General features: G+C 44.6%; 1 protein-coding gene across 4 annotated transcripts; it reads right to left on the bottom strand.

The window, feature by feature from the left end:
- Positions 1-4974: 4974 nt before the first annotated feature.
- On the bottom strand, positions 4975-145250 carry PCMTD1 (protein-L-isoaspartate (D-aspartate) O-methyltransferase domain containing 1). Of its 4 annotated transcripts, XR_014326872.1 has the most exons (7): positions 145086-145192; positions 118424-118853; positions 108499-108601; positions 96799-96970; positions 95165-95288; positions 22964-23035; positions 4975-5039 (listed from the first exon to the last, which is right to left on the bottom strand). XR_014326872.1 is itself a non-coding variant. In XM_082858760.1 (6 exons), exons 2-6 carry the CDS (start codon positions 118728-118730, stop codon positions 23028-23030), a joined length of 714 nt encoding a protein of 237 aa, XP_082714886.1. In that variant the 5' UTR covers positions 118731-118853; positions 145086-145192; the 3' UTR covers positions 22951-23027. The 4 variants fall into 4 exon arrangements, 3 of the variants coding, with proteins under 3 accessions (XP_082714886.1, XP_082714887.1, XP_082714885.1); XM_082858760.1 differs by lacking the exon at positions 4975-5039 and having other exon boundaries at positions 22951-23035; XM_082858759.1 differs by lacking the exons at positions 4975-5039; positions 22964-23035 and adding an exon at positions 86889-89928.
- Positions 145251-243219: the final 97969 nt, after the last annotated feature.

Genomic DNA, 243219 nt, shown 5'->3' on the forward strand with positions numbered 1-243219 from the left:
CCAAAGTCCCTAACTATGCCTTATTAATGCTTAAAATAACACACTTGTGTTTTAGTCTAAGCCTTTGTTGGGTTTAATTACAAAATTTCTCTTTATGTAACCAACATGTAGAAAATGATATAATGTAGCATAAAAAATCATTTATTCTTGAAGCAGAATGTGGTTTGACACTATTTTGTACAGTAGATCTCTAGGCTTTATTCACCTAGAATAACTGAAACTTTGTACCCTTTGGTTAGTAATACCTCCCCATTTTCTTCTCTCCCAGCCTCTGGCAATCACTATTCTGTGCTACTCTGTGCTTCTATAAGTTTGACTATTTTAAATTCCTCATATAAGTGATATCATGTAGTATTTGTCCTTCTGTATCTGGCTTATTTCACTTAGCATAATGTCCTCCAAATTCAGCCACGTTGTCAGAAATGGCAGGAGTTCCTTCTTTTTAAGCTTGAATAATATTTCATTGTATGGACATACCACATTTGCTTTATCCACACATCTGTCAGTAGGCAGATTGCTTCCATGTCTTGGCTATTGTGAATAAAGCTGCAATGAACCTGGGAGTGCAGGTATTTTTTCAAGATTCTGATTTCAATTCCTTTGGATAAACACCCAAAAGCGGGATTGCTGGATCATAAGGAAGTTCTATTTTTAATATTTTGAGGAACCTCCATACTGGCTGCACCAATTTCCATTCCTATCAACAGTGCACGAGGTTTCCCTTTTCTCTACATCCTCACAACACTTATCTCTCCCTTCCTCCCTCCCTCCCTCCCTTTCTTTCTTTCTTTCTTTCTTCCTTCCTTTCTTTCCTTCCCCCCTTTCTCCCTTCCTTCCTTCCCTTCCTTCCTTCTTTCTCTTTCTTTCTTTCCTTCCTTCTTTCTTTTTTTTTTTTAATAATAGCCATCCTAACTGGTATGAAGTGACTTCTCATTGTGATTTCAGTTTTCATTTCCCTGATGATTAGTTATGTTGAGCATCTTTTCATGTATTGTTGGCCATTTGTAGATTTCGTGTTATATTCTTATTAATAATCATAATCATAAAGAGGGCAGGAGGAAACTTTTGGAGGTGATGGGTATGTTTATGGCGCAAGTTGTGATGATGGTTTCATGGGTATATGCTTATCTCCAAACCCATCAGTTCATACACATTAAATATGCACAGCCTCCTGTTTGTCAATCATATCTCAGGAAAGTGCTTTTTTAAAAAGTCTGTGGTTTGCCAAATTTTCAGTTGACAGAAAGATTTTTTAAAAAAGGAATTAGACTAATAAATCCTTCTTCAATATCTCTTCCTCATTTCCCATGCCCATTTGGGGGAGTCAAAGACTGTGTTATGAGGACCACAGGCACACCAAAAGGTGTACTTTATACTAAGTGTGAACAACTATGTCAGCAGCAGAATCAGCAATAAATGTTTTACTATTTGTAAGGCTATGCAAACATCTACCAGGCAGCTCAGCCTTCCTCAAAAAGGAACTTGATCCAGAAAGGATACGTACAATAAGAATCATTAAAAGAAAGGCAGTGTAAATAGATCTTAATGAAAAAATGTCTTGGGCATTTCAAGTTCTACTTTAGTTTTGTAGAGAAAACTACAAAAATAAACTACTCTGAAATAAAATTGACTTTCAGAGCTATAATTAAAATTATGAAAAATTCCAAGGATTAGAGACTACATTTTTGGATACCAAAAATCTTCTTTGAATAGTGATTCACAAGCACATGGAATCATGCTTTAAAAATAGAAAGCAAAAGTGCCTGTTTCCATGGGTTTAAACATTAGCCATTACTCAATATTCGTAAGACCAGTAATTATTATCAGAATATAAAGCACTTGCTGATGAGAAGTATTTGCAATTTAAATGGAAATTACAACTTTTCACTTGCAAATTTTTATAAACCATCTGTAAATATATTTGTGGAAAAACACATCACAGTGATGAGTTTTGTTTGTTGTTGTGATTAAAAAATTTATACTTAACTGGTTTTTGTGATGATTCTGCAGTATAGTAAAACTTACCTAAAACATTACACAATTCACAATGAAAGGAAGAGATGAAGAAAACACTTTGCTTCAGGGATGGCTTATGTAAAAGAAAATTAATAAGGGGGAAAGTAGACAGAAGCAGTAATAATTTTTAAAAATATATTTGATGATTGATCTTATTTTAATACGATAAACTAACCCTTTGGCCTTCTAGGAAAGAAAAATCCAGATTTCTTGAGGCATGTTTGTTACAGAATGATGGCAAATAGTTTTCTTTTGAAATTAAGAGGCCACACTGAAGACAGAAACAAAGTTAGGAATCAAAGCCTTCTGGTATTTATTAGTCCTATTAATTAAAAATCAAAGAGCATTCTACTTATATTGGAAGAATTAACATTGTTAAAATGGCTATACTACCCAAAGCAAACTACAGATTTAATGTAAGCCCTATCAAATTACCCATGACGTTCACAGAACTGGAACAAATAATCCAAAAATTTATATGGAGCCATAAAACACCCAGAATTGCCAAAGCAAGCCTGAGGAAAAAGAACACAGCAGGGGCATAACCCTCTCAGATTTCAGACAATACTACAAAGCTACGGATATCAAAACGGCATGGTATTGGCACAAAAACAAACATATGGATCAATGGAATAGAATAGAGAGCCCAGAAATAAACCCACACACCTACAGTCAATCTTCAACAAAGTGGGCAAGAATATACAATGGAGAAAAGACAATCTCTTCAGCAAATGTTGTTGGGAAAGTTGCACAGCTGCAGGTAAATCAATGAAGTGAGAACACACCCTCACACCAGGCACAAAAATAAACTCAAAATGGCTTAAAGACTTAAATATAAGACAAGAAACCATAAAATTCCTAGTAGAGAACATAGGCAAAATATTCTCTGACATAAACTGTAGCAATGTTTTCTTAGGTCAGTTTCCCAAGGCAATAGATATAAATACAAAATAAACAAATGGGACCTAATCAAACCTTATAAGCTTTTGCACAGCAAAGGAAACCATAAACAAAATGAAAAGACAACCTACAGACTGGAAGGAAACATTTGCAAACAATGCAACTGACAAAGGCTTAACTTCCAAAATATACAAACAGTTCATGCAGCTCAGTATCAAAAAAACCACAAACAACCCAATCAAAAAATGGGCAGAGGATTTGAATAGACACTTCTCCAAAGAAGACACACAGATGGCCAAAAAGCACATAAAAAGATGCTCAACATTGCTAATTATTAGAGAAACACAAATCAAAACTACAATGAGGTACCACCTCCTTGTAGCCAGTCAGGATGGCCATCATTAAAAAATCTACAAATAATAAATGCTGGAGAGGGTTGGAGAAAAGGGAACCCTCCTACACTGTTGGTGGGAGTGTACACTGGTGCAGAGAACACCATGGAGAACAGTATGGAGGGTCCTTAGAAAACTAAAAATAGAACTACCATATCATCCAGCAATCCCACTCCTGGGCATATATACAGAGCAAACTCTAATTTGAAAAGATGCATGCACCTCAATGTTCATTGCAGCACTATTTACGATAGCCAAGACATGGAAGCAACCTAAATGTCCATTGACAGATGAGTGGATAAAGAAGATGTGGTGTACACACACACACAAACACACACTGGAGTATTACTCAGCCATAAAAAAGAATGAAATAATGCCATTTGCAGCAACATGGCTGGACCTAGAGATTATCATAGTAAGTGAAGTATGTCAGACAGAGAAAGACAAATATCACATATCACATATATGGAATCTAAAATATGATACAAATGAACTCATTTACAAAACAGAAAGAGACTCACAGACATAGAAAACAAACTTATGGTTACCAAAGGGGAAAAGGGATGGGAGAGGCATAGATTAGGAGTTTGGGATTAGCAGATGCAAACTAGTATACATAAAATAGATAAACAAGGTTCTACTGTATAGCACAGGGAACTATATTTAATATCCTGTAATAAACCATGATGGAAAAGAATATATATATATATATATATACACACCCATATATATATATATATATATATATATATATATCACTTTGATGTACACCAGAAACTAACACATTATAAATCAACTATATTTCAATTTAAAAAAATCAGATCAAATCAAATCAAAGGGCATTTTACATATCTGAGCTTAAAATCCCATAGCTTCTGATCAATGGGAAAAGTAATTTAAATTACTTTTAGTAATTTAAATTAGTATTTGTGTCACAGACACTAACAAATGGGAAAAATCTCAGAATAAAATATCAAACTGTAGTTCAGTAGCAATGGAACTACATAACACGACTTTTTTATACTGGGGAATTCATATTTCACACAGAAATCCTGACAGGTGAATGTAAGGTTTTAGGGATTTCAAATGTATTTTTGAAACCAGCTGTAAGGTGGCAAATGCTAAACAGGGCACTGAGGTAGCAGTAGGGAGGCCTGGGTTGCAGTCGTAACACCACGAACTTTTACTCCTGGGCAAGTAATTTAAATTCACATTGGTTTGGTTTTTCAACATCGGTAAAATGAGAGCTTAGATTAGATGTTCTGGGGATTCCTGTATCAGCTAAATGTCTATGAGCTTGTTTCATAAATTAATAATAATCACAACTACCAGTATCAGTAAAATGCCAATCCTGTGTCAAGCGATAAACTATTCTTTGCATGCAATACCCCAGTCCTCAGAGCAGAAATGTCTTCATCTCAGAGATCTCTGATGCGTGCACAACTGATCAACATAGAGCTGGGATTCCAGCTGAGCTGTCTGTCTTCCCGCCCTCACGCCAACTCAACCACACACTCTGGTCTTTATCCAACTGATGACAGAATATTCAATCATTCAAGCTGCATAACAAAGCTTAAAATAATGGTTCAACTATTGCAAAATGACATTTTAAAAGCTTCTATTTGAACCATAATGTCAGATAAGGAAGTTTTTATTACTTACAGCTGTTCCAAGGATGAGTCCTTTAATGTCTGCTTATCTCGTATACGAATTCCATCCTTGTAGAGGTACCTGGAAAACATACAAGATCTTATTAAATTATAAATTAGCACAGATACCACATATCTTAGATCAGGATTTTTTAAACTGTAGTATGGACCCAAGGAGCTTTGGGGTGTTAATACATTCCCTAAAAATACAGGGAAACTTTGATTTCATATCAATATGTTCAACTGTCTGGGTAGGAGAGCTCCAAGGCTCTCATCAGGGCCTCAGAGTGACCCTGCACCAAAATACTGAGCACCACTGCCTTAGCCTCTAACACTTGGAATGGTTGTGGGGAACTTCTGACTGATGACGTCACATCTACCGGGTGGCAACTACTCTAAGAAAAAGAGAAGTTTGACAGTAACAATTTTTTAAAATCCAGTCCATCGTACTGAATATACTGAACTGGGAGTTACATTTGCAAAGCTGGCAAATGTCACCGTTAGGACTCATGTACGGGGGGTGAAAACATTCACAGTCGGCTCTCCCACGGTTGCTGCCAAAAATCTACAGGGAAGGACCCTATCATGGATTTACAGACACCGTGCAAGTCATCGGACCCCAAAAGTGACTGGAAACAAACTATATAACCTACTAGCACCTTCTTTGCCTTTTTCCTTCAACTAGAGGATGGCAACATTATTTCCTCTCGAAATCTACCAAAGTTTGCTGTAATTGGTTTGTTTTTTGTTTTGTTTTTTTTTTTGCGGTAGGCGGGCGTCTCACCGCCGTGGCCTCTCCCGTCGCGGAGCACAGGCTCCGGACGCGCAGGCTCAGCGGCCATGGCTCACGGGCCCAGCCGCTCAGTGGCATGTGGGATCTTCCCGGACCGGGGCATGAACCCCTGCATCGGCAGGCGGACTCCCAACCACTGCACCACCAGGGAAGCCCTGGGTTTTTTTTTTCCTTAACAAACAGTGAATTGATTTAAACTGGAAACAATGTTGTATATTTTCTGAAGTGATTGAACCCAAACTAACATCGAACTGCAAAATACAGAATCTTAATATTAAACCCGAATTTAATTGAAAAAAAAATCTCTATGGTTTCTGTGAATGCCGTGGAAGTGAATATCTTTTTACCTAGAGGTTGCAAAAGGAATGGGGCCGACTCCAAGGAAGTTTAGAGACTGGGAGAGATGGCAAAGGCCAGTCAATGCTCAGTTAACAACTGCAAAGGTCACACTCAGCCAATGACCCAAGAAGGCGAATTTGCAGAGGGAGCAGCGCTCGGTAGCAGGAGCTCGTGAGACAACGGTGCAAGAGCTGGGCCAGAAGAGGAAGAAGTTGTAATTCAGAGAGGAAGCGAAACCTAGGAAATGGGAACCACACCAGAAACAGATTCATGGATTTGAGTGTGGAAGAAATTTCCCCTTTAAATACCGCCGGAGATGCTCAGTGTATCTCCAACCTGCGCACGTATGCAGCAGTTTCTGCCCAGCGGATTTTTTTTTTAATTGTTCAGTGCTTGTAAGTGATGAGATCATTATCACTTTGTAGATGCCAAGATGTTTCTGAACAAATAAATGTTACTTGGGAGTTTATCATTAGACTAATTCTAACTTGGTTAACAGTTTATATACAGGGATGCTGTCCTTAGTTGCTGGTTCACCAAACCAAAGAAAAGGAATGTTTTTCTTTTTTAATTTATTTATTTTATTTATTTATTTTTGGCTGTGTTGGGTCTTCGTTGCTGCACGCAGGCTTCCTCTAGTTGCAGTGAGCGGGGTCTACTCTTTGTTGCGGTGCGCGGGCTTCCCATTGCGGTGGCTTCTCTTGTTGAGGAGCACGGGCTCTAGGCGCATGGGCTTCAGTAGTTGTGGCATGCGGGCTCAGTAGTTGTGGCTCACGGGCTCTAGAGTGCAGGCTCAGTAGTTGTGGCACACGGGCTTAGTTGCTCCGTGGCATGTGTGATCTTCCCGGACCAGGGCTCGAACCCATGTCCCCTGCATTGGCAGGAGGATTCTCAACCCCTGCGCCACCAGGGAAGTCCTGAAAAGGAATGTTTTGCTCTCAGTTTTTCAGTGGAGCTCAGGTCTCAAATTCAGCTAAACTTAAATGAACCACAGTTCCCAAAGAGATCCTCAAACAATTGCACTTTTTCTTATGAATCTGGAAGCAAATTTCTCCTAAGACATTTCAGTCTGTTTTGCCCAAGGGAATCAATGATACATTTTGGACCAAAACATGTTAGAATTTCAGAAGAGTTCAGAAAGGCTTTTGTTTCAGAGAAAAATCTGTGCTCTCCTTTGTGTTTGGCAGGGCACAACTGCAGTCCAGTGGTGTGTTTAGTCTAAAGAAAATTAGCCTCCTGGACATACATGCACTATAGCTACTTTATGTAAACACCCGAAATGTTTGGGAAAGGCCACCGCAAAAACCACTGATGGACACACGTTACTGAAAAAGCTGAGGCATTTACTGGTCTTACCCTCCCTCTCAATGAATAATGAACTCAACATAAAAGACTGTTAATCAATCACATGCTGAGCATTTATTGAGCACCTTATGCTCTCTTCTTTATTCCCCAAATATTTCATGAGTCGTTGCCACGTTCGCAATGCTGGGTTATGCGGTGAATTAGAGGAGACGGCCCCTCGCCTTCACAGGATCCAGTGGGAAAATCAGAAAACGAATAAGTAAAAACATATGAGAGAAAAACATCAGCTTCTGTGGTGTAATAAATGAACAGACACCATGAGAGAGAAAAACAGAGAGGAAGCTTCCTAGAGGAGTTGACATTAAAGGTGGGACGAGACAGAGGAAAATGCCACCAGGGAAAGACCCACCAGCCTCACGTGCAGAGGCCCGCAGGGGTGGAGAGTGAGAACTTCCTGTGCGTGGAGAGATTAAAGAACAATGCATCCAGCATAAAAAGCAAAGGAAAGAAGACCTAAGATGAATTCACATGCGTGTGTGGATCAGAAGCCACACTGGGACTCACAGACCTAAAGAGGGGGTCTGACTTATTAAAATGAAACGTGAAGCAGGGAAGTAGTGATTCCTTGAACTAGGGTAGGTGCAGGGGACACGGGGGAAGGGGACACATCAGAAATGTTCTTGGGGTCGGAGTGAACGGGATGTGCTGGAGAACCCGAGCAGGCGGCTCACAGAGCAGCGGTGCTGGTTCGCTGAGAGGGTGTGAGACACACAGGAGTGCAGCAGGATGGGTGAGGCTGGGAGAGAGAGAAGCGAGTCCTGCACACTTCGTGTGCGCTGCACAGAAATACAAGCAGGACCCCGATTCTCAAGCATGCAGCTGCGCGCGCGCACACACACACACACACACACACACACACACACAGCCTCACTGCTGGGAATGCTCTTTGCAGGTTATCATCCCCACCCTTTGTGACCACTTGTTTTTCTGGTCATAAGGGGACAAGACGACACATCTGCAGCGTGTGTTAGAGCTGAGGTCGCCACAGAGGTGGTGCCCATGTTAGCAGGTGATTCTTGGCTTTAGTCAATGCTGCAGTAATTCACAAGCACCCCCTTATCTGAAGCCTTGCTCGCCCATCGCACGGGGAGGCGGAGCCATCCTCCCCCACCGGGCCACCACCACGTCCGCGTGTGCTTAGATTCCAGAGCCCACCCAACTGTCCTCTAAGTGTGGGTTCATCCCCCAAACAAGCAAGATCTAAGCCTGAAGCCTGTCTCTGCATCTCCACACACCAGCTCCCACCCCACTGCCTGTCTCAGCACCTTCACAGACCTCCAGATCAACGAGCACCCCGGATCGCAGGGTCTCTGTGAATCCCACCCAGAAGGAGCTCACGTCTGCTCCGGGCGTTTCCGGGACTGGCTCACACGAGGCCTGTAACCACGCGTGTAGCAGAGTCTACCATCCTCAACTGCCGTCGACCCTGACATTTCCTTCCAAACCTCAAATTCCACTTTCTTCTAATCTGGACAGGGGGTGTCGGGACGGATTAGGTCTCCCAGCCCACAAACTCCTTTTTTATAAGAACACCTCTGTTTTGAGAGACAATCCTTACTCGGTAATGTTACTGAAAACAGGGAAAGATTGGCCTCAGTGGCCACACGAATGCGTTCACCACCTACTGTGTCATGAAACGTTGATAAATTGCCCTTCCCTTTCCCCGAGTCACATAACTTACAGAAGCCCAGAGATACGGTTAGAAGAGCGTTGACTCGAAGTGTCGTGAAGTGCTTTCCTTGTTCTCACCCAGAGCGTGTAAAGCACTTGAGCGTGTAACCGATCCCGCCACGGCAATGCTGACCATTCATCTTATCCAAAATTAGCCTTTTGCTAATAATTCATTGTACTAGGTTTCTTCATTGAGTATCACACTAGCAATAAGATCTCTTCCAAACCATCTTTACAAGTTGTGCTGTTTATCAATTTGTTTCCTTTACTGTAGGGGAGATACTCCTTACATGCCAATGAGTAAAGGACCCCAGTAAAGACCCCCAGGACTGGGATGAAACACAGGGGGTCAGGAGCAGACCAGTCACAGCACCAGCCTAGAAGCCCAAAGAATCCTTAGCAACGTTTAACACACGGAAATCAAGAAGGGCACGTGCCTGCTGGGCACGGGACTGGTCGTGAACAGTTAGGAGAGCTAATGTTATAGAATGGACCGATTCTAAACAGGAAACAAGGTTTTAGGACTGAGGGATGAAAAGAGCTGTAGGAGGTCTTGTGTCATAGGTTGGGTGTCTCAGTTGAACACAGCAGGCTGCAAGGCTCTTGAGCTGGGGTGTGATGTGAACTCTAGTGACTCAGGAAGATGTTATGATCATTGCATAAATGGGAGAGAAAGCGTCAGGACAGCATCTCCTTTTTACAAGAATAATTTCAGCTTTTTCCCCAGAGTCCCTAATGAATCCACAAATGGAAATATTTCTATAAAAATGTTAATTATCTCCTTAATGTTTTTTTAAAAAGGAAGTTGCAGCACTCACTCCTTAATTAAACAAATGTCCTTCTGGTTTCCTTTTTCAGCATTCCACGCGAGTGGAGCAGTCATGACCTCCCAGCTTGCAACTGATCAACATGCATGGTTTCTGCGTCAAAACAGGCAGCCACTTAAAATACCTTTACTCTCATTTACCTACAATACTCAGAAGAGCGCCACAATGGCCAACGGTCATATGTGTGAGCTCACTGCTCCAAAGTGTGGTTCTTCCCCAAGTTCACTAAAGTTCCTAACTGTGGAACTGCCCTGGTGGTCCAGTGGTTAAGAATCAGTCTTGCAATGCAGGGGACGCCGCCGGTTCGATACCGCATCGGGGAACTAAGGTCCCACATGCCATGGGGCAACTAAGCCCGTGCGCCACAACTACTGAGCCTGCGAACCACAACTACTGAGCCTGTGAGCCACAACTATTGAGCCTGCACACCACAACTAGAGAGAAGCCCTCACACTGCTACGAAGAGCCCAACTGCAACGAAGAGCCCACGTGCCACAACGAGAGATCCCGCGTGCCACAACTAAGACCTGATGCAGCCAAAAACTAGATAAATAAATATTTTGAAAATAATAATTAAAATACTAAAGTCCCTAATCGTAATGTGCTCACTGCTCAAGAAGGTCTTGGATGGCTGAGTTGTTGACATACAGCTTCTCTTGGATCAATGGAATTTTTACAATTATTGATTAATTAGATCTGAATATGAAAGTTGCACAAACTCTGTTTTGTTTTTATTTTTCTCCAATTTAGAATTTTTGTAGCAGGGATGGAGGAATAGAAATGTGCATAAATATTCAAATGTTTTCAGATGAATAATCTGTTGAAAGCAACAACTGACTTTACTTAAAAATGGTGAAATAGCTTTGTTGAAAGGTAGACAGTGTTTTTTAAGAAGATGAAGTATTACTTTAATTAAACGAAAAGGTGAAAATAATCTATCAGCACTGTAAGTCACTGTTGATTTTTCTTGCAACTTACAAGTATAGCAAATGTTCAAGTCCCTCAGAAGCATTTCTGGAAATCTTTCTGATTTAGCTGTTGTGCAGGAGACTGACAAAACGGAACGGACAAACAAGAATTCCAGGATGAGATAGAGATTCTTCAAACCTTATGCTAGTTCTGCCAGGTACAGCTTCACAGAGCAGAAAACCTTCACTGACATGCTTCACTAAATTTAGAGATTTATAACTTTCTGTTCAAAAGGCTATATTATTAGCTTGTCACAAAAACTTTTTAAAAATAATTTTTATTTAATTAAATCACCCTAAAATACCCCTAAAAGAGCACTATACACCCAAGGATAACATTCTTGTTTTCCCGAAGCCTATCCTTTAAAAGGAAAATTATCCACATGGTCATGGTAACAAAGGAGCATCTTCCTAAATAAACATATGCAGAGTTACACACACTGAGGCTTAAGCATTTTCCTTGGAGAAACAGGCATCACAGCCCTTGGCATGCAGTGAACTCCCACTGTGCATTTGCTGAGCTGTCAAACCAGAGTCAACTACACCACAGAAAGGGGAGGCTTATATAGGGCTATCAAACGGTCCAAAAACGACTCCTCAAAAATCCAGGGAGAAAAATAACAGGTGGCAGAAATAAATTGTATTTGAACAGTAAAATGCGTTACCCAAAAATCACCTTTCAGCAACTTGGAAAGCTTTGGGGAAAACTCTGGCAAATGAAAAGTACAGATTGCTTCGGATAAATATACTTAAAATTTCTTTCAAATTTAAATGATCATGGCATGTCTAAATGTATAGGGAAAGTCGGCTAATTGGATTGGCACACGTTTCTGAATATCCTGTAACAGCTACAAAAGGCAAAGCTTCTAAAATCTACTGCCAGGATCAAATGCTAGAGGGTTCATTTTTAGAGTATTATAAAATGTTTGTTTTGTGCTTTTTTAATGACTGATTAGTATAACAGAAGTGCTTTGGCTAATGGAGCAGGTGACTATTTTAGCCATTGTACACAGACAGCCAGGGGTCCAGAGCTGTTCCTAACCTCTCACCGCTAAAGGTTCAGCCACGATTCTCCAAACAGCACCTGGGCTGCAGACACCCCACCTGTGGCACTGAGGCCACTCCTCGCCGTTTCTGACTGCCCAGTGTTCTGGCCGTCAGAGCCGGGGGGGGCGGGACAACCAATCTACGGTCTGCATCAGAGCTGATGCCACACAGAGATAATGGCCATCTTCACGGATAGAACGTTCTCAGCTTCAGTCAGTGACCCAGTAAACTTTATAGCCCTCCACGTGCCCAAGGAACTCTTAGGCTGATTGAAAGCCATGTGGCTAGTTAATATCTAGTTAATCCCAGACACTAACCTTGTCCTGAGAGAATTTGTCACTCAGTTACTCTCTCTGTATATTCTCTTAATTTAATGTTCAAAACCCATTACTATACTTCCTTTAGGTCCCAAAACTACCAGCATACCAATATTTTCAATTAAAGAATGACAATTCTGTTCCCATATTTTATAACACACATGTACCAATGCATGCAGAAGAAAGTGTATGTGTGTAGGCACATGTACATGTCTATGTACGCATATGATTATATACTTGTGTACACGAATATACATGCACATACATGTGTGTGTGCTTATGCACATATAACGTAAGTTGTGGTCTGCACATGTGATGTGTGTATACGTGTGGTACGTTGTACACATTGTATTCTCAATCTCACCTGACACACAGAACACAGGAAACAATTTGACTATTTTCACAATTCTCCCAAGACTGGGGCCCAGGAGAGAAGCTGCTCCACTTAATGCAGAGAATGCCTTCCAGCCTCACTGCTAATTCTCTTCAATGCCACAGCTGAGAAAGGAAAAAGCTACTACGTATCATAATTCATGCTTCTCCAGTGTATACATGTGCTTGAAGTCTGTGTTTCTGGATATTCTTACACACTTATCTAGATTTGGGTAGAAACAAAATGTGAACTTTCTAAAAACTGCACTGAAGTTGTTTTTATTTCTTTAACATTGTAATTCATTATCCATGTGAATACTCTACAGCAGCGGTCCCCAACCCCCTGGCCGCGGAGCAGTTCCAGTCCGCGGCCTGTTAGGAGCCGGGCTGCACAGAAGGAGGAGAGCAGCGGGCGAGCGAGGGAAGCGTCACCTGCCGCTCGCCATCGCTCGCATGCCTGCCTGAACCATCGCTGGCATCATTGGCACTACCACCTGAAGCATCCCCGCCCCCTGCCCCCATCCATGGAAAAACCGTCCTCCACAAAACCGGTCCCTGGCGCCAAAAAGGCTGGGGACCGCTGCTCTAAAGTATGAGATAAAATATTATGAAACAGAAACAGATTCACAGATACAGAGAACAGACTTGTGGTTGCCAAGGGGGAGGAGGGTGGAGGAGGGATGGAGTGGGAGGTTGGGATGAGCAGGTGCCCACTATTATATACAGGATGGATACACAACAAGGTCCTACTGGAGAGCACAGGGAACTCTATTCAGTGTCCCATGATAAACCATAATGGAAAAGAACATGAAAAAGAATGTAGTATATATCTATATAACTGAGTCATTTTGCTGTACATTAGAAATTAACAACATAGTAAATCAACTATACTTCAATTAAAAATAATAATAAAAAATAAAGTATGAGAAAATATCTACCTCACAGGTTTTCTTGGAAAATTTTTATTGCCAACAAGAACAAATCCATTAAAATGGTTCACAGTTGAATGTGTTTTCCAATCACAAGTACATATTTCTTCTCAAGGTTTATTCAAAGCATTATGCATTCCATCAAAATACCATTGTTATGATTTTAATGGATGGAATATTTTCCTAACAGAGTTTTGGTTAAGTGATTGCAGATACTGTCATTTATATTATTTTTGTTTTATTTGCATAAAGGAGATATATTCAAAATTATGAGAGATTCTACTGAAATTCAGGGTATAAAAAAACACCTGACACCCGTTCACCAAAAATCAGCTCGAACGTGGGGAAATGTGTGCTTGTCTACTATATCCTAATATTGCCTATGGAGCCAAGGGAGGAGAAAAATGAAGCAAATAAAAACTCCCAAGAAAAAAAAGTTATGTTTTATTGAGGAAATAAAATAATTCCGCAAGACAGGTGATCTGCTTATCTTGATGATCAAAACCTTGGCGAAAAAAAGGAACCAGCAATACACCAACAGGTCTGTTTGATCAGCTGCATCTTTTCTTGCTGAAACAGTGTCTTACCCATAGTGTTCACACTATGTGATATTGATATTATACGAATGTGTACTTTGTGGTTGGAAATATTTTGTTAAAAAGCAATAAGTAGGGGGAACTTAAACATGGCAGAGGAGTAAGACGTGGAGATCACCTTCCTACAAATACACCAGAAATACATCTACACGTGGAACAACTCCTACAGAACACCTACTGAACGCTGGCAGAAGACCTCAGACCTCCCAAAAGTCAAGAAACCCCCCACGTACCTGGGGAGGGCAAAAGAAAAAAGAATAAACAGAGACAAAAGAATAGGGACGGGACCTGCACCAGTGGGAGGGAGCCGTGAAGGAGGAAAGGTTTCCACACACTAGGAGCCCCTTCGCGGGTGGAGACTGCGGGTGGCGGAGTGAGGAAGCTTCGGAGCTGTGGAGGAGAGTGCAGCAACAGGGGTGCGGAGGGCAAAGCGGGGAGATTCCTGCACAGAGGACTGGTGCCGACCGGCACTCACCAGCCCGAGAGTCTTGTCTGCTCCCCCGCCAGGGCGGGCGGGGCTGGGAGCTGAGGCTCGGGCTTTGGTCGGAGCGCAGGGAGAGGACTGGAGTTGGCGGCGTGAACACAGCCTGCAGGGGGTTAGTGCACCACGGCTGGCCGGGAGGGAGTCCGGGGAAAAGTCTGCACCTGCCGAAGAGGCAAGAGACTTTTTCTTACCTCTTTGTTTCCTGGTGCGCGAGGACAGGGGATTGAGAGCACTGCTTAGGAGCTCCAGAGACGGGTGCGAGCCGCGGCTAAAAGCGCGGACCCCAGAGATGGGCGCGAGCCACGGCTAAAAGTGCGGACCCCAGAGACGGGCATGAGACGCTAAGGCTGCTGCTGCTGCCGCCACCAAGAAGCCTGTGTGGGAGCACAGGTCACTCTCCACACCCCCCTTCCGGGGAGCCTGTGCAGCCCGCCACTGCCAGGGTCCCGGGATCCAGGGACAACTTCCCCGGAAGGACGCACGGTAAGCCTCAGGCTGGTGCAACGTCACGCCGGCCTCTGCCGCCGCAGGCTCGCCCCGCACTCCGTACCCCTCCCTCCCCCCAGCCTGAGTGAGCCAGAGCCCTTGAATCAGCCACTCCTTTAACCCCCTTCTGTCTGGGCGAAGAACAAACGCCCTCCGGCGACCTACATGCAGAGGCGGGGCCAAATCCAAAGGTGAGCCCCGGGGGAGCTGTGCGAACAAAGAGGAGAAAGGGAAATCCCTCCCAGCAGCCTCAGGGGCAGCGGATTAAATCTCCACAGTCAACATGATGCACCTGCAGCTGTGGAATGCCTGAACAGACAACGAATCAGCCCAAACTGAGGCGGTGGACTTTGGGGGCAACTGCAGACTGGGGTTTGCCTTCTGCATCTAATGTGTCTCTGGTTTGTGTGTACCTTAGCTTAGTGTTTACAGCTTCTTATCATTGGTACATTTGTTTATTGATTTCGTTGCTCTCTTCTTTTTAATACACTTTTTCCCTCTTTTTGTGAGTGTGTGTGTGCTTCTTTGTGTGATTTTAACTGTACAGCTTTGCTTTGCCATTTGTCCTAGGGTGCCGTCTGTCCATTTCAGTTGTTGGCTGGTTGGTTTTTAGCGCACTTTTTGGCGCTTGGTATCGTTGGTGGATTTGTTTTGCGGTTTGGTTGCTCTCTTTCATTCATTTTTTTAATTACTTTTTTTATCTTTAATAATTTTTTTACTTTTTATTTTAATAACTTTATTTTATTTTATTCTTTCTTTCTTTCTTCCTTTCTTTTTCCTCCCTTTTCTTCTGAGCTGTGTGGCTGACAGGGTCTTGGTGCTCCAGCCAGGTGTCAGGACTGAGCCTCTGAGGTGGGTCAGCCGAGGTCAGGACATTGGTCCAACAGAGACCTCCTGACTCCACGTAATATCAAACGGCGAAGACTCTCCCAGAGATCTCCATCTCAACGCTAAGACCCAGCTCCACTCAACAGCCAGCAAGATACAGTGCTGGACACCCTATGCCAAACAACTAGCAGAACAGGAACACAACCCCACCCATTAGCAGGGAGGTTGCCTAAAATCATAATAAGGTCACAGACACCCCAACGACCACCGGATGTGGTGCTGTCCACCAGAAAGACAAGATCCAGCCTTATCCACCAGAGCACAGGCACCAGTCCCCTCCACCAGGAAGCCTACACAACCCAATGAACCAACCTTACCCCCTGGGGCAGACACCAAAACAACAGGAACTACAAACTTGCCGCCTGCAAAAAGGAGATCCCAACACAGTACGTTAAGCAAAATGAGAAGACAGAGAAATACACAGCAGACAAAGGAGCAAGGTAAAAACCCACCACACCAAACCAATAAAGAGGAAATAGGCAGTCTACCTGAAAAAGAATTCAGAGTAATGATAGTAAAGATGATCCAAAATCTTGGAAATACAATGGAGAAAACACAAGAAACATTTAACAAGGACCTAGAAGAACTAAAGAATAAACAAACAATGATGAACAACACAATAAATGAAATTTAAAATTCTCTACAAGGAATAAATAGCAGAATAACTGAAGCAGAAAAAATGGATAAGTGACCTGGAAGATAAAATAGTGGAAATAACTACCTCAGAGCAGAATAAAGAAAAGAGAATGAAAAGAATTGAGGACAGTCTCAGAGACCTCTGGGACAACATTAAACACAACAACATTCGAATTGTAGGGGTCCCAGAAGAAGAAGAGAAAAAGAAAGGATTTGAGAAAATATTTGAAGAGATTATAGTTGATAACTTCCCTAATATGGGAAAGGAAATAATCAATTGAGTCCAGGAAGCACAGAGAGTCCATACAGAATAAATCCAAGGAGAAACACACCAAGACACATATTAATCAAATTATCAAAAATTAGATACAAAGAAAAAATATTAAAAGCAGCAAGGGAAAAGCAACAAATAACATACAAGGGAATCCACATAAGGTTAACAGCTGATCTTTCAGCAGAAACTATGCAAGCCAGAAGCGACTGGCAGGACATATTTAAAGTGATAAAAAGGAAAAGCCTACAACCAAGATTACTCTACCCAGCAAGGATCTCATTCAGATTCAACAGAGAAATTAAAACCTTTAACAAATACGCAAAAGCTAAGAGAATTCAGCACTACCAAACCAGCTTTAAAACAAATGCTAAGGATCTTCTCTAGGCAGGAAACACAAGAGAAGGAAAAGACCTACAATAACAAACCCAAAACAATTAAGAAAATGGTAATAGGAACATACATATCGATAACTACCTTAAATGTAAATGGATTAAATGCTACAACCAAAAGACATAGACTGGCTGAATGGATACAAAAACAAGACCTGTATATATTCTGTCTACAAGAGACCCACGTCAGACCTAGGGACACATACAGAGTGAAAGTGAGGGGATGGAAAAAGGTATTCCATGCAAATGGAAATCAAAAGAGAGCTGCAGTAGGAATTCTCATATCAGACAAAATAGACTTTACAATAAACACTATTAAAAGAGACGAAGAAGGACACTACATAATGATCAAGGGTTCAACCCAAGAAGAAGATATAACAATTGCAAATATTTATGCACCCAACATAGGAGCACCTCAATACAAAACGCAAATGGTCAACTGCTTTAGATGTTGAGGTGCTTTATGGCATGATCAACAGCCATAAAAGGGGGAATCGACAGTAACACAGTCATAGTAGGGGACTTTAACACCCCACTTTCACCAATGGACAGATCATCCAAAATGAAAATAAATAAGGCAACACAAGCTTTAAATGATACATTAAACAAGATGGATTTAACTGATATTTATAGGACATTCCATCCAAAAACAACAGAATACACTTTCTTCTCAAGTGCTCATGGAACATTCTCCAGGACAGATCATATCCTGGGTCACAAATCAAGCCTTGATAAATTTAAGAAAACTGAACTCGTATCAAGTATCTTTTCTGAAAACAGTGCTGTGAGACTAGATACCAATTACCGGAAAAAATCTGAAAAAATACAAACACATAGGCTTCCCTGGTGGAACAGTGGTTGAGAGTCTGCCTGCCGATGCAGGGGACACGGGTTTGTGCCCGGTCCAGGAAGATTCCACATGCAGCGGAGCGGCTGGGTCCGTGAGCCATGGCCGCTGCGCCTGCGCGTCCGGAGCCTGTGCTCCACAACGGGAGAGGCCACAACAGTGAGAGGCCCGCATACCGCAAAAAAAAAAAAAAAAATTAATTTTAAGAAAGAGACCAGGGGCTTCCCTGGTGGCACAGTGGTTAAGAATCCGCCTGCCAATGCAGGGAACCCGAACACGGGTTCGAGCCCTAGTCCAGGAAGATCCCACATGCCATGGAGCAACTAAGCCCGTGTGCCGCAACTACTGAGCCTGCGCTCCAGAGCCCTCGAGCCACAACTACTGAGCCCACGTGCCACAACTACTGAAGCCCACACGCCTAGAGCCCATGCTCCACAACAAGAGCAGCCACCATAATGAGAAGCCTGCACACAGCAACAAAGAGTAGCCCTCACTCACCGCAACTAGAGAAAGCCTGCGTGCAGCAACGAAGACCCAACGCAGACAAAAATAAATTAATTAAATAAATAAATTTTCAAAAAATAAATAGAGACCAAAAAAAATAAAAGTAAAAAATACTGCTAAGAAGAAATTTTAGACACCTAAATAAAAAGAAAGTCTGTATCATGTATTGGATGACTCAACATTGTACAGAAGTCAGTGTTCCCCCAAATTGATCTATAAATTCATAGAGTCCCAATCAAAGTATCAGGAAGCTTTTCTGTAGAAACTGAACAAATTTATAAGATTTCCACCACCAGATTTCAAGACGTGCTGTAGAACAATGGTAATTCAGGTAGCATGACATCGGTGCAAGTAGACAGATGGCTCAAGAGCACAGAACAGAGAGACCAGAACCGTGCAGCTCACATAGGCAGCTACATCTTCAGTTAACTTATGTCAAAAGTGCCACTGCAACCAGGGAAGCAGGGATGGTCTTTTCAGAGAGGTGAAGGAGCAACTGGACACCCACGTGGAAAATATGAATCTTGACCCTCCACCAACGCCATTCACAAAAGCTAACTGGAGGTAGATAACAGATCTCTAAAATTCTTGAAAAAAGATTATGATCCTAGGGTAGCCAAAATACCTTAAATAACATTAAAAAGTACTAACCATTAAAGATTGATACATTAAACTTCATTAAAATAAAAAATTATCATTAAGTGAGTACACAAGCCACAGAGAGATGTACACATTACATATAACTGACAAAGGACCCAACCAAAATTTATAAAGAAATTCTATAGATAAAGAAAAGACAGACACCCCAATTTAAATGAGCAAAAGACCCAAACAGGCGTTTTACAAAAGAAAATATCTGAACGGCCAATAAGCATATAAAAATATGTTCAACATCATAGTCATAAGGGAAGTACAAATTAAAACCACACCGGAATATGATTTACAACCATCAAAAATGGCTAAAAACGGTTAAGACTGACAATGTCAAGTGTTGGTGTGAGTCTGGAAGAACTGGCTTGCTCCTAGGTTGCTCTGGGGAGTGGAAGTTGGTTCAACCACCTTAGAAAACCATTAGTAGTATCTACTAAACTTAAGCATAGCTTATCCCATGGTCCAACAATTACACTGTTATGTGTATACCCAAGAGCTACACAAATGGATCCTGAATTTCAAATGAAAATAAACATGAAGAACAGCTAGGAAAACGGAAAAGGAGCAATGATGGGGCAGCAGGAGGGGTAGGCTATTAATCCTCTATTATAAAATGTGGTGTTGGCGCATGAATAGACAAACGAGTGGAAAAGGAACAGAAACCTACCAGACCTTGGTTTCTACGACCATTTTTCAGTTAAAAAAAAAAAAAAACCGGGGGACTTCCCTGGTGGTGCAGTGGTAAAGAATCCACCTTCCAATGCAGGGGACATGGGTTCGATCCCTGGTTGGGGAACTAAGATCCCACATGCCACGGGGCAGCTAAACCCACGCGCCACAACTACTGAGCCTGCGAACCACAACTACTGAGCCTGTGAGCGACAACTATTGAGCCTGTGTGCCACAACTAGAGAGAGAAAACCCACCGCCACAACAAGAGAGAAGTCCGTGCACCACAGGAAGAGCCCACACGCCACAACGACAGATCCTGCATGCCTCAGTGAAGATCCCGCGTGACGCAACTAAGACCTGACATGGCCAAAAATAAATTAAATAATAAAGAAATATTTTTATTAAAAAAGGGTCTAAAGAAACACGACAACTAAATGGAGACGGCTTCCTGGATGGATCCTGAAACAGCAAAAAGATCTTAGGTAAAAATTAAGGAAGTCTGAATAAACTATGGACTCTACTTAATAATAATATATCAATACGGTCCCATTAATTGTGACAAATATGCCACAATGTGAGATGTTAATAACAGGGAAGCTATGTGCAATTCGGGGAAGGGGATATTATGAGAAATCTGTACTATTTGCTCAATTTTTCTGTAAATCTAAAACTGTTCTAAAAATAAAGTCTACTAGTAGAAAAGAACAGAAAGTTCAAAATTAACTCAAGAACATATGGAAATTCTGTATATGATAAAAGTGACTGAACTTTTAAAATAAATGGAGTTGGAACAAATGGTAGCTTTTTGGAGAAAGATAAAATTGGATTCAAACCTCAAAAGAAACCCCAAAATAAGTTCTGAATGGCTCAGGGATCTAAATGTAAAAATATGAAACTATATGACTACTAAAAGAAAAACATGGATAAATTCTTCTTCTGTGAACCTGGTATGGGAAAAGGTTTTCTAATTATGATTCCAAGATTAAAAGTAATAAAAGAGAAACAATATATAAATTTAACTACCAAAATTTTTAAACTTAAGACTTTAGTATTGCAAACAACAAAACATCTTAAAGTCAAGAAAAATGAAAAACTATGGGAAAGTATTTGTAGTAATATAAAGGATTAATCTCTCTAAAATACAGAGAGTTAAAAATAAAGACAAAGAGAACTTCCCTGGTGGCGCAGTGGTTAAGAATCCGCCTGCCAATGCAGGGGACACGGGTTCGGGCCCTGGTCTGGGAAGATCCCACATGCCGTGGAGCAACTGAGCACGTGTGCCACAACTACTGAGCGTGTGCCACAACTACTGGGCATGCGCCCTACAGCCCGCGAGCCACAACTACTGAGCCCGTGAGCCACAACTACTGAAGCCCACGCGCCTAGAGCCCGTGCTCCACAAGAGAATCCACCACAATGAGAAGCCTGCACACCGCAACGAAGGCCCAATGCAGCCAAAAATAAATAAATTTTTTAAAAAAAATACTTAGGCACAAGTTGATAATAAGTATGCTTTCTACCAAACGAAGAGGTGGATTATTCATTAATAATTAAAGCATCATGTACTATACTGAAACCTGTGGACAAATGCCAATAGAGATTATTATTTTGTTATTCTGCTCTAATGAAGAGATTTGATAACATTTGGTAACATTAACAATTTGATAAATTCATAAGATATCTGGTGATTTATCACCAACGTATCTCAGTAGACAGTGGCGGAAGGCTCCCCAAGTAGCAGAACCCCTAGAGACACTGCTTAAGAGGCAAACGTTTGCGCTGCTCCTGAGAAATGCCGAATCAGAGTCTCTGGGGAGGAGGGCTGGGCATTTTTCTGTCCACATGCACCCCAGAAACCGTCTTCACACAACACAGCTTGAGAAGCACTGTTCAATGATAAACAAGAAGTAAACCCTGCCGCCCCTACTCCCTCATGCTCTTGTGTCATCCCAACCAGAGACACTGTGATAAAGTATGTGTATTTGGACATCAGTCACTGGAAAGAAACCAGATGGAAAAGTACAAGTGGAAAGTCATGATCTCAACCCTAAAGTCAGAGGACTAGCTCGGCTGCCATACGGTGAGAAGTTCAGCTAAATTGGTAACATTTCTAACTCTCTTATGAAAATATTTTGACGAGAAGACACGTGCCCACATGGTACTAAGAACAACGCATATTCCTAAGTTTCAGCGCTTTCACCTGTGGATTAATCTGGATTCGGCACAGAATGGCTTTAAGGACTGCTAGTCCTTCTAGGGTCTGTCATTATCTCCCAGAGTTCTCCACTCTTTCCTCGTGGCACTTACTGTGTTCTCGTTACTTGTGTCTTACGGTGGGGTCTTTGTTGTTGGACCCACAAGGTCAGATTATCAGCTACTTCAAAGCAGAGTCATGTGCATTTTGACCTGGATCCAAAGCCAGCAAACTGTTACGCACGCAACAGATCACAAGTATCTGCAGAGTGAACAAAATGAGTGCTTCGAACACTGAAATGTTTTATTGGAGTGTAGCCATAAAGTCGTCATTTTTCCTCTGACTACACGATTTTAAATGTCTTCACGGTATTACAGAGAAGGAGATGCAGCACCCTGGTGAGAGCATGGACTTTGGAGTCAGCAAGTCATGAGGTTTAACTGCATTTCTATTGCTTTGGTGATGGGACCCATAGGCAAGTCGTTAACAACTCTTTCTCTGTTCCTTCAATCTCATGAGCTTTTCTAAACCAAAAGACTATAAATGACAATTAGACAAATAGGAATATCTCCTAATTCAGAAGGTAGCAAAAATACAGGCACTGGAAAGCAGCACAGAATTCTGCTGGTTACGGGGCCCCTAGCAAGGTGCCCATCTCATGTGTAGCTGTTCTCTTTCAAGATGGCTTTTCATGGTAAACTGCAGTCCAACTAGCTCATAATTTTAGAAACCCCACAGCTAAGCAACAAGTACTCACAGAGTGTTCAAATTCTTGAGTTTCTTGAAGGTGTTCCTGGGAATTTCTCTGATTCTGTTAAACCTCAAGTCTCTGGGAACATAAAAAAATGGAGAAAGATTAGAATATGCTGATATCAGTTCTGTCGTTATCTCCAGAAGCTTGAGAGTTAATTCTCCTTTTATGACCAATCATATAGCACCAATGGACTGAACACAGTTAAGGCAGAATTAGACACATCCCGCACTAACCATTAGTAGGTGCACTGTTCACAGACGATTACACACATCGGGTGCCGTATGTGCGTCCAGAGAAGTACAGCTGGTCACAGGGCCAGTTACCCCCAGAGTCAAAGGCAACGACACCACTTGCTTTAGGTTGTGGCTACTCGACACCAAAATAAATTCTATTTATAGCAACATGCCAACCGAGGACCTTCAGTTTGGAAAATAATATTGACATGTCACATGTCACCTGTCAATGCCAACGTAATACTATTGCTTGAGTTTAGGCAAAGTCATGAATTAGTTAATTTTTCTCCATGGCCCAGGAACACAACAGCTTCCTAAGGAAGTTCTAAAGCAAGTCAACAATGAGTCTGCGAGAGATGTTTTCGCACAACCAACATTCTCTTTCATTGAAATTATTATCTCATTAAATTATTGAGTGCCAATGGCATGTCACGTATCATGTGAAGTAATCGGGACACGAAGGTGAACAAGACACCGTCCCTGCCCCTGGGCACACAGTTCAGCTGAAGGCGACAGATCGTCGTAGCCGCAGTATGTAAAGTTTCAGTGGTACAACAGAGGGACAAAGAAAGTGCTCTGCACAGAGAGCGTCCGGCTCTCCATTTCTGATGTCACTGGTGAGGAACCCTTGTCCCGACCCCAGGAAGCTTACCTGCATTGCAGCAGCTTCAGGGACCAGCCAGCTGAGGACTATGGTGACCTTTATCCCCCCACCTCCACCCGTCTTTACCAGGATACAACGCTCACTTCTAATGACTCGACCATAGTAGTAACACAACAGGTGGAAGGAAGGAAAGACCTCTTCGAAGAAGGATTTTACTCAACCTATTTTTTCTATAGTGTCTACAACCTATTTGTACAGAGTTGCATGACGGCTGCTGTCAGGTTTCAGTTGAGGGTACAGAGTCACGACTCATGTCAAAGAATTCTCCATCTGCCATTTACATACATAATTCTGATATCATTGTAATTGCCAATGTCATTAAAAATTCTAATAATATATTTAGCAATATTATCTTCTATTAAAAAGTATTCTTCCTTTAAATGGTATGTGAGGTTTAGATGTAAATATATTTGTATAAAATGGTCCAGATATTTCTAGAAATACTACCTGCTCGGAAGGATTATAAACTTTGAAATGTTCCTACATACAATAAAGTGATCAAAAACCACTTGTTGGGACTTCCCTGGTAGTGCAGTGGTTAAGAATCCGCCTGCCAATTCAGGGGACACGGGTTCGATCCTGGTCCGGGAAGATCCCACATGCCGCGGAGCAACTAAGCCCGTGCACCACAACCACTGAGCCTGCGCTCTAGAGCCCGCGAGCCACAGCTACCGAGCCCGTGTGCCACAGATACCGAAGCCCACGCGCCTAGAGCCCGTGCTCCGCAACAAGAGAAGCCACCGCAATGAGAAGCCCGCGCACTGCAATGAAGAGTAGCTCCCGCTCGCCACAACTAGAGAAAGCCTGTGCACAGCAATGAAGACCCAACACAGCCAAAAATAAATTAATTAATTAATTAATTAAAATAAAAAGAACATTCGTTGACAAATGTTGGATAGAAGGACAAATGCATAGATAGAGGGATATGGGCTCTTCCAAGAAGAAAATAAACATTAATTAAAATAAATATTATTAAAAATAAATAATACAGTAGTTTACACACTGAAGTAACTCAGAAATTGTATAATAAACAAATCAATGAATGAATGAATATATTAAAATACTAACCTACCTTATCCCTCAGGTTAACCAAGAAACAAGATCTGGAAGAAATCTTATCAACCATGTATTTCAAACCAGATTTAAGAATAAGGAAACACAGTCTAGAAAAGTTCACAAAATTAACTCGCCCTACAAAGGGGACTATATTTCAGACCTCCTGAGTTGGATTAACGTGATTTTTCCATTGGGGCACATTACTGTTTGCTTCTAGTAATTAAAATAAAAAAAAAGTTGTTCTGCTATGACTCATTTTCAGAGAAACGATCTTAATGAGCAAAAGAATACCGTACAGTTCGTTGCAGTTCCCGGCCGGCAGTCCGACTGTGCGGCTGGAATGATGGAATGACTATAATTGCCCACTTAGGTTTTGGAAACATTTCAAACTTCTTTGCCAGTTTGTAATTGACGGCATCATTCAATCTCTTGATCAGGAGATGTCGGTCAGACTGTTACCCCCGACGGCAGGTAACATCGGGCTTTCAGATGAACTACAGATTGGCAGGAATTTATCACATATGTGGGCACACACATAGTCACCGCACACACACTCATGACGTTAGACTCAATTCCTGATTTAATTAACCAAAGATGATAAAATAACTATCAAAAGCAAGGTCGCCATACTGACAGAAGTAAAGCTACCCTAGCTTCCCTGAACCTCAGAAACCAAAAGAGAGACATGGTAATCTAAGGAGTGGCATTTCTAAACCGTTTACAAAATGGTACTTTTTACACACACACACACACACACACACACACACCCCTCCATGAACGCCATAAGAACACAGAATACGTTACATCCTCCCACAGCTTCTGGTGAACAATGAACATTATGATTTATTCATCATTTTTAAATTGTCCACTGCTGATAAAGTACGATGCAGTAGAAAAAGCATCGGATTTTGGATTAAGGTCTACTGTTAACTAGCTGAGTGGCACTGGCGATCTCCTTAACCTCTGAACTGAATGAGGTGTCTTCACCTGGAGAAAGGGGAGTTTTACCTAGCTCTGTGCCAGGTGCCACTCCTGCCAACCCTAATAATGAGGTGTCAGCTGCCATCAGTCTGTATTAGCATGATAATTACCATCAGTCTGTCGGTTCAATTATACAGTACTTGAAATCCATACGTCCCAAATAAAAATCTCGTAAAGTGTCCTTCTCAGGAGTTAGAAGTTGCAAGAAAACCTATGATGTTTTCTCCTTCTGTAGCATTCCAGAAATTGCAGCCACAGAGACCCTTACACCTTTTCACTTTTTACCAAATCCTACTTGGAAACAAAGGTCTGAGTTACCTCCCAAAGTATAGAAGGGTTAGATATTGTATCATTTTCCAAATCATGTGACTACATCTTATGTGCTAATTTTTGTCTCTATTTTACACAGATGGTAAACGCTGAGGAAAAGCGTAAACCAGTGCAAAGTCGTCCTTCAGTAGCCTCGCTGCCCAGTCATTCCAGGCTGTGGCCTCACAACGGGGACCCGAGCCCAGCGCCCGCTGGCTCTCCTGGACGCTGAGCCCACTCCTGGAGCTGACAGCACAGCACTGATCACTCCCCCTCGTGGGGTTCTGTTAACTAAAAATAACTGATTGTGTGTAAAGCTAGTATTGGCCAGGATTTGTCAGTGAAAGAGCTAATGGACTCTTACATTGCACTATTAGACTACAGAAGAACATTCATCAATTATAGGAAAACATACTCGTAACTTGTGCTGAAATGCTCAGTTGTCAACCAAAGTATTGCGTTCGGTTGTAGGTAAAAGGTACAAGCAAACAAGATTAAATTCAGGAGAAAGCAATTTCGATGGTGAAAGGCAGAGAAGCTGTTTTAGAGGGGAAACAACTGAAAAAAAACTGAGGGTTTTTTTTTTTTTTTTTTTTTTTTTTTTTGCGGTACGCGGGCCTCTCACTGTTGTGGCCTCTCCCGTTGCAGAGCACAGGCTCTGGACGCGCAGGCTCAGCGGCCATGGCTCACAGGCCCAGCCTCTCCGCGGCATGTGGGATCTTCCCAGACCGGGGCACGAACCCGCGTCCCCTGCATCGGCAGGCGGACTCTCAACCACTGCGCCACCAGGGAAGCCCGGGTTTTTTGACTTTGAAAAGACACAGAGGAGACCCGAATACCCTCTTCAAATATTTGAAAGAAATTCCGAGTTTTATACATGTATGTTTATGTGACCTGAGTGATGCACAACCTCAGGGAATGGTAAGTAAATTACGGCACATCCCAATTTTGGACTATTTGAAACCATACTTTTGAAGACTATTTGATGACGTGGAGAAATATTTCCCACGTAAGATGTAGTTCTGAAAATAACGTCAGGGGCCAGAGTTCCATTCCAATTTCACACCTGAGTGTGTTTACAAGCACACATGGGAAAACCTGTGAAAAAAGATACCACATGCTAACAGTGTCTGCAGGGTACAGTGTAGGGGAATTTCATTTTATTTTTCATTCTTTTTTATGTTTTCCAAAGTTTCTAAAATGAACAAAGACTTCTTTTCTGAATGTGAACAATATTATTATAATAAAAATTTGCTTACGGCTCTCCTCCCAAAAGACAGCAACAAAGACCAGCAGCCGTAGGGAGGGAGACAGATTTTGGCTTCAAGGAAACGTTCTCAGTTTCTAAGTCAGGTTTGTCCAGCGAGATGAACAGCCCTGGGAAACAATCAGTGCTCAGGACCTCAGACATTTCGACAAAGGCTAGAAGGACAACCCAACTAGTACCTCATAAAGAAGAATCCAGCAGAAGGTGTTTTCAACGTTTACAATCCTTTCAATGCAGAGAATCTAGGATCCCTTAAATGTGAAAACCCAAGAGTCACAAAGCCGGCCTGTGTGAACAGTCTGGTTAAACCCAGAGCTGATGTACAGAAAGACCTTAGCCCTCGAGCGACTCAGACTTTGGAGAAGTTTAGGCTTTTCTAGGTTTCTAGATGTGGGTATAACTTGTTCAATATTTAATTAGGAAATGCCAACAGATCACAGATGCTAAATAATTGTCTTTTTAAAAATCTCTGAGACATAAATAAGAACTAAGAAGTTATATTTAAATGTACTAGTTAAAACAATTGACCCAAAACTTGAAGCCGCGCTAAATTCCATGACCAATTTATTAATCCAGTATTTTCAACCATTAAATTTCAAAAATGCCTTTTCATCTCTTTGAAGTTTATGAAATATACTCAGTGTCTCTGAATTAACGTACATTTTTCTCCCGTTTTCTGCGTATAAGGAGCAGAATCCAAGTCATTGCCTGTTTTTCTCTACGGCTACTGAGAAGGCCCTTGATTCTGGATCCTGAAAAGAAGAAGGGATCGCAGTGCAGCGTCGCGCACCTGCCCAGTGACGCAGGAACCTCAGGCTGCCTGGTGCCCAGATGGATTCAAGGACCGAGTCCGGATCGCCCTGGGCCCTGGACTCTCTCCACGCCGGTGAACTGAAACGTGAAGGTAATAATGGCAAATCGGCGTCTTGAATTGAGCGTCAAGGAGAACCCCTAAAATAACTGGACGCCACGACTCTGGAAAGAGAACCTTCCTCTAGGTTGCTCTTTGTAGATAGTCTCAGACATGGGGGGTTCTGTTGTTCACTTAACGTGACTGTTGTTGAATGACACATTCCCCAGGGCAAGCGGCACGGTGAGGCGGGTTACAGCGTGAACTTCATCTGGTTAAGTCCTTCTTCTGAGATTCCAGGTGGTACTCGGCACTAACATGGGAGGAGCTTGGACCTGAGTCAGGAGTCTGGGTTCCCGTCCTGGCTGCGATGGACACGACAGCAAGCGCCTGCTCACGTTTCACCACGACCCGGCTGCACTGGCAGGCCACCTTGGCATGACACGTGAGCACCTAAGTAACTTGCCCAGGGGCCACCAACCTGCTCAGGGAGTGGGCAGCACAGCCAGTTTCAATCCAGAGCTGTCACTTTCCGACGTACTTACTTAGCAGCCCTGCAACGCTTCCTTAGATTGTAGACAAACCTCGTTCCCTCCTTGGGTCTCACTTTCCTGGGCTGTGATGCTGTCGATCAGTGACCCGGCCACCTCTGTCGTGATGACATCCCAAGTCCGTGGGAAACTGAGAGCAGCTCCTGGCTCCTGGCCACCCCGCAACCGCACAGCCCCTCGTCTGCCGAACGCCGCCCTGCTTCTCCGGGGCGCTCACTTCACGCTCGGAACCCGCCTGCCCTTACAAACCCTCGTCTCTGTCCAGTGGAAGACTGCTCCCTTCTACGGCCTTCCTGCTGCAAAGTCAACATGGAAACCTTCTGCAAGTCACTTGTGTCGATTCTTAATCCAGTACACCTCTTACAGTTTTCTCCCCCACTCACCTCAAGTGTAACAGTCAGTAATCGGTGCTGTTTGGGGAAGTCACGAAGAGTTCCAAGCCTCTGCGCCATCCTTCAGTAGAAGGAAGGATGTGAGAGCTGAGTCCCCAGCGAGCAATCCTGGTGGCTCAGGTTCCTGCTGGCTGAGCTGCGGGTACCATTCTCTTCACCTCCCCCGACGCCCCGCCTGCGTCTTCACACACATCGGTTCCTTCCTCTGTCCTGGCCAAGCGTCTGTTCTCTGTGGTCCTCTCAGCACAGAATGGCCTTTGACCGCTAGCCCTCCTTTCCCATTTGTTCTCCAGCAGAGGAGACATGCCATGTTCCAGAAGCTTCCAGTCCCCCATCCAAAGTCAACTAGACCCTCCCACTTGGCTTAGAATTTCCAACCATGTGGGGATGATGTGCTTCTGGGCAAAGGCCTTATCTCTTCCATCTAATTAGTTCTAAGCCTGTGAGGACAGGCTCACGTTTGTGTTCTCTCATCGCTGTACATCACCCAGCTCAGTGCCAGAGAGCCCTTGCCCACATAATAAAAAAGGCCCTTGCCCTTTGACCTTGGTGATGGGGCCCTGGGGTCCTCCTCCTGGCACAGGGTTCACGTGACCTCGAGGACAGAGAGCCCCAGCCTCGCTGTTCACACACAGCTCCAGCCTCGGCTGTCGGCTCCTAAGCAGCATGATGGCCTCGGACCACCGACCTCCTCCCCACCCGCCTCCTCGTTACCCAAGCTTACCTCGTTACCTAAACATTCTAACTCCTGTAACTGTATAAAATAGTGTTTATTGTCTCCAGTCTTTCAATAAAAAGTTCAGGGATAGAGAGATGATAGAGACATAGGTATTCAAGAGAGACAGGAGGTTGTATGACTTGATGGGTCTCAAACTAGAGTTGACCAGACTCCCCTGCAGGGCTTGTTGAACACCGACGGCTGGACACACCACCCACTCCCCGGCCCGCCAGGGCTTTGGTGAGCAGGTGTGGGGTGGGCCCTGAGGAGGTCCGTCCTCACACATCGGCAGATGATGCTGACGCTGTTTACACTCCAGGAGCCATGGGCGCTGCCCTTGCTCCAAACCACGGGTACCACAAATCACAGATGAGTAGTGACCTAGGTCAAAGCCAGATCACAGCTTATATAAAACACTGAGATCAATCAAAAAGATCCAGAAATATCAATTAACACATTACGCATAGACAGATCAACAAGATGAAATAAGTAAGACACAGGAGCAAAGCAGAGGACATGCTCCCAGCCTCTCCTCTAAATCTTCCAAACAAAAAGCATCATCACAAGGGCTTCCCTGGTGGCGCAGTGGTTGAGAGTCCGCCTGCCGATGCAGGGGACACGGGTTCGTGCCCCGGTCCGGGAAGATCCCACGTGCCGTGGAGCGGCTGGGCCTGTGAGCCATGGCCACTGAGCCTGCGCGTCCGGAGCCTGTGCTCCGCAACGGGAGAGGCCACAGCAGTGAGAGGCCCGCGTACCACAAAAAAAAAAAAAAAAAAGCATCATCACGGACCATGCTTTGAAGCTGTACAGAGTCTTAGCCAGAGCCCAAGAAAAGAGGCAGAGTCACAATTTTGTGCCTTTAATAACTATTTTCGGGGGAATTTTCAAACGTATTTTCAGGCAGGTTCCCTGGATTTAAACACAATCTATGTCTTCTAAAAACCATGGAGCCTCTATCCATTTCAAGAATACTACTCAATGAGCCCACTGTGCTAGAAATAACAAATTATGTCCCTTCTAACATAAAAGAAAATGCCATGAAAGTTGCAGGCAATAATAACATCTCTGCATTTACCGGCAGAGATGAGCACAAAGGAGCAAACAGTCAAAACACTGGTCAGGCTCAATGTCATAAAGAATATGCTGAAGGTTTGTGTTTTCTGGATCATGACGGCTGCCCTGGACTGTGCTTGTGTTAGGATGAGAACGAGTTATTCACTTCAGGCCAAACACTGGGTTCGTGCTCTGCATTACTATCCTCATTTCACAGAAGATAAACAGAGACCGAGGTTCCGTTTTCTGGTCAACGTCACCCATCTACTAAGAGAATTTGAAACCAAGGCTAATATCTCTTCAGTCCAGGCTCTTAACACACAGGCTATAAATGACACAGAAGAACATCTTTCACTGTCAACAGAAATGTGATCACAGTGTACATACTGTTTAGAGAAAAAAGCTAGAAACAAGAATTTATCTTAAAAAAGATGATAATATACTCAGAGTTACTAAACCACAGTTCTGTTTTGCTCCCAAACATAATTCTTTTGGGGAAAACACAGCAGCTTTCTCTTCACCACCCTCCATCCCACCAACGGGAACAAAGAGTGCCAGCCTGGTCTCCTGGAGAAAAATGCTTCACCAATGCCCGTGCCCCTGACACACCTAATCCCATAGAGCTGGTGCCCTCGTGAGAGAAGAAACAGCAGAGCCCTTTCTCCACCAGGTGAGGACACAGGGGGAGGCGGCCATCTGCAAGCCAGGGAAAGGGCCCTCTCCAGAATCTGACCACCCCGGCACCTTAGTCTTGGACCCTCAGCCTCCAGAGCTGTGAGAAATTTATGTCTGCTGTTCACCACCCAGTCTGTGGTATTTGTTATGCAGCCAAGCTGACTAAGACACTGGTTCAACTCAGAGGAGCATCTGGACAGAGAAGGCAGGAGACTGCTCCTCGCGGGACAGGACTCGAGGCTCAGGGAAGCACACATGCGCACATACACACAAGAACACACACATCACATATACACATTCACACACGTGCACACAGGCACATACAGATGCATACAAATACATAAACATATGCACATACACACAAATACATACACACACATACATGCTACTTTGGAACAGTCTTTGTTGGTCATGGTGCTGCTTTTTCAAAGCAGAAACCAGCAGACAAAATAGATGCATATATGAGGAAAGTTATAGATAAAGAACAGAACAGTTCTTTGGATTTTCATTTAAGTGTGGAGGAATAGGGCTTCCCTGGTGGCGCAGTGGTTGAGAGTCCGCCTGCCGATGCAGGGGACACGGGTTCGTGCCCCGGTCCGGAAAGATCCCACATGCCGCGAAGCGGCTGGGCCCGTGAGCCATGGCCGCTGAGCCTGCACGTCCAGAGCCTGTGCTCCGCAACGGGAGAGGCCACAACAGTGAGAGGCCTGTGTACCGGGAAAAAAAAAAAAAAAAAAAAACACGGAGGAATACACTCAAAACTAAATAAGGAAATAGAAAAGGTGATTACTCTTGTTCTAAAAAGATTTAATGAAGAGCTTATTGGCTTAAATGTACTTAATGGTGCATAAGAAAAGCAATCTATTCTGCTAGGCAGTATACATTGAGGGAGGGGTGGATTGTAAAATGATGTAGGCCTTCAAGGTGCTTGCTATCCGGAAGAGTTTCCTCTAGAAAGCTTCCTAATGACTACTGGTTAGTAAGTCTTTTACTCAAAATTATATAATTACAAGTACTTTCAGGAAAGCACATTCTACTTAGATGACATAAATTACATACATTAGCAATTGCGTTATTAGTACTTCACATGTATTTGTATAAACAATGTTTATCTTCATCCTGTTTAGATCATTATGTTTATCTCACAGATGAAATAAAACAGAAATGCAGGAATGCAGGTGGCTGTGGACTAGCGAGCCCCCGCCCCTGGCTCCTTCACCCAAAGTCTGCATTAAAACCTCCTCTTTAACGTTCAGCGGGTCTCCAGACATTGCTTTGAATAATTTGCGGTGACTATCATTCCAGAGCAGATGTAATGCATTATTCAATGATAATTCATTTTCCCCTTGTTTTAGAAGAAGAGTTAGAAATTCTAAGGTTTCGCTTTCAGGCTGGAACCGATGGAACCGTCTCCGTTCCACTTGGCCAAGCTGAGGGATCCCTTCCTTTCAGTCCCTGGCGGCTCATTAAAGCAATTAGCATCACCTCGGTGATGTATTTCCCACCCCTCTCTACATTGCTGTAATTAAACAGATTCCAGCATGATTGATGTACACGAGCATCTCTCCACTGCCCATTTCTCTAATCCTAGCAAAACCAACTCTGAATGTCTGGTTGTGTTTCCATCGAGGGAGGTTTAGGTACTCGATTAAAAGATAAAGGCAAATAAAAAGAACAAAAGAGTGCCATTTGCAACAATATGGACAGACCTAGAGATTCTCATACTGAGTGAAGTACGCCAGACAGAGAAAGACAAATATCATATGATATTGCTTATATGCGGAATCTAAAAAGAAATGATACAAATGAACATATTTACAAAACGGAAACAGACTCACAGACGTAGAGAACTCACTTATGGTTACCAAGGGGGAAGGATGGGGGGAAGGGATAGTTAGGGAGTTTGGGATTGGCATGTACACACTGCTCTATTTAAAATGGATACCCAACAAGGACCTACTGTAGAGCACAGGGAACTCTGCTCAATACTCTGTAATGGCCTATATGGGAAAAGAATCTAAAGAAGAGTGGATATATGTATATGTAAAACAGATTCACTCTGCTGTACACCTGAAACTATCACAACAGTGTTAATAAACTATACTCCAAAATAAAAAGTTTTTAAAAAAGATAAAGGCTGGACTTCCCTGGTGGCGCAGCGGTTAAGAATCCGCCTGCCAATGCAGGGGACACGGGTTCGAGCCCTGGTCCGGGAAGATCCCACATGCCGCGGAGCAACTAAGCCCGTGCGCCACAACTACTGAGCCTGCGCTCTAGAACCCGTGAGCCACAACTACTGAGCCTGCGTGCCACAACTACTGAAGCCCGTGCGCCTAAAGCCCGTGCTCTGCAACAAGAGAAGCCACCGCAATGAGAAGCCCGCACACTGCAAGGAAGAGTAGCCCCCGCTCGCCGCAACTAGAGAAAGCCCACGCGCAGCAATGAAGACCCAATGCAGCCAAAAATAAATAATTTTCTTAAAAGATAAAGGCAAGATTTTTCAGATACAGGAACAAAGAAAACACATTCCTTAATTACTTAGAAGCAACTCAAACGGCACTTAGACGGGAAACATCTTAAGACAGTGGTTCTCAGCCCTGACTGCCAGCTAGATTCACCTGAAGAAAGTTTTGAAATCCTGATGCCTGAGCCCCTCCCCAGAGATGCGGATGTAAGTGATGTGGGACAGACCTGGTCCTGAGTACAATTTAAAAGGGCCCACGTGAGTCTTGTGTGTAGGCCAGGTAGAAACCCACTAGTCCCAAATTTGGACTTCAGATGAATACTGAAATAGGCCATTAATCAACTTATTTTTTGTTAGAATGTTCAAAGTATTCAATAAAAAACACTGTATTAATCCAGAATACTCCTTTAAATATTTTTACAATGTTAGAAAAATACATGTTTCCCATCCAGGCTCACTTTAAGAAGCATGACCATTTACTCCACTATTCTTCCACAGTTTTTCAGTAGAGGATGTTCAATTTGCATAACAGCTCTCACACTGCAGAAGCATCTCCTGTTACTTTATCCATCGGTCTTCTGTAACAAGCTGGACAAAGGGCACTGACCTCTAGAACAACTTCCGAACCCCTGACTTGCTATTGGCGGCAGGCTCTCTACTGACGTACCCACTGGAATGCCGTGGCCCCCAGAAACACGTGACGCAGAAACACGTGAAACACGTGGCCCCCAGAAACACGTGACGCAGAAACACGACCCTCGGGCATCAGTCCTGGGAAATTAGCATGGAAAGTGAATGCCAATAGCGGTGGGTGTTTGAGAAACTTGTGGACGATGGTGGGGAAAGCAAGGACACAGCCATGCAGAGAACTCTGCAGCTCTCACTAGAACTTTCAGATCAGAATCAACTCACACCCTCCCTTCATCCTACATGAAGGACACTGAAACTCGCTTGCCCAACTCTCTGCATCTGTCAGGTGGGCAGAGGAATAGGCTGGAGTTTAGAAAGAGTAAATAAGAGGCAGCGTGAACTGGTACCACGTTCCCAGAACTGCACTTGGACTATCACGGCTTCAAAATGGTTCCATCGTTTTCAAATCTATCCAACCAATCCAGAACTACACTGAAATGCAGCAGCAAAACTAAACTTCCTGACTGTTTTCTATGTCAACACAATCTCTTTGGTCACAAGGAGGACCATGGAATCTGAACACCCAGGTAGCTTCGACACGTTTCATGATCTCATTCTCATCACCACATTTCCTCTGTTTTCAGAATAACTCTTCAGAAACATTCTTCTCTACACTGTAAACTGTGGCCACTCTCTGGAATCTTTGCTAATCAGCTGAGGTTAAATGTACATAGAGCACCAGATGTACTGTGGGGAAAACCACTGCATTCATCCTTCACTTCTCAGTGAACTTCTTTCCTTTTCTGTGCTAAGTAACTCGAATTGAATATATTAATCAAACTGATTTTACACAGGTGTAATTTCATAGTACAGCATAAATTTTTCATTTTGAGGACTTTTTTCATAGCAAAAGAGATGGGGTGTTTCCCATTAACAGCTGACCTCAAAAAGAGCCAAAGGAAACTTTCTGGGTGTTTTCCTTATATGCTCTTTATTTATTAAAAATTGATCATTAACTTATCTGTCAATTTCATTGCATTTTTTTTTTCAAATGAACAAGCATAATTGTATCTTTGCCAAAATTTGAGGATTTGGCTAGTTTTGGGTTTTGCTTCTCCAGCTTTTATTTTTGCCCAAACTTGCAAACTGTGAACTCTGACCTTAACCCAGCGTTTCTCACAACGTGGTCCCCGGAACACAGGTTCCTGGAACCCAGAGCCAGTCCCTCGGAGCCACCTGATCAGAAACTGCAGGTAACGGGGGACTTCCCTGGTGGTCCAGTGGTAAAGAATCCGCCTCCCAATGCAGGGGACGCGGGTTCAATCCCTCGTCCAGGAACTAGGATCCCACATGCCGCGGGGCAACTAAGCCCACGTGACACAACTACTGAGCCCGCACACCACATCTAGAGAGAGAGAGAAAAAAAAAAAGAAACTGCAGGTAAGAAATACTGCCGAGTCCCAAGAGAAACTTCTACTGTCCACACAGAATCACCCTCTGAAGGATTTTCTATTTGTTTGTCCAGCTCATAATCTTGTTAATTCTAGTAGACATTTAAAAAGAATAAGCAATTTACGTGCACCATGTTTACGAAGCCCTCTCGTGAACTTGAGTGGCAAATATTCTGCTTTCGTTTATGTTGTGCTAAGATGTTTTCTTGGACAACTAGTTTAGAGCATTTGCTTTTGTTTCTTCTAATGTTTTCCAGAGCAAAATAATATAAAATTGTCTTCAGGCTTTTACTTTTTTTCTCAAAAGGAAAAAACAATCTACTGTCAGAAGTCTTTCCTAATTAAAAAAAGAATCACAAAATCCACTACAAACACCCATACTCGTGATGTTGCAGTCCCACGTGTCTGCCCCTTTTCAGCCTGTGACTAGCCTATGATAAGAATTTAATACATTAAATGTCATGTTTATTCAGATGATAGTTATTGCTTTACTAATTGAATTTACTGTTTGAACTTTGCCAAAGCTACAACTCTGTGAGCTTTAAAAACTTGACGCTAGACAGCACTTAACTTTTTTTCCTTTCAGCTTTCTACAGTAAGCAATGGATATTTTTTTTATAATGTCCCCCTGTGTCCCAGCCCTTTTCTGAAATTCCGAATAAAAAAAAGACAAAATTCATCACATTCCAGATTTTAAATAATAAAATTTATGTAGAAGCAACTTCCTCCTTCCATTTCAAGCGAACCTGACGTTGTCTCTTGACCACATAGATGCACTGTGGTCTTTTGTTTCAGAATTATACATACAGTTTGTCCTCTGATTATAAAACTTACAAAGATGTAATAGAGTTAAGAGTCTACCATGACATGACACTCCAGAATTATGAAAAAGAAACAGTACATATCTGGGAACCAGAGAACTATGACCTCTAGATTCCAACCACTTTTTTTTGTATCTTTTTATTCTAGGTCATTATAATACTGATGTTTAAACTCAGGGAAATACCACCCTTGTACCTAAATTTTTGCCTTGCTAACTGCCTGCTTTGCAATTGCCCTGATGATGTTTTCCTCTAAAATGTGTATCTATAACTCCAAGGTTACAAAGCCATTTTCTCAAATCCAACCACTTTGGTCAATTTACTTTCAAGTGTCTTTGTTTTGTGAAGGGGACTTTCCACAATTTCCAAATGGAGGTGCTGGTCTAGACCAGCATTTCCAAAAGTATAGCACATCTTGGTGGTATACAGTTGATTTTATTATGTGTCAGTAAAAAACACTGTGTCTATGTGATTTTCCTTAGCACACCTGCTTGTCTTTACCCTGCTCTAATTTTCCTTTTTATGTAGCATTTGTTACCATATAAACTATGTTTATTTACCATGTTTCTCACTTATTTTCTCCATCTCTCTGCTAAGGCCATGAGGCTTGGTTCTGTTTAGTTCGCCCATCTGTTGCAAGCACGTAGAACAGTGCCTGGGACATAGCAGTCACTGAATAAACGTTTCTTGAATAAGTGTTTAGACATTTATCACGTGTATCAAAGTTAATATAAACAAAATAGATGACTTTAGCTCTTCTAGTACAAGAAAAACGTAATGACTTTAGCCTCTATAGCAGAAGAAAAAAAATAATTTGCCTTGTATGGCAAAGTTTGAATGTTAGACACATGTTCCATACAGACACATCCAGATTAGACACAATGCTCAGGAGATTGTACAATTTGGTTTATTAAATTCTGCTAACTGTTAAAATATTCCTTTCTCCACAGTGGCTGCACCAATTTACATTCCCACCAACAGTGTAGGACACACGCACCCCCATGTTCACAGCAGCTCTATTTACAATGGCCAGGACGTGGAAGCAACCTCAGTGTCCCGTGACAGAAGAGTGGATAAAGAAGACGTGGTGTACACATACATAGATATAGATATACGATGGAATACTACTCAGCCATAAAAAGGAGTGAGATAATGCCATTTTCAGCAACATGGATGGACACAGAGATTATCATACTAAGTGAAGTATTAATAAGTCAGAAAGAGACAGACAAATGCCATATGATATCACTTATACGTAGCATCTAAAATATGACACAAATGACCTTATCTATGAAACAGAAACAGACCCACAGACAAAGAGAACAGACTTGTGGTTGCTAAGGGGGAGGGGATGGGGGAGGGAGGGATTGGGAGTCTGGGGTTAGCAGATGCAAACTATTATATACAGGATGGATAAACAAGGTCTTACTGTATAGCACAGGGAACTATATTCACTATCTTGTGATAAACCATAATAGAAAAGAATATGAAAACCAATATATGTATGTACAGCTGAGTCAATTTGCTGTACAGCAGGAACTAAACAGAGCATTGTAAATCAACTATACTTAAATAAATAAATAAAACATTCCTTTCAAACATGTTTTGGAAATGTTTTAATATCCTATGATTAATGGGTAATAAAATACATTTCTTCATTTACAATTTTGCAATGTTTCGGAGCTCTAATTCTGAACACTCTTTCACATTATGCAACAATAAACCACAGAAAGAAAAAGTATGGAAGACTGAGCCAAAAAGGTACTGACCACAATTAAATCCTTCATGTGAACTAATTTTAAGGTCATTTTTATCTTTCTCCTAAAATGTGAGTGAATAAAAAATCAGGTTAACCAATACTTGGGGTTTAATCCAGCTGAATTTTTCTTAATGACTTAATAAGGAAAGCATTACCTGAAACTGGTTTACATCCCTTCTCTTTAGAAAATCTCGTGAGACAGATGTACTTAAACATTACTAAGAATTTATAATATCAGCTGAGCTGTCCTAAGGCAGAGGCGAGGTTAAAACATACAAGATCTCACTTGAAATACCACCCAAGGCACCTCTGAGGTTTGATATGCCTGTGCTTTTTTAAATTATTATTTTAAGCGGGGGGGGGGGTCTTTAGTATTATTTTTTCTTATAAATTTATTTATTTTTGGCTGCGTTGGGTCTTTGTTGCTGTGCGCGGGCTTTCTCTAATTGCGGCGCGTGGGCTTCTCATTGCAGTGGCTTCTCTTGTTGCAGAGCACGGGCTCCAGTGCACAGGCTCAGTAGTTGTGGCGCACGGGCTCTAGAGCGCAGGCTCAGTAGCTGTAGTACAAGGGCTTAGTTGCTCCGCTCGAACCCGTATCCCCAGCACTGGCAGGCGGATTCTTAACCACTGCGCCACCAGGGAAGTCGCTGCCTGTGCTTTTTTAACGAAGAAACTTTAAATCCCTAGAGCAGTCTTCTGGAAAGCAGCAGCTGGCTAACTGTAAAGTGATGGTGTGACCTGGCATCCAAACAGGGACCCTTGAGGGTGGAAAAGGACACCTTGACCCCAAGAGCAGCCTCGCATCAGCCTGGTCCTCCGACGAGACTTGGCCAACCCAGCTCCCACTCCGTGGAACCAGTTCAAACCGCTGAGCTGAAGATCAAGCCACCAGCATATGGACACTGAGAACCAACTGCTCAGCCACGGAAGCTCCACGAGGTGTAAGCTCACATGCTGCAAGGCCCACTTAGTGAAATGGGTTTTATCCTTTTGTCATCAAAGTAGAAAAAATGCAATGAGAAAATGAAGTGCTTGCCACAAAGAAACATACATTTTTCTGAGGAATCATTGCTAATACAGCAGAGCTGGTTAACAAAATCTGAATTTACCATCGTGGGCCATTTATCTTAATTAGGGCTGAAAGCATTCCCAAAGTATATTAGATGTCAGATCCAAGCAAAATAGTCACTAGCTTTATTAAAATAAAAGTGGACTATTATTAAAAAAAAAAAGCTTTGCCTTTCCTCTGTGTCACTCTAATTCTCTACACAATTATATCTGCGAAATCCATGCAATAAAAATGTAAATTGTTTTGTCAGTGCTTTCAATGAAGGAAACTGCAAAAATAAGATCCAATAATCACCCCAAAACACCCTTTAAAGCTATTTAAAATAGAGAGTACATTGTGATTTCAACCTCTTGTTAAGATTAGACTATTGTAATGAGTGAAGCTGTCATCCCTAATGACTATTGCGTAAATTGGTCACATTTTATGGAATGTTTTCCTCTAGGCCTCATATTTTTGAGTTAACAAATATGTCTGTACTTTCTTTGGGCCTCCAGATCCCTTTTCTGCTGCACAGACTGACTGCTGATCACTGACGACATCGCACCGTTAATGAATCCAAGACATCATTCTGCTGATCTGGTAATATTGCAGCGCTCTCACCCAGCACCATCCTGTTGTGGCACTGAGGAAATCTCAGATAGCGTTCCATCCCCACTAGACTGTCTAAACATATCTCTAGTGAACAGACACTGCAGTCATTCTGGAGAGCTGTCTGCACTTTCTTTGAACGGCTCAAGGGAACAAAAAAAGCTTTTCCGAGTATAATATTCAGGAAAACATTCCATTTTAAACACTGAGATTGTTAAATATTGAGATCCTATTACCACAATAATCCAATTCTGAAAGCACTTGAAAATCTAGAAGGAATAAAGTGTCAGCAATTTTCACAGAACAATTCAAAGGAGAATTGTCCAGAGAAGAGAATCGTCCAGAGAGAAAAATAATTGACAAGAAGGGGGGGAAAATGATGACATAAGGTGTTTTTTCCAATGTGCCATTCTGCAAACTAAAATGAATCTGATTGAACAAATGAAATATATTTCCAGATGCTTTTTTTTCTTTGCACTGTCTGCTATTTTCCCACTCAATTTACAAATTCAAAGTCCATCAACAGATGAATGGATAAAGAAGATGTAGCACATATATATAGTGGAATATTAGCCATAAAAAGAAACGAAATTGAGCTATTTGTAGTGAGGTGGATGGACCTAGAGTCTGTCATACAGAGTGAAGTAAGTCAGAAAGAGAAAAACAAATACCATATGCTAGCACATATATATGGAATCTTAAAAAAAAAAAAAAGGTTCTGAAGAACCTAGGGGCAGGACAGGAATAAAGACGCAGATGAAGAGAATGGCCTTGAGGACATGGGGAGGGGGAAGGGTAAGCTGGGACGAAGTGAGAGAGTGGCATGGACATATATACACTACCAAATGTAAAACAGATAGTGGGAAGCAGCCGCATGGCACAGGGAGATCAGCTCGGTGCTTTGTGACCACCTAGAGGGGTGGGATAGGGAGGGTGGGAGGGAGACACAAGAGGGAGGAGATATGGGGATATATGTATAGGTATAGCTGATTCACTTCGTTATACAGCAGAAACTAACGCACCATTGTAAAGCAACTATACTCCAATAAAGATGTTAAGAAAAAAAAAGTTCAGTTTTCTTTTGTCAAGGAAACAGAGAAAAGCGTCAAGGAGGTATTGATATTCCTCCTTCTGTAAAGAAAGAAAGTGCAGAGCCATAAAGCACTTCCAACCCCCCCAAGTGTCCACTACTCAGACATCACCGGGCAGCGTTACCTGCCCACATCCTTGCTGTTTCCCTCAACTCTTCCTAAGGTTTCCGTTGCTTCTGAAAGCAGCTCTTTCGCCCCTTTCCTGTTTCCCCATTTCTGTCCCCCTCTAACCCTAAAAACCTGATTACAGGAATGAGATCACTAAGCAATTGAAGCTAACTCTTGACTTGGGCTCTCCTGAATGCACACCATGCCTTGCCTGACCTGTTCTTTTCCTAGATAAAAAGAAGTAAGATGAAGAATTAAGTAGTTAAAGAATGGCTAGCTCTCTACCGCCCAGCGGCCCCCTTAGCAATCCTGCAGGCAGACCACGTGGGCAAGAGAACTGAGAAGAGTCAGCCAGTCTGCACATAATGGAGAAGGATGAAGAATCAACCTTCTGCCTCGATGATTCACCGAGATTCTTAAACCCCACCTTCCCCTTTCAACACCGTCCTGGCTGAGCAGAGTCTCCAGAGTTGGTCTCTCAGCACGAGTCCACCTTCTCCCCCGACGCCGGCTTCTCTGACGAAAGCACCTTTCCTCTCTACTGACACTTGTCTCTCGAATTATTGGCTTTTGAGTGGTGAGCAGCCAACAGCTGATGAACTGAGTTCGGTTCAAAGATGAACACTAAGCACAGACGCGCCTCGCTGACACGGATGAGAAGGGAAGACTTCCTTTCTAGACTTTTACACCCTGCATCACGACGACGTCAGTAAGCGCAGTGGTGTTTGGTTTCCTCGGTGGGCATCTTCCGCCGTGGCCCTGGTCTCCAGGGCCCCCTCGTCTTTGCTGCCTCTGCTCCCTGGGCCAGCACACGAGGTCCCCTGTGTGGTCTGTTCCCCTCTCCTGTGTCCTTCACCGTTATTTCTTCCATATCATCCTCTTGCCTGTTCCCCTCTCCTGTGTCCCTCACCTTTATTTCCTCCATATCATCCTCTTGTCTGTTCCCCTCTCCTGTGTCCCTCACCTTTATTTCTTCCACATCATCCTCTTGTCTGTTCCCCTCTCCTGTGTCCCTCACCGTTATTTCTTCCACATCATCCTCTTGTCTGTTCCCCTCTCCTGTGTCCCTCACCTTTATTTCCTCCATATCATCCTCTTGTCTGTTCCCCTCTCCTGTGTCCCTCACCTTTATTTCTTCCACATCATCCTCTTGTCTGTTCCCCTCTCCTGTGTCCCTCACCTTTATTTCTTCCACATCATCCTCTTGTCTGTTCCCCTCTCCTGTGTCCCTCACCTTTATTTCCTCCACATCATCCTCTTGTCTGTTCTCCTCTCCTGTGTCCCTCACCGTTATTTCTTCCATATCATCCTCTTGTCTGTTCCCCTCTCCTGTGTCCCTCACCTTTATTTCTTCCACATCATCCTCTTGTCTGTTCCCCTCTCCTGTGTCCCTCACCTTTATTTCTTCCACATCATCCTCTTGTCTGTTCCCCTCTCCTGTGTGCCTCACCTTTATTTCTTCCATATCATCCTCTTGTTTTTGACTCTTTTTCAAATTTTCTGACTTGGATGCTCTGCTCTACCTTCCTGATACCCCTCATTCCGTCGTCTATAAAATGATATGTCAGGGCTCTGGTGTCATGAAAACTACAGATAAAAATATGACTTTAATCTTCAGTGCTCTTGAAACGGGGCATTTGTTGGTGATGCAGAGGCAACGGCCCCCTAACATACTCACGCAGGATAAGGGGGAGAATAACACCGGCTCAGCAGGAAGAGGCCCGAAGGATCCTGGTTTGCTTCCTTGTTGCTTGGTTTTCTAAGTTTATGGACGAGGGAGTTGAATCCTTGAGGAGCTTGGTCTGAAGCTTCATGTCTAACAGGCGGAAGGAAGGGCGAGTCCCATGTCACCTGACGACCCCACCGTGCTCTGGAATCACAGATTTCAGCAGCACCCCTCAAGAAACACAGAACCATTCAGGTCTATGGAGCCGTATGGTATATGGAATTATTTAGCTCATAAAAAAGGAGCCAAGTTAGCGTGTCTAATCATTTGCATATTGTCAAATGCCTTCTTAGGCTAATCTTTCCTACTTTACAAGTCCTTAGTGTCTGAACAAATAAGGACCTTAAGAAGGCTTCAGCACCATCACACACAAATCTTCAACTTTCTGAACAACTGAAACCATCAGTGTCATAACACGCGAACCTTCAACTTTCTCCACAACTGCTAGTGGCTTAGCCGTTATCTTCATGTATCTATCAATGTCAGAACATTAGGTTTGTTAAACTTAACGTGTTTACTCTTCACTTTTATACAGACATCAGAATCTAATTAGGGAATGTGGTGGTTCTTCCTACACATCTGGTTCAACGGAAGTGTTGTGAAAAAACTGGTATTTGGTCCACTTGGAAGACTCTTGTTTTGGGGAGGGTGAAATTTCCACCTCTACCCTTCTTGAGTTCTTCGGGCTGGACTAATAATAAAGTTGATACAAGACAGATGAACAGGAGAAAAAGAAACAAATTTTAATTTGTGCACATGGAGGTCTCACAGAAATGGGACCCAAGAAGTGGTCAAAGCAGGCAGCTTTTATACTTTTTAGAAAAAGAAACAATACATTGGTGAGGAATTGACAGGACAAAGAAACTTGGGTTTGGGTGCTCAATTAGTGAAGAATCTAAACAGACCTTGGGCCTGGGGAGTCAACGAGAGGAGTCACAAGTTTTGTTCACCCAGCCTGCTTGGCCGAATTCCCTGTCTCCGGAGATAAGGACGTTCTTCTACCTCTGGACGCAGGGAGAAGCACCTTCACATGAGAGACTGACTTCCTGCTTTCAGGGAGACAGAGAGGAGGGTCAGAGTGTCCCCCTTGCCTTGGCCATTTCTTAAGTAACTTTAATTCAAAATAATCAGTCAAGCAGAAACTAACACACCATTGTAAAGCAATTATACTCCCAAAAAGATGTTTAAAAAAATCAATCAAAATAATCAACATTGATTATGTTGAGGCATAGTTGGAGGTGGCCACCCTGAGTCCCAACAGTTCCAATATGAAAATTTAAATTCAAGAGTTTACTTTCACCTTTCTGATTCCTAGATACTGATTCTCTCTGCGGGCCTCAACCACAGGCGGATCGGGCACTCACAGATCCCTCCAGCATCCGAAGGGGGGGTCCCACCTGGACCAGCATTCCTCGACACCTACGGTGAGGCCTCCATCTCATTCACCAAGGTCAGGAACAAAAGGCATCCACAGGGAGGCCTGCCTTCAAAACACTAAATTCCCATCCGGCAAGATCCCAACGACAAAGGAAAGCTCTGTGCTTAGTGAAGCAGCTCCTTTGGGGCCCTGTTTCTTGGTAGCTGGGCCCTGGAGCCACTGCAGCTCCGGCTTCAGCAGCGCCCCTTGGAAACCATAAAACCCTAAAGCAAACTCAGCTTCAAATGCTCACACGTAGAACAAAAACGCTCTTCTACCACTTGCTCTTCCATGGAACGGGACTGACTTTCAATCTGAGAGAACAGTTAAACTGAGGTGTAGTTACCTAATTTGTCCTCGTGCTGCGCATTTTTATAAGCTACAGCGCTCGGGCTGCAAAATGCAGCTGGATCAGCGAAAGGCAAACACACTGTTCGTTAGGAAAAAGCCCCATGAAAAAGAAGACAGTTCAGAATCCTTAAGGACAGGGGCTTCCCTGGTGGCGCAGTGGTTGGGAGTCCGCCTGCTAATGCAGGGGACACGGGTTCGAGCCCTGGTCCGGGAGGATCCCACATGCCGCGGAGCAACTAGGCCCGTGAGCCACAACTACTGAGCCTGCGCGTCTGGAGCCTGTGCTCCGCAACAGGAGAGGCCGCGATAGTGAGAGGCACGCGCCGCGATGAAGAGTGGCCCCCGCTTGCCACAACTAGAGAAAGCCCTCGCACAGAAACGAAGACCCAACACAGCAAAAATAAAAAAATAAATAAAATAACCACAAAGAACTGAAGTAATCTGCTGATTCATAGATCTAAATACCATTTAAAAAAAAAACAAAAACGAATCCTTAAGGACAATGGTCTAGGAGACTGAACGCGCGCCATGATCCCTTCCAGATTATTGTCTGGGTCTAATTCCTAGCAGAAAGTAAATGGTAACATGAGAAAGATGAAAACAGTAGCTTTGGACAGTCCCCAGGGCAGGCAGGAAGCCACTGTGTGTGCAGCTCCTGCAGCCACCAGGGAGAAGGTGGAGACGCTTCCCCAGACCGCCCAGCACCCGTTGTGGGGAGACTGGGGCTTAGAAAAGCAAGGCTTTAGCCACTATCCAAGGATGTGCAAATCCAAGTGTTTTTTGGGGGGTTTTTTGTTTGTTTGTCTTTCCTATTGTATCCGTTAGGCATAACTTAGGCTGCAAATAACAAAGCCTGAACCAGGCTCAAACAGACACATCCCAGAAGACATGGGGGGCTGTTGGGCTGCAGCCCCCAGCGTGTCGTCTGCGACAAGCTTTTACATTTCCACCCTCGGCACGTGGGCTTCTTACTCCTCATTATAACAGTGGCTTATTTTCTTGCTACCAGGAGTGAGACAGAATAGACCTGCGGCTGAATGTCCCTGGACCCAGCAGGGGTAGGGACGTCTCACCCTCCTGTCGTGAGTGCCCCGGGTCCAGGACCACCAGCGTCACTGGCTGCATTGGAGGCTGGGCGACTGAGGTGTGAGTTACCTGTAATCCAACGACCTACTTTCCAGCATTATAACTGTTTTTCTTTTCGAAAAAGGTGGCAGCCACCCACGGGGAACCAAGAAATACCAAGCACAGCTAAACCTTAATAGTTTGCCTTTACCTGTATTTTCCTATGGTGCCCTAAAAGGGTACTTTTCATTGCTTACCGGTCACATTTGTTTTCGTCATTTTTTTTTTAATAGAAATTTTTTTAAGAATGTTGTAATTTGTCTTTTCAAGTGCTATAAAACTCAAAGATGAACACATCCGCTTGAGGTATCTCGTTTTACAGTTTCCTGTGACGAGTCCTCTGACTCTCCGAGGACTGGAGGTTTCCCCTTCTCTGTAAATAGATCTGGAAATTCTCACACAGGTTACCGGCATGAGCGCCTCCACTACTTTTATAACCATCACAGCTGGATGTTTTTAATTCTTCGGGATCCTGAACTTGTCATTGTGTTAAAATGCTCACAGATGAAAGATAAGCTTTATCTGAGTGGCACCAGCCTGTGACCTCACCATCTAAATCAGAGAACTGGCGAGCTGATCACATAGCCTGTGGCCCCCTCCATCACCTGGCTTTCCTGAAATTCATCCTGAATCCCACCGGGGAGCTCGGGCTTTTGGAGCACTAGCTGTCCTGGACTCCTTGCTCGGTCCCTTAACAATAAACGCTGCTCTTTCCTCCACCAAGCCCTGGTGTCAGTAGATTGCCTTTACTGCGGGCAGGCCCGCGGACCCAAGTTCGGTTCGGTAACAAGAGTAGGATACTTGTCATGGCACTTTTTCCTCTTGCCGCCAGCTCCCCGCCGGCCTTAAATAATTTCAGACCAAGGGCCCATGGACACGCAGATAAGACCGGATGTTAAATTCTGACAAATACCATAAAACTAGGGCACCGGCACTCACACACAAGGGCAAATCCCATCCTCTTCCCAAAGCCTGTCCCATCATGGCCCCAGGATATCTAGGCACTAAAGGAAGCTCCTAGGTGGGGACAGAGAGCGCCAAGGCTGATCTCTCAGAGGTTACAAAGCCAGAGAAAAACCCAGCAGAGCCTCCTCGCTGGGCCAACGTTCACAGGCAGAAAGAAGCCCCGAAACAGAGGTCCCGCCAAAGGTGGAGCTGTCATCGGCTGACAGCCTTCACGTGGCGGACGAGGCCTCCGAACTGCAGTCGGATGCGTTTTACCTGGCGCTGAAGGCTAGAATCGCTGTTTACATTCAAGAATTTATTTCTATAGCTGTGCTACTGTCATTTCTAAGAGACAGATACACATTTGGTCCTAGCACACAGCTCCTAAAGCCTTAGAATTTCCTAAGGAATAAGAGAGGAGAGAGAATCTTTTGTTCTCAAATAGCCCCAGAGTGATAAAGGAGAAAAAAGTGTCTTGTTATTCCTAATGGACCCCTTCCAACCCCACCAGGGTTTATGTTAATTAGGCAACTACTGGAAGCACCTAAGGATGGGGGCTGGTTGCCAGGGGAACCAACCATCCATCTCAGGTTTGGAATTTTCAGCCCCGCTCCTTCGTCCTCCCACCCCCAACATACTGGTAGGACACAGGGGCTGGAGGTTGAATTAATCACCAGTGACCAATGACTTGATCAATCATGCTTATGTAATGGAACCTCCATAGAAGCCCAAAAGGAGGGGCTCGGGGAGCTTCTGGGCTGGTGAAGAGCTGGAGGTGCTGGGAGGGTGGTGCGTGCAGAGAGGGCGTGGACGTCCGCATCCGCCCACACACCCCGCCCTGGGCATCACTCCCATCCGGCTGTTCTTGAGTTACATATACCCTTTTAGAATAAAGAGGTAATCTGATAAGTAAACTGCTTCCCTAAATTCTGTGAGCTGCTCTAGCAAATTAATGGAATTCAAGTAAGAGGTCATGGGAACCTACAATTTGTGGCTAGTTGGTCCACATGTGACACCCTGGACTTGTAAGTGGTGTCTCCGGGGGGACAGGCAGGGCTGTGGGACTGAGCCCTTGACTGTGGATCTGACGCCGTCTCCAGGTAAACAGTGTCAGAAGTCAGCTGAATTGTAGGACGCCCAGCTAGTGTCACAGAATTGCCTGGTGTGGGGAAAACCCCACATATTTGGTGACCTGAAGTGTCAGAAGTGTTGAGAGTAATGTAGACGAGATGTAGATGCGAAACACAGGAGTTTTTCCTTTAAAAAATACCATATACCGAAAAAGAGAGAGAAAGAGGAATAAAGAAAGAAAGAAGGAGAGAAGGAAGGAAGGAAGGAAGGAAGGAAAGGGAGAAAGGAAGAAAGAAAGAAAGAAAGAAAGAAAGAAAGAAAGAAAGAAAGAAAGAAAGAAAGAAAGAAAGGAAGGAAGGAAGGAAGGAAGGAAGAAAGGAAGGAAGGAAGGAAGAAAGAAAGAAAGAGAGAAAGAAGGAATGAAAGAAAGAAAGGGAGAAAGAAAGAAAGGGAGAAAGAGAGAGAAAGAAGGAATGAAAGAAAGAAGAAAAGGAATGAAAGAAAGCAAAGAAGGAAGCAAGGAGGGAAGGAAAGAAAGACAAAGAGTTCCTCAATGTCTGTAAGCAAAACTTCTTGGAAAAATCTATAAAAAGCAATTATTCTCCCTTCTGAGCAGTGTAAAGTAAAGAAAGTTGCCCCCCATCCAGTTCTACGAGGACCGTGTCGTCAGCCACTGCAGTCGCTGTGCACCCTGAAAGGAGTTCAGGACGCAGAAGAGGATGAGGTACTCTGTGCTCTGGGGAAATAGGCAAGATAGGCCCTTAGACAGATATATTTCAGGAACCCAAACACCTGTATCTTCCCACACTTAGCAAAGCACTGAAAACATTAACTGTCATGTCTGCTCCCCGTGAGTAGCAGGAACCTGGCCCGAGACGCGTGCTGGACAGCTCGCAGCCCTCGGCCGAGATCGCACGCTCGCCCGCCCCTCCAATGCCTCTTCAGTTCAGAGGGGCTCCCCCGGGGGCTGCAGTGCCCAGTGAGACCCTGAATAAGACCACCTCACAGACCTGTTCAGTCAACAACAGCATTCCCCAAAGTCTTAACTTTCCTGATTAGTGTGCAGCTCCCTTAGGGAAGGCAGAGGCATGTGGTGGAGAGAACACAATTCGAGTCCAGCTGACGCGGATTCGAATCCAGACCCTTGAATTTAGCATTCCTAATGCCTCGATGCCTTGCAGAGACAAGGGAGAAAAGTGAAAAGAAAGAAACAGGCACAACGGAACCCACACGCAGAACTGCCTTCACAGAGCTCCCGGTGCGGCAGGCAAGCCCACAGCCGGACGGCAGCTGCTGAGATGGGCTCAGCCTCAGGGCCGCCCGGGCGCCGGTACCTGGCGCGGAGCACCAGGAAAGGCTGCCCTGAGCCCCACGCGGAGGAAGCAAAGGGCTGGCGCGCCGAGCCTCGGCCGCAGGGACGGCAAGGCTCCCGACGGGGCGCTGGTGGGAGGGCCACGGGGAAGCAGGCGGCCTCCCTCCGGGCAGCAAGGGCCGCCCGAACCGTGCCTGGACCCCTCCCTGGGGGCGACGGGAAGCCACGGCGGACATCAGATAGGGCAGTGTCCTCATCGCACCTGTTTTGAAAGGCAGTCTGCGTCGGACGCCCAGGGCGCTAGACTGGGGAAAATGAAGGCGGAGGGGTGACCCGGGGAACAGCAGTGCGGACGCGGTGGAGACGTGCTCAGGGGCGGAACGGAACGTCTGTGTGCCTGCCCGGCGGGTGGGGAGTGCGGGGCGGCAGGGCCGAGCACCACGAGCCCTCTCGGCCCGCCGCTGGGTCCTGGGGCTGCTGGCCGCGCGAGGGGCATCTCGGAAGGGGCGGGCCTGGGGCCAGCGCGGGAAGACTGCGGCCTGGGCTCTGCTGAGGACATCTGAGCCACGGTGTCCAGGGGCTGGTGGAGGCACTTGACCAGCGTTCGGAAGGGAGTCTGGGGCTACAAAGGGCTGTTTCGGGACTCGCCACGGTAAGGCTGTCGTCGAAGGAGCCTGGGAGGGGCGTCCAGACCTTCCGGGGAACAGAGCCCCACGTGTTTGGCCCATCATACCCTGGTGTCTCCGAGCCGTGATGGCCACAACCTAGGTGTCTGTTCCACCAGTCAGCAAAGGGCACCGCAGGAGACAGGAGAAAGGTGCGTCGGGAGGCAGAGCCTTCTCGAGAGAACCTGAACTTGTGTTCATCCGTGGCTTCCAGGGCGTCTGCCCTTGGGGTCGGCCCCCGGTGGAGACGCCAGGTCCGTTCTTAGGCGATAAGGTGCCACCAGGGGCAGCGCCAGCACCGTGCCCAGGAGGTCGTCGGGGGCTCACCTGGCTCTGCCCGAGGAGTTGGCCCAGAAGAGACTCACTCCGGGGCACGTGGTGTCTTTCCCAGTCAACCACATAGGAAGGTCCTGAGGACAAAGGCCTTTTCATGGTTGTCCCCTCCCCCCGTGGTGCGCACAGCCACGCCTCGAAAATATCAAACTTTCCACCAAGGCTTGTCACCCGGGCCCTGGCACGTCGGCGTCACGCCGTGCTCTGCCGATGGGTCACAGGCAGGCCAAGACATTGGCCACGTTAGCGGGTCCACATCTGCCCCTTTCTCATCAGCGAGAAGCACGAGAATTAGAAATGAAAGCTGTGTTGCTCTTACTAACACGTGAAATGCAGGAAACAGAGATTAAATAAACCGAGTGCAAATCCTAACAGTTTGTGTAAATGTGCGTTTCTAACACCACTTATTTTATTGTTCTTTGATAAACTGAGCTACAAAGCTTCAGGCAGCACCTCCACCAGGTGAGGTTCTGAGGACGTGCTCAAGGGCAGCGTACTCTTTCCTTCCTGGGAGCCGTCGGGGGGACGGGACGCTGGCCACCTCTGGCTCCACCAGCTGCCAGGTGTTGCAATATCGGGATGAGCGAGTGCTCCCAGGCCAGAGTCATAATCCTGGGAGGGGACACCTGAGGAACAATTTGATGGAGAAGGTCCGGTTTTCCTTAATACACGTTATCATTTTCGCTTTTTGTGAATATGGATTGCAAATACCCAGACATAACTAGTCAACAGGGAAATATTCAAAAGATCATCCCTGAAGTGTAGGCCGGTGTTACTGGCTTTTTAAGATTTCCTCCACTCGGTTTAGATGGGATCACTGGCCATGTGAACAACGCTGCACAGATGTTTCGGCTCAGCCAGTGACTAACGATGGAGCCCCAACTAAATCGCTCCGTCCTCTGAGCCTCAGCTCTCTTAACTGTAAAATAAGGGTTGTCTACAATCACCATGAATCTCCAGACATGCTAACAGTGATTCTGTGATGGGAACAAGACAGATCCCGACCCGCTGTGTGCGTCTCCGTTGCAGCTCTACCCTCACCCCGATCACACCGGTGTTTTCATGGTCCAGTTCTCCCACAGAGAGAGCTGGGGGAGCAGGGCTGGTTCCATCCACCGTCCCTGCAGCCCTGGGGCAGGGTCAACCACCCTCGGTGCCTTGGGTCCAGGTCCCCCACTGAGTGGAGCCCCTGTGCCCCTCCTCTACCCCGTGGGCACCCTGCCCCCGCCAGGGCTGGGGCAGCCCAGAAAAATGGCATTCACACACATGCCTGCACATCTGCCCTCACCTGCCACCCGTATGCCCTTTCGTTCTCAGGGAAACCACAAGAAACAGCAGACATGACTCTGCAAACAGAGACAGAAAGTGAAGAAGCCGGGCCTTCACACCTGCCCATGAGGCTTCTTTATTAATCAGCGTTCTTTATTATTTATCTGGACCTCTCTTTAACTCAAAGTCTAAGTTATAAGATAACAGCTTCATGGAACGTTAAACAGCACTTAAAACAGCATACACTTAACCTAAGACCAGCGAAACAAAGTAATTTACAACGGTTATGAATCTGGTGTGAATTCTTCTAACATTTTCATTACATTGAGCCATTAAAAGAAAGTAGTATTTGAAAACAGAGTCAACTCTATTGAAAAGACTGATTTCGTTCATCAACCTTTTAGAATATTCCATTTGAGGGGCTTCCCTGGTGGCGCAGTGGTTGAGAGTCTGCCTGCCAATGCAGGGGACACGGGTTCGAGCCCTGGTCTGGGAAGATCCTATATGCCACGGAGCAACTAAGCCCCTGCGCCACAACTACTGAGCCTGCGCTCTAGAGCCTGCAAGCCATAACTACTGAGCCCACATGCCACAGCTACTGAAGCCCGCGTGCCTAGAGCCTGTGCTCCGCAACAAGCCACCGCTCGCCGCAACTAGAGAAAGCCCGCACGCAGCAACGAAGACCCAATGCAACCAAAAATTAATTAATCAATTAATTAAAAATATATATTTTAAATATTTTTAAATGCTAAATGCTTTTGGCCGATTTCTTATTAGCAACAAATTCCAAATAGTCAGTCAGCAAAAATATCTGTTTTGTCCTACTTTTAGATTAGAACAAGCCTTTCACTTAGGACGCATAGCCCCTGCTAACATCCCATAACTGCACAATTTGAAGTGTAAAAACTTAATAAACAGAAACCTCAATTAAATAGAGCCGGGAGGCCGGAAGGGGGAGCTCTCATGCCTGTGCCGATAGCAGACCCCAGCAGGAAGAAGACAGACTCCTCTCTCCTGGCCAGGACTCGGCCAGTGACAAGCCATGGACCCTTTGTTTACTACATCCCTCCTCAGTTCCTTTCCCCTCTATAAAAGATTCTCCTTTCCTTGCCCTGCGGGGACTTGCTGTGGTTGCCATGGTTGCAGACTCCGAATGGCAATTCTCTGCAGCTCTGAATAAACCCACCTTTGCTGGAGAAATATCTGGCAGGCTAATATTTGTTCCAGGTCAACAGAAGCACAAGTGACCTCCACAGTCACTGATCTTATATTTTCATCTGAAGTCGGATTATGCGGTAGAACTAATATCATGACTACCAAACAGCTGGAGAAGACACAAAAACAGTACTAAATTCCTCTTTTTAATTCCCATCTGTTTGCTAAAAAGCCTACCTCTCACCCAAGTAATTACAAAACAAATACAGATTATAAACAAAACCAGATTCTAGATTTCAAACAAGCTTACGTATTTTGTTTTTCTTAGACAGATTTGTGGCAAAAGTCCGGTCTAATAAAGCCTGTAAGTGCGCCGTGGGTGCAGCGCCTGCCCTGTGGCAGGCAACCCTCTGTAGCTGCTGTACCGCGATACCAGTGCATCTGCAAGAGTGCGGCTCATCAGCGCCACCCACCTGGTTTTCCAGCCATCCAGCCATCCATCAGTACAAAACCGCAAGGTAGTCACATCGACACTAAAAGCTTTCCTGGTCCAAATGCCGGGTGTGTGATTTTAATTATTCTCTGGGTTGCTGCTAATCCAATGGCTATTTTCTCATGTGAGTTTATCATATTTATAATTAGGTTAATGTAAAAAGTTAGATTTAGGTCCTTAGAATTAGATTTAGTATTAGAATTAGATTAAGGTAAAAAGTTGAAGAAACAAATCTCACAAATTACCATTTAAGGCATGAAATGAAATTAAATTAAATTACCATTTACGCCTAAGAAATCGTTTAAAGTTGGAAAGAGGAGATTCTCCACGCGGTAAGGAAGAAGCCGTGCAGGTCCCAGTGGAGCCTGAGGGGACGCCTTCAAAGGCTGCTCCAGCCTCAACGCCTAACCAACAGCAGGGATGGGGGGTGGCCACGTGAATATTACGAACCAAAGCAAAAGGGCAGCAAAAGCCACCCGAAGGAAAGAACAGAGGAAAACAGTTTCTCTTCCAAGAATTACTCCTGCGTCATGTATCTGTGTATATCTCCCCCTCTACACCTCCTACCTTTTATAACAATACTACACTTCACAGTTGCGAGGCTTAATACATTTACCACTTTTGTAGTGACTGCCTGCGAGGCAAACATTCACCGCGAGGCCGGACACCGGGCACCTTGATGGGGAGTGAGCAGGAACACGACCCCCCAAGTCCCAGCGTTCCTGGAACACACACGGTGGTGGGTGGACAGGTATGGGTAACAGAGACGGAAAAGGAAGACTTGACAAGACCACAGGCGGCACTGAGAGGAGATGGGAAGATACGTGCAGAGGACAGTGTAAGAACGATGGACGTGACACCCAGAGACAAGGGGCAGCCGTGCAGGCTAGCGATGGCGTCAGGGGTGCCTCTCGGAGAAAGGGACACTGCAGGGGTTCCGTGAGCCAGGACGAGCCAGGACGAGCATCTGAAAACCAGAAGTTTGAGCTTTTCCCAGCACTGACTCAGCAAACTGAGAACAAGGGGTGGGTCCTGGGAGAACAGAGAGCAGCTGGGAGGGGGCAGGACCAGCTCAGATGGACAAGCCCTGGCCCCTGAAGGCGGTCTGAGTCCATCCCAAGGACCATGGACACTGTCTGGAAAGTCTTAAGCAAGGGAGTGTGACAACACAAGTTGTGTCTTAAAAAGATCACCCTGTGTGATATTGTGTAGTATTTTATTTGGCCGCTGCAAAAGATCTATGATGTAGTCAGCTCAGATAAATTACCTTATACATATAATATCAGATATAAATATAAGGATTTTGTATTTTATAACCTTTTCAAAATGTAGTACCAATCTTAGTAGAACTGGGTTAGGAAAGAGCCTTAGTGAGGGGGACTTGGTATTCCTAAGGGACATATATAAAAGCTATGCACTGTACTCTACAATGATCATGTTTGTAGAACAGTTTTCAGTGGAGAAGCACTTAATTAATTAAAAACCAAGTTCCCTATGCAAGCAGGAAAGCTTTTCAACTTTCCTTTAAAAGTCAGCACAGGGGGCTTCCCTGGTGGCACAGTGGTTGAGAGTCCGCCTGCCAATGCGGGAGACATGGGTTCGTGCCCCGGTCCGGGAGGATCCCACATGCCGCGGAGCGGCTGGGCCCGTGAGCCATGGCCGCTGAGCCTGCGCGTCCGGAGCCTGTGCTCCGCAACGGGAGAGGCTACAGCAGTGAGAGGCCCGCGTACCGCAAAAAAAAAAAAAAAAAAAAAAAAGTAAAACTATAAAACTCCTAGAAGTTAACATAGAAGAAAATCTAGAGGACTTCGGATTTGGTGATGCCTTTTTAGGTACAACACTAAAAACGCAATCCATGAAAGAAAATTGATAAGCTGGACTTCATAAAAATTAGAAACTTCTACTCTGCAAAAGATAGGTCAAAAGAATCAGAAGACAAGCCACAGACTGGGCAAAAATATTTACAAAAGACATATCTGATAAAAGATTGCTAGCCAAAATATAAAAAGTGCTGTTAAGACTCAACAATAAGAAAACAAACAATCCAACTAAAAAACTGAACAAAAGACCTCAATGGACACCTCACCAAAGAAGGTAAAAACATACGGCAAATCAGCATATGCGGAGATGCTCCACATAATATATCGTTTGGGAAATGCAAATTAAAACAATGAGCTACCACTACACACCTGTCAGAAGGGACCAGAATCAGAGCACTGACAACGCCAAATGCTGCTGAGGACGTGAAGCAACAGGAACTCTCATCCGCTGTGGGTGCAAGTGCAGAATGGTGCGGCCACTTTGGAAGACAGTTACCACCAAAGTAAACATACTCTTACTATACTCTGACTACTCTCATACTCTTGCTATCATCTAATAATTGTGCTCCTTGGGATTTACCCCAATGAGTTGAAAACATATCCTCAGTATAACCTGCACACAGATATTTATAGAAAGTTTATTCACCATTGCCAAAACTTGGAGGCAACCAAGATATCCTTCAGCAGACGAATGGATAAATAAACTGTGGTCCATCCAGACACTGGACTATTAAAAAAGAAACGAGCCATCAAGCCATGAAAAGACAGGGAGGAACCTTAAATGCACGTGACTAAGTGAAAGCGGCTCATCTGAACAGGCTGCACACTGTGCGATTCCAGCTATAAGACATTCTGAAAAAGCGAAACTACGGAGACAATAAAAACATAAGTGTTGCCAGGGGTTAGAGGGAAGAGAGGGATGAACAGGTGAAGCACAGAGGATGTTTAGGGCAGTGAAAACACTCTGTATGATAGTATAATGCCCGTATACATTTGTCAAAGCTCACAGAATGTCCAAAACCAAGAATGAACCCTAATGTAAACTATGGGCTCTGGGTGATACTGAGGTGTCAGTGTAGGTTCATTGATTGTAACAAATGTACCATCTGGAGGAGGATGTTGATGGTGGGAACCTGAGCTTGGTAGAGGCTGTGTCTGTCCGGGCGGGCGGACAGGGAGTATATGGGAAATCTCTGCATTTGCCACTCAGTTCTGCTGTGAACTCAAAACTGTTCTAAAATATAAAGTCTATTTTTTGAAGTCAACACAATCAAATAACCTTTCCTGAATTTTGTTTCTCTTTCCTTCATACATCCCATATTTCAGAACCAGTTTTTAATTACAGCACATTCTGTGAATAAATCGTAGCTTTATTTTCACAATCTGGCTTTGATCAAACCACAGTCCTTGTTTTGCAGTGATAAGGGGGAAATCTCTAGTCTATGAGCAGGTTACCAATTGTCTACTATGCCGGTGACTGTCTATATGCTGTGGATACAAAGATAATTAAGAGGAAAGCTCTGACCCTATGGTCAAAGTAAACACTCATAAGAGGTGTCTATACATAAAGAAATAGCGACATGGGATCCCACGTGTGTTCCACCGATGCACTGTTTTCTGTTCACTACAAACACTCAATGCCTGCGGCTGCTTCTGGAGCAGGTCCTTTCCTAACAACCCTAATGACAGTCTGAGTTGTGTGTTCTTTCTGAATGGTGCCCATCGTGTGGTCAGTGCTCAGCAACTGTCTGGGACACGAGCACAACCCTGGGAACAGTCACCTTAGAATCCGATCTGGCAGTAAAGCTAAGGCCGAGGGGAAAGGGAAAACCCTGCCTTGGCCTTGCCTGGGATGGCAAAACTTATTTCAGGAGCATCTGGAAGAAACCAGATAAGCAGCACAGTTTTTGCTTCCCTCTTCTCTCTTTCCATCCCCAAAGGGGCGACCACAGCTCCCACTGTGCCCAAGGGGCTGCCCCAGGGCTGGCAGACCTCTAGGAAACTCAAGCGTACTCAAGCATACTCAGACGGGCAGATTTTGGTTTTGGAATATTAGAGGAGTAAAAGATCTGCACACTATGTGCTTACCACGAACAGAAATCAAGTTTATTGATGATGCATTTTTGGAAAAGGAGGATACATGAAGGAGAAAGGAACAGAAGAGGGTGGAATATAAAGAAAGGAAAAAAACGAAAGAAGAGATACAGGGAGGTCTGCCCGGCCCAGAGTGCATTTTAAGTAACACACGTGCACAAGAATATTTCATTTCATGTTAACAAACATCTTGAATACCTACTTTGTCATTAACACCAAACATCCTTGTCTAAAAGTGTATCTTTCTTTTCTTTTATTTATTGAAGTATAGTTGGTTTACAATACTGTGTTAATTTCTGCTGTACAGCAAAGTGATTCAGTTATACATATATACACATTCTTTTTCATATTCTTTTCCATTATGGTTTATCACAGGATATTGAATATAGTTCCCTGTCCTCTACAGTAGGACCTTGCTGTTTATCCATTCTCTCTATATAAAGTTTGCCTCTGCTAACTCCAAACTCTCAGTCTATCCCTCCCCCTACCACCCTCCCCCTTAGCAACCGCAAGTCTGTTCTCTATGTCTGTGAGTCTGTTTCTGTTCAGTAGATAAGTTCATTTGTGTCATATTTTAGACTCCACATAGAAGTGATATCATATGGTATTTGTCTTTCTCTGTCTGACTTACTTCACTTAGTATGATAATCTCTAGGTCCATCCATGTTGCTGCAAATGGCATTATTTCATTCTTTTTTATGGTTGCGTAATATTCCATTGTATATGCACCACATCTTCTCTATCCATTCCTCTGTTGATGGACATTTAGGTTGCTTCTGTGTCTTGACTTACTGTAAATAGTGCTGCTATGAACATTGGGAAAGTGTATCTTTCAAGCTGAGGAACAATGGTCTCATCGTATCAGCAAAGAAACTTCACTTTCAGTATATTACGGAGCTTTGATCAATAGGATAGCATCTTTCTAAGTTTATCATTTTGGAAATTATTTTAGAACTTACAGCTCCAAGAATTTTTTTTTAAGAGTCTGTTAGGGGAGAATAGAGATAAACAATGAGTTCAGACTAACTAGTTTTTACATCATTTACTGAGAATAAGAACTGAAGAGAACTAAAACAAAAATAGAGGACATATCTGAAAATACCCTATTTTTCCAGTACCCTAAATTCCTTTCTGTGTATGGCCTAGATAAACTGGTCTATTTGAGTTCCAGTTGTTCTTTCAAAATGATGGAAACTATTTGGTTATGATAGCTCAGGCCTGAAAAAGGGAATCTCGGAAGGAGAGTGAATCGTCTCCAGCCCTTCAGGAATTCACAGCTCATCAGTATCAAGACACAGTGTTTGTATGAGAATCTTAACGTTTTAATAGGAAAGAGATAAACGACATAGACAATACAAACAGTCATTCTGCCCAGCAATTTCAGGCATGCATGCCTCTATATATAAGGCAGAGGAAAACAGACCAAACCATCCACTACCTTCTAGGTTGACACTTAATAAATCAAGTGTAGACAGTGTTTCCTGCTCTGCTCTTTCAAACCTCCAAGGAAAATTAAAAGACAGTGTTAACTCAAGCGTGGAGTCACTGAGACTCAAAATTACATTACTTGGCACTATTAGCATGGCAGAAACCTGAGAACACGAGAGGTGGGTCCCGTGACCCTCCTGGAAGTCTCCCACACGGAACACCGAATTAGAATAGTCACGACCAGTCCTTCACCCAGATGTTCTAGAAAGAGATGCTGAGGCAGCGGGACAGTTCCGTGATAAAGGCTGCATCTCTGGACAGGTTTGGAGGCTCCTCCCAAGAACTGTTGTCTTTCTCCCTACGTGTCTGTCAAGGTAAAGCTTCCAGCTTTCAAAAAAACCTCAATCACTAGTCAAAACAAAATAATACAAAACAAAATAACCAAATAAGAGGAAGAAAATCAACAAAACCCCTGATTCTGTTAGCCCAGCTGGTCTCCCATGCTTCATTTAAAAGCTGTCCACCTCTCTAGCAAGGCTTTAAAATAAGTTATCTTCAAATATATATTCATAAAAAAGACAGATAATCTAAAGGAAGCATGTGCTAGAGTAGCAGATTTTATTCACCTCCAGACTATTTAATCTAACCCAGAAGGCAAATCGCTACTCTGCTCCCAGGGTCATAAATCGATACCTACCGCCCTGAGGCACAGGCCTTACCCGAAGGCAGAGAGCAGACGGGGTCCCCTGTCACACACTCCCTTCAGGTAAAATCAGAGTCAGCAATCCTCACAGAGCAAACGCCCTTACATCCTACAACCACCTCCAGTTCTCATATGCGGCGTAAGTCTGCAACACTCTGGTGCAGACTCGGAGTCTGCAGTGTCGTGGTGATGTCATTAGTCAGGAAGATCGAGCAGAGAACAGAGATCGAGGCTCTATCTTTACCTGTGCACACTGTCCTCATTAAGGCACCCGATGAAGGGCAGACACCATTTCCAACAGTAACGTGCACTCAGCTCTTCAGGGGATCTGGCTGAAATGCACATGCTGCGTCAGAAGGTCTGGGTTACTGCTGAGACGTAACCACCTCCCCGGTGGTACCACTGTTGTTGCGATGAGTTGTTCAGGTATAAGAACATTCCGTCCATTCCTAAATACTATGTTATTATTACCATCAGCAGCTGCTGCGTTATTGTTGTTGGAGGCTGAATGAAGTTTTCCCCAAAAGCTCTACGTCCTAATCCCTGGAACCCATGAATATGTTAACTTATATGACGAAAAGAACTTTGCAGATGTGATTAAGTTAATGATCTTGCAATGGGGAGATGACCCTGAATTATCCAGGCGGGCCCAGGGTAACCACAAGGGTCAGAGGTAAGAAAGAGGCAGGACGGTGAAAGTTAGAGAAGATGGAAGGTCAGAGGCAGAGATCGGACAGAAGAGAGGACGCCATGCTGCTGACTTTGAAGCTGAGGAAGGGGCCCTGAGCCCAGACACGCAGGCGCCTCTAGGAGCTGCAAAAGGTCGGGAAACAGACTCTCCCCTGCAGCCTCCAGAAGGAGCCAGCTCTGCCCTCACCTGGACGTCAGTGGAACTGCGTCCAAACTTCTGGCCTCCACAACTGTAAGAGAATAAATGTGTGCTGTTCTGAGCCACAAAGTTTGTGGGAGTTCGTTACAGTAGCAATAGGAAACTAATACAATGGATATCAACAGTAACAGTTTATAAAGAGCTCACTGTATGCCAGGCATTGTCTTAACTGCTTTACATACATAATTTCTCAAAGCAACCCTATTGCTACATGGATAAACCTTGAAGACATTATGCTAGGTGAAATCGTCCAGTCCCAAGAGGACAAATACTGTACGATTCTTATATGAGGTCCCTAGAGCATCAAATTTACCAAGACAGAAAGTAGGATGGAGGGTACCAGGGTTGGGGTGGGGGGGGATGTTATTTAATGGGTACAGAGTTCCAGTTTGGGAAGATGAAAAAAAATTTTGGAGATGGATGTGACGCTGGTTCCACAGCAGGTGCCTGTAGTGGATGCCACTGGATTGTACATTTAAAACGGTAAGTTTGGGCTTCCCTGGTGGCGCAGTGGTTGAGAGTCCGCCTGCCGATGCAGGGGACACGGGTTCGTGCCCCGGTCCAGGAGGATCCCACATGCCGCGGAGCGGCTGGGCCCGTGAGCCACGGCCGCTGAGCCTGTGCGTCCGGAGCCTGTGCTCCGCAACGGGAGAGGCCACAGCAGTGAGAGGCCCGCGTACCAAAAAAAAAAAACAGTAAGTTTCATGTTAAGTTTATTTTTATACCATTTGGTAAAAAGCTATCATCTAATGCAATCCTTGGAAGACCTAGAAAGCAACGCTCTGTGGCAGGAAGAGCCCAGGTGTGAGGTGAGGCGACCCAGCCACTCACAGGTCACCCTGTCCTGGGCCTTCGGGCCTCAGCTTCGGCTCAGGAAAGAGCTGAGGGCTTCCCAACATCCAGCCGTGAGCAAATTCCTGACGGGAAAGGAAGCTATTTTTTTAAAAGCCACCATTGTGGGTTTCATTATTATGATTTATTAATAAATCCCACACAGAGGCTCCTGGCCCCAGACATATGTCGCCCCAAATGAAATAACTCAACCCAAGGAGCTGAACGTCTCTTTCTAAATAAGAGATGGCAGGTATCAGAAACAAAGACTGATCACGAGAGTATTTTGAGAAGAAGCCTCCCGTGATTAAATTCTTTCAACGACTCTTTGGGAAGTTGTACATTTATGGTAATAACACGGAGTTTTTACACTTCTTGTAACGTAACTTTGCCAGGCGGGATTTCAGTAAGTCTCTCCACAGTGGAGTCCAGGCTCAGCCAGGCCCTGGAGCCCGGCTCTCAGTTCTGCCCTGTCATTTGTGTCTCCTTGGACACATTGCTGTTCTCTTATTTCTGTAATGGGGACAATAATAGAACTTTCCCCATAAGTTTATTACAAGGATTAATGAGTTAATCATTTAAGGTACTTAGACGAGTGTCTAGCACAAAATACGCATTATAAATTTTTGCTATTTTATTATTATGATTCCTCCCAAACTCAACATAGAGACCTATGACCATGATATTTTAAAGGCAAGTTAATGCTGTGGGTAGACTACTGACATACTGACACAGTTATTGTTAGTTAATATATTAACACTGCTCTCTCTGTTTAAAGACACAATATAAATAGCTACAAAAGATAAAACATAAATACCTATAAAGATATCCAAAACTCTATTGACCCTCATAATCAGAGACATAAAAATTAAAACAGCAAGCCAATCACAGGAGTGACCAGGACAGTATCTCGGGAAGCCCCGACCCGGCCTCCCAGGGGCCCTGAAAAGCCTGCAGAGCCACGACTCTCCAGAGCATCTCCATAAGCAGCACCGGCAGAAAGGAGCTTCTGGAACTAAAGACACGAAGAAGGAACCACAAGGAGACGGGGCGGGCGAGATGCGGTTTAGCTGAGCCCCACCCCAGGATGAACATCCAACAGACGGAGGGTGACCACACCACAGAGGAGGTTCCCCTCAGCCGGAAACAGAGGTCTGTGCCCCATGGGGCTCCCCAGCCCGGCTCCTGCGCCAGGAGACGAGCCCCCAGAAAGTCTGGTGCCAAGGCCAGTGGGGCTGACTCTCAGGGGAGCAGAGGGCTAAGGGGATGGAAGCTCCAGGCCTAAAAGATGTGCAAAACCTCCCAGGCTCCGGGTGGAAGCAGTGGCCCAATAGGAGACTGGGCACCTCCACCAGCTGGTCCTGGAGGGCCTCCCGAGGAGGAGGCCGGGTGAGAGACAGGGAGGGGAGGGGACCCTGTGCTTCCCAGGGACACAGACAGGGCACAGCCATCCTGGGAGCTCACTCTACCACCAGGGCATCTCCAAGTCATTTGCAAACATCTTCTCCCATTCAGTAGGCTGCCTTCTCATTTTGTTGATCGTTTCCTTCACTGTGCAAAAGTTTTTCAGCTTGATGTGGTCCCATTTGTTTGTCTTTGCTTTTGTTTCCCTTGCATATTTTTATAGAGACAGATCCACAAAAATATTGCTAAGACCAATGTCAAAGAACATACTGCCTACGTTTTCTTCCAGGAGTTTTATGGTTTCAGGTCTTACACTTAAGTCTTTAATCCATTTTGAGTTTATTTTTGTATATGGTGTGAGAAAGTAGTCCAGTTTGTCTCTGGCATGTAGAAGTTCAGTTTTCCCAACACCATTTATTGAAGAGGCTATCTTTTCCCCATCATATATCCTTGCCTCCTTTGTTGTAGATTAAATGACCACATAAGTGTGGGTTCATTTCTGGGATCTCTACTCTGTTCCATTGATCTATGTGTCTGTTTTGGGGCCAGTACCATACTGTTTTAATTACTGTAACTTTGTAGCAGACTTTGAAATCAGAGAGGATGATACCTCCAGCTTTGTTCTTCTTTCTCAAGATTGTTTTGGATATTTGGGGTCTTTTGTGTTTCCATACATGTTTCAGAATTATTTGTTCTAGTTCTGTGAAAAAAATGCCATTGGTATTTTGTTAGGGATTACATTCAATCTGTAAATTGTCTTGGCTAATAATCTTTTAACAATGTTAATTCTTCCAATCCATGAATATGGTGTATCTTTCCACTTGTTAGTGTCATCTTCTATTTCTTTCATCAGTGTCTTATAGTTTTGGGAGTATATGTCTTTTACCTCCTTGGTTAAATGTATTCCTAGGTATTTTATTCTTTTTGATGCAATTGTAAATGGGATTGTTTTCTTAATTTCTCTTTCTGATAGTCTGTTGTTAGTATATAAAAATGTAACAGATTTCTGTATATTAATTTTCTATCCTGAAACATTACTGAATTCATTTATTAGTTCTAATAGTTTTTTGGTGGTGTCTTTAGGATTTTCTATATATAGTATCATGTCACCTGAAAACAGTGATAGTTTAACTTCTTCCTTTCCAATTTGGATTCTTTTTATTATTATATTTTTTAGTCTGGTTGCTATGGCTGGGATTTCCAATACCAGGTGGACTAAAAGTGGTGAGAGTGGGCATCCTTGTCTTGTTCCTGATTGTAGAGGAAAACCTTTCAGCTTTTCACTGTTGAGTATGGTGTTGGCTGTAACTTTGTCATATGTGGCCTTTACTATGTTGAGGTATTTCCCTCTAACCCACTTTGTTGAGAGTTCTAATCATAAATGGATGTTGAATTTTGTCAACAGGTTTTTCTACATTATTGAGATGATCATATGATTTTTATTCTTCAGTTTGCTTAATGTGGTGCCAGCAGGCTGGTGGGTAGGACTGGAAGTGATAACGGTACCTTCATCAGCATCCTCTGTGAGGAGCAAATGAACTGCTGCATCCAGAGTGCTCAGTCAAGGGACTTCCCTGGTGGCGCAGTACTTAAGAATCTGCCTGCCAATGCAGGGGACACGGGTTTGAGCCCTGGTGCAGGAAGATCCCACATGCTGCGGGGCAACTAGGTCCGTGCATCACAACTACTGAGCCTGTGCTCTAGAGCCCGCGAGCCAAAACTACTGAGCCCGCATGCCACAACTACTGAGCCTGTGCTCTAAAGCCCATGCACAACTACTGAGGCTGTGCTCCAGAGCCCACGAGCCACAAGTCCTGAAGCCTGGGTGCCTAGAGCCTGTGCTCTGTAACAGGAGAAGCCACCGCAGTGAGAAGCCTGGAAGAGTAGCCCCCACTCACCGCAACTAGAGAAAGCCCGTGCACAGCAACAAAGACCCAATGCAGCCAAAAATAAGAAAAATAAATAAATTTTTAAAAACTAAAATTAAATAAAAATCACCTGGGAAGGGCGGTGCTCATTTTCACAATTAGGGCACTAAAACTACGCAGAGAATGTATTTTATTTAAGAACCTCATTTGCTTTATAACTACCTGTTGTTTCTTTCAAGTTTATTTAGATTTCATTATAAATTCAAAGACTTAACTAGTCTAGGTGTAAGAGGATCAATTTAGCGCATAATAACCTGAAAAAAAAAAACAATTTTAAAGGAATCAGGGACTTTCCTGGATGCCCAGCGGTTAAGACTCCACACTTACACTGCAGAAGGTGCAGGGTTCGATCCCCGGACAGGGAATTAAGATCCCACAGGCCACATGGTGCAGCCAAAAAGTAAAAAATAAATAAATAAAAAATTGTAAAAAAGGAACCATTATGAATTCTTTTAAAACAGCATTAAACCTTTTGATAGCAGTGTTCACTGCATTTGTCTGTAGGCTTTATTCATCGATACCAATTACCTGATTCAAGGAATGTGTGCAGATGATCGTGTTTATATAAAAATAATCTTCCAAATTATGTCCTAGGACTCTCTAGGAGGGCTTGAGATGTAAACGGACAGCAATCTATTTGAGTTAAATGGTCGGACAATTATTTTACACCCAAAGTAGCATCTGAGCCAGAGCTACTTAGAGGGCAGGAGACAAGTTCTCTTACTCATTTACCCTTCCAGTTACCGAAGCTTCCCTAAAGTCTTTTTCTTGGAGTCAGTCCCAATGCCCAGTGGTATCTAAGGAAATGTGACGTAGGCTCCAGAACCCCAGTCCTCTGAGGGCAGAGCATCCCGACACACGGCCCCTCGGCCGCCCCTCAAGGTCTCATCAAGACACAAGGGGACCTGTGCTGCCCGCGGCTTACTGGGCAGGAGGCAGCCTCCCGGGGTGGAGGGAACCCCCCTGTCAGAGTCCCAGCCCTGGCTGACCTCCAAACACTCCTTGTAAGGCCTTCAAAGCCCTGTTTACAAGAGTCCACCTGTCTAGACCCAGCAGCCACGGGGATCACTGGGCGTTTTCTGAAGCTCTGAGCAAAGGTGTGGGCTGAATGGGGAGTCTCAGGAGATACCGCAGGTCCAGAACCCAGACAGATCCCTCGTCGAGATCACCTTCAGCATCTTTTGTTTCCTCTCCTGTTAACTGAAATACTTATCTACCCCGTAGCGAATGTGGAGGCTGATAAATGTTGTTGAATTTAACTATTAAAATACTTTAGAAACGCCTTCAATAAGACAACCATGATTCACAAACTTGGGACGAGCCACACTGACCCCATGCGCGCTGCCTCTCTCTTTCTGGTCCCCTGCTTCTCACCCAGAGTGTACTCTTCTGTTAGGTCACACACACACACACACACACACACACACACCCTCCAATAATAAGGGAGAAAAGGGCACAAATGACGTGAAGTGGAGGACAGGTCAGCACCTTCATGAACATGAACCACATCAATACTCACAATTCATCCCGAGTTTCAATCTGAACCAGAGGCCACAGGTGGATTAAATCACCCACATCAAGCCCCGCAAACATCACGGAAGAGGCAACAGAAAACAAAATCCTTTCTTTCTTTCTTACGCTGTCTACCCAACGCTCAACCCAGACAACCTTCTAAAAAACAGCGGCCTTAAATACACACACTGTCAAAAAAAAACCAAAAATACACACATTGTCTTTGCTAGTAAAGAGGCAGTTCAGACAGAGAAGTTTCCCTGGCTTGGGACAAGAGCCGCTATGGCTTTGGCCGTCTCCAACGTTCTGCTTACGGCAGGGGAAATGCAAAGTCTCTCCAGAGAAAATGCCAGTTATTTAAATATATGTATATCCATAGAGGAAAAGTACTCGCAGACAGTTGCAATGATTTTTCAAACAGAAATGTCATCGCTCTTACTTTGCCAAAGGGAAACTGAGAGACCTCATCGTGGGTCATATCCATGTGACCTGGTGACAAAATGCTTCAGACACCATGCTAGATATGGGGCAGACCCCTTCTAATTTAAATTACTTGAAAGCTTAAAATTACTAACAGAATACAATTTACAATAACATAAGAGACACTATAGACATGCAGCGCCACTAAAGACTGTATTTTCAAGATCAAATACTATCCAATCTTCGTTTTCTGAGTACTTCCTCGGCAGATTTTGTCCCTGTCAAAATGTTTTCTATTTTCCTTCTAAATTTTAACCACCATTTCCAATCAATGATTTCTCTGTGAGGTGTGAATAAATGAATTGGCACGTTTCTTTTACACTATGCTCGAGCTCATGTTTTCTCTGAGCTAAAGCTCATGTATTAGATGATGCTGTCTGACTCCAAGTCACCATGGATTCCAAAGGTCCCATAAGAAAAAAAAGGAATGTTGCATTAGAATATTTGGTTTAATCCCAACTGCGTCCTCCTGGCTTGCCCTCTGATCATGTCCAGATTCAGCAAAGAAAACCCAGACGCAAGAAGCTGGGTGGGGGACAGAAGGGGTTTGCTTTTATTGTCATCCTACCTGGTCCTCGATAATCTCAAAAAGAGAATCAAGGTTTATAAACGTAAGTAGTTTTTGGTAGTTAGTGTATTCTCCCTCCAAATTCCTTTCTTTATCAGCTAAGATACGTACTTCTGTAATTTCAATTCACACTTAGGGCTGTTGTTGTTGTTTTTTTAATTTATTTTATTTTATTTATTTATTTATTTGGCTGCCGTTGGGTCTTCGTTGCTGTGCGCGGGCTTTCTCTAGTTGCAGCAAGCAGGGGCTACTCTTTGTTGCGGTGCTCAGACTTCTCATCGTGGTGGCTTCTCTTGTTGTGGAGCACGGGCTCTAGACGCGTGGGCTCCATTAGTTGCAGCACGCAGGCTCAGTAGTTGTGGCACACGGGCTTAGTTGCTCCATGGCTTGTGGGATCTTCCCAGACCAGGGCTCGAACCCGTGTCCCCTGCATTGGCAGGCGGATTCTTAACCACTGCACCACCACAGGGAAGCCCAGTTAGGGCTGTTTTAATATAGATCGTGTATTCTAGCATCATGAACCCAAACTAAAGACCACCACCCACCATCTCTGGCCAAATGGGTTCAGATGGGGGAGGTTAGGTGTGCCCATACATCTGCAGTAAGGTTTTCTGTCCTCAATGTTCATTTCCTCGATGCTTACCTTATTTAAAATTACTGTCATGACATCAGTGATACCTGCTTGCATTGTAACAAAGCACCAAGTTACAGCAGCCCCAGGAATTCCTTTGGCAGTGGGGAAAATCCTGGCCTTGCAGATGGAAGTGAATTTGGTGGTCACATCTCAGTTCCCCAAGAAAACTTCCCACATGACAAAGTCTGCTCACAAAGGATGAGCAAACTATGTGTGTGGGCGGAGGTGCTCTCCAAGCTGGTCGCTGAGGTATCTCAGGTCAAGACGGAGGTGAAGACCCGGAAAGGCGGGGCGTGCCAGCCAACACCCGGGCACCTCCAGCCAGCACCACTAGCCCTTCATCAGTGAGCACGTGACCATTTACACAGCAAAACGGGAAAAGCACAGCCACCATCCAGGGCACGGATCCGTCCTCCAAACAGATCTCTCTTGCTCGCGTAAAATCTAACAGAATAGTTTCCAGAGAAATCTAATTCCCCTTTCCATTGTTCAGTAAAGATTATCCAAAGCCGTCAACTGCTATTGGCTATTTTTAAAAACTATTTTTGAATACTGATTACTCGTTTTCCTCTTGAAGTTGCCATCACATGACCTCCCAGGTGTGAGACAATGAATACCAGGCAGAATCCTTAACAGAGAACGTCCTGAAGGAAAGAGTAAAGACCCCCAGGAACTGCAATCATCCCTCTATTTCTACCAAACCGGTGGAAAATGAGGACGCATTTCAAATGTTTATAAACTGACGTCATTTCATTTGGAACTGCTTTTTAATAAAAAAGAACACCTTTTTTCTGTTTTCACTCTGACCCATAATATCACAGTCATCCTAAAATAGCACCTCAGTGAAGTCCTGAAACCCGCACGTCTCATGCCAAATGGTTCATCAGTGATCTGGTTCATTTTCTGCCTGAAGCAAGCACAATACAAAAGAACAGAACAGAATTCAGCTAAGGTCAAGCTGGGAAGATTCCTTCACAAGGACGGAAAAACGAAAAAGAAATAAGGTGCTTAAGGGGGTATAATGTTTCCTGAGGAAGTTATAGCAGCTAAAAACAGATCATCTATAGCAAGCAGAGTAAAGGTGGTTCCAACAGCAGATTTACAACTAAATAAGCAGGGCAGGAAGATCCTGACCCAAAGCCTGGCTGTGCCGAAGCTCTCTGGTCCACACCACCTCTCAGACCCAGTAGACTAGCGTGCACTCCTTTCTTTGACTTGATAGAAAATCACACGTAACCTCAACAGATTAATGCATCTTTGACCCTCAAACTATGTATTTCTTTGATCAAGCCACCAGACATCTGAAACTTATTTTTATATTTTTCTCTTGGCTATTTTGATAACAACTTATAAAGATTTATCCTGAAACATTATAAAAATCATTCACCAGTCTCAAAATGAACAGTGTCTGTTATGTACGTATTTAATACAAGGTTAAAAATTCTGCAGCAAAAGGACAAAACCACAAGTACTTATTTCATAAATGTGGAGGAATAGGGATTTTACTATAGGATTTACGTATACTAATTTCTTAAAATATCATAGCCAGTAAAAGAAAAAATGTACTGAATACCCCCATGCCAAGTCCTGTGGGAAGCTGCAAAGACCAGTGTGTTTGCCCTAAGGCTGCTGTTGATACAGGGATAGAGGGGATGCTGAGAGCATCTGCGATGACCCTCTGCGGGATGCAGCCAGATGTAAGGTCTGCAGAAGCGCAGAGGGAGAAGCGATGGCTCGGGCTGATGGGGGATGGGAAATGCTTCCCTAAGAATGAGCCAGTCCATCCAGGCTCTGAAAGGCAAGTCGTAGTGACAAGTGGAACTGCAGGAGGGAGTACAGGTAATATGCGTTCATCTGGCAACACTGATTGGGCATCACTTCACACGAGGTCCTGGAGGACACAAGAGGCCCCAGCACTGAATGATGGAGGCTCGTCCACCCAGGCCAGCACTTCCACTGCAGAGTCTGGACAAGACGACAAATAGACCCACACTGTGTGTCTACACTGTAAAGTAATGGAAACCAAACTATTAGATATAATATATTCTGCCACCCTCTCCTGACAAGAATACCTCCATAATCATAAGACCTTTTGAATATAATCATCACCTGTGCTGAGATGTTCTGATGATGGACCAGTGGTGGTGGATGACTAATAAAATGAAGACCTAGAGAACTCATAAATACTCACATATTTATTCCACAAAATTTATCTCTTGCCTTCATGTCAAAAAAAATCACTAATTATGTGTTTACAATCCAGATTGTCCACATAATCTTGCTCTGTTGAGAATAATGCCAAATTAAACCTCATTTCTAGAGTCACTGTAATTCTTGGAGAGATGTTTTCAGTTTGGAGAAATTTTATTCACTGAGGCAGCGGCAACTGTTAATAAACTTCTTAAAGTGATACTTAGACTCAGAAAAAAAACCTAACAGATTTTACATATAGAATTGTAAAGGCGGATGGAATATGAAAAATTATCATTATCATGGAAAATACCATGAAATATTTTAACTTCCTTCATATGAAACATTATTACAGATCTCAACATCTCTTAAATATCTGAGAGTGGATATATGTATATGTATAACAGATTCACTTTGCAACACCTGAAACTAACACAACACTGTAAGTCAACTATACTCCAATAAAAATTTTTAAAAAATAATAAATGAAAAAATAAATATCTGGATCCTAACAATATTCCCATTATATTAAAATTTTCACTTGATTTTATCATTCTAGATAGTTTGTTTTTTTTTGTTTGTTTGTTTGTTTTGCGGTACGCGGGCCTCTTCACTGTTGTGGCCGCTCCCGTTGCGGAGCACAGGCTCCGGACGCGCAGGCTCAGCGGCCATGGCTCACGGACCCAGCCGCTCCGCGGCATGTGGGATCTTCCCGGGCCAGGGCACGAACCCATGTCCCCCGCATCGGCAGGCGGACTCTCAACCACTGCGCCACCAGGGAAGCCCCATTCTAGATAGTTTTAATTTGTTTTATTATTTTTATATTTATCTGACATATTCAGACATTCTAGCCTCAAATTCCAAAGTTACTTCTTCTATACTTAGAATCTATCCATTGTTTTCAGTAAATATTGGACACTGTCAAAAAATAAATAAAGTTTATTTTATTCATTTTATTTGACTAAATATGTTTGGCTAAGTATTTTTAGAACATCATACCAATGTTTTTATATTGACTATTACTTCTATTTGTTAAATACTACCAATTTTTTACTATTTCTCCAGGATTTTTTCAATTCTAGCCATTGTATTATGTGTGCTTTTCTCTTTTATATTCTCTTCATAAAGAACCCAAATGCTTCCATCACAAATAACTTCACTGACAAAAGCTGCTCTCCAAAATTAGCTATAAAACATAGAAAAATAGTAACAAAATATAGATTGTCTGCGAACTTAAAATAAAGGTTCGTTTCTATTTCTTCTTCATCCAATGCAAAAGGTTTCTCACCATGAACCCGAATCAGCTTGTTTTCCGGGAGCAGGGCCACACCCTCCAGGATCAGCTCCCAGCGGGGCCCCCAGTCCTGACCTTCTCCCCCAATCTGCTGATTCTGGGAAGGCGTCTTCTTTGTCATCTCACACTGGACAGAACCGCCTTTGTGCTTCTGGGTTAGAAATTTGATGTAAATACTTTTGTCACTTATTCTCATTATTTTGATCAGTAACTCAAGCTTCATTTACTAAAGACTGTAGTTTCATAAATTTTATCAGACCTGATAAAACTGTGGACTTGATGAGAATAATTTTCTGCTCATTTTCATTATTTTGATCAGTGGTAAAAATCTAAACAATTTGCAATGCCCAGTTGGCTGGTTTTTATTGTTTTGATCAGTAATCAAACCTGAAAAATGTGTAATGAACTCTGCAGATTTTATATGGGTCATGCATGACAGAAGCCTACTCTTTCATTATCTTCAGATTTTAAAAATTTAAGCAGATTGCTTCTAAAATCCTACTTTTCCGCTGTTTTTTCCCCTTTTCTGAGCTCTATTTTTGTGTCTTCTTTTCAGCCCTTCCTTGGCATGTACTATAATATTTCTCAATGATCTAAAGAATTTTTAAAACATAATTGTATCCAAAGGCTGTTTGAATATATATTCATAAAAATCCAAATCAAATGTAAAAACTGAATAAATTATTTTCATATGTATTTTGACAAAGTTTATTTTTCTAAAATAATCTAAACTGAGCAAGATGAAACAGTAGGAGATACCAGCCTTCATTCCCCTCACAAAAAAACAATTAGACAGCTCTTCACAATTGAAAACAGCCTTAGGAGGGCTGAAGAATCCAATTAAGGGGCTTCCCTGGTGGCGCAGTGGTTGGGGGTCCGCCTGCCGATGCAGGGGACGCGGGTTCGTGCCCCGGTCCGGGAGGATCCCACATGCCGCGGAGCGGCTGGGCCCGTGAGCCATGGCCGCTGAGCCTGCGCGTCCGGAGCCTGTGCTCCGCAACGGGAGAGGCCACAGCCGTGAGAGGCCCGCGTACCGCAAAAAAACAAACAAAACAAACAAACAAAAAAGAATTCAATTAAGAACCTACAGCAACACAGTGGAGCAAAAGAAGGAGAAAAACTGCACAGAAAGGACTGCTGGGGAGCTCAGCTCAGCAGAGACGTCAGAGGCAGCGAGGAACAAAGAAGAGGGGGTCCAACAACACCAGGCAAGCAGCAGGTGCCCCTGTGGTGCCCACGGCCTGCTCCGTGGGGACCGGGCAGCCTTTGCCACTGGGGAGCACGGCAGCTGTAGATTTCCTGCAGCTTCCCTAGTGGAGGACCCCTAGTGTTATATGCACAGGCCCCCCGGGAGGGAGATGCTGCCATGCCCCCCACCGAAAGGAGCCTCTGCTACACTGCCCCATGAGCACAGCTGCCAGCAACCTCACCCCGGTGCACACCCAGCCCCCAAAGCCTGCTCTGCTTGCTCTGTGCCCACCTGCACCCCAGACAATGGCTCTGCACCCATATCTCGGGCTCCCCAAGCCAGCACTGCTGCAGGCTGGCCAGCACCCCGGACGCAGGAGCCGCTGCAGATCCACAAGTGCCCCGTCTCCAGACCCCGGCTCCACGGCTACTGCCTGGGCACCCACACATCCAACACCAGTGACATCACCACCATGAAGGCCACCACAAGCTGGACCAATTACCAAAAAAATCCCCTCAGCCACGACATCCCCCATGGAAGAAAAAAATATCGGGTGGTCCCAGCAGGCTTTGCCACTAAAGACCCCAGCATCCCTCAGCACCACTGTGGACACCCACAGCCTTGGTCCTCTAGAAGGCCTGCAATCTTCACCAACACTGCCCCCAGCTGACAGAGCTGCATAGAGCCTAACACAGAGGCATCCCCAGAGCCAGAACCACTACTCCAACCCAGCCACACCCTCTTACCCACGCACAGGTGAAGGTCTTTCCACACCAAAACCAGTCTGTCAAGTATGAAGGAGGTGACTGCTGCATCAAATATGCAGACAGCAGAGCAAGGCTACAAGAAACATAAAAAACTGGAAAACGTGACCCACCACAGGAGCACGACTTCAGCTGCCGTCAGCTTAAAAGAGACTGTTACATTTACAAGAAGTTTCATGTAAGCCTTATGGTAACCACAAGGCAAAAAAACCTATAGTAGATACACACAAGACAAAGAAAAAGGAATCAAAGCACACCACTACGGAAAATCATCAAATCATGAGGAAGAAAGCAAGAGAGGTAGAAAAAAAAGAAAAGAACCACCAAACAGCCAGAAAACAATGAACAAGATGATAACAGTGAGTCCCTACCTATCAATAATTACTTTAAATGTAAATGGATTAAATTCTCCAACCAAAAGACACAGAGTAGCTGAATGGATTTTTTTAAAAAAGAGAGAGACCCAACTATAGACTGCTACAAGAGACTTGCTTCAGCCTTAAGGACACAGGCTCAAAGTAAAGAGGTGGAAGAAGATATTCCACACAAACAGAAACCAAAAGAGAGCAGGGGTAGCTACACTTATATCTGACAAAATAAACTTTAGGTCAAAAACTGTAACAAGAACAGAGAAGGTCACTATATAATGATAAAGAGGTCAATTCATCAAGAGAGTATAACAATTGTAAATATATATTACCCAACATTGGTACACTCAAATACATAAAACAAATATTAACAGATCTGTAGGGAGAAATAGACAGCAATGTAACAATAACACGGGACTTCAATACCCCATTTTTAACAATAGATAGATCATTCAGACAAAATAAATAAGGGGGTATTGAACTTAGACTACACATTAGCCAAATGGACCTAACACACATATACAGAATACTTCATCCAACAACAGCAGAATACACATTCTTCTCAAGCTCACATGGAACATTCTCCAGGATAGGTCATATGTTAAGTCACAAAGCAAGTCTTAACAGATTTAAGAAGATTGAAATCATATCAGGTAAATATCTTTTCTGAACCACAATGGGATGAAAGCATACATTAAAACTGGAAAATTCACAAATATGTGGAAATTAAACAGCACACTCCTGAACAATCAATGGGTCAAAACAGAAACCAAAAATGAAATTTAAAAAAATCTTGAAACAAATGAAAATGTAAACACAACATAGTAAAATTTATGGGATTCAGCAAAAGCAGTCCTAAGTGGGAAGTTGATAGCCATAACACCCACGATAAGAAAAAAGAAAGACCTTAAATAAACAATCTAGTTTTACACTTCTAAGAACTAGAAAAAGAAGAACAAACTAAGCCCGAAGTTAGCAGAAGGAAGGAAATAACAAAAATCAGAGCAGAAATAAATGATATGGAGACTAGAAAAACAGTAAAAAAGATCAATGAAAGGAGGAGCTAGATTTCAGACAGGTAAAATTGACAAATCTGTAAGTAGACTAAGAAAAAAAGAAGACTCAATTAAAATCAGAAATTAAAGAGGAGACATAACAACTGATAGCACAAAAATACAAAGGTTCATAAGTGGCTACTATGAAAAATTATATGCCAACACACTGGATAACCTAGAAGAAATGGATGAATTTCTAGAAATGTACAACCTACCAAGACTGGATCAAAAAAAAAAAAAAAAAAAAAGGAAAATCTGAAGATCTGTAACTAGTAAGAAGATTGAGTCAGTGATCAAAAACACCCAAAAAAGAAAAGTCCAGGACCAGATGGTTTCAATGGTGAATACCATCAAACATTTAAAGACAAATTAACCTCAATCCTTCTCAAACTCTTCCAAAAATTTTAAGCTGAAGGAAAACTTCCAAACTCATTTTACAAGGCCAGCATTACTCTCAATAACAAGAATAGTACGAGAAGAGACAATCACAGGTCAATATCCCTGACAAAAAATACATGCAAAAATCCACAACAAAATACCAGCAAACTGAATTCAACAGCACATCGAAAGGATCATACACCACAATCAAGTGGGATTTATCCCTGGGATGCAAGAACGGTTCAACATACACAAATCAATAAATGTGATACACCACATTAAGAGAATGAAAGATAAAAATCAAATGATTATCTCAATAGATGCAGAAAAAGCATTTGACAAAATTCAACATTTTTTCATGATAAAAACTCTCAACAAAGAGGGTTTAGAAAGAACATATCTCAACATAATAAAAGCCATATATAGCAAGCCCACGATTAATATCAGACTTGGTGGTGAAAGCTGAAAGCTTTTCCTCTAAGATCAGGAACAAGACAAGAGTTCCCACTGTCACCATTTCTAATCAACATAATACTGGAAGTCCTAGCCGGAGCAATTAGGTAAGAAAAAAAAATAAAAGGCATCCAAATCAGAAAGGCAGAAGTAAAATTGTTTCTGTTTGCAAACGACAATCTTAGATTTAGAAAACCCTAAAGACTCCATCAAACTAACTGAAAGAGAAATTAGGAAATCAATCCCATTGACAATTGCATCAAAAACAATAACATACTTAGGAATAAATGTAACCAGGGAGGTAAAAAAATCTGTGTGCTGAAAACTATAAGACGATGATGGAAAAAACTGAAGACACGAACAAATAAAAACATATCCCATGTTCACAGATTGGAAGAATTAATATTGTTAAAATATCCATACTATCCAAAGCGATACACAGGCACAATGCAATCTTTATTAAAACACGATGGCATTTTTCACGAGAACAGAAAAACATTTATAAATCCTAAAATTCATATGGAACCACAAAATACCCCAAAATAGACAAAGCAATCCTCAGAAAGAAGAACATAGCTGGAGAAATCACACTTTCTGAGTACGAGCTACATTACAAAGCTATAGTAATCAAAACAATATGATACTGGCATTAAAAAGACACATAGACCAATGGAACTGAATAGAGAGTCCACTATTAAACCCACATATATACGGTCAATTAATATTTGCCAAAGGCACTAAGAATACACAATGGGGAAAAGATAACCTCTTCAATTAATGGTGTTGGGAAAACTGAACAGCCACACACAAAAGAATAAAACTGGATCACTAATTTATACCACTCACAAAAATTAACTCAACATACATTAAAGATTTAAATGTAAGAACTGCGACCTAAATCTCCTAGAAGAAAACACAGGGGAAAAGCTCCTTAAGATTGGTCTTGGCGATTTTTTGGATCTGATCCCAAAAGCAAAGGCAACAAAAGCAAACACAGGACTACATCAAACTAGAAAAATTCTACATAGCAAAGGAAATCATCCACAAAATGAAAAAGCAACCTATAGAATGGGAGAAAATATCTGCAAATCATATATCTGATACCTGGCTAATACCCAAAATATATAAAGAACTTATACAACTCAATAACAAAATCCCCAAATAATCTAATTTTAAAATGGGCAAAGGACCTGAATAGACATTTTTCCAAAGAAGATATACAAATGGCCAACGGATAGATGAAAAGATGCTCAACATCACTAGTCATTAGGAAAATGTAATTCAAAACCACAATGAGTTATCACCACGCTTGTTCGGATGGGATGGCTGTTAACAAACAGACAAGAGATGACAAACGTTGGCAAGGATGTGGGAAGAAGAGAACCCGTGTGCACTGTTGGTGGAATGTAAACTGGTGCAGTCACTATGGAAAACAGTATGGAGGTTCCTCAGAAAAATGAAAAATAGAACTACCATATGAACCAGCCATCCCACTTCTGTGTATATCTCCAAAGGAAACAAAATCAGGATCTCAGGGGGCTTCCCTGGTGGCGCAGTGGTTGGGAATCCGCCTGCCGATGCAGGGGACACAGGTTTGTGCCCCGATCCGGGAGGATCCCACATGCCACGGAGGGGCTGGGCCTGTGAGCCATGGCCGTTGAGCCTGCGCGTCCGGAGCCTGTGCTCCGCAACGGGAGAGGCCACAACAGTGAGAGGCCCGCATACCGCAAAAAAAAAAAAAAAAAAAATCAGTATCTCAAAGAGATTACCTGCACTCCCAGGTCCACTGCAGCACTGTTCACAATAGCCAAGATACTGGCAACGTGGATGACCTGGAGGGCTTCGTGCTAAGTGAAATAAGCCCAATAGAGAAAGATAAACACTGTGTGGTATCACTTATATGTGGAACCCTAAAATTAAACTAAAGTTGAACTCACAGAATCAGAGAATAAACGGTAGTTGCCAGAGCCTTGGGAGTGGGGGAAATGGGGAGCTGTTGGTCAAAATGTACAAACTTTCAGTTAAAAGAGGTTCTGAGGATCTAATGTACACCATGGTGACTATAGTACTGTCGATGCGAAATTTGCTGAGAGAGTACAGTTAAAGCATTCTCACAAAAACAAAACAAAAGAGTAACTATGTGAGGTGATGATGTGTTATTTAACTTGGTTGTGGTAATCATTTTATAATGTATACACAGATCAAATCATCACATTGTACATTTTAAATATATACAATTTTGTCAATTATACTCAATACAGCTGGAAAAATAAATATAATAATCTAAACTAGTTAAATGCAAATGCAAATCATAATCTATCAAATTTTAAATCAAATGTATTAAATCTTTACTTATAAAAATGTAATTAAACCTTATTAAATATTTTTACAAAAGTAAATCTATTTTTAATTAAGCATTCCAAGTTTATACAGTTACCAGCGTAAAGAGCCTGTTATCACACTTCACACACATTATGTCTAGACATACAAATATACAAAGGTAGAGTGTGTGAATTCAAGAGGAAGATGCAAATCCCTTGCTAACTTATGAGTATGTCCAGTCCAGGGATGGGTTCATGAAGAGAATCAAGGAAACGGATGATCAATGAGATTGGGAAATTGATTATGCGTGAATGAGAATGGCTGTCATGCTATTGTGAATGGAGGGATGTGACAAGGTAGCGTATTTGTGTTCTCTCTTACCTACATGTTCCTACAGCTCAAATCGCCTCTCTGCTCCAGGGTTAGCACCAGTATCTCCCATAAGTCCCGGCAGCCTTTGGAGAGGTGACATCCCCTTTTGTTTTCAGGCATTAGGGCAGGAGATGAGGGGAAGCATCTTCCGGGACCACAGAAGATGGTCCTCGTGATGGCCACGTGATGGTGATGGCCACGTGATGGTGATGTCCACGAGAGCAGACGTTCGGGTTTTGGGTGCACCCTGCCAGCACCAAGCCCTGGCTCCCAGGGACAGAGGCCCAGGGGCTGCTCGCCTGCCCAGGCTTGGCTGAAGGAGGTTCTCCTCTACTCGCTTCCTCTACTCGATGTCTTGAGACACTCTCCTTCCAGCCACGAAGCCCCACTGCCCTTCTTTCAGCTTCTCTAAGAGCCAAAATCTACTCAGCCTTAGACTTCACTCCTCTGCTTGGAAGTTCTTTGAATGGCTGGCTCCTCATTCTGTAGGTTTCAACCCCCTTCTCAGGCAGGCCAGCCCTGATGCTTCTAAGTAAGCTCTCCCCACCCCCACCCCCGCTGGCAATGTTCCATCCCTGCACAGTTTCCTACATAGGACATCTCAGAATTTACACTCTATATATTTGGGGGGTTGGGGTTTTTTTCTTTATTATCTATGTTCCCATTTTTGGTATAAGAGCCAGAGGGAAGGACCAAGAAGCAAAATATAGCTTTTTTTTTTTTTTTTAGCTATTAGTATAAAATAGGCATTCCATGAATATTTGGAGGAAGGAGAGAGGGAAAGAGACTGGAAAATTCTCTGTAGGCAGGAATTATTTATAGATCAATTCTCCACTTAAAAATACTGCTAAAGGGACTTCCGTGGTGGTGCAGTGGTTAAGAATCCGCCTGCCAATGCAGGGGACACGAGTTAGAGCCCTGGTCCGGAGAGATCCCACATGCCGCGGAGCAACTAAGCCCATGTACCACAGCTACTGAGCCTGTGCTCTAGAGCCCGCGAGCCACAACTACTGAGCCCGCGTGCCACAACTACTGAAGCCCGCACGCCTAGAGCCCGTGCTCTGCAACAAGAGAAGCCACCGCAATGAGAAGCCCGCGGACTGCAACAAAGAGTAGCCCCCGCTCGCCGCAACTAGAGAAAGCCCGCACACAGCAACAGAGACCCAACGCAGCCAAAAATTAATAAATTAATTTTTTTAAAGAAAACATTGATGAAAGAAATCAAAGATGACACCAATAGATGGAGAGATATACCATGTTCTTGGATTGGAAGAATCAATATCATGTTTTCGTTTTTCTTGGACCAGAACTGCTGGGTCATACGGTAATTCTACGTTTAAGGTTTTGAGGAATTGCCAAGCTGTCCTCCAACGGGCTCTGCTTCACAATTCCATCAGCAGTGTTTCTCCACATCCTTGCTGACACGTTATCATCTGTCATTTTTATTTTGTCATTCTCAAGAGTTAAAGTTGTAGCTCATTCTGGATTTGCATTTCATTAATTACTAATGATGTTGAGCATCTCCGGATGGGTTTTATTCGCCATTTGTGTACCTTCTTTTAAAAAATAGCTCTTCAAATACTTTGCTCAATTTTGACTGGGTTATGTGGTTTTTTAAATTGTTGAGGTAAAAGGGTTCTCATATATGATTTGAAATTTTTCTCCCATTCTGTCTTATTACTTTTTTGATGGTGTCCTTTGAAGTGCAAAAGTTGTTGATTTTGATGAAGAACAATTTATCTCTTTTTTCTTTTGTCAGTGTGCTTTTGGTGCACAGTATCCAAGCACCCATTGCCAAACCCACGACTACGAAGGGATGTGGTGGAGAACCGGGACCCTCGGGGGAGACCAGACGCCCCTGGGGCAGACCTGGCCAGTCCTCCAAGGTCCCTTCCAGCCTGCATTCTGCCCTGGGGCTCCTCTTGGAAGTCAGGTGTAACAGAGCACTTTGCTATAGTTTTACCTGATTGGTTACCTTTATTTACCATTCGTCAAATTCAACTTTCTGCTAAGAAACAGAGTATCTTGAAACTTTCACAATGAAAAGTCCTTCCACTAAGCGTATACGATTTACACAATTTCCAGCAGTGGTCCTTTTTTTTTTTTTTTTTTTTTTTACTTCTGGCTGCATTGGGTCTCGCGTGGTACGTGGGCTTCTCATTACGGTGGCTTCTCTTGTTATGGAGCACGGGCTCTAGGCACACGGGCTTCTGTAGTTGCGGCGCCGGGGCTCAGTAGTTGTGGCTCGCAGGCTCTAGAGCGCAGGCTCAGTAGTCGTGGCGCACGGGCTTAGTTGCTCCACGGCATGTGGGATCTTCCCGGACCAGGGCTCGAACCCATGTCCCCTGCATTGGCAGGCAGATTCTTAACCACTGCACCACCAGGGAAGTCCTGAGAGTTTCAAAATGGTAATAGAATATTTGGTAAATGATATGTGCTTTGATGTCTTTATAGATGGAATCAAATTAAAATTGAGGAAGGGAATAGCTTTGCATTTTTCTAATCTTAAAGCCCTGATTAAACATAATCTTTAAATATAGTGAAGGTTTTTATCTATGGTTAAGAAAAATATTTTCTACATTAAGGTTAAAATTCTAAAAACATGGAAAGAAAAAAAATCAAGGAAAGTATCAATATAACAATACTACAAATTAACACTTACTAGCACTTTGGCCATTTATAGTGTTAAATGTGTTCTTTACACTGTTTCCACTGTTATGTGACAATACACATATATTTAAATGTGCTTTAACAAAAACTTAATTCTGCTGTTAGGGAGAAACTGAGCCAGGCCCCATATGCCTTTGCTTTCAAAGGCTGATCTGCCTTTCCTTTTTCAGAATTTTCATCTTAATCAGTTAGTTGTGGTCCTTCATGATATTGCTTGCATGAAAATGTAATCCTACGTCAAGGATTTTTGGCCCCAAAGAAGTAGAGGACCAATCTGTACAGACTTTGCATATATTTCTCTCGGCTTTCATACCCTGTCTCCAAGAGGGGTCAAAAACTGAAGGTTCTGGGCTGAAAGCAACCTGCAAATACACGTGGTCGAGCCTTTCACTTTGAAAAACTGTAATTAGCTGCTAATATTGAAAAGTCAGGGGGACTTCCCTGGTGGTCCAGTGGGTAAGACTCTGTGCTCTCAATGCAGGGGACCCAGGTTTGATCCCTGGTCAGGGAACTAGATCCCGCATGCAGAAACGAAGATGCCGTGTGCCGCAATTAAGACCTGGCGCAGCCAAATAAACAAACAAATGTTTTTCTGAATAAATAAATAAAAATAAAAGTCAGGGAGGGGACTTCCTGGCAGTCCAGTGGTTAGGACTCCACGCTTTCACTGCCTAGCGCCCAGGTTCCATCCCTGGTTGGGGAACTAACATACCTGCAAGACGTGTCGTTTGGCCAAAAAAATTTTAAAAAAAATAAAAATCAGGGAATTTCACTTTTGACTACCATATTTTCTTGAAAACTACAGCCAGCTCATTATCAATGGGCCCCAAGCCCTGAGGGCAGCACCCACTCAGGAGCTGGCTGGCCCCGGGCTGTCCCCGCTCCCCAGGACTCCAGCTGCAGGTCAGTCGCTGCCCATCACTCTACTAAGGGCAGGTCGTCTTTCGCGCCCCGCCCCGCTCCCCTCAGAGGACCCTGCCAGCCAGCTTCCTGTAGGTATATGAGTCCAAAGTTCATGCCCTGAGCCGTAAACAGTAGTCACTGCAAACCCTTCCATGGCACTGGGCAGAACCAGATCCTCTCCTAAGCGTGTAACGCGCACGAGCTCATGTCACCTGAGAATAACGCCAGGGGGCGAAAACCGCTAGCATCCCCATTTTACAGACTAAGAAACCGAGACCCCAGGAAGCTGGGAACTCGCAGGAGGCCCGGCTGGGGTCCTGAGGGTCCAGCCACTGGGCGTCATTCTCCAGCCGAGGAAGGCTCTGCACAGCTGCAAGGACAACGCCCTCTCCCTTCCGCTCAGGGCCTCCAGGAGAGGGTGTCCGGCACGGGCCGACCGCCGACCTTGGCACCTGACGGACAGGCCGCCCTGTGCCTGGCGCTGGGGCTTCTGCAGAAACTGACGCCGCAACACGACACAGGCAAGGTTCAAGGCCAAAGGCCCCGCTCGCCCTGCCCTCTGGCCACCACACGAGAAGGCGCCCCGGGCTCAAGAATGCGTCTTGTGGGTTTTTACAGTAAGGCTGTTTTTCGTATTCACGAGCACATACAATTAAGATGCTTAACAAAAATTACTCTGGGCCGAATATAAGTGGGCTTATGTGCAACGACCAACCACCAGCTTGAACTCTCATTACCCAGCTAGATCCTCATTTCACGATTATGACGAAAAGTGACCCGGCGCTGCTCGTCCTACCTCTTGCTCAAAATTCCCGGAGTCTCACTCGGGGAGAGAGAGACTCACCCGCCCAGGGATGCACCCGAACGGGGCAGGCGACTCCCTCCCGCGCGCAAGCGCCACGACCGGCAGACACTTTACCGGGGACGCTGGGCCCTTCCAACCGCCTCGTCCTAGAGGCACTTCTCCTCTTGGGGCGTAAAGCCTGAGCACCACGATGAGAAGGGTGCGCACTCCACACACTGTGCGACGCGAAGGGCAGCTCAGTGATGCGGTTTCTCTCCCCACACAGAAGGCGGCGACGGCGGGTGAGCACCCAGGCCCATCTGCCCGCCCACTCCGGCGTGGTCTCCCGGGCGCCGACCTGCTCGCTCGCCCGGGCCCCCGCCCCGCGCTCCTGGCTGCTCTGGGTACCCGGGAGCAACGCCCACCGCAGGGCGCGGGGAGGCCCAGCCGGGAGCGGGGGCACGCGGCGTGGGCGGCTGCTTCACCCAATTCAGAGTAGGGAAGATTTGGGGGTGGGGGGCGACGATAAAGGGGTTAAACTGGGACTCTATGCAGGCAAATTACCCAAGGAATGAAGATGGGAATTCTCCGTGGTAAGTTCTGGAAGATGCTAGGAGACCCGTTCCTTTCACCGCTTCAGGGCTCGCGCTTTCCACTCTAAGCGCCGAATCCTGGGGTTGCGGAAAAGTGACGACCCTGCTCCGACGACCCGAGCGGGGGCGGGACCTGGGGGGGGACACAGGCGCGGCGGGGCGGGGGCGCACGCCGCGGGGGCGGGGGGAGCGCGGGGGCGGGGGGGGAGCGCGGGGCTGGGCCAGGAGGCGGGGCGGGGTGCGCCGCGGGGAAGAGGGCCCGTCAGCGCCAAAGCCGCCCGGCAAAGGCACCTCCTCTTGGCGCGTCGCTCCACTGTTTCCGTGAGCCCAGCCTCTCAGCCCCCGACCGGGCTTCGGCAGCTCACGTTGGTTCATTATTTATTGCATCCACGCAGGACAGCTTTTCTTCTTTTTATCCGGTAACAGTTCCAAACCCTGAAGGGCGAGCGCAGTAATAATTGGCTGACCCGGGGGCACATACTCCCTACTCCGAACTGTATTATTCCACTCCTGAAACCCAAAGCGCTGCACTAATAAGAGATTCCCACCAGCTGCTTCTGGTTTCTTCCTTGAACACTGTTTAGCGCCCACGCCCGGCCCTGGAGCAGACGCACCCACGGTCACGCGTGTGAGCACGTGAAGTGGCACCGATGAGCCTCCAGGACCCGCCGCCCCGGCGGCTGCAGACCCGCCTCTCACCCTCTAGGTGCCCGGGAGCGGGCGGCCCTCTCCCGGCGACACCGCTGGAAACAGAAGACTTCTGCCACAAGTATGTCTTGCAGTTCAACGTGTACTTTTTGGGCACTCTGTAAGCAGGTATTTAAGGTTTTGGTTTTATCTTTAAAGACTGAAACTTTCAAACAAATCTCATCCCTAAAATAGGACTTTAAAAAATGCAAAACAGAAAAACAAAGTGAAACTTGGATGGTTAATTTAGGCAGCAACTCCAGATGACCACGCTGCGAGACAGAGGTAGTGAGTGGAGAACGTTTTGTCAAATTTTATCAACCTTATGAGTATAAAGAAGAAACAGATTCATTCTCCTCTCAGCAATTCTTCGTTCCTTTACATTCTACTGTAGGTGAACACTGCCCTCTATTGGCAGAATGTTCCAACTTTTAAATATGTGGGGTTTTGGGTTTTTTTAATACAAAAATCAGAAGAAAAAACTCAATCTCCATGAACAAGAATGATTTTAAAGTAAACTTGAACTATGCTTGACATCGTTCGTGTGTCTCTTATTGTCTATATCAATAAACGAAAAAGCCAGCTTCGTCCTTTCAGGCCCACCGCTAACAATTCCGATGATCTTGGTGATGTCTGCGATTTGGAGAACTTGGACAAGACATGCGGGTTTGTGTGTCGTTTTCAGTTCAAAATATTCAATATAATAAATATTACATTGTATTCGTAGGGCATTTTTCTGGAAGGAAAGACTAAAAGCTTTCTACTTTTAAAAACCTGACAGTCAATGGAAGAAAAACACCCTACTGTTACCTTCCATGAGTATAAGGCTAAGAACTGCAAGAGGAGCACATGAATGCCAGCCGCATCGTGGCTGTGGGACCTTTCCTCGCAGGCCTTACGAAACTCCAGCAGAAAACTGTGTGCTAGATAAAGCGTTAGAAACTTTTTTTTTAAAAAGGCATCAGTGTGCTGAGTGAGCAAGTTAGTAAGACACAGACAAGGGTCCAAAAACAAAGTGAAAAGGGAAGCCAGCAAGGTACGTGCACACTGGAGTCTCGTTCAGCTGGAGTATTCGCTTAACTTAGCGACATTAACTTCAGATTTGGGGCAGCAAGCTTACAGGAAGAAGCGGAAAAGCCCTTTCCTAAATGGGGAGGCCTTCATTGGAATCTCCACGTCCGCATAAAGTTCATTAAGGAGAACTAGAAATAATCCACCTTGTCCCCTCCTTCCCCCAGAGAACGCAGAGAAAACTGCCTATTTCAAAACTTGCTATGAGGAGGGAGTAAACTCTCCCCGAAGATGTAGCGTCCCCAGGTTGGCTTTCCCGTGGATGTTCGGGCCCCTCTCCCTGAGTGGCGTGAAACCCTTAAACCCAGGACGTAGTTTAAAGAGGCCGTGAGCCAGCAGCGCTTCCGGCAAAGACCAGCTGGCCTCCAATAAACTCTCACAGATAAGAGTTCCACAAGCTCAGTCAAAGCCCGCAAAGCACAAGAGAAACGCGGTCGTCACAGCTAGCCCTCAGAGACATCCTGAGCAGAAGCCCGCCACAGAGTTCAGATACTGGAATCAGATACGGAATAGAAAACAGGTTCAGTGTGCTTACCGAATTGGACGTATTAATAAAGAGCAGGAAATTATTTTTAAAAAAATTTTTTTAAGCAGAACTAGAAAATTTAACAGACATTAAAACTCAGTTGTAAGGGTTTAACAGCAGACTTAAAGCAAGTGAAGACAATTAGTGGTTGGAAGATATATTTGAATGAATTATTTAGAATCCAATGCGGAGAGGCAAAAAGTTGAGGCAATGTCTGTAAGAAAAGAAAATGGCCAAGAATTTCCAGAGCTGATCAGAGGCCAGTCCACACACCTATAAAACAAATACCAGGTAGGATTAAAGATAAAAATTAACACCTATTAACATATTAAGCACATTATATGAAACTACAGAAAATCAACAATGCCAAGAGTATTAACAATGTCAAGACAAAACTGTAAAAACAGAGATAAAAGATAACCTTCAAAGAAATGGCTATCAGTGAACTTCTCAACAGCTACAATGAAAGCCAGAATGTAGAGAACTCCATTGTTTTAGAGAAAAATACTGTCATCCTAAAATTAGTCATATTTTTCAAGAACAAAGATAAATTTTTTTCAGACAGACAAAACTAAGAGCTAGCTACCGCAGGGTCTTTCACCAAAAGAAATTTTAAAAGCTGTACTTTAGGCAAAAAAAATTGAGATGATCCAAGAGTCAAGAAGAAATAATGAACAAAAAAGTGGGAATGTGGGAATCTAGCATCACCACAGACAACAGGGACCAGCCTCAGAAAGACAACGTGCAGTGAAAAGTAGGTGCACAGGAATGAACAGGGGTGATTCCACTCATACCGCTTGGAGATACGAGCGTATGTGTAAAACCGCGGCAAAAAGCCAGGTGTGACCGTCACAAACGGGCACCCTGAGAGGGGGGCTAGGATGAGCGGGGAAGAGGGGCACACACAGGTAACGGTAGTGCTGTCAGTCAAGCCTCATGGTTCGTACTCACATGTACGGACATGAACACTCATTCCTTGGACTTTCCAAGCATCTTATAAATATCCTTCGTATCTACTTGAATAGTTCATAAAAATACATTTTTTGTTGTTGTTGTTTTGTTTTTTTGCGGTACGCGGGCCTCTCACTGTTGTGGCCTCTCCCGCTGCGGAGCACAGGCTCTGGACGCGCAGGCTCAGCGGCCATGGCTCAGGGGCCCAGCCGCTCCGCGGTATGTGGGATCCTCCCGGACCGGGGCGCGAACCCGCGTCCCCTGCATCGGCAGGCGGACTCTCAACCACTGCGCCACCAGGGAAGCCCCATAAAAATAAATTTTTTAAAACCCTACTCCCTTCAGCGGTGGCAACAGTCAAAAGGAAATGAGATGTCCAAATACAGACAATTCTATACCATAATTCAGCATATATCCATAGGTGTACTGACATTTTCTAAATTTAGAAAGAGAAAAAAGGCAGGCCACTGGAGAACGATGCTTAATTATATGCAACTGTTTATTTAAAATAATTTTCCAAGTTTTCCCATAAATTAACAGGTTTTGCTTCACTTTTGTCCTCTCAAACAGCTGGAAACCAACACTTCCACATTTTGTATTTTAACTACTATGTGTGCTATCTTAATGACATTTTTCTTTATTAGTACTAGAACCAGATATATGGACCAATAAGCAGTACAGATTTAAACGATGTTCCTGGTAGTTAATGGTGTTGCCGGCAGTTTCTCGGGCTCTATCAGATCCTGGGTGCTATTTCAAGCCATCTCCAAGCAGCAATCCGACTGAGGGGGGAAGTCGTCATGCTCCCTCCCTAGGCCTACTTTCTCTCCGCAAAACAAATAATTACCCCACTGTAAAATCCCATGAATACACTGCTCATCATTTTCAATTACTTCATCTTTATTTGCTACCTCTCCACCTATAAAGCACAATTATCCACACTCAAATATAACATGATTCATTACAAAATAAACACCCAAAATATTCTTAATCATTCTAATATATTCCCATTAATAGATAAAAGGGCTTTCGCTTAAAATTTCATTCTTTATTTCTACTTCTTTATTTAAAGTCAATAGTAAAGTCACAACTGTGAAATAAATGCATTTAAAAACACAAAAGATACATTTCAATGACAAAAAATAGGCAATGATTATGAAAACCTACTGTACATTTTGCCAAAGCCAACAGAATAAAAGCTGATATGAAAAACTCCATCTTCAAATATATCCTTAACAAAAACGTCCCTCATGAATAGTTAACACCACGATTTAAGAAAACGTCGTGTTGACGTTATCTGAACACTTGCCCCGAAAACAACAAAGCTGGTGGGGGGGCGGCTAGATAAAAAATATGTGGGCACCAGGAGCCCCAAATTAAACTTCTAAAATGGACACTGATTTCAAAATAAAACGAACATTTCTAACGTGACAATAGTATGGAACTATTTTTTTTTTCCTTGATAGAAATGAATGGGGCATTTCTTAACAATAACAGCTTAGTAATCGCCTAAGAAAAATTGTGGAGATACCCTCAAGCCCAGTCAATGGTAAAAAACGAACAGCTTCCACGAAATTATCTTTCACATTACTAAAATATCCTGATTTACCTGGGATGATTCATGCTTAGACTATTTCAAACAGTTGTTTTTAGATGTGTGGAATTACCAGAGCTGAGATTTTTTTAAACCATTCATCTAATGGTTGAATCTTTGCAGAGACATAATAATCCTTCCACTACACATCGATTGCGTTTCCTCAAGCATACTTGTTCAACAGTTGTAACAGTGATGCTGGTGGTGATAAGTGATACTCTCAAATTTTTCCTTCTAAAAAATATATAATCCATGGAACACTAAATAGTAAATATGCTACACTGTATACTTTCTTAAACACGGCATGACTCTTCAGGCCCTAGTAGGAAGAAAAGAAACACTAATAACGGCATTTACCACCTGTTTCACTACTGACATTCAAATAATGAATACAGTAGTATGGGATATTAATCAAAAAAATGAAAATCACTGTTACTTTACCACAAGAAACAAGAACAAAATAAAAACATGGGAAGAAATTAAATGAGCCCAGTGTAGGTCCCAAAGATTACACTATGATTCCGAATTTTCAAAGAAAAGGTCATCTACATATAATTTCTGTGAATACTTCCTATGCTACAAAGATGAATTTCAAAGCAAATGCAGGCTGGCGCAGCCCTGCTTGTCAAGGATGAACCTGCCAATGAACCAGGAGTTTCCTTTGCTAAAGTGCACCTGTGACCAGCCCACCCAGGCCGATTCACCGATGAGCCATCAACAGTCGCGTAGAACAACGGACTCTCTTAAAGCAAATACTTTATACAGTGGACTACAGGGAAAACCGTCCTAAATATACTATCTTCTAAAACTTCAGAGTAAGATAACCTCATCATTTTTAAATACTGAAAATGTAAAGGGTCCACCCAAACTAAGAGTTGTATTAAGTATATACGTTTTACTTTAATATTCACTTGACGTGCTCCTAAAATCTCTATGAGAGAAGCAGATGTTTTCCCCATGTCTTTTGGCAACAGATTCAAGAGCAAGAGTAGCAGTGCTGTTCAACTCCCTGAAAGGAGGCTTTTTAAAGCTACGTTACTCCGTATCTGCATCGTTATTGCACTCATACATTGCCCGGAACAGACCTACAGCAACTCAGCAATAGTGACTGCAACACACAAAGCTTCTGATTTCCTTGTTAGATAAAGGTTTCATGGAGGAAATGCAAATGGCTGCAACTGGAATCAGACTACATATATGCTTCCTGATGATTTCACCTTATGGAAGATTAAATCTAACCCTCACCACTACTAGTCTGTAAGGAACCAGATGAGGGTCTGAAGGACCCAGTCTTGACTACTGTTACATTCCACTCTTGAAGTCGCTCCAAGTTAAAACAGCAATTTTAACAAGATTTAAAGAAAAATATATTTTATAAAAGGGATTCTTTTTAATCACAGAATACATCATTTTTATTACCAAGACAGAAACAAGTTATACTTTTTCCACTAAAAATTCACTCTGATGAAAGAAAGCATTCTCTTTTAACTTCTAACAAATGCTACATTTCAAGACTAAAGGAGTTATCAGTAGGCGTTCTTCCTTCTTGCTCTAAGTTACTTCTCCCTAAAGTACGTCAAGTACGCTTTTAGAGCCTCGGGCAGGGGGAGCCTCATGATCTTCTCCCTCAGCAAGTTCTGGGGCGGCGTCTCCTGCTCGCGGGCGGCGCCGCGGCCCGTCTCCTCCCCCGCGTTATCCTCTTCCATCTTCTCCTCCTCCTCGCTGTCCAGAGGCTGAGGGATGAGCTGATTCCCCACAAAGACGTAAGTGTTAATCCTCTGCTTGACCCTCTTCCTTTTCCTTTTGGGCGGAGCCCTCTGAGGAACGCCCTTGGCCTGCATCTCATCATTGATGAAATTTCTAAGTGTGCGTCGAATGTAAATACGAGCCAAGTCCTGCAGATTCCTGACAGCACAGGGGGCTAAAAACACACGGAAAACATGAAAAGTACAACGTTACATACTGTTCACTCCTTAGTGAATATTAGGAGACAGGACACAAAAAACTGACGTTCATCTAACACAGATTTTAGGAAGCGCGCCTACTATGTGCCAGACCACTGCAGTACTGAGGACAGCGGACGGCACCGGGGTCTGTGTGTACGGACATGTGCGCATCCCCAGGTATGAGCATAAACCCTCGCGGGGAGGGTAAATAACTTACAACGGCTGGAGCGCATGTGAATTACGCAGTTAGGGGACAAGAAGAGAAGAGCTTTTACCCTACACATTTTCTGTACTTTCTGATGTTGAAAAGTACGTGAAGGACCTGTTTAAAAACCTCAAATGAAGGCACTGTTTGAACAGCTGCCTCAGTCTGAGCTCTAAACTATTACACGCAGGCGCACGCAGTTTCCATCTTTCTGTAAATCAACAGGCAGAACTGGTTCACAGGTAAAGGGCCCCCAGAAATCACGGCGCACACTTTAGCGGCCCCACAACACCACAGACCTAAGCTGCTGACGCTCGCTTCTATCTAGCGCACGGGGAGACGGGAACAGGCCCCGTCTACTTCACTCCTGCTTCCCACCGGCGCGCAGGTGTTAAGACCTAGCGCCACACGCCCCTCTTGGTGGCCTCCTCCAGTGCATTGCACCCAGACAAAGAAAATTCTCAGGTCCCCACCTGAAATCCGTTCTTCCTAGTTTCCACCCCTGTGGGAATAAAACCCTTATCAAGGATTCTTCTCAAATACCTAACAAAACAAAACACAGCCCTCCTCAGTTCAACAGCACAAGAAAGCCTTCATCACTTCTCCCCTTACTTTTGGTACTTGTTCTTAGCTACCTCCTTCCCAACCTTCCTGTGATCATGTCACTTATCCGAATGTGTATGTGGCCGCTCTTTGCCCTCAGCTGTGAGCCCTTGGGGGCGGGGGGTAGGAAAGAGGCCTGGGGCCCTTCCTCACCCCCCCACAAAGGGCCTGAGGGTACACATCCTGTCCTGGGTGCTTCCCTCCTGCCCTAGTGGCCGGGGCTCTGCCCAGTCACAAGCTGGGCACATCGTGCAGCGGGAGATGTGGTCTTTCATAAAACTCCAGGCAGGAGGCATTTTAGACCAATTCCAAGATCCCTTAGCACATACTTCCTGGCCTGCTACAAAACCTTTTCTTCAGACTCTCTACTGAAACCCAAAATGGAAGAGCACGGCCCGGCCCCTCTGTGGGGTGGCGGCTGGCAGGGGAAGGAGCGGGCGTGCCAGGGGCCGGCATGAGACAGGACCACGCTGGGGCGGAGAGAGGGGACAAGCCTGAGTTCTGCTGTGAAGACAGGACGGACGGGGACTGGACGCGGAGTCTTTGGCCCGAGCGGCGAGGCAGATGTAACGCTGATTACCCACGTGACCAAGAGAAAGCACAGTTCGGCGAGGAGAAGATAAAGATTTGCTTTGCTCACGCTGTGTGTCCTAAATGGAGGTCTGGGCGCTGCCGCCACCCCGTGGGCCTTTCACATGGGGCAGCCAGTCAGTGCCGGGCGAGGCAAGCGGGGAGGGGCCGGCAAGGTGCTCGGGGGCCCAGAGGCCACGCGACGTGCCGGCCCCTTCCAGCCGCGGCAGTCCCTCCACCGCCGGGCTGGGGGCAAGGCCCGGCTGCAGACGGGAGTCATGGGGTCATCAGCCCCAAAGGCCAGGACGGCCCCCGCGGGGGGTGCCGGCGGGAGGGAGGCCGGAGGTCAAGGGACCACTGCAGGAAGCGGGGTAGAGAACAAGCGGGGATAGAGCTTCAGAAGCTACAAAGAAGAGAAGGAGTACTTAGACTTCTCGGGCGTCCCTGTGGGTGTGACCCGCCCACACCCCGGGCGCTCTCCCAACACGTCCACTGTCCTCCTCTGCCAGCACTGCCTGCTCCTCCAGGGACACGATCACCACGACGACCGCCGGGACAGCCCGACTGCAGAAGCACCGACGGACCCGGACTGGAAAAGGATTCAGACCCGGCTCCATTCAGTCGCTTCTAACACTCACAGGTCCTGAAGTAGCACCCACAAGAGCCTCATTTAAACGTTTTTCTGATAATACGAACACTTTTAGACAATTCTCAGCCCTACTTATTCAAAAATCCCAGTATTTTCTGTACTGCAACCCTCCTTGTTCCTAATGCTTCTAGTCACGAGAAGGATTCAATGGACCAGACAGACAACACTAGTCCTGACTGCTATAAAATTTTACCGTGAATTGAAGCTTTCAGGCCAAAACTACAATGAAGGTTATCTCTGACACACACGTCAGCTCTATTTGTTTCCCAAAAGGTGGTCTCTATGTAGATTTTATAGGAACCTAGCAGTCAGCACTTTCATTTTTATTTGTTAAGTAAGACTGAAAAGGGCACTGGATTTAGGTCAAACCCCATTTTTAACCTACAAAACCGCAACTTCGTATGGCTCAGTGTGGTGCAGTTCAACAGTTCATGAAATCTCCTGACCTCTGTGATAATGAGATTTATAAGAAATGTACATTTGGCTTCCCCTTCCTGACACAGAGCTCCTAAAACACGTGGAATTTCCTAAGTGATGAGAGCATCAAAGTGAAAAGCAGTGCTTTTTAGTGTTCATGAGAGGCTCCCTTCAACCACACGTGACTTGATGTTACGGGGTGACTTTCACTAAGCCCTTCAAGGTGCTAGGCTGGCTGTCGGGCACACCAACCATGGGATTAGAGAAATGGAACTTTCAGGCTACCCCTCCAGAGACGGGAAAGGGGCTGGAGGTTGAGTTAATCACCGAGAGTCGATGATTTAATCAATCGAACCTCCATAGAAGCCCCTAATGGAAAGGGCTCGGGGAGCTTCTGGGCTGGTGAAGAGCTGGAGGCGCTGGGAGGGTGGTGCGCGCAGAGAGGGCGTGGACGTCCGCATCCGCCCACACACCCCGCCCTGGGCATCACTCCCATCCGGCTGTTCCCCAGTTAATCTAATGAGTAATCTGTTCTCCTGCATTCTGGGAGCCGCTCCAGCAAATTATCGAACTCTAGGAGGGGTCATGGGGGCCTGATTCACAAGCAGCCTGTGAGAAGCTGGAGGAGGACAGAGCCTGCAGCCTGCGGGGTCTGTGCTAGCACCGGCGAGCACCACAACTGCACCAGACCACAGTCTAGCTCGCTGGGGCCCGCAGAGGACTGCAGGATTGCTCAAGGAGGAGAACCCACAGGTCTGGACGACAGGAGGATTCGGCAGGTGGTGTATAAAGGAAACAGAGTTTTCCTTTAGTTGGTGTAGAGTTTTTCCTTCACCCCTTCTAAAGGGCCTGCTGTGAAATTTATTTTTATAATGTCTTATACCAAAGAAAGAAAAAGAAATATGACTTTAAGTTGAATAAAAATTTGTGATGAACCCGAGGAAAAGTTATAAATACATTTTAGTAACTGCTTACATGAGCAATTTCATAGCTACAAAATACGTTTGGCAAAGGATTTGCACGTGTATTTTTTCGGGTTTTTTTGTGCTAACATTCTTTCACATTTTTATTCCCTATAATTAATGAAATAATGTTCTCTACACAGAAACCTATTTTAACAGAAAAGCAAACGTGTTCTTATTCTCCACACATCCTATTCCATTTCAATTCCTAGCTACCTAGTCCCCAAGTCCACCTCTCCACTGTTAAGAACTTGAGCAGGGGAAACAGGTGTAATTTACTGACCTTCCCAAAATCCCAACACTATTCTTTACTAAGCCATTATTACCTGCTAAGCACTTTATAAACGCTACTTCATTTAATTCTCAAAACCACCCCAGGGCTTCCCTGGTAGCACAGTGCTTAAGAATCCTCCTGCCAATGCAGGGGTCATGGGTTCAAGCCCTGGTCCGGGAAGATCCCACATGCCGCGGAACAACTAAGCCCGTGCCTGCAACTACTGAGCCTGCGCTCTAGAGCCTGCATGCCACAACTACTAAGCCCACATGCTACAACTACTAACACCCACGCGCCTAGAGCCCATGCTCTGCAACAAAGAGAAGCCACCGCAATGAGAAGCCCGCGCACCGCATGGAAGAGTAGCCCCCGCTCAACACAACTCAAGAAAGCCCGCGCGCAGCAACGAAGACCCAACGCAGCCAAAAGTAAATAAATAAAATTAAATTAAAAAAAACACCCCAAAAGACCACAAAACCACATGGGTTGCAAGAGGGTAAAATAACCCTGAAAATAAAATGAAATCCCTCCCAGGTTCCTATGAAATAAATTCATTTAGAAAGCAAATTAAACCACGAAGTCTACTATGGTAGAGTTCTAAAGCTCATTTTTGGCAAAGAACTTTACTTATTGGTCTCCAAAGCCATGATACATGCTGGGCCAACCACGGCCGCGCTCACCGCTCTTCCTCAGGGTCTCAGCAGCCCTCAGGGAGCTCAGCGCTCCCGCCTTCTCCAAAGTCCGGTCTCGCACACCGCACACTGCTGTCCCCCCACTTCTCGGCCCTGCCTCTGCTCGTGGTCCAGCTCTGAGCTGGTGGATCGCAGGCCCAGTCCCAGCGCCTCCTCACCCATCCTCCTAGCTCGTGCAGCGGGGTGACACCCACATGCCTACCTAATGGGAAACTCAAGCCCAGCCAAAATAAAAGTCTCCGATCTTCCTACACCGATTTTCAAGCTATTCACCCCTCAGTCCTAAACAGCAATAAATGGTACCATCACTCAGTGAGGGGCTCAGGGTAAAACTTTAGAGCCCTCTTTTTCCTCCACCATTTTCCTACCTTCAAACAACTCCACCCCCATCAACACTGACTCTCTCCTTGAGGACAAGGAAAGTCTCCATCAGTCAGCTATCCTCTGCAGCCCAGCGGAGGAGCTTCAGCGACCCTGAAAGTTACTGCTGGTCTTGGAACGAGCAAAGCTCTTTTCAGCCTAAAGAAAGGCTTTTGTGTCTGCTGCCCCTCTGTATGGAAAACGGTGCCCACAAATTTACCGTAATTAATCATTTCACAACTGTAAGTAACAAACTCATCTCTTCATTGACCTGCCCCTTCTTTTCATGCCTCCGTGAAGGCAGCTAACAGGGTCTGGCGCAAGGTAGGAGCTTTACCGAAAAAACAAAACAAATCCATGGAATACATTACTGCATTATTTACTTAACTCTTCATAACTAACACAGTCCACTAATCCCAAGCACAGCTGCTGAACAACACAAGCCACGGTCCAGGCAGAAAGGCCCGGCGGTTACTTACGGAGGCCCACAGAGTCCGGCTTGCCACTGTCGTTCTTGCTCGGCTGCACGAGTGGGGCGAATGACACAGCAAGGATGTTTTTACTTTCCCAAGTGTTTTGTCCAGTTCGCATAATTTGTGTTAACTATTTAGAGGGAGAGAAGAAATAGAACGGCTTTATCTTGGAAGTGTGATCACCTTACAGTCACAATTTTGTTTTAACAGAATAAGAGCAGTGATTGCTATATAATCACTTGTATCTGAATGCAAGCAAATTACTTTCGTTTAAATATTTACCATAAAATGATACAGGAGGAATCACAAATACTTGCTGTTCAAGACAGACACTTGAGCGCAAAAGGCATGACTTTGCAGGTTGTATCTGGGGTCTGAGGGCTTCCAGGGGTACTCTTCCAACCCACACCTGCCACTGGCCCCCAAAACACACGTCTCACACAGGTTCAGTTGTTTGGTTAAAGTGTTGTATTAGTAAAAAGACGTTTTCATTACTGTACCAACGAATCAACTTCATGATCTTCCGTGGTGGTTATAAAATACAGATTCTAATCCTAATCCCGACTTGACATCTCATAGACACACGTAATTAGTCACAAGGGGATTAGAAGTTTTACCCACTCAGCAAATACCCACCATCAGTTCTAGAGAAAAAAATAGTAGCTCAGTACATGACTGAAGGAAGATGAATTAGCATCTTCAATTTATATTATAGCAATCAGCCTATTATATTTTACATTAGTACAATAGTATATAATAAATATTCAATAAAATACCAATGGGAAACCATATTTTATATGTTTAAAAACGTCTCTTTAAAGGAAAACAGAAAAAGACGATTAATCTGGGAGTCTCAACACTCCGGAAGCATTCAAGTAACATTTTTCCAAGAATGTGTTTTAATGAATGCTTTATATTCTTTCTAATAACTGACAAACACAGTACATGGTGATGGTGAAATCCTCTGACCTGCAAATCACATGTGTAAACTTAGGGGACCCTCAGATATACAAACTCCAAAACGACCACACTATGTCCCAGTCATCTTGGACAATCGATCTTCTACTTACAAACCACAAGTGTTTTAAACATCTCAGATGTAGGTTAATATGAATATAAAAGATATTTTTTGCAATATATATTTATAAAATTTCAAAGTAAAAGAGCCACCCATTTTTTGAATAAATTAGCATTTCATACACTTATTATACCTAGTAATTCCAAACCAAAGGCAGACAATAGGTGAAAAATACTTTCAAATGCGCCTACGTATACTAAGAGAAGATCCAAAAATTTACTCGTTTCTGGAATGGAGTTAAGCAGTTCAAACCAAACCGCAAACAGGATTTCCTTTTCATATGTTCAGCTAGAAGCAGTTACCACATTCAGTGGCACTCGCTCCCCTCACCCAGACCAGGGAGCAGCTCAGCGCGGCTCTCCTAACCCTAGTTAACGGGTCTTTTCCGCACCTGCCTTGGTTAATAGTCAAGAGCCCGTTTCAATGTTCTCCTCTATAGACAGATCTGTGAAGAGTAATTATTTCTTCCTTAACACTTACAGTGTACCTTTCCCTGAGGTCCCGCTCCCCGTCTTACGCTAAGTGCGTCTCCTGCGTCAAGTGAAAGGACAGTGGGAGCTACCTGGTCTTCTACAGGCATGACCAGGATGCCCCCGACTTTCAGCAGTATCTTCATGTAGTGTTCGTGGTCCTTCTGGACTCCAGCCCCGCAGTAGACCCGGTCATACTGGTGGCTGTCTGACGCTATCTGCAGACAATTACCAACCACAAATGCAGGCTCACAGAACTCGAATCTATACGGAAAACAGACGGCATTTTACCTCATTAAGCAAAAGATCAGATCTAAACAAATTAACAGAGTCTAGCTTCTTGAAATAGTGAAGTTACCAAATTAATTAGAAGGATAAAATATTATAAAGTTTGACTGAAATATCAGATTTATGAAGTTTAACACTGATCAAATATATTGTTTTATTATCAGTGATGCAGTGTACATTTTTTCAAAACATTAACCTTTTTTTTTTGCCACACTGAAACCTTACTTAAGGCTTAAAAGGTGAATATAGTGAAAAAGCCATCACAATACCAACCTTGCGATGCCCACAAAGGACATACGATAAGGATGAGAATCCCAAGGGTCAAACAAGAGAGAAAAGGCTTCACTCCCCCCCGCTCTTTCGAAAAGAAGCCAGGGGCCAGTGGACATGGAAGGGCTTGTGCAGTCTCCACTGCGGGCACCTTGCTGCAGTTAACAGTGGCAAAGCTTGTCAGGAAAAGACACCGGTGACCTTACCCTATGCTCTTGCAACCACTAAAGAGTAGGGAGATTTTCCTAATACATTTTGGCAGAACTATGTTACAGGGTTGGAAAAGAGAGCAGAATGAAGTGGTTTTTGGCCCCCATGATCTCCCTACACAACAAAAGAAGAGAGATGGATGGTTTCAAAGCAAAGGCATCTTATCCAGGCCGCCTGTTCCTGGTTACAGCGTTGGTTCGTTGTATGTAGAGTTATACTTTTACAAACTATCCTATTTAGACTTCTACTTTATTCCTTAAGTTCTGGCAAATCTGAAAACGGTCTCTAAAATACATAATTAAAAGCCTAATTCACTAATAAAACACGTACGGTAATATTTTTAAATTAATTCATGAAATATCCTTTCACTTTTAAGTTGATTGATGTTAATTTGACCACACAGCAAAATCAGGCTATCATTTGAGGATGAAATAATTTACATTAAAAGTTTCGGCATGCGGTGAAAAATGACTCTGAATCATAATCACTTTTATTTTGTAAAACGTATCCTGTCCTTTGGTAATTAACAGACTTATTAAGCAGTAAGTTCCCATTAAAATTCACTGAAGTACAGACACACTATGGTCATCGATATCTAAAGAAGAGTTTCGCAGCATGATGCCATCCTCAACTTCCTGTCCCCTTGGTGGAGGGGCTGGGGGCATGAGGGTCAGTGTAGAGCCTGCACCCTCCTCTCCACACGGGGCTCCACACAGGGCCGGCCCCGCGCCACCGCTCCTTCTGCGGCACCTGCGCCCCGGTGCTCACGCCTCCTGGCTCTCCCCTCCCTCCACTGCTTCCCGCACGGCTGCTCAGCACAGGTCCACGCCCCTTAGAGGGCCATGTGGGGCTCCTTACGGTTCTACCTGGATGTCCCCACTTCCAGACTCACTCCCTGGCTCTGCCCCCACCCCACACACACTGCACTGCAGGCACAGGTTGAACTGTTGGCTTCTCATCACTTAGAGGAAATATTACAAAGTGTCTCCTGTATCTGTGTCTGTGCTGTTCCTTTGACTGAAAGGCCCCTCCCTCTCTTCTTGATAAACGCCTAGCATCACTTGGAGACACAGCTCAGATATGAGATACACAACGAAATCTTACCCAACTCCTTAATCGGGTCTCATTCTTTCTACTTGCATAATACACACAAAAGTGTGAACTTACCTATGTAATGGACAATGTTTAATTCCTCTCTTACACTCAACACAACCTAGGCTTGTCTATAATCTGGCTTTCAAATAACTAAATAATGTGGATCACGTGGTTTAATCATCTCATCAAACTCAAAACAAGCATCCTTTAAAAAGAAAAAAGACCAGTATTTTCAATCTAAAAATCCCATTCTTATAAAATTTCATTTTAAATAACTTAATTTTATAATAATTTAAGCCAGTCTTAAAATTTTCAGGACGAACGTGAGCAGGGAATTTAAATTTAAAAATCTAAATTATTAAACCTCTTTTACCATTAAGTCTGTTAAATCAACTTAAAAATATGCTTATAGTTTAAAAGTTTCCTACTAGTTAAAAATACATGAAAGCTCACAGAACTACTATCTAGCAAAACACCATTACAAGTAAACAACTTACAATTAAAACCACTTCTCATGTTCGTGATATTTTTATATACTCTCATCCCAGCAAAATGAATTAGAAGGAGTTTAGTGTCTGATTCTAAAATCAAATGTGTGACTCTAGCCAAGTGGCCTGACACTAGCGATTAGGACAATTCATTCCAAATACTGTTTCTGGAGCACCAGTTGTGTGTCGGCTGGAAATACAACAGGAAACACTCAGGCCTGCATCTAGTGGAAGAGACAACAATCTCAGTAACTGAAGATTAATTTACAAGTGTGATAAATGCTCTAAAGGTATATGACTCCATAAATAGACTGAGGATGCAAGGAAACCGACAGCCCTGGGGAGTGAAAGGCTCCCTGAGAAATGATTAAGCCGTGATCTGAAAGGGGAGACAGGACAAGCAAACCACACGACCCAAGATGGTAGCCACTAGCCACATGTGGATACGAGCCCGTGAAGTGCGGCTCGTCCACACTGAGATGTGCTGAAAGGATAAAAACCACACAAGATCTCAAATATTCAGTATGAAAATGTAAAATATCTCAGTATTTCCTTTATATGCGTGTGTATATGTGTATGTTATGTATGTGTGTGTGTATGTGTGTGTGTGTGTATGTGTGTGTGTGTATACTTCAACAGCCGCATAAACTGAAAACACTGAACAACTACCCTTCTAACTCTATCACCTGTAAACAGGAGCTTCAAATATTTCCCTTAACACAAACTTCCCTTGGAATATTCTCCTGGTTTTCCTGATACCTCTTTGAACACTTCCTCTGAATTTTAATTGTATCTCCATCACCTATTACGGGCCTCAAGAAACACTAACTAAGTAGGAGAGAAACATAAGAAACAATTGTTTTGTCAGCTGTTCCACCTACCAACTTTGAATATGACCCCAAACTTGACAAACTAAATATGTTAATCACAAGAACCCCAGGACTAGAAGAGAAACCTGCACAGAAACAGTTACAGAAAAAATATGTGCCCATGGCACCTTCTATATCAATATGATGGTTCTTGTTTTACTAAATTGGGTAACTATAAATAACTGTAGCTTCATGTTACAAAATACATGATTTTTTCCCCAAGTGCTAAAAAAAAGGCAAAACTCAAACAGTTAAAAAAAAACCAAAACAAACACTTTTGCCTTTAATGAATAAACCAAACCAACTGTCCTCTAACTGAAGGGTACTTTTTTTTTGTTTTTTTTTTTTTGAGGTACGCAGGCCTCTCACTGTTGTGGCCTCTCCCGTTGTGGAGCACAGGCTCCGGACACGCAGGCCCAGCGGCCATGGCTCACGGGCCCCGCCGCTCCGCGGCATGTGGGATCCCCCCGGACCAGGGCACGAACCCGCGTCCCCTGCATCGGCAGGCGGACTCCCAACCACTGCGCCACCACGGAAGCCCCTGAAAGGTACTTTTTAGGGGCCTTTCTGAAGATCTTAAATAAGCCACCTTATTCTAGGAAAGAAAGTCTTTTCCCTTGTAATGCAGATCTGAACAAGTATAACTGCTTCCACTTAGGGAATATTACAAAGAATCATTATAGAGAAAAATTAGACCTCTAAATTTATAAATAACTTCTACTAATGCAAATGGACCACATACCTCTAACAAATGCATATGGGTCTTTACACTTTCATTTAACAAATTAATTTCCTTTACCAGCATACTCAAATTTTAAAGTTTAACTGAACCTGAGACAACATTCCAAAAAGAATAGAAGGATTGGACTATTTCTAGACACAAAATAGTAAAGCTTCAAGGACACATCAGGTAGAAAGGTGAATGTTTTTAAACATAGGCACAAAAACACGTAGCACATAGTAATTTACTAGTTATAAGAAACATGTCTAGCAGAGACAGTGTTCCATCTGGGTACTGTTCATTACACTTAGAGCTATGGCTTCACCTCCACCAATAATGCACGAATCCTTCACGTTATCAAGGAAAACAAAACAACTCTCAAACTGCCTGTACTTATAACATTATTTTTTTAAATACACAAATGGGTTATATATTATCTTTCCTAATAAAGGATTTAGAGATGAGCTTTAGTATTTCTGACGAGGTAGAGGTGAGGATCTTACTTAGACATTCTGTATTCGGATACTGAAATTATGGCTCATTTTTAAAATAGCATTTCATGTAAATAAATTCATATAAATCCTACTAATAATATTTTTTCAAAAGTCTATGATTAAACTTTTTCAGGCAAATGTTTACGGATGTGCTCGTATACGTATGAAGAACAAATGACTGATTTGAGGCATGGATGACAGCTACCGTGTGGCTAGAGTCAATTACAACTGCTACTAATTCTTCCAGTGTAAAGAAGAAAATAAAGAGAACAGTTTCCTCCTTCAGCTTTAACTAGATTCTGAAAGTTGCATCTTCCCCAAGTTTCCACAAACCTCTATAGGCAAAGGACATATAACAAAAATACCATTCTGTATAATCTGGAAGACTGTAGTAATAAACTAACCAGAAGTTTTCACTTTATTATAAAATAGTGCTACATCATTTATAGATTTATACATAAAATCTAGGTTTAAAAATAGTGAAAGAAAAAATCCAAATTCCACATCAACCACACACAAATGGAACCTGAGAAGGGAAAAAAAAAAAAAACAGCAAAACAAAAATAAACAAAAAAAAGAAAGATAAGAGACCTACCAAAAGGAGACTTCCTATGTGGTTATCATTTTAATCCTAGAAGTATGGTTCTTGTGTTCTCTTACAGTTTTCATACTTGATTTAGGGGAGCTCATTAAAATTCTATGTCTGTTAGTAATGTGAAAAGTAGCAATCATTTTTATCCTTTGAAGAAAATTTCCAAAACAAAATTTCCCAGATACAGATACCTTATACTCCTATATTACACCAAATTATACTTCCTAACAAGTTAGGTAACTTAGTTACCTGTATACAAAAAAAAAAGTTAAACAGTTCTAAAATGTAATAACTACAAATTCATCCACTTTAGACTTATAATTATTTATTGATTTAAACCTGAAAATCTAATGGCTTTTTAGACTCTTACGTCGAGAGGGAAAATTATTTGACATGCCCTTACTAAAATAAAATGTGCACGGAAAATCATTTGTGGGAAAAGAGAGAGCACAGATAGCTTGGTTTACGACATGAGCGCTTGGCCAAACTAGCACCCGAAGTCCAATCACTTACCTCAGCAGTGCTTTTCTTTACAGGTGCATGCTGGATTATCTTCATCTCGAGATGGACAGACGATTCCATTCACAGCAGGGACCTTGCCAACTCGCCCATATAATTCTTTTGATAAGCTGCTAGGAGACCAGGGTGACCTAGCCTTGCCCTGCAGCTTCCCTCTTAGATGGATAGTCTAGGTCTAGGAGCTGACTGAGAGTAGAAAAAACAACATTCCCCTTCAATACACCGTTGGAGTGGGAGCTGACAGTCTGCACACCAGTTTATCATGTGCCATAGGACACTACCACTGAAATTTCAGACTATTATTCCCGTGGAATAAAGGACTTCAAGGACAAAGGACAGAATCCTATCTTGTTCTCATACTTCGTCCAAAACAACCTGCCAAATGAATCACAGACACTTCTTTTTCTTAAAACACTTTGTCATAATATACATTTTGAACTCTAACAGCTAGGACTACTTCATTAAAACAAAACTTCAGGGCTTCCCTGGTGGCACAGTGGTTGAGAGTCCGCCTGCCAATGGGACACAGGTTCGTGCCCCGGTCCGGGAGGATCCCACGTGCCGCGGAGCGGCTGGGCCCGTGAGCCATGGCCGCTGAGCCTGCGCTTCCGGAGCCTGTGCTCCGCAACGAGAGAGGCCACAACAGTGAGAGGCCCGCGTACCGCAAAAAAAAAAAAAAAAAAAAAAAAAAAAAAAAAAAAAAAAAAATTCACAACATTCCATTGGAAAGAAAACCCAAGGAAACGTTAATCTCTTGATCTCCAAGTACAGTTATACCATTCAAAAACTCGTACAACCAAGGATTAAGCTACTGAATTTCAAAAAATTTAAAAAATCGAAGACTTTACCTTTTCAAGTGGTTTCCCTTCCAACTGTATCAAACTCATTCCAGAATAACTGAAGCATTATTTAAAGCACAGTGTGAAGAGCAAATACACAGATTTCTCATTGAACAGAGCTTTAGCAGACTCCACAGGGCCAAAACCAGTCTCTAAACACTTCGTAGGGAATGGGACAGTACGTCACATAACAGTGAGCCTTCATATATTTCAACAATAATTTCTTATAAAGTAACTTGGGATAAAAACTATTTTATTTCTGTCAAACAGTATGTTATTCCCGGAATAATTTCTTCTCCTAAAATGTGTTAGAAGCCATCAAACTTTCACCCACGCCATTTCTAACCGATGTTAAAATACATAACTGGTAGCCCTGATGACTATTCTTAAGCATTTTTCTGTCCCACCATTTCAATGTTTGTCATGATTAAAAACTGTGTTTACAACCTATAATATCTCTCATACAACTACCATCTGAACATTATTAATATACCAAAGTGTTCAAGTATCCGAGAACTAGTTTGAAATAATATTGACTATATATCTAAGATAGCAAAACTACTTCAAGTATGCCATAATTCTCTTAAAGATGAAGCAGGACTGCTCTAGTGATAAACTCATAGAATACAGTATCATTTAATTCTTTCCAATGCAAACTATATAATGTGGAAAAGGAGTCTATAATTAAAAATAAAATTAGGACACTAGACATTGCCACAAATCAATCAAATTCTTCTAAAATGCAGACAACTACACTAGCTCTGAAGGTAATTTAAAGTGTGTACCTTGACTGACCCTGAGGGACACGCTTCCTCTCCTGCCCATCTCCATCACCCATACCACAGGTAAGTCTCATTAATGAACAGGTAGGTGTGCTTTCTGATAAAAATGCTATAGTGCACGTAACCATGCTAACAGCAGTCCCTAAATTCTAATCTGGAAAAAATAAATAAATGATGGAAATAAAAGTGCTGCTTCAACTTTTGTATCTGGGGCCAAGTCGCTAGGCTGTAATTCATTGGCACAGCTTACCCCTGATAAATCAGTTTTTACATCATCATAGCTAAATCAGAACTAAACAAAGACTGGCCTAGCTGAAGTTATGGACTGTCTAACCCTGTTTACCCATCTGGGAAATGTGGACATCAATATTGCCTCTAGGACTGTGGGTACAGCACTTAGAATGGTACTTGGTACTTAAGGAACAGATAATACACATTACCTGCTGTTATTTTTATCATCTCATTACTGTCTTCATGACTCATTTCTACAACAAACTATGTAGAAACAACAGTCCCCCATTCAAAGAGAATGAAAATCTTCAATTAGGCTACGCTGCACTCACGTGGCTAATGACAGTAGAGTATTTCCAAAATCAGGTACACCTTCCTTGGAGGGGAGAGGAGACAGGACCTATTTTCTCACAGGGAATGGCACACCCCAAAGCATGCCCTCTAGGGAGCCAAGTCAGCTCCGTGTATACAGCGTATACAAACACATCAATGAAGCCGTAAATAAATGCTACACCAATTACCACTTACTTGCAAAGCACTTACAGGGTAAAGGTTTATAATTCACGCTCCTTTAACTGACTTACTCTTCCAAGTAAACACAGCTGGAGAGATTATTTTGCTTACTCTACGTGCACAAACACTGATTCAGATAACCTCACCTTCCCCAAACTTCTCCTTCGCTCACGAAAGCCACTGGGCTAAGATAAAAACGTCGCGGAGCGTGTGTGTGACGGGCAGAACAGGAGTCGGCAGACCACGGACAAGAGGCCAAATGCAGCCCGCACTTGTTTCTGTCAATGAAGTGGTACCAGAACTCCTCGCCCACCCCTCCACAGGGTGTCCCAGGAGGCCTCTGCACTGCAGTGGCACAGCTGAGCAGCTGCAACAGAGCCCGCTTGGCCCAGGAAGCCAGATACATCCACTATCTGGTCCTTCATCTGAAAAAGCTTGCCGGTGTTTTAGAGAACCTTTGAAATCAAATGTCAGTTCATTAGGGAATTTCGGTACATGTGGGTATACCACAGGCAGAGCAAAGGAATAAACCACACAAGAGAACTCCCCCTTCCCTCCTATCTCCAAGTACAGTAAATTCAGGGTAGCCTCTCCAAATTATTTCATTTGCTGATACAGAACCAAGACATAGAAAGAAAGTTTAAAAGTATATACATTATACTAAGGATCTTTTTTCTGAAAGAAGAAATAGTACTTTCAAGACTCAGGAACCAAGCTTGCTTTATAAAGCACACACAGAAACATACATCTGTATATTGTTTTTTAAATATGTATCTTACATTACATAATCTAATGTTGAGTAGTTTACTGAATCTTTTCCCGCCTACTATGTTTGGGAGTTCACTATGATCTCCAATAGATATACATAAGAAAACTTTAAAGATACAGTTTAAATCATAAGTGACATGACAATACTTTCGAAAAAGGAACTGATAAAAAAGATCCAAACCAACAGGATAAATAAGATTGGAAAAGTAAGTATTAGGTTTTAGCTTTCTACTGTCTTCGTGTTACACACAATCAAGGATAGCCTGGTATTAAGGAACAATACTAAGTACTAAGGAATACATAAATAGCAATTTGTTTTCCTGAGTTACTTTACATTTTATTAATTAAAACGTATTTTGATGACCCGTACACAATTAAATGTAATAAAACTGCTTAGGAACGGAATTTTAAACATCACTTTCCAAAGCAAGGTTTTCAAATTTAAAAATTGAAAATAACTGGGAATATTATCAACAAACGCCAAGAAAAATCAAAGAAATCATCAAAACACAAGTAAGATAGGAAGAAAACTACTACATCTTCATCATTTCTATCACCAAAACCAAATGATGTTAAAGGAGCCCATTAAATGACTCAACTTTGATTACTTAACTTCCACCCAACTCACGACTTTGCAAAACGAAGCATTTCCCAGTACCGACTACCCCTTGTATGTGCAAGATACCTTTATAATCTGAAGTACGTAACCACTATTTCAGTAGCGACTTGAAAACCAGAATAGATAACATTTCCAGAACTGTCTTTTTTTTCAGAATAGTTTATTAATATAAGAATCTGTTTTAAAAGTAAGTTGTAACACTTCAGAAACAACCATATCATAAAGTCTGATTAACTAAAGTAACAAGACCATTAAAAATTATAAAGAAACATTTAGATCAGTCATATCACCATATTTGATAATTCACTATTTTATGGATAACAAACCTGTATAACACGGTAACAACACCACTCAAGAAATACAAGCCAGGACATTTGATCATCTTACGATTACATGAAAACAATTTTAGAAAAAAAAATTTTAATTGAGACACTTAAATATATAAAACCTTCAAAATTATCTGTGTTATAGATTACTTAATATTTAAATTACATCAACACAGAAATACTTTAAAGAATGACATATTTTACTGTTCGCCAGGACCATGCCCACTTGTCAGCAAGAAACTTGACTCCACAGATATTGTAAAGAGGTACTTCGATGATTCAAAGGTCTTCCTTGAGTTTGTTCTGCCTGATTAATGACCCAAAAGTGAATTATCTGTGCCTTTATGTGTTAACACCTGAAATATATTATCTAATATATAGCAGTTCTTAAGACAGACCTTAAACATTTGCTTTTAGTAATATTACTTTCATATTTTCCAAGTTTACTTGTATTCAAAAGGTCTTATGTGTATGTTAAGTTTCAACACCAAAACGAATACTTAGAACAATAGAAATTCAATAAATTCAACAAAGTTCCATAGTTCTAATAACCAATATAAAAACTAGCCATGCCCATATCTTAAGCACTTACCATACCACTAATTATAAGACAGACGGAAATGATGAAGACACAAAAGGATACTAACATTGAAACTCAATTTCTTATCAAATAACTTGAACTCAAAACTATTTTATTTCTTAAAAAAAACAAAAAACAAAAACCAACAAAACTATTTTATTTCTGTCAAACAGTATGTTACTCTTGGAAACAGAATACGATCCCACACGGTAAGCATTTGAAAAATGATTCAAAAACATGAATTAAATGTTAACTCTTTATAAATAAGATAAAGAACTGTGTTCAGCAAACTGCTGCAGAAAATTCAAGGGACTTGATCAGATCCACTGGCTTGACTACAGAACAAAGCCAAAGCGGAGCCCAGCACAGCTCCCAGCTCGCCACCTGAGGCCGGTAACACCCAGTCACACTCCCTCCTGCACTGCGGACTCTGCGGCACCCCGGTTTTCTGTTCTTCAACCCACCAAGTGCCACTTGCCAGGGGACACATACAAACTGGCCATGGCAAAGGGGACGGAAAGAAAAGGGCCAGGGAAGGAAGGGGAGGAGGGGCAGAGAAGGGAGGAGAGGGGGGAAGACGCTCCAGGAGACCCTCAAAGGCCCTCCTGCTTCCTTCTTAGCGCTGACCCCCAGGCCTGAACCCTAGGAAGAGCCCTCAGCTCGGAACCCACCCCCAGCCCAGGTCCCCACCTCCAAGCAAGGCCAGGCCAGGCCAGGCCAGAGCTGAGTGAGGCCCACTCCCAACAAGCTGGGTTGGAACCCTGGACCAAAGCTCTGCTGTACAGTAAAGGGACTAGGTTCTAAGCTTGATTCCTATCCGTTTTAGGCCTTTCTCTCTTTGAAAATATGACTAGTTGAGAGAGAGAAATGCCCTCCAAATTTTCCAGTTTCACAAGAGTTCACGGACTTCAGCAGAAGCAGCCTTTGCCCCACAGTACTACCACTGCTGAACTTTAGGGACGTTACACAGCAAACAGACTTCCTTGCCCACGCAAGGGCCAACACCTGTGCAGTATTTCTTCTAAGGGAAAGTAGGAGTTCAAAACAATGGTTCTATAAGCAAATTTCTCAAACACAGCCCTCACAGGATATATCAATATACTTCGATGATAATTTCCTCTGGCTATATTACTAAGCAACTTCATGTTTTTAAGAAAGTCCTCCATATTCTAACAGGTATCACTCTTACGCTACAAACAAAGAGGGCAGACTATTAAATTACTATCCCAAAGGTGTGAACACAGTTCCCAAAAAGTATTCTAATGCCAAGCACATCTTTACATTCTATCTTCAGGAAAGGTACTTGTACGATGTTTAATGAATAGAACATTACCCTACTAATAAAGTGACAGTAGCATATAATTAAAACATAGAAGTTATTTATTTGTAATTCACTATATACGTACACAGAATAAAAATCACAGCAGTTTTCTAACTTAATTTTTTCTCTCATTTTATACCACACTGATTGTTGCTGCACTCAACTGACAACTCAGGATCAATAAACTAACAGCAGTGAGGAACAGACATGTCAACGCGTCTACTTATCAAGTGCTTTCGAAGCAGAACTATAGGTGTGAATACTTACTTATCAAAGCTATCACTATTTTTGATGAAGCTCTCCAGCTTTTCCTTGGCATACTCCACCACATCTGAATGAAGCTCAATCCCATGATTTATTCCAAAAGGACCTGCAATTGTAGCAGCAGCATTTATAAAAAATATTAAGAATGTCTTTATAGAGCTCTTTTAATTTCTGCTCATTTATCTATCACAGGAGCATTAAAGAGGGCTTGAAATATGTCTCTGCTAGCCACAGATTTAAAAGCTACATGGAAACCTATTTACACCGCTTTTAAAAAAAATAAGTCACAAAGAGTTCTCTCCAGGGTGTAGCTTATCTGTCAGGACAATACTGCCAAAGAGATAATCATATTTCTATATGAAGTTTAAGTTAATTACCATTAGCTTCTCCTTTACCATTTGTTAAGAATTTGGTAATTCTCCAATGTCTGCATCCACGGGCTGACACAGGTGTGACAGAAGCCTCGCACCCCCCCACCCCCCCCCCCCAGTGAATGCTACGTTCCCCCAGGGCTGACACCACACCCTCTGCCTCTGGAGCTCCCACTGTCCAGGGGAGTGTGGCGCCGGGCGGAGCTGGTTTGACTCTCCTGTTCCCGCCCACTTTACACCGCTTACTTGGCATTTCTTTTTGCACACGGCCAAGGATGAGTGACAGTCCAGGAACGAGGTACAGGGCAACGATCTAGGGACTGCTCCTTCCCCCACCCTGCTACTGGCCGAGAATGTGACCAACAGGATTCCCGTTTCCTAAGGCTACTGTGCCTTGTGCCTGCCCCACGACCCCACGACGGTAACACACTGTTCTGAGCTAGTCATCTCATTCGTCCCAAACTTCTGAGACTGAGCCAATCAGGTTTTCCATTCTACGTTTTTGTTATATTCCTGTCTTACTTTGAGATTGGTCTCTCAGGAAAAAGTGTGTGTGTGTGTTATTTTCTGTATCTGGTATGTATCTTAGGAACTACTTAACTGGATGTGCCCCCTACTGAATGCCATTAAAAATACAACATATACTGGAGTTCTACCGACCTCTAAGAACTTTAAAATAACAAAAAAATCAGTCCTCAATTAACATTTTTGAATGTACAGGGGGGCACATGAAAATACCGGTTTGTAATCTAGGAATTACCTAACTATAAAAATTAAACCAAAATGTTCAGATACTATCTTCAGGTCAAAAGCAGACAAACCTACTATATTTCTATTGCATTTGATTAATTTTAAAGAAAACTGATTCTATTTGGAAAATGTATTCAGATTAAAAAAAAGATTAGATAAAAAGGTCCATCAGACCACAACACTTATAGCATTACCTTCCTTTGAAATGCTTTATACTTTTTTAAATAAGTTATTCTGATCAATGAAATCTTAAATGTTTTGCTTCTCATTTTTTGTTTCCTTACTGTCAAACCATTAGTCTTCATCTGCTAACTGGGACACCCATCCAATATCTTTTAAGATCTCTTGTAATTCCTTAATATTACCAAAGACAAATTGCCAAAAACTAGAATTTCCTTTTTCAAAAAATAAACGAAAATGGCACAAAAAAAATAAACTTAGAGAAGTACACGTAGTAACGTCACTTTTTAATTTAGTGTTGAATCTGACTATTCTGAAAACTTGAATTTCCGTAAGGAAACAAAAAAGGCTAGGAAACACTGAGTAAAGTTTTCCTCATTTAAAAAAACTCAAATTACACTACAGTTACTTAACATTATATACATAGTAAGGAAAATATTGCTCTAGGAAATGAATCTAATTTTCCTTCTACCCTTTTAAGGTAATCCACTGAACGTAAAACATAACGGAGACTTCTTTCATTTTAAGAATCTAGTTATACTCATCAACCATCTGGAAAACAAAACGAGGGCTATATGGATGAGAGGTCAATAAAAAAAGGTCACTATTGCTGGGGCTGAAGCTTCCAATAGGACCGAACGGATAAACACTATAATAAAGGCGGCAAGTAGAGAATGTAGAAATCAAGGCTTCTGCTCAATATTTCAGACTGCCTTAGTAACAGAGGGCGTCTGAACTTAAGAGCTCTAAGTCAAAAGGGACTACGTAGGCTGTTTGTCACTTAAGACACCACTGGTCTCATTTTCCTTTTCTTGCTTTCTGCTTATACAATATCTAAAAGCAAAGTGGCACCTTTTGGAAATAAGGTTTAAAGTTTGTTAAGAAAATTTCTTAACGTTGTTTTTCACATCACCTTGACACAAAATAAAGACAATTTCATTAACATACAATGGATTTGTTTGATAGTATCATAAACACACATGAACGATATACTATCATTAATTTCTAGTACAAACACCATTCATGATTTTTTAACAGGTGGAATTGCTTAATTTTAAAATATCATGGAGATATATCTTTAATTATCACTAATAAACTGAACAGTAATTAACATGTTGAAAAAAATAAATTGAAAAGAATGCATTAATAGAAGGCAGAACTTAAATGGCAATGTCACCAGTATCTCATTTATTTAGACTGTGATATACAACTAGAACACATCAAGCATATGATAAAATTGCAGCGCGATGCTCTTTATTACAACTCATTTGACACCTGTATTAAATAGAACAGAAGAATAAAACACAGAAAACTAAAAAAGCATACACAGCTGCTTCTAGGGAAGGGGACTAAGATGCCTGGGGTGGGGAGGAGGCATTCTCACCATTACACTCTATTGTCTGAAGTGTGTCTTAACACATGCATGTATAACTTTTTCGATCAAAAAATAATGAGCTTAGTCAAAGAGATTTTAAAAAAAAAGTATAAGATTTTCAAATAAATAAGTAATGTACAATAATTCTAATAGAAAGGTATAAACTGTTGCTGGAGAAAACTGAAATGGCATCCAAAAGACGAGAGCTTAAGACTCCCTATCACCATCTAACAGATGAAATGTTAATTTGACTGTGCTGAATCGATGCCAGTGTTATTTTGTATGTGCCAATGTGAAGAGATTTTTCTATGAAATAATAAAAGCTTAACTTTTGTCATATAAATTCTTAAAAAATCAAAGTACTGACAGTTGACCACTATCTTTAATTGCTAAATACTAAAGAGAAAACAGAAACTTACACAGAAGTCAAAGTTTATTAAGACAAATACAGGTATTAGAAAAACATAGGTATCCTATATTAGAAATTATTTTTAAGGCTGGCAAAAGTCCATTTATTAAGAGCAATAATATAACAAAATTCCTATATAACAAAAAAATCTAAAGACTGCTTTTCTTTTGTAGTATTTGGACCTAAACCAGCTTATTTATTATCTTCCAGTTAGTCAATAATGAGAGCTTATACATAAAGGTCGCTGATTATTAGGTCTAGGTATCAAGTGTCTATCAACACCTCCACTTCTTACCTACACGGCTGCTGGCCCTGTGTGACGCCCAGCACCCCACACCCCCTCTGAAGCACTGAGCGTGGTGTGCAGGCCCGGGCACCTGAGAGCTGCACGCCCGGGATGCCCGGTGTCCTCCGTGCTGTGCGGAGAGCTAATCCGTGGAACAGCCACAAGCAAAAAGCACCTCACAGTGCACAGCACATAACCAGAGGAGCTCTGAAGATGAACAAGTCGCAGTCCGTGTGAGACCAAAGCACTGCAGGGTGCCGAGAAACCAGGTGGATTAAGGCCAGTGCCTTCGTTTCCAATCCTGGCTCCTGCTACAGCTGGATCATCAGACCAGTCACTTACCATGTGAGGTCTTTCCTACTGTATGGAATGGGTCTGTGGGAAAATCATGTAAATTATGTAAAAGTCTTTCACACACCATAAAGTACAAGATGGGTACAAATCATTAGAAATTATAACATGCTCTCCCCTTGAATACAGAACTGGTTAACTGTAGAAGCAAAACTGCAGCTTATAGGTGGTTCTCTACCCTGACTGCATGTTAGAATAACCTGTGAATTTTAAAATCAAATTTCAAAGTCGATTAAATTTAATTTGATTTAAACTGTAAACAGGGGGAGGGAATCTCTCAGGGTGAGGCCCAGGCTCTGCAGGTGACCCTATCAAGGCAGCTTGGGTTGAGCACCCTAGCTACACCCTCCTAATTATTGCCATGCCCATCTAAATGATTTTTTAAATCTCTTTGGACTATTCAAATCTGTGCTCTCGTTGCTAAAATGATAATCAAGAGTTAATAACTACAAATAAAAGCATCGGGATAAAACTAAATATTTACCACAAGAGGGAGTAGGTGAATCAGTTATTCGGTTTCCATGAAATTAGCATAAAGTTTCTCAGTGAGAATTAAAAGTCACCCTTCAGTATTGGGGCGGTGGGGGGGGGGGGGCGTTGGTTCCAGGACCACCCCCTGCAAATACCAAAATCTGTGCAACTCAAGTCCCTCATATAAATGGTAGTATCCGCATGCACCCTGCACATCTGTACATCCTCCCCTAATCATCTTGACTACTTGTAATACCCAATACATAAATGCTACGTATAGGAAATACAGCGTAAATGCTATGTATATAGTTGCCGGCACGTGACAAATTCAAGTTCTGCTTTTAGGGACTTGCTGGACTTTTTCCCCCCAGTATCTTGATGCATGGTGGATGAATCCATAGATGCAGAACCCGTGGATACAGAGGACCAACTGTATATGTAAAAACACCTTTAAACAAGTTACAATGATATTTTATTACTAATTCTAGTTGAATAAAGTAGGCATCTTTGGGAAGATTTACAAGTAACTTTAGAAGAATTCAGAGATGGTAACAGGTGAAAAGCAGACAAGAATAGGTTTAATTCTTTCTTTCCGTGAACACCCTGGGGTATAACGCCAAGAAACAAAATAGTGCAAATGAAGATATGTAGATGAAGAAAAGGGAAGAAAAAATGAGATCAGCAAAAGATTAAGTAACCGATAACCAGATAAGAGAAACTGATCGAATGCATTTCCACTTACGATACAAATATTTTCTTATGGTTCTCCGCCTTATTATATCACGTTACCAAAGCATATTAACAAAAGACACTGTCAAACATTTACTGAATCTTGCCATGTTAAGCTTAAAATTCTTTAGCTAGTGGGACATACCTAAGACTGGAGACTTGTTCTCTGCTCTCTAGGTTTGGGAAAGGCCGCGTGAAGCAAGCCTTGGAATTTACCAGAACGTTCCAGTCCCTCAGGCTTCTCTCAGCTTATGGATATAAGTACTGTTTTCTTTTACTACAGGTGAATCTTAAAAATATGTTTACACGAAATCTGAAAGTGTCGGTTTAAACAGTTACGGAGCATGGCCCCAAGATCCTAAGTAAACTATGTCTAAAATGTCCACATATCAAGAACACATGTCACCATCAGCTACTTCAGGTATTTCCACCCAGTGGGCTGATAATACCCAAGTCTAATGTGGCCAGAGTAGTTTACGACCATCTCTCACACGCCTACACCAGACACTACGCCAAAGCAGTCAGTAAACTGAGGAGTGTGTGCAACTGTGACAGAACAGGACATGGTTTACAAGGTAATGTGAACAGCTGTAGGTCTTGATCCAACTCTGTTCACGCACTCACTTTCCACGGAAGCCATTTCATCAGCCCTTTTGTTGTACTGCATATTCACCTGTGAAGACACTTCAGGGCCAGTGCAGTGACCAAGTCACATCAATACTCAATAAAAATTCCTGAACTAAATGAAGAACAGCCAATAAATCTGACCCAACGCTTCTATTGCTAGTTCAGAAGCGACGTGCACGATTTCAAGGGTGTGGGATGTGTCTTCTGCAGTGCTGTATCCTCAGCAGCGGGCTCAATGGCACGTATAATAAATACTCTTTGGGAGAATGATAAAGTACATAAACTTAGCTACCATCCCAAATTTAAAAGGTTCACAAGGAAGACTGAGGCAAGTGATATATATACAAAGCATAAAAATGTGTATTTGTCACGTCTTCATGTGTCAAATCTATTTTATCACAGAATGAGGCATTGTACAGAAGTAAATCTTACAGAAAAGTATATGTCATTGAAAATAAATTTCTTACTAATTTTAGCTGTTTGCTAGAAATCTTCTAAAATGCAATACAGACTTTCCTTTATGTACCTAGGAAAGGTCTTCTGCTTTCAAGTCAACTGCCACCCTCTAAGCATCCTGCGAGTCTGTGCCGAAGCGGAGGTGTCCCCAGGGCTCCATGCGCTGACTGCTCTTCAGGTGGGAAGATGAGACAAAGCGAGGAGACAGGTGAGGGGCCTGGCGGTTCTTTCAGGTTTCTAACCCTGTGAACAGACTGCCTATCCCGCAAGATAAAAGTTAAGGACAGAGAAGAGAGACTGCTGTTCAGGCCCTGCCTTGAGTAATTTTTGTAGGAAAAAGTACCTTTCACCAAAATGCAAACACAGGAGGTATAAGCCACTTGAGCTGCTCTGTCTTGTGTGGGCGAGGGTAAGGAAGGGCAACTTGAGCTGGAGACAGGCTGAACTTGGAAATCTCGTGCACACTGAAGAAGAGGCGTGCAGTAAGCACCACATAATCAAGTATCCAGCTTGTTGGCCAGCTTGGAGGATGCGGAGTGTCCAGAGCTCAGCAGACAGACCTGGTGCTGGAAACCTGGGAATCCTCTGCCTGTGGAGGTGACCTGAAGACAGAAGGAAGAGCCACCCTTCACCATAGGCTGAAGCCAAAGAAGCTTCCACAAAAGGACAGAGGAAGTGTATGTAAAGGCAACGCAAAGAGCAGCAGAATCCGGGGGAAGATTCTTTGCACCAAAGGTGAGGGAGGCTGGACGGGCTGAGGCTGCAGGAGCTCCCGCACAGACGACGTGAAGGCAGCTTCCAGGAGCAGCCCTGCGACACAGGTGAGCCTCTGACGCGGGTGCTCAGTCCGGCACCCAGCTCAGCCTAGAGGAGACTGCCAGGGAGAGACACGGCGTGGGCGCCAGCTCCGGAGGGAGTCGCCGGGAGACGGAGATTCACAAGTCATTTCACACAGAGACACAAATTCAGAGAGGGTGAGGAGTGTTCTGGAGTACACAGTCAGCACACGGTGTCTGTGGTCGTTTATGTTCTGTAAAGTCCAGAAAATACTTACGAAGCAAATGCTACACCACGGCTACTGGGGAAATACGCACACATACACATACATACGTACCTCACAGAGATAATAACGTTCGGTCCTAAAAACTCACCCTGGTGGAGTCTATTTTCTCTATTTTGCACAAGAAGCGAGCTTCAGGAGAAAGGGGCCCAGCACCCAAGCTGCTCGCACCGCACTGTGACTCAATCCTCTGGCCGCCGCTCTGAGACGCTGAAACCAGGAGCAGAACCGTCCCTCGACCCAGGCCAGCTGGGGCCACGCCCACAGAGCGGCTCCCACCACCACCACCCCGCCCCCGCCGGCACCCGCACATGTGCGCCAATGACAGATACTGACATCAGGGTTACAGACGCATTTCAGCAAGTCGGCAAATTCGCAAATACGGTTCAACTGGTTTTGGTGCATGGACGATCCAGGCTGGGGAGCGTTAAGCCTGAAGGTAAAAACTCAGGATGCAAAGTGACCCACCTGAGACTTTTCACAGCACCGAGGGAAGTGCCTTTCAACCTCGAAGAAGAGCTTGAAGAAATATAACCAGAAGAAATTACTATGAAAACTTGGTAAAATTTCTACAGCTTGCACTGTTCCCTAAAACTGTATTTTTATTACTATTAGCTGCCCTGTAATAATCAGCAGTAACACCCATAAACACAGAATCATCTGGGGACTTCCACAGGAGCAGCAATGAAGGAGACGGCTGTCAGTAATGACTTCCGCTCCACAACCAGAAGTGAGGGGAAAACCCCAAGAAAACAATAATGGTAGCAACTCAATGCAGGGCATATGGGCAGAAAAAAGATGCACGGGAGCCCAACCAGGGCTAAGAAGTAACGGTGTAAAGGAGCTCAACTGATCTCAGAAAATGGTAGTGGCCTAAACGCAAGGGTTCTTTTCAAAACAGATTTGCTCAGAGCCCAAAATAAAGCCCATACCAAGGACAGTCTTTGTAATTCTTAAAAAGAAAAAAAAAATAATAATCTCCTAAAAAAGAAGAAGTAGGGTAGCAATATAGAGGGAAAACTGAGGTTTGGCTTAATGCAGAGAAGAAGAGAAGAGAATCTACCTTAGAGAGAACCCTGGAAACCTGCAGAATGGGTTTTGTCTCACCAAAAAAGATGGGGGAGATGAGGCAGAAGACCACTCTGGAGCCTTAAGCGGCCACAGCTAGTCAAGAAATGCACTGGCTCAAGGAAGGCAGCTCCCGCTTTGGAAAAGCAGCTCTCCCTACTCCCCCTCCGCTAAGCTCCTTTGATTTGGAGACCGTCTCAAACCCTAGAGATTCCTTTTTCAAAGAGGCTGTAATGACACAAGTGCTAGGTTTCTGGGATTCCCCACCTGATGAAAAATTGCTATCTCAGGATCAGCAGAGCACCAAATTTAAATGTAAGCTGCTAAAGTTCTTTCTTGGCAGAAATTAATAATGTTACCGTTTTTGACCAGTTATTATGTATCGGGAACTGACTCAGCTGTGGGATGAAAGGGCTTCTTTTTTGAAGTGAAATGATTGCAGGCTCCACAACTAGGAGAGCAGGTACGGAGCTAGTCAGTGTTTAGGAAAGGGGAACTTCAGGCCTGAAAATGCCTAAAGCCATACGATGTGAGCACATAATTTACCGTGCAGACTGGGACACTTTGGGAAAGAAAAGGACATCATTAATATTGATGCTAGGATAACCAGGAAAAACCAGGACTGCCTCAGCGCACCAGGACCTCCTAGAGTACAGCCATTTCTCTATTTAAAATCCTTCCATGATCCCCATCACTGTAGAGTAGTCTGTAAACCAGTCTCACCCCTATAACGTGGGCACACACCCAACCACGGCACACAGCACACGGGATGAGAACCGTGCATCTTCCTGTCTCTCCACTCCCGCCAGTCTGCAAACTCAAGGGCAAGAGTCCGTGTTATGGGCCTGACGCTCTACCTTAATGCTTGTCACACAGCAGTTCTCGGTAAATACTAAGCGGCTCGGTGACACTCGTGATTGTTCATCCTCCATCCAACATCACAATGTCTCAGAGCAGACGCTCCTGCGTGCATGCTTTGTCCACCCGCCTTCTCAATCCCCCAGCCGTCATTTCCTAGCTACGTGACTCTAGGCGAGTTACTGAACCTCTGTGCCTCGGTTTACTCACCGACATACGCAGGAATCATGACAATACATACTTCACAGGGTTACTGGGAGCATTAAATGAGTTACTGTATGTCAAGTGCTTTCAGCAATGCCTAGCCCTCGTAGTAAGCACCCAGTAAGCTTCTTGAAGGCAGAGACATTTGTCCCTTTTGATCACTGCTGCATACTCGCTCCAGAAATAAGGCCTGGCAGAGAGACACTCAACGAGATGGCTGAAACTTAATGACATACACACTTCTCTCCCCGGTCCTGTGCTTTGCCCCACAGTGCCACACCCTCCATACCCCACAGACTCCTGCACCCTAACAAGAGCACAGCACCATCCCCTTCACCATGGGGCACTGCCTGATAGCCATCAAACTCTCTATGCCAGCTGTCAGGATGCCAGCTGTCAGGACACTTTACCTGAAGTAGATTACATGATACTCCTGAGTTTCCCACCTTCCAACTGTTCAATTCTAAGTACAGACAATGGCTGGGGGTTCAAAACCAGTTCCAAGAACTTTTTAAGTCTAGGACTGAACGCAAAGCTAACTATCAGGGTCAGGGCTGAAAATAAGGCAAGATTACTACTATGACCTTGTGTTTCCACACTTAAGGAAGGTAACTACTTTTAGAATATACATTCAAACATACATTGTACACAAAGTTACAAACCCTATAAATCATAAACAGTAATACAAACTCAGCTTACTTTTTAAAATAGAATTTTACAAAAATTAAATTACCTAAAATTAAGCCCACCATTGTACTTAAATATCCGGTTCCACTTCCCAGGTTAAGAAAAGACAATCCTGGTTGAAGTTTCAACGCTTCCATAACTTCTGAATAAATGCAAGGTGCTGACAAGTGTATGTTGCCATGCTTCCAGGCTAAGTCTTTGTAAGCATTGTCTCGGTAGCCTTCCAAATAGTAATCTCCGCGATCAATCGCTCTGAAGGCTTGCTCCACTCTTTCAGTGCGGATATACTGAGCTTCTTTTAAGTTATCAATTAAGTCATCATTATCTTCCCCAGCACTCACAGCTCCTCCCATGATAGTATTCAAATCAAACCATAAATTTTAAAATGTAATAAAATTAGCAGAAATGGCTTCCAATAATGTAGTGTGGTTTGTTTTCCTTTAATATTGCACTTGATTTCCAAAAATAAATTAATCCTGAAAGGGAAGAATAAAAATAAACAGGTTTAAATGAATGCTCAAAAGGAAAGTAATTCCAGCTTATTAAATATATAATAGTCATTATAACTAACTACCATTTCTCAAGGACATATTCTGTTCCAGGCACAGAGTTAAGCTCTTTAAATATATTGTTTTATTTATTCTTATAACCACCACAAAAGGCAGCTTAAGTTTGATCTCCTCTGTACAGACAGGAAACCTGGGACACAGAACTAAGTTAAATCACCTCATACTGTGAGGCCCAGTATGGCAGCCACAGTCACACATGGCTACCCAGACCTAAATTAATTAAAATTAAATACAATTAAAAATTCAGTCACACTGGCCACACTCCAAGTGCTGAAGAGCCCCACGTGGCCAGTGGCTGCCATGGTGGACAGGCTGCTCTGGAAGGGGGCGCGGCTGGGGCGTGGCCCCGGCCTTCCCGACTCCAGAGACCACGCCCCTCCATCACTGAGCCACGTGGCCTTCTTCAGAGTGTGGAAAGCCTAGGTAAATAAACACGAGTTACTGGATTTAAAGTTCCTAAACTTAAACATCCACTATCAATTCCTAAATGCACCACATAAATTCAAAAGGTTAACATAAAGAAGAATAGATTACCTAAACACAGAATACAAAATGGAACATGTTTAAAATGTGTGTATAGAAATAAATATATATACATATATGTAAATATACATATTAAGATTGTTGTGTTTGGTAAACCCTGTCATGATAAATGAGACCACAAATTTTGTTAACAACTTTAATAGGTTAAGCCTTAGAACATACGTTATACACACGTAGGTACAATGAACTTCTAACAAGTCAAACTCAGCATCTTTGAACGGAAACATAAGTGCAACTTGATAAAATAAGAATTTCAATAGTACTATTCAATACACAATTTAAGCTTTATTCAATGCGCTAATAAGCAAATTCATGTATCAATTAATTTCTGAATTGATAAATCAGGCGAGAGGGAAAGTGAGAAACGAAAACACCCATATGACCAAAAACCAGAGTTCTGACAGCCCACTCGGTCCGCTCCTGACTGGCGAGAAGGCGAGCAGCCGGACCGCAGCCTGACAGAGCGGCCGCGCCCCTAGGGCCTGCCCCACTGCCGGGGCCCCTCTTGTCTCTCCTCCTCTCCAAGCAGGGGAAACACTGCAGACTCGCGCCGCGCTCCTATCTAGCGCGCTCAAGCTCACGCACACAAACGGCTGGCTCCGACGTCCCCACCCGCTCTCCTTGGAAAGGGCCAGGGCCCGCGGCGCCATCCTCCCCGCGAGCTGAGCGCCCTGCAGCCGCCACGCAACGAAGGCGGACGGGGACAGACCCTTTCCAGCTCAAGCACCGCGCGCCGCGCGGGGTGCAATTCCACCACTTAAAGGTGGTGGGATTTGGGGCCGCGCCGTGAGGCTTGCGGGATCTTCGAGGCCTACCGCTGGCCCGCCAGGGAATTCCCCATTTAGAGGTGTTTTTGACAGCATGGCCTCTAAGCACAGGTTATAGCTTTCTCACCGGGTCCTCAAAGTCTTCCCGAGACGACAGAAAAGCTGGCGACGCTGGGCAGCGGCGGCTGCCGTCAGCCCCCACCCCCCGGGCAGCACTTGCTGAGGATCTGACGAGAGCGACTCTGACTACACAGAGACATTTTACAGACGGCTCTACCGAAACGCCGTAATCTACTAGCTTGAAAAATTATTTCCCTTCTGCTGTTTTATGGCTGAAGAGTGCCCTGACCCTCCTCGGGTCCTTCTGAACTCTAACCCAAAATCATCATAGCAAAACGCACGCGTGGACCGCACCACACAGGAGCTCACACTCTCAGTGAGAAAGGCAAGGGGAAGACCCAAGCGAGCAGGGACTGCCGCCATTTGCCGCCATCTGTGTACTGCCCCACCAACGCCACCGTAAGCCTCGTAAGAAGGCCCTGGCACGCCCACTGTCAAGTGAGAAACCTTCCGTAAAGGATGGGGAGCTACAGCTCACGTGACAGGCGCTGCTGAAGGAGCCCACGGAGCCCACAGGGAACTGGCTCCCGGGATCAAGGAAGCTCTCCTAAGGGCATGGACTGTGCAACACAGTAATGGGAGTCAGGGAATTTACAGGCTGAGGAAACAGCTCAGCCTAAGTCGAGAGAGCAGAGAAATTACACGGAGCTGGGTAGACTTCAGCCTGCAGGCCAGTGATTTCTTTGGGGGGGACCCTTTTGAGAGTCTGATCACAAACTCCCCTCTATTAAAAAATGAACAAATCAGAAGTGTTGCATACAATTTTAGAAGGCTCCTGAGTTCCTGGAGACCCAGGAGTCCACTCTAGTTTAGGAACATCTACTATCGGCAGCAGAGTCAGTCAGGTATTAACAAGGGAAATTACTTTTCCATTTTAGAAAGTGCAGTGCATCTGTGTTTCAGATCTACTGCAACAGACCAGGCACTCAGAAGGCTGGAAAAAACATCACCTTTGTCAACAGGGTGTAGCGCCCAACTGCAAAATCAGATTTCCCAGACTCCTTTCTCTCTGGTCTGGTAGGAAAGAAACCGATCTGAACAGAAAGCTGAAAGGCTGTGCAGGAGGGAGGAAGTCAGGAAGGGCTTCCTGGAGTAGGAGGTACAACCTGCTGCAGTGCATGTTTCTTCAACACAAATGAGCTCACACGTTCAGCATACATGGTAATGACGTGGAGATAATGAAGGTGTGGTGGTTTACAATACATGTTCGTGTTCTGAAGTGACAGGAAGGCACAAGCTTCCACACACTAAAGGCATACCGTGGCAGCTCATAAAGACTTCAAGCAAAAAGCTTAGAATAGAGTACCTTCCTATGTAAGACAATTAGATGATGGTACAGTGTCTTCAAGTGATCTGGGGGACTGTGGATGCAGATGTAAAAATGCTAAGACGTTTTCCCTGAATTAAAACAGACTACCCAGGTTCATATTTTTTAATTTTAATAAAAATGACATCTATATGCAAATAAAATGATAACCCATAAGCAAATGGTCTTCCAGGGCCTGAATGTCAAAGGAGGACGATGAACCCCAGGGTTTAAGGCTGTGAAGGACTGACTGGCTGTGATGCCAGCTGCAAACCCCAGCAGAGGTTTAGCTGTCCCAGAAATTTTCTTAGGATTGGTATTGTTTCTGCTGGTAAGCTGGCTGCACAGGCTTTGAGTGGCATGCCCCAACGCTATTTTTCCCACAAGCCCTGCTCTTTTGCAAAACATTAGGTGTTTTCAGATGTTATAGTAGAAAAACCCAGTACTTGACCTCTCAGACCCTTGAAAAGATCCTAGGAGACCTCAAGGACCCCAGAGCACATGTGGCAAGCAGCTGGCATAAACAATTACAAACTCAGATGCACAGGGCACAGCAGTTGCACAAGGTGTTAGGGGGCACCCAGCCCAGACACAGTGGGGGCAGGGGAGGGGATGGAAGGACCACACGAGTTGCCTAAAGAAGGCCTGGGAAGCAGAGACAGCAGAAAGCAGGAAAGGCATTTCAGGATGTAGAAGGGACAGGGGCAACACACCCGCTCAAACACTGCAAACAGCACCGCAGAGGTGAGCCCGGGGACAGAAAGCAGTGCTCCCGAGGCCAGAAGGACCAAGGGGCCTGGCAAACTCGCAGGCCACAGCACATGGAGCCTGGACCTCCTCCTGCAGACGGGGCAAGCCAGGGAAGGATTTCAGACAATGAGAAGCGCACTGAATGACTCAAACAGGATGTTAAGGGAAAACCAAAACCATAAAAGAAAGGGACTGTTAGAATTGGAATACATTATTTGGTCTGTGGAAGGCAATATTTACACAGTCATAACAGAAAACATGATTGCTGATTTAACGTGAATAGTCATTTAACCACACTGGGAGGATGAGAGGGAGGTAAAGGGGGTATGGGAGTTAACCCTTCATCTGTAGCAGGACGTAAAGGCTACCTTTTTAAGTTCCCTCTGGAGTGTGAGCCTCCTGGGGAGGGGGGGGGGGGACAGGTGAAGCCAGGAACTGCTATGCTTTGTCTGCAAGGCTCGTAGTATCACTTAACTTTCTAAACTGCGTATCTGCATTATTTGAACAAAACTGACAAGGTAAAACTGAAGACAGCTATATATATTTATTTAGACCAGAAGAAGTACAATAAAGACACATGGAGAATAGTTTCCTAAGGAATAAAAATACATTTAACAAATAAAATAAGTCTACAGCAGAAAAACCACGGAACAAAAAAGAGATCATAATATAAATAATAATTTACACTACAGAGCTTCAAAGATGTCATTTTATCATATACATTGTTCTGAAAAACTGAGTGAAAAATGAATCACATAGTACATATAAATTGTATGTATGATTATAAATTACATTGTATAATATTCACTGATTTGATTATAAAAGTAGTATATGCATTTGCAGAAAACCTGAAAACCAAGTAAAATAAAAATTATTGATAAGCCTAACCTTTGAAGAGTCACTGTTATTATTTACTTTCTAAGCATCAATATTCTTATTTTTTAACATAATGTTGGTATTATACTGTATATATTATTTCAGACATTCACTTAATATGTCTTAAGCATTTATTCATGCCATCAAAAATTCTTCCAAAATCCAGGGGCGTGATATTCCATCAGACAGATGCACCAAGTAACCAATCCCCTGACTACTGGACCGTGAGATTTACACTGATTATAATCAATGTACATATGAGGAGTTCGCAAGTTAAATCTGTAGTGAATATTTTGATAATTCAACAATCATCTCCTAACTTGAAATTCAGTTCATTTTTTATGAGTAAGGCAAACAATAATAATCTCCTAACTTGAAATACAGTTCATTTTTTATGAGTAAAGCAAACAGTATTAAAAAAGCCATTACAGCATTAGGTCATGGAATGTGTTTGCCAGTTGTTAATTCTGAGATAATTCCATCTCGATCATGGAAAAGTGCCAAACAAAAGTCAAGAGACCAAGGTCTAGCCTTGATCCCATTGATAACTTTGCTGTATGGCTCTGGGCAACCCTCCAGAACACCACTTCCTCACCTGTGAAATGAAGAGGCTAATTCTCTGATTCCTAAGGTAGCCCAGGGCTCTGATTTCTCTGCTATTTTGGCATCAGTTAAACCTGCATTGAATACAACTGAGTTTTAGTTATCTAGAAATGAGCGTCTGTGCCTCAGCATTTCTGTTACTTCAATCACAATTTTTTCTGCCCCACTCCTGCCATTTTCTCTAACATAGAAGAAAAAAAAAATTTAGGGGTGTTCAAGTCCTGCATTAAACAATAAAAGCAAAATAAGGATTCTGAGAAAAAGAAGAAAGGGTAAAGGTAGAACAGGACAAAGTGTCAGGATAAAGGACTGAACAGCTTAAGCAGTTATGTCCCAGAAGGAAGCTGCGGCACTTACTCCTCAGAACAGTTTTCACTCCTGAGGGTGGAGGAGCAAAGGGCACATTCACATAAGCTCACCTGACATGACTTCCAAGTGCTCCAAAAGCTGCTTGCCCTACGCTTTCGAAATTAGGTCTGTGACTTTATGTACCTGGCAGCGGGAAAGAACTACTGGCAGCTCCATTCAACATCATGGTGTCTTTCAGGCAGCTCAGGGATGTTTTATGGGAGGTCAAAGCCAAGTCAAAGGAGGCAGGAAGCAAGCCGGTGGCAGACAGACGCCACGGGGCGGGAAGAGAACAGGCGGAAGGCTGACCCCTCCCCTGCCTTCCTGGCAACGGTGGCCAGCAGTCACTCCTTGTGCTCCTGTTCCCGCAGAGGTGGGGATGCAACCCACCCAGCTTTGGGGGAAGGAGACTGGTGACCCAAACAAAGGAGAACACACTACTGGAGGGCACAAACTCTTCCTCAAGCCTTCAAGGATCTTGCCATGGGAGTCATGGACCAAGGCCACTCTGAGTACAGAGAGAACCGCACGGGAACCTTTCTCAATGATGACAGACAAACACGAGGAAACATAGAGACTTATGAAAGAAAAAGAAAAAATAAGGTGAGCCAAGGTTCGCTACTCCATGCCAAAAGCTGCTGAGAACATCTAATTAACTCCACGTCCAAGGACAATGCAAAGCTTGCCCTTGTTTTACCACTTATAACACACACATGCAATTCCCCGTGTACCTCCACCTGCCAGGCACTGGAGTCTGTTTCTTCAGCATCCCTACGAAGAAGCACTAACCTCATCTTACTGACGAGAACAACGTTCAAAGACCACGAGGCAAGCTCACAGCTGGCAGGGGTGAGCCACAACGCAAATCCGGTCTGTCAAGACGTGGACCCTCCCGAAACACAACAGCTGACCCAGAGGCTCCTGACCTCTCACTCCGAAGAACCTTTCATTCTCTTAGCTGAAAAGATGTTCACTTCAGATCTCCTTCCCTCTCCTCAACCTCTCATTTCCTTTTTTTCCCTCCCTTTTGTACTCTTGGTTCCAAAGAAAGAATGGATTAGAACAGCGGTCCCCAACCTTTTGGGTACCAGGGGCCAGTTTCGTGGAAGACAGTTTTTCCACGGACGGGGGCGGGGGCGCGAGCGGTGGGCAGCGGCAGACGAAGCCTGGCTGGGTTACCCGCCTCTCACCTCCTGCTGTGCGGCCCGCCTCCTAGCGGGTCCGCAGCCCGGGGGTTGGGGACCCCTGGATTCGAGGGAAATTAAGCATCTGATGTCATTTAATGACTGTACAGCCTCGGGCAAACTGTTTAACCTGTGATCTTCAGTTTCCCTATCTATAAAATGGGAAAAATAATAACCACATCATCAATTTGTGAAGAGTAAAGAGTACGCTACATAGAAAGCTCCTAGTAATACACAAATCCAGTAAATACTTCATTTTCTTTCACTTCTATGACACAATGCACATTGCAAACTTCCATTCTTCAATCCAGAAGACCAAAGAGGGAACACAAGGAAGCACCAGTTCTGGAATCTGGCGCCGTTATCACCTAGCGAGTGGCCTCCGTGAGACACGATTCTAGAGGGAGAGTGTGAACCCTGAAGCTGGAGCGCCAGGAAGAAAGGCAAACTGATAAGCCACTGTTCAAGCGTCCACACTAGATACTCTGACGTTCAGCAAGTGCTAAGATGCCTATATTCACAGGTGCGGACTTCTCAGTTACCTTCTCAGCCCCACGACTCCAGAGCTGCCCCTGCTGCCTTTCCCCACAGTGCCCCTCATTCTTCTAATTCTCCCCTCCTCCCCACCTGGGACAGTGGACAACGGCATGAACTCACAGATGGACAGAGAAGCAGTAGGTGGTGGCTCGCTGAAGAGTTCAAGGTACAGGACATGAGGGGATAAAGAAATACACATTTTTTTAAAAGAAGAGATATGAAGCAGCTCAATCTGAAATTTTTTTATTTTGAAAATTACAGAACTTCATATAGCTCCAGAAGTCTCTCCTCTCCTCTTACTCAAAGATCTGAATCTACGGCCTTGTCAAACCTCTACCACTGCCACGCAGGCCCGTGGTCACTGAGCACAGCCCTAATCGTAGACCACAAACACCCTCACTACACACGTGTCTGTGACCTAACAAAACCAATCCTCGGGGAATAACCTCATCAGGCTTGAGGATATTTACTTGCCATCTTTCCATTTTTCAAGAAGTATTAAGAAGTGCTAAACTACAATCCTCATAGGAGCCACAGCCTGCAAGTTGTCTGTCTCCTCTAACTCGGGAAAAGTCTGAACCAGAATACTGAAATGGCAGCTGTGCTGTCCGCTTTCAGTCCGTTAAGTGACAATGTTCTTAGGACGTAATGAGATCGATGGGGAAGCATGAGAGAAAAGCATACGTATTTTCAGCTCCTCTTGGGTCACGCTTTCAAAGTGGGGCTTATTTGAAAAATTATGAATTCACACGGGACAATATTCAAATAAAAATAAAAGAATACTCCGAAGCAAAACTACATGGTTTGGAAACTACTCATCAGTTCAGATGATTTGTATCTGTTCCCTTCCACTAATCTGTTCCAACATTTCGTTATAAAATAAACCCGAAGATGAGCTCACGCCAAAGATGTTCTTGCTATATATTAACGCACTGTGTAGTGCAAAGACTGGCCTTGTCACACAGTCATTACATCAAATTATTTTGATGGCACCTTTAAAAACTTTCAAAAAGTCTAAGTAAGCGCTTGACTAAGCAAAGATAAAGCATGTAAGTAGGTTAACTATCGTTTTCCAGTATTATAAAATGGCATCTCTTTTTTTTAACATCTTTATTGGAGTATAATTGCTCTACAATGGTGTGTTAGTTGCTGCTGTATAACAAAGTGAATCAGCTATACGTATACATATATCCCCATATCCCCTCCCTCTTGCGTCTCCCTCCCTCCCTCCCTCCCTATCCCACCCCCTAGGTGGTCACCAAGCACCAGCTGATCTCCCTGTGCTATTCGGCTGCTTCCCACTAGCTACCTATTTTATGTTTGGTAGTGTATATATGTCCATGCCACTCTCTCACTTTGTCACAGCTTACCCTTCCCCCTCCCCATATCCTCAAGTCCGTTCTCTAGTAGGTCTGTGTCTTTATTCCCGTCTTGCCCCTAGGTTCTTCATGACTTTTTTTTTCCTTCTTCTTCCTTAGATTCCATATATATGTGTTAGCATACAGTACTTGTTTTTCTATTTCTGACTTACTTCACTCTGTATGACAGACTCTAGGTCCATCCACCTCACTACAAATAACTCAATTTCGTTTCTTTTTATGGCTGAGTAATATTCCATTGTATATATGTGCCACATCTTCTTTATCCATTCATCTGTCGATGGACACTTAGGTTGCTTCCATGTCCTGGCTATTGTAAATAGAGCTGCAATGAACATCGTGGTACATGACTCTTTGAATTATGGTTTTCTCAGGGTATATGCCCAGTAGTGGGATTGCTAGGTCGTATGGTAGTTCTATAAAATGGCATCTTTCTGAAGTCCATGACGGTCACTTTATCTATAGACAGACACTAGTAAAAGCTGCATAAAACAAAAACACCTTGTTGTATTTCAGTACCAACTCACATAATATCATAATTACCTTAGGGTATTTCAGAACAGGTGGTATTACCTGCACCATATGAATGAAGAAAGCCAACTGAGAAAGAGTAAATTGTTCTAGATTTCCTAAATACAGAGATATTTCAGCCTTATTCATAGATCTTATGTCATGCACTACTAATATTCACATTATCAGAAATACAATGACTAGAAATGCAGGTCTGAGACCCTTGAGAAATGCAAACACACACACACACCACATTGATACTATAGCTTCATTTATGGGGACAAATAGTTCTATCCTTATTTTTACTCACAACCCAGAGAAAGTTTAAGAAGTTCTGAGAGATGAACTGTCGTCCTAAGACAATCATAACAATGCCACATGGGCTCTGACTTGAGTGCTAAGAGCTTCACCTTAATTCAAATGATTCATTTGTCATCCGTGGTTCCTTTAGTTAATAAATCTCATTTTCAGAAAACTGTCCAAACTAAGCAATCAAAATGCTTGCAAAAGCTTTTACAACTAGAGCTCAGTACCTCTCTCCAGCCTGCACTGCACACTTCTTCACCACGAATCCGGCAAGATGAGCACGACACAGGCACACTGAGGAAAGGATGTCAAAGGACGGCTTCAGTGCACACAGACAGTCTCTGCTCAAGGAAATCGGTCTCTTAAATAGTTAGCATATTTTCAGAAAAAATGTTTAAAATTTACTTTTAACTTGGCTAAAATGAATTTACAGAACTAAAGATCTCTAGTAATGTAAGAAACCGTTTCATTTTAAAATGAAATTAGACCGGTCTTCAAACTATAAGCAGTGGTCAAAATGGGTGAGTAAAATCATGTTTATTAATAGCGTATTTAAAACACTACACGTTCCCTCAACAAAAAGTTACTCAAAGCAAATAGTATTACCTTACATTTGGATATTTTAATTTTTAAGTGTTTTGCACAAAAAGACTTTACTTGATGATTTCCTCATTTAATAAACAAAAACTGATAACCTAGTCTCAGGAACTCTGATAGGCACGGAGGTTACGGTGCTGAGTCACAGCCCTCCGCAACGTGAGATTCTGGTCAGAATTCGACAGGAGCCACATCAACAGGAACGTAACTTAATTTCGCTTTACTCTTGGCTACCCTTACAGGGACCATGTGTAGAATGAGTACTAGCATATCAAACCATAACTTCACATCAAGTTGTATGTTCATCATGAATCATATTCTAACAGAAAGTGCTCTTTTAAAATAAAAATTATACTTAGACAAAGGCTCACAGGATACTGTGTGGGTTCTGTGTCGGAACCCAATTGTACAGCTTCCCAGCTGTGCGGCCTCAGGACACAATCCATCTCTCTAGGCCTCAGCTACTACATGGTAAACCCAATATTAATAATAACTACCTCAGGATTAGTGAGAAATATACGGGATAATCTGCGCAAACTGCCTGTGACCTTCCATAACACGCACCATGTGCTCAACAGCTGTTTTTATGATTTAATATAGATCTACTTGGTCCTCTCACAAAAGAACATGTTTCCATTTCAAGAAACATTCATCATATGTATAGAAATCTAGCAATAAAATATAAAAAAGACACATAAAATACTGTGGATGTTAGGTGCCAATTGTCAATGAGACCTCAAAAACCCTATGGTGTTTCTGAGGGAAACCAAAGCATGGAAAGATCGGGGCAAGACTGCGAGGATACATCTCGTGAGCTGGATGGGCCTGGAGGAGTCAACGTGAACTCATGATACGCGTTAAAAATATATACATATAAAATATATGTGTGTGTGTGTACTCATACACATGTATATATACACACACACATATAAAAATAAGAAGCTAGAGAAAACACATATACATACCTAGTCTTCCGTGTTTAAGAAGGCCTAGAAGATTGTCGGCAACTGCTTTTCACTCTTGTTGGAAAAGGTGCGGAAGACGTTGTGCATTTCTACCTCCCACTCCACTCTCCTATCTGTGCACACTGATCTCCCCATCCGCACACTAAGGACCCTGAGGTGTCCACTCCCCCCGTGTCAGTGGGGACTCTGGCACCTCAGCTGCAGGTTCTCTGCCGCCAGCTCTCACCATCATCCTGGGCACCTTCAACAAGCACCACAACTCCAACAACAGCAACTGTCTCATGTCTGAGGACCTGCCCACCCACTGCCCCTGGGAATCCTTATTTCATTCTCCAGGCACACCTTGCATCTAATTTGCTGATCCTTCTACCACTATACTTAACCTTCAGTGTCCCCAGTCCTTGAGCTAACTTTTTCTATAAAAGGTCAGAGAGCAAGTATTTTAGGATTTGCAAGCCATAGTTTCCATCACAACTTCTGAACTGTGTGCTTCCAGAGCAGAGGCAGCTACAAACAACTTATAAATCAAATAGTGTGGCTATGTCCCAGAAATTTTATTTATGGACCCCTGAAACCTGAATTACATAGAATTTTCACATCATGAAACAGTACTCTTAGTATTTTTCCAACCATCTGAAAATGTAAACACCCTTCTTAGTTTGCAGGCTACACAAAAACAGACAGCGTGCCCAGTTTAACCCACGGGCCACAATTTGCTAACACCCGCCAGTACCACTTTCTTCCCAGACTGAACAGGTCCCACGAACAAGTCTTCACCCCCTTACTCTGCCCCTCCTCCTGTCCCTCTCAGCCCCTCGCCCGGGCTTTCCACCTCACTCCTCCTGAGGGCTCCTGACCTTGGACAGCGCAGCCATGTCTCGGCGGGCTCCCACAGAGCAAGAGGGTTCCCGGCACCTGGCTCCCTCAGAGGCTGCCCTAGCCACTTTGCGGAAGGCAGCCTCTGGTGAAACACCTCTCTAGCATTTTTGCCTCATACCCCAGAGAGCAAATTTCTAGAAAATTCCATCAAGGAGGCACCAGAGCAACTTTTCTGCCATCCAATGAGCCAGACACGCTCCCAACAAGGCCTGGGTCTCGGCGCCAGGCGGGCCTCTTCCTGGAGCGCTCAATCCCAGCCCAGGAGCAGTGGCTGCTCCTCATACCGTTTCTATATTCTTCAGGGCTCTCTTTACTTACTAGCCAATCCCATTACAGCTAACAATTCTTCACATTAAACTTTCCCTGTTCAAAGTACCGTGTGGTTTTTCCTTTCCTGTACGAACTAGACTCATACAAACCTGAAAACCAGAAAGACTACATTCAGGTCCATCAGAGAACGAAAGACAGTTAGGCAGTAAAATGAACTGAGGATACACGAGACCCTGATACTATGCCAGCCAAAACACCCACAGTCCCATGGATCTGACGTGAGTTGCTATATCCTGCAACGACCACCCCTTTTTAAAACTTCTAAGTATGTGATTGTGTTTTATCTTAGTTTCTTGGCAAAATGTTAAACACTTGTCACCAGCTTTTCTGTGCTATGAGAGCTGTCCACCGTGATCACAAAGGGAAGTTAGACGGCCAACAGCAACTAGGAGTCTGAGGGCAGCAGGCGCCAATTCTGCCATCTTAAAGCTCTTGCTCAGGGGGACTTTCCTGGGGGAGCCATGGCTAAGAATCCACCTGCCAATGCAGGGGACACGGGTTCGAGCCCTGGTCCAGGAAGATCCCACAGGCCGCAGAGCAACGAAGCCCATGCACCACAACTACTGGGCCTGCGCTCTAGAGCCCACGAGCCGCAACTACTGAAGCCCGCACGCGTAGAGCCCGTGCTCCACAACAAGAGAAGCCCCCGCTCGCCGCAACTAGAGAAAGCCCAGGCGCAGCAACGAAGACCCAACACAGCCAAAACTTAATTAATTAATTAAAGTTCCTTCTCAGGAGATCCATCACTGGGTCACACTCTTAGACAGAAGGATGCCTGGGAGCCTCAGCTACTGGGAGTCAGCTTAAACATGAGCTTGTTAACTGAAACACAACAGCTTTCTGGTTCCCTTGTTTCCCCTGTATAGACTTCAATAATTATTAGCACACCTGGAAAAGGACAAAATAAAACCAATGAAAAACTCATTAAATTTCATGTAGACATGGTAGGCAGGCTAAAAATAGAGACCCACAAAGGAATGAAGGAACAGGGAAACAGCAAAGCCAAATTCTTGAAACAAATGCCAGAGATAAGCAATAGTAAAGGTTACTTTTTCTAGCCAGTGGCATTTCAAATCGAAAGAAGACAAGACCATCAAAAAACATCTATTGGAAAATGCAGTCCCAGAGTTGTAGGAACACAGAGGGAAAACTAAGTATACAAACAGGCCCTAAAGAATTCAATGGATTTGTGGTATTACTCATTTTGCAGAAAATAATTTTGGAAGAAAGCAACAGTAAAAAATGGTAAATAAGCCATAAAAACGTTGCAGCTGTGCCCTAAAAATGCAATACACTGAACACCAGAGAAGAGCAGGACTAGCCAGAAAGACATCCTTATGCTTCTACAGAGCATTTGGTTTTATTTTAATGTGTGTTGTGTGGGGAGGTATATGTGTTCTGGAAGAACAAAAATATTTTCGGGCTTCCCTGGTGGCGCAGTGGTTGGGAGTCCGTCTGCCGATGCAGGGGACACGGGTTCGTGCCCCGGTCCGGGAAGATCCCACTTGCTGTGGAGCGGCTGGGCCCGTGAGCCATGGCCGCTGAGCCTGCGCGTCCGGAGCCTGTGCTCCTAACGGGAGAGGCCACAACAGTGAGAGGCCCGCGTACCGCAAAAAAAAAAAAAAAAAAAAAAAAAAAAATTCCAAAAATAATAATCTCTAATAATTTACCTTATCCAACTACCTTACTGTCATTTTTCCATTTTTTACAGCAGGGGAGCCTAGGGTAGAAATTTACTTATGTCTATTTACAGTGAATGCAGAGGGATAGTCTTTCTTTCCTACTGAGAACAAAGAGTATATACAACTTCTTCAAATATAAGACTCCTTCCCCCAAACTGGAAGGATTCCATGTAGCAAACTCACAAGGACCCCAGCTTCTATCTGCCAGAAAAGCGACTTAAACAGCTGTGAATTTTGTCCATGCCTTCCTCCAACGTACTGCCTCAGGCTTTTGAGGGCAGGTATGTATTACTCCTTTCTCTTGCTCTGCTGATTCAAAGTCACCCTCCTCTTCAGTACAAATTTTCCAGTGCATTTAATAAATTACTAGATTAATTTCACAGGGCCAGAGGTCCCCACCATCACTTCAAACACAATACACCCAAAGCCTTCTACACAGCCCTCACCCTGCAGGGCAGCTACTCGCTTCAATTACTCCCACCGCTCTCAGTGAAAATTCCATTCTGTCACCATCCTTATCAACTTTAGCTAGAGTACTACAACTAACTTCAAGACGGTCTTCATACTTGTGGTTCTCCCAACTTCAACAGCATCTGTACACCATTCTGACTCACCTACCCAATACACCACTTTTGTCATTAAAAACGGAACGAAGTTCCAAAAACTCAGAGGTACCTCCAGGATGCTACAAAAATGAGAGAAAATCCCCCCTGGCAGGGCTCAAGACCACCCCCATTTAAAAACAGCAGTAGGACTTCCCTGGGGGCACAGTGGCTAAGAATCCGCCTGCCAATGCAGTGGACACGGGTTCGAGCCCTGGTCCGGGAAGGTCCCACATGCCGTGGAGCAAATAAGCCCATGCGTCACAACTACTGAGCCTGCGCTCTAGAGCCCACGAGCCACAACTACTGAGCCTGCACTCCAGAGCCCACGAGCCACAACTACTGAGCCCGTGTGCCACAACTACTGAAGCCCGCACGCCTAGAGCCCGCACACCGCGACAGAGTAGCCTCCGCTCTCTGCAACTGGAGAAAGCCCCAGCGCAGCAACAAAGCCAAAAATAAATAAATAAATAAAAATGACACTAATATAAATGCTCTAAATCAAGCCTTTAAAAAAATTTTTTTAATAAAAATAAACACAGCAGTACTAGTTTTTTATCAGCTTTGTAATGTCATCTAAATATTCTGTTGGGGGAAGGGGTTGCTTAGCAATCACTTCACTAAGGAATCAAATGATCACAATGTGTTATTATTACCTGTATACATTTTCTATCACTGCCTTAACAAATTACCACAAATGAAACTGCCTAAAACCACACAGGTTCATTATATTACAGTCCCAGAGATCAGAGTCTAACACAGGTCTCACTGGGCTAAGATCAGGGTGCAGGCAGGGCTGCATTCCTTTCTGGAGGCTCTAAGGGGGGGTTACTCTTGCATTTTCAAAAGTCTAGTGTCCGTCTGCTTTCTTTGGCTTATGACCCTTTTCTCCATCTTCAAAGCCAGCCACGTCAGGCTGAGTCCTCACTCTGCCTCTTTCTTCCACTTCTAAGGAACCCTGTGATCACACTGGGCCCATCACAGTAATACAGGACACTCTCCCTATCAAAGTCAGCTAATTAGCAACCTTAATTCCCCTGAGCCATACAGGGTAACACACTGACAGGGTCCAGGAATTAAAGCATGAACACCCTGGGGAAGAGGGCATTATCTGTCTATCACACTGCCCGAAGTCTACAACCAAATGCTGCTCCACAGGGAATTAAATCTGTACACTTGGGGCCTGAATCCATTCTACTCACCAAGACACAGGAAACAAAATAAGAGATCACAAGGATAATCGGCGGCAAGAGAGCTCGTGGTCCTGACGGAACACGGAAGTCATTTTCTCTTACAGACAAGGTACGGCCACACCAAGACAACCCAAAGTCCCCTGAAACAACGACTATACTGCAGACGACTATACAAGGACTTTAAAGATGACCCTGAAAATCAATTTGAAGCACTAACTGGAAACACTGCAACAAATAAAACCATCAATTTTTTGATTTGGTTATTCTTAAGGCATGTAATCATTTTTTCTTATAAATGAAAACGTATGCCCAGTCCTATAACCCTGGAGCAGTATCACAAAAAAACTCGAGCATCCCTAATATGTTACACCACTGGGCGAAGCTGTGCCTAAGCTCAAAACCACTTAGGGCTCAACCCTGCTCAATTCCTCAATTACTTTTAGGACAGTGGGAAGCCACTGCACAGATTCATTCTGAGGGCTGACAAAAATTCAGTTCAGCGTGAGTTAAGACCCTGTACGTGAGAGCTGGCACCTTTTCTCAGCTGTTGGTACTTGTCAGGATTTTTGCAGCAGATTCAAAACTGCTCAAACTTTAATGCAGTATGATTCCAGGTTGGCCTCAAGAGGGAGCACCCTTTTAAAAACAGACTGCCCTACAGGTGGTGCTTTGCGTGTTATCACTAAAAACGAACGGAAGACAAGCGAGCCTAAGGTGGCTCCCCAGCGACCGCGCCCCGGCTCCCTGGCTACTCCTGACCCCCCACACAATACTGACGCGAGGCTGCTCCCAAGGCTAGCCTCTCGTTTAAATGGACACTACTGCTGTGCGAGTCCCTCGCTCTGCCGAGTGACGACTGATCTCATGATACTTGAAAAGCAGTGTGTGACTCATAAAGCATTACTACCTTTATCATTAGTGCAACTTTCATTAGTTGAGCATTTACTGCATATAAAGCGGTGCCATTTTAATTCATTTAATCTTAACAAAACCCCGTGCAATAGTATTACTTCCAAGCAAAGGGATGACCTAACTTCCTTAGGAGGCAGAATGGGCTCTGAGTTCTAGGTCTATTCTCACACCAAGCCCTCTGTCCTTAAAGACTGCAGATTCTTTCACAGGAAAGAAAGCAGATTCAGCAGACTCAGGAAAAGGAACTAACTCTGAATCTCAGTTCATGCATCTATAAAATGAGACTAATGATACTCACCACACAAGACACTCTTTGACAAGGCTGTTGAAAAGATTAAATGAAGGGAAAGTTATACAAAAGTGTGAAAATGTTAAAGCACCAAGATATTAGCATCTCGTACTGCACCGTTCCAGGGAGCATCCGTCACACACAGGAGACTTCCTGAGGCAGCGCAGGGAATGGCAATCACACTGTGTCTGTGTGAATGGGGCCTCCTGGAGCCGTGCGCCGCGGATGTCCATGCGCACGTGCATATGCAGGTGTGGCCCCAAATACATACAGGATGTACTATCTAGGCACAATAAAACCAAGGATTATTAAACAGTGACAGCTGAACAAGCCCTTAACAAGAAACAGAAAGCTTACAAAAAGCTTTTTTGCCATAAACAATAAGGTGGCTCAACTAGTTTAAGACCATGGTGATCTCTCCCTTTCCATCAGAATCAAACCAATTTCAGGAACAGTTACAATACAGATATTTATATAAATCACTGCAGAAAAGCCTAAATCTTTCTTTTGCCATTTCTAATTTCTCTGGTTCATAAAAGAATAAAGGTTCAAAATCACTCTATTTGCAGGAAAAAAGTCAAATCCATTAAACCATTAAAATGGTTTAGAAGTATCTGAAGTAATTCTTTCACAATGGTATTTACAATACATGTTAAATCACTACAGACCACTGCCAGGCTTTTTCTTAAAACTAAAACTGTAGTAACTACCTTCATGTGTTCCAAAATCTGCTCTTATATTTGAGTATCAAGGTGACCATGAATTTAAAAATCCACTCTAGTCATCAAGAGACTACAATGCAGGGGGCTTCCCTGGTGGCGCAGCGGTTAAGAATCCGCCTGCCAATGCAGGGGACACGGGTTCGAGGTCTGGTCCAGGAAGATGCCACATGCTGCGGAGCAACTAAGCCCGTGAGCCACGACTACTGAGCCTGCGCTCTAGAGCCTGCGAGTCACAACTACCGAGCCCCTGTGCTGCAACTACTGAAGCCGGCACACCTAGAGCCCATGCGCCACAGCCAGAGAAGCCACCGTAATGAGAAGCCCGCGCACCGCAACGAAGAGCAGCCCCCGCTCGCTGCAACTAAAGAAAAGCCCGCGTGCAGCAACAAAGACCTAATGCAGCCAAAAATTAATTAATTAATTGATTAATTTTTAAAAAGAGACTAGAATGCAAACAGGAGACTAAGAGTACCAGGACTCACAGGGGTCACAGGGATAAAATACACCATTCTTCGAAATACTGTCAAACAAAGAAAGGCTCATTTTGTGTTTGTTTTTGAGCTATGGCATTTCTAAATATTTCTTTCTAATAAACTTAAGATCCAGTATTTTAAAGACGATTACAAAAATACAATGATACACAATCAGAATAAAAGCTCTGAATTATTAAACCAGGAACAGCAATAGAGGTGGATATACTAACCCACCTACTGACACACGTGGGGCTCCCATCACCAACAGCTAAACCACTCGGCACTTGGCCGTTCATGCACAAATCACCTGACATGCTAAGCTGAGGCCCTACCACAGCCTTGGTCACCTGGCAAAGCATCCAGGTCAGAGAAAATTCAAGCACTCACATTTTCCATGCTTCTATCACCAAATGTATTTGCCTTATATGGCAGCAGGATTTATAAAGCTGGGCTTTTCTAGTTGGTGTTCTCATTAATACAGAAATCTCTCAGAATTAACTAGAGGACACACACCCCGGGTGATTACATTCCCGACAATCTGTTTCTTTTTTATCCATATTTTCTAGTCTTTCTACAAGGAATTCTTACTGCTATTATATGTGGCAGGATCTGGAGATGAACAAAGACAAATGACCTTTTTACCTATTATTTCTACGATGGCCAGGAAAGTGTGTATAAGTGACCAAAAGAGAATCATAGGTGTTCAGAAATGAGTCAGTGCAAACAAATCCTTGTTACAAAAACCTGAGCCATGTGGACCCAGGCAGCATATACAGTACCAGCATAAAGAGAAATGACATAGCTACCAAACACCTAAAAAACCCATTTTTTGACGCCTATCAGAAAAACACTCAAATCCCATATTTAGGACAGAATTACTGAAAAATAACAAAGAAAAGATAACTCATCCTGTTCAGTAAGCCATATCTACTACGTTTAAAAAACAAACAAAAAAAAGGCACAGCTTGGGAAACCTTAAATGACTTGTTAGGAGTAACCTGATAGACCAGCTACACAACTTTAGCAGCTGTTACACTTGTATACAATGACAGTCTGTATTTATAGCACCCTTGGTCAGAAGGAATCAAAGTGCATTCATTATTTACCTGACATCCCATCATCACCTTATTCACTTGTTATCACATTCAATTCTGACTTTTCATTATTCTTACCGTGACTTGTTATTCAATAGATTTCTGACTGACATTTTTAAGATACATGAATGTTATTTCTGTTTATACATAAAGTCTGAAAGGATTCACACCACACTGTTAAAAAGCCATTATTACCCAAACAACCCATGAGGAACAGATGTGGATGACAGAGGTTTGCTGAAGGAGGAATTTGTTAAACTTCATTTATTTCAGTAGTTTAAATCTTACACCTGAACATACAATAACACTACAGTAAAAAATTCAATGACCTCATAAAATATATTGTATTATTGGCCATGACATTTCCTTCTAGATGACACCCAGGGATCTTAGTTCATTCCCTGAACAGATCTCCTATGTTAAATATACTATTACAGGCCACAGTCCCAGAGACGAGTTTCCAGATATGGAGAACCCTTTCCAAGTACAGAACTTCTAACCGCAGGCAGAGGTGGCCTCGCGCGGAGCGGACACTGGCCCTGGGAGCTGCGGCCAATCACCACTGCCACTGCCATTCCTACTCTTCCGCCCACAGTCACCAGGGACTCCAGTAAGCATCTTCACATGGCCCATCCTTCTCTCACCAGTCATCATCAGGCCTGAAAAGGAAACCATTTCATTCCCCAAGAAACATCCATTTCAGTTTTCAATTTTTATTTTTCCCTAGAGAGAAAGATCTACTTTTTATTTCTCTTCCTTCAAACGGGTGCCTCAATGGGTGTAACAGTATAAAACTGGAAACAATCTAAATGTCCATCAGTAGGGAATAAGGTTAAATAAATGATAATACATACCATCTACATATGTAGCAATATATAGCAGATACTTTGAGGCTGCAAAAAGGTTTTTTTAAAGAATGAAGAAATTCTTTACTGTTATGGAATATTGAGATACACTCAGTGAAAAATGCAAGTGAAACTGTTTGCAATGAGCCTCATTCTAACTGGAAAGAAGAAGAGTATTTATTCAAATTTACTCGCATACAAATAGTTTCTTTTGTATCATTCCAGAGATAAGTGGCTACATCCCAGCGGGGAAAAAGGGCAGCCTGAGGAGTCATCTTCAGGCTAGAAACTTCTCACAGCACTTAAACCTTGAACCATGTGACTGCAGTACCTATTTTCAAAATCATTTATTTTAAACTTGCTTACAACTTTTATCTTTAGAGAAGTATTTGTGATTACTTTAATCCTTTATGAAGTCGAGAGCAGGAAGACTAATAATTAGTCTGAGAATCAATCTCACTCTTATAATCATGCATTTAGTATTCCAAAAAGAAACCCCAAATGTGTCCCCCATCACCATCACCAAGATATCCTACATTCTCAACTCCTAACAGAAAGGATTATATTTTTATACGATAAAGCAGAAACTAATTACTTAATATAATACTTATATTGTATTACTTACACTATAATACAAAATGCAGAGGCAGATATAAGAGAAATATAAAATTTTAACCTTTGCATGGTAACCATTAACCTTGATAGATTCAAAATAATCTGATATTTCACATGAACTCTTCAGGAAGCAGACTTATGTATAATCTGTGTGAGGGCATTTCAGCTGACCAAAACTTTGGAGCTTCCTGGTGTCACAAAAAAGGAATAAATGACACTGCAGGATAGGCCCGTATCTACATAAGCACAGAGAAAGGTGTGAGGCCAGAAAGCTTATGAGAACATTGTAGTTCATTTGACAATATGTCTAATTTAACCGCAACGAAAAGAATTCAAATATCAAACCATTAATTTTAAGAATTTATATACATATATTATACATATGTACAATTGTCAATAACTCAGACACATGCATACAAAAAAAAACTGAATTTTTAAGAAAAAACAACTTATCATAATTACCTAGAAATGAATCTGAAAATTGAACTCATTTGATAGCCTACAACAAGAAAACCTGGTTTTGTCACATACACAAAATTAAAAACTCCAATAAACTATTGGGTGTCATCTACCAACTAAAGTCAAATACTACTTAAATTGCCATTAACAGGGCAGGTGACCAGAGATCATTTTCATATTCATTCACACCCATCTCCTGAGCGTCCACAACACACGGTTTCTGTTTTCGAGCATTTTTTAATCCAATTACAACTGTTAGAGTACTCAAAAACAAATTCAGAGTAGAAAGTTCTCATCACAAGGTTAAGCAACTATAATATGAATGAGAGGAGACCTTACTCGCAGGCGGGGAAGAGGAGCCCTAGCAAAATACAGCGCATCAGCAAGCCTTCCACAAGGAGGGCCTCAAAGAGCAGAGACAGGAAAGGGAGGAAACTCCGAAAGAAAATGCATAAGAAACCAGAAGTTTGAATAAAACAAGGAACCAATTGGAGGAGGAGCGCTGGGGCCAAGTAATGCAGTTTTGAAAAGGCAAAGGTGAAGAACAAGGACTGTATTCCAGAGTCGATCAGGAGCCACGCGGTGCAGGCACAAAGGTCAAGAACACAAAATTGGAAGACATGCTTGGGATTCCAACTCCAGTTCACCTACCCACTAGCAACTCCCTCAGGCTCATGAACTCTCGATTTCTTCCTCTGTAAAGTGGCATAACAGTACCTACAAAATAAAACTATTACGAGGACCAAATGACACAAAGCACCCGGCACAGTGGCTGTCAGAAGAAACACTCCGTAAGTTTTGGGGTTTTGTTTTGTTTGCAAGCAGGGGAAAAAAATGATCAGGGCTGCATTTAGTACAATTAATTTGATAGCAGCAAACATGATGGGATGGTAAAACCTAGAGATTCGGGACGACTCCTGTTAATGGCAGTTGAAGCAAAGGGATTAAAATTACTTAACTGCTGGGAAAATGGAAAAGAGGCAGGAGAATCAGGAACCACATGCAATAAAATGACAAATCATTTATAAGAAGGGGCCAAGTGTCAAAGGTGTCCTTTGATTTTGAGTCTAGATGACTAAGAAAATGTGAGGATCACTAATACAAACAAGTAAATGAAGGAAAAAGAATTCACTTTGCAAGGAAAACACTTCAATTCTGAATCTATTTGATTCAAGATAACAAAATGACAGCACTTTAAAGAGTCTGTCAAGGAAAACAACAGAAGGCAGGTCTGAAGCTCTGGAAATAAAATGAAGCTGGTGATGCAAACTGGGACCTCAGCAAAGAGGGAATGAACAGGGGGATCCAGGGGCCTGAGGCGGCCAGAAAGGAGAAAACACAGCTCCAAAAAAGGGAGACGGGAACTGTATCTCAGGTAACACCTGTACGTAAGTCCAAGGTGCTGGCCTGTAGCAGGAACAGGGAAGACAAGGGCCTTACGACACTTCACAGTCCACAGCTCTCAGATGCTCACTGCACTTGAGGTTATACACTGAACTGACTTACTGCACTGTGGTTATTACAGGTTTACAAGAGCCCGCCCGTTACTGCAAAGTGTTAATTATTCCAATTCAACCCCCAGCAGGACACAGCTACCACAGGATAATAATCGTAATTAGACTTTTTTTCAGTATCTCAAAGAACTATAACTTTTAAGTTCTTATCTCCCTTGACCTCCAACCACGGCGCTGACTCTTTGAGGGGTCCCCTTTCCCTCTGTCTACTCTGAGGGCCAACGCTCAGATTATCTCCCCTCTCTTTTGGCCTCTCTTGCATCTTAACTATTTTCTCCCTAGAAACAGAGCTATCAGGAAACAGGTCCTTTAGGCAATTCCACAAGAGTTCTTTCATACTTAGCTTTTAAATCTCATGTAGATTTTAAACTCTAGATCATAGCTGACGCTTTTGTTACCATTCATAGGCCCTAAATAGTTTATTGACGGCTACTCATAAATGTATGCCGCCCCAAAAGGATTTTTAGGCTAAACTGGAAAATTGTATTTCTTCTCCCCGTGAGCCATAAGATCTCTCTTATTAATTTTTGAGACTATGCACACACAGAATTGGATTCCCCATCCTCCAACAGCTGAAAGTCCTAACATATTCTAAAGACATCTTGCTAGTGCTGAATTGTTTTTTTGTATCCCACAACTATAACACCCACTCACATCCAGTGTAAGTTGTCCAAGAGACAAGTGATGGCAGATATGCCATTTAAATGTGAATCTAATTACCATCCTTAACAAATGCCAAGAAAAAAAAGCTCAAATATTTTCCTATACGTGGGTTTCTTCTCAAATACATATTACAACTGATCATACTTTAACTTCAGTACGTGCTATATTTCTTTAAACCACACAGTTGTCACATCTGCTGGAAAACCAAAACAGATCAATAACCATAACATTATGACATACACTCTATTAAACTGCCTGTCATGATGCAGTTTTAGGCGGCCAAAATAAATAAGCAAATTTTAATCTTTTTAGGATGCTCTTTGTACTGTTTTCATCATATTAGTTTACAAAGAGTGTAATGGTGTTCATAAAAATACTAAATGAAACTAGTCTATAAGGAATAAAAGCATCTGTAAGAGCTACAATTCACTATGACATCCAAATTTTGCATGGCATCAAATGGAGTGACTGAAAACTAGAGTAACACAATCCCCCATCTACTTGCTTAATGGCATCACCTCAAGAAATTCAATATTTTAATAATACACCATCAGAAGCCTCATCTAAAAGATATCATTAGAGGGACTTCCCTGGTGGCGCAGTGGTTAAGAATCTACCTGCCAATGCAGGGGACACGGGTTCGAGCCCTGGTCCAGGAACATCTCACATGCCGCGGAGCAATTAAGCCTGTAAGCCACAACTACTGAGCCCACGTGCCACAACTACTGAGCCCGTGTGCCTAGAGCCCGTGCTCTGCAGCAAGAGAAGCCACCGCAATGAAAAGCCTGCACACCGCAACGAAGAGTAGCCCCCGCTCGCCGCAACTAGAGAAAGCCTGTGCACAGCAACAAAGACCCAAAGCAGCCAAAAATAAAAATAAATAGATATTGTTAGAGTTTCACACTAATTATCCTTTAGATTATTTTTCAATACATACAATTATATTTATGTCTGTATTTGTAAGGAACGTTTCCAAGCCAAAAAAGAGAAGGAAACTCTAAGTTCAGTAACTCTGTGAGGTCATTTTCATTAATGGGGGGCAGCACAGGAGAGCAAAAACAGGTTCTTGGGTGCAGGTCTGAAGCCTGAAGCATGCCTGAGTCTAATGCAGTCAGCACCACTGAAAAGGCAGCGGGGTCTTCACCAGTTTAATCTCTCAGAGCCTCTGTTTAAAAATTCATATAGTGGAGAGACTGCCACCTATGTTGTGAGAAATACATAAGAAAGCGCATTCCACTACCAGCAAGGATAACTAAAAAGGCCACGGATGTTTTTTATTCCTTCTAAACAGTTTCCTGAAAAATAAAATGCTACAAGACTGGGCCTCAGATTTCAGGCTATACATGTTGAGAACCAGATGGTTCTCTGTGATGACCTTACTCAGTTGTTTTCCCTGGAAGCCAGCACCAAGATGAACGCACAGCACATTTTTAATAGATACAAGGCGGTGATTAGATCAACGAAGCCTCCAGTTCTGCACGCAGAAGTATCAAGTGTAGTAGAGTCCCTAGTTCCCCGTCCTCTTGAATAGTAAGCAGCTGCTCTCATCCCTCCACTTAACAGCTTACTCCCTACGCTTTACCTGCCTGAGACACAAACCTGCGGGCCACTGGCCTCCTACCTTTACCTCTTCGTCACACAGGGGCCAGTTCACATTTGAGGGACTGAATCTGTTTTCAACTGAGCATATGGAATTTAAGTTTACTCTGAAAAATGCACTTAAAAAAACAAAAAATGAAGTATTTTAGTAACCTGCATTATGAAGTCACCCAGGCCTCCTGAAAGCTACCATTAAGCTCTATGTAAACATATTACTCAACTTCCTAATATGTAAGTATCCCCAACTGGCAGACATTCTGAAAGTTCTACCACATTACGTTTCAAAACATTAGTTTGTAGACCTTATTAAAAGCTAACTAAAAGCTAAATGATTATACAACTATGGACGACAATGTTCATCGATTAAAATAGAGCTCTGTATGTTTTTAAAAGAATGAGGTATGTCATAAAATGGAGAAACAACCATGAGTAGAACTGGCCAATAAGAACTATATACTATATATGATCCCAATTTTGTTCTTTTTGTTTTATTGAAGTATAGTCGATTTACAATAACGTGACAACTGTGTTTTTAAACCGTATTTATTACACGCACAGACAAATCCTTAATGGCTAAACACCACACTCGCAGACTGGTTCCCCTGGGCAGTAAGCGGGGGGGGGGGCGCGGGGGAGATGGGGGGGAGGCCGGCGCGGCGGGAGGACACACTTCGTCACTGTGCGGCTGCGCTGTGTTTCCTTAAAGAGCACATAGTACTTCTGCAACAATGATACATAACAAACTAAGAGCAAAAACTATCGGGAAGACCGTACTTCCTCCTCCGTACCCAAAGGATGCCAATGTGTAATATAAAAAACACAGGATCTCTAAATTTTAAGAAGAGGACACATGGAAACACAGTTCTGGAAGCGGGGAACAAACAAAAAAATAATTGGATTCGCAAAATTTCTCCCCGTGTGGTTCCACGCCTGGGTCCCCTCTACTCCGGCGGTGGACGAGCCCGCACTCTACAGCAGTAACCGCCCAACCAAGACCCGAAAACGAGAAAAGGCGGCGCCGCTCCAGCCCCCGAGAGCCCCGCCAGCCGCAGCGCCGAAGCCGCGCGAGGCGCCGCGGGCAGGTCCGCCTCCTCCGAAGCCGACAACAACAAAGTCGCGGCGGCGGGGCCCGGGCCCGGCCCCCCGGCCCTTCCACCTCCTTGGACCCCGCGGCCGCCAGCCTCCCTTCAGCACCCAGGCCCCCTCGAACCCTCAGCCGCCGGCCCCGACCTCCGGCCCCTCGGCCCTTCCGACCTCCCGGCCTCCGACCCCGGCCCCGCGGCCCTTCCGACCTCCAGGCCCCAGACCCGCCTCCAACCCCGGGCCCAGCCTCCCCCGAACCCTCGGCCGCCCGGCCCAGACCTCCCTCCCTCCCGGCCCCCGACCACCCCCTGACTCCCTCAATCCCTCGGCCCCCTTCGGCCCTACCGGCCCCTTGGCCCCCGACCCCGCCCCCAGCCCGAGGCGACTGCCTTACCTGTGGCGAGGCGGTCGGTGGGCCCGCCGCAGCGGGCGCAGGTGAGGCGCTGGGACTCGGCGGGCTCCGCGGCAGCCGGCGCCGCCGCCAAAACAACACGTCCGCCGCCGCCGCCGGGGGGAGGGGCGGAGCCCGGACGCTGGTTGGGGAAGCCCGAGCGCCGCAGCCTCCGAGCCGGCGGGGACCGGGCATGCGCGGACGGCGGCGGGCGCGAGGGCCGCCGCGAGGACGCTGAAATCAACAAGGCCCGGGGACGCCCCATCCGACTCCGCCCCTCGACTCGCCCCGCCCCTAGCCCAAACCACGCGAGATCTCTACGGAGCCCGAAAACATGGAGGCAGAGAGAGATCCCGCGAGAGCAGCCGCCGCGTAGCCGCCGCCGCCGCCACCGCCCTCCCCCCGCGCCTCCCCGCGTGGGGCGGCTGTTTCCGGAGCTTGGGCCGGCGAGTGAGCTGGTGCTGCTCAGCGGTTCCCGGCGGCGTGTGGACGCTTGTCTGTCCGTCACGGCGGGCGGCTTCCACCCCCTCGGGCGGCGCCGGGAGAGGAGGCGAGGCCGAGGGCTGCCTGGCGGGAGGGGTCTGCCCGCGGCTGCCGGCCTTGCAGACGTGCGGAACATGTCCGCGGGCTGCCTCCGCGGGTGAACAGTTAGAGCGCCCTGAATGCCGTGCTGCTTCCCACAGTGGCTATCTGTGTGCAGAAGCGTTTAAATCAGATACTGTTGGCGGAAACCCTGCAGGCGAGGTCAGAGCCCTAGGGAGGAGCTCGCAGACGGAGCAGAGTTGCTAAGAGCTGGTCGGCGTTCAGTTCAGCAACTGTGTTTGCAGTGAATGGAGTGTAAATGCAGGTCCGGCGGCCGCTCCGCTCCTCCTGCAGTCTTTCTGTCTGCGGTGTCCTTGACCCCTGCATTCCTGGTCCCGGGCCCTAACTGTGTACTCACCGTGATGGGGTCACGGAACAGTCTTAAAGGGTTCGCTTTCTGAAATTCCCAAGCAGGAATTTCTGCACCCGAAAGTCTCCTACTATAAGCTAAATAAGTAAAAATGGTCAAGTTAGGAAAATAGCTGAAATCATGAATCACCTGCCACACCTCTTTTCTCCCCTTCATTTCTTTATGCATTTTCTTTACTTTCCCCATTCTGCAATAGGAATTTTTCAGAGTTCTAGACTTTTTTTTTCTTCTTCCGCAACTGCATTAAACTTGACCACATGTCATTTTTAGTAAGACTACCAGTAAGGATGTAGTTAGCAAACGGGACCAAGTGCTGTTCTTGTGGGTGAGTGATTCAAAAGCAAATCGGCCGACAGCTCAGTGTCTTCCTGGGGTTCTCCACCCTCAGACCATTTCTGATTACGCCTGCATTTAGCACTTCTCGTGCATAATTTACTTCTGGTGAGTGTGTGCCTTCCTACTGATGTGTAATCCACAAAGTCTGGGCGCAGGCCTATGGCGTTCCCTGCTGCTCTCCAGCACCCAGTACAGGGTCTCCTGCAAGACCGGTCCTCTGCAGTTGTTGAATGGCTGATATAATTTTAAATTATCCCGTCATCCAGAATTATTTAGAGATTTGTTTAGACTTTGATTAATGTAGATGCCCACAAGACAATTTATTCCTAGAGCTCTTGGTCCAGTTTTGCAGCGAGTGTGGTCCTGGCAACGGGAAAGTAACACTTGCTGCAGTAACTTAATTCTTCACACCAGGTTGCTTCAGTTTTAATATTAAGCAGGAGATAGCCAGAGTGCTACTTCATGAATACAGAATCCTGTGTAGGCAGGAGCCTTGTAATATCGGAAATGCTCTGTTAGTTGCACGCAGAGGCTGTCGACTGAAAAAAAAATGCACAAAGTGAGAGTTGTGAGTTAAGTTTTATTTGTGGGAAGATCAGAACTCTAGCCCGGGAGACAGCTTTTCAGATAGCCCTGAGAAGCTGCCCCGAGGAGGTAGGGGACGGTCAGTGTTATACAGGTTTTTAGTGCATTGGGTGCACACACGTTTTGGCAGAGGTTTGCCGCTAGTCACGAGGAGCAGATGTCACTGCTTATGCTTTTAGTGCTTTTCTAGGTGTGAGGAGATGCAAGAATTGGGCTCATGAAATCTTCTGAGACTATCTGACTGTCTGAAAGCCTGTTCCGCCAGTTTTTCCCGGAGCACAGAGCGCCTCATTCCTGATCTCCAACCTGAGCTCCTTTCAGGGGGTGCTGAAGGTCAGCAGCTGCAGCGGCTCATGATTTAATCCTTGTAAAGGTAGATGGCGAATGCCAGTGTGTAGTTGGCAGGGCATTTGGCAAATGCTTATTAAACTAAACCAAATTCAGAATACAAACTACTGTCACCATCCTGGAGTTCACATTTCCCAAAGTCATGGCAAGAGTTGTTGCATGTTCTCTTCAGCCTCAGGATTGGAGGTCTTCGTGTGTTGCCCAGATTAACCTTAAATCACCTAGTTATTTGCAAACACCTCTGTTGCATAATGGGCCTTGGTTATGGTTTATAGTGAGTGCCAAGTCTGGTCTGAGGCCTGAAAGAATTTCTTTGTATCTTTCATTTGACCTGCAATGTCTGGGGAAAATCCAGGACTAAATCCTACTAAATATGGAACTGTTTTGTTCTGCAACTAAATTTCCTTGTACTATTTTCAGTACAGTTACAAGTCCATCGCCTCCTTCCCCGCCCAACAAAAAAATAAATATCTCCTCTCTAATAAAAGAGAATTAGTTTCACTGTACTTACTTTTCTGTTTGAAAAACAAGAGCCACACAACGGCATTTCCTTACTGATTTTAAGAAACATAAATTTGGCTTTTTGGGAAGATGGTCATGTTTCTAGAGTAGGACTAGAATTTGGAAATGAAGGAGAAAACTTCAGACCCTACATTCCAGAGGAGTGATATCTATATAATTTACAAATCAAGGAAATACAAAGCAGTCTCAGAGCTGACAGATGAAAGGGAATCTTTTAACTTCGTGACAACCTTTGTTTATAGCCATTAGCACTTTGTTTTATTCCAAGGTGCCTCCTTGGTGTTGCGTCCCACTGTGATCACTTAAGATTACTGAGAAACATTAAAGTCAAAATTCAGGATTTCTCTATGACAACATAAAAGTAGCTCATCCTCTAGAAGAAAAGTGAAACAGACTTTAAGTCAGTGGTTCTCAAAATGTGGTCTCGGGTGGCCTCAGCCTGCAGCGGCTTGAAGCAGGGTTTCAGTTCCCGGCCAGTGACTGAGGTTGGGTCACAGCAGTGAGAGCACCGAATGCTAGCCACTAGACCAAAGGTCAGTGACAAGGCCCTGGCCCTACAGCTTTGCAGAAAAAGAATTCCCACAAAGACGGAAAGTAGTGAAACAAGTAAAGTATTTATTAGGAGAAGAAAAAGTACAGTACGTGTGGAAAGACACACGGGCAGACTCAGAGAGAGAGTCGTGCCCTCGTGAATCAGTGAATCACTTTTATGGGGCATTTCTTCCTGGTTTCCTTTGGCCAATCATTTTGATTTGCCTGATCTGAGTCCGTATTTGGTTTATCTCAGGATTTCCCCACGTGTGCGTGCACATCTCTTAGCCAAGGTGGATTCTACTGAAGGGGCCTATGGGCCACTTAGCATCACTCCCCTTTTGACCTCCAAGGAGCCTTTCTGGGCATGTGTAGTCGGGGAGGTCTCCTGACTTGGAGAATGAGGAAGATGTGGTCTCTTATCTTCTATCTGGACAGGGCCCAGCCTCCTCTCTCAATTGTCCTGTTATTCTCCTCGGAGTATCTGAGTATCAGTCCACATGGAACAAACTCCAACCATTTGCCCCGGGGGCCAGTCTACTTCCTGCCTCAGTCTGGGCCCAGAGGCATCAAATCATAAGGGAACTCACCGGAAGTCTAAATCCAGGGGGCCCAAACCCAATTTAACAAGTCCTCTGGGCGATTCTGATCAGTGCTGAAAGTTTGAAAATAGACTTTTTCAGTACATCTTTTTTCTAAAGTACATATAGTTCATAGATATGAAACTGGGTGGAAAACAGGCTTGCTGTGGTGAAAATACTCCATTCCTGGTATTCCCAGTGGCTATAAATCATCTCCTCGTAAGGAAAGTGTACTCATTGTTCATGGACCTTCCCCAGTGTTTCTTCCTTTATGGGCCTTTCTCAATCCTTTGAGCCACAATATGATGTTATTTTGTTGATATTTTTCACATTCAAAGATGCTATTCGTGGGCTTCCCTGGTGGCGCAGTGGTTGAGAGTCCGCCTGCCGATGCAGGGGACGCGGGTTCATGCCCCGGTCCGGGAAGATCCCACATGCTGCGGAGCGGCTGGGCCCGTGAACCATGGCCGCTGAGCCTGCGCGTCCGGAGCCTGTGCTCCGCAACGGGAGAGGCCACAACAGTGCGAGGCCCGCGTACCGGGAAAAAAAAAAAAAAAAAAAAAAAGATGCTATTCGTGATGATGGGTGTGCACGGAAAGGCTGCTCAAGCAACCCTTCCCACGTGGGAAAATCACCTGGAATCCTGCACCACCGCTGCTTCTGTGGGCCTGAGCCTTTAGTGACTCTTCGGTATTTTTTTTCCCTCTGAACTACCCACCCAGAATGCCACGTTGATCTGCAGACTCCATTAGTTTTCCAGCATTTCAAAGCTATACTGTATTTTCTGAAACTTCTTAACATGTTAAAAACAAACAACAACAAAAAAACTACGACAAAATTTATGTAAAGTTATTTTATAATAAGAGTCTTTAAAAACCTGCAACCTGGAACAGCAAAGAATTCAATTCTTCTGAGACCAAGCAACAAATGTAAAAACACATACCTTGCTGTGTCTAACCACTTCCCTCCACTGGAACTATTCACAGCAAAACACTGAAAAGCAGAAAAGTTGCTTTTAGCTTCTCAAATTCAGTAACCATTGAAATCTAAGTAATAAAGGAAGTGTATGTGCAATTAAAAATAAAATTATGCCCCGGTCCGGGAGGATCCCACATGCTGCGGGGCGGCTGCGCCCATGAGCCATGGCCGCTGAGTCTGCGCTCCGCGACGGGAGGGGCCGCAGCAGTGAGAGGCCCGCGTACCGCAAAAAAATAAATAAATAATAAAATAAATAAAATAAAATTATACTTTCCCAAAGTCACTTGACCCTATTCTTTGAGTGGATACTTCCAAAATTCCTGCTCTATTGAACATTAAGAATGAAACCTGTTTGTGCAGACTATATTCAATTAGAAATGACTTTTAATTGGAAATTTAATCTCTAATAATATTAAGTCATAATATACATCTATTTGTGTTACCCTGTTTTTATATATAGATCCCTTTTATTCTATCTGACAATACATAAAATGTATTCTGTCTGACAATACCTAATACCAAAGACATTTAAATGACTATTTCAGGCCTTATTTCTCACTTTCTCAGGGTTTACTTGAAAATAACTTATCTGATAATGGACTACCGATTCCTACATCAACTCTTTTTCTCTTTTCTGTTGGCTTAGAAGTCTTTATACTCAAAGAAGCTATGCAGATAGCCCCTTTGATCACCTAAATTGAGAAGTCTTAAGGTTACTTATCTTGTTGCATTTGCCTAAGACTCTAATTGTATACTATGTACTATTAAATTGGCCAGATGGTTTTCAAAGTGATGTATAATATCCATTTTATTAATAAGTAAATTGATAGAGATTCAGTGAAAATAAGAATAAGAAAAAAAAAGGACAAGGGCCAGCCACGTTAAAGAGAAAATTTCATTTATATAAAGATTTGAAAGATTGCTGTATTTATGTTCATATGTTTTTATCTCATATGATAAACGTTGGGTCTAAAATGTTGATGAATTCGATAGTTTATTACTATATACACTTAAATAGATGAAACAACTATTTTGAAGTGATGACATAACTTTAATTGCTTCGTCCTAAACAATTGAAGGGCTTCCCTGGTGGCGCAGTGGTTAAGAATCCGCGGGCCAATGCAGGGGACACGGGTTCGAGCCCTGGTCCGGGAAGATCCCACATGCCGCGGAGCAACTAAGCTCGTGTACCACAACTACTGAGCCCGCGAGCCACAACTACTGAGCCTGCAGGCCACAACTACTGAAGCCCACGTGCCTAGAGCCCGTGCTCTGCAACAAGAGAAGCCACCACAATGAGAAGCCCGCGCACCACAACGAAGAGTAGACCCCGCTCGCCACAACTGGAGAAAGCCCGCGCGCAGCAGCGAAGACCCAACGCAGCCAAAAATAAAATAAATTAAATAAATTTTTTTAATTGAAATAATTGTTTAATGATTGTATAGTTATCTTTGCCTATTTTTTCTCTTACTCTGGAACCTGCGTTCCCTCCACATGTCAGATTTCACCCCCCTCTCTGACAGATTAAAAGTACAGAAAGTTAAAATCATTTCCCTAAGACAAATATTTACATTATATCTTTGTTTCAAATTTTGCAAAACAGGCTTCTTTCTGGAACTCTAATATGATCATGTGGTTTCCTTTTTCATTAGAATAACAGCTTAGGGAAGAAATTGCCCTAATAAGCTAACTATGTATCATAGGTTTATATATTTTAAGCTACTAACATAATAAATGTAATGAAGATATTTTTATTGACAAAAATAGCATTTAAGATACTCTATTTCCATGAAAACTTTCAGCCTCTTCCTCTCGTCCTTTCTCCACGTCTTCACCATCTTTTCTACTGTGGGCATTCAGGCACTAGTAAATGGAAAGAGGAAGTTATTCCATTTTCAGAGATGATTAACATTTAAGAGAAGAGAAATCTAACCATCTTGCATCTGGATTCAGATCCACCTTTAGATTTTTTTTTTTTTTCCTATCAAAGTTTATTCCAGAGAGCTGCCTGTGGGCAAACTTCTATTATAAACTTGAAAAGTAATGGCATGGTACCTTCAAATTTGATAAGATTAGGTTTTTTGTTTGTTTGTTTTGGGGCCACGCCCGCTTCTTGTGGGTCTTAGTTCCCTGAACAGGGATTGAACCCCGGGCCCCGGCAGTGAAAGCACTGAGTCCTAACCACTGGACCACCAGGAAATTCCCAAGATTAGTCTTTTATGAATGAATGACTGAGAAGGAGAAAAACACTGGAAGTGTACCCATTTTCATACTTCCTATTCCTTGGTACTGTGAGAATTATATTCTATAAAAAATATATATATATTACATTTGTGCTAAGAAGGAGGAGGGGGAGGGGCGGGGAGGAAAGGAAAAGCCTCCCGCTCTCCATTTAGTAAAATTCATAGAGGCCAAATTAATTGATTCTTCTAATCCTTTAGAATTATCATTCCCATATTATCTTATTTTTAACGGCTCTTACAGCTGTGTTCACATTTAATTTATGGTGTTGACAGGCCTCTCCACATAGATTGTGAGAAGCTTAAAAGAGGCCTAGGGCCTAGCACAGTGGCCCGCGGGAGGGGCTCTACCAAAAAAGTATCAGTAGAATGTTCATAGTCTATAAACCTCTGCGGGAGAGAGACAAGCAGTCTTGTTAAGTGATGCGCTCATTCGTTCAACAAGTGTTTATTAGGATGTGAGCTCTGCTGGGCAAGGAGATACAGCAGGTAACAGTTGGAAAAGGCCCTGCCTTCTTAGAGCTCATATTTTAGTGCAGCTGTACATAAACAGACAGTGGAAATTATGGGGCAATAGTATAAAGAATTTCAGAGCTAACCAGTACCTTAGAAGGCATTTGGTCAGCTCTCATGTTTTAACAGATGGATTGAGTGTTAACTGTAACTTTGCAATTACAGTAGATTTCATATTGATAGGATACTGGAAGTTCTTCCAGTAAAAGGAAATATAAAAATTATCAACAAAAAAGGAATTTATTTTAGGAAAATAAGCATTTCTACTTCATTGTCTGCAGTAAATAGTGACTTCAATTCTAATATGTTTTTTAATCTATAGAGATGCTTTTCTTTCACTAGGGATACTGCTTGTAAATTAGATGCATTGAAACTATAGATTTAAATTTTTTTCATTTATATGTAACTAAATTTTAAATTAATTTTTAAAGAATCTATTAAAAATTTAATGAACATTTTCTGAGAAACTGTGATAGATGTTCAAGATATGAAGCAAAATGTGACATCATTGCTGTCTTAATAAACTTGTATTCAAATAATGCAAGGAAGAAAGTGACGCGGCACGTGCTTAAGCTATGGCATCTGAATTCTGAGATGAAGATGATAAATTCCTTGGTCAATAAGCCTGTCTTTATTGATCAGATAACTGAACCATAGTAATGAGTCCAGGCACTGAAATGATAACTAGTATTCATAGATTCTTCCTGCTCTAAATGGGTTGATAATCTTGAACACAGTAATTAGGAGGAATTGACCAGAACCAACTGGCCTTCAAATAGAGTGTTTTTTAAAAAACCCCATTAAATGGAATAGTTTGCTAAAAATAATACTAAAAATAGGGGTTGTGTCAACAAATTCATTATTAGGGCAGAACAGAGAATTTAAATGAAAAATCCTAAAACAAAGCCTTGGCCTAAATAATCATCAACACCCTTCCTTCTGGCAAAAATGTGGTATAAATCAGAATGTGATTTAGTCTATGCTTTTTCAAGGAGATATTTGCAGAGTCTGGTCCACCCCAAACACTCTGGAAGAGAGTTCAGTGTAGCCCAATTTGAAGGTCATGGTTAAGTGACAGAGGCAGTCCAAGAGCACAGGTGCTTGGATCACGCAGTTCCCCGGCCAAGACCAGCTATACACCAGCACTTAACATGAGCAGCACATCAGCTCTCCTCCTCCGCCTGGTGCCGTCATGCTGCCCGACCCCTCTGTGGTCTCATCCCCACCTTCCCCACCAACATTCCCTCTGCCTCTCTACAATGTGTCCTGTTGGACCCAGGAGTAGCACCATGTTGGAAAGAACTTATGATAAGGGATTCACGCCAAGACGCTTCATAGACAAAACCAGCTCGGTATCCCTCCAGGAGTATTTTTACTTGGACAACTCTCTAAAAAATGTAGAATTCTTACAAAGGAATTAACTAACGATGTTCTAATCACAGAGGACTTTGGCCTCAGCGGTAAGCCGCCACTGAATGTCACAGGGAGAGGGCTTTCTGTCTCCTTAGCTTCCTTCAATTTCTCATGAAAAGGCTGAACTATGAAATACATCTCTGACACTAGTTTATATTTTTATTCTGCATCTGTTCCTTTTCCCTTGATCTGCTTGAGCAGGTAGGCAAGCCACGTGGCTTGTGCCTTGTGGGAGAGGTGAAGTTGGCAGGACAGAAAGCTGACTTTGTTAGCACAATTATGCCCCAAGGCCTCCCTCCCCAGATGGGAATGAAACAGATGACCCTGCGTCCAGTGAGCAGCAAAACAAGACCAAAACCTGTTACCAAGCCAGGGGCGAGACCCCGGAGAAGACGGACGCACAGTATAGCTGGAGAGGCCGGACTCTCAGACTTGGAGTCTCTGGTTGCACGACATTCTCTCACGCCCGTAGGGTAGGACGGACTCAGTAGGACCTCCAGAAGCCAAGGGTCTACACCAGGTGGGACAACGGGCATCTCAGTAGTAACTACTGTGAGCTGATAGCTCCAGGCCAGGACAGCCTCCGCGGTGGTTTGACCTCACACAAGAACCCAGGAGGTTTAATCATTACGGACATAGGAGACCTGCAAGTATAATTCAAACGGAAATTTCTCATTGGTTCCGTAGGTTACGAACTCGCACTCAAAATTCATTTGACTAGGAAAAAATATTTGACTGTATTGACTTAGGCTCTAAAATTGCACAGTCTGCTGTGGTTTTGACTGCATTCCAACATACCACTGGAGAATATTACTGGACGGCTGTCTGGAGGTCAGGTATTCTCAGCCCACAGACTGAAGGTGACCATCCGTCCTGGTCTGCTCGTGGCAGTCCCAGTTGATGACTGCTGTCCTGTCATGATTATTAACAGTGCACCCTTTCACTTGCAAGTGTGCAGGTTTGGATGATACACTGCATGGCTCCCCGATACAAAACTCTCAACTGCCGTCTGCACAGGCTAGATTCTGCCTCTGTAACAACACAGAGTTGCCGTGGTTTCCCCCGACACAAGTTTATCAGGTGAACTCTAGGCCGCTGTCCCCGTGGGTTGGCTCAGGGTTCCAGGCCCCACCGTATTAACATGTGTTTTCCATGACCTTTACAACGGGAAAAGAGAGCTCTTAAAGTGTCTCATGCCAGCAAATAAATGATCCAACTTGCTGGCCAGGACTATTCATACGGCTCAAACTATTGGCAAGGGCAGGGGTGGGTAATTTTGCCATTTTCCGAGAAGAAAAGAGCAGAATATGAGTGTGAAAACTCTCACTGCTAGCTAGTCAAGCAAGAAGCCAAGGGGCCTATTTATTGTCATGTTATGAAGCTGAAAAATGTACTCTCAAGTAGGCGGATGAGTTCTTTGCCACTTCCCTCGGGCTTAACCACAGTTCTAGTCAAAGTGACTCTGAGGTTCCTTGATGGCGCAGTGGTTAAGAATCCTCCTGCCAACACAGGGGACACAGGTTCGAGTCCTGGTCCAGGAGGATCCCACGTGCCGTGGAGCAACTAAGCCCGTGTGCCACAACTACTGAAGCCTGTGCGCCTGAAGCCCATGCTCCGCAACAAGAGAAGCCACTGCAATGAGAAGCCCGCGCACCGCAATGAAGAGCAGCCCCCGCTCGCTGCAACTAGAGAAAGCCGGTGCGCAGCAACGAAGACCCAACTCAGCCAAAAATAAATAAATTAATTTATTTGTTAAAAATATATATTAAAAAAAGATAAGAGCGTTTAAAGTTTTGTTTGTCACTAAGAAAAAAATCCAAAATACGATTCAAGATCCTTTGAGTTTGAGAACATTACCAGTTAAAAATAATAGTCATAAAACAAATGCACACTTCATAAATATATATGTATTGCCTAGCCCCTAACGTAACTAGTAGTCAGGAGAAAAGGAAAAAAAAAAAAATCTAAGCTAATTCATATGCATTCATGGTCATTAGCATTCCTGTTGAAGAAATTAACCATTTGTTTTGACTGTAGAGAGAAACTTTATGTTTCAATAGAAAACCATACCACAGCCTCTGGGTTATCAGATTCTAGTCCTAGTCACTGTCTTGGAGCAATGTGTCGCCTCTTTATAACCTGCATGGTATTCGTACCTACCTGTCAGTTGGGCTGGGTTCTGCTGTTGTGCACATTCTGCCCATCCTTTACCAAGTTTTCATTTCTTCACATTGGTTCATATTGTTCCCCTCCCCTCAGTGTGATCTGGGGAAGCTTGCCCAGGGGTCTGGTGGCTGCAGTCTGATGCTGCCAGAAGGTCACTACCTCAGCCCAGTTGTTACTAGTACTCTGCAAATACTGCTCACCCCAGAAACACTTAGTGACCACTTCAGAGGAAATGTTTAACTTAGCGCTTCTTTGTTATAATCTACCATGTTCTCAAAATTATCTCGTGTTGTCATTTTGCTTGATTACAAATTTTTTGTTGTCATTTATCTTCTGAAGGCTACTTTTGTTTTCCTTATTAGTAAGAAAAAATATTCCTTCTTCAATATATTTCTATTATCTTAAATTCTTAATCATCGTTATTTGAATACATTTCAACCTGTTCCTTTTCTTAACATTTTTTTTGGAAATAATTATAGATCCACAGGAAATGATAAAGATAGTACAGAGAGTTCCCATGTACCTTTACCTAGTTTAATATCTGATGTGTTTATAATATGATATCAAAACCAACAGCTTGGGAGTTCTCTGGTGGCCTAGTGGTTAGGTTTAGGTGCTTTCACTGCAGAGGCCTGGGTTTGATCCCCGGTTTGATCCCGTAGAGCAAGCCGCACTGTACAGCCAAAATAAATTAAAAAAAAAAAGCAAAAAAACCAAAGAGCTTGACATTGGTGCAGTATGCACTCTTCTGCTGGATCCAGTCTGAAGCTCTGTTGCACTCTTCACTTCATTCATTGAATCCTTCAGCTCCAGAGCCGACCTTCGGTTCTTTTGAATGATTTCTCTCTCTCTGTTGAACTTCTCGTTCTGTTCATGTATTGTCTTCCTGATCTCACTGTCTATCAATGTTCTCACTGAACTTATTTAAAACATTTATTTTGAATTCTTTGCCGGGCAATTTGTAGATCTCCATATTTGGGGTTGGTTGCTAGAAATTCAGTGTTCCTTTGGTAGTGTCACATTTCTTTGATTTTGTGTGTTCCTTGCAGCCTTGGTGGGTGTACGGTGGCCCCTTCCAGACTTGACGGACTGGCTTGGGTGGGAAAGACCTTCCCCTGCAGTGGTGCGAGGGTGCCTGCTGGCGGGGGGGGGGGGGGGGGGGGTCACATCGCGACACGTCCAGGGATGTGGGGTGCCGTGGAGGCATGGACTCCGGGGGAGCACAACGGCACCGCAGATGCGGGGGTGTGCGGTGAGAGGGTCTCAGGGACACCTCCAGCTGGGCAGGGGCCGCGGGGGCAGAGGTGGCTCCACAGAGGGAAGGTGGGGTCTTCGGCCCCTCGATCAGCATCAGCAGACTGAGGAGGCCATCGTGCTCTCCTTTTTCCCCCCAGGAGGAGGCTGCAGCTGAGGGTGTCCCTCTCTACACTCAGCTGTGCAGTCTGCAGGAAGAGGCCGACGCAGGTAAAATGCTCCCTACGCTTTTCTGTGCAGCCATCCTTGGTTTTTATGCTCCACTGGGTCGCTGAAGCATTTTAATTGTATTCTGGAACTTTCCCAGGGCTACTTTCTTTCTTCCATGGGTAGTTGTTCATTGTTTTTCTGGGGGAAGGAGAGCTGGGAGGTCTTAGTCTACCATCTTGCTGACATGACTTCTGTATGTAGAACTCTAGGTAATCTTACTACATGTGTAGATTCCTGTAATCATTACTGCAGTCAAGACATAGCACGATTCTATCATCACAAAGATCTCCCATCTATTACCCCTTTATAATCACATCCACCCCTTCCCCACCATTCCTAACCCATGACAACCACTAATCTGTTTTCCATGTCTATAATTTTGTCATGTAAAGAAAATTATAAACATGGAATCATACAATAATATGACATTTTGAGATTGGCATTTTTCAATCAGGTTAACGTCTTTAATATCCTTCCAAGTTGTTGCCTGTATCAGTAGTGTGTCCCGGGCTTCCCTGGTGGTGCAGTGGTTGAGAATCCGCCTGCCAATGCAGGGGACACGGGTTCAAGCCCCGGTTTGGGAAGATTCCACATGCCGCGGAGTAACTAAGCCCGTGCACCACAACTACTGAGCCTGAACTCTAGAGCCCACGAACCACAACTATTGAGCTCGGGTGCTGCAACTACTGAAGCCCGTGTGCTCTAGGGCCCGTACTCCACAGCAAGTGAAGCCACCGCCGTGAGAAGCCTGCACACCATAACGAAGAGCAGCCCCTGCTCACTGCAACTAGAGAAAGCCCACACGCAGCAACGAAGACCCAACACAGCCAAAAATAAATAAATTAAATTTAAAAAAATATATAGTGTGTCCCTTTTCATTGCTGACTAGCATTCCATGGTACAGATGTACCACCGTTAATTGAACTTTTCATCATCTATTGAGGGATACCCTGCTTATTTCCAGTTTGGGGCTATTACAAATAAAAGTGCTATGCGTAATTATGCTATGCATAATTTTTCTGCAGATATAAGCTTTCATAAGTAAAATTTCTGGGTCATATGGTAAGTGTATGATTAGTTTTTTAAGAGTTTGCCAGGCTATTTTCTTTCTTTTTTATAAATTTATAAATTTATTTATTTATTTATTTATGACTGTGTTGGGTCTCTGTTGCTGCGCACAGGCTTCCTCTAACTGCAGCGAGCAGGGGCTACTCTTGGTTGCGGTGTGCAGGCTTCTCATTGCGGTGGCTTCTCTTGTTGCAGAGCACGGGCTCTAGAGCCCAGGCTTCAGTAGTTGCGGCACGCGGGCTTCAGTAGTTGTGGCTCGTGGGCTCCAGAGCACAGGCTCAGTAGTTGTGGCGCACGGGCTTAGTTGCTCCACGGCATGTGGGATCTTCCCGGACCAGGCTCGAACCCGTGTCCCCTGAAGTGGCAGGCAGATTCTTAACCACTGCACCATCAGGAAAGCCCCTGCCAGGCTATTTTCGAGTGGTTGTACCATTTTACATTCTCACCGGTAATGTATCAGAGAACTAGATTTTCCACATCCTCACCGGCCTTTAGTATTGTCATTTTATTTTTTAACTGTCCTACTAGTAGTGATTCTGAATATCTTTCTCTGTGCTTACTTACCATCAGTATATCCTCTTCAGTGAAGTGTTTCTTTAGGTCTTTTTCTCATTTTCAAATCAAATCTAAAATAGCACACAAATGAACTTACCTACGAAACAGAAACAGACTCAGACATAGAGAACAAACTTGTGGTTGCCACCACTAGGTTTCAGGACCTCGGAATAATCATCTGGGCTCACAAATTCACCCTCTGAATTACTGACTGTCCTCTGGGCTTGTAGTCCCACCCTCCGGTTCCGTGTCTCCACACGTAGAGCCATCCTTCTTCTTTCATGAAAGGTAGCAGGTTTGCGATTGAGTAGTTTTATCAGCCTGTTTCCTGCCTGGAGAATTTGGGGAGTCTGACACCCTTGGCATCCTTCCTTCATTCTGTTCTGTCTGGTCCATTTCAGCTCAGTTCAGTGTTTCTGCCAAGAACCGTGTGAGTCTCCCGTGTAAGTCTTAGGGACTCACTCCATTAGAGACAAGAGGCTTCTCTACACATCTTTCCTGGATTACCCGTATCTATTCCTTGTTTACACTTAGATGGCTGAGGATGGCCATGAGTCAAATACCTGGTCTCTTCAAAGATCCCCCTGTGTGCTTGAATACTCTCACAACAGCAAAAGATGTCCAGCCACACTCCTGGCTTGCTCTCAGAGAAGGCTTGCCTGCCAGTGAATCTCTTACTTCTAGCATCTTTTGCAATCTGAGTAGAATGTTTCCCAAATCATCAAACCCCGATTCTTTTTTGCTTCACAGTTCTTCCTTCAGTTTATCTCTTTCCTCTCACTTTTTACTTAAAAGCTGCAAGAAGAAACAGGGCATCAACTTCAACATTCTTGAAAATCTCCTTAGCTACATAGTGACAAGGACTCTCTCCTTTGACCAGACTCTCTCCTCTGAGCTCTGGTTTTGACTAGGTCTTGCCCTTGGGCTCTGTCCTTGGCTTACTTTGTCCAATTTTAGCAAGAATCCTGCTGATTCAGTTTAGTGAAAAACCCCACCCTGATCAAATTCCTCATCCTCAAACTTTGCTAGCCGCCTTCAGCAAAAATCCTGTCGGGCCAGTTTAGCCAGAATCCCCCTACCCACAGGGCCTCCTCTTAGTAATTTTCCATCCACGGACCGCCACCTGCTTCCTGGGGTACTTGTGCTTGTACTTGGCGTTAAGCTGAATCTCTTTGCTTCCTGCAAACCCCGTCGTAGTGGTCGCTGTATGAAGTCAACCTTACTGTCTTTCACATGAGTCATGAAAATTTTTCTTTACCATTGTCCAAGTTCATCACTTACAAGTTCTGCTTTCCACAGAAAGGCAGGAAACTGCCAGTATGTAACAAGGATCCCCTTCCTCCAGTTTCCAGTAATGTTTTCCTCATCTCCTTCTGGGCCCTCACAGCAGAGCCTTCGGTGTCTTTGTTAACGGTCTTTTCCTGATGATTCACGAATTCTCTAAAACAATATCCTTTCTCTGCCATGCTTCTCACCGCCTGCTGAGTCCATACTAGCGGACCCACTAACAACCACATTTTCTAATAGGGAAGAACAAATCTCCCTTGACTTTAACCTGTGTATTCTATCGCTCTTGCTCCAAATTCATCACTAATGGGATGTTGCCTATAGCTTAAAGTACACACAATTGCCCATCTCAGGGAACCCTGCCCCCACGCTTGAATGTTAAACTAGAATACCTTTGTTCAGCTCACAAGGAACATCCGGACCCCGCCCACCTGTAAATGGCTGCAGGAAAGAAGACATTAATACATCCCCTACGGAGTCTGGTGGAAACCAGGAGATATTTGTAACAACCTATAACCTAGATTGCCTTTTCTGTTGTTTCTTGCGTTAACAGATGTGCGGCTGAGACTCTGATAAAATGATAATGTATAGTTCCAGATGAGATTGTCGACTTAAAAAAAAATGCCCAGTGTGAGGGTTACGAGTTAAGTTTTACTGGGGGCAAAATGAGGACTGCAGCCCGGGAAACAGCATCCCAGATAGCACTGAGAAACTGCTCCAAAGAGGCGGGGCGGGGGGGCGAGGTCAGTATATATATATGTGATTTTGGTGTACTGCTATAGTCACGCGGAGCAGACGTCACCGTGAAGGAATTTAGTGGTTTTCTAGGTAAGAGGAGATACAAGAATTGGGCTCATAAAATCAGCTCCTGAAAATACCTGACTATCTGAAGACCTGTTCTGCCGGTTTTTCCCAGAGCACAGAGCGCCTCATTCCTGGTCTCCACCCTGAACTCCTTTCCGGGGATGTTGAAGGTCAGCGGCCGCAGGGACACCTGATTTAATCCTCGAAGACGTAGAGGGCCAATGGCGAGTGACAATTTGTAGTTGACAAAATCTTCGCCAGACCTGGGGATGAGCATTCCTAGCACCATGGGACAAAACGGTTATGAAATGCCACGAAAACCATGGTCAAATTTAGGACCATGAAGGGGCCCTGCTGGCTGAAAATTGACACTTACCACCTGCCTCTCCACTGTAGCTGCTGTCCTTCAACACGCCCTGAAAGGAGTTCAGGGTTATCAGGAACGAGGCCCTCTGTGCTCTGGGTGTTAGACCTGCGCGGTCTCCTAGGAGTTTCGACTCGCCCAGGAAACAAGAGTCGGAAGTCGATGCAAAACGCAAGAGGTTTATTGAGGGCCGGCCGGTGCACCGGGGTTCCTTGGTCCTCACGCAGGAGGTCGAAGAAGGAACCCCTTTTGGGCGCGAATATGTCAGTTTTATAGGTTCCCACTTCCCCGTATGTAAATTATAGATTTGGTTGTGTTTTCCTGCTGATTGGTCCCGGCTTAGGCTCGGACCAGAGAGGGAACTTGTCCCCAGCTTCCTGATTGGTCTTTGACAGACACCTTTTTTACATTTTGTTTATCTCCCTCCTTCTCGGAAGGGGGCCGGACATCCTGGAAATTCACCCATTGTCTAAGAAGCCCCTATTGTCTGGAGAGTTCTTAATCATTAGCTGGAACAATGTCCCTCGAGTCCCACATGGGAAAAACTAGCAGAACACGTCTTCAGATAGTTAGATGTTTTCAGGAGAAGATTTGACGAGCCCAAATTCTTGCATCTTCACATATCTAGAAAAGCATCAAAATCACTAATGGTAATGTCTGCTTTGGCCATTGAGGAGAGAAATGCATTTGGAAGTAAAAATGGAGTAGCTGTGTCAGACTTAGATGCCGCCAGCCATTCTCAAAGCAGTGTCGGCTGGAATGTGGGTATCTCTGTCAAGTTTATGATTAACTTCCTTATCTGAACCTTTATTCCTTTTCTTGTTCAAAACTTGTTCTCCTCAAGACTGAGGAGTAGCAAAGAAAAGGGGGAATTGTAACCGAACAGGACCCCAGGGCCTTCCCAGGACAGACCTCCCCCATGTCCTCTGCTGTAGCTCCTCTCTGAAGGACCTAGATGGTAGTATTTGATGCAAATTTCCTGAGTTGTTTTGCAGGTGTAAAAAACCCCCACCAAAGGGAAGATGTTAACAATTGACGACCATTAGCACACAGCCCCAGGCCTCCTGTGAACCCCTGTGACACCACCCTGCAACCTCAGCCGCGGGCTTCAGTAGTTGTGGCACGTGGGCTCTAGAGCGCAGGCTTCAGTAGTTGTGGCGCATGGACTCAGTAGTTGTGGCTTTCAGGCTCTAGAGCACAGGCTCAGTAGTTGTGACACATGGGCTTAGTTGTTCCATGGCATGTGGGATCTTCCCAGATCAGGGCTCGAACCTGTGTTCCCTGCATTGGAAGGTGGATTCTTAACCACTGCACCACCAGGGAAGCCCCTTCCGTCCCTCTTTGGAACAGCTTCTCAGAGCCACTGAGAGGTCGTCTCCCAGGCTACAGTTCTCAATAAGACCCCGAATAAAACTTAACTCACAGCCCTTAGTTGTGCACTGTTCTTTCAGCCAACACTTGTCAGTTACCCTTACTCATTACCAGTTCTTTAGGGTCTCACTCTGCAGGAATTCCTGGGTACCCACTCTGGCCTGTGAAAACACCTGTGTAAATGAAGATTAGGAGTTGACTTTGGGACCCTAATTAAGTGGGGAAGAAATGAGTAGACAGAGAAGAAAAATGACACATTTTGCACATAGAATTAAATGAATAAGATGAAATAATGTCTTTTCTCATATGACCTTCAATTTAAAATTGAACCACAGATCTTATAAACCTTGCTAAAACATGATGATAGATACAACTTTTACTACTATCTGGTTTTTGCAGAGAACGTAAAAGAGTGAGAACTATAAAATACGCATCAAGGATGGTCAGATCCTAAAAGTAAAGCTAGAACATTTCCACAAGGATGGTCCAGAGGCTGTGAAGTAACTTCTCCCAGCCTTGACAGGTCGCCCACCCCAGGCAATGTCAGGGATGGTGAGGAATTCTGGGTGGCATTGAAGAGGCAACCGGGAGAATTTGGGGCAGAATTGGTGTTTGCTCTGACCACTCCCCTCCCCCTCCCGCGCAGGAGGCCAAAGGAGAGGATCTTGGCAGCGTGGGGAGCTGTGGTCACCTGGGATTTGTGGGGTTAACGGGGCCGCTAGGCTCGTTCGTTCAGCAAATGGGTGCAGGAGTCACAGTGGCTGCTTTTTAAAATTAATTAATTAATTTAATTGTTGGCTGTGTTGGGTCTTCGTTGCTGTGCATGGGCTTTTCTCTAGTTGCAGTGAGCAGGAGCTACTCTTCGTTGCAGTGCACACGCTTCTCACTGCGGTGGCTTCTCTTGCTGTGGAGCATGGGCTCTAGGCGCATGGGTTTCAGTAGTTGCAGCACACAGGCTCAGTAGTTGTGGCTTGCGGGCTCTAATGCGCAGGCTCAGTAGTTGTGGCGCACGGGCTTAGTTGCTCCGCGGCATGTGGGATCTTCCCAGACCAGGGATCGAACCTGTGTCCCCTGCATTGGCAGGCGGATTCTTAAGCACTCAGCCACCAGGGAAGTCCCCACAGTGGCTGCTTTGAACGTGAGCTCTGCTACCGGCAGCAACACCAGCTTAGGTGTGGTCCTCAGTACCTCCATGCCTTTGCTTCCTCATCTGTAGAGTGGGGTCATAGATGACCCACGTCCCAAGACTGTTGTGGGATTTAATGACGTTTGTGAAGGATAGTACTTCTGGGGCTTCCCTGGTGGCGCAGTGGTTAAGAGTCCACCTGCCAATACAGGGGACATAGGTTCGAGCCCTGGTCCGGGAAGATCTCACATGCCGTGGAGTAACTAAGCACGTGCGCCACAACTACTGAGCATGTGCTCTAGAGCCCACAAGCCACAACTACTGAGCCCGCGAACCACAACTACTGAAGCCCGTGTGCCTAGAGCCTGTGCTCCACAACAAGAGAAGCCACCACAATGAGAAGCCTGTGCACCGCAGTGAAGAGCAGCCCCTGCTCGCCGCAACTGGAGAAAGCCCGGGTGCAGCAACGAAGACCCAACACAGCCAAAAAAAAAGAAAAAAGAATAGCAGTTCTGACACTTGGTAGGACTATGTGTGTAAGAACTCTGCTGATTAATCCCTGAGTGCCAGGGATTGTTTCTGTCTCTAGGGAAGCAGCAGAGAACTAAAGTACACAGGACTTTGCGATTCTGACCGTTGTCAGCTGTGATCTGAACATCTCTGATTTCAAGATGCTTCATCTTTCGAAATCTTTCCAGCTCTGAAATTCTATGAAAAAGGGAAATATTACTAAATTGACAAAACACCTATCAATTCAATGCTAATTATTTTCCTACTATGATGGTTAATTTTATGTGTCAACTTGGTTGGGCCACTGTTCCTAGATATTTGGTCAAATACCAGTCTAGATGTTGCTGTGAAGGTGTTTTTAAGATGGGATTAACATTTAAGTCAGTAGGCTTTGAGTAAAGCAGATTACCCTCTGCAAGGTGGGTGGGCCTTATCCAATCAGTTGAAGGCCTTAACAGAAAGAAGACTGAGGTCACCTGAGGAAGAGGGAATTCTGCTCCAGATGCCTTTGGAATTGAGCTGCAACTTCAGTTCTTCCCTGGGTTTCCAACCTGACAGCCCACCCTGTGGGCTTCCCAGAAACCCCCATCATGTGAACCAATTCCTGAAAATAAATTTCTCTCTCTCTCTCTCAATAAATACATAGACAGATGGATAGATAGATAATTGGTTCTCTTTTTCTGGAAAAATTCGACTAATGTACCTACCAAAATTAATGTACGGGCCCTATGTTTTCTTGTTTGGGGATTGTAAGCAAGGTTACATTGGTTAAAGTGTGATATACACTATCTGATACGTGAAACTGCACAAACTCATCTTTTTATTTATTTATTTAAAAAAATTTTTTCTTTTTATAAATTTATATATTTTTGGCTGCGTTGGGTCTTCGTTGCTGTGAGCGGGCTTTCTCTAGCTGCAGCGAGCAGGGGCTACTCTTCATTGCGGTGTGTGGGCTTCTTATTGCAGTGGCTTCTCTTGCTGCAGAGCACGGGGTCTAGGTGCGCAGGCTTCAGTAGTTATGGTACGTGGGCTCAGCAGTTGTGGCTCACAGGCTCTAGAGCTCAGGCTCAGTAGTTGTGGTGCAAGAGCTTAGCTACTCTGCAGCATATGGGATCTTCCCGGACCAGGGCTCAAACCCGTGTCCCCTGCATTGGTAGGCGGATTCTTAACCACTGTGCCACCAGGGAAGTCCTAACTCATCTTTTTAAATTGCTCAAATCATTAACCAAGGAGGTGAGTATATAAAATGGGCAATTGTTAACAGATGTCAATTCCTTCCTGTATCTCACAAGCCTCTCCGGTTTCCTACTAAATTTGGATACTGTAAAATATTAAAAGAAAAAGTCCCCACCAATTTAGGTTTTATTTTATAAGCTCTTCTATCCTTCTGGAATAATAATAATAAAAAAAAAAAATCCCAAGTTTAGCTGCTGGAAGCTGCATCCTTCTTAGAGGAGGTTTCCCGAGATCTGGGACCATCTTCTCGCCAGCTGAAACCCAGTTATCATCCACACAGGACTGGTTCAAGAAGCATTCAAGGCCCTGCTTGCATTTGACCATTATAAAGGTGAACTGTAGTTTCTGCATAAGTTAACTTGTCTCTAAATTGAGGTTTGCTGGCCTGGGGATTCAGGGGCGGTCACGAGCTGGCCTGGCCTCCCCGGCTTGTCAGGTGCCCTGGAGGAGGTGACAGCTTCTGTCCTCTGTTCCCGACTCCATCCCAGAGATCTGGAGTCTCCAGGTCACAGGCAGCTCCTGGAATCTGGGGGGCTTCTGATCCAAATGTGAAGAGAGACTTCCTTTCCCTTTTTTTGGTCCCAAATTTAAGGTATGAGCCCCCTAGAGAAGAGTTTTCAGTAGTGTTTTAATTTTGCGCCCCAAAGAACACTCAGAAATACGGTATTTTCTGCACCAGTTTCTCGATCTTCTACTGAGGCAAAATTGTTTTGCTTGTTGTGCTTTGGGTTTGGGTGATGTGTTTCAAAGTTCTGAGAACTGGAGGCCCAATGTTCTCAGGAGAGGTGACCAGAAAAGTGTTCATTCATAATTTATCACAGGGCTAACAATAGTACCTGCCTGACAGGCTGACCTGGAGGTTTGCTAAATCAGCACCGTCAAGCTGTCCAAGTATCACTCAGCACATAACGAACGGGCGCCACGGATCTCAGTTAAGGGAACCTGTGGTCACGCTTTGGAGAGGCTGCCTTAACCCTAGCAAGGGGACCTGCCGCCCTCTTGTACTACTCCAATAGCATTAAATTGCAACGCTGCCTTTCTTATTTGAGGGCATGGAGGGGAGAACTAGATCTGTTTTGTAACAAAAATGTAGCAAAGTTCCAAGCATACAGGAGGCTAGAGCGAGATGAAAAGATCAAAGACCATCTCCTGCTTTTGTTCTGAGACCAGAATAGCAGCATGCCCGTTCCCTAAGGCAGTTTATCCAGGCCAGACTCGCAGAGGGAAAGAAACACTCCCCACAGCCACGGAGGCAAGCTGTGGCGTCTGAGGGTGTCCAAGTGTCTCGGGCACGTTTAGGAAATGGCATTTTTGATACACACCTCAGATAACGCTCATGCAGGTGGTTTAAGGATCACAATTTTGAGAAACAAGGGTCTAGTCCCTTATTAAATTTCAATCAAACTCAGAACTTTTAAAATACATTGCAACTTAATTGAATAAACTGCCTGAGGTTTTCTATTCCTTGTAATTTTAGATGAGCTAGGAATAAAGGACTTAATAACAGTTATGCTGGAATTTTACAAAATGTAAAATGTGCAAAATGTTCTTTGCATAGGAGCAGCTTCCTTTATTTAGCATTTCTGACCTACTCCTTAATTTCACATTAGAGTCCTTAATTCTTTTTCTGTTTTGTAAATGACTGAGAGGCTTCAAACAACCCAGGTGCCTGCATTCCAAGCATCCGTTGTCTGGGTCTATGCAATGAGTACAATTTTGTACCCTGGGATTTTGTTCAATGCTTTTGCAATGTGCCACGGAAGACGGTCCAACAATGTTTAAATTGGTTATATCAAAAACAAGAAAAAAAACTCATGGTGGATCAAGCTGTTAAGATAAATGTTTGTAGCCATAACTTAATAGTACATGAAATTGCTTTGCTTTTTTTTTTTTTTTTTTGAGTTGATAAATGTGGGCATGTTTGTGGGTAAATTTACCTGAGGCTTTACTTCTAACTTCGTCCTTATGTAACTATTAGGAAATGGCTCATATGGGACACTTAAAAAAAAAAAAACACAGTGCCATAAATAAATGTCACATCTCACAGAAATCATGATTTTCCCAAAGATGAAAATCACAGGAAACAGGACTGTTGAATTCTAGGAAGTCGTTGTCTGTACCAAGGACAATGGTCTTTTAAATTTCGACATTCCTTTTAAATTGTGCCTTTTCAGATAAGCCAGTGGGCCAGTAGATGGTTATACACAAGGCCTTTGGGTTCTGTTCATGGATTGGGAAATTTCTGGCCTTTTCAAAATGCTCAGAGTTACCATGTCATAGCCCAGCACCCGCCTTGTGTGTTTGTTGAAAATAAGAAGACATATACTAATGGAAAAAAATCAACACTGTTTTTGTGAAGTATTTTTTTTCCTAAAGAAAAGAAATGCCTTTAGTGTAAAAAAAAAAAATCATCTTTCTATCTCCAATATGACATAACAGAGCCTTTAAATATTCTTTTGTACTCATATTGGTGAAAGTACCATTCCCTACTTAATGAGGATTAATTCATGAAAGTAGCAGATGGTCAGGAGTGGGTATGAAGGGTAGGGGCTCAAGGGGAACTACAGTGTCACAGCGAGTGGGAGAGAGAAGTAATGACCACGCTTATCTAAAATCATCCAAGGAGAGAGAGAAATCCTCAGAAGATGCAGAGGCAGCGGTGAGTGGCGTGTGACAGAGGTGATGTTAATTAAATGAAACAGCACGAGGACCCAGACCGTGTGAGCGCCTACAGGCTGTGGGTGATTTTATTAAGGAAGGTATTCGTGGCACAAATGTAGAAGGATGGCCATTCCAGAAGATTCCAGAGCATTCTTCCCAACCTCATCGTAGGCGAGGACATCGTCTTTCTTGCCTAAGCTCTTTCCGCCACTTTCCACACGGCCACGAGGACAGAGCCCCCATAAATGCTTCCACATTTTCACTGCTGCTTGGAGAAAAGAAATTCCACCCTTCTTAATAATTTAGACTCACAACCCTTCGGATCCAAAAGATCTAGGTAGAATTGGGCGAACCTTGGCCAGTTCTGTGGAATTGTGGAAACCTGTGGAAAATTCTGTGGAGCCTGTGGAAAATGAACCTCCCCTAAAGATTTTATGGGAATTTCAGAGCCTGTTCTGAGTCTACACTTCTGTTTCTACGAGAGCGGTCTCTGGGAAACACCATGCTGTCCCATGGGTGAAGCCCACGAACAATCAGGGTGACCCACTCATACAAACTGTGGGTCTACGTGGACGTGCAGAGGTGCTGGAGGTCTGTGGTCCCTGGGGAGGGACACACGGGGTCCCCACCCTGCCCTTCCCTCCTCTCTCCTCACACTGTTCCCCATCTCCTTCCCTGGGGCAGAAGCACACTTTTCCCACGGCTGCCTGTGTAGGCGTTTAACCACCAGCGTTTGGGGGTTCTTGGGTGTGCGTTTGGGGTCTCACCATCCATCTCAAGGCGCCCACTGAGGCATTTTTCCCCCATAAGGAGTTCTCCTGAGCTGCACATCCTCTTACTGTCCCTCGGAATTTTCACTCTGTCTGACTCTGCGGCCCAGCGAGCCTGGGGACCACATGGGCCAAAGTCCCTCATCTTGGGCTCTGGTCACATCAGCCAATGGAGGCTCTGAGGTGATGGGGCCGGGGTGGGGGCCTGTCCCCAGCAGCGTCCCCGGGGAGCGGCGTTAGCTCTTGCTGGTGTCCTGAAGCCGTGATCCCTCTTGGGGGACCGTCTGCTGATGATCTCCAGTTACCAGCCTGACGAGGAGGCAGGTGCCTCTGTTCTGAGTGCTGGAATTTGCCCACTTGACGTCACAGGAGCACCAACACGTCATGGTTTGTTTGCATCCTGTCTCCTCTCTCCAAACGCCCGGCCTCTCCTTGAGCCCAGCAGCGTTGTCCCTTTGCTTCCCCTCCTGCAGCACAAGTCTCCTTTCTGCCCACACCTGCCTCTCCATCTCCAAGGCCCTTCTCAAGCATCCTGGGTCTGGGAGCCTTTCCCCTGCCCCCTTGCCCAGAAGGGCTTGGATTCCTGCCCCTGACTGTTTTGTGGCATGTCTGTCTGCCCCACAGGAATGATGTCTTCATTCCCCCAAACAAATGTACGTTGAGCATCTTCTATGATTCAGGCACTGTTCTACATCATGGGACACAGCATCGATCAAAACCCCATCCCTGCCTTCCTGGAACTGAGACCCTCGTGGAGAGACAAACAATAGACCAGGAAGCAAGTAGGTCTGTGAGGCATCCAGTGGGGATGGGTACCACGGAGATAAATGGAGTGGACTGAGGGTCCGTCTGTGTTGGAAAGAGGGGTCCCCAAAGGCAGAGAGTTGTTGCCGGGGGGCCTGAGTGAAGACAGGGTGTTTGAACAGAGGCCTCAGTGAAGTGCGGTGATCTCTGAGGCTACGTCTGTAAGCCATGGAAACAGCGGTGCAAATGTCCTGAGGGAGAAATGGGTTTAGCACTTCCTTGTGAGGAAGAGCCGGGAGCCGCGGGCTGGGGGAGCCCTAGGACAGGAGGTGGGTGGTCCCCAGGGAGGTGAGCCCAGGAGCACAGATTCAGAGGCCCCTGGAGAGCTGTGAGTTGGGGGAGGGACCCGGACTTGACTGTGCATCCGGCTTCCCCTCCCCAGGGCCCAGATGAGCAGAGTCATTCACAGTTAATTCTGTGCTTTTCCTTTCCCCTTTTGCCAACATACTTTCCTAAGTGTTATCAAAATAACTGTAGCTTTTCTTAACTACAAAGCACCAGGGCAGCACAGCTGATGCCCACGGGGCCAAGGCTGGGAGGTGGCCCGTCCGTCCCCAGCTAGCCTCTGCCTGTGTGTGGGTCTCTCTGTGATGTGTGAAGTTCCTTTCAGTCTCGGTGCCTGGGCTCCCTGCACAAGCGTGAGGGCAGGAGGTGACGAGGCTCTTCCACCTCTGTCAGGGCCACTGCTCATAGTGGTCACAGATTTTTTTTTTAATATAAATTTATTTATTTATTTTTATTTCTGGCTGCCTTGGGTCAGAGTTGCTGCGTGCAGGCTTTCTCTAGTTGTGGCAAGCGGGGGCCGCTCTTCGTTGCAGTGCGTGGGCTTTTCATTGCAGTGGCTTCTCTTGTTGCGGAGCATGGGCTCTAGGCGCATGGGCTTCAGTAGTTGTGGCACGTGGGCTCAGTAGCTGTGGCTTGCGGGCTCTAGAGCACAGGCTCAGTAGTCATGGCGCACAAGCTTAGTTGCTCCATGGCATGTGGGATCTTCCTGGACCAGGGCTCGAACCCGTGTCCCCTGCATTGGCAGGCGGATTCTTAACCACTGCGCCACCAGGGAAGCCCAGTGGTCACAGACTTTGCCTGATTAGTTCTACCTTCTTAAATCAATTTTTATTAAAATTTAAAAGGATGGTAAAAAGAATGATTTACACTAAGAAAAATGCATGCTGATAACCCATGAATTAACAGAACGGTCTCCTTGCTAAGGATAGATTTGTGAAACGTTTTATATTCTCATTCATGAATCAAAATATGAAGTTACCTGTAAAATGTATTAATTTCATTATGCTTTTTCCTCCTGTAAATTTTAGTATCATGTCATTACTCGGGGGAATGAGGAAATAGATAAAAACAGAAAAAGCTTAACCTCTAGTTCTGCACTGAATATTTATTTTAGTTTCTGGATTATGCAAATATTTGACCAGAAAGAAACTCTTCTAGAAGTACGTATTTATCCGTGTAGTTTATTGTACTTGCAATGAGCTTCATTGCTTCTATTAGGTATACTTTGTGATTGAGAATTCCAAAAGGAAAACTTATAAAAATATATATGTTTAAATTTCAAAACAAACTAATTTGTGTGTGTGTGTGACATGGTGGATGGATTTGGGTGAGGCAACCAGGAGATCCGGTTTTTTTTCCGTTATCTACCATTCTTTATTTATGACTTATTTTACTGAACTACAGCTGATTTACAATGTTGTGTTAATTTCTTCTGTACAGCAAAGTGACTCAGTTATACACATATATGCATTCTTTTTCATATTCCTTTCCATTATGGTTTGTCACAGGTTATTGAATAGAGTTCCCTATGCTATACGGTAGGACTTTGTTGTTTATCCATCCTGTATATAATGGTTTGCATCTGCTAATCTCAAACTCCCAATCATCCTTCCCCCACTCCCCCTGCCCTTGGCAACCACAAGTCTGTTCTCTATGTCTGTGAGTCTGTTTCTGTTTCGTAGATAAGTTCATTTGCGTCATATTTTTGATTCCATATATAAGTGATATCATATGGTATTTGTCTTTCTCTGCCTGACTTACTTCACTTAGCATGATCATCTCTTGGCCCACACATGTGGCTTTCTGTTTTTATTTTTTTATGAGCACCATCCTAATGAGAAGTGGGCTTTTTTAAAAATTAATTATTTAATTTTTGGCTGCGTTGGGTCTTCGTTGCTGCCCGCCTGCTTTCTCTAGTTGCGGCGAGCGGGGGCTGCTCTTCCTTGCAGTGTGCAGGCTTCTAATTGCGGTGACTTCTCTTGTTGCAGAGCACAGGCTCTAGGCGCGTGGGCTTCAGTAGTTGCGCCATGCGGGCTCAGTAGTTGTGGCTTACGGGCTGTAGAGCACAGGCTCAGTAGTTGCGGCGCATGGGCTTAGTTGCTCTGCGGCATGTGGAATCTTCCCAGACCAGGGATTGAACCCGTGTCCCCTGCACTGGCAGGTAGATTCTTAACCACCGTGCCACCAGGGGAGTCCCTCGCAGTGGTTTTGATTTTCATTTCCCTAATGGTTAGTGATGCTGAGCATCTTTTCATGTGCTTATTGGCCATCTGTGTGTCTTTGGAGAAATGTCTATTCAAGCCTTTTGCCCTTTTAAAAATTAGGTAGATGGCTTTTTGTTGTTGTTGTTGTTGAGTTTTAGTTCTTTATATAGTCTAGATATTAATCCCTTGTCAGATATATGATTTGCAAATATTCTGTGGGGGACATGGTTGAAATAAAAATTTTAAAAGTTACAAGTAAAAATATTCTAACGGGAGTCAGATCGCACACAGTGGGAAGTGTCGCGGGCCACAGCTGATTTCCCAGAAACTGGCCTCTGTGTCGCTTATTTTCTTTGGCTGCGTGCCAAGAGCGAGGTTTCCCCAGATGTTCGTCTCCAAGTGGGATGATTTAAGTGATCGCAGACAGGCTGACACCACTGAAGGTTTCCCAGCACCTGCCCGTAGACTTGTTTTCAAGACCCTGTGTGACCCTGAGTAAGTCATTCACACTCTTGGGGCCATAGTTTCCCATTTCCAAACCCTCCTTTAATGCTAAGTTCCTCTGTGGATAAGTTATACCACCAGCACCCCTGGTTCTTGTTCTTGATATTGAATAGGCTATTTCTAGAACTCACTTGGGCAGAAAATCCAGCATAATCTGTAAAGAATATTCTCACGATTTGCAGTAGCTTTTAGAACAAGTTAAATTCAGAGTCACTAATCATATACTTTCCCTTCTCTCTCCTCCTCTCTCCAACCTCACGCTTTTTCTTATGATCTTAAAATATTATGTGGTGCTATAAATATATTTTGAAGTGAAAATCTTTACATTCTTTCATGTAAGGCACTCAGGGTACTAACTTTATTAGCAAATTAATTGTAGTCAATGTTAATATTGTACAAGTTATTAACATTTTATTGCCAATAATTTCCAAAAACTGTTTTAGTTACTAAGCATTTAGTATCCAACATTACGGCACCCATAGTCGGATGGTGATTTCCTCTTGCTTAAATTACGTTTCAGTACCCACCAGTCCTGTGTGAAAGCACTAGAAGTTTCATGTTATGGGACGCGAATGATGGCAGCTTCGGACATGGCGTGTTCAGACTGGAGTCTGTGGAGGTCAACGTGCTGGGAATGCGGTGAGTGGTCTTAGCTCTGGTTACTGTTAGGGAATTCCCACTGTTACCCATCTCACTGCCTGGCAGCACTCAGGACCTGGGGTTTATACGCCCTTACTAAGCACAACTCTGGGCTCCCCTATTGCTGGTTCTCCCCCTGTAAGGTCCCTGACAACACTTCCATCAACCTGTCTTGCTATTTAGAGCTAAATAGGTGTTGGAAAGCCCTCCTCTTGAAGGGCTTCTGCCCAGGAGACTAGTTTGGTTAAAGGGCCAATGTGCTCCGAGATACTGAGCACATCCAAAGACCCTGCAGCTGTTAGCACCTGGCTGGGACACCCTTGGTCTTTTTTTTAAAAAAAACCCATTATTTTATTTATTTATTTATTTTAAAAATTTTAAAATTACTTTATTGATTCATTTATTTTTGGCTGCGTTGGGTCTTCGCTGCTGCACGCGGGCTTTCTCTAGCTGCGGCGAGCGGGGGCTGCTCTTCGTTGCTGCACGCGGGCTTCTCATTGCGGTGGCTTCTCTTGTTGCAGAGCACAGGCTCTAGGCACACAGGCTCAGTAGTCGTGGCTCATGGGCTCAGTTGCTCCGCGGCATGTGGGATCTTCCCAGACCAGGGCTCGAACCCGTGTCCCCTGCATTGGCAGGCGGATTCTTAACCACTGCGCCACCAGGGAAGTCCCTGGCACCCCTGGTCTTTGATCCCTCTTCCTGGTGAATGTTTTACTGGTGAGAAAAGCCATATTCCACGCCGTTCCTGGCCCTGATGGTTACTGTAGCCACTCAGTGCTGCCCAAACAACCCAAGGAGCAGCCTATCATTCTATTTTCATATTCTACTCAAGCGGTCTGTCTAAGGGACACCTTTGCAGCCTTTCCCTGGATTCTGTGTTCAAGTTTACTTGAACAAACAAACTTGCTTATTTGTTTGTTTCTTTCCTTAATGTACATTGATTGTAGGATATATCACCCAGAGGTAAGACTTTTAGGTATTTCCACAGGGTGACAACATTTTTCTACATTATATTGGTGATGTAAATGATATTCCTTCTGTTTTCCATCTTCCCACTTCAGTGAGCTCCCTCCAAAGCTAAATGTTCGCTGCTATCAGCGCATCAGGACACTGGTGGCTTGGGTCTGCCAGCCTCCAGTGTAGGTCCCACCTGTGACGGAAGAGACAGCCACCAGGTTCTGCCTCTCGGTGGGTCAGAGGCTGCCCCCGACCCCGAGCATCCGGGCGGACTTCAAATAGAATGTTGACTTCCTGTGACACCAGCATCACGGGATCAGACAACACCTCCACCCCCGACCTCACAGTGCGTTTTGGTCAAGACTCACGTACATTAGTAAAGATCTCCTGGCTTTATGTGAATCGTCAGGCACGTAAGGCCCACTTTCTAACCAGGGCAGAGTGAAGGCCAGGCAGGGTAAGACCGGTTCAGGTTTTCTGAGGTGACTGTTTAATGAGACAGGAAATTAACAGAGACAGTAGATTAAGCGTGGGAAATGGGCCTTAAGGCAGGTCTGGGTTTCAGAGCACCCCCCTTACTTGTGATGTGTACTCAGATCTCAGTTCTGGTCAACCCCCCGCCCCTCCCCTCCGTCCATATGACACCAGGGTCTCAGAATCAAGCATTTCCACGTCTCACAGGGCGGTAGGATCAGTGACAAAAATACCACAGAATGTGTTTGTCGAGAAATTACATTTTGTTTTCATTTTGTAGACCACTTCCCTATTTGCAACGCGGACAAAGCCTCCTGTGGAGCCCGTTGTTTCCATGACAACCCCTCCCAGCACCGCGTCCCACCCCTGCACAGCCTGTCACACCTGGTGCCCCCTTCTGGCCCTCGAGGGGCAGGACGCTGCGCCCAGGGTGTGGCCCGGATGCCCCGAGCTGGCTGCGCCCACACCTCCCACCCGTCCTTATCTCTGTTTTCTCCCCTTCCAGCTCCGAACTCCTGGTGGCTCTGGAGCCGAGCTGGGGTGATGGAGGCGACCCCCTCCAGCCCCTTTACCGGCACACGCACGGCTTTTTGCTAATCACGGATCAGAATTCAGGTAAAGGAAGCCGTGGCCTCCCCAGATCGCATGGGCAACGCCTCTGTGTGGTATGGGATCGAGCGCAAAGTCCCCACAGCCTGGGCCCTCGGGGTCCTCGGGGGCAGCTCGCTGAGGCTGAGGGCTTTGGAATGCAGGACGGGGTCTGCTCCGAGACAACCAGGAGGTGAGCGGGATGGGAGAGAGAACAAGGGCAGGAAGACCCTGAAAGGCGTGCCCGGCCTCCCGGCCCTGATCTTTTACGAGACGATAGGTCCCAAATAAAGTCACTTACACTGAGCCCATGTCGTCAAACTGAGACCTAACTGCATTAGTCTCTGCTCTCCCGAAACGCAATCTTAAACCGGCCAACTGGGAATGGCCGTCCAGCACCAGCGAGGTCATGTGCCTGGTAGACCCCGGGCGTGCCCTGAAGGGAGTGACCTTGACACAACTAGCCTGCTGTTTGCTGGCGTAACCTCCTTGCTCCCTGCCTGTAAAGTCTCACTGTGTGCAGCTCCTCGGAGCGCCTTTCCATCTGCTGGATGGGATGCCGCTAATTGGAATCAATTTTTTGTTGTTGTTGTTTTTGCGGTACGTGAGCCCCTCACTGCTGTGGCCTCTCCCGCTGCAGAGCCCAGGCTCTGGACGCGCAGGCTCAGCGGCCATGGCTCACAGGCCCAGCCGCTCCGCGGCATGTGGGATCTTCCCGGACCGGGGCACGAACCCGCGTCCCCTGCATCGGCAGGCGGACTCTCAACCACTGCGCCACCAGGGAAGCACCTGGAATCAATTTTTGCACAAATAAGCTCTTATAAACTCTGATATGCTTCAGTATATCTTTTAACACCCGCTTCAGCCCCGTTTTGCTCTAAATGAGACCAGGATTGTCATTCTTATTCATAAATGCATCCTTGAGGGGGAGACTGAGCCACAGGCAGCAGGGAAAGGAGGGGACCTGCGCTGTGCTTGGACCCCCTGCCCTTGGGCCACAGGCCAGCACGGGGAGCTGATGTCCTCCAGACGCAGCACCGGAGCCTCAGCCAGAAGACGGCAGATAGGCCAGGCCAGCAGCCTTGACGGGGCCCCTCCTGACGCCTGTCCCTGGGGTCTAAGTGCACAGTCTAGAGGCTGGGAAATGTCTCGTGCATTTGTACACAGCGGGGACTTTCTGAGTCTGCCATCCCAAAGAGCATCGCGACAGCACGTTCCTGCCGTCTGGGCAGCTCTCCTTTGGCAAGTCCCCAATGTGTACACCCAGAAACCAAGCGAGAGCTGCTCTTGTCAACAGAGGTCTCCCTAGGCTTCCACCTTGAGTGACTTCATATTCTGTGTCTATCAGAGACTTAATTAATGAAGACTGTGTCGTATAGAATGTAGAACTTTTCGAATAAAAGCTACAGAACAGAAAATCTTATCCCAACGTTAATTTTCTCTTCCTGGGGCTTGGCAATTAGTTTTCACACAATCCCTGAGAAATTAAAATTTTCTGGAAACAGAATAGAAACACTGTAAATGAATTTAATATAGTAACACTTGATACCTCTGCTAGAAAACAAAAACACTTCTAAACGCTGAAAGATAAACTGTGAGGTGCAGCGGTTAATTCCTCCATATCAGATTCCAGTACCAGATACTATGGGGGAAGGTTTAAGGGTAGGGTGTATGTGTGTGTATATGTGTGTGTGTGTGTGAGTATGTGTATATGTGTTTGTGTGTGTGCACGTGTATATATGTGCATGTGCACATGTGTGCATGCGTTTGTGTGTATATGTGCATATATGCGTGTGTATCTATGTATGTATGTGCATGCATATACATGGGTGTATGTGTACGTGCATGTGTACACATGTGCATATGCGTGTGTATGTATATGTGTTTGTGTGTGTATGTGTGTGCCTGTATATGTGTGTGTGTGTGTGTGTGTGTGTGTGTGTGTGTGTGTGTGTGGTGTTACTTGGAGAAAGACCACATTAAAGCAGGAACTGAAGGAAGATTTTGTCTCTTCTCCTCACTTGCCCCGGGGGTGGTAGATTTGACAGAGTAAAGGTGAATGAAGAGGCCAAGATGGTGTGTGTAGACACAAAACCCAGAGGGGCGGCTGGACCCAGGATCAGCGACGGTGTCTGCATGGGTGGAGAGCAATCCAGGAGGAAGGAAGAGTAGATGCCAGAAAGCAAAGACGAGGGAGGACAGATCAAGGGGGCAGCAACCACAGTTGGAGAGATGGCCCTTTGGTCTGAGGAATGCGTTAGTTTCCCAGGGCTGCTGTTACAAGATTCTGCAGGATGGGTGGTTTAAACAAAAGGAATTCATTTTCTCCCAGTTCTGGAGGCTGGAAGTTGAGATCAAGGTCCCAGCAGGGTGGGGCTTCCCTGGTGGTCCAGTGGTAAAGAATCTGCCTTCCAATCTAGGGGACGTTGGTTCGATCCCTGGTCGGGGAACTAAGATCTCACGTGCTGCGGGGCAAATAAGCCCGCAAGTCACAACTACTGAGCTTGTGCTCCACAACGAGAGAGCCCGAGTGCCATAAACTACAGAGCCCACATGCCCTGGAGCCTACGTGCCACAACTAGAGAGAGAAAACCCGCATGCCAGAACTAGAGAGAAGCCCACGCCCCACAGTGAAATATCCCACATGCCGCAACTAAGACCCGACACAGCCAAAAAATAAAATAAAATAAAGAACATAAATAAATAAATATTTTTTTAAAAAAGAAAACAAATAGCATGATATTTAAAAAAAAAAAAAAACCCACCAGGGTAGGTTCCTTCTGAGGCCATGAGGGAAGGGCCTCTCTCCTTGGCCGGTGGGTGGCCGTCTTCTCCATGTGTCTTCACACAGTCTCCCCTCTGTGCATGCATGTCTGTGTTCACATTTCCTTCTCTTATAAGGTCACCAGTCACATTGGACTAGGACCCACCCTAATGGACTCATTTTAACTTAATTATCTCTGTAAAGACCCTGTGTCCAAATATAATCACTATCTTAGTGCATTTGGACTGTTTATAACAAAAATGCCATGTAACTAACTTATATGTGGAACCAGCCCCCAAAGCAAACCAAAACAAAAGAACAAAACAAAAATAAACTCATAGATGCAGAGAACAGATTGATAGTTGCCAGAAGGGGGTGAGGTGTGGGTGAATTGGGTGAAGATAGTCAAAGGTACAAACTTCCAATGATAAGATAAATAAGTCCTGGGATGTAATGCACAGCATGGTGATTATAGTAAACAATACTGTACTGCAAAAAGTTACTAAGAGAGTATATCTTAAAAGTTCTCATCACAAGAAAAAAAATTTGTCACTATATGTGGTGATGGATATTAACTAAGCTTACTGTGGTCATTACTTCACACCATAGCCAGGTATCAAATCATAATGCTGTACACCTAAAACTACAATGTTATATGTCAATTATATTCAATAAATAATAAAGAGAAGCAAAACGAGAAAAAGGTACAAGGATTAGAAGATAATTATGGGAGGTCCAACATCAAAATAATAGGAGTTTCAGATGTACTACAACAAAAATTTTAAAAAGGGGGAGGACATTTTTGACAGGATACTTCAAAAAATGTTTATGTCGGGAAAAATATTTGCTTCTCCATTTGAAAAATTTACTAAATATCCAGCGAAAGAAATGAAATGTAGATATTTTCCATCTGTTCTCATCTACACTAGGACTTTGCCTTCCTTCAATCCCATTTGAGAAAAAACTTGGCCAAGCCAGAGGTTATTTTAAAAACTGGCCCCTAGAGGGGAGCCCAGAAGGTTCTACCTAGACCTCCCGGCAGGTGGAGATGTGACAGACGGGGGCCTAGAGGAGCCTGGTCTGAGGGGGTTCCCACTGGGGACTTGGGCAGCGGGGAGGTCCCCAGGGAAACAAGTGCCCAGTGTTCCTGGGGGCTGGCTTTGCTAAAGACCTCGTCTTCAAACTTGGCTCAGAATTATTTGAGCTCCCAAACTTCTGGACTTGGACAGTGAACTTGTTAGCAATGTCCAGTGTTCTGGAAGGTGAGGAAGGAAAGGACCTCGTTCAACCCCCAAGGGGGGACTTTAGAAAAACTAAATTTGTCTTGGAGAGATGCAAACCCTGTGACTTTCCTCATCCAGGGAGTGAAGCTCACGCTTCCTGTGAATGGAATCTTTTATCCATTTAATGCAGCAGAAATAAGAAATAATCATAGCTCCACCAGAATGTTTGACTCCACATGTGAAATTCAAAGCAAGAGGATACGGAGTAGGAATGGTCTGGGTGCTGTAGGGTCTGTAATCAAGTACGGGCAACATCTCCATGGGAACAAAACCTATACACCTGAGGAAGAGAATCCGTAGACTCGGGGCCCTTAAGCAACATTGATTTCTCACTGTGCTGGAAGCTGGGGAGTCCAAGGTCAAGGCTCCGGCAGATCTGGTGTCTGGTGAGAGCCAGTTCCCTCGTACATGGGGCAAGGGACTCTGCCCTCGTGACTGTGTGGGACCCCGGGTGGGTCGCCCCCAAAATGTGCCTCAACAGCACATTGGCTATTTTTGCACTAAAGTTACTTAAGAAACACCCGACGCAAGAGGGACGCTCTGACCCTCCTCTCTATCTCCCTGAAGCAGGAAATAAATCTCCCTTGTGAAACGTGCTTCTCCCTGCGTCCAGAGGTAGAAGGACATCCATATCTCCAGAGATAGGGAATTCGGCCAAGCAGGCTGGGTGAACAAAACTTGTGACTCCTCTCGTTGACTCCCCAGGCCCAAGGTCTCTTTAGATTCTTCACGAATTGAGCACCCAAACCTAGGTTTCTTTGTCCTGTCAGTTCCTCACCAATGTATTGTTTCTTTGTCTAAAAAGTATAAAAGCTGCCCGCTTTGACCACTTCTTAGTGTCATTTCTCTGGAACCTCCATGCACACAATTAAAATTGGTTTCTTTTTCTCCCGTTCTTCTGTCCCGTGTCAACTTTATTATTAGTCCAGCCACAAGAACTCAAGAGGGGTAGAGGGGGAAATTTCCCCTCCCTGCCATGACTTAATCACCTCCCAAAGGTCCCACTTGCCAACACCGTCACACTGGGGGTTAGGTTTCAGCGTGAACTCGGGGGGTGGGGGGGTGGGGGTGGGGGTGGGAGCTGGGGGGGGAGGGCGACACAAACACTCAGCTCACAGGAGACACATTCTGATGCACTGCGCTTAGGGTTTCAACACATCAATTGTAATTCAGCCCGTAACAAGGAAACACGTTTTTTATTCCTGTAACAGAAGGGGAAAACTAGGCAGACCTGGGTAGGTGTGTGGACTTGGGGGCAGAGATGGGGGGAGGCTGCGTAGTTTTCGGGGTCTAGCATCTCAGGGAAACAGGTTGCTTGTTGGCCATGAACTTGCTGAAGACACAGAGCAGGAATCCGGGCTGCGGGGAGGCCTGGTTCAGGTCATGAATTTAAAGTGAAACCAGTCAGCTCGGTCTGTAATTTCTTCCAGCAGCTGCTCCGGAAGAGCAGAAGAAAGGGGAAGGGCCCTTTACCAGCAAGCACCACTCACCCCCCCGGAATGAAAATAACACGCAGTGACCAGGGGGTAGAATCCATCCCTCTCTTCACCCAGTGTTAGCTGCTACCAATCACACATTTATCTCTTTCTGTTGCTCTCCGAGCTTGGATAAACGAACTTGCATCCAATGCTGTCTTAGAACCAAGACTTCCCACTGACCGTGTCACACCTCCGGGCTTCAGAATAGCTGACCCGGGCCAGCGAGATCCTCTAGATGAGACTCGGGAGCATCCAGCTGCAGGGGGTACAGCAGCCAAAGCTCTGACCTGGGGAAGGCTGGGAATCCACTGACTTTCTTGTTCCCTTGTAACCAGGGAGCCTGGAGAGGTTCCGGCGCTGCGCGTTCACAGCCTACAGCGAACTCCTGTTTATCGGCTCAGCAGACGCGTCCTGAGAGCGTTCCACGTGCAGGTGCTGTTCTCGGACTGGAGGAGGTGAACAGATCTCTGAAGTTTGCAGGGACGTAAATGTAAGCAAAATTCCTGTGATTTAACATGCGGATAGCACTAGGAAGAAAATAAAGTGCAGGAAGGAGGTTGGGGGCCGGGGAGTCAGCCAGGCGTGGAGTGAACTCAGAGGACGTGCATTTGGGGAACACATGAAGGAAGTGAAGGACAGGCCCTCTGCAGGCCTGCAGCCCCCAGAACCCTTTGTGCTCAGTGTGTGCTGAGCTGCAGGTGGAATGACGATAAACCCGCGCCTTGAGGATTCGACTTCCTAACACACAGCGCTTTGCACACAAGTTGATTAGCCACCGCTTTGCTGGAAACGTGGCCACAGGGTAAAAAAGTCCTGTTATCCAATTATTAGTGAATACACAACTGTTGTTTCCACTGTACCTGTTGGTTCCCCTATTATCTGAAGTTTTAGTGACTTTTTAGTACTCATAAACAAAGTTAATAGAGACGTTGAAGGCACACAGACTGTCAGTTTTCACGGACAGCGGCTAGATACTAAAATATTCCCCCGCCCCCATCATTACAACTGCTAAGTGGGCTTTGGACTAGGGGACTCTTCTGATGACACAGGGGATATTTCCATATCACAGGACTGTCACATGAGCTTTTTCCAAATATAAATTCACCTCTCTGCCAAGGCACCATGACATGCTAGCTGGACAAGTTTGGTATTAAAACCAGTGAAGACATTTAGAGACGAAGAGTAGCCCCCTCTCGCCGCAACTAGAGAAGGCCTGCGTGCAGCAACGAAGACCCAATGCAGCCAAAAATAAATTTTAAAAAAGTAAAAAAAACCTTATTTTCTTATTTAGAAAAATGATTTGTCAAAATGTATCAAAAAGTCTTAAAAAAAAGCATGCATTGCATCCAGTGATCTCATACTGTGACTCATTCAAAGAGTAATATCAAATATATTAAACAATTAATGTCGAAAAATTGAAAATAACCTAAATTGGGAAATGTTTATGTTTGGAGGAATTTAATGAAGCTCTTTGAATCCACCAAATTGAGAAATGTTTCTCTATATATAGTGTTATCTGAAAAAGTATGTAAAATTATACATGTTACATGAGTAAAATTATATTTTAGAAGGCGTACTAAAATTTTTATGGTAGCGATCTTTAATCTGTAGAAAAGAAATAAATTGCTAATTTAGTTTTACTTTTCTGTATATTTCAATTTTCCACAAGCATGAATTTATAACAAATTAAAATTTAAAACATAAAACACAAACATAAATTTGCATGGAGAGTTAGTTTGTAAGTAGACTCCTTATGTACCCTTCATACATGGTGTTTAGTTGTTTTAATGGACTTAGACCCTGGATTCACACACAGAATTTGTACAAAATCCTTGATTGAAGTTTGGATCTCAAGAAAGGATGGGATTAGATTACTCAAAGCAGGAGACACTGTCCCCTTGTGGCAAGATTGAGAATTTCAGGGATGGTGCCCGGAGGAGTAAACCAGTTGAGTGTTAATTTATAAACTAGGATGGACGCCATATTATTAAATCACAGTGAGTCAAAAGAGTTGTCTATTTTGGGGCGGGGGGAGTGAACGACACTGAAAAACTAAGTGAAGAGGAACTCGTACCTATCATAAAAGTCCAGTACACAATATTTTTGGGGTGGGTTTCAAAGTATGGCCCAAGGAACAATCCTAAACGGAGTTGACAAACTGAAACCTTATGAAGTAAATTTGTACAGTGTGACATTGTTCCCCACCCTGCAAACTCCTCCTCCCGTAGGCCTTACCTGTCAGAAGCCCTGTCATCTGTAAGAAACCTTGTCACCTGTAAGAAGCCTCATCCCGCTGTCCAAGCAGGGGCGGCCACTCCCCTCTCTGTGGTCCCATGACATCAAGGATGTCTTGCATAGCAATTATTGGATAAGTAAAATTCGAGGAAAAAAAAGATGATTTAAGATTGTTTCCAGCCTTTCATCTTCTTCCAAACCAGAGACGGAAGGGATAGGAGGAAAAGCTGGAGGCCAGGAGAGGAAAGAAGTTTATCTCTGGGGAGACCGCAGAGCACGTAAGACATTTTAGGAGGGTCTCATGTTCCCTTAGAGTGTTTGAAACCACGGAAAGTCCAGGGAGCGCACCCCTGTGACCCTGTCCAGCCGGGGCCCCTGGCCTGCCCCCCGCTGCAGCACTGCTCACCTCCAGAAGCCCCTGGGGAGATGCAATGTTACAACACACCTGTTACTGGCTTCGCTCCCTCCCCGTCTACTGGCCATGTTTCCCGGGATCAACTCCCCCGTTTCGGGGCCTGGGAAAACCCAGGTTGACTTTAAACTCACTCTGGATGGACCGTGTCCTGGCTGTCACCACTCACTCCAGGACCGGCAGGTGAGGTCCTCCACGTGACTGTCTCAGAGGCCTGGTCTCATTGATCTAACGAGCAGCAGATTTTTGTGAAGTGAGTAAATGTATGACTGAATGAAGGCGACCCCAGAGCAGCCACATGGTAATGTGGGAGATTCTAAAATGCTACCAGTTAGGGTCCCCCTGGCTTTCCACTTCAGCACACATACCCACTCTTCACGAACCGAGCCATGTTAGGTAGTGAGTGAAGCTCTGAATATCTGAATCACGTGTGCGCTCTCCAAATGAGTCATTGTTTCCAAAACTATGTAATGTATTATTGGCTTTAAAGATGTTTTCACTATTTCAAATGATAATAATACAGTTTCAGAGGAAGAACGTTTTACTGAGTTTAATGATCCCGGAGACTCATTACTTTTCTTTCTTGAAACACAGAATCAAAACATTTCCATCTCTTCCTAAATCATTTTTATGAAGCTGACTCTCTCCACCACTGAATTTAGAGAGAAACCTCTTAATTCAGAATCAGATATTACATACTCTGTGTTAAGACTTAAATATGTAAGTATATATGTAAAGTAGCTTATTTTCTGCACCATGGAACAATACAATATTCAGGTTGATATTTTAAAGAGTCAAAATACAGAAACTGAAAGGAATAAGGGTTAATTATTTTTAGTTGGTTAGGAATCAGGTTTAAGACGCTAAAATATTATATTCAGCAGAGGATGGTTGATACTCTGCACATCTCATGTGTGGTTTGAAAGCATTCTAATTTTTTGTTTTGTTTTGTTTTGCGGTACGTGGGCCTCTCGCTGCTGTGGCCTCTCCCGTTGCGGAGCACAGGCTCCGGACGCGCAGGCTCAGCGGCCATGGCTCACGGGCCCAGCCGATCCGCTGCACGTGGGATCCTCCCAGACCGGGGCACGAACCCGTGTCCCCTGCATCGGTAGGCGGACTCTCAACCACTGCGCCACCAGGGAAGCCCCCCCTTTAGACTTTTTAGGATCAGGTGAGCCATCCGGTGGGTCTCCCCTCCTCCTGCAGGTCGCTGGTGTGGGTTTCTCTGCAGGGGCCACTCCCTTGAGCGAGGGCTGGCTTCAGAAGGTCAGCAGGCGGGCAGGTGTGTGGACGGCAGGTTTCACTTTAGGGTCGCGGGCAGGACACAGGCAGGCGCGCCGAGGGCCCGAAGCGCCAAGCAAGGCCAGCCTTCCCTGGCTGCGTGGTATTCCCACCCTGGGCGAAAGCGCCCTCTTCCTTTCTTTCTCGTTTACGTTTGTGTTGCTGGTCCAGAGGTTCCTGAGACACACCCACTGTCTTAGGTGTTTTCTCCGCACCAGAAGGCTTCCTGAGGCCTGAGTTCACTCTCTGCACAGGGCAGGTTTCAGGTTTAAAACTCTGGTGCCGGCCAACCGCTGACGGATGCTGCACCCTGTGCGTGTGCACACAGGTGTACACGAGTGGATGTGCGTACACGTACATGTGTGTGCATGTGCATACGCGTGTACACAGGTGTGCAAGTGTATGTATGTGTGTGCATGTGTGTGTGTGGCAGGGGGAGCTCTCTGCCCACCCACATGCTACCAGGATGAGACTCACCATGGCCTCAGTGGCCAGGATTCCCCACCGGCTCTCGTCCACTGATGCCCACTTCCTGGTTCCCAAGGCTGCTGTGTATTTCCTGTTTCTGTCCTTCCTTTCTTTTCCTTTTCCTCCTTCCCTGCCTCCCTTCTTTCCTTCCTTTTTTTTTTTTAATTTGTATTGGAATATAGTTGATTTACAATGTTGTGTTAGTTTCAGGTGTACAGCAAAGTGAATCAGTTATATATATATGTATCCACTCTTTTTAAGAGTCTTTTCCCATAATGGTTATTAGAGTATTGAGTAGAGTTCCCTGTGCAATAGAGTAGGTCCTTATTAGTTATCTATATTTTATGTATAGTAGTGTGTATATCAATTCCAATCTCCCAGTTTACCCCTCCCCCCTTACCCCCTGGTAACCATAAGATTGTTTTCTACATCTGTGATTCTATTTCTGTTTTGTAAATAAGTTCATTTGTACCATTTTTAGATTCCGCATATAAGCAATAGTGTAGGATATTTGTCCTTCTCTGTCTTCCTTCTTTTTCTCGTTTCCTGTCATTTTGTTTTCAGTCCAGTATCTGAATCCAATCCTTCTTACTTACTTACTGGAGCCCCATTTTTCTTGCTGGAGAGACTGTGCAGGATGGTGGCTGAGAGCGTGTACCCTGAGGCCGGGCAGCCAGAGTTGGAGATTCAGCTCTTTCATACATTCTCTGTGTGACCTTGGGCAAGTTGCTTTACTTTTCCGTGCTCAGTTTCCACCTCTATTTGATTGTTTTAAGGATTAAAAGTTAATATGTGTAAGTCAGTTAGAACATTGCCTGGCAAAATATTTTTATTGTTTTATATATTATGTTCTTAAAATTCAGTGGGTTCTTTTTTTTAATATTATGATTAAAAAAACTTCCGGTTTTATGGATTAAACCGTTCATTTAATTTACTTAGTCCAAAGGTGAGAAAAACATAATTTGTATAAAGATAGTTGTACAATGTATTATTCACAACTAGAAATGATTCACATGTCTAACCATTAGAGAATGGATAAGTAAACCACAGAATATTTTATTGTACGTTAAAAGGCAGATGTGTAGGAAAAGCAGATTCACAAAAATTTGTGTGGCATAACTAGTAACATTTATACATTGTTTTCATGTATAACGTTTGAGTGTTTATATATAACTTTTGCGTGTTTGAGTTTTATATATAACCTAATAATATTTATACATGATTTTATATATAACTTCTGAGTGTTTCTGATTAGAATCAAAAAAGATTACATTCTACCTTTTTTTGTTTTAACGTGGTAGATTGTTATTTGCAAGGAAAGGACAGAGAAAGGAGACACTGGAATTCCTGTAACAACCAGCTCAGTTTTTAAGTTTATTTTTTATTTTTTTAAATTATTTTTTTGGCTGAGGTTGTGTCTTCTTTGCTGCACGCAGGCTTTCTCTAGTTGTGGCGAGCAGGGGCTACTCTTTGTTGCGGTGTGTGGGCTTCTTATTGCGGTGGTTTCTCTTGTTGCGCAGCATGGGCTCTAGGTGCGCGGGGTCAGTAGCTGTGGCTCGTGGGCTCTAGAGCACAGGCTCAGTAGTTGTGGTGCACGGGCTTAGTAGCTCTGTGGCATGTGGGGTCTACCCGGACCAGGGCTCGAACCCATGTCCCCTGCATTGGGAGGCAGATTCTTAACCACTGCGCCACCAGAGAAGTCCCCACGTCAGTTTTAAGATGCCTCCCAGCTCTTCGGGCCTGGAGATCGACGATGCTCTTGTTCAAGCAGGCTAGAAATGAAGCCTCAGATGCCGTAATTGCCACTGGGACCCACCCTAGTCTAAGAAAACAATTCTGAGACTCTATTTTGCTGAAATGAAAGAGCTCTTTGTGTTTCAACTTTCGAAGGCGGCACTCCCTGCCATGTATATTACAACACCATAGCTACAGTCAGAGCTTCTAGGAAGAATTTTCTAGCGAAGAACAAAGCTTCTGGAAGCTGAGATTAGAGGACTCCAAAGGAGCCTAGAGAAGACGGTTCATATTAAATACGCCCGACAGTGTTAACGTAAATAAAAATGAGGATATAGTTGGTGAAGAATATTTTAGGTTTCCTTCTAGGGGCGGGTCCTGGGACAAGATGAGGCAGATATTTAGAGTGTTTCTTTCTTTCTCGTCTGATTTAGGATTAGACAATCAGCAAGGTATTTTTAAATTGTGGACAAGCAAAGAAAGCTAGGGGTGTGGTTAACATGTATGATTTTTTTTAAATGCATGTTTTGATGGCTACATTTTGGAGATTTTATAATTTTATTATCTAATAATCACCTGCATCAAAATATTTTAAAAGGGTAATCATACCCAAGCTGGTGTTGAGCACCTTTAATCTTTTTTTTTTTTTTTTTTTTTTGCGGTTCACGGGCCTCTCACTGCTGTGGCCTCTCCCGTTGCGGAGCACAGGCTCCGGACGCGCAGGCTCAGCAGCCATGGCTCACGGGCCCAGCCACTCCGCGGCATGTGGGATCTTCCCGGACCGGGGCACGAACCCGTGTCCCCTGCATCGGCAGGCGGACCCTCAACCACTGTGCTACCAGGGAAGCCCCCCACCTTTAATCTTTTAAAAATTAATTTGAAAACTAATTTTTCAATCATGAAAGTAGGGTTAAGCTTATCATTCATTAACATGTTGCTTCATTTTTGTGTTGTAAACAAGCAAGAAGGATGTTTATACATATATATTTTTTCCTTTTAGGAGATCAAATTCTGTACAATAATACTACTGTATTATTAAACAAATAAACCCTGATTTGTATACTTTAAAAAATTATATTTGGAAAGATACACTACATCCCTTAAAATGTCTCTCTGATATTTTCTTTTAGTTAACAAATTAAAAGGGAAAAAAAGAAATGTGACAGCTGAGAAATAGGAAAGAGTGTATTTACTAAAAATTAGTTTACAGATCGAGTTAAAATAATGTGCTGAGGAGGCTTCCGGCAGACACATAGGACTTGTTTACGTTTTGATTGCAGTTTAATAATTTGTTGATTGCATTATAATCACAGCAATATTGCATTTTAATCACATGCGTACATTTGGTTAACAAAATTAATGCCTTTAAATCACAATTTGATTTTTGCTAATACATAACCAGTTCTTTTTCTGTCCCTGCTCCAATAAGGATCATAATCGGTAAACCTGGTTTGGAATCAATTCTTTTTGGTGAACTCCCTAGCCATAGCCGGCTTCTAGCCTACCAAAGACATTACCTTTCACACAAATGTGGAAAAGTGAATAATGCTTCATAGAATAATGTATAATAAATTGGGGGCATGCCTCATCTAGCATAAACCTGCAATATTCCCTGTGTGAGTAAAAGCCGCAATTACTGAGGCCGGCAATTGCTCTGCTCTTCACACACTGGACACCTGTCTACTTGGTGCCAAGGCAGCCTGGCTTCAGAGGACCAGTGGCTGGACCAGCTGTTGCAGGAGGGGACCCAGGCACGTCATCAGACCCGCTCAGATCTGCAAACACTGTGAAGCTTGTAACGTGCCTCTCCCCACATGAGTCCAACATCTACTCATTTTTAGTAGAAAATATTATAAGAAAGCAAAAATGACTCAGCCACTGCCCAGAAAATCTCTGTGCCATTTTAAAAATAAAATGAAAGTACGACACCTGCGGTAGAACATTCAAACCATATAGAGGGGTTTGGAGTGAAAATAATTACTTTCCACTCATTCCCACCTCATTCTCTTTCTAGAAACGCCACAGTGCCATGAAGCCCTTCCAAAAGAGTTTTCTCTAACAGAAGAACATTGTTTTACTTCTTTACATCTGAGATGTGATTTCCGTGAATAGGCCAGTTCTACTTGAATTGTATCCCTTACTCCTTACAGCTTCAGGCAATATCATCTCATTTTTACAGATGAGGAAATTGAGATTGGATCGATGAATCTACCCGAAGTTATGCAGCCCAGAAGTGGTGCACCAAGTTTTGTGCCCAAGACCCTCAAGTCCAAAGTTATTTTGCACTGGATCAGTCAGGGGACAGTCAGAAAGTGGAAACCACACCAGTTATTTCAATGGAGAAAATTTGCGTAACGTTCACTAGTATCAAAAAAACGGAAAACTCAGAAAGGTGGACACTTCTTCCTGTGTCTCCTGGACTATGAAGGTGATGGTTGGAGCCCTGGGCACCATATTGGACCTTGAGGTTATCTTAAAGATAAGAACCACAGGACTCAGAACTTGAGGATAAAAAAGCAGAAAGAAATTTTGAGGATCTCAAATGACAGTGGAGTTTATGTGTGATAGAAATAGATGTTTACCTTGGACTTCCCTGGTGGCACAGTGGTTAAGAATCCACCTCCCAATGCAGGGGACATGGGTTTGAGCCCTGGTCTGGGAAGATCCCACATGCCACGGAGCAGCTAAGCCCGTGCGCCACAACTACTGAGCCTGCGCTCTAGAGCCCACGAGCTACAACAACTGAGTCTGTGCTCTAGAGCCCGCAAGCCACAACTACTAAGCCCACGTGCCACAACTGCTGAACCCGCACACCTAGAGCCCGTGCTCTGCAACGAAGAGCAGCCCCTGCTCGCCTCAACTAGAGAAAGGCCACGCACAGCAACAAAGACCCAATAAATAAATAAATAAGAAAAAGAAATAGATGTTTATCTTGTTTAAGTCATGGTCATTTGGGGTTTCCTTTACATGTAACCAAGCACATTCCTAGCTACTTATGGATACGGGATTCCAGGAATATTCAATAAATTGCCTCAGATCATGCAGTGTATTAGGAGCAGAGCTAGGACTCAAATCTAAGATCTGATCTTCCTTTGCATCTCATAAAGTACTATGCAGTACTGAATAATAACACATAATATATTTATATCAATTCGTATCAGTTCATTAGTGCAGTTCACTTTCAAAGCTCCACTGGCATACTGAAATGGTACTTAAATGAAGTAGCAAAAAAAGATCAGGGCTTCCCTGGTGGCGCAGTGGTTGAGAGTCCGCCTGCCGATGCAGGGGACACGGGTTCGTGCCCCGGTCCGGGAAGATCCCACATGCCGCAGAGCAGTTGGGCCCGTGAGCCATGGCCGCTGAGCCTGCGCGTCCGGAGCCTGTGCTCCGCAATGGGAGAGGCCACAACAGTGAGAGGCCCATGTACCACAAAAAAAAAAAAAAAGAAAAAAAAAGATCAAATATTAGGATCAAAGCAGGGTAAGACAGTTTTTTTCTTTAAAGTTTAAACAATCTATTATCCAGATCACTGATGGTTTAACATCTTTAAACTAGGACATCTGCTTTCATCTCAGCAATGAGCTTCAGCGGTAAGAAGCTTTCAGTGACTGGGTTCGTGGCAGAATGCCGCTGTAGGAAAAGGTGCAGAAATTCTGAGCTGTACAGGTACTGCCGCTATAGTCCAGTCTGGAGCTGATGGGGGAGCTCTGTGACCGCTGGGTCAGGGCGAGGCCGGCTGGGACCGGGATGCTGCCCTCCTGCGGGAGAGGCTGCTGCGTACGCGTTGCTAGGGCTTTTCAGGGCGCAGGCTTAGAAAGGAAAACCCAACTAGAGGCAGAAAGCTTGCTCAGTCCCTTTCTCTGAACTCACCTGAGCCCCATGTCCTTTAGAGTTCTTGGCAGGATAGATTTTTACTGATTAGCCTTTATTTTACATTTTAAATAACAGAGTCTTAATCAATAATCTGAAAAGACCACATGTTAGAAAATATAAATCTAAAAGCCCAAATGACAATAAAAAAATTTGATTTCGACCTTCCTAGGTACATTCTCATCTTTTGCATTTACATACTCAGTTTTTTTTTTTTTTTTTGCGGTACGCGGGCCTCTCACTGTTGTGGCCTCTCCCATTGCGGAGCACAGGCTCCGGACGCGCAGGCTCAGCGGCCATGGCTCACGGGCCCAGCCGCTCCGCGGCATGTGGGATCTTCCCGGACCAGGGCACGAACCCGTGTCCCGTGCATTGGCAGGCAGATTCTCAACCACTGCGCCACCAGGGAAGCCCCCTGCATACTCAGTTTTAAGCCATCTTAGGGATTTGATGATGTCTTAATAAATTGATACAGTGAGTTAGTATAATTAACATAATTATGACATAATAAATGAAACTTTGTATTTTGTTTGACACTTACACCTTGGTGAGTTAGGTAATGATTAAAAATTATACCACTAGGGCCTCGATTTAATTAGTGTTCTTTGACTTGAAAGATACAGTTGGCTAGGTTATAAGAAAGCTGAATTGAGATCATTTAGTCATTTCAAAGAAAAGGACCCTTTCTTTAGTCCCATAGGATATTATAAAGTCTCTAAAAGGAGAGCTGTTCAGAAAAGGCAAATTGGGTGAGAAATTTTTTTTTTTAAATATTTATTTATTTGGCTGCATTGGGTCTTAGTTTCAGCATGTGGGATCTTTTGTTGTGGCAGGCGGGCTTCTCTCTAGTTGTGGCGCATGGGCTCTAGAGCGCACATGGGCTTAGTTGCCCCGTGGCATGTGGGATCTTAGTTCCCTGACCAGGGATCGAACCCACATCCCCTGCATTGGAAGGCGGATTCTTAACCGCTGGACCACCAGAGAAGTCCCTGGGTGAGAAATTTTAAATGCTAATGATTCAGTTCTTAGTTTCGGGCTACTTTAACCCAGTGAGGAGGTGCAGTAACACTGCGGCTGATTGTGGAGGCATTTGAAGCTGATGCAAGTGGAAATGAAGGGAGAGGAGCATCATGGGAAGCCACAGGAGGACAGATGTGGCTGGAAGGATGTACGGGCACCAGTCCCAGCAGCCCTGGGACTTTTGTCAGCATCAAACCGCCACACAGCCCCAGGGAGGGGTATCAGCTGCCTCTGGGCTTGGTGACCAAAGGGTAGACTGTCCAGCCTGCAGTACTTCTGAGGATAAAAGGAGTCTCTAAGTTTAATAAAATTGAACACCCGTTGGTTTTATTATAGTGGTAGACCTGTAAAATAATTACATTACAAATAGTGTTCAAATATAAATTTTCTAAAAAATAAAAGTAGCATATGTTTGCCTACATTAAAGAAAACATGTAAGCTACCTTATATTGATTATCTGATCATTAAAATAACACAAGCAAGATCATTATTCTTGGTATATATTCAAACACTTTAATCAATTTTTTTAGACATCTCTCTCTCTTTTTTTTTTCTTTTTTAAATACCGTGGCACTGGTATTTTTTCTGGAAAATGTTTCACAATTTTTGTTATTTTGTTAAGTTTTTAAAAATAAAATTGCCTGCAGTTTTTTTCCAAACTGGCTTTAGCGTTAAAGTTGAAATTATTGGTACTTCCCACTGAATTTTCTGTATGGACCATAATTGTTTTTTTTTTGGCTCAAAACAACATTTATTTTCTCACAGTTTCTGTGTGTCAGATATTCAGAAACAGCTCAGCTGGACAGATCTGGTTCAGTCTCTCAAGAAGCTGGAAAGATAGAGTTGCCACACGATCCAGCAATCCCACTCCCGGGCATGTATCTGGAGAAAACCCGAATTTGAAAAGATACATGCACCGCAATGTTCATAGCAGCACTATTTACAATAGCCAAGACGTGGAAGCAACCTAAGTGTCCATCAACAGAGGAATGGATAAAGAAGAGGTGGTACGTATATACAATGGAATATTACTCAGCCATAAAAAAGAACAAAATAATGCCATTGGCAGGAACCTGGATGGACCTGGAGATGTAAGCCAGGCAGAGAAAGACAAATATCATATGATACCGCTTACATGTGGAATCTAAAAAAACGATACAAATGAACTTATTTACAACACAGAAATAGACTCACAGACGTAGGACACCAACTTACGGTTACCAAAGAGGAAAGCGGGGGCAGAGGGAGGGATAAATTCGGAGTTTGGGGAAAAGAAAAAAGAATTTGCCGTCAAGATTCTTGGACCGTAATACTCTTAACTGAGAAAATTCTCTACAGGTGTTGAGCACTCGGTACCCGCAGCGTAAATTCTGCTTCGTGGAAGACGCTTAAGACGATAATCCAGAAACGTTTTGGGGGCAGCGCAGGAGGACAGTGAAAGTGGTGGCCTGACTAAGTGGAGAAAACCAGGAGCAGGAACGCCCTGGATTTGGCCGAGGTGTAGACACCATCCCCAGCGCGCCTGCACCCGCTGCAGTGTCGCTCGGGTCTAAAGAGAGGCCGCAGCTGTCAAAATGCACGAGTGTTCGTACACGTGTCCATTGCCGAGCGCATATCGTGTAATCCTTAAGTGCCGGCCTGAGTCCTTGAGAGGGAGGCGTTAGTAAAACGCTTCTGGAAAGGCCGGGAAAGGACATGGGCTGTGGCCGAATCGCCTGCCCATGGTCGGCCTCTGCTCACCGGCAGGGGCCTCCCGTCCACCGAGAGCCACCGAATACAGGGCTACAAACCCCTCCAGCTTACTTCAGTGCAGCTATTAGCGCTACTTTGTTTAAAGATCAAAAAACAAATCCAGGAGAATCACCAAACTGGATGACTCTGTCAGGACACTAGGTGCGATGTAAGGCCGTCCTGGGGGCCGCCGGCCAGGGGCCCCACCCTTAGGCTCTGCGTCAGTGATGTGTCCAGCAGAAATCTCACACCCGTCAGAGAGGTCATTTAAATAATAAAAAAGGAAACAGGTGACTTTTTTTTTACAGGTGACATTTTAAATGATACACTTTTAACCGGTAGCTTCAAGATGCTCTAGCTGTCGAGGTAGCTGTCATGGAATTGCTGATGAGCTTCTCTGTGTGCTCGTCCGGGCCTCTGGCTTCTGCGGTGCATTTGCAGTTCGAGGCTTTCTCCTGGGACCATCACACTCCACATGCTCAGCGGCCGCCTGTGCCCAGCGGTCCCTGTGCTGGACAACGCAGCTGTAGATGACAAGCCACTCGTAGGTGGCAGAGAGGCTCCCACCTGGGTCTGGTGGCTCTGGCGCCCAGGGCCCCTCACTCTTCTCTGCAGAGGCAGCTCCGTCGCTCGGCCTCAGGGCTGCGGAGGGCCCCCTATGAGATCCCTGCGCCCAGGTACTGCCCCAGAACGAGGGGCATTTCCCCTTTTCCTGTCACCCTCGGGTCCCTGGCCCTGGCAACAAGCCACCGCTCAGCCACCCCCAGGCCTCAGGCTGCAGACTGGCGTCCAGGTCCACCCCTGGAGGAGAGACCAAGGGAGAGACGAGAAAGGCTGGACGTGGCCGCAGGCATCTGGGGACGGAATTCTGAGCCCCTCGTACCTGGAGGAGGGGCGGGGACACGGCAGGAGGGCCTGGGGGCGGGGCCGGGGGGGCCTGGGTCTAAGGGTGGACTGCGTTTCATTCGTCTCCTTCATAAATAACTTGCTAAGTAAGTACTCAGCCTCATTTAGAAACTCAGTTTCTGCAAACAGTTCTGGGAATGACCTGAGATCGGTTCAATTCTACCGATGTGTCCACAGCTGCCCTCTTCTCTCCTAGCATCAACCCTGCACTTGGGCAGCCCCAGGCCTGACCCACCTGCTTCCCAGGCAGTAACTCGATTTTCTCCCCGCCGGGCAGTACCCCTGCTGGTCCCTCTGTTGAGTGCAGTCCCTCCCCTTCAGACTGTCCCCACCCAGGGTGCTAGGCTTGGTCGAGATGCGACCGTCCCTGGTTGTCCCCGTGGACACGGTCCTCATGGGGTCCACGAGTCCGGTCACTGTTCGGGCACGGGTGAGGCCTCCTGAGAGGACGGGGCGGGGGCAAGGGGGCGGCCCACAAGCCCCAGGGTCTCTCTGTTGCTTTCATCACCTGCCACGTGGTACAGCAGGGGTGGGCCACGCTCAACGTATGTGCAGATTACGGTGTCTGGTATTAACTGAACCAACACCACAAAACGAACAAGAGACCAAAAAGATTCCTGCAAAGACATCATGACTTGAAGATAATAGCACCGAAATAAACACAAGCTAAAAATAACAAAACTGCGGAGCTGTCACTCTGACCCCTAAGACAAGCCCTTTATCAGTCACACGACAAGGCAAAACCCCAAAAAGCAACAAAAATCAGATCTGACAATAAACCACACAAAATTGAGATTATCAATAAGAAAACTTCGAAAAATAGGTTTGTACATGTAACCATGAGCCTCAGCGCCATACCTTGAGGAGCCCTAACGATAGTGCAGAGCGCCCCAGAGAGCAGAATGTTTACCAGAGCAGAGACACATCACTACATCTTCGTACACGTGATAATAAAGACAGAAGCTCCCTCATAATCACCAGTATCTCTTGTTGGTTGTTAGAAAAAGAAAGTAAATCCCAGCAAAATACACGATAATCTGCAATATTGGGTTTTCTAGGCAAACCCTGACATCCTTTCTGAACAGCCTTCCTGCAGTTTGCCCGTTGTAATGACAAGACCACCCCTTGCAGTTCTGTGAGCTGGTCTAGTTTGTGAGAACCCCTATACTTTGGGTCAGTGTTATGACCACCTAACTTCCTGCTGGGAATAATCCCTTTTTCCTGGCAAAGCAGTTCTGAACGGATGACCGTGGAGATTTTAAATGTGATGTCTGAGTTCTTCATCTTCAACAATACTCAATTCAAAACTTTAACAAAATTTCTTGAGTTAAATGAAAAAGTGATTAGAAGCCGTTTTGTGAGTTTTTGTTTTTAATAGCAAAAGGCAAAAGCCACATGATATTGGGGAACCGCCAAAGCCCACCGGAACACACCAGGAACACACCAGTTGAGGAAGCTGGGTTATTGCTGGTTGCAGCCAGCGAGGGCACACACCGTGGGGAACGGTGGCCGTCTCAACAGAGGGAGCTGGAAGGAAACGACTGTGGGATTTGGGCTTCTGTTAGGTAATTTGGGAGGAAGGTTCAAACGAGAGGGTTCTGCTTAGGCTTGATGCTGTCAGGGAGCAGGGGCGATTCTACGACTGGGCATCGTACTGCATCTTGCCCTATTTCTAGCACAGAAGCAGGGCTGAAGCCGGGGTCTTCGCAGAAGCCGCATTACCTGTCCTGGGCGGCAGAGGGGGATGTTTGGTCATTTGTGCCTGAACCGCTGGTGTTCTATCTGGACAGAGCGGTCTTGCTTCTGTCCCCATGGGTCATGGTCTCAGAACGGTTTGTCTGATGTCGGTGTCCTGTGAATGGTTCCACAGGAGGACACCCAGCCTGTCCGTGAGTGCCACGCGACTCCGACGTCAGGGCTGTGCTTCTGAGAACTTCAGCAAGTGCTCCTAGGAGATGGGAAGCTGCTCCAGGGCTTGAGCTCAGGGGCACCGTCATGGGATGCTGGGCGGGGCGGACAATTTATTTGACAACAGAGTGCTTTTATATACTTAATAAACAGTCTCAAAGCTATGAACTAATCTTTCATAAAAGTGCTTCAAATACTGCTTCTTTCTGCTGGTCAATTTGCCAAGGCATCTTGCGCTGTATCTTAATGAATACGACAGACAGAGCCTGAAACATAGTAACCCTGATTTTTGCATACAATTTATTCCTATAAAAAAATTCAACCAAAATAAAAATAAATGAAATAAAATAAAATAAATAAAAATTAAAATATTGAAAATAAAAATAAATAAAATAAAACATATTTTTATGTCTCTGGCATCTTTAATGCACTTGATTGTATTAGCTTGAACATAAGAAAAAAAAAGCAATTACTTTAGTAAGGCACTTGATTTTACACTGTAGAGATAGAAGAGAAATGTGTATTTGCCTAATCATTACTTTATTTTAGTAAAACTTTAAGCTCCTCGCTCAGGATACCCAGTGCTACACATTCAAGTAAACAAATAGAAAATCATCTCAGCAGTTAGAAGTCTCCAGACTTAGTAAGTCTCATCCTCCTTTCTGGAAATGAAGGGGCATTTAGGGAAATTTGGTTTGTACCAGCTGTGCTGTCACAGACTGTCTCTTTGCCCATCCTGCCTATCCAGGGGTAGGACGTTACACACCAACATGAGAATTCTCTTTTGACAACTTCCCTAAAATGTTCATGTCATTCTGCTCCTACAAGTATTCCTTTATACTATTTATCATTTAAAAAAGTAATGATTAAATATTTAACATATTCAAAAACACAGTAAAAAACATAACAGGAAACTATAACCCATATTTAACAGAGGTCAACATACTTTCCTAAGAAGATACCCTCAGACCTTTTCTTAGAGATTAATGGGTTTAGGGTTGAGATTTTGTGGACAGGAAGTGGGCAGAGGAGGATTCTATTGGATGCCAAGTGAACGGAGTGTGTTAGTCCAATGTAAACGCCATCAGCGATGTTTAAACATTTCCACCATATTTTCGCCCCATCGACGTGATCTTGTTTCCGGCATCAACCGCACATGGCAATGTGGTGTCCAGGAGTCGGATTTGGGGTATCCAGCATATGAAGAATTTTATAAAACACGGCTTACAAAGTGACAACCATATTTTGTAAAAATAGCTCTGAAAGGACAGATGCCTAAAGGCATATTTCCAAAATGCATCTTCTAGCGGGCTGTGAAGTACAGCTAGAGCAGCGGGAAAACCTCATCTTGTCATTTTTTGTAATAACCTATTGTCAGTTTGACTTCTGATTAGGGAGACAAACCAAAAACACAAATTCTATTTCCTTGATTAACTTGTACAGAATAATTTCCAGGATGAACCAACTGGCTTCCATCCTTGAAACTCAGAATTTATACCTCAGAGGCCCTCAGTCACTGGAGATGTGGCTAAATACAAAATCAAACCTAATTCGGGCCATTATTACAGACCCGACAGCCCCTGGTGCTCTATTCAGCTCCGATAGCCCCTAGTGCTCTATTCAGCTCCGATAGCCCCTGATGCGCTATTCAGCTCCGATAGCCCCTGATGCGCTATTCAGCTCCGATAGCCCCTGATGCTCTATTCAGCTCCGATAGCCCCTGGTGCTCTATTCAGCTCCGATAGCCCCTGATGCGCTATTCAGCTCCGATAGCCCCTGATGCGCTATTCAGCTCCGATAGCCCCTGATGCTCTATTCAGCTCCGACAGCCCCTGGTGCTCTATTCAGCTCCGATAGCCCCTGATGCTCTATTCAGCTCCGATAGCCCCTGATGCGCTATTCAGCTCCGATAGCCCCTGATGCGCTATTCAGCTCCGATAGCCCCTGGTGCTCTATTCAGCTCCGATAGCCCCTGATGCGCTATTCAGCTCCGATAGCCCCTGATGCGCTATTCAGCTCCGATAGCCCCTGATGCTCTATTCAGCTCCGATAGCCCCTGGTGCTCTATTCAGCTCCGATAGCCCCTGATGCGCTATTCAGCTCCGATAGCCCCTGATGCGCTATTCAGCTCCGATAGCCCCTGATGCTCTATTCAGCTCCGATAGCCCCTGATGCTCTATTCAGCTCCGATAGGCCCTGATGCGCTATTCAGCTCCGATAGCCCCTGATGCGCTATTCAGCTCCGATAGCCCCTGATGCTCTATTCAGCTCCGATAGCCCCTGGTGCTCTATTCAGCTCCGATAGCCCCTGGTGCTCTATTCAGCTCCGATAGCCCCTGATGCTCTATTCAGCTCCGATAGCCCCTGATGCGCTATTCAGCTCCGATAGCCCCTGATGCGCTATTCAGCTCCGATAGCCCCTGATGCTCTATTCAGCTCCGGTAGCCCCTGATGCTCTATTCAGCTCCGATAGCCCCTGATGCTCTATTCAGCTCCGATAGCCCCTGATGCTCTATTCAGCTCCGATAGCCCCTGGTGCTCTATTCAGCTCCGATAGCCCCTGATGCTCTATTCAGCTCCGATAGCCCCTGATGCTCTATTCAGCTCCGATAGCCCCTGATGCGCTATTCAGCTCCGATAGCCCCTGATGCTCTATTCAGCTCCGATAGCCCCTGATGCTCTATTCAGCTCTGATAGCTGTATTCTTTTGAAGAAAACGGCAACAATTATAAAAGAGTTATTCCTGTTGGCTTGGAGATTCCAAGTTCTTTGGGATTCTACCCAACTCTAAATTTATTAAACCTTATTTTCCCACGTGCTAGGAGCGAGGCGCGTTGGGAATTTGCACAGATCCGCTAGGGTTGTCTCGCATTCAGCATCGGCACAAGTAGGCAGAGCTGTGAAGCAGGAGGACAGGACCGATGTCGTCCTACCTGCTCAGCGTCTGTTCCTCCTCAGTCATGACGGCCCATCCACTCCATCCACACAGCCTACGTCTCACTGGGACTCTAAGCCAACACTTCCCCCAGCCTGTGCCATCAGTGGTGACCTGATGGGACAACGAGATGCCCTCCATCCGTCCATCCCAGACTCCGCTCCTCCCAGGTGTCCAAGCATCCCTGCCCCCAGGTCTCCAGAGCTGCCCGTGGTTCCCATCAGCCCAAAGCCCAGTTCTGCAGCTTCTCTTCCATCCCGGAAACCACCTGAGGGCCTGGAAGGAAGTCCCTTTTTCCCTGTTACACAGAGTGGGTTCCTGTTGCTTATAACCAGAGAATTCTAGCTAACACATTTAAGAAAATTTGTATTAAAGGGAAAATATTTTAATCTCAGCATCATCTTTTTTTTTTTTTTTTTTTGGGGATACGCGGGCCTCTCACTGTTGTGACCTCTCCCGTTGCGGAGCACAGGCTCTGGACGCGCAGGCTCAGCGGCCATGGCTCATGGGCCCAGCCGCTCCGCGGCATGTGGGATCCTCCCGGACCGGGGCAAGAACCCGTGTCCCCTGCATCGGCAGGCGTACTCTCAACCACTGTGCCTCCAGGGAAGCCCCCAGCATCATCTTAATCAATGTCCGGTGGCCGTCCTCCACCCACCGTCTGATGATGGACCCCCGTCGCTGGGCGCAGTCTGCCAGCTCCCCCAACCTGACCTGACTTTCTCATCTGTAAAACGATGATACGAAGATGACAAGATACCCTTTTATACAGACTTGCTGTGACCGCAAGTTTTCTTTTTTTTAAACGGAAATAAAACTTTTTCAAATCACAAAGCATTCTATAAAGTAAGGCATTTTTATATACCTCTCACTTTTTCTTTTAACAGACATTTCTTTAAAAAAACAAACTGTTCCTACAGAAAAATCTACCCTGGGGATATTTTAGTGTTCGTAGTACATGTTCCAAAGAAGTAGTCAGCTGTTCCTTAAAGTGTGTATCTGTGTATCTGAACATTGACTGTGGGCTAAGATTGTGGTCTTAGGCTTTTCTAAGTCTTTTCCTTCACTTTAGTGTGGACAAAACCGGATTGCAAGTCCACACGGTCATGGCCGCATGGCACCTGTGTCACAGATGAGCTGCGTCCTTATTTCTAGGTGAAGAGAATGAACTTATGAATCTGGTCTTCAATTCAAGTGAGATATTAGAGTTTAATGTGATTCACGTGGAGATGTTTGTTGCATGGTCTCTTTTAAATTATTCTCAGGAGTTAGGTCATTATGTTTCCTTTTTTGTTTTCTAGAACGTTTTGCATTGAGCCATTCTTCAAGATAGTGGACGAAAAACACCCTGGACCCACGCTCACCAGGCTTGGCCAAGGGTGAAGAAAATCAGGAGAACGGAGAGAAATTCCACAGGTGGGTGGCAAGATGCCACAGTCCTCCCCCGACTGGCGCCTGGCATCCCCTCCAGCTGGGACGTGGGGACTCTTCTCTGGAGAAACCCAACAGCCTCAGGGAAAATGCCGAGACGAGGGACCCAGAGGCCCCCAGTTCCCTGGCTCATTCGTCTTCAAGTCCTGCCCACTGAGAGGAGGTTCCGAGAGAATGTGTTAGTGTCGTATTCTTAGTTATGAATTAACAACCAACAATCACCAGCAGTAAGTCAGAAACTCAATGATTAAAGAAGGAAAAACAAAATAGGAAAAAAATGAACTCAGTTGGAAAACGATAATAAAGATATTAGAATGAAACAAAAAAAACACTATGCTTAAAACCCTTGGAGAAATAAGAGATGACATTTTATTCAAGAAAAACATATCGCAAGGCACAGAGAGGGAAAAAGAAAGAGCCCTGTACAATAGAATATGTGAGAACTGAAATTACAAACTCGGCTGAAGATTTGGAAGATAGAGTAGAGAAGACCTACCAGGAGAAATGAAAATAAAATGGTAAAAAAAAGAAAGACGAAAGAGGAAAAGTTAGAAAATAAAAAAAAATAGTGTTTGTGTTCCAATGTATTTAAAAGAATTTCATTAAGAGACAAAGAGCGGGAGAGAGAGAAACTTTTTTTTTTTTAAATGCAGATTTGGTTTTTTTTTTTTCCAAAACTGAAGAACATTAGCTTCTGGTTTAAATGCCTCTCCTCCCACTAACCTGATTCCCCACGACAAAGAGCAATACAGCAGGTGCAGAAGGTCGGAATGCTCTGATACTCTTGAAGACCGCTCTCTACAGTGGAGATGCAGCTACAAAATGCCAAAGGAAAATAGTCCTACCCAGTGATGGCAGAGAAAGTGAGACCACAGACGGGCGCCTCGGGAAGACAGTCCTACCCAGTGATGGCAGAGAAAGTGAGACCACAGACGGGCGCCTCGGGAAGACAGTCCTACCCAGTGACGGCACAGAAAGTGAGACCACAGACGGGCGCCTCGGGAAGACAGTCCTACCCAGTGACGGCACAGAAAGTGAGACCACAGACGGGCGCCTCGGGAAGACAGTCCTACCCAGTGATGGCAGAGAAAGTGAGACCACAGACGGGCGCCTCGGGAAGACAGTCCTACCCAGTGATGGCAGAGAAAATGAAACCACAGAAAGGCACCTCGGGGGGCTCTGAGGGGCTCTGGGTCTTTTTTTTTTTAATTTATTGTTATTTTTAATCTTTTTTATACAGCAGGTTCTTATTAGTTATCCATTTTAACAGCTGATGAGAGTAGACTTGATCCAAGAATCAAAGAAGAAGTCGTTTCATGGTAGAGAAACTTCCAGACCTTTCAGAAAGGAGTCAAAGAAAATGCAGTGAGAAGTAGGGCCTGGGCTATTATACGTCATGATACAGGTAAAGGGAAAGTAACTACTCTGCAAACTGTGGCTTCCTGGTCTTGAAAATGGGACTAGTCATGACAGCACCTTCCCCCGGGTGGTCGTGAGGATGTGCTGACACAGGGCCGGGTCCAGAGCCCACTGGGCACACAGAGCTCACGCCAGACGTTCGCAAGGGGTCCCCGAGCCTCTGAAACTTCCCCCACGCTCACCACTTTCCACATTGAATTGCCTTTTGGTAAAACAGTAGTAAAAGCTGAAATACCAGTGCCTTTCTCTTTCCTGAGGCAGCAGAGAGAAGGGGACCTGGAGAAATCAGAACAGTCTGGTGGCCAATCTCTAGAGGAAGGCGGTGGGATGTCCTTGAGAAAGGCCATGTGCAGAGAGGAGGGAGAAAGCTCAACTCTTGAAGGTCCAGCCAAAACCGGCTTTAGGGGCCCGCCTGGCAGGAGGCGCAGGTGTCATTTTCTGACTCAGAAATGCCCGCTGTCCAGCTGCAGACCCCCCGGCACCCGCCTGCCTGTGCGTTTCACGAGTCCTCCTGTACCTGGTCCTGTGTGTTGGGCCTCAGGGCAGGGAGACAGCTCAGTGCCGTGTCTTCAGCTGCTGGGGCCGGGCGTTGCTAGCCTTTAACCCACCAGAATCACACGTGGGCCCGTTACCTCCAAGTTCCCAGACTTCTGGCATGACGGGCTGGCATCTGTGGCCCACTGATCTCTTTGGTCCTTTGAGCACTGTGTACCCCTGGCGGGGTGAGGAGTTGTCTGTGATCATGTTGCTGAATTATGGTCTTGTATATTCAGCCTTACCCGTAACTGCAAGCAAGACTCAACCTAAAGAGAAGGTGAGCTGCATAGAAAATGTTCACGGCCTTTTTAATTGTCCTGGGCTTTTCTTGTCTTTGAGCTTTCACGCTTACATTAGTGCTGGAAACGGTTCATCGAGTCATTCAGCAAATATTTGAGTATGAACTGTATGCCAGCTACTGCAAGGCAGGGCAGAGGCTACAAAGTCAGAGATGTCCCAACCCCCTGGGGCTTGCTGTCACACGTACAAAAGTAGCTTTGGGATTCTGCAGGTATGACCACCCTGGAGCAAAAGAGAACAGTGTTTCAACTACCGAGACACTCATAAATTATCTGGAAAGTTTTCTGACCTCAGACCCAGAGTCAGTGCTTTCCCAGCCTTGTTTATTTTGTCTCCTTTAAAGCTCCATTGAGGGGACTTCCCTGGCGGTCCAGTGGTTAAGAATCGTGCTTCCACTGCAGGGGTTGCAGGTTCGATCCCTCGTCAGGGAGCTAAGATCCCATGTGCCAGGTAGTGCAACCAGAGGGAAAAAAAACCTCCATTGGGATTGTTACACAGTAATCTATATTAATTTTGTGAGAAACAGCTAAGAAAATTTTCCTGAAAAGCGACACATTTATGTTTATCACAAGTGGTGATGAGAAGATGGAGAGAAAAGTACTGCATTGGAATGGTCACCACGTCTGACCTTCCGGGATTTTCAGAATGAGCTCCAGAGTCTCTTAAAATCAAATAGTTGTTTTTCATTAGATATTCTTTTTATATTATTTATATATTGAAATGTGCCTCTTCTATTTTGAACAGGAGAATAGATATCTCCACAGTCTTTAAGAAATACATGGTCAGGGCCACTGGGTCCCGGAAACACTGTGTGTTTTTCAGGTTGGAACAGCCGTGGATGGTGAATCGTCCTTGCCTCTGAGGTGAGCAAACAGTATTCAACTACTTAATCCTATTATCAAAGTGAGTTAACAAAATTCAATGTAAATTGCATCAGTTCAGAATTGCTAGTGCAGATCTGAATAATGAATGTGCAGATCTTCTGGTTTCTCTGGATATAAGACGAATACCGTGGGTTTCAAAGTGTCTAACACCGTGCTTTTCAGAAACTGAGGACCCACGTCTGTGTGTTTGCACACGTGTGTGTGCTTGTGCATGCATGTGTGTGTGCGTGGGAGTGTGTGTGCAGGTGTATGCGTGCACGTGTGTGATGTGTGTGTTCGTTCAGCATTAAATATATCCCTGACATTTGACTGGCTTGTGCTTTTTCATCTCTGTTGAAAGAATGCAAGTCCTTTTCCAATAGCCACCGCCTCTTAGTTGACTAGTATTTAAACTTAGAATTTTCAGGAAGAAAATTGAAACGTAGACGTCCATCGATGGGTATTGATTCTATGCCAACATCTTTTTAGTAAACACTTTATTGTTATTGAAAAATAGTATAATATGTAAAGACATGTTAGACATGCAGTGTTTGACTCTATAGAAATAACGGGAGAGAATGAAAACTAATAGGTCAAAATGAGGTGGAATAATAATAGCTAGAATATAAAAAAGGAAGATCAGTAAATTTTATAGGAATTCAGAAATCACAATCAGAAATGCAACTTACAGAGAAACAAAATATTTGATCTAGAAAAAATCTGAACAGAATCTATCTTCTATGTTATCATGAGATAGTCATAATTAACCTTGTTCCAAAATTATAAATGAGTCCACACTACTAAAAGGTGTTCTGACATTGAGAGCTCTTTTCTAGAGGAAATAAATAGGCCTAATTTTCAATGTACTTAAACTAGAATCAAATTTTAAATGAAGTCAGCATACGACTTAGCACCAGGTTTTGCAAAAGTTTGATCATGTTGAATGAGCAGCGTCAAATGAAATATTTTTTACTTTTAAATTAAAACTTAGAGGGTATATGAATAATATAAAAATCAGATGGCAACTAATTCAGATGGAGTTTTACCATTATCACTAACATTCACGGCATGAAGATGACCAAAAATGTTTTTGCCAAGCACAGGATCAAAAGTTTGTAAACTGCTCTGTGGTGCTGGTGTCAGTACTAGCAACCTTCACGTAGAAAAAATCATGCATAAAATTCACAGAGCATCTTTGGGATAGATGTTCTATTTTCTGAATACAAATGACAATTTGCAAATGTAATTCCATTTTCTAAAATACGTTGGATTCCTAATAACACGCTCCTCTGCTCAAGCCGCTTGGAATGTCGGGACTCTTTCCCTTACGCCACAACGTGGGGTTTGCTGTTAACTTTGGGGAGGATTCTCTTGAATTCTACTACAGCAAAACTGTGGTTGAATTGTGACTTTCTTCTGGAAATGAATCTCTCAAGCTGAGTCTATGCAGTATTAAGAGAAGGGATTATCTGGAACTTGTCCAGTTTGGAGTGAAGAAAGAGATCATGTCTGGATAATGGAAGTCTCCAGGTGAACGTTTGGAGTCTGACAGTTTCCACAGTTGAAGTCAACCCAACAGATTTCATGTCAGCCCAGAACCCTCTGCGCTTGGAAGCGGACTTGGCTGTCTCTCAGCGTTTAACATGTGTTCCGTTCCCCTTAAGCTGTCCCAGCCCTCGGAGCAGCCAGATGTTTCAGAATCTTGTAGAGAAAGCCTAGCGAGTAACAGATCTTCCAGAGGCGGGAATCCTGCTGGGTCAGGGCTGACCCTGCACTTGGGGAGTCCAGGACAGTCCCCGGGAGGGGCAAGCGCCCCCTGCTGTGGGCCTGTCTCCTTACTGGGGTGCCCTTGACCTTGGTGGTCTGTCCCGTCCCCTCCCACCGCCACTCCCACTGGCAGGAGGCATATTTAGCAGGTTTCAACGTTCTGTCTGCCTTCGCCGCTTTCTAACCCAAATTTAAGAATTGAAGCCTGCCCCTGTCCCTTAGCGCTTTTGGGTTCTATTTTCCTAAAATGCGGGAAAAATGCGGAAAAAGTGACGGATCCATCAATCCCATTCGATGATTAGGTTTCCGCTGTTTCCGCGGCTTCATCTTCATTCCTCTGGAAGAGCTCGATCTCCTCACCTCTCACCCATGGAGTTCACTGTCCGTCCTTCAGGGAAACGGTATCATCAGTGTCTTTGTGGCTTTGGACGCTCGCAGCTTGAGATGGGGATGGAAATACAGCCACTCGGTGTAGTGAGCACAGTCCCCTCCCCCATGGCTGGCATCGTGGCTGTGGCTCATCCCCACCCGTTATCCTAAACCCACCCACCCTTTTCTTCCTGCTGTCCCCATAGCCTCCAGGCTGGTCTCCGCACTCAGACTCCACCCACCCCAGGACATTTGTTGCTATGCTAGCGGGATAAACGAGCTTTCGAAAACTCATCCTGAGCATGTGATTCTTCTGCCTAAAATTCTTCAATGGCTTGCAACTGGGCAAATTCTAAAATCCTTCTCATGACATCTGAAACCTTTGAGAACTGAATTTCTGCCCATGTCTCGGTTCCACACTAGAGCTGGCGGCCCCTGGGGACCTTCCTGCAGGGCCTGTGGGGTCTTCCTGCTTGGGGACCCTGACCCTGTTACTGGGAGGCCTCCCATGACACCCCTACTCTGTCCCTTTCGAGAACCTAACATGAGATTTTTTTGCATCATGTAGTGTAGTGGATTACTGTTTACTTGTCTGAATTTCCTGTTAGAGTCTAGACACGGAGCCCTGTGGGGATGGACCATCTCTCTTTATATTGGATTTGTTTTTGCCTGTTTAACACATAGTAAATTCTCAAAACTTTTAGTGGATTAATAATACATTTGTGAAAATCTGAGGTCAAAATATATTCCCAATATCCTTTCCTCGAGTAATATAATGATCAATCATCATTTGAGTCACTGCGTCATTTACCTGTCACATCTTTCAAGAAAATGCAGTTATCTTTCGAGAAATCTACATCGTATCATTACAGGGAAGCTTAAACAGCAGGAATTACACAGCATAGGATGGGCTGGAGGCTATGATTCTACCTTGACTGTTGGGGAAAAGCACAGATAAAAAGGCAAAAAATAAAAACACACAAAAAATTACCTACCATTGAGTGCTATAGCTTAGCTTAGAAACCTTTAAATATAGAAGAGTTCTTTTGTAGCTGCCGTGCTCTTTCTACTGACTGTATCTCCTCTTCTCCTACCAAACAAGGATGGTATGAATGTCCTGGTGGGGAGTGCCTTGGCCTTGGGAGTCCACCAGGGCCATATTTACAGCTTGGCTCCTGCAGAGGCCTGGAGCCCGCACACCCTCCCAGGCCAGCATTCTGTTTGGGCAGAGGCCGCCAGGTGCCTGATTGCACAGAGAGATGGGATGGGACTACTCAGTGTGCAGTCAGGGACGGTTTCACAGATCGCGCGTGTTTGCAGGGGCTAGTCACCATCGCGCCATGGAAACGCGGCCTGCCATCTTCCCGCTAAACGGGGGGGATCCGCCAAGCAAGAGGCCAAGGTCACACGACAGCACCGCTCCTTTGGATGATAAGCCCGGAGAAAGGAACGCCTGTGGTGTGACATGGGTGGATACCATTGTTTGAAAAAAAAATTCCAAACTCTGTTCTTTACCTGATCAGCCAGCAAGCACAGGAAATTGGAGTTTAGCATCACTCAGTGGATAATAGCCTTTAAGTAATGACATTTTTGCAGTCCGTCCTCAAAGGAGTCCAATGCCAACTTTGTTGTAAGGCAGATGGTGGGGAAAAGGTGGATGTGACTCTGATCATTTAGCAGGCAGATTAATTTATGTGACAATAACCAGCGTCCAAATTGGGTTTATTGACTCATTACATTTTCTCCCTATGAAATTTAGTAAAATGCCAAACTCTATGTTTTAAAGGAGCTGAAGGTTATTTTCCCATTTTAAAAGGGGCACATTCAGCATTTGTTAGGATCTATAGGAACAATATTCCCACAGCTTCAAGGTAGTTGGTGATTTTTCTGTAGTTTCCAGATAATTTGTTGGTAATAAAATTTTGGTCCCCTCAGCAATCCTTAGTTAATCTTAAAAATAATCAATTATTTGATTGCCGGGTCACTTTTTTTTAGGAACCCAAGTAATTAAGAAAATAGATTGAGTAAAACTTCAAATTATTTTGATAAGTAAAAAAAATAAAATAAAATAAAGAAAGAAGGAATGAAAGGAAAGAAGGATGAGGTGAAAATGTTAATGTCATTTTAGCTGCTCCTTGAGTTTGCAAGGTCTGCTTGTAATAGAAAGGTTGTCTTATTTGACCTGCTAAAGCCAAAGTAATGAAAAGGAAGGGCTTTGACTCTAGAAAATCAAGAAGAGAAACAGAAACACAGACATTATTGATTAAACCGTAGACTGTGCACTAAATTCTTCTAACCCAGACCTCAGAATCGCTGGCTGGCCCTGCAGGACCGTGTCGGTGTCCATCCAAAGCGTCTCTGAAGGTGGCCTTGTGCTGGCAGCAGCAGGAGGCTCCTTGGGCAGGTTCTCCAGGCCCCGCCCACCCTGCTGCAGACTCCTGGACCTGCTCATATCGACTTTTAAAAAGCCACATCTGGGCTTCCCTGGTGGCGCAGTGGTTGAGAGTCCGCCTGCCGATGCAGGAGACACGGGTTCGTGCCCCAGTCCGGGAAGATCCCACGTGCCGCAGAGCGGCTGGGCCCGTGAGCCATGGCCGCTGACCCTGCGCGTCCGGAGCCTGTGCTCCGCAACGGGAGAGGCCACAGCAGGGAGAGGCCCGCATACCGCAAAAAAAAAAAAAAAAAAAAAAAAAAGCCACATCTAACCCACATTTTCTCGCTTTAGTTTTTGCTTATTTCCACAAGCCAAGAAAATTTGGTAGCGGTTTCCTTTTTGTCCACAAGACAAAAATGATCAGTTTGGGAACCATGCTTTTAAATGTATCTTTTAACAAAATTATCACATATATACATTCTTTTTTTTCTTTTGGCTGCGTTGGGTTTTAGGTGTGGCACCTTGTGGCGTGCGGGCTTCTATCCGATTAATTCCCCGACCAGGGATCCAACTGCGTCCCCTGCACTGGGAGGCGGATTATTTACCCCTGGGCCACCAGGGAAGTCCCTACACATTCTTGTCGGCACAAATGTGAGTGGTGTGGTTGGATACAGGCTAACAAGGGCGTGTTCCCGGCCCCTCCAGAGCTGCTTCCGCGTGGCGTCTTTGTACTAGGCCCACGGAGGTCTGAGTGGGCTGAGGCCGCCCTATTTGTTCTCTAAATGAGTAGGCGGGTCCTGTGATGCCGTCTGCTGCCGCGCCTGATTCACAGAACGACGTGTGAGTTCTGGGAACCGTGCGGCGTGACTCAGCTTTTCCACCGCTGCGTAATACTCTGGGGTGTAACTGCATCGAGTCTGTGTATCCAGACCTTTTCTTTCCTCCTCTGAGAGGACGACATAGGACACATCTTCCTCGTTGCGGGAAAAAACTCTAACTTCACCATTTTCTTACGTCTTGCCCAGAGGGAAGATCTGGCAGGACACATGGGAAAATAAGTATAGCAAAGCATAACTAGGATTAACGATCTTTAATGTATCTAGGAAGCCATGTACCCAACAGATCATTTATGTAAAATGCTCTCAAGCTGGTCCACCCAGTACGTCCCCTAAAACACACACTCCATTGCCTCCCCCCCGCCCAGGGGCCTCCCTGCCCCCTGCTTTTCTGCTCCTGCCTGGCCTTGAGCCTGACCGCAGACCATTCCTCCTATGACCCGGATCACGGCACCTTGTGCGCAAAGATCGCTAACGGCTCTGCCAGCAGTCGGGTTTGGATTAGCCGAGTCCATGCACTGATACTCAGGGCCCCTCGCAGCCCAGCCTCAGGACGGATGTTCTGACCCGTCTCAACCACTGACCAGCCATGCGCTCGTCCATCACGTCGCTGACCCTCCCCCCGTGGCCGTTTCCGCACGTCCACAAGGGAGGATCCTGACTGCGTAACCTGCGTCGTTCTTCCCCATTTTGAGACCCTCAGCGCATCTCAGTGACGATCAAAGAGCTGGGAAACTGCTCGCGGCGCCAGCTCTCAGATCCGTGTATTTCCTCCTCACTTCAACACGGTTTCAGTTCTTTTGAAGGATTTTGCTTCCGCTTTAAACATATGAGTGCGGATGTTTAAAGAAATCCGAAAGCCCCTGGGGCCTGGCTCACTCCCAGCTTGCCACCACTTGTGGTGACCGACGGGTGAGCTGGGCGGCGTTGGCCAGCAAGGCCTGTTTTAATCAAACGCTTTCGTCTGAAAGGCAGTTCACAACTTCTGGGGGGCAAAGAATAGCTCCCTGCAGGGTGGACGTACAAGGCTGTGGTGCTGAGCTCTTTAAACACTTTCAGCGGGAGGGAAAGCTCCTTTCACCGGACAAACTTGCAGCAAGTGCTCTTTGGGGTCACTGTCCTGAGGACACGCAGTGACCACGACGATGTTCCTGCCCTCGTGTGGCTTTGAGTCCAGCAGCGGCTAAGCCAGCAGCACTACCCTGTGTTAGAATATGGCAAACGTCACTCTCGAAGTTCCCAAAACTCCAGGAGCTCACAGAGAGGAGACGACACTGGGGACCAGGGCGAGGAGGGAAACCGTCCCGAAGAAAGTGGACTTTGCGTGTTCTTTGTTGGGGTTTGTGGCGGTTAAAAGGGTTAGGAGTAGGCAGTCGGGACTCGAGGTTAGCATTACACACGGGTGTAGACTTCACTTCCCCTCGCCTCCCCAGCCAGGCATGACTGTCAGCTGAGATCCAGTGATACACCCCGTGAAAAGCGCGGCTCCCCTGGAACATATGTCCTGGCATTTGTGGCGGGAGGGCCGGGGTGGCAGAGTTTCAAACAGGACCAGAATGTTGTAGCCACCACGCTCTAAGTCCCAGGCTGTCCAGGCATCTCCAGCAGAGCTCTCTGTTACCGCAGTTGAGGTGTGAGTGGTGATAATCCTGCACACTTGGACCCTTCTCCAAGTGTGCAACCGTGAAGGAGGTTCAGAAACCACAGGGGTCTGTCCTAGCGCACTGCTGAGGTGGAGAACGAGGATGGGGTCTGGCCAGCAACGCCCTGCCCCGCACCTCTTCTCCACCCGCCTGGACGGACTCCCCCCGCCCCCCCGAGCCACAGGCCCCCCACCTACAGGCTGCAGTGTTGACTGAACGAGGGAGGGCAGGCTGAGGCCAGGTCAGCCGCTCCTGTGGAAGAGGAAGGGGGGGGCCACCCAGACAACTTGTACCCTGGGGATTCACCGGTGAGAGAAGCCACGCCTCCCCTGGGGAGAGTGACGAGGGGCAAAGGCCAGGGGTGTCCTTCTAGGAGAAGTGCCCAGGGAAGTTTCCAGGGACTGGAGAGTGTTCCTGGGGGCTGCATCTTCTCCCACAGGCTCGTGGTGGGACCCTGGGTGGAGGAGATCAGAAGTCTGATGTTTTCTCCCCCAGCCTTGCTCTGGCTTCCTGAGCTGGGTGCCGCTGCCCGTGTCCCCCGAGATATACGTCAGCTGTATCAGCACAGGTATTCATGCACCTGTTTTCTCCAGGACCGTGTTGTTCTGAGCCGACAAGCCCCTTCCTGCTCTACCTGCGGCCCTCGTCCCGCCCAGTCGGGTAGTCGAGTGTAGATCTCCGGACATCATAATGCAAGGGACAGGCCAGCATACTCCCAGCAAAGTAAAAACGCTCCAAATTTGACCACTGTAATTCCTGTACGCAAACAGATCTCCAGGGAGAAAGGCGAAACCCAAAATAGTCCTGGCCAGTTTTCATTCCTCTCAGCCTCTGCCAGGACGTCTCCCCTGTGACCCCGGGTAGCAGCCGAGGCTCAGGCTGCCTCCGCATCCCACGCTTTCTTCCGGACCTTAGCAGTCCAGCCACTTCAAGATGACGCACGTCTCTCACTGCTTCTCTTTCTAAAGAATCATTAAGAAATCCCAGGAAATCCTTAGGCTATGGAGGTTCTATGGCAGTAACTCCACAGGCTGAGGATTAAGTGCCCAGGATATAACATGATTTTCCTTCTTTCTTTCTTTTCTTTCTTTCTTTCTTTCTTTCTTTCTTTCTTTCTTTCTTTCTTTCTTTCTTTCTTTCTTTCTTTCTTTCTTTCTCTTTCTCTCTTTCTCTTCCTTCCTTCCTTCCTTCCTTTCTTTCTTTTTTTCTTTCTTTCTTTAAAAAAATATTTATTTATTTAGGCTGTGCTGGGTCTCAGTTATGGCATACGGGATCTAGTTCCCCCACCCAGGATTGAACCCGGGCCCCCTGCACTGGGAGCGTGGAGTCTTACACACTGGACCAACAGGGAAGTCCCTAACATGATTTTCTTAAATACATTATGCATAAACTTCCACTGTCTCCATTCATGAAAATAAAAATGACAGAATATATATTTTATATGTATAAGAAGGGTTGGAATCATTCCACTCAACTTTGAGGGCTCCTGGAGAAAACAACATCAAGGCAAAGGCAGGCGCTGCCCCTGGTCACCTCCCCGAAGTGACACAGCCTGTGCCTGGAGGTGGCCGAAGGGGACCAGCCCCGGACGCGGGGATGGCTCTTACCCGTGGCTCCGAGCCCGCGGCTGGGCTACCACGTTCCCTGCCTTCCCTTGGGGCCACGGGAACGCTCCCAGCGCCACAGAGGCAGGTCCATTCCTGGCAGAGGCCACGGCCACTTCAGAGACGCCAGAGACACACCACGCCCAGGCTTGGCGCCTGAGGGAATGAAGGCGAATATTTTCTTCTCGGCTGAATGTCCCGTAATTTATTCCTTTTTCTGTCCATTGTAGCAGATCCTTGGATTCAGCTGTGGTAGTTAATATTTAATCAGAATGGAAAGTGAGGATAAAAATCATCCCCTCGAATTCAAACACAAAGGCTTCTTCCAGAAAGTGGCCCCTGGAGACCCGTCCTCCACCCACCGGTGACCAAGCAGCTTTGCAGGTGTGCTGTGTAGCTGCCAGGGGCTGAATGTGTCCCCGCATCACATGTGCTGAAGCCCTAACCCCATCCCTGAGAAAGGGACTGTGTTTGGAGGCAAGGCTTTCAAGAGGTGGTTAAGGTGAAATGAGGTCATTAGGACGGGTCCTAATCTAACCTGACTGATGTCCTCATAGGAAGAGGAGATCAGGACACAGAGACATCAGACAGGTACACACAGAGGGGAGACCATGTGAGGACATGGGGAGAAGACGGCCGTCCACACGCCCAGGAGGGGCTTCTAGAGACAGCCCTGCCGACACCTTGAGCTCAGACCTCCAGCCCCCAGAACCGTAAGAAATCAGTTTGTGTTTTTAAGTCGCGCAGGCTGCGATGTTCTGTTTCCCCCCCCGCCCGCCAGGAGACTAATGGAGCAACACACACGTGTGATTTTTCACTCTTGTTCTGCGTGAACAAGTAGTGAATCTGATCCAAACTCACAACCTCTTTTTCTGGAAAACTAAGGAGAAAATGTGTTAGTCTGCCTCTGAATCCTTTTCTCCTACCAAGTGTCGTATTTTGTGAGAAAAGTAATGGATCAGTCGTAATTCTGGATCAATTCCAAGGTTTAAAAGAAAACAAATGACTCATCCACAGTTCTTTAACAAATAGACACGATGTATACATCCACTAAATTAGGCAACGAAACAGAAAGCGTTTTCAGAATCAGTCAAATATTTTCCAAGATAAAGCCAACCCGTATTCATAAATTGGCGGGTAAATTCGCTTTGCTCAAACTTCTGCAATTGTTCCTGACAAGGATGATTTTCAAGAGGTTTTAACAGACACTCGAATGATTATTTCAGCTTCAGACTAGATTACAGTCAGAACTGGGTACACTACAAACTCAAGCTTCCAGTCGGAATGCTGGGGAGTGCCCTGATCCTGCAATAACGCTGTTTCTCCACTAACTGACAGTGGCCGGACCCAGGGTCCATCTTGATACAGAAAGCCTAAAAATGGCCAAAATGAAGTGACTATTTTCCGTATTCATCTTATAATGCTTTGTGAATTCATAAAAAGAACCAGATGAATGACAAAAGAAGCCTAAAACAATTTTAAAGGTAACTAGTAACAATACCCTAAAAGCTTTTCTTAATGTACCTCACCTGCGAATGTCAAGATCAAGGTTTTGTACAGGTTGATTTTAAAGGGATTTGGGAGGGGGAAAGTTTTTGGTTGCTTGCTTTTGAACAAGTAAAAATCAAAACACGGAGTAGCTGATAGCAGTTAGGACACGAAGGCTTCCGCTGGTCTGAGGCACAGGGGAAATCGGAAGGACATTTCAGCTGAGGATGCGGCCTGAACTTTGGATTCTAATTTTTGTCCAGACTTTTTTTTTTTAACAGACTTCTTGTCATGTAATTAAAATAAAGGCCAGGGAGCAAATGAAATGAATGTTCAAACACCTAAGAACAAAACGTGTCTATACAGTCCAATTTCTTAAGCCGGATTCAGGGTACACGAGTGTTTATAAAATTACCTTCAGAACGTTTTGCTATGTCTGAAATATCGCATAATAAGAAAAATAAAATGAAAAGAAGTGTCTTCTCAGCATTTTAAAATTTCCTTCTTTTGTGGATGATGACCCCAGCCCCATCCCTCTGTGTGCGGGGGGTCCCTGTGGCTGGATGAGCAGAAAGGAAACCTGATGGCCTGTCCTCAGGGCCCTTAGAAGGTCTGAGAGGGCCTGCCATGCCTTAGGACCAGCCTGGCCCTGTGGTACCCATGACTTCTGTTTGTGTCGCCATATAAAAATGCACTTGGACACCGTCAAGGTAGGGAATCAAAATGTTTTTTTGATGACTGGGAATCTCATAATGCTTCAGGAAGCTCTTGTGAGATTTTAGAGATTCAAAAAAGGGAATCCTTTGATACCGGGGTTGGAAAAGCAGAAGAGCCACTGTCAGGGGGTGCCCATCACTAGTCACTGGTTAAGGCAGATGGTTTTGTTTAGAATGTTGGAAACAAAAGAGTGTTAAGATGTGAAACAAAGTAGCTGCTTAATAAATACAGAGAGTGAGAAACATTTGGGTAGAAGAGCCCTAAATATACCGCCCTGCTCAATTCATGCAAAAATATTGAAAGTGTGTTATTCCACACTTACTAAGAATCTGTTGTATACCGGACACTTCAACCTCTACTGCAGAACTTCAACTTAAATGAAAACCTGGTGTCTCCGTTTGAGTTGCCCATTCTTTCTGTCTTCAGCTCCTCTCCTCTCTCTAAAGACCAGAAAACTCCCAAGTTAGCCAGCACTTGGGGAGCTCGTGGGGATTGGAAGTGGAGGCTCTGAGTCCAGCCCACCTGGGGCCTGAGACGTGGATGAGCAGGGTGGTGAAGATTCCTAGTGAATTCTACCGAATGTTCAAAAAATTAATACGAATTCTTCATAGACTACCTACCCCCAAAAGAAGACGAGGAACACTTCCCATGAGTATGGAAGTCTTCCTGTTTATTTAGTTATTCTTTAATTTCTTTTAATGATGAGTTGTAGTTTTAGAATTTTGCACTTTTTTGTTAAATTTATTGCTAAGCATTTTCTTCTTTTTGATGTTACTGTAAATAAAATTGTTTCCTGAATTTTATTGTTCATTGCTGGTGTAAAGAAATGCTACTGACTTTTGTATATTGGTCTTGTATCCTACAGTCTTGCTGAGCCTATTCTAATAGCTTTAAAGTATACTACCTTGGAGATCTCTCTCTCTTTCTCTCTCGTATATCTATATCTATATCTATCTATCTATCTATCTATCTATATATATATATATATCTCATCCAAGGAGAGAGGCCTCAGCAGAACCAAACCTGCCCACATTTGATCTTGGACTTCCAGCCTCCAGAACTGCGAGGAAATACATTTTTGTTGTTAAGTTCCCCAGTCTATGGTATTTTGTTATGGCAGCTGACTAATACAATAACTGTGATAATTACCTTTTTCATCAATATTTTTCTCCAGAAATCTGAGCCAACGCTATGCCATCCCCTCCTCTTACCACTAAAAAAAATCCAAAACAAAATAAGACAAATTCTGGCATTTTTTTCCCAGGTGGAAGTGGTGAGAGACATTTCCACTTTCAGATGGTTTTCTCTGTCTTTTTGGGCAAACCTCCAAAAGAACCAATCCCCGTTAGCTCACTTTTCTGAAAATTGGATGGTATTGCAGGATTTTGGAGGGTTTATAAATCACCCTTTCTCCCCAACACACACACGATCCCTGTGGGTTGAGAAGCAGGAGTGTGAGCTGCTCAAAAGGCTCAGTCCCCTTTGTCCTTCTTTCTTTCTTTCTTTCTTTTTTTTTTTTGCGGTACGCGGGCCTCTCACTGTCGTGGCCTCTCCTGTTGCGGAGCACAGGCTCCGGACGCGCAGGCTCAGCGGCCATGGCTCACGGGCCCAGCCACTGTGCGGCATGGGGGATCTTCCCGGACCGGGGCACGAACCCGCGTTCCCTGCATCAGCAGGCGGACTCCCAACCACTGCGCCACCAGGGAAGCCCTTGTCTTTCTTTTTGAATCACCCTCTTTTCAAAGATTCTAAGCAGTGTGAAGTGCGTCCCTCCCCTCGTGGAATGGCTCCTGCAGAGTTTAAACTGCTTCTAAGCTTCGTTACGGTTTATTCTGTTCAGTTTTAGAAAACAAGGGGTTGCTTTCTGGCTTCATTCTGCCACGATTTCGTTATTTCATTCTTCCCTCTGGATTCAGAGGGGCCTCTCAGGTGGAAGAAAGATGGTGCGAAGGTGGGCTTCCCAAGTCCATCCTAGGAGGCTTGGATTCTGTCTGAGGCAAACCTAGAGGGTCCTCAAACTAGGTTTTGCATTTCTGGCAGTGGTCTTGTGTGAGTGTCATCAGATGCCTCTCTCCTACCGTGTGACAGAACATGGAGAAATGTGTGACCTAGGAAAACACGCTTCTGAGCGGCACCAGCAACAAAATCTGCTCCTCCATGACTTAAATCATAATTGGAATTATCAGTCCAAGGGTGGTCTCAATGCTAAACAGTACGATCGTGCCATCTGTTCCAACACCGTAGTTTGGGGAATTTCTGTGTGATGTACTGAAAGATTATTTTAAGAGGTGCAGCTTATGGTGAAGCCTTCAGATAGTGCCTCTTTACTAAACCAGTTCAGTATTTATAAATGCCTAGGGGGGAAAGAGCCCTGAAACTTTATCACCACCTTCAGAAACATTTTGAAAGGGCTTGTTGAATATTAATGTAGTGTACAGTTACTTTTGAGCTCTTGCCAAGAGTGCCAGGATAATATAGGATATGCATGTCCCAGTGTGCCTGAAAGCCAAGCTGCTGTTGGTAGATTTGAACTTGAGCGCAGATTCTGCAAAAGGGGAGGAACATTTGCAAAAGTTGGCAAACAGGCAACAGAATGCAGCCCGGGGCTGAGAGCACGTTAATGCGCGTGAGATCACAAGTCCAGGGGGAGATATTACATAATATTCAAAAGGACGGGATGCATCAGGGCTTGCAATTCTACAGCCGAGGTCACAGGTGTCTGTGAGGAAAAGGGAGGTGTGGAGGCCAGATTGCCCTGCTCACGAGTCCTCACACCCTTGTCTGTTCTGGTCTCTGTGGTACTCGACTTCTTTCTTCTAGTTTCTCCATCATTTTATTAAGCTGAAAAACCAGATTTCTCTGTTCTCCATGCCCTTCCAGATTTTACCCTGGGGACCTTATCTTTTCCCTCAAAAACATTTTCCCTAAACTAAGAGCCACCTACTGTGAGATGGATTATGTATCTTCCCTCATGTTTTAAATAGCACTTTTCCTTATATCTATCATGTCGTCATCCTTTCATATAAAATGGGATGTATTTGTATTGATTATACAAAAAATGCAAATTATTATTAGCCTGAAAGAAGATGGCATAACGTTTAAAATATAAATAAGCCAAGCTTGAATTTAAAACTCTGAACGGGAGCTGGGGCCTCTTTGCTAATTATCTTTTGGGTTATACAGATAGTATGTGCACAGGGACAGCAGAACGTCAGTTTTCTCTGAAGTCCTGCCATCTAATGGCTAATTCATGCAATAAGAATTTATTCTAACATTAATTAAAAAGCAAACATCACAAAAAGTCTTTCTATTCAGGGAACGGAAAATAGGTGCATTCTTTGTAGACTTATGTAAATTTTCAAAAACTGTCCCTGCAACGAATAGATGAACATAAATTTTAGCGCCAGTAATTGAGTGCGATTATTTTTATTAGAAATACTCTATCTTTATGGAGGATATAGACAGAACTAAAGAAAAATTGAATAGGATCTTGATACATATCACAATATTATATCTAATCAACAAAAAATGTAATATCAAGAGTGATACAGGGATTTTTTATTACTGCTTTCCAGAAAAAGGAAGTAGATTGCAGGGAAGTTAAGCAAGGTCCAAAATCACACAGAGAGTGATCAGCAAAGCCGGGAATTCTCTCCATGTTTGTCTAATTGCAAAGTTCATGCTCAGGCCAAATGGGAAAGGGGTGCTTAAAAGTCCTGTACTCTCAGTGGTGCTCAAAATAGTCACTTTAACATACATCTAAGGCTAAGAGTGTCCTTTGGGGCCGAGGCCTCTCGTTCCACGGCCGGGATAGCGACACCGTACAGTCACTGGCAGACGCCCCCTGGACACACCATGCTGTCACCGTGGCTGCTGTCCTGCCGAGGGCACAGGGGGCGAGGGAGCCCCTCCATCTAGAAATTCATAGTCTCCATCAGGGGCAGAAGAACGGAAGCATCAGCTTTGTTGTTTCAAAGACACCTCGCTGTTACTGTTTTCTGGCATCCCTCATCCCCAGGCAGTGAGGCGGAACTTGTCCCGTTCCTACGTGGGCACAGGGAGCTTGAAGCTGGCCTGGGGGCACCTGGACTCTTACTCGGGTCCTTAGACTGAAAGCCTGAGCTCCACCAATCCAATGAATGAGTAACACTGGACCTTGGTTCTGGACCAGGAGGAACCAGTCTGCAGAACCAAAGTGCGTGGAGGCCTTGGAGAGCGTTTGGTAAAGAGTGTCTTATTGCTGCAAAACAAACGACCTCGAAACTTTGCCTCCAAAACCACGACCCTCTGAAGTTCCCTGACTCTGGTTAGGGATTCAGACGTTCATCCTACTCCATGCGGCGTCTTCTGGGGCTGCACCACCCAGGGTGTCCTCCTCACTTGTTTCTGGTTCCTCGGCTCAGGCGGTTCCAACAGGGGGGGGATGGGGGGCCCCCTGGACGGGGTGGGGATGTCTAGGTCTTGGGGTCTCTTCGTGGGCTGTGGCCCTCTGCTCCCCTCTGTGGAGTCACAGGGTCTCTCCTCTCTCTCTCTCTCTCACTCACTCTTACACCCTGGGTCCTGTCCACCTGGTCTCTCCAGCAGGCTTCTACATGGAAGCTCAGGGTTCCCAAAAGTGCACAACTGAAAGCTTCCAGAACAGAATCAGTACGATCCTATTTCCTATTTACATAAGGGAGCTGGATTTCATCAGTGAGGCCAGGGTTACCCCACATGCGGTAGCGTCATGGTACAATTCAATTTCACTGCAGAACAAATCAGTAAGAATTACAGAGCTATTCACTCTGTTCTCCCAACAGATTCTTTCCTTGTCCAGATATTAGGAAGGACGGGCATGATTACAGCTGGCCACGATGTGGTTAGTTCTGGGCTCCAGGTTAGCTGGGGGCAAAGCTCACCATCCTGTCTTAGCTGTTAGGCTTCTATTGAGGCTGGTTTCCATGCTGCGCCCCCCGCCTTCTACAGAATATTTCCCATCCCTGCCAACTGTACTATAGAACATGTCTGATTCTGACTTACTCTTGGAGTGAAGGCAGTCACAGTGCACGGAGGTTAATTACAAGTGGCCTCTGAGAATTTCCATGGCTTTGGAGGTCCACAGATTTCCCACAGGAGTGCCTCTCGGACCTCATCAGCTCGAACGAGGATGCTGTCCCACTGGTGCTGCAGCCTCCATTGTATTAAAATAGTCAGGAGGCCCTGGGGGTCAGGGCACAGCCTCCACAATGCTGGGCCCGGGCTCTACGCAGCCAGGGTGTGTGTTGGGTCTGCCTGACCTACTCACTAAAGCCTCGTTCTCTTTCCAGGTGGCTCTTCTGTCGTGCCTCTTCCTGGAAGAGAATTCCCTCTCTTCTTTTTCTTCTCGTTAAAAAATCTCCCCGTGAATTCTGCTTCTCCTTAAAGGCAGCTTCACCTTGACCTGGGACCCCTAAGCCAGCAACCACCTCCCCTCAAGCCGTTCTCTGTCTTGCGTGCCAGCGTTGTTTAATCCACCAGGAACGTCATTGCCCTTGTGAACTGATGGCCTGGGTGCAGTTAGAGACTTGATCTGTACCCCGAAATCCCAGGTCCCCCACCTGCAGGTCAGGTGAGCTGCAGTCACACCCAGATGTGATTTCATCTGAATATGCCGCCCTTGTCTCAGGTGCGGCCACTTCCCAGGGAATTTTGGACCATGTGATGACCACTGCTTAGTTCCCATCATCCTTTTCTGTTGTTTCATAGCTTTTCATCCGCACAAAAGGGCTGCGTGTCGGCATGCAGCTGCTGTGTTTTTTTTTTTTTTTTTTTTTGCGGTACGCGGGCCTCTCACTGTTGTGGCCTCTCCCGCTGCGGAGCACAGGCTCCGGACGCGCAGGCTCAGCGGCCATGGCTCACGGGCCCAGCCACTCCGCGGCATGTGGGATCTTCCCGGACCAGGGCACGAACCCGCGTCCCCTGCATCGGCAGGCGGACTCTCAACCACTGCGCCACCAGGGAAGCCCCGCATTTTTTTTTTAATTGAAGTACAGTTGTGTTAATTACTGCATTTTTTTTTTAATTGAAGTACGGTTGTGTTAATTACTGCTGTGCAGCAGTGATCAGTTATTCATATACACATTCATTTTTAAATATTCTTCTCCATGATGGTTCATCACAGGGTATTGACTATAGTTCCCTGTGCTCTACAGTAGGACCTTGTTGTTTATCCATCCTGTATGTAAGAGTTTGCATCTGCTCACCCCAGACTCCCGGCCCATTCCTCCCCCACCCCTTGGCAACCACACGTCTGTCCTCTAAGTAATTCCTTGCTTTGAGCCTCCCTGGAGGCAGGAAACATAATATTGAGTTTCCCTTGTTCCGTAGCTCACGCATGCGTTCCTTTACTCTCAGCTACTATTTCTCTTTTTCTCCATTTGTCACTGATTTTACCCAGACTTTTCCAGCTTGGAAGAAACACTCGGTCACACCACTGTGCTGGGCCCCTTTGCCGGCAGCAGTGTTTGTCTAGCAAGTGCGTCGCTGTGGGCCACTCCCATGGATACAGGGCAGGTGTACACGCGGATGTGACCCGAGGGCTGTCTCCGCCACCAGGTGACACAGCCGCCTTCACTGCCAACGCTCATTTTGCCAGATGGGGTGGAGGTGTGATCCACCTCTTGAGGCCCGTGGCAATTCTAGCGTCAGGGTTTAAAGGTGAAGGTCCTGCTGAGGGGTCAGCCCCGCAGCTGGAGCTCTGGTCCTGGAACAGTCGCGGTCACGAGGGAGGACTGTGCAGGTGTGCACGGCCCTCCGTCCCGCACCCTCTTCCCCAAACGCGTTTCTCCACGCACGCGCAGAGCCAAGCCCACCGTCCCCAAGTTAGTGGCGCCCACAGCCCACTTTGGTAAGATCCTAACGGCAGGGAACGTCAGTAGTCTCTTGGTTTCGCCTCCTCACCACCTAGACTACCTTCTTGCTGGTCAGAGGTCCTAGGGTGCTGTCTGTCGTTCCAGCATAAATTTTCCTTTTGTCCGTGGTGCTGAGACTAGAGATGCAAATGCAGAGACATGGGGGCAGGAGGTAAGTTGATGAGAAGGGAGGTCCCCGAGGCTGCAGTGTGGTGGAGAGTCCTCTGGGGAGCAGTAGGGCAGGAACCAGGGGGCACAGGGTCTCGTAGCCTTGCTGGGACCCTCCTCTGTCCCTGTGCAGGGCGCTGTCCCCCAGGGAAGGCTCCTGGCTCCCTTCCACCCCAAGGGGACCCGAGAGTTCCCTGAATGGTGGGACTGGGAGACACAGCCCTTCTGGGCTCTGTCTTTGTCGGGGAATCCACTTGCCCGCAGAAGGCGTGTGTCACGTCTGTGCTTGGCCGTGTGATGAGGTCTGCCTGCCCTGTCCTGGAGCCCAGGATCGACCAGCGGTTCCACTGCGCAATCCAGGGCAGCAGAGTCAGCAGCCCCACTGGCTCCCACCCAGAGCTGCATTCCCCAGCAGCGCTATCAGAAGCAGAGGTGGTGCTCTGCCCGCTATATGTCCGTGTCCTGTGTCCGGTAGCACACAAAGATATTATGTAGGTAACCCATGAAAAACAAGCATTAATAACTTAATTTTTTTTTCCAGCTGCAATGGGAAGATTTTGAAGCGTTTCAAGTTGCGGTTGGGAGTGAAATGATCTGATTTATGTTCTGTAAAGATCGTTTTGACTCTTGAGAGCAGAATGAAATGAGGAGGTCAAAAAGAGGAGCTCGTTAGTAATCCAGCCACAGGAGGAAGGTAGGTTAACTTGGGATGTGTCTGGACTGGACGTGGGGAAGGGAATGAATGGTAGGGAGGAGTGCATGGTATCCCTTGGTGTTTAGGTTTAATCGTGTGGAAGGTACTCACAGGTACTGAGGTGGGAAATTCTGTTTAAGGGCGTATCTGTAAGAACTGTGTTTGCGATTTTTAGTTTGAACTTCCAGTAGCTAGTCAAGTATAGACATCAGGTATGCAGCTGGATTTGATGCTGAAGGTTTGGGTTACATCAGGACTCTGGAAGCACACATGTGGAAGTCGTCAGCAAAAGGTGGTATTTAATGTCTTTAGATTCTGAATAAAACATAACAGGTGTTTGACAACTGTAATTATGTAGTGGGTGAGTGTGATGCCATAACAATTCGAGCTTGGGGGGATGAGTGGGAGGGCAGGGATCACAATTACCAACGACAGAAACAGTCGCTTTATGAAATGCACACTCTCCCCACAGCTGAGGTGATGGGACGGTAAAAAGGCATGAAGCCAGAAAAACACTGTCAGGAAGGTTGTGTTTCACCAAGAGCATGAACCATAGTCTCTGATTTTAAAATGACTTATTTCACTCTTTTATGATTTATTGCTAGTGTATAATTTTTTTAATGTTATTCATAAAACAAAATTTCAGAAAACAGGAAAAATGCATATATCAACACTCAAACCAGGAAAAAAAATTCATTTTGCTGCTGCTTACCTAAAAAGACAGGTTCAAAATGTATTGAGGAAAAAAAATCCTAAAATCCAAGGGAAACAAAGGATATGTAAAATGTTATGGAAAATTATGTAATTTTTTTAATCATTAAACAAAAATTTGGATTCACTTATGAGAATGAATAAAAGAGACCCTCCCAAAGTCTTTGCCATATGAAATTGAAGTTTTTTTCACTGTAAAAAATTAACAGCTTGGGGCTTCCCTGGTGGCGCAGTGGTTGAGAGTCCGCCTGCCGATGCAGGGGACGCGGGTTTGTGCCCCGGTCTGGGAAGATCCCACATGCCGCGGAGCGGCTGGGCTCATGAGCCATGGCCGCTGAGCCTGCGCGTCCGGAGCCTGTGCTCTGCAACGGGAGAGGCCACAACAGTGAGAGGCCCGCGCACCGCAAAAAAAAAAAAAAAAAAAAAAAAAAAAAAAAAGCAGCTTGATAATAACATAAAAGGATGAAAGCTTTTTTTTTTTTTAAATGATGCAAAATGGATAAAAACCATCACAACCACTGCCAGGAAAAATCCGACAAACAGACTCTGCTCTCCTGTTATCAGGTTGGTGTCAATAATTATCCAGGCACCAAATGGCAGTTTGGAGAATTAGTGAAAGAAGACTTTCAGACCAATTCTTCCAGTTGAGACATTCAGGGACGGAGAAATGTGTGGAATTGAATTAAAACACTGGTAAAGCAATTTGTTTTCTCTTCTCGGTTACAAATAAGCTCATGGAGCCTGCTGGTGGACTCTCGTAGCTGGAAGAGGGGAGGGGAGAACGAGGTGACATCCACCGAGACCAAGGGTGCTGGGCCCCCGGCAGTCGGTGACGATGGCCGCCACGTCTCCCAGCAGCTCCTGGATAGACAACAGAACAGACAGAATCGCTCTTTCTGGGTGAGGACACACAGGCCGAGTGAGAGGATGGAGAGGATGAAGGGAGGATGCCCACCGGCTCCCCTAATGTGTGCTGGCGGGCTCCCGCCCAGCCTGGTTCAGAGCAGAGAGACTGGAGGTTAGAGATGTGCTTTGCTGGGTGGGCGAGCGTCTGTAAGGCATTTGGGATCCACTGGTCCATTCATTGAACACGTAGAGTGTGCTGCCAGTGGGCTTATGGGGTATGGAACTGTGATGTGTCCTTTCTCACAAGAGTTGACGGCCCAGCAGGAGGTGATCATTATGGAGGTGACAGGCAGTGTGGAAAATACTGTGACTAGAAGCACCAGGGTGTCTACACTTCTCTCCTTAACAACCCACGCCAGTAACTGAACCCCAGCAGAACTCCTGGACCCTCTCAATCCCTTTTGATTAATATGAATGTTGGTTATCAAGGGCTTATAGCCAACTTGACCGAAACAACAGGTCAATCAATGCATAACTGGTGGGTTATTTTGGGGGGTACATATGATTCCTCTGGTTCTAGGTTGCTCACCATAACTCCCCAGTTTTGTCTGGGAACAGGAGGAATTGCTGAAACTCAACTCTCTAACCAATTTTCTCATTTGCATGTTGTCTTAGAAAGAGAAGGTAAGAAAGTAAGTTTTAAACTATCTGGAGATTTCAGTGATTCATGCCTTGGTTGGCCTCTCTTTTTGTTTCTGAAGAGGTTTATCTGCTGTTCCCATAATTTGACTCATTATGGAGTAGGTATGTTAACCGTCCTGATGTCTTTTAAAAAATGGAATCAACTTGAGAGTTTTAAAAATTAAACTTGCCATTTGCAGCAACGTGGATGGACTTGGAGGGTATTATGCTAAGTGACATAAGTCATCAGAGAAAGACAAATACTGCATGATCTCACTTACACGTGAAATCTAAAAACTACAACAAACTAGTGAACATAGCATGAAAGAAGCAGACTCACAGACATAGAGAACAAACTAGTCATTACCAGAGGGGAGAGGGAAGTGGGGAGGGGCAATACGGGGTGGGGCAGTGGGAGGTACGAAATACTGGGTGTAAGACAGACTCAAGGATGTATCGTACAACACGGAGAATAGAGCCAATATTTTGTAATACCTGTAAATGGAGAGTAACCTTTAAAATTGTATAAAAATTAATCTTGAAAGATATAAAAATATAAGTTTATGGTAGTAAAATTTAAAAGTCCATATTGAAGAAAAGAAATATAAATATATTTCAACAGAAATTGCATTAACCAAAGATAACCATTGGTAATATTTTGTTATATTTTTACATTGTTTTAAAGTTTACAATTTTCTTCTTAGGCATATATCAGGAACATTTTTTTCGAGATTAATGTGTGTAATTCAAATTATCTTTTAATGGTTATTGAATTCTACTAAATGAATATGCCATAAGTGACTAAACCATGCTCTTATTTGACAATGAAGATATTTCTATATTTCCATCATAAACAATGCTACAATTAACATCTTTGCACACATCTTTATTAGGCCTAATTTTTAGAAATAAAATTGCTGGGTCCACGATAGTAACACTCGTAAAGTTTTCAATACATCTTGCCAGATTTTCTTCCAGAAACGTAGCAATTTATGCTCCTGACAGCAGTGTAACAAAGGCTTATTTCAAAAACCCTTGTCAAGACTAGTTTTATCTCTTTTTTTATCTTTACCAATTTGAAATAAGTGCAGCTCATTGTTTTAAATTTAAAATATTTTAAATACTAGGGTGTTTTAGGTTAAGGTATAGTGTTTTATTTTTTTTTTAAGTTTTAGGCAGACAGCACAAAGCAGGGGGAGTTAAACATATGCTTTAAGTACTGAGGCTGCATGGGTTTAATTCATGACAGGAAGGAAAGCTTTCTTTGATTTCAGACCAGATAGGAGGTGAGACTCGCTAAGGGTCAGAGTCCTGAAGGCGGAGTGAGGCAGGCGAAAGATCTCCAGCCCTGGTCATTGGCTCTGGGCCTGTGAGCAAGGAATTCTGGAGGGTGAGTGAGTCTTTGGCAGATCCTAAGGTGAGCTGTCTGGAGATGCCTGGGGAAGGAGAATGAAAGCTGGGGTGGGGGGCGCGGCAGAGACACTGGGACAGAGCCCAACGGGAGATTACAGGAGACGAATGAGGATGTTATGAAACTGCTCAGAAGTGAAGAGCAGAGTGACCCGGAGCCTGTAGCTTTGGTCATGTCACAGCTTTCACCACTGCCCTCCCTCCTTCAACCATGGAGATCTGGGAGGGAAGGACTCACTCACAACTTGCTCTTTTTTCTTATTTCAAAAATGCTATTATTTAAGCATCTTTCAGTAGGCATTAATGCAGATTTCAGTCTACATACAAGGCACCTAAGATAAAGTGCCTGTCCCTTCTGGCATAGGAAAGCGAGAAAGCTGATCAGTGAGGGTGAAGAAGGGTGCGTTTTCACCCAAGGACACGCGTTGGAGTTAAATGAACACCTGCTACATCCATACCGGGCATTGAGAGAGTCCAGGGGGCGGAGTTTGGTCCATGTGGCTCCTCCCACTGGTCTCAAGTCAGCCTCCATCCTAGAGGGAAAAACAGCTTTCTTCTGGGGAGACTTCTTACCACCAACCCAACTAACAAAGCAACATCCACAGAGAGGCAATTATGGTTGTTCACAGATTCGCAGGTTGGAAAACTCTAGAAAAGCACGGCGAAGAGTAAAGACGTCCCTCCACAAGCCCCTTCATCCTTTATGAAGATGTGTAGGATATAACATAGAAACTGTTGAGTGTTCATCTTTGTCTCCTACACTATCTTTTTTTTTTTTGCGGTACGCGGGCCTCTCACGGTTGTGGCCTCTCCCGTTGCGGAGCACAGGCTCCGGACGCGCAGGCTCAGCGGCCATGGCTCACGGGCCCAGCTGCTCCGCGGCATGTGGGATCTTCCCGGACCGGGGCACGAACACGCGTCCCCTGCATCGGCAGGCGGACTCCCAACCACTGCGCCACCAGGGAAGCCCCCCTTCATCCTTTAATCCAGCGATAAGATCAGCTGGTTGACTGTACATCACGACGTATCACAGAGACGCTTTACAGGCATGACTCTTCTCCTTTCTCAGGGAAACAGTCCGCGGGGTGGGGGGACTGTTGTTACCTATTGTCCTTAATCACATCAAGGTCTGTTAACAACGTTCTCTGAAGTGTTCATGTGCCTATTGCAAAAGTGAAATTTGTTTTCTTGGTGTTTCCTTTCAAATGTTATCAGATCAGAGGGAGGGATTTGCCCTTGAACATCACTCAGATACAGACGATTAGTGGTCCAATGGCTCATCATCTCTGTCCCAGGGGAGGGAATTATGGGGGTGTCATATGGTTACACGTTACACCCTCTCTATTTGCCCTCCAAAAGAGGGTGAGGCTCAGAACCAGTTTGGACTTTTGAAAGAAAAAAAAAAGAATAAATCTCCCTGGCAGATGGCGTAAATGAATCCAGCAGAAGGTTGTAACTAATGTAAACAATATCTAAATGTTGAATCGTATTTTGGGTACAAGATAAATGAATAATACAAAAGCCTGGACTTCCCTCAGTCTCTTGTTGTCACAAAATGTCCATCTTCTTGTTTGTTTTCACAGAATCAATATTTAGCTTGAAGAGTTGAGACAATTAATTTGGACCAACACCAAAGGCATCTAGCCATAGCACTGTTAAAAACCAAACTTATGATAGTTGACTTAAAATACAAATATTACTTTTCTCTCCACAAATAATGTCACAAAACCAAATTTCTTACTCATGGTATAAATCAGAAGAAATTTACCATTTGTTAAAATTTATCCATTCTAACATTAGAAAATACCCACCTTTTAGGAATTTCAACACATGTTGCCAATTTTTTTCTACTGTGAATTCAATATTCTAATATAATCCGTCATCACTAGAACGACTTCCCTCAGGTCATCTTAGACAAGTTTCTGAAAATCTAGAATGAAGATGTTTTGATCTGTTCTTGCATAAATAAGCTTTCGTGTGGCTCAGCCCCAGAAAGAAAATGATGTTAATGTGGAATTATTAGATTAAGTGAGTTTACTGGTTCCAGAGCAATTTTCTTGATGGACATAGAATTTCTTTTGTTTGTTCCAATATGTTATTTAAGGCAAACTCTAACCCTAACTTCATTTTGATCTGACTTATTCATTATGAACTGTACCTGGACCAGATGACTTCTGTTAAGAGGATTATCTTCTATTAATAGTACTGGTGTTAAAAAGAAATGGTTTAGAGAGAGATAGAAGAAACAGTAAAATAGCACTGGGACTATCACAGATAAAACAATTATGAACATTCATGTACAAAAATTCTCATGGACATAACGCTTTCACTTCTCTTGGGTCAACACCTAGGAGTGAGAAGGCTGCTACTAACAGATTTAAATGTTTAGCTCTGTACTAATCCTCTCCTATTAGAATGTCTGGAAATTGAACCCTTCTCTGTATGGCCAGTTGGATGATTTTAGGCAGAAAGTTTCGATAGAGATTTTCCTAGGCTCACAGGATGACCTTAGCAATACTTTTGACAAGAACAATGAATTAAAAAAAGTCTGTGTGGCTTCTGTGGATTTTATTTAAAAAGAGAGAATTAATGTTGCCTGTACCATCTATAATTTTCAAATAATATTTTCAATAGCATAAAATTATCATAACAAGATGCTATTAACCAGAATTTATACTAGTGATTGTAATAAACACAAATTAATAGATCAGAAGTTTAATTGATACAGGAAAGTAATATTATGAAGGTGATGGAAGGGGATGTAAAATACAGATAGTTGAAAGAAGATGAAAGAGGTTAAAAAGGATGCCTGAACTGTCATTTAAGCACATTTCTTTATAGATAATACCTGTGCCTCTAACCAGTTCCTTCCCATCGGCCTATAATCACATTCAAGTCTTTTCCCTGAGAAAGGAAACAAAAGGACACCTCGCACCTGCCCTTCCCGTGGTGGCCTGTCCCCTTTCCTTCTGTCTTGCACCTGACACTGCAGAGCCAGTTCTCTGGGAAGGTCCCATGTGCCTGCGGGTGGCCTCTTGGGGAGGATGGGTTTCCATCATCGCCTCATAAGACCTGTTTACGCATCTTGTGCTTCCTGCTTAGATGCCTGCTTCCCCGAATTCTGGGCCACTGCTCCCAGCCCAGCCCTTCTCCTGCATTCTCACCTTGTGGGTGGACCCCTCCCCTCCATCCCATCAACGACACCGTCCTCGCCACGCTTTGCTCTCTGTACACACTTGCTTTGCGGCCACGGCGAGGACTTCAGCTTCCCTTGAGTGAATTACAGACACAGGAGCCCCTTGAAGGGGATGAATTAGGAGAAGGCAGCCTTCCCATCCAGAGGCACCGTCGAGCCTAGGGTGCACGGCTCCCCAGAACCCGCACCCTCAGGCGCCGCCCTGTGGGCACCCGTTTCCGGCTCAGGGTGGTTCTTTGCTTCTTGAGGGTTCTCACTGTTTCGGGAAGTGCAGCTTAACACGTATCTCTGCACGGCGGGTCTCCTCCTTTAACTCACCACCCCTTCATTCTGCTCTGGTAGATGAGACCAGCGTCTGTAATTACAAACAAGATTCACCTCCAACTGGCATGTTTTCTGAGAGCAGCAGGAAGCACAAAATTACTTACAGTAATGTTTTCTGGATAAAGTTACACGGTTTTTTTTCTTCAGAGTCGTTTATCAGAAAGGCTTTAACTGATGTGATCTTCCCACTCATCTCTCCAGCTATAAAATTTTAATACAAATACATGTGTTCATTTATGTTAGGAAACTTCTTGGAGAAATATTTGGGAGAAGGTGAGAAGGAATTTGCTGCCACCAGGAAATGGCCGCTGATGAATGTGTCCATTTAAAGATCAACATTTCATAAAATCTCTTTGTAACATTTCTTTGTATTTCCTAATTTCCAGTGCACTTTTGTCTATGTTTACTTGCTAATGTATCTGTGTGCCAGTGAAGAATAATTTGCAAGAAGAAATGCAACCCAATATTAAATAATAACCAACATCATCACTGCTATTTCCACCAGGGGTCAGACCAAATAAACGTGGCAGAGACTTTGCTCCTGTGTCCTTCAGGAAATATAATAGAGCCGAGCCATCGCCAATGCATATTAAACACATGCCTTGTATTTCTCCTCGCTTTTCCACGGAGCCGAGAGAGAGTATGTCTAGTACTGTAAATTATATAGTTGAAATCGTATCTGTTTATTACTCTGACTTTTTAAACGAAAAGTTTATGAATTAGTAATGAAATTGTAAGCATTTGTAATGCTATATTCCTTACCCAATTGTTACTGAAGCGACTCATAAAGATAGATGAAGTTTCATATATATTGAAAAAGACATACAACGTGAATCAGTGAAAGGGATTTTGCTCAAGATTCTTTTATAATAACTAGCCTGCCTTACCCCTTAGTAATGAGAATATTTTATACATTATAGTATCTTCTTTACAAGATATGTTAGAAACAGACTCACAGACATAGAGAACAGACTTGTGGTCACCAAGGGGGAGGAGGGTGGGGGAAGGAGGGAGTGGGAGTTTGGGGTGTGCAGATGGAAATAACAGCAAGGTCCTACTGTGTAGCACAGGGAACTCTATCCAGTATCTTGTGATAAACCATAATGGAAAAGAATGTTAAAAAGAATATATATATGTGTGTGTGTAACTGATCACTTTGCTGTCCAGCAGAAACTAACACAACATTGTGAATCAACCGTACTTCAATATAATTTTTTTTTGTTTTTGCGGTACGCGGGCCTCTCACTGTTGTGGCCTCTCCTGTTGCGGAGCACAGGCTCTGGACGCGCAGGCTCAGCGGCCATGGCTCACGGGCCCAGCCACTCCGCGGCATGTGGGATCCTCCTGGACCGGGGCACGAACCCGCGTCCCCTGCATCGGCAGGCAGACTCTCAACCACTGCGCCACCAGGGAAGCCCAATATAATTTTTTTAAAAAGAGCTTTGTTCAACATTAAAGCTCAGTAAGATCCTCACATGCACCAGGAGGATCTCCCCACAGCCCAGCCCACTTCCCCCGCCACATCCTACCCTTGAACATTTGCTATGAAGCAGGAGGGGACAGGCCTGGGGACAAGAGGACCCGGCTTTGATTTGGGAACTGTGTGATCTCAGGTGAGCTCAGTAATGTCTCGGGAATCATGGCTGAGGTTCACAGTGGGACACAACCACGTGGACCAGGGCCACAGCTGCGAGGGCTCTGCGGGGTCACCCGGACCCGTGCAGGCAGGAATTCATAGAGAGAGAGGCCATCAGAACACGGTCCCTCTGGGGATCCTCGTACATATTGGAGAAGCTGCTGGAATGCCTGTAGCTTATGGGGTAGAGACTTGGTTTGCAATTTCCTCTAATACCCAAATGACTCAGAAGCTAGAACTTGAAGACATTATAATATAAGTACTGCTGCCCAGAGCTAATATTTTGTCTTGTGAAAGACGGTTAAGTTAAACAGATCTTACAGGTTGAACACCATTAGCTCCTTGGATCCCATCTCCCGAGTGTCACGGATATGCTGTGACCACTTCCTGCAGACCCCAGCCTCTCCCTGTTCTGAGTCTTCCTCCGTCCCGCTCTCATTGCCTCTTGTTACCGTACCTTTCCTCCAGGTGCTGCCCCTGTGTTACCGTCTGCACTAGTCAAATCTGACCATTCACTGTCCGGCCCCCGGCCTCATCCTGCGCTTCGTGTGCTTCCTTCCTCTTTTCCTGCCGTTTCCTTTGCGCAGGTGTCCATCTCCCATCTCTTTCCCATGATTCTGTCCACCCTTCAAGTCCCAGCTCAGATATTACTGCCTGGAAGGGAGGGCCTGGGGGGTGCACCCGGGCCCAGCACCAACACCCCTTCCCCAGCTTCTGGGAGCGGGGTGCCCTTCCTGGAGGGAGCCCCCTGGGCCAGGCCACTCCCGACAGGCTGCTAGGTCTCAGGACTCATCTGTGGGTCCGAGGCGGGTCTTGAAGGCCCAGACCCCTTGCTTCAAAGTGGACCACCTCTGCAGGGGCATCCCAGCCTCAGAGCCCCCTCAGGCTTGGCTGACGTCTCTGCAGTGACTGCATCACTGCTCAGCCCCTCCCTCTGCCCTGTCCTGTTTCCACAGGGCCTGATCCTAAGGGCACCTCCCACTAAATTTCCCCCATGCCACTTCCACCTCAATGCCTCCTTCCTGGGACCTCGCCTCTTCCTCCTTGGATGCCCCTGGACTGTGTCCGCAGTGAAGGTGCTGAGATCGCGCTGGCTGATGGACAGAGTAGAGGCTCTGAGCCCCGCCCTCTGTCAAAGCCCAGCAGCCAAAGGGGTCCAGCGTGGGCCTCAGGCTCATGACAGTGACTCTGGGCTCTTGAGAGGATGTATGCAGGAGACTGGCCCTTTTATTCCTAGGTGGGAAGGCAACACATACTGAATCAGATCAAAGCCCGGCCCGACAGCGTGGATGAAACAGAGGCCAAGGAAGGTTACAGAGTTCCCCGAGATCACGCAGCTCGGCGGGTAACAGAGCTGGAGCTGCAGGCCGTCCCGCTCTCGTTAGGGACAACTGCCCCCGAGTCACGAGCCTGTGACTCCAAGTCTCTGAAATCTTGATTCCGGCAGAATTATTATAGAAAACAATTTCCTCAAAATGAGAGCAAATTGGGTCTAGCTCCACCTTGGACTTCACGTTTGAAGCCCTACTTTGCCCCCGAGCTGAAGTCCCACCTTCTTTGTTGAAGCCGCCGGTGGTCTTCTCGTGGTCCCCACTTTCCCTTTCACAGTTTCATCGACTTCTCTCCGGAACCCGGGCCCTTTTGGGGTGGTCTCTACCTGCAGCTCTGGGAATTTTCTTTGAAGCTGGGGTGTGACTGTCCCAGGCATCACTGGGAGTGTTGGGCATCCCTGGGCTGCAGGGCGGAGCTGGGATGAGGGCTGTGACACGGGAGGAATGGACAGTCGGTGTAAGAGAGTCCAGGTTTCTGTCCCCAGTGTTACGACACCAAACCCCGATTAGAGCTCTGCACGGACCTGCTGAAGCCGGCGGGGTCGTGTGGCTGGAACACATCCCGGGTGGACTCTGCTCCGGACAGACACCGAGTCAGTTTCCTGGAGCCCAGCACCTCCTCCTCTCTCTATCCCGCAGCCTCTCAGAGACGAGGTTACGTCTGCTCGACAGCTTCGGGGATCAACCGTCCTTGGTGGATTCTCCCACGGTTCCAGGGGGCACAGTGTGGAGGGCAGAGGGCCCTTCCTTCCGGCTTGAGAGGATGCCCTGCAGGGGATCACCCCTGGAGGAAGATGCGCAGGAGGTGATGTCTGTCGGGTGATCTTTGGGAGAGACAGGACGTGCCCCACTAGGACTGCCCGTTATGCTTTTTATCTGGTCACTTCTTTGGATTCCCCAAAGTTAAAAAAATGTAGAGTTTATTACCAGTTTTTTTGTTTGTTTTAATGTTTTGGCCACACAGCGCGGCAAGTGGGATTTAGTTCCCCTACCAGGGAATGAACCCTGCCCCCTTGCCGTGGAAGTGCGGAGTCTTAACCGCTGGACCGCCAGGGAAGTCCCTATTACCAGTACTTTTAGAAAAAGCCTTCAAATATTTTGGGGGCTATTAAAGGACATTATTAAGAGAAAATTGTCTGGGTCTATAAAAGAGGCTGGAGATGAATTGAGTATAAATAGACGGACCAGAGCTTTTGACCAAATTCAATCAGAGAATAAGTTGGACTAATCTTCAAATAGAATATTGTGTAGGTTTGACTGGAAAAGAGTCATGACTGCAGAAGAGATGGAGGAGAAACAAATTAAAATGAGTTGTTGAAAGCTGTCATGGTCTGTGAAATCCACGTAAACTGGCCCCCCTGTTAGTGAGTTCCTCCCTACAGATCCTGTAAACCAGACCTTCTCCTAAAGAGTAAGGTGTCTCTCTGTGACGGACGCATGTTGAGCGCTAACCAAATCAGGTGTTGGAGGAATCAAGTGCAGAAACAGCCTCACAATCCTGAGGGAACATTCAGGAAAAAGATGCACATGATGATAGGAAATGAATTTGGAATCAAGAGCGTCGTGGGAAATGTGCATAATTCAGTCATAGGAACAGGCTAAAAAAGGCTATTGAAAACTTGATTCACTCATTGTGCAGGGCCAGATCCAAGTGTAATTGCAGGGGAGAAATTAGCATTCCATTATGGCGTAGCGGTTTTGAAAAACTGTGTCTTGGCCAATTTGTTTCTCTAAATCTGTATAACATTATAGAACTTGAGTCAGGCGATAACATTTTTCTGGCTCTGCCTACGTAGTGCCAAAACCGCTAGATGCAAAGTAGAAGAACTGCATTCATACAGATGCAGATGTTATTAGCTCTACACCAAATACCTCACCTACAGTTTTTGTTATTATGAATCATAGTTTACAGGCTTTGGGTGAAAAAAAAACCCCAGTGATTTGCCTGTTAAGTAGGAGTTTTCAAGGTGGAGTGTAGAGGGTGACAGTCCTGGCTCTGGGTTACCTGTGGGAATTTTAGGATTGGGGTCTTTTAGGAACCACTCTTTAAGCCCCTCAAATTCAGTCATATACATAAATGCATATAAACTTTGGGCATATGCAATCCTTTTAAGGAAGAGTCCAAGAATTGCAAACTTCTATTTTTCAGGAAGAAGAAAGACTTACCAGGGTTATAAAAATAATAAATAAAAAGTATTTTTAAAATAATGATTTTTAAAATTGCATTGAGAGGAATGCTATTATTTGAAGAACTCTCACCCAATTCTACCCTGGATAAATGAGTCACAGGTGATGCTCTACGTCAAGTGGACTCAGAGGTAGAGAATGAGAGATGAGTACCTCAACATCCATTCTGTTCCCACTGAGTAACAGAACCCTGAACTCCAATTTTTGGCTACGTACATTGTTATCCAAAATAAAAGATTTTGTCTAGAGTTAGCTAAGTCCACGTGACTAATTCTGGCCAATGAAAGTAAGTACCCTCAAAGTTCATTACAGCACTATTTACAATAGCCAGAACATGGAAACAACCTAAATGTCCAACGATAGATGAATGGATAAAGAAGATGTGGTACATATATACAATGGAATATTACACAGCCATAAAAAGGAACGAAATTGGGTCATTTGTAGAGATGTGGTTGGACCTAGAGTCTGTCATACAGTGAAGTAAACCAGAAAGAGAAAAACAAGTATCGTATATTAACGCGTATATGTGGAATCCAGAAAAATGGTACAGATGAACCTATTTGTAGGACAGGAATAGAGACGTAGACATAGAGAACGGACATGTGGACACAGAGGGGAAAGGCGAGGGTGGGACGAATTGGGGGATTAGGTTTGACATAAATATACTACCATGTGTAAAATAGGTAGCTAGTGGGAACCTGCTCTATAGCACAGGGAGCTCAGCTCAGTGCTCTGTGATGACCTAGATTGGGGCGGGGGGAGCGGGTTCACAAGAGGGAGGGGATATAGGTATACAAATAGCTGATTCACTTCATTGTACAGCAGAAACTAACACAACACTGTAAAGCAACTTTACTCCAATAAAAAAATAAATAAAAATATTTGTTAACAGGAAAAAAAAAAAAGAAAGTACAAGTGTTATATGTGGTGCATGGGATGGGTGGTTAAAGGGATCTGCTAAGCTTTGTGGGTCCCTTTTTTGCTCTTTTGTCATTCTTTCCAACCTTCTTTTAGTCTAGGATGCAGGTGAGATGGCTGGAGCTCTAGCAGCCATCCTGGCTCATGTGATGACCCTGAGGATGCAACCTAGTGATAGAATGAGAGCTCAGAAAGACAGATGAAACTAGAGCCACATTAGACTGCCTGCTATTCAGCTTCCTGAATAAAGAGAGAAAGCAAGAGAGAGAGAGAGAGAGAGAGAAACCTTTCTATCACTTGTATTAGGGTTTTACTGTTATGCTCAGATGAACCAAATCTATCTAATGTAACTACTCTTTTTTCTATTAAGTTAGAAAAGCCCTGACATAATTATAGGTCATTACGATGAAGGCAACTGCTTCGTGGCTCTGGCAGGAAGTTGGATTGAACTTGGATTGAACATGGATGCAGAAACAATCCTGAGATTTCTCATTTCTTACTAGTTTCAATGCTTCAAAGGTATCCCTGTGACAAATACCTCACCCTCGAACACTGAGCGATTGAATGTTAACTCGGACGATAGCTGGAAATGGCTTCCTAACCCATTCCTTGCTTGTATGTGTCTCTGAAAGCATTCTGGAATGCACTTGATCTTAGCATAGTTGATTCTACTCTTTGAAATGTTTCCTTGAACTTGGTCTCCTCTCAATTTCCTTCTTGGTCACCTTTGCTCAGGACCTCACCATCTGCTCAGCTTTGCAAGAGCCTTGGCATCTTCCCACATCTGCCCCACCGTCTACTTCCCACCCTGACCCCTCGAGGCCCTGCCCCCAGATCTGAGATTTTTCTCAATCAAGGATCAGGTTCAGGGTAGCGAGGTGGGAGCACCGTGGTGTTTGGAATCAGACAGGCCTGGGTGTAAATTCTAGCGGTTCTGCTCGCCAGTTGGGTCATCGGGGACAAGTTATTTCACTTTCTGGAGCCTTCAATAAAATACAAATACAGCGGCCATGCCTCGTGGCGGAAGATGTCCTCAGGTCACACAGCTCAGCAACTGGCAGCTCCGGTTTTCCTTAGACATCCCTCCCGCGTGTTCTGCCCCAGGCCTCTGCGCATCACTTCCACCGCACTCAAGGCTTACCTGTGGATCTGCTAAGGGCGAGGGCGGGGGTGGCGGGTGCGTTCTCATTAGCCCTTTTCACGGTGTCCTGGCTGACGTCGTTGCCACTGGTAGGTAACCGGCTTGTGCCTACCAGGTTCTGAGAACATGCTGTGTCGCCACACCAAGGAGCGCGTGCTGACACTGGCCACCTGGTCCCCACACGTTTCCTGAGGCCGTCCCTGTCAGCTCTAGGGCCCTGGGATTCCTTAAGTCCGCAGTAGAATTGCTGCATCTTTACCTTGGTGAGCAGAAACTACCCCCATGGTTTACCATATAAATCAACACGGCCTTCCTGTTGCAGGGCCTTTAGGCACATGGCTTTACCAGTCCAGGGAGTGCTGCCCAGGACGGTAAAGCTGCAGATCACCACCTTGCTCATTTCAGGAACCACCCCCCCCACCCCCATCCACTTACATGAATATTGGCCAATCAACCTCAGTATCCGTTTACCCTCCCCTCCTAACCAGGGTCCACGGTAAGCAATGACACCACAAACCTTACCCAGTTAGGCTCGTCCACGGAAAGATCTGCCCTAAACGAGTAACAGCCACCTTCCCCTTCCCTTTCAGGAGCAGATGAGCTCCTGCTGTGGGAACAACAAACTCAGATTCCCTTCCCACAGATGATCACCCTTGCTTAAAAGAAAAGAGGTACACACGATATTTTTTTGGTCCTCTAACTCCGGATCTGTTCCCTAAGCTTCTAAATCAGCATCATACGCAGATATGTACTAAAAGAATTATTCCAACTATCACTGTGATCTTTTAAAACAGAATTTGCTTCTGTAGATTGGTAATTGGTTTTAAAAAAGCGAAAATGAGTAGATTTCCCGGTTATGTGACCGTATTTGACATAGTTACAGATTTAATGGTGCGATTAGCCACTTCGGTTTTTTACCTGAACACGTAAAACTTATGTTCTCAGATGTTTTCATAATTTGTTCTCAGATGGTTTCATAATTTGGCAATTTCTCCCTCAAAAAAGCAAAAAAGGGAGAAAAAAGGCCTTGTGATTTCTAAGCTGCAGAAATTCGCTCGGGTTTTCTTCTTGAAAACTCTCAGGCCTCTTATAGAAGGAATGGTCAGATAACCCCGTCCAAGAGAAATAGTGAGAGCCACACGTGGACTTCACATTTTCTAGCAGTTACATTGAAAATAAGTACAACGAAAGGAAAATCAATTTTAAAACTGTATTTTATTCAAGCTACCATATCTAGCCTGGTTTTAGGTCCCCCTGTGGCACCAGCCAGCACTCATGCGGGCCGCTCCTGTTCAGGACACGGGAGGAGGGGCAGGTGGGCGAGGGCGGCAGGAAGGACGGGTGTGGACAAGCGCGTTCTCTGGGGACTAGAAAGGGGCGCCGCGCCGGCCGGCCTCAGCTGAGCTCACGCGGCTCGGCCACCGGGTGACTCCTTTTCAAAGTGCATGATGAGTATAGTAATCCAGAGCTCTCGGGACTGTGGTGAGAATTAAATCGAGTGTTCATGGCACTTGGGAAACTCCTGGTGAACATTAAGCACTGAATACACGTTAAAACAGACACGTGTGCGTGCGTGCGCACACACGCACGCACACACACCTCTTTTTAAATCCTCATGGGCGCTTAGCGGGACCCGTGGGAACCAGTCAAACTCTGGGCTCGTCCAGGCCCAGGAATTAGCTTCCGTTTTTGCCCATGAGGAATTTGCGTGCACTTTTCATTTACTTTTTTTTTTTTTTTTTCTGTTTTTGCGGTACGCGGGCCTCTCACTGCTGTGGCCTCTCCCGTTGCGGAGCACAGGCTCCGGACGCGCAGGCCCAGCGGCCATGGCTCACGGGCCCAGCCGCTCCGCGGCATGTGGGATCTTCCCGGACCGGGGCACGAACCCGCGTCCGCTGTCTCGGCAGGCGGACTCTCAACCACTGCGCCACCAGGGAAGCCCTTTTCATTTACTTTTACAAAACCATATGATACGAGGGATGGCTCATTTTCTATCCTTCTTCTTCTCTCTTCCTCTCCCTCCGTCCTTTCCTTCTCCCTCCCCTGCTTCTGCTCATTATTTACGTTTTTGCCATGGACCCAGGTGATTCTCTGGAGACAAAGGGCATCTGGGGAGAGCAGAAGCATTTGGTTTTCCTCTGTGTTCACAGAAGCGCCCAAGAGGGTTGTTGGCAAGGCTCGGAGTTAAGCTTTCAGATTTGTGATGAGTCTAATCGAGCCACCGATTTATCCATTCACGGAAAGACGGGAGCTGTAGGTGTAACTCGTGGCTACGCAGGAACTCCTTGGGTCTGTCGAGTGCTGCACCCACAGACAGCACAAAGCTCGGTTAATGTAACCCTGACAGTCCCCTGAGGAAGGCGCTGTGTGGTTTGAGGAGGGCTCTGCCTGGGAGGGTGGGATTGGCCCCTGGGGTTTTTCCCCACGTGCAGGTTTGGAAGAGATGCTCCCAGCAGAGCGCATCTCCAAGGGTTAACGGTCATTTCGGGGTGTCTGTTGTCCTGGAAGGGTGTCTCCTGCGAGAGCACGCTGAGTCCTTCCCGATCGGATACGTGTATTGTTGAGAAGCTGCTGAACAAGTACTGAAGATATTTAAACTTTTCCGTCCCGGGCAAGGATTTCCCGGAGTGGCAAAGGCATGTCAGGGAGACACCGGTGGTCCAGGTGTGTCAGAGCCCAGCACAGCCAGTGGTGGGCGTGGAAGCCGCTGGTCCTCTGGGTCTTGGGCCTTATTTTTGGAATTCAAGGACTCTAGTCTTGGGGAGGAATGTTCACAATGATTTCCAGTGGCTAGAAGTTTGATCCTTTAAAAGTATTGTTAGTGTCCTGTCCCCGGAGTGCCATTCTTACTTCAAAACATCTACAACATCTACCCCTTTCCCCCAGTCCCGGATCTCATTCCAAACTGAATTAGGTAATCAGTCGCAGAAGGAAAATGACTGCATTTATATGTGATAAATACATATCTGAGGCGAAAACTCTGAAACAGCAGCTGTTTCTTAAGAGCAGGAAATTTACATTCTCTTTATGTTTTTGCATATTTAGTAACTGGTAAAGGTCGGTACAAAGTGTCCTTTTACTTGTCGGAGGCCAACGCAAAGCTGTCGAGCATACACAAAGCAGCTTATGACCGAACTCGATAATCATGTTGTTTCGCCTTAAAAACAACAACAAAAAAGGAGTTCTTTCTATTTTCCTTATTTTGGGGGCAGTAATGACCCGTATCAAGGTTTTCAATCCCAGTTCGTCAAATCGATGATTAGGGTGTCACGTTTGCCTGATGTGCGGGTACAAGAAAAGCACATGGTAACAATGTGGCTAAAATGTGAAAGTGATGCTTCTTTGAACAACTTTATCCGGACTGGTGATGGAACTGGCCCCTCCTGCCCGTGGGCTGTAACCTGAGGCAGGTTGGGATGTTGGCTGGGGAGTTGGGGGTTGGCTAGACGGTGCTGGTGGCCTGCAGAAGGGGCAGGAGCTTCTCGGGGGGTCAGAACCGGGTTGAATCCTGACCTTGGACTTATCTCTGGGGTGTCAGGCAAATTCTTCACTCTCCAAGTCTCACGATGCTGGTGGGAACACTCCGTTGTGTTGTGTCTGGGAAGCTAAGAGATTCAGGAGCTCAGGACACCAGGATGTACTGCTGTCACATCAAGATTTAGGGATATTCCATGTGTCTGGGCCCAACAAAAATCTTTGTTTGTTTGTTTGTTTTTTTACATTCAATATTGGAAACTGCATAGCAGTATTTACTATAGCTGGCCCTAAAATGCCATTCTTAGTTTTAGACCTAATAGAAATGAGTGAGGATCAACAGGTATCTTTTTTTTTTTTAATTTTTATTGGAGTATATTTGCTTTACAATGTTGTGTTAGTTTCTACTGCACAGCAAAGTGAATTAGCTATATGTATACATATATCCCCTCTTTTTTGGATTTCCTTCCCATAACAGATATCTTAACCTTGACTAATTCTTGTTTTCTTTCTTGCAGGTGAGACGGCATCTAACAGGTGAGTAGACAGGTCCCCATGGGTTAGATCTTAAAACCAGTGGAAAGTGTTCAATCTGGCTGTGCCTTTTCCCAGTTTTCTGGTGTTGGGCAGCTTACTAACTTTTCTGAGCAGCAGTTTCTCCATCAGTATCACTGATATGATATTTACTACATAAACGTGTTTGAGGATTTCAGGAGCTGAAGCATCCAGGCATCGTTGATGGGGTCTGACAGTGCAGACAGTGATTAGCCAATTAAATCTGCTTGCTTTGTTATTAGCTGCTAAATAAAGAGAGGAAATAGCAGGGTACTATTCCCAGACCACAATGCGATGGATGTAATGTGTGGAAAGAGATGTAGAAAACATGAGTTTTAAGAAGATTAGTAAAATATTTATGCACCATGGCAAGTTAATTTTTAAAAGTTTTTCTAGGGAGGCAAATCAAGGAATCATTTACCCTCTTCTTTTCACTCAAAACGTGGTTCCAGTAGAAGCGTCTAAGGCTCTACTTCTGTGTCTAAGGCTCTAGGGCCTTTCATGGGCTGGTGACAAGGGTTTCCGTACAGCAGCCCGCAACTGATCACAGCAAAACCCATTATCAATTTTTATTTCCTACCAAGTATCAGAGGTACAGCACTGAGCACAATTTTGTTGCCTTCAGGTAGGAAATGGTAATTGTTTGAACTGATGGAATAAATTGTCTCTAATGGAAACCCGATCTTGGCATTCTTTGGTTTTAGATCTTTCTTTGGTATTCTGGGGTCTGCGTGTGGAAATTACAGTTCTTTACCTTGGATGTTTATAATATGACTCCCTTTCCTACCTACCTGGGCTTTTCGCCTCACTTCTCACTAACTTTTGGACATTTTAATGACCTGCTCCGTGGATGACTGTCTCACCGTCATCTTCTGTAGGTGCTGTTCGCGCTGTGCAATGCCTTTCTCCCGACTTGCCAGCTCATCTGTAACCAGCCCTTTTCCCAGGAAGTCAGAGGCAGGTGGTACCCTGCACAGTGTTTCTGCGGGAGCCTGTGTACCCATCACTCATTTCCCCTCCCCCACCAGGCTGAACCCACATCGGGGTGGGCCTGGCACACATGCCTTCTGATAAAACATCTGTCGTATGAACATAGGACGCTTACTGTTCTCTTCTTAATTCCGTAGGACCAGTTCTCCTCTTCTGCCACGTTGAGTGACAGGGATGCAGACACTGCTCGCTGATGTGAAATCCCAGGCAGGGCGAGATGCGCATTCTCTGCAAGGAGGGGCGCTAAGAACCGCTGAGCAGACTTGCGACCTGTGACCCATTTACAGGATGGATCATAGGCACATCTTACACACATAAACTTGGTGTTTAAAAGCAAGCTATATATACTGTGCATTAACCCCTGTGCACCAACCCCTGTGACTCAGAGGTCTATCTACCCAGGTACCCTGGCTTTCCTCTGGGGACCCAGACTCCCCTTCAGTCAAGTTTGCTTTATCACAATGACGACATGAATTTTTCTTCCTCTTTTTTAACCACATTGAGAATAAATGGCAACCAGGCCTGGAGATGTGTAAAACTGAGCAGAAACGGGAAAATTAAATTAAGCTGTTTGGCGTGAGATGGGAAACATGCAAGCCAAACAGGTGCTGTCGAGAACTGACTATTTTCCGGGGCTTCCCTGGTGGCGCAGGGGGTAAGACGCCTGATACAGGGGGCCCAGGTTCCATCCCTGGTCAGGGAACTAGATCCCACATGCAAGGCGCAACTGAGAGTTCGCATGCCGCAACTAAGGAGCTGGTGAGCCACAACTAAGGAGCCCGCCTTCCGCAACT

The sequence above is a fragment of the Leucopleurus acutus genome (genome assembly GCF_964270905.1).
Source record: "Leucopleurus acutus genome assembly, chromosome: 17".
Classification (NCBI taxonomy): Eukaryota; Metazoa; Chordata; class Mammalia; order Artiodactyla; family Delphinidae; genus Leucopleurus; species Leucopleurus acutus.

Excerpts from the sequence above, each read along its gene's own strand:
- PCMTD1 (XM_082858759.1), bottom strand. The coding sequence starts at position 118,730 with ATGGGAGGAGCTGTGAGTGCTGGGGAAGATAATGATGACTTAATTGAT. Across the intron at positions 108,602-118,423 it reads AATGGTGGGCTTAATTTTAG|GTCCTTTTGGAATAAATCAT; the intron begins GTAATTTAATTT and ends CTACAATTGCAG. Across the intron at positions 96,971-108,498 it reads AATAGTGATAGCTTTGATAA|ATTCGAGTTCTGTGAGCCTG; the intron begins GTAAGTATTCAC and ends TTTTCCGTATAG.